Raw genomic sequence first — 212551 nt, 5'->3', positions numbered from 1 at the left:
TAATAGACAATAAATGGAAACAACCCAATTTGTCCATCAACAGGTGAATGGATAAAGAAGATATATATGCACACACACACACACACACACACACACACACACACACACACACACAACTGAGGGAATATTAGTCAGTCATAAAAAAGAAAATATTGCCATTTGCAACATGAATGGACTTTGATGGCATTATGCTAAGTGAAATAAGTCAGATAGAGAGTGATAGGTACTGTATGATCTCACTTATATGTGGAATCTAAACAAACAAACAAACAAAATGAACTCAGAGACACAGCAAACAGTTTGGTGGTTGCTGGAGGGTGGGGGGGTGGGGAATTGGAGGAAAGGGGGGGTCACAAGGTACAAATTTTGAGTTATAAGATAAATAAGTCCTAGGGATGTAATGTATACCATGGTCTGATGGTTAACAAGACTCTATTGCATATTTGAAAGTTGCTGAGAGTAAAGCTCTCGTCACAAGAAAAAAATCTGTCACTATGTATGGGGACAGACATTAACTAAACTTATGGTAGTGATCATTTCACAATATATACATATATCAAATCATTCTGTGTACATCTGGAATACAATGTTATGTGTCAATGGTATCTCAATTTGTAAAAATATGTAACCTTGAGGTGCATCTGGGTGGCTCAGTTGGTTAAACATCCGACTCTTGATTTTGGCTCAGGTCATGATTTCATGGTTCATGAGCACCACATCAGACTCTGCACTGACAATTTGGAGCCTGCTTGGGATTCTCTCTCTCTCTCTCTCTCTCTCTCTCTCTGCTCCTCCCCCACCCCATGCCCCTGTGTTCTCTCTCTCTCTCAAAATAAATAAACATTTATAAAAACATTAAAAATACATAACACTGAAAAAAACAAGGAATTGAATTTTAAAAACCTTTCTGAACAGCTCTAGCCAACAGGGTTCTCTGCTTTGGCACCTGGGCACTTCCTGCCTTGTAATGACATTCCTACTGTTGCCTGGTACTGTTCTCTAGCTCTTTCCTTTTCACACTTCTTTCTGCTAAATGTCTTATGTGTATGTCTGGCTCCTGTATCTATGCTGTGGGGATCATGTATTATTTACATGCTCGACAGATATTTTCTCAATGATCAATCAATCCATGTCCTTCATGATCATGATAATGGCAAGGACAAATGAATGAATACATAAACCTGAAAATAAATTGCATTGTAGCTGGAGCCTTGGGCTCAGGACCTACATTTTTCATTCCTGTTCTGCTGCTAAAGAGTTCTGTGACTATTGAAAATGTATTCATCTTCTCTGAATGATTTTTTTTTATCCCATCTGTTGAAATGGCACTAAAAATATTATCTATTCTAGATAAGTGAGAATTGAAAGGGAGATCTGTGAGAAAATGGTTCGGAAATAAAGTCTGGGAGAGAGTGTGAAGAGATTGGAGGAATCACCCTTCCCAAGAAAACATGAGAAAAAGAAAGAAAAGGCATATATTAATATAAAGTTAATTATTTCAGGACTCGGCATAATGCCAGGCACAGAGTAGCAACTCAATAAATGTCTTTCATGCATTCATACATTATTCATTCACTCATTCAAAAATATGAATTTTCTATCACAGAGATGAATCCTTGAGGACCCTAGTGGACAAATCTGTTGCCTAAAGGAATGATCAAGTCCTGGTGCTCTGATTTTGGCTCCTGCTTAAATTAACAGGTGTGGTATGCTTTTCCAGGACAGCACCCACTGCACTCCTCTCTTTCCTGACCCAGCAAGTCCTTCTTGAAGCAGGGTCCTTGGAAGGCAGTTAGCACAGGGTAAGAGCCTCAAACAGACCCTAAGTTCCCCCGTCAAAATTTCATCCAAAGTTTCCTCCAGCAACGCCTGCATGGCCCTAAAATGTCCCTGCTGAGATGAAACAGACAATGGAGAACTATCTGGATCATTCAGGCAACAATGAACAGGCTCACTTTGACTTGCTTGAGCCTGGTAGAAATCAAGGCCAAAGCACTGAATTCTCCCCTATACCCACATTCTCTCCTGAGTTATCAGAATCATTTTCTGAGTACATTGCTTCTCTCTATTTAGCTCACTCCTAGAGTCCCAATACCAGTCTCTACAGCCAGTAAGAAGTGTAAATTGAAGCAATTATCTGGATTGTTCAAGGAAAAAAAGCTTCAGAAATTCTTCTGCCTGAGTGATCTAGGTAATTGCTTCAATTTTCACATCAGCTCCCTGTCTTCAGCAGTCACTAGAATAGCCATTTAACTCAAACCCTGGGGTCTTTAGGTCCCTGTATGGGTTTAATCATTTCTGATTGCCCAGGCCTGGCTTCATTCCTATAAGCACAAAAAATATCTGGCCCTAGTGAAGATTAAAAACCAAATGAACAGATGAAAATATTTTTTAAAGAAATTGAAAAATCCCTTTAAAACTTGTAAAAATCACCTCTGGCCATAGACTAGAAAATCTGGATGTCTTTTAAGATTTGGCACCTCAGTTCAAGATGTCCAGGTAATTCAGCTCAGTAGGGAAGAAGCAAAGATTGTCATCTCCCTTTAACATGACATTAGCCGATCTGAGGGAGAAAGCCCTCTGTCTAACTGACACATCAACTGAGATTCATTTTACTAGATTAGACTTTTAGTATTAATCCACGCAGAAAAAAAATTCAGGGCTCTGGACAAATAAGATGCAGAGCCACTTACCTTAAGGAGGGAGAGGAGATGAGAGAGAAAAGCCAAACTCTGTGCCTCCAGGGTGGGAGTGGGGGGCACCACGACTGAGCGCTGGCCAACACTGGGTGGGATGCGGGCAGCAGGCACCAGGCCCTGGTTAAGGAGCCAAGCCACAGGAGGTGAGGGCATGAACCCCCTGCCCTTCTCGGAACCACCTTAGCACAATCCCAGTGTGACCTAGGAATCAGTAACTTCCTCGTCTTCCAGCAACTGTGTCTAAGTCCATTCAAGCATCTTCTGGAGACAGAATTCCACATTGATAGTTCCCCTGAAACACCGACTCCTGGGAAAACATTAAGAAGTAATGTAAACTTTATTTAAAGTGTCCCAGGAATCACGGATGAGGGATTTCTATTGCACACCCCACAGTGAACTACTTAAAAATCACGAGAGACTTCCTATCTCCAAAGTCCCAATCCCACTGTGCACCACAAAAGGTCTCTTTTCCTCCCCCATGGCTCTTCTCTCCTGGTGCTCACTTCCCTTGCCCTGTTTGTCCCCAATGCAGAGCTAATCCATGGTGTTCCAGCTCTGTCCCAGGCTTGTAACTCCAAACCCATCTCTATGCGCAGCTAACTACAGGGGACTCCTCTAACCAGAAGCTCCATCCTCCTCAGACACTGTGGGAAAGAAGAATAAGTATAAACACGTTCTACTGCCCACAATGAAGAAACACAGCAGCAACCTCAGCAATCAATTTCTAGGAAATACATTAACAACAACTGAAATTTTCAAGGTTGATGTAGTTCCTTATAGAGGTTCTCCTTTACTTATTTTTTTTTAAGTTTATTTATTTTGAGAGAGAGAGAGCACGCACAGAGGAGGGGCAGAGAGAGAAGGAGATATAATGTTTGAGAAGGACAGAAAGAATCCCAGCAGGCTCTGCACGGTCAGCACAGAGCCCCACTTGGGGCTTGAACTCACGAGTGGCAAGATCATGATGTGAGCCACAATCGAGAGTCAGATGCTTAACCTACTGAGCCACCCAGGTGCCCCTCTCCTTTACTTTTTGAAGCAGTAAATGAGATGGGGTGTTTTTCAACAAAAGTCAAAGAAAAGTACCCAAAGACAAGAAGCCTTTTTTCAACAATTGTATTAGTTATCTATTGCTGTGTAGCAAATTACCCTAACACCTAGTAGCTTAAAACAATACTTTGTTGTTTCACAGTGAATCAGGAACCTGGGCATCACTTACCTGAGCTCTGTGGCCCCTGTTCTCTAATGTAACCAGGGCTGTAACCATCTTAAGTCTCAAAAGGGGAAGGATCCACTTCCAAGCTTGCTCTTGTGGTTTTTGGTAGGATTCCATTCCTCACTGATCATTGGCCGGTGGCTAACCTCAGCTCCTTGTCACATAAGCCCCCCAAGAGCAACAGACATCAACCAAGCAAGTGAGAGAGAGAGAGAGAGAGAGAAAGGTAGATATCATAGTTTTTTACAGCTTAATCTTATCCATCCATTTTTGTCACATCCCATTGATTAGATGCAAATCACTGGTCCAGCACACTTTCAAAAGGAGGGTATTTCACTAATGAATAGCAGCAGGCATGGATCTTAGAAGATCCATCTTAGAAGGCTTAAAACCAATAGATGAATTAACTGTCACTTACTGATCACTTATACCTAAATAGGGGAGACAGTAGAATCAAGCAATACAACTTTGGAAGCAGACCCTTCTCTCAAAGAGCTTAAGTCCAGTTGGGAGGTATGATATATAGTGATTAAAAGAGAAATAACAACCATTACAAGCAAAACAACAACAACAACAACAACAACAACAACAACAAAACAAAAACCAAACCAAAAAACCAAAAACCTAAGGTGGCTATCATCAAAGGAAAAAAGAATATATTGAACTCCATAAAAATACAAAATCCTATACGTCAAACGTCATACGTAATAATAAAATAAAACAATCCACTAAAGAAGGTTTTTGTGGCATATATGACAGAGTTGATATCTTTAATAAAGATATCTTACAAATCAATATGACAGTTGTAATGCACAATAGAAAAACTAGCCCAGAGCATAAAAACTCATATACAAAAGAATTACAAATTATCCTTAAATTCATAAAAAACAATTCTGCCTCATTAGTAACCAAAGGAATGTCTGCTACATTGGCAAAGTTACAAAGAATAATAATCCCTAATGTTGTAATATATACAGGGAACGCAACCTTCTCTTACCCTACTGGTAGGAAGGTAGATGTGTATAATTTTTCTGGGAGGGCAACATGAATCAAACCCTGAAAAGCATACAGGTACAGACTTACTGCTGAAAGTAATAGAGATCAGACATTTAAGCACTTGCACTTTCAAGGAAACAGGAAACGCAAAGTTGAATGAAGATTATCTGAGGACTAAAATTGGAAAGTGGTTTATGCCAAATTACTGAGAGCCTTGGACAACAGATCATGGTGTCTGGGTGGTGTTCAACAGGTAGCAGGAAGTCACTGGAACTTTTTATAGGGGTGATGTAAAGAAAGAAGAGTTCTATGCCCAGTTAGAAACATCAATGAGAGGGGCACCTGGGTGGCTCAGTCAGTTAAGTGTTTGACTCTTGGTATCAGCTCAGGTCATGATCTCACGGCTTGTGGGATCAAACCCTGCATCAAGTCTCACATCACACTGATAGCACAGAGCCTGCTTGGGATTCTCTCTCTCCCTCTCTCTCTCTGCTCCTCCCCCCCTTGCTTGTTCTGTTTCTCATAAAATAAATAAATAAAGTTAAAAAAAAAAAAAAGGAGACATCAATGAATACAAATCCAGGGGCAGAATTGGATAAACTCATCATGAGATCTCTGATCCTCCCCCTTTAGCTTCACTGTCCAGCAGAGCCAAACAGATAGCCCTTCTTATTGAACAGAGACTTGAATAAATAGCTCCAGCCTTTTGGTCTCCTTTGATCTCTGACATTTGAGGCCTATCAGCATGAGCCAGAGGGAGGGAAATATCACATCCCACCAGGGATGGAACTGGACACACCACAAATGGCAGCAATGGAAGTGCATAATCCAGAGTATGTTACGTAGGATTTCTTGGGTTGCAAGCAACAGAAATCTACCTGAGCTCTCTTAGGCCAAAGCAGAAAGGAAGTTAACTATAATTATTGAAGAAATAATGCTGAACTGCAACTGAGCTCAGAAACTGGAATCAAAGACTCAAATATTGTAATGTTTCTCTGTCTTGTCTTTGCTTCTTCTGGGCACACGCCTTCGTCCTTCTCTCTTTGTGTATGGGGTTCCTATATCACAGAATAGTCAGCTCTGCCAGCTCAAAAGTTTGTATATCCAACAAGTTGGACAATTATGAAAGCTCTGTCTCTCTCAGCCCCAATTTCGGTCTTTGGGGAAGGACTTCTATGGGCTCAGCTCAGGTAAATTTCCTCTGTTGGACAAATCAACACTACCCAAGCGCAATGCCGGGTTCAACAATCATGTTTTTTTTTAAATTTTTAATGTTTACTTATTGTTGAGAGAGAGAGGAGAAAGAGAGACAGAGCATGAGCAGGGGAGGGGCAGAGTGAGAGAGGGACACAGAATCCAAAGCAGGCTCCAGGCTCTGAGCTGTCAGCACAGAGCCCAATGCAGAGCTTGAACTCACAAGCCATGAGATCATGACCTGAGCCAAATTCAGACGCTTAACCAACTGAGTCACCCAGGTGCCCCTCAACAATCATGTTCATCAGAAGTAATCCCTTAACCAAGTTGGCTGGGGTTGGGGAGGGTGGGTGGGAAGGTCCTACAGAAGCACTGGAAAAACACCAGGGTATTGGTGTCAATGGAACTTGGAAAGTAACTTGGAGGCCATGAGAAAGACATCATCTTTCCCCTACAGAATTCTTCCCCAAATGGTTGTTGATACAGCAATATTCAATACTGTATGCCTTCCATAATATCGCTCATTTCAGATTCAATTCTACCAGCCAAACACCCCCGCTTTCTGTTCTTCTCTGCCAACTTCTCTCTCTCTCTCTCTCTCTCTCTCTCTCTCTCTCTCACAAACACACACAGAGACAGACAGAGAGATGGAGAGATTACCTAAAGTCAGTAAAATCCAGATCTAATACAGCCCTGATATGGCTGCCAGTCAGCCTGCCACCATCACCCTCTCCTTTGGGAAGCCAACTGACTCACTTGGTCTAGCTACCCTGTGGATGACATCAAGGTGGCTTTATTTTTCCCTTAAATGGCCCATTTCCTTTTGAGAGGAGATAAATTGAATTATAGAGAATTAACTGGATAAGACACTTTAAACTGACCCAGAAAAGATATGAATTTGATATAGTGCTTAAAACACCCAACCCTGAAAACGTCCAGGCTCTGCTAGTATAAACACATAGTTGTGAGCAGAGTAATAGCCTGAATCCATTTGGCAAATGATTCCCCAGCCCCATTTGAAGGACTTCTTATTCCTACAATACACGTGTTGGCAATATTCGGATTTTTAATTCTGATTAATGAAAGTAAAAATGAAATGAGGTTCTGCTGTTTCTTTGTCCACTTTTACTGGCAGTCATCTGGCCACCTCAGCAAAATACTAGCATCAAAACTTAAATCCTAGGGCCCATTTTACTCTATTTAATCCATATTATAAACCCTCAGTTATATATGCATATATTTATGTTTTTTAATGTTTATTTCTGAGACAGAGAGAGACAGAGCATGAGTGGGGGAGGGGCAGAGAGAGAGGGAGACACAGAATCTGAAGCAGCTCCAGGCTCTGAGCTGTCAGCACAGAGCCCGACGTGGGGCTCCAACTCACAAACCATGAGATCATGACCTGAGCCAAAGTCGGATGCTCAACCGACTGAGCCACCCAGGCGCCCCTGTATATATTTATGTTTTTACACACATACGTATATATACTATATATATGTGCTGAAGATCTTTGTTCTAGTGTTTGAAAAATTTATTCATTTGCTTATTCATTTCATAGCTATGCACAGACACTCATTCACTTCACAAATATTTATAAAATACTCACTAAATGCCAGATGCTGTTCTAGGAATCTGGAGATGCAACAGTGACAAGATAGACATAATCTAAGCCCTCATTGTCCTACATTCTATTGGAAGAGGTAGACAATCAGTAAATAAGTATGTGCCAGCATATGTCACAAAGTAATATAATCAGTGAAGACAAGTAAAGATGGGGGAAAGGCTAGCAATGAATGGTGGTCTCTATTCTAGTTCAGGTGATCAGGAATCAAAAGAAATTGGTAGATGTGCTTCAGTCCTTAAATTCTAACACAAGAAGAAATGTAGGGGAAAATACACAAACACATACACAAAAACACATTAAAGAGAAAGAACAAAGGGAAGGATTTAGGAACAGAGGGAGGATACTAGTCAGCTATTACTGAGTAACAAACCACTCCAAAATGCATTGGCATAAAACATGGACCATTTGTTATTTCTCACCCGTCTAGGGGGCCCTGGGCAGTTCTGCTAAACTAGACCGGGCACTGCTGACCTCACCTGGGCTCTTTCACATTTCAGGGGATCAGCTGGTTGTCAGTTGGCTCTAAGATGGTCTTGGCTCTTCTCCCAAATGTCTCGCACATCACTCCAGGAGGCTGGCCCAGGCATGTTCTACAACAAGGTAGAGGTGTGAGAGTGAGCAAGCCCAATTGTGTAAGAGATTAAGTGCAATTGCACATGTACTTTTTCAAGCCTCCACTTGCCTCACATTTGCTAACAATGGTCACATCAAACTGCATGGCTGAGACCAGAGACACGGTGAGAGGTGACTGCAAGGTTATAGGGCCAACGGTGTAAATAAGGACTGAATTGTGCCCCCTCAACTTCGTATGTTGAAGTCCTAACCTCCAATGTGACCGTATCTGGAGATAAAGGGTCTTCAGGAGGGTAATTAAGGTTAAACAAGGTCATAAGAGTGGGGTCCTAATCTGATGGGACTGTGGCTTTATAAGAGGAAGAGAGAGATCCCTTTCTCTTTTTCCACCATGTGAGGACACAGTGAGAAGGGGCGATCTGAAGCCAGGAAGAAAGCTCTCACCATAACCTGCCCTGGTCAGCACCTTGATCTTGTACTTCCCAGCCTCCAGAACTGTGAGAAAGTCAGTTTCTATTGTTTAGCCACCCAGTCTATGGTATTTTGTTAGGGCTGCCTGAGCTAAGACAGATGTGGACACATAAAGGCCATTTACTACCACAAGAAGGGAGAAGGGAGGAAGGGAGGCAGGGAGCCAGAGGGGTTTGCTTATTTTTTTTTTAAAGTGTGTAGTTGAAAAGATTAATACATTTCACTCTCCTTCATCAGAAAGTTGGTCGTGTGCTCTGTGACCATCTGCAACCTCCCTCGGTAAGCAGAAGGCAGTGAGAAGGTGAGGATTGGGACCAGGGAGAAAGGGACCAGGATTGGCTCACTTCATTCCAAAAACACTTAGAAATGGTTTGGGGATTTTCTGTGCTTGGGACAAAACAGATTGTCGTGTGAAAGATTTTCATTCTACCCGGAAGGCTCTTATCACAGCCCTACTCTCTTCCTATCTTCAAAATGTCACGTGAGCCTCAGGCATCGATTTAAAAAACAAAAGATGTCTTCCTATTTAATAGAGTATAAGGACACCTATAGGCGTCTCTGTTTTAAAATATAAATGTAACATTGGCTTTAACTAGCAAACCCACCTTAATATACTTTGGATTGAGTCACTGCAGGATCCTAACCAGCAGAGAATATGTATTCATTTGATGTGATTGATCATGAGTCTCTGTCCTATGTGCTCTAAGGACTCCTCTAACTTAAAACTGAAATGTATATTCCTGCTAGCACAGGAGTTACCAAGATAAGTGAGATAAGCAAGTCATGGTTCCTGTGTTCCCAGTGGAAGAACAAAGGTATGGAAAATACCTGCATGAATGTTGGGCTTGCCTTCATACATTCAGAGGAGTGGACCTGTGGCATTCACAGAGGAAAGTCCTGTTCTTGTGGAAGAGACATAGGCTCTCCCCCAGGGGGAGGGTTGGGCAGATGTGCCACTGTTACCACCCTGGGAGAGGGAGGCAGGTCTCAAGCAGGTGGGAGGAGGTTCCAGATTCTCACAAACCCTCTCTATTTGGAAGCCTGGAGATCAAGGGGTCCAGTGGTAGCGGTACCTGAGAGTGTGGGGCCACCTCACTGCAAACTCCTGTGTATGACCCAAAGATGCCCCTTTCTCTGTTCTCAGGCATTAGGAGTGGGAGAAGAAAGTTTAAGGAGTATTGCTTCTCTTCCACCAGGAGGGCCAGCTAACCAAGGAATGAAGGCACATGCCTCAGTGACTCAGGGATGGTCCTTTTCTGCCTTCCTCATCTCTGGACATGGCAGAGTGGCTTCCATAAATGCCGACTCTGTAGAGATACTGCCATTCCTGCCAGCCTGCTGGCACCACCTGGCTCCAGCGAGCCTCCTCTTTGAGGACAAGGCTGCCTGCACTCACCAGTCTGACCACCTCCAGGCAGAGGAAGATTTTCTCTGATAGAAAAGCTTTGTAGAGCGAAGAGAAGTGTGTAAGGTGGATAAGGTTAGGTTGGGTTCCCTAGAAGCAGAGCCTGAGGTGGGCATCTCCATGGAAGTGGTTCCTTGAAGAGCGAGGGAAGCAGGGAGTGAGGCATAAAGTAGCAGTTCCACAGGAGAGGGGCTTCAGCCTCCCACCAGGAGATTCAGGCATGCAAACTGTACCACCTTGAGTCACAGGGGAAGTGTTTTATATCCCTGTATCATTCACTGGCCGTGTGCTGTGCCATCCCAGCCTAGGAGGAGGGCAACTCTCTAGAGAAGAGAGTGGCTGGGCACTGTTACAGCCAACACTCCCAGACACTGGGGAGGGGAGCACAGCTGGTAGAGAGGTTCTGGGAGGGGCACAATGGTGTGCACCCTGTGGGAACATACTCAGCAAAGAGAAGGACCCACATATGTAAAGAGCATGTTGTGTTTGGAGATCAGTTCTGCCCGTGTATAAACTATGACAGTATAAGTGAGCACCATATGACGTCATGCAGGTGAAAGCACAGTCCACCTGTAAGGTACTGGTGAAATTTCCCATATCCATATTTCTTACAGGCTTGATATGAAGACCAAATGGGGGCACAACAGACAAAACATTACTGTATAAACTGGAAAAGCTCTATACAAGTGTTAACTATTTAAGATACATTTTTGACAGTCACGAATACATTTAATAAGTATTATGGATTTTGTCCTGTATGCCAGGCACTATACTAGACACTAGGGATACAGCAGGAACAAAGATAGCCTTGGTTCGTACCCTCATGGAGCTTATGATTTAGTGAGGGAAGCAGACATCACAGTCATACAAATACCTATTATTGAATTGCAACTGACAAGTACTTTGGAAAGAAAAGTGCAGGACACATGGTGGTATTGGTTGGAGGACTCGGCGATTAGGGGATGGCTCACTGAGCATGTGCCATTTAAACTAAGATGGTGGAAGAATAGGGAATAGAATGTATGGAAAACATGAGGGGTAAGGATGCTGGTGGTTTTGAGGGGGGGAAAAAGAAGCTTGAGGGTCTGGAGACAAGCAATGGGTCAGATAGTTCAAGTACCGATACTTGAACCATCAAGATTTGATTTTCAAAAATTAGATCAATAGATTTATCCATAGATGAATGGATAGATCCATAGATGTACAGATAGATGATAGATTAGATAGGTGATGGAAGGTAGATAGATAATAGATACATATATAGATAGATATAGAATAGACTCCCTCTCCCTCTATTATCTATCTAGCTATCTAGCTATCTAGCTACCTGCTAATGCTGTCATACACTGAGACTTGTGATTCATTTCCTTCCTCTCCCTTCCTTTTAGAAGACTAGACATATGTTTTCAATAGATAGTAACAGCTGTCACCATCAGGTAAAGTGCTAGATTTCAGGTAAGATGTATTTCTTTTGCTGCTCACCCACATCACTAAATTCAGTAAATTCATTGTCCTAAAATGTCTTCCCTATATATCCCTGCCTTTTATGTCCCTAACGATCATCCTCGACTAAGCCATTATGACATCACACCGAAATTACTGCAGGAGCTTCTTCACTGCTCACTCTGCCCCTATACACACTGCTCTCATATTTATTATTCCAATAGCCACTCTAAAATGTAATTCCACTGCTGTTATTCCATAAAGTATTGCCAATGTGGTAAGGCAACAAACAGAAATGAGAGGCACAGCTGTAGAAAAAATGGAAGCAAAATTATACATAATTGCAGGAAAGATGATTATTCATCCCTCCCTCCCAATATAAGGGTTAGCTAAAAGGTTAATAGACCTAATATAAGAGTTTTGTAAAGTGGCCAGATGAAAAACAAATACATAAAATCACCCATTTTTCTATCATCAGAAATATTCCATTTCATAAGGGAGATGAAATGCCCCCGACAAGAGCTCAGGGTTTCCTGTAGAGATGGAGAGAAATGGACACTTTCCTTCAGCAGACAGGAAGGAGAGGAGGGCCCAGGCTCTGGAACTGGATGGCATGGGTTTTGATCATAACTCCACTGCTTCACAGCTGAGTGCTGAGTGACTCTGGGCAGGCTCTCTAACCTTTCTTGAGGTCCCTGCTACATGCTCTGTTGCCTCCAAATAACAGATAACTTTGATGCCTTGCCATCTTTCGATTCCAATGGCCTCAATTTCCTCATTTTTAAAAGAGGGGTGATAATCATGCTACTTCAAAGGTGACCACGAAGATTAATGAGATAATGCACAGTAAGGATTAGAGCACTGTCTGCCATAGAGTGAGCCCCGTAAAATGTTGTCATTACTATAAAAAAAACTTTTTTTAAAAGTTTATTTATTTTGAGGGGGTGGTGACAAGCAGTGGAGGGGCAGAGAGAAGGACAGACAGAATCCCAAGCAGGGTCTGAACCATTAGCGCAGAGCCCGATGCCGGGCTCCAACCCTTGAACTGTGAGATCATGACCTGGGCCAAGATCAAGAGTCGGAGGCTCAACTGATTGCACCACCAGGTGCCTCTGTTATTTATTTATTTATTTATTTATTTATTTATTTATTTATTTATTTTAACTACTAACAGCCACACTTTGTCACCTGCCCTGAAGTTTTGCATTAAGCCCTGGGTCCCACAAATTCCTCCATGAAAATAGTTCTATTATTTCTTAACCTCCATCCCTTTGATTCATATAGAGGTTCTTCAGTGCATATCCAAGACCCAGGCACTGTGCTAGCTCTTCCATCATTATTGCCCACTCCTTAGCTAAGGGAATTTTCTCCAAAAGCAATGAAAGCATGTGGAGATACAACTCAGCATCCAGCATGACAAAATTTTATCATCTTTTTAAAAAAAATTTTTTTTAACGTTTTATTTATTTTTGAGACAGGGAGAGACAGAGCATGAACAGGGGAGGGTCAGAGAGAGGGTGACACAGAATCTGAAACAGGCTCCAGGCTCTGAGCTGTCAGCACAGCTGACCGCGGACCGCGAGATCATGACCTGAGCGGAAGTCGGCGGCTTAACCGACTGAGCCACGCAGGCGCCCCAGGTCATCTTAAATTCTAAGAAAGCTTAGCACCTGGGAACTAGTCTCAAATACTTTCATTTACAAGAGGGTATTTGCATTACCAAAATTCCCACTTGAATGCAATTCTACGTCCAAAAGAATTACCTCTATAAGTAAATGATTCATGGTACTTAATGACAAAAGCTGTTTGTTTTTTATCCTCTTAATTATCAAGGTTTCAAAAAATATTAGGATCCAAGTCTCAGCTTGGGCATGCCAGATACAGGTGTCCACTACTTTCATAGTCCAAAGGCTTTAAAATAATGTAATGGCTCCATCTGGATAGTTTTGCCATTGGAATCGAAAGATGACAAGGCATCAAAGTTATCTGTTATTTGGAGGCAACAGAGTATGTAGCAGGGACCTCAAGCTAAAGATGAGTAAGACAGATTACCTTATGCTATTTTACTGTCTTTATTTCCCCTTGGTTACCCTAGGCTTTCAATAATCTTTAAAGAAATCCTCTAGCCTGTTCTCATCTGTGCCAAGTGGACTTAAGGGAAGAGTTGTATGTTGCATGTCCTCATACTTGGGCCGAACCCTCAAAAGGAAAGCAGAGGTCGCTGAGGCCAACCTATAGGTGGCAGAAGCAATTATCGAGAGATTCCCAGGAGAGAAGTGAATCTCAGAGCAAGAATGAGAGCTTTGAGGTCCAGCCAGCACTCCTCTCTTGGTGATTCCTCCCCCACAGCCAGCCTTAAAGAATCTGGGCTAGATTTTATTAGGCTGGCCATCTGGTTCCTTTCAGCATAAACCTAAATAATGTTATTACAAGGGGGTGATGTTATATCATGTAACAATACCACAGGGAGTTCGAGGTAAGTGTTATGAGACTTCAAAAAAAGAGAAAAACCAGTCCTAGCTGTCAAGGAGTCAGATAAGACTTCAGAGGAAGCGACACATGAGCAAATAGTGGCTTCAACACTAAACACAAGGGTTTACACTCTTTATGAGAAGGCAATCCAGGACTGACATGGCAGCTCCAGGATATGACGAAAAACTCAGTAATCAAAGTAAAAAAAAAAAGTTTACTATGTTTCTACTGTGCCGTCCTCTACTGTGTAACCTCCACCCTCAAGATTGTTTCATTGGCCAAGATGACTCCAAGTGCACGGGCTGTCAACACCATGTTTTAATTGATAAGAAAAGGCAGGGTCACAATCCTGAATGAACAACTCTCTTACAGCAGCTTTTCTAAGACACAGGCAACATTTCTACTTATAACTCATTGGCCAGAACTCATTCACATGATCATACCTAGCTGCTGTGATCTTTTAGTTGGGTGCATTGCTGCCGCCAAATAATGCTGGGATTCTGTGCTTGAGGAGCAAGGGGGAAATGGATATTAAATCACAACTAGTCCCTGTGAAATTGTAACAATTTCTGAACAATGTAATGATATCAATCAAAATGCCCCAAAGAAAATCACTTCATCAGCAGAGCATAAAATGGATTGGATGGGAATTTCACTTCTAGGTGGAGAGCCATGAGGAGCTGAGCAGACCCATTCCCCAGCAAACAAGCAAAGCTCTTGAAAACTATTTTTTACAACAACCATTTGAAGTTTATGAAAATTGTCCTAAGGGAATACAACAAATGAAGAAACATTTATTCAAGGAAATCTGTTAAACTTGATAAGAGCAGCAAGTGTCTGTGGCATTTGAGTCACAACTCCCTACCTTCCACTCCCTGCCCCATCTCAGCTTAATGGAAGCCCCACTCCAAGTAGGTGTGGTCAAGAAGTCAGGGCTCCCATTCCCCTCACCTCTCAATCAATGGTTACCATATCTCACTGGGAGAGGCAAGCCACCAGCATTTCTTATCCCCTCCAACTTCAAGTTAAAGAGGCTAAATTCCTTCCTTCCATCCACCCTCTTTTTTTAAAGTTTATTTATTTATTTTGAGAAACAGAGATTGTGCAAGCAAGGGAGGAGCAGAGAGAAGAGGGGAGAGAGAATCCCAAGCAGACTCCATGCTGTCAGCACAGAGTCCGACTTGGGGCTCAATCCCATGAACTGTGAGATCATAGCCAGAGCTGAAATCAAGAGTTGGACGCTTAGGGGTGCCTGGGTGTCTCAATCGGTTAGGCGGCCGACTTCAGCTCAGGTCATGATCTCGCAGTTCATGAATTCGAGCCCCATGTCGGGCTCTGTGCTGACAGCTTGGAGCCTGGAGCCTGCTTCGGATTCTGTGTCTCCCTCTCTGTCCCTCCCCTGCTCACGCTCTGTTTCTCTGTCTCTCAAAAATAAATAAATGTTAAAAAGAAATTTTAAAAAAGTCAGACGCTTAACTGACTGAGCTACCCAGGCGCCCCTCCATTCACCCTTAACCCATAGGATGGAGCCTTTCTTCCAGGCCTAACGAACCAAGAAGATTGGGGCCTCAATCATCCCCATCTGAGCTTGCTCACTTATAGGGTGGAGGCTAAGCCTTGTTGGGATGAGCACTGGGTGTTATATGTAAGTGATGGATCACTAAATTCTACTCCTGAAATCATTATTACACTATATGTTAACTTGGATTTAAATAAAAATAATAAAATTAAATGAATTATTTAAATTTAAATAAAAATTTAAATAAAAAATTAAAATTAAAATTAAAATTAAAAATTAATTAAAAAGAAAGAAGACCAAAGACCACCACACCAGCCAGTGCTTAGAGTAGTGGCTCAGAGATTTTGCCTGAGGAGAGAAGCAGTTCATAAGAAAAGACAAGTCCAAAGCTCTCATCAAAGGAGCTGATTACTTGAAACAGAGTGTGCAGTGGTTCAAGCTTAAGAGATCTCTAGAAAACAATAGCTCCTTTTAATTAAGAGCAATAAAGCTAAACCATAGGTTAGCTAGTTTATCAGAGAGAACAAGGGAGAAAGATTGCTAAAAATAGCCCACCTGGGATCAGAACAAACCTCAATGACTGGCCTAAAAAACTAGCCTTGGGGGGATTCGGAGAAGAGGGCAGAGTAGGAAGCACCCAAAACCTTTATCTCCACCCAGACAACAATTGCAGTGGCAGAAACAGTCTAGTGTAACTACTTTGGAATTGCAGTAATTTCAGTCAATCTCTGTTATTAGCACAATAGCAGTTACCTCATCCCCCACTCCCAGTCCCACGGCAAGCAGCGGTGCACATGTTCCTGGAGCAGCTTGCATACTGCCTGCAAGAGGCAGGGTTGGCAAAAAGGACACTGCCCTCCAAATATCAGAGATCTGTTCTCTGATCATTGATTGCTGCTTCTGATCACAGATGTATAGACAAAGAGGTCGTGGCCATTGTTGTTGTATTTCCCTGAATTGTTGTAGGCCCCTTCCTCTCTAGCTGAAGTGACTTCTAGGTAATTTAAAAGACCAGTGATTTTCCTCCCCTTTCATTTTTCTCTTTTTCCCATTTTTGGAGCCAGACATTGAAGAGTAGGACATTCAAAAGCAAACTCATGTATGGAGGAAGTTAGAAAGAAAATCACTGTGCACACTCAGGGAAAAGCAGAGGCTCAAAAAAGACGGAGAAGAACTAAAGTTTACACCTCAGCCTGATCTTCAGCACAGAGATAGCCTACAACAATAAACAAAACAAACCCAGCAAACCCTGGGAAAGGGGAAGAATCTGATTTCCAGACTTACTACATTAAAAAAAATTTTTTTTTTCAGTATTCTCTACACCCAACTTCGGACTAGAGCTTACAACCCTGAGATAAAGAGTCACATACTCATCCAACTGAGCCAGCCAGGCACCCCCAGACTTACTACATTATTAAGTTCATATGTCCAGTTTTCAACAACAAAAAAATCATAGTCCATACAAAGAAACAAGGAAGTATGGCCTATCTAAAGGGAAAATATAAACCAAAAGAAATTATTCCTTAAAAAGGCAGATGTGTTAGAAAAAGACCTTAAAATAATGGTCCAAAAGATGCTCAAAAAACTAAAAGAAGTTGTGGAGAAAGTCAAGAAAAACAATGTATGAACTAAATGGAAATATCAGTAAACAGATAGAAAACCTAAAAAGGAACCAAAAAGAAATTCTGGAACTGAAAATCACAATAATTGCCATGAAAACTTTACTAGGAGAATTCAAAGGCATATTTGAGCAAGCAGAAGAAAAAAATCAGCAAACTCAAAGATAGGAAAAATGGAAATTATTGAGTCTGAGGAACAAAAAGAAAAAGAAGTTTGAAAAAAAGTGAACAAGCCTAAGAGACCTGTGAGAAACCATCAGGCAGACTATCATTCACATTATGGAAGTCTCAGGAGAAGATAACAAGTAGAGAACATATTTGAAGAAATAATGGCTGAAAAATTCCCAAATTTGATGAAATACATGAATATAAACATTCAAGAAGCTCAATGAGAGACATTATAATCAAATTGCCAAATGACAAAGACAAAGAATTTCAAAAGCACCAGGAGGAAAGTGACTTATCACATACAAAGTATCCTCAGTAAGATTATCAGCAGATTTCTCATTAAAAACACTGGAGGCTAGCAGGCAGTGGGCTAATATATTCAAAGTGCTATAAGAAAAGAAACTATCAATCAAGAATCCTATATCTAGCACAAATGTCCTTCAAAAGTGAGAGAGAGGGGCACCTGGGTGGCTCAAGTGTCTGACTTTAGCTCAGGTTGTGATCTCATGGTTCGTGCGTTCAAACCCCTCATTAGGCACTGCACTGACAGCACGGAGCCTGCTAGGATTCTCTGTCTCCCTTTCTCTGCCTTTCCCCAGCTCATTCTCTCTCTTGAAAATAAATAAGTAAGCATTTAAAAAAAAAGTGAGGGAGAAATTATACTCCCAAATAAACAAAAGCTGAGGAAGTCTGTTGCCAGACTTGTCATAGTTCTGCCTGACAAGAAATTCTGAAGGCAGTCCTGCAGAATGAAATGAAAGGGTGCTAGAGAGTAACTTGAAGCTGTTTGAAGAAATGAAGACCTTAGTAATGGCAGATACATGAGAAATTATAAAAGCTATATTACTGTAACAATATCACTCCACTTTTTGTTTTGTATGGAATTTAAGAAACTAATGCACTTAAAAATATTAGTTTAGGGGGGATGGGCTAAATGGGTAAGGGGCATTAAGGAATCTACTCCTGAAATCATTGCTTCACTATATGCTAATTTGGATGTAAATTTTAAAAAATAAAAAATTAAGTTAAAAAATATTAGTTTATATTTTTTGACAATGTATAAAGATGTAACTTTGTAACATCAACAACTGAAAGGGTAAAGGCTGAGCTGTTAAGAAGCAGGATTTTTGTATGTTATTGAAATCAAGCTGATATAAATTTAAATCAGAGTGCTATCACCTTGGAATGTTAATGCAATCACCATGGTAATCACAAAGAAAATAGCTAAAGGATATACACAAAAGGAAATGAGAAGGGACTTAAATGTTTCATATGAAAAATAACTAAACACAAAAAAAGATAATAATGTAAGATTTGAAGAATTAAAAGTTATGAGACATACAGGGAAAAAATAGCAAAATGACAGAAGATAAGGCAATTATCAGTAATTAGTTTAAATGTAGATGGATTAATCTCTCCAAAGACACAGATTGTCAAAATGGGTTTTTATTTTCATTTATTTTCTCATTTTTTAAAGTTTTATTTATTTAAGTAATCTCTACACCGAACATGGGGCTCAAACTCATAACCCCAAGATCAAGAGTTGCATATTTTTCTGACTGAGCCTGCTAGGCACCCCATGGAAATGGGTTTTAAAAAATGACCTAACTATATGCTAGCTGTAAGAGACACATTTTTTTTATTATTATTATTTTGCAGGGGTTGGGCATAAGTGAGTAAGGGGCAGAGAGAGAGAATCCCAGGCGGGGCAGAGACAGAGAGAGAGAGAGAGAGAGAAAGAGAAGTAGGGTTCACCCTAAGTGGGACTCATGTTTACCCGAAGTGGGGCTTGAACTCACAAACCATGAAATCATGACATGAGCCAAAGTCAGATGCTTAATGACTGAGCCACCCAGACACTCTATAAGAGACATTTTATATCCAAAGGCAAAAATAGATTGAAAATGAAATGATGGAAAAGGCAATTCCATGGAAATAGTAACCAAAAGAGAGCAGAGTGGTTACACTAATATCAGACAAAATAAACATTTTGGTAGAGGTTAGAAAAGACAAAGAAGGATATTACATATAATAAACAGTTCAATAGAGCAAGAATATATGAAAATTATAACATTTATGCACCTAATAACAGACCAGCAACATATATGAGGCAAAAATTGACAGAAGGTAAGGGAGAAATCGACAGCTCTGTAATAACAGTTGGAGACTTTAATACCCTATTCTCAATAATGGACAGAGCAACTGGATAGAAGATGCATATAGGAATAGACTTTAACAACATAACAAACCATCTGGAGCTAAGGGGCACATACAGAACTCTCCACCCAACAATAGCAGAATATACATTCTTCTCAAGTGCACATGAGACATTTTTCAGGACAGACCATATGTAAGGTCACAAAGTCTCAGTAGATTTTAAAAGGTAGATACCATATAAAGTATCTTCTCTGACTACAAAGGGATAAAGTTAGAAATCAGTAAGAGAAGGAAACTGAAAAATTCACAAATCTATGAAATGAGACAGTGTACTCTTAAACAACCAATGACAAGGGAAATTAGAAAATACTTTGACATGAATGAAATTGAAGAGACACCATACTAAAACTTATGGGATGCAGCTAAAGCAGCATTTAGAGGTAAATTTACACCCGCAAATATCTATACCAAGAAAGAATAAAGATTTTAAACCAACAACCTAACCTTCCACCATAAGACACTGGAAAAAAGAAGAGAACTAAAACTCAAAAATATCAGAAGGAAGGAAATAATAAGGATTAGAGCATAGCTAAACAAAATAGAGAATGGAAAAATGAGAGAGAAACAATGAAACTAATAGTTGGTTCTCCAAAAAGATCAACCAAATTGACAAAACTTTACCTAGACAGATCATGAAAAACAAAGAAGACTCAAATTACTAAAACCAGAAATGAAAGAAGGGCTATTGCCACTGATCTTAAAGAAGCAAAAGGAATATAAAGGAATACTATGAACAACTGTATGCCAACAAATTAGGTACCTTAGGTGAAATGGCAAATTTGTATAAAAACACAAGCTACCTAAGCTGACCCAAGAAGCAATTTTATTTTTTATTATTTTTAAAGATTTTAAAAGTATTCTTTACACCCAACATGGGGTTTGAACCTACAACTCTGAGATCAAGAGTTGCAGGATCTACTGACTGAGTCCGCCAGGCACCCCAAGAAGAAATTTTTTTTTTTTAATTTTTTTTTGACATTTATTTATTTTTGAGACAGAGAGAGACAGAGCATGAACGGGGGAGGGTCAGAGAGAGAGGGAGACACAGAATCTGAAACAGGCTCCAGGCTCTGAGCTTTCAGCACAGAGCCCGACGCGGGGCTCGAACTCACGGACCGTGAGATCATGACCTGAGCCAAAGTCGGCCGCTTAACCGACTGAGCCACCCAGGCGCCCCAAGAAGAAATTTTTAAACGTATGTGGCATAGCCCCACAATGGAATATTATTCAGCAATTAAAAGAAATGAAGCGCTCACCAGCTGAGGCAGTGCTGACTGAGCGAGCATGTGCCAAGGTCCAAGCTCTGAGGAAATGGCGGTGCTTAAGGAACCTGTCCGCACAGAACTGCCCATCTAGGAGGGGAGGAGACGGTGCGCGGTGCGCAAAGCTGCGATACATAATGTCATGTGATGAGAGTTCTGGCAAAATGAAGCGGATTAAAAAATTAAATCCAAGTGGTGGTGTGAGTGCAGACGTAAACACAAAGGACTGCTCTGACAACCTGGGGCTGGAAGAGCGGAGACTCACAGGCTGCAAATGTATGGGCCGTGTGACCACCCTGAGAGTGTGAGGACCAGCGAGAAGACCAGCGTGGCCGGGGCACAGTAGGCTGTGCCGAGAAGGGTAGGAGGCAGAGAGTGTGGCAGACGAGTGAAGGAGTCAGCAGGCCCGGGTCGCTCGTTAGGGTTTTGGGCCATGGTAAAAAGGATTCAGTAAGAGAGCTGAGTTTATTTTCAATATAATGAGAAGCCACGGGAAGATTTTAAACAAGGATCTGATGTGCATTCAGAAAGGTGTGTGGTAAATGAGGGGGTGTTAGGTACATGTGGAAGCAGAATGTCATGGGTTAAATTGTGCCCCCCACAAATGGTTCTGTAGAAGTCCTAACCTCCAGTAATTGTGTCTATGACTTTATTTGGAAACAGGGTCACCGCAGATACAATGATGTGAAGATGAAGTCCTTAGGGTGGGCCTTAATCCAATGTGACTCACGTTCTTACAAAAAGAGGGAAATTTGCACAGGGACACATGGGGAAAATGCCAAGTGAAGACACAGAGACACACAGAGGCAAGACATCCATGTGAAGACAGAGGTAGAGAATGGAATCCTGTCGCCCGAACTGCAATCCATATTCGAGGCTACAAAAAAGCTGGACTTGGCAAAGAAGGAACCTCCCCCAGAGCTTTCAGAAGGAGCATGGCTGGTACCTAAGTTGTAGACTTCTAGCTCCCAGGACTGTGACAGAATATGTGTCTGTTGTTTAAGCTACTCTGTTTAGAAACTAAAGCACGTGTAAACCAAGTGGGTAGTTACTGCAGAGGTCCAAACAAGGGAGGCAGGTCCTCAGACAGGGAGGTGTGGGAGGTGTGATTTATGTTGAAAGCAGAGCTGACGGAAATTTGCTGATACGTTGTGTTTGGGGATAGACGCAATATAAGAATTAGTTGGCCAAGAACACATTTGAAGAGCACTTTGCAAGAAACTCCAAGACCAGTAAGAAGTTTTAAAATTCTGGGTCTCAAAGGGAAGAGATCAATCAAGGGAATCCCTTGACAGTTATGGGACCCAGGGAGTACACCAAAGAATAAACAAGTTAGGGGTACCTGAGGTCACAAATGCTTTGCCTGTTTCTGTGAGACAGCATGAAGAAATGGGTCAGGCTAGAAAATATGTAAACCAAATTGACATATTAGCCTCCGACAGACCACTGCATGAGGTGTACCTATGAGTCTTGAAAACATTTGGAGTTACATGTTGTGACACATGAGCTAATTTATCCCACCACATGACAGTGGGTAGGAGAGATTTCCATAAGGAATGAGGCCCCAGCAAGATGAACCAACCCCTGCAAGGAAGATGATATCACCCTATTTTAAAGATGAGCAAAGTGAGGCTTACTGAAGTTAAGAAACCTGTCCAAGACCGCACTGGGAGAAGCATTGTACTTCAAACCCAGGGCCATTTGACCAGAAGCTTTCGATCTTTCCATTATATCATTCAACGTGATCTTTCTTTATTGATATTCAAAGGCAGTCCATGGATCAGCAGCATCAGCATTCCCTGGGCACATGTTCAAAATGCAGATTCTCAGGCCCCACCTGGTCTTACTGAACCGGAACCTGCATGTTAACAGGTGGGCCAAATGCACGAGGCTATGAGAAGCACAGTTCTACTTAGTCTTTAAAAGGCCTTTGATAAGGGGTGCCTGGCTGGCTCAGTTGGTGGAGCAAAGTCAGTTGGTGGGTTGTGAGTTTGGGCTTCATCTTTGGTATAGAGATTACTTAAAAAAAAAAAAAGTCTTCAAAAAAAAAGGCCTTTGATAACCATCCCCTCCAAATCCTACTGCCTTGCTTTACAGATGAGGAAACTGAGGGTCAGAAAGGACTAGCAAGTGCCCAGTGTTCCTGACTCAGTGCTTGTACCAACATGGTGGACCACACTTGAGGATCCTCACCAACATGCTGCTGTGGGCAGAAGGGACAGTCACGTGATGACAGCTGCCAATCAAGAACAGCACTGAAGTTGAAGGAAAAACACGGTCCTGTCTGTCACAACCTCCCAGTCCCTCACCCAGCCCTTGTCCAGGTTCCCTTGGAAGAGTTACACTGATGCCTCCCCAACCCAACTATGAGCCCCTTGAAGGCAGGAATGTTATCACTTCTTTCTTTGTACCTTCAGTGCCTGCATATATACTGTGCATACAGTAGGTGCTCAATCCGTGTTTGAGGACATCACTTAAGATAGTGGGTGCGAAGGACTTGCCCAGGGAATGAGGCCCCAACAAGAAGGGGTGAACTAAGACAAAGCCTCCACACTTGCCTGGGCAGCCCCACCCGTCCTCACTCCCCATTCACTTTCTTTTAATATTTATTACTAAGTATTAAGCTGCTTCAGCAACTCGAAGCTTTTCCAAATTCCTTAACGGGAGTGCCAGTAAATATGCCAGCACTTTACTTCTTGCACTGACCCCATTTCCTCCTCAATACCATTACTGCTGCTGAAACTGCCAAGGCGCTTTGGCTCTGAGCTTTAATGCACAAGGGCCACTGAGTCCTAGAGGATCAGCAAAAAGTCTGGACACAGCTAGGGACTAGCGCCCAGTCCTCTCTGGCCCCTGGGCCCCCAGGCCCTGCCCCACCTGCTGTTCACACCTCACGGGTCCTTGCAAACTGCGAGCCTCCTGACAACAGAGGGACAAACACACAGTGAGCCTCCCAGGAGGGGCCTCCACCAGCCAGGGCGCCTGAGGAGCGATGAAAAAGCCAAGCCGAGAAGACCAAAAGGCCGGCAGAGCGTCAGGCCCAGCCCATGGCCCTCTGCTTGAGTCGAGAATGTCCTGGCCCCCAGGTCCAGTTCTGGCTGCAGGCAATCGGGCCTGCCTTCCGTGCCCCTGCAGGGGAGGGGCGTGATGAGGGGGCCCTTCCCCTGGGGCCAGTGTGTGGGGTCAGCCCCTTTCCTGTGCTGCTCAGGTAGGCCTTCTGGGGGCCTCTTGGATTCGGAATCCAGCCGCCGGCTGCCTCCTGTGGTATATTTCTGTTGCCTCCTACCTAATCTCAGATTCTGGACTCAGCTCCACCGATTTACAGAGATTTTACGTCATTCTCTAAGTTTCTAGGTTTTCCTTGTCTCAGGCTGTGCATTCCAGGAGCCCAAACTAAGATGAAAATAACTTCCTTAGGAGGTGGTTGTAAAGACTAGAGCAGATCATCTATGTAAAGCTCTTGGAAGAGAAACAAAGCGCCCAAGTGACTGAGTAAGAAAAAAGCAGCTCCTGACACCTGTGATCGGGTCTGCCTCTCAAGGCAGGCCTCGGTGTCATTTAGAAGCTCTTCTGAGGCTCACAACTAGGTCATGTTCTCCTGCTGGATGTCAATCATCTCAAAGAACACCACCAGACACGGGCACTCTGATACTGTGATAAAGTGAGGCAAAAACACGGTCACCCTGCAACTCAAGAAATACCAACAGTTCTCCCCTCCCCCTCTTCCTCCCTCTCTTTCTCTCCTACAATGATTGACTGCTGCTTCTTTACCAGTTCCAGCTTGAGCCTTACTCTAGTCTGCCCTCCCTATAGATAAGGTTTATTAAGATGATGCCCAATCATAGAACTGTCCCACTTACCACGGCATCCGATCCAGAGCAAAGCCCTCATTCTTGACCCTCCTGGGAATAATCTAGTGGAAGCCTGCATCCTAACCCAGGTCTTTCTCATCTTCTCCCTGAGCTGCCTCTGCCAGCAGAGATGGCTTGACAGGACAGGCAGGGGGGGCCTGGAGGAGGTGAGGTGAGGTCAGGAGACAGGTCCTCCCTGGTCCCAGACTCCTCCTTCGGCACCCTCTCAGCTATTAGCAGGTGAATTGGCACATCTGGTGAGGAGTGCTGAGCAGCAGAGGGTTGGTGCCCAGTGTAAACAGATCAATCAATCTGAAAACACTCTCCACACCCTGGAGGGTTTTGTGAGTGAATTGGGAGAAGCGAACACACATGTGTGAGCAGGCAGCTTGGGTCAGTCTGGGTATTTAAGGGGCACAATTCCCACCATAATCTGCCCTTTGCTGTTGCTTCTACTGTCCTTTACTAGGTTTGTGAAGCCATGGAGCCTTCGTGACATCAGACTTCATGGAACTTTGTTACTTACATTCTCTTGTTTAAAAAAAAAAAAAAAAAAAACAACTCTAGGGGCACCTGGGTGGCTCAGCCTGTTAAGCATGGGACTCCTGATTTCGGCTCAGGTCATGATCTCACGGTTGTGGGATCGAGCTCCTAATGGTCAGCTCCGGGCCGGCTCTGCACTGACAGCATGGAGCCTGCTTAGGATTCTCTCTCTCTGCCCCTTCCCTCACACATGTGTGCACGCAATCTGTCTCTCTTAAAAAAAAAAAAAAAAAAAAAGACTACACCGTGCTAAGAAACACGTTTCAGAATCATGTTATAAAACACCTCTGATAATCAAGTTTAATATCATCAGTGGTAAGTCATGCTGATAGTTTAGACTCTGGGTATAAGAATGTCACTGAACCTCTGCGGTCTTCCTCTCAAAAACCCATAATCCAGTCTAATCATGATAAATGCATGAAACAATCCCAAACTGAGGGTTATTTTACCAAACGCTCGATCAATACTCCTCAAAACTGTCAAGGCCAACAAGAACAAAGAGAAGCTGAGAAATTGTCACAGTCAAGAGGAGTCTAAGGAGACATGATGACCAACTGTTTTGCACTATCCTGGATGGGTTCTGAAACAAAAAAGGGCCTGAGGTAAAAACTAAGGAGGTCTGAATAAACTATGGGCTTTAGTTAATAATAACAGATCAGTATTGGTTCATTAGTTGTGAGAAATATACCACAGTAAGATGTTAACAATAACATGAGCTTCACATCTAATGCTGGTGGCTTCCCTGTTCTAACAGTGATTTCTACATTATGTCATTCTGTCCTACTGTAATCCGTCCTACCCTAATACCCTCACCACGACTCCACTTCAGCAGCCCCTCCTTGTCCTTGTCCCAGAACTGGTCATCTCTTGCAATTCCCCCAATCCCACCCATTTGTTCACTGCTTCACCTGCTCATTAATTTGCGTGTGAGATAAATAGCTGTTGAACACCTACAAAGCTCCAGGCTGAGGTAGGAGTGGCAGGAGACACGAAGAGCTCCCTCCTTCTCCTTCTCCTCAGCTTTGCCAAGCCCTCCAACCCCAAGACTCAATTCCTCCAAGTGTGATCCCTGGACCACCTCCATGGAATCACCCAGAGTGGAGGTAACAAGGTGGTACATGGGCCCTACCCCAGGATACTGAGTTAGAAATTCAAGGCCAACCAAGTCCCTATGTGTGGCTGAAATATGTCATCTCTTTTTAATATTTTAACAAAGTTTCCTAAACTAATATATTTATATGAAAAATTCAAACAGTATCAAGTAAATAAAATAAGATGAAACTCTGCCTTTATTCCCACTGAAAGTCTGCTCCTCTCCTTGGAGTTAAGAGTCTGGGCTTCCATTTTACTTATATTTACAAACATACAGGGTCTTCTTTATATAAATGGAATCACTTGGAATTAATTAGGCACCAGAAAGTTTTCTCCCTTTGTTGTCCTTTTATTTCCTGCTGCCTTTTACTGGACTTCCAAGGATCTTCTATCTTTTCCCTCCCTTAGTTATTTGAAAATTATATATTTTATTTCTATTGATCTGATGTTACACTTACATTTTGACAAAGTTATTTAAGCATTTTTTTCTACCAACCTTGAGAACTGATCAGCATCCATAACATTCATATTTAAACAGAATAATGCTGTTATCAAAATTTTGTCCCAGTCTCTCTTTTTAAAAGCATGTATTAGGGGTGCCTGCCTGGCTCAGCTGGTTGAGCATCTGACTGTTGATTTCAGCTCAGGTCATGGTCCCAGGGTCATGGGATCAAGCCCTGCATCAGGCTCCACACTGAGAATAGAGCCTGCTAGGGATTTTCTCTCTCTCTCTCTCTGCCCCTCTGCCCTGCTCACTCATTCTTTTGCTCTCTCTCTAAAATATAAATAAATAAACAAGTAAACAAATAAACAAATAAGTAAATAAATACATAAATAAAATGAAAATAAGAGCGTGTATTATGGAAAATTTCAAATACAAACGAGAGTAGACCACTGAGTATGAGTTCCTCTGTAAACCTCGTCAGCTTAACCATGAGGAGCGTGTACCACCCGTGACCAATCCCATTTCATCTGTGTCCCATCCACCTGCTTTTCTCATATTATTTTAAAGCATATTCTAGATGTCGTATTTCATGTATAAAATTTTCAATATCTATTTCAAAAGTCATAAAGGCTCCTTTTTTATTTGTAACTATAATATCAGCATCACACCTAAGAATCAATCAATAATATCAAAAATCTAGGAGCACCTGGCTGGTTCAGTTAAGCATCCGACTTTGGCTCAGGTCATGATCTCACAGTCTATGAGTTCGAGCCCCACATAGGGCTCTGTGATGACAGCTCAGAGCCTGGAGCCTGCTTCGGATTCTGTGTCGCCCTCTCTCTCTGACTCTCCCCTGCTCTCTCTCTCTCTCAAAAAATGAATAAACATTAAAAACATTAAAAAAAAAAGAAACCTGGTAAATATTCAGAATTCCAATTGGCTCATAAATGTCAGTAATTTTTTTTCTATTGCTTGTTTGAGTTGGAATCCACACATTGCAATTGGTTGAGGTTCACACTGTCTTTTAATCTACAGGTTTCCCTTCCATCTTTTTTTTTTTTTTTTATACATTTAATGTGTTGAAAAAAAAAAAAGATAATTTGTCCTATAGTTTCCCAAGTCTGAATTTTGGTGATTGCATCCCACGGGTGCTCTTTTACAAGCTCCTCTCTTCTCTGTATTGATAGTTAGATCTATAGGCTTGATGAGATTCAGAATAGATATTTTTGGTAAAGCATTTTGGTAAGAATACTTGCTAGATGGTGGTAGGAAGCACATAATGTCTGGTTGTCTTTCTTTTTGTGATATTAATAGCTAACAATGCTCCCACATCCAAAATTAGGATATACAAAGTCCACTCTTCTCTCTTCATTTATTCGCTGGAATACTTCTGTCAAAGTAAATGTCTCGTGTACTATTGCTTTGTCTGGTGGTAATGTTAGCAAAGAGAAGGCAAGATACATACTTCATTCCTTCCTTTTATATAGAGTTTTCAAAATAATGTCTCAGTTCCCCAGCATCTTCCGGTGGCAATCAACTGGACTTACTTTTGTTTTGTTGCTGACTTAGTATTACACACTCGTGCATTTGCACATGCTTGATGTACTTCTATTCACTGAAGTCACCACCCCAGAGATGCTCATATTGTCCAATCTTTGGCCAGTTGTTTGGTGTGCTCCTGAGAACTGGCTGGGTTAAGACATTATGTCACAACATCACATTTTGGGGGGCTAATCTCTGGCAAATATACAAGTTGAAAACCCATTTGGAATGGTTTTACCCTGTCCAAATATTTTATGTGTTCAAATCTCAGAGAATGGAAAGCTTCTCAACCTGGCAAGAGAACTACATGAGCAGAGAGAAGATGATACCCTCTGTGGAGGGTACACATGCTTGATTAACATGACATGTAAATCTGCTCTCCATCTCCTTTTAGGCACAGACACTTCCCCTGATCCAGGCAAAAACAGCTGGTGGTGAACTTGGCGGCCACACCTTTGGTCGCCTTCCAGTACCCCTTCTGTCACCCACCACTTAGAATCTCTGCTGTGAGATTTTATTATCTACTTTTCTCCGGCTCTTTCTTACTAAGTTACATACAATCACAATAACATGCACAAGTTTAATTGTAAAGTTAGGTGTTGACAAATGCACACACTGTGTATCTATCACCTCCAACAAGAAATAGAACATTTCTATCTCCAAGAAAGTTTTCATGCCTCTTTCTTTTTAAAAAATTTTGTTCTTTTATTAGTTTTCTTTATTTTTGAGAGGCAAAGAGAGACAGAGCACGTGTGGGGAGGGGCAGAGAGAGAAGGAGACACAGAATCCAAAGCAGGCTCCAGGCTCTGAGCTGTCAGCACAGAGCCCAATGCGGGGCTCGAACTCACAAACCGTGAGATCATAACCTGAGCTGAAGTCAGTCGCTCAACTGACCAAGCCACCCATGTGCCCCATTTTCATGCCTCTTTCAAGTCAATCCCATCCACCCATTCAGACAAAACCATGGCTTTGTTTTCTGTCACTGTAGATTAGATTTGTTTTTGGCTTCACATGAATGGATTCATACAGATACACTCTTCAGTGCATGGCTTCTCTCACAACATAATGTTTCTGAGATTTATCTCTATTGTTGTATTAGCAGTTCATTCATCTGTAATGCTGAGTTAACACACTGCTATTTGTTGATCTTTTCACCAATTAATGGACATTTGGGTTGTCTCCGGTATTTGCCTATAAATCAATCAACTGTAAATATTCATGTATAAGTCTTTTGTAGACATGTGTTCTTTTCTCCTGGGCTGGGATTGGAGTTGTATTGTAAATATACATTTAACTTTATGAGAAACTACCACACAGATTTGCAAAGTGATCATACCATTCTACGTTCCTACCTACAATGTATGAGCCTTCAGATTGATTCACATCCTCACCAACATTGGGTATTAGCAATTATTTGAATTCCAGCCATTTCAATGGATGTGATCTCTCACTGTGATTTTAATCCACATTTCCCTAATGGCTAATGACATTGAGCACATTTTTATGCATTTATTGGCCAATCTTATATCTTCTTTTGTGAGGTGTCTGTTTAAGTCTTTTGATCCTTTTTGGTATTGGGTTCTTTCTCCTTTGATCACTGATTTGTAGGCGTTCTTTCTATATTCTGGGTACAAGTCCTTCATTATATATTTGTGGATATTTTTGTGTCGATATTATTGTGGATATTTTGTATTTGTGGATATTGTGGATATTTTTTCCTAACCCTTGGCTTGCCATTTCATTTCCCTAGATTTTGTATTTAATTTTATTTCCCACTTCGTTTGTATATTTCAGCATGTTCCTTCAGTTGCCAACCCAAGCTCAAAATAGAACATACCATTTATTGAGGACTTACTGTAGGTCCTCTCCTGCGCTAAGCTCTTGAATAGAGACTGTTGACCTCGCCTGCTACTCACCACAATTGTGGGAAGTAAATAACATCCACCGCATTGAATCAGCACAAAAACTGAGGTTGAGTAAGTCTCCCAGTATCGCCCAGCCAGCAAATGGCAGGCAGGCTTTAAAGCAGTGCTGTTCAGTGCTGGCTGCTTACTGAACTACCTGAACGGAGTTAGGGTAAAAATGACTCCCAGGTCTCAGCCTCAGGGATCCTGATTTAATTGGTCTGGGGAGGAGCTCGGCATGGGTATGCTTTAAAAGCTCCCCAAGTGACTCTAACATACAGAGCCTCTGATTTCAAATGTCGTCCATGTTCCCTGCTGACGCTCAGAGCTTGGCTCCTGAAGATTGGCCTGCCCACCGGTGCAAAAAGAGTTAAGTGACAAGGCCTCCCCGGGGCCATCTCTCCGCATCATTTAGGGGCTGTGTGAAGAGAAAGCACGCCTGGCTGAGGCAGTGCTCACTGTGCAGACTGGAGATGATTTGGTATATGTGCTGCCGAAGCGAGCACACAGACTGGAGATGATTTGGGTTTTAATTTAGGGAACTCTTTAAAATCTGTTTTCTCCTCCATCCCCTCCCCCTCAGGAGGCAGCATCCAGACATCAGCTCACAAAACCACGTCCAATTTTGGAGGCTGCAGCAATCTGGGAACCATCCAAGGTGTCCTTACAGACAGGCAGTCACAAGTCGGAAATGACGACTGCACAGGGGTTTTAATGTTGCATGCAAATCGTCTCTCTCCTGACAGTTTTCAACTTGCTGTCATTTAATGAGGCTTCCCGCTCTCTGAGGAAAGCTGGTACCAAGTGGGGGAGGATACTGCTTTTCTTTTCAGCATTCTACTTAGCTCTACATAGCTCCGTACTGCTATGGCTTTCAGAAGCTGAGCCGGGGTTCCTGAAAAGCCAACATCTCCGTTAAGTGGGAAAGGAGAGAGAGCCAGGGAGAGATAGGCTTCTCTAAAATAAGATCCATCTTGGTTTTTTTCTCCCTGTGATGTTTATAGCTCATAGCAATAAGCCCAGAAAATCCTTATGTGTTCTGGAATCAGAACCTCAGTGTCACTCAGTTGAGGCTAAGTCAGAGGAGAAATTTAATGTAATACTTTTGTGGAGCTTTGAAAATTACCATCATCATTTGGGTGTCAAAAACACACCGAGTGTGCAATACAGCATTGGATATTTTTTTTCCTGGCCCACAAGCTTTCACAGAGAGAATATGTAAGACTTGCTGAAGGGAAACAAAATGATCCACATCAGGACAGAATCTCTCCCCAGAGGGCTCAGGTGCCAAGCTCTGCAAAACAGGTTCACGTAAATTTCAGGAGTGGACACTAGGGTCATGGCCACCTCAGGTGGTGGCTGATGCCTAAAGCACTGCATCTAGAGCAGTGGTTTTCAAAGTGTGGTCCCAGGGCCAACAGCACAGACATCACCTGGGATCAACACGGTAGAAATGCAAATTCCTCCGTCCCGTCACAGATCTACAGTGCCAGAAACTCTGGGGCTGGAGCCCAGTGATCTGTGGTTTAATGAGCCCTCCAGTGATTCTGATGTCCCTTAAAGCTTAAGAACCAGTGATCTAGTCTAGACTCTCAAGAATCATTCTTGGAAAACTTGAGCCCTACTGAATTACAGGCAGGAGGCAGGCTAGAGAGGGCCTGCCTCAAGCATTTGAAGCATTTCCTCCTTGGTGTCAGTGGGAAAGGGGTTGGGTGGATGGTGAGAACTCCACCCAGAAGCAGAAGAAGCAGACTGACTGAGCAAGCAGAGAGCATCTTTTCTGGGGCTTGGGCCACCTTCTTGCGGATTCTCCCTGCGGAAGGAGGACACATTACAGTGCAATAACAAAGCAGTTCCATAAGTGGGTTCCCACCTTCCGTTTCAGGGATACAAGGTCTGCAACCTATCTAGAAGGGCGCCATGATGGGTTGGAGTTAGGGAGATGGGATGGTGGGAAGGAGGAACAGTTTTTCCAGCCCAGAGAAAGGGGCCGCCTCTAGATCCACACGGGGCCAGCTGGATATCAGCCCTAATTGATTGTTGGATACAACCTGCACAACTAGATACAGCGGGACTGCTCAGGAAATAGCTGAACCAAGCAGAAACTTTCTTCTCAGAACAAAGAAGAGGTAAGAAGGAGGATGCCAGGGTTGGTGAGGAGGTGGATGAAAGGTGGATGAGCCCCAGAAGAGGGTAGTTTAAAGGTACCAAGATTTGTTTAAATCAGGTTAAGACATACAATTGCGGAAATGACTGTCACGAAGTTTGCTGTACTCACAGTCCGCTAGAAGCAGGAGGAGGGCCGCACCGTGCAAGGGGCCACAGCCAGAAGCACTGGAGACGGTCAGGAAGCAGACGGAAGAGCAAATGTGGACAAGGAACAGCCGTGGCCAGTCCAGCAGGCTTAGGATTGGCTAGTTTGAGTCGTTTCAGGGGGCCCCAGGGCACAGGGATGTCCCTAGCTGTCTGGATCCTGGTAGGTGATTACGGCAGATAAGTAGTGGCCCGGAATGTGAGAGCCCCTCAGAAGAGGTGGTTGGGTGTGGACTCTGGATTGGTTGGATTGTCTAGGAAAGACACACTTTCAGCGAGGAGTTCGTTGTTTGTTACCTTTGGGAATTGGGAGGGACAATCCCTCGGGGCTCAAAGCAGAAGAATACAGAGAATAAAAGATGTGGCTGATACACAGGGACAACTGAAGATCCGCAAAACCTGGCTGCTTAACTGAGTTACCACTCTGTTCCCAATCGTCTCTGACTGTGCTGTGCCGCCCGGCAGCCCCCGGCTCGGCATGGCTATCGAGCACTTGAAATGGGGTCAGTGTGACTGAAGAATTGCATTTTACTTTTTAATTAAATTTTAATCAATATGAATGTTAAAAACTAAAGCAGTATAAAATACTCTCCCCTTAAACAGGCGTAATGTGAGTGTCAAATAGCTCAGTTATTTGTGTATTGATTCCGTGTTAAAATGACAAGATTTTGGATATATCGGGTTAAATAAAATACACATTTAAAATGAATTCCACCTGTTTCTTCACACTTTTAAATGTGGCTACTGGGAAATTTAAACTTACAGATGTAGTTTGTGCTGTATTTTTGTTGGACGGTACTCGCCTATACACTTAGCAGTGACTGAAAGTAAAGTCAGTTCTAAATAGCAATAAAAGACTGGGCTGCCTGACAGTGGGTGGTAACGAAGTAAACAACTGAGTGTGCCTTCCTCTTGTTGGGGGATGTCGCTCTGCGTGCTGGGATTGGCATACGCTCATCAGGATGCAGGAGAAAGTGGTGGGGTAGCCGGAGATGTCGATGTGCCTGAAAAAGATTCATGCCCAAGCAATTTCTTGAGAGAGAGAAAACGACCTTCGTGCCTGCAGTCCTACAATATCCATAAAGCCCAGGAGCACTTTGCAGTATTCCCGGCTGCTGCAGTGCATAAGGGCTGCCAAAGTCCTCCCAAGACCCCCCTGCTCCTCTCTCCTGCCTCAACTGACATTCCCTGGACGGTCAGGTCTGGCAGAGGCAAGGAACAGCAAAAAAGGATATGTAGAAGGACCAGATAAAGGCTTCTAAACAGCCTAGTGCCCACTGTGCTGAGTCTCTACTCCCAAGCAGCCCTCCACCCTGGGTGTTCTCGTGTGGCTGCCAGCCCTGGGAAGGTTCATGACTCACAGACATCCTCAAGGTTAGAATTTGGGGCGTTGTGGTTATAAATTAGTACAAGAGGTTTCTTGGCACTAGATCCAGGAGCCCTGGCTCTGTGTCAACTGCAGGCAATCCTCTCGGCTAATGGGAGGGGGGTGGTGGTTTGGATGGTGGGGATATAAGGGGCCAAGGTTTCCTGGGTCAAGGACAGAGGCAGCAAAGGTACTACGAGGGTCATTAATGGGAATCCAGACCCGCTGGGCAGCAGGCGTGGGGCCACATAGGAAAGGGTGACCTGGCATAACTCCAGAGGGTGAAATACCACAGCCATGGTATTTCCCACACATTTTTTTTCAAGGGGAGAGGAGTACTGGTTCCATGCGTATATCATCTGAAGTTCTGGGTCACATCCTTTATTGAGCTGGGGGTGGGACCCCTTTGTGGGGGGCTCTCTTAAGATGGGAAAAGAGAGTTCTCTACATGGTCCAGAAGAAGGACTATTTTGAAAAGGGGAACAACCTTCTTTTTCCCACTGGTAGAAGCAATCCAATTCATTCAGTCCAACAAGTTATATTTTTGTGTCTAATATGTGCCAGGCACTGGCATACAAGGCACTTGAGGTCCCTCCCTGCCCTCTAGTAGGTTAGAAGCAGATGAAGTAACTGTGTAATGATTAAAGTGCAACTGTTGTGGGGTACCTGGCTGGCTCAATCATTAGAGCAATGTGACTCTTGATCTTGAGGTCATGAGTTCAAGCCCCATGTTGGCTGTAGAGATTACTAAAAAAATAAAATAAACTTTAGGAAAGAAGGAAAGAAAGCAAGAAAGTAAAGGAAAGACAAGAAAGAAAGAAAAAGAAAGAAAGAAAGAAAAAGAAAGAAAAGAAGAAGAAAAGAAAGCAAGGAAGGAAAGCAAGGAAGGAAAGGAAAGAGAAAGAAAGAAAAAGATGGAAAGAAAGAAACGAAGGAAGGAAGAAGGAGTAGGCAAGTGTTGTGAAAAGGAAGTAAAGAAAAGGTAGTCTCACTGGAGAGCCTCATCAGAGAAGGCCTCCTTGAGGAGTGTAAATGTTAACAACCCAAGGGGGAGCTTAGGGCAGAGGAGAGTTTTTCTAGCTGAGAGATTTGCACACACAAATGTCTAGATGCAGGAGAGAGACTGGCTTGCCGTGGATTCAACACATTCAGCTCTAATGTGTGGATTTATTAGCCACACTACAGCCAGATGTGTTTTGGGCATGATTGTACCATCTTGATCTGCCCCAGAAGTTACAAAGACAATTACATGCAATAGTTCTCATTTGTTTATTCATATAGCATTCATGGGGCATCCACAGTGTGTCAGGCACAGGACCTCATTGTTAGAAGGCAGCAAAGAGCCAGAGAACCCAAGGGATGGATGTAGGCGCAGAACAGGACAGAGCTGGGAGAGCTGTGGGAAGGAGAGGGAATCGAGGGAGAGGGTGTTCACTTCTGAGACTGTGACCTTCCTGCCTTGAGAGCATGAAGTGGCAAGCAAAAGGCCCTTGGCAAACAACCCCAAGAGCCTGGAGGAGGAAGATCATAGTATTTCTCCTTTTCTTGCTTCCTACACTTCACCATTTGTCATGTGCTAGAAATTCTGCTTCCTTATCATCTCGTGTCTTGACCCCATCTCCACTGTCAGCTCAGAGTGCCATTAATACCTGACTAGACTAAAACCAAAGCCTAAAGCAGCTTATTAAAACACAAGGATCAGAAGAGACCAAGAAGTATAACCTTGGTCTTGAAAACAGACTGGTTAGCGTGATCACTGCCCAGCAAGGACAGGATGAATGGTTGGTGTGATGGGGCAGATGGTGCCCATGGCATTTAGTTGGCTGAGCTACACTGGAGGAAGGTGGAGGCAACCACTTCGAAGTAAGTGCAGAGAGGAGCATGGAGAGCTTAGGGTAGAGGTGAGGGTAAAGGAAAAGTGAGGGTATCTGTTGGTGTTATGGGAAAAAAAAAGCAATAAATTAATGAAGAAATCATGGTTTTACAAGTAATTTACAATAGCAACAAAAACCATACCTGGTGATAAGACAAAGAATAAATATGTGAAGATATTTATGGGTAAATTCCATCCAATTGATCCAAGATTCGATACAATTCCAAGCAAATCACCTACAGAGGTTTTCTTAAGAAAACACTGATTCTAAAGTTCATCTGGAAAGAAAAGTTGCAAGAATCACCAAGGTTACTTAGAAAATGCTTTCTTGAATCTACTAAATACCAAGAAGTATTAAAAACTAAAATTTAAAAAAAGGTGGGAAGAGGGATTAAAGTTATGTGTTCCAACAATGTTTAAATAATAAAACTAGCAAAGATGGGAAACACCTGGGAACAAAGGACATCATGTACAGTAACATAAGCTTAAGTACTTTTAGTATAAAAGGGTAAAAGCAAAGAAATGAATTACTGACTAAATTGGGTGATGGAGAACAGAGGGTCAGTAGGGCAAAGAAGACACAAGCTAATTAAATTGTATTCATAGTAGGGAACCAATAGGCATTGATTAAAGAAAGAAGGAACTAAGCCTATTACATAAAGACAGACATGCAAAGGGAACCACCAAAACAAGAAATGGAAGCCTTTCTAAACACAAAGAGAACCACAACAAAAAGAACCAAAAAAAAAAAAAAAAAAGACCACATAATGAAACGAACACATACACATGCATAGACATCGATAAACATTCATGCAAACATTAAACATAAAATAATATAAAATAACCAAGACAAAACATCTCTCTCATATCAAAACATGTAAATGGACTCAAATTACTCAAAAGCAACGCACAACTCTATGCTGTGGCAAGAGACATACCCAAAACAATGTGAATGATAACGGTTGTGAATAAAGAGGTGGGCAAAGCTGAGCTGCCACATGTCAGTGGAAATTGTGAGTGGACAGCTCCAAGGACCCATTCCTCCTTAGAAATGCCAGAAAATTAAGGGAAAATTTTGAGAATCAACCTCATCAACTATGGAAAACAAAGATTTGCAGGATCCAAGCGAAACTTGTATCAAGGAAAAGGCAACCTAGGTGGCTCAGTCGGTTAAACATCTGACTCCTGATTTGGGCTCAGGTGATGATCTCACAGTTTGTGAGTTCGAGCCCCACATCAGTCTCTGTGCTGACAACATGGAGCCTTCTTGGGATTGTCTCTCTCTCTCTCTGCCCCTCCCCTGCTCACACACTCTCTCTCTCAAAATAAATACACTTTAAAAAAGAAAAGAAAAAGACAACCTAAAATTGGTAGAAAAGCTTTGTGATGTTTTCATTTGCCCTTGTCCCACCCACCTCTGTGGTATATCTATAGACTTGAAGATGGTATGTCGTGTTCCCACTGTAGGACTCGGGTACCCGGTTCCAGAAGTAGAGCAAACCTTACTTGCAAAGAATTATGTTTGTCTAGTCTAACCTGTCTGAAGAACTGACACAAGGTGTTTGTTTTGCCTAACTTGCAACTTGCTCAGGGTTGGAAGGGTTGTGGACATTTCTTGAAAATGTCATAATGCAAATCAGTTACCTGCATCGATATGGGGCAAACGATTATGGTTGAAGTATGCAATACAGGGCCAAAAGTCTGGGGTGGACAAGCTGGGGAGAGACTTTCTTTGGGAAATTAAGGGCATTCAAAAGGATCCTTGCATACCAAGGAATTTAGAAAGCCATGTGCATGCCCAGGGCAGAACACATGCCAGAAAAGACCTGAGAAGAACCTAAGTTTTCACCTCTGGCTGATCTCTTGGTTTAGTGAAAAGAGGAAGTGAAGACTTAAAGCAGAGATGTAAATGGACTGGCTAAACTTCAATACCTTATAACAGAACACCTAGACAGAATAAGGGAATAGAGGACTGTAACATTCTATAAATACACTAAACTTACCAGACACCTATAGAACACTCCCCCAAGAGTGGAATACACACTTTTCTCAAGTACACAGGGAACATACACCATAAGAAACCAAATATTAAGCCACAAAACACATTTTAATAAGTTCAAAAAGAGTTAAATTGTAGTGTTTTCTCTGACAACAGTTGAGTAAAACCAGAAATCAGTAACAGAAGGAAACCTGAAAAATTAACCAGGACTTGGAAATTGAACAACACACTTTTGAACACGATAAAACTTTAGCTATGTTGACAAAGAAAACATAGAGAAGACACTAACTAAAATCAGAAATGAAGGGGTGCCTGGGTGGCTCAGTTGGTTAAGCAACCAACTCTTGATTTTGGCTCATGTCATGATCTCACAGTGGTCGGATTGAGCCCTTTATTGGGTTCCATGCTAAGCGTGGATCCTGTTTGGGATTCTCTCCATCCCTCTCTTGGTCCCTACCTCGCTTGTGTGTGCTCTCTCTCTTCCTCAAAATAAATAAATAAACTTTAAAAAATTAGAAATGAGATAGGACATTACTACTCATCTCACAGAAATCAAAAGGAATGTAAGAAAATACTACAAACAATAGTATACCAACAAATTAGATAACCTACATGAGATGTACAAATTCTTTTTTTTAAACATTTATTTATTTTGAGAGAGCAAGAGAGAGAGAGAGAGAGAGAGAGAGAGAAGGGGAAGGGCAGAGAGAGATGAAGAGAGAATCCCAAGCAAGCTACATGCTCAGTGCAGAGCCCAACACAGGCTCAATCTTACAACCATGAGATCACTACCTGCACCGAAATCAAGAGCTGGAGGTTCAAGTGACTGAGCCACCCAGGCGCCGGGGACTAATTCTTACAAACACATAAAGTACCAAAATTGACACAAGAAATTAAAAATCTGGACAGATCAGAACAAGTAAGGAGATTGAATCAGTAATAGAAAAGTCTCCCAAAAAAGAAAAGTCCAGGACTACACAGTGTCATTGGTGAATTCTACCAAACATCTGAAAAAGAATTAACACAGCTTTTTTCAACTTCTTCCCCAAACTGGAAGACAGAACACTTCCTAATTCATTCTATAAGGGTATTATTAACCTGCTACCAAAGCTAGACAAAGATACCTCAAGAAAACTGTAAACCAATATACCTTGTGAGTATAGATGCAAAAATTCTCAACAAAGTGTTAGGAAACCCAATTCAACAGTATGTTAAAATGATTGTATAGCATGACCAAGTGGATTTATTTCAATACAAGGGTGGCTCGGCATAAGAAATTCAGTCAACATAATAAACAACATTAATAAAATTACAGGGGGGAAAATCTCAACATACGATTATCTCAGTTCACACAGAAAAGGCATTTGACAAACGCCAACACCCTTTCATGATAGAAACACTCAGAAAACTAGGAGTAAGAGGGAACTTCATCAATATCATAACGGGCATTTATGGAAAACCTACAGCTAATACCACACTCAGTGCTGAAAGACTGAAAGTGTTCCTTTTAAGATCAGGAACAAGATAAAGATGCCCACTTTCGCCACTGTTATTCAGCATTGCACTGGAAATTCCAGCCAGATGTAAGTAGGCAAGGAAAAGGAATACAAGGAATTACTTCAATTGGAAGGGAGAAGTAAAACTATCTTTATTCATAGATGACATTATCCTAAATATTGAAAATCTCAAAGAATCTACAAAAATAACTACTAGAGCTTATAAAAAAATTCAGCAAAGTTACAGGATCTAAAATCAACATGCAGAATCAATTATATTTCTACACGCCAGCAATGAACAACCCATAAAGGAAATTAAGAAAATTCCTATTATAATAGTGTTCAAAAGAATAAAATACCTAGGAATAAATTTAACCAAGAAAATGAAAGACTCGAATACTGAAAACTACAAAACATTGTGAAAGAAATTAAACACCTAAATAAGTGGAAAGACAATCTATGTTCATGGACTGGAAAACTTGATGTTGTTAAGATTGTAATACTAGGCAAAGAAATCTCCAGGTTCAGTGCAGTTCTTATAAAAATTCCCTCACTGTTTTCGCAGATTTGGAAAAGCCAATCCTCAAATCCTCAATTATGGAATTGTAAGGGCCTCAAATAGCCAAAACAATCTTGAAAAAGGAGAACAAAATTGGAAAACTCATTTCCTAATTTCAAAACACATTGCAAAGCAATGTTAATGAAGACATTCTAGTAGTTGTACAAAAGTATATCTATCTATCATCTACCTATATAGATCAGTGGAATAGAACAGAGAATCCAGAAATTAACCCATACATCTATGGCCAGTTGATTTCTACAAGAATGCCAAGACCACTCACCAGGGAAAGAAGAGTCTTTTTAATGAATGGGACAGGGATAAGTGGATATCACGTGCAAAAGAATTAGGTTTGCCCCTTAACTCACAGCTTACATAAAATTTAATTCAAAATGGATCAATCATCGAAGTATAAGAGCTCAAAACCAAAACCTCTTATTAAAAACACAGGAGTAAATCTTCACGACCTTGGATTTGGCAATGAATTTTTAGATAATACTAAAGGCACAAATAACAAAAGAAAAAAATAGATAAATTGGACTTTGTCAAAATTAAAAGCTTTGTGCATCAAAAAATGTTATTAGGAAAATGAAAAGATAAGCTATAACACTAGAGAAAATCTTTGCATATCATATAAGGGTTTACCATCCAAAATGTATTAAGAATTCTTAACATCTGGGGCACCTGGGTGGCTTAGTCGGTTAAGCATCTGACTCTTGATTTTGGCTCAGGTCATAATCCCAGGGTCCTGGGATTGATCACCACCTTGGGCTCTGCGCTGATAGTATGGAGCCTACTTGGGATCCTTTTTCCCTCTCTCTCTGTCCCTCCCCCACTCACATGCACATGCTTTCTCTCTCTCTAAAAATAAATAAACAAATAAATAAATAAGAACCCCTACAACACAAAAGGACAAACAACCCAATTTAAAAATGAGGAAAGGACTTGAATAGACATTTCTCCAGAGAAGATATACAAATGGCTGATAAGCACACGAAAAGATGTTTAGTTTCATTAGTCATTAGCAAAATGCAAAATCAAAACAGTGAGATACCATTTCATAAACACTAGGATGGGATTTTTTTTTTTTTTTAAGGAAAATAAAGTGTTTGCGAGGATGCAGAGAAATTGAAACTCTTGTACTCAAAAAGTTCAACACTGAGTTACCATATGATGCAGCAATTCCACTCTTAGCCGTACACTCAAAAGCACTGAAAATACGTTCTTGGGGCACCTAGGTAGCTCAGTCAGTTAAGCATCTGACTTTGGCTCAGATCGGGTTCATGAGTTCGAGCCCCACATCAAGCTCTCTGCTGTCAATGCATAGCTCACTTTGGATCCTCTGTTCCCCTCTCTCTCTGTCCTTTCCCCACTGTTCTCTCTGTCTCTCAAAAATAAATAAAGATGAAAAAAAATAGGTTCTTAAACCAATACATGTACACACATGTTCACGGCAGCTTTATTCATAGTAGTCCGAAGATGGGAAAAGCCCAAAATAAATACATCAGCAAATGAATGGATAAGTAAATTGTGGTACATACAATGCAATACTGTGCAGCTATAAGAAGGAATGAAGTACTGGTATATATACAACATAGATAACTTTCAAAACATTATGCTAAGTGAAAGAAGTCAAGCACAAAAGGTCATATATGGTTTCATTTATTTGAAATATCCAGAAAAGGAAAACCATAGAGACAGAAAACAGATCGATGGTTGCCAGGGGCTGGAGGTGGCTTCTTAATGGCTATGGGGGTTTCTTTTAGGGGTGTTGACATGTTTTGAAGCTACATAGAGGTGGTGGTGTCACAAGACTGTGAATTGTGTACTAAATACCACTGAAACACTCACATTATTTATTATGTAAGTTTTTTAATGTTTATTCATCCTGAGAAAGAGAGAGACAGCGTGAGCAGGGGAGGGGCAGGGAGAGAGGAAGAGAGAATCCCAAGCAGGATCCACATTCAGGGTGGAGCCCCATGCGGGGCTCAATCCCATGAACCCACAGACCACGACCTCAGCTGAAATCGAGAGTCAGACACTCAACCGACTGAGCCACCCAGATGCCCTATGTGAATGTCATCTTAATTTTTTTTTTAATTTTTAAAAAATGTTTTTATTTATTTTTGAAGGAAAGAGAGAGACAGAGCATGAGCGGGGAGAGAGGCAGAAAGAGAGAGGGAGACACAGAATCAGAAGCAGGATCCAGGTTTTGCACTGTCAGCACAGAACCCGACGGGGGGCTCGAACTCCCGAACCGTGAGATCATGACCTGAGCCGAAGCCAGATGCTCAACCGGCTGAGCCACCCAGGTGCCCCAATCTTAATTTTTTAAAAAAGTATGTCTGTAAAATTAAAATGTAAAGAAAGAAGGGGTCACTGCACTAATATTGGTGAGATAGAATTCAGACCAAAAACCACTAAACATGATAAAAAAGGGTACTTTCTTTTTTTAATGTTTATTTTTCACAGGGAGAGAGAGAGAAACAGAGCATGAGTGGGGGGAGGGGCAGAGAGAGGGGGAGATACAGAATCCAAAGCAGGCTCCAGGCTCTGAGCTGTCAGCACAGAGCCTGATGCTGGGCTTGAACTCACAGACCACGAGATCATGACCTGAGCCAAAGTTGGACGTTCAACCGACTGAGGCACCCAGGCGCCCCAAGAAGGGTACTTTAAATAGGATGACTTAAAGTTGACTTTGAAAAATAAAACAGAAAAAATATGGGCAGAATAACTCTGAAATAAAAGGAGAGCAATTATAGAAAACTAACTCTATCAGATATTTAAAACACTAATGACACCTGTGTATTAAAACAATAAGATATTGGCAACATGAATAGATAACACCAGTGGAACAGAAACAAACAGAAATAGACCCAAAGAATTTAGAATATGATAAAGGCAGTATATCATCAATGAAGAAAAAAATATCCTTTTTTTTAAAAATATTTTTTTAAAAAGAAATCTCTACACCCAGCATGGGGCTTGAACCCATAACCCAGAGATGAAGCGTCCCAAACTCCACTGACTGAGCCAGCCAGGCATCCCCCCCAAAAGTGTACTTATTAACAAAAGTTTGATACAATCTTAGGTAAAGTTGAATTTGTACCTCATATCATTTGCCAGGATAAACTGCAACTGAATCAATATTTAAGTATACAAAAAATGAAATGATTCAAGTTTTGGAAGATAAGAAGGGAGTACATCCTTTATAACTTTTGAGGAAAAGTTGGAAAAAGCCTAAGCATGACTTAATAACCAAAGGCAATAAATATTTGATATATCTGCCTATGTAAATTAAAAAAAAAACACCCAAACTCGCATGGTAAAAATTTATAATAAGCCATCATAAGACATATATACTTGTAACTCCTATCATAGAGAAAGGGCTAATTTTTCTGGTTTATAAAGTGAAAAGGACCAATAATCCAACAGAAAAATTGGTGAAGGGACAACATAAAAGTGGCCCTTAAATATATGAAAAGATATTCAATCTCTTTCATTATAAGAGAATTCTAAACTAAACTTACACTGACATACCATTTTTCACCTTTCAGATTGACAAAAATCTTTCTTTCTTTCTTTATAGGTAGGCTCTACGCCCCACATGGGACTCAAAGATCAAGACCTGAATGTTCTACCCACTGAGCCAGCCAGGGGCTCCAGGAAGAGCTTGCTAACAAAGCAGTCAGAGCAGAAATAGGCTGTATTGGGGGGTGAAAGAACCCAAGTCATCACTTGATATTAGCACACTGGGCCTTAAATCTGGGTATAAGTAACAACTGGGGGCAGAGTGGGGGCAGGATTTAAAACCAGATTCTTAGGACTCCTCACAGAACCCCTGGAGGTATAGCCCACAAGTTTGTTTGTTTTTACAGCTTCTCAAGAAATCCTGGCGTAATCAGACTAGCACTGATCATTCACTTATTTGGGAACTACACACTGAGCCCTTACTACATTCCAGGCTGCTGTGCGAGGTGATGAGGACAGGGCCAGGAATAAGACAGGCATTGCTTCAGCTCTAATGAGACTGACGGTCTAGAGGAGGAGAAAGAGGCAACAAGTAAAGGGACAAACACACAATTCAGGTGGTAATACATGCTATGATGAAAATAAAATAGGGAGAAGTGATGGAGACTTTAAATTTAGAGTGTAGAACAGGTGGCTGGGAAAGGCCCCTCCCCGCTGAGGAGGCAGTTCAGCTGGGAACTATTAGGAAGGAGCTCGAGTCATGTAACTAAGAATGCTCCAGACAAAGGGAGCAGAGTGCAAAGGTTCTGTGGCCACAGGAGAGGACACCGATAAATCAGATCTAAGAGGTGGGCAGGGAGCAGGTCAAGAAGGGCTGTCTAGACCAGGGTAGGGAGCTGGATTTTTATTTTAAGAGGATTGTGAAGCCCTGGAGTTTGGGAACCATGTTAAGGGGATTGAAACATCCCATCTGGCAGAATTGGCAGTTGGAACCAAGACCCGGGTCAGCCGCTGTCTGTTCCCTCCCTCCTCCAACGGTACAAGTGTGTGTCTTTTTTCCCAGAGGGCCCAAGACTCTTAAAATTTCATATCCCCAACAGCACCCTAGGGTGTTTTAAATACAGTGAGTGGTCAATGGTTGCTGAATAAAATGGTAAGTTCAGATATTCTGAACAATCGGTAAATAAAATCAAAAGAAGACATCTTGTCCAGATTCCCATACAATCTCTAGTGGATTTCTTGAATGCCATTAGCAGGAGCTCACTACCCTAGTGATTTGCCACTTTCTAGTGAAATTGCTAGTTTGAAATATATATCTAATTTTAATACCTGCAAATAATTATCTTTATAAACCAATACAATTAGGCCAAATTAGTGAATTTATGCAAAACTTCTGAAAAGTTGGCTTGCATTTAAAAAAATTTTTTTAATGCTTATTTATTTTTGAGGGAGAGAGAGAGAGAGAGAGAGAGAGAGAGAGAGAGACAGAATGTGAGCAGAGGAGGGGCAGAGAGAGAGGGACACGAAATCTGAAGCAGACTCCAGGTTCTGAGCTATCAGCACAGAGCCTGACATGGGGCTCGAAGTGAGATCATGACCTGAGCTGAAGTCAGATGCTTAACTGACTGAGCCACCCAGGCATCCCCACTGGCTTGCAATTTTTAAAAAAACTTGTGTAATTTAATGAACTTCTACTTATCTGTAATAATCTTAAGTATTACCTTAAATGCAAAAGGACATTTAAAATACTAATTCCGAAGCATGCCATTTTTAAGGGTCCCTAACCTGTACAATGTGTTATGATGAACCATTGAAATGTTCATTAGTAACATGGCTATCTAACACTTTCAAACTTAGAACTTATATAAAAGAGGTGAAAACCACTGAAACAAGCATTCGGTCATGGTCATGGATGTTCCAAAGTACACCGGAGTTGGCAAGCTTGTAGGGTCAGTTCCAGATTGGGTACCATCTAGCTGTGGACAGGCTTCTTCACCTCTCTGGGCCCTAGTTTCTTCATATGGAAAATGAGAGGGCTGGACAAGATAATCTGTAGGACTTTTTAGTTATAGAATTAATCCATGCAATATATTCCCCAAGACAAACTGGAAAAAGTAAAGCCCTTGAGACAGGGATTGGTCATCATTCATAAACACAGAAGCAAATTTCACCTGCAGTATTGGAAGTTGGGGGAGAACAGCACTTTCTAAAGCAGCCGGGACAGAAGGGTTTACAGATGAAAAAGTAACCCCAAGGCAAACCACATCTGGAGGAGAACTGGTGTCATAGGTTAACATTTGGGTACAAGTGTTACTTGCAAACATCTGATGTGGCTTTGGGGTGAGCAAGCATCCTCCCTCCAAAATAGCTTAAGTGGAAAGCTTTAATAATTCATTACATTCCTGGTAAGTGTGTTGAAATTTGATTTTTTGATAAAAACATACCCAGAAAGCATAATGCATAAGGAAACATTGATTAGTCACAAAACCCAGATATGAGTCTGACAGTAATCAGTAATGAAATATTTCCAGCTCACAAACACAATGACAAAAGCAGCCACTATGCAGTCTGCTCCCGGATTTTCTTATACTTGAGCATGACTGCTAATTTTATATAAATATAAGTAGAAAAATAGCTTTTAGGAATCTTAAATCAAAGCCTATTTTCTGCCACTATCCACCTACAACCATCTGCTGGACTATGGATTAAAGAATATGACAGCAACCCTCTAAGGAAGCTGAACAAAGAAAACCAGTTTCAGAAGCTATAGGTCCATCATTTTAAGCATAATTAAACTATTCAAGTCTGTTTGGTTAATAAGTCCAAGAGAAATGAAACTATGTATAGTGATCACCACTGCTTGGTTTAAAATAACCAGAAAAGTATAAAAAATAAAAAGGAAATCTCTTGATTCTGTTTGATAGCACTAATTGTTATTCATTCACTTATTTGTTCAACAAATATTTCAACAACTACCACGTACCAGGCAGGCTCTGTGCCAAGTGCAGGAGACAAAACTGAGAGCAAGTCCCTGCCACCATGAGGCTCATGAGGCAGATGAAGGGACTGGTCAGCAGACAAATAATATAATTAAAAATATTTCTTTCATATCATTCGTAGAGAAGGAACTGGGACAGAGATCAACAGAGGATGGCCAGAGAGCATCTCTCTGAGGAGGGCACCCTCGAAGCCTAAAAGATGAGAATAGGCAGAGAGGAGTATTTTAGACAGGAGTGTCCGTGTACAAAGACACTGAGGCAGGAAATCATTTATTAAAGTCAGGATTGGATCCACCAGTGGAGCTCAAGTGTGGTGCCGTGAGGAAGTAATACAGGACTTGGAGAAGGCAGAACCAGACACAGGAGGGCACCTGGGTGGCTGAGTCGGTCAAGCTTCCAATGCTCGATTTTTGGTTCAGGTCATGATCTCGCAGTTCACGGGATGGAGCCCTGAGTCGGGCTCTGTGCTGACAGCACGGAGCCTGTTTGGGATTAGAGAATTCCAATTCCTCTCTCTCTCTCTGCCCCTCCCCCATTTATGGGTGCATGCACTCTTTCTCTCTTTCTCAAAATAAACATTAAAAAATTTATCACCTTCACAGTTTAAAAAAACGAGCAAGACACGGATTATCTTACAGTCCTGGGAGGTATTTGGATTTTAACTGTAATGGGAAGAAATGGGGAAGGATTTTCGAAGACAACTGAGATAATCTGATGTTTAAAGGATCATATTTGCTACCATGTGAACTGATGGGGAATGAGCAAGGATGGGAGTGGGGAGAAGAGCCATAAGGCTGTGGCAATGCACGAGATGGCAGTGCTCTGACCAAGGCAGGGGGTGGGGGGCGGGGAAAGCATGGGCTGCTTACATATTGTTGGAGCTCACGTCAAAAGACTTGTGGATGGATCCTAACAAGGGTGGGGGGAGGAGAGGGAGGAATCAAAATGACTAGGTGCATGAAGGAGCCAGAGCTGAGATGGTGGAGATGGGGTGTGTGGAGCTGGGGGTGGAGAGGTGGTGGAAACCAATCCGGTGGAACCGATGCGGGCAAGACCGTTTGCACACAGTATATACGTGTGGGCATGTCTGTGAGACTCGCCAAGTGGTGGTGTCAACAAAGCATCGGATGAAGAATGCAATTCGGTGCAGAGTTCTGTGCTAAAAATTAAAATTTTGAAGCCACCAGGATAAAAATATTCAAATCCATGGCAGAAGGGAGTACCGAGAAGCAAAGAGGTCCTGGGAAAGAGAAGCTCCCATGCGGTGGAAATGTCATGCAAGCAAAATTCTCCGAAACAGCTTCTTGAAGACAGTAACTTTGTCCTCGTAGTCAAATACCACAGTAGCAAGATACAGTTGGAAAGGGGATACTGAGAGCTGAGGTCTAGAGAGCCTGAAGACCTTTAAAACTGGAATAAATAAACCTTTGAAAAGTTGTTATTAGACCGTCACGGGGGAACAATTGTCTCTGAGCACAATGATGTTCTGGGGGCGATTAGCACTTTGATTGCCTGAAATGGGGAAGTGTGAGGTATATTTACAAATCGGTGTAGAGATTTTAAATAACCACAATTTTAATTCATGAACTGTAAGAATTATTTTTTTAGAACATACAATCTCAAAATCTTAAAGTAGGGAAATGCCTTTGTTATAAAGGAATTCTTCATATTCAGCAGTATTTTTTTTTTTTTTTAATATTTGTTTATTTTTGGAAGAGCACAGGCAGGGAGGGGGCAGAAAGAGGGAAACAGAGATGTGAAGCAGGCTCTGTGCTAACAGGTGGACAGCAGTGAGCCCGATGTGGGGCCTCAACTCACAAACTGCAAGATCATGACCTGAGTCGAAGTCAGACACTCAACCGACTGAGCCACCCAGGTGACCCAGCAGTATTTCTAGTGGCCATGGAGCTTGTTCAGTGAGAAGCATTCTTCGGAGCTAATGAAACTAGGGATTCTTTAACTCTTCTTATTTGACAGCTAAGGAAATCTGTCCTGAGCTTTTCGGCAGTTACTTGTCCATCCATGGTTACAAGTAGTAAACAAAAGATTAGCCTAGATATTCCCAACCTTACCTCTAACCAACAAACACCATCTGTTGAACTTACAAAAAAACAAATGAACTAACCAATCACATGAACAAAGAGACAAAAGAACTTAAAAAATACTGGTATCTCTACCCACTTTTGGAGATCTTGATTCAACCAGCCTGGGATGAGATCCCACACATCTATACTTTTCAAAACTCTCCAAAGTGCTTGTGATGGCCAGAAGTGCTGGATAGGACTTGAACTCAGGCTGACTTTTTACCTCACTACTAAACTCTCATCACCTCTTATTTCCTTACCAACCAAATCACTCATGTCTACCCACTTTCATTCTATCTCTGTATGTTCTTCCGAAGGAAATTAGGAGCCCTTCGATCACCAGCTGCTCCTCCATGATTGCCACCCAAGTCCCTTCTGCCCTCCTCCCCTCCCCGGCCACATGGGACACTAAGGTTCAGCTGTTCACGTGACTGCTTTTCCTTCTCTTTCTCTACCTAATCTCATCCACTGCAGTGCCACAAGGCTTTCATGCTGCTGCTGATGGCCAGCCATATGGCCAGGCTGGACCTGACCTCCTGCCTATCACCCAGGGTTGTAAAATTTATGATTTATAAAATAACAAAATGTGTGCAACAAGACCACCTTACATTTTATCTATAAAAAATACGTCGTTCTATTGAAGTTATTCCAAGGTACTGAGATGGGGGGAAGACTGAGGTGAGTGGTAAGTGGGACAGAGCTAATCTGATTACAGAGGTGTGGCAGACACACCTAAGGCGGCCCTATAATTCCCATCTCCTAGGATCTAGGTCTTCGTGTAATTCGCTGGAATGTGGGCAAGACCTGCAACTTGCTTCTAACTGGAGTAGAGCAAGTGAAAGGATTTTACAGATGTTATTAAGGTCCTTAATCAGTTGACTAAGTTAAAGCAGATCAGGCTGCTTGGGCCTGAGCTAATCAGATGAGCCCTCCAAGAAGACCTAGGCTTCTCTGAGACAAGAGACTTCACATGGCAGAAACACTCTTCCATTGCCCATGAAGCAGCAAATTGCTATGAATTCTACAGCCACAAGGAAGTGAATTCTGTCTATAGTCTGAGGGAACTTAGAAGTGGATCCTTCCCTACTTGAGCTTCCAGATGAGAACACAGAACCATGGTCACCTTGATTTCAGTTTAATGCTAGACTCCTAACCCACACATATGGGTTGTTTGTAATAGTTTATTCCTCAGCAGATTGCACAGATGTCGTGTTGAAAGCTGAAATCCTACATCTTGGCTACCCCTAATTTGGGCTCACGTGGTCACTGACCTAAAGCTACTTATACTTATGGCAGTGAGAAGAGCACACGAGACAGGCATCAGTAAGACAGGAGCCATGCGTGCTCATGACCTCCAGTGGCCCTGGCATCGAGCAGAGGAAGAACACAGTGTTCTTCTACACGCTAATGGTTAGGTTTTCAAATTTGGCAAAAGGAAAATGTCATTGTTGTAGAATATGCTATCGATCAAATCAATAGTTTGTATACTGAAGATGGAGTAAGTTTCTTTTTGTGATTGGAGTCAATCTCTTTTGTTGTAACAATAAAGGTAATTGCAGAACCCGGGGCTTTCCTGAGGATAATGTTCACTGCGAGGGAGGGTCAATATTCAGAGACATTTTATCATCTTGACTTGCAATATGATTCTAACCAGTTGGTCAGTGAAAGATGCATCATAAGATGCAATGATCTGATGAGGGAGATTTTATGAGAGTAACACAATATCTCAAGTACACACAGAACTCTTAATAGGACACAGAAGACCTCATTCAGAAGTTGTCCAAGCCTAAAATGTGGTACCAAGTAAGTCATTGCTGGAGAAATATGTGGTTTAGCGTTACCTTCTTCTTCCCTGCGTTAAAATTTCAAGCTTTGAAGTAAGCCACAGCTAAAAACGCTTACAGTCCATGTTTGAAATAAGAAACAGTTCCCCTTCTGATAATAGGAAAAGGAAAAGGCATGGTAGGAAGGCATATAGGGTCTGATGTTACTGATCCTTATGAATGGTGCTGGTAAGTTAAGGGATAGTGACAATAGCAGGGAAAGTGACTCTTCTGGAAAGTAAGTGAATCATCTAAGGAAGTGGGAGATTTGATTCCTGCAGTATCAGAGCTGGGGGAGATGTTTACAGGCTGATTTTACCATTTGTCCTATGATCCAAGTTCAGAGATATGAAGATGATGAAATCATCTGCCAATTAAATGGTGGAGAAGGGATTAAAACCACACTCAAGAAATTCTGACATTCTACTGTACTTATCGTCTGTCTTGTTTCCTCCATTGACACCTCTGAAAAATACAGAATTCTTGGGACTTTGTCACTGTAGTTGTTTAGAATTGTTTCCATGCAAGTTCAGCTGCATTACACGATAGAATACAACTGTCCGTATGCCGGATGTTAATGATTTAACAAAAAGCAGCTCTGGACTAACTGTATGCTCAGCCTTAGCTCCCACATAATTTACTTCCTTGGTGACAAACCACTGACACACAGGCCACACTTAATCCTTCACCATGCCTGTCACCGGCCTCCCTTCTGGAGTTTTAGGAACTTGCTCATTTTACAGATGGGGAAACCAAGGTCCAGCAAGGGCTAAACTCCACCCCATGTTGGGCCCAGATCCAGCTTCCGCTCACATGTGCTGATTGAGAGCTTTAAGCACTTACTAGCGAGTCTGGCAGACAGAGGAGGAAAATCTGATTGGCTTGGGCTTCCTTGTCGGATGGCTAGAAGCCAAAGTTGGATCTAATGCACTCAATCTGGGAAGCAGAAAACAAAATATTAATTGCCTGGCGGTGTAAGAGTGGGGGAGGTTGTTTCCTAATTAAGTTTTAGACTCGGCTTGCTACAGATGCTGCCAGTAAGTGGACTGAGAAGTACAGTAAGTTCTCCTTTGAAGGGCACTTCTTCCACTTTTAGGATGGGAGGCAGTGGTTAGAAGTGTGGGGACTACCTAAGTCTAATTCCTGGCTCAGTAACTTTGCAACTAGGTGGCATAGGGCAAGTTATCTAATTTCTCTAAGTTTCATTTTCCTGATCCGTAAAATGGGAAGAATACTGGTACATTACATGATTGTTAGGACTAAATGAAAAAGTCACTAAGAAAACTACATGCTCCATGAGGTTAGCCATGAGTACACTGCAATTAATAACGAAAAAAAAAAAAAACCAAAAAAACAAAAAACCCTCGTCCCACATGATAGAATAGTGATTTGAAATACACTTAACCTTTTGAAATTTAAGTTTGCCAAATTAATTAAAGAATGAAACATTTCTGTTAAAAGTGTACTATTAATGAAAAAAAAAAGTGTCCGAAGTATAGCATTAAATTCAAATATAGCAGTATATACTAGGGATAAGTTTCTGAAATATTATTCCTCCTTCTTGCTCTTCCCCCCACAAAAAACCACCTTGGTAATAAACACTAAGCACAGGTGCAAATACTGTATTCCCTATTTTTTAAAAAGACAGAATGTGTGTGGGGGGTATGAGTGTGTGTGACATATATATATTTTTTACATCTGCCCTCCAGACAGATTTATTTTTCTTTTGGTCTTTTGCAAAAGAAAGATATGCAACACATCCTCAAATACCTTTAGAGCTACATCACAGTAACTGGTCATGAACATGATCTTGAATTACTAGGAAAGGCAGGCAGAAAAATGGTTTATAAATATTTCTAACTATATCGAATTACAAGATACCACAGGACATGAGTAGCCCTTTTGCTTAAAACAAAACAAAACAACCTCCCCCCCCTCCCCAACCCAACCAAACAACCAACCTACTCATCCCATCAAAAAAACCCACATTCTCCAAGAACTCTGGAAGCTTAGTAAACTACAACACCAACATTAGTTTCCTCAGAAAACCAAAATAGGGTGGTACTGCCCAGTGGGGGGCCAGCGCAAAAACAAACTGTTCTTAAAGGTGAAAGGTAAGTCTGTCATCACTTCAAAGGTTTTGAAAAGCACTGGAAAAATGTGTGTGCAAGTAACTGAAATGCCATCTGTGAGACAGTTACAACCACCAAAATAAGGAAGGACTTAGTTTTCTATTTTACTTCGAAAGGAACAAATAAATTGGTCACCAGTTTTTGATAAGGTCTGGGTTTGCCACATCTCCAGAAACTGTACAAATGGATAGTTCTTTTGTTTTACTTAAATTATTTATAACATGTATATCACATAAGGCAAGTTCACTTCATGCTTTACTTAGTAAAATGGAAAAAAAAGCTTTCTCCAAAATTGGCACTAAAGTTAAGTTCTTAATAGCAAGGAGATACATCACTATAAGCAGAATGAACACAGTCATAATACATATCAAATCAAAATTATTTCCTTTATATCATCAGCAATGAGTTAACTCCAGAGGTAGTATGGCAGAAACGAGCATGGATCCTATCAGGTCACAACCGATGAAGAAATTAAATTTATTTTTCTCTGTGGTTTTGACCATAAATTGCTTTACACATTTAGGACCTGAATAAAAACCACTCTCAGCAGAAATCTTGGCCCATTAATTCAACTGACATATCAATTTTACAACTTTCAGGACTGCAGATATAAAAAATGTAAAGTATAAAATTATGTAAGTTTGAAATGGTTTTAATCATATTCATTAAAAATATTTACATTTCCCGGTACTTACTTGACAAAACCCCCTTGCAATATAATTCTACTCTAAACTTTTATTTATAAAATGAGGCTCATTTATGAGATTTCAGTGAATGTTATACTGCAAATTACTTACATTCCGTAAACTATTTTAAGAACTTTTCATATCAAAGGTAGTTTATATTGGATTATCTGAAACCCAATAGTGCCCACAGATGAGCTTCTTACAAATCTTTTCATTAATGCTTGGAAAGCACTGTGAAAATGAAAAGTGCTGTTAAGTGCTATCGTCTCCCTTAAATTCTCACTTACGCTGTGTGCACATTGTGAAATAAACACATATGCAGCATGTCCATGTTTTGATATGTATTTTTATTTCCCTGCAGTTTTCACTTATCAAGAACAAGTAACAGGGAAAGTTGTCTGAACTAGTGCATAAACAAACATTCTGAAACACCACTACACGTATCTAATTTACAAGAACCGTATAAAAAAAGTCACTAAAACACTACACTATGAAGGTGTCCAACGCTTACAGTCAGACTTTTTCCAACCCGTTACTTGCCTTGTAGCCACAGGAAAACTCTCCAAAATTGAAAAGACAGTCTTGCCACAACCCTCCCCCCCTCCCAACACCTGGGATGGCTCGATATCTAGACTTCCAATAATTATTGCAATGATATGATGCAATACATACCTGGTAAAATATCCTTTATGTGGTGTGTTACAGTTTTAAAGCCAGTTAAAATATGCAGTCTTCAGATAAAATGTAATCCTTGAAAAATTTTCTTATCTGCACAGTTTAAATGTGCTAGATGCATAATTTTTCCTAGTCCGTTTTTCCTGTGTAATTATTTTTTATAAACTGGTATTATAAATAGAAATATACATTCAAAATATATGGAAAAGTGAGTTACTACATTAAATTTGCATGTATCGATCCATCCCTTTCCCCTGCACAGTAATAGAAAATACTATTTTGCCTTGAACTTCATATTTGACAGTGAAATGCCACTAGTATTTACCAAAAAGTCCATCTAGTCAAATTGTGAAACAAAATGAACCAAGTGAAAACTTTACAGTTTCTTTAGAAAAAAATTACAAGAATTTCATTTCCTAGCTATGAATCTTTAACTTTTTAGACACAAAGTTGGATTTATTTTTACAAGATACAAAATGTAAACATGGCAAAATAAATAGTTAAAACAAGTGATGCAGGATCCCATTTCATGCTCATGATCCCATTAAAGAATTATTTTTTAAAATCCATTCAGTTGCAAATTCAAGTGCAAAAGCATGATGATGAATATCTACTATTCAAGTAACAGAAATAATATTGATGATACAAATAAACTATTTTACAAGGTAGTGATTTTCCCAATTTTACAAAATATACATCATATATCGATTTCATATCCGATATATTGTAGTCCATTTAGGTCCATTGTTACGCTCTGTGATCCACAGAGTGTCGCCTTTTGCATTCAGCTGGAATATGAATGACTGCACACCATCAGCACAGGTCAAAGCCACACGTTTTAGGTTATGTCACTTCCATAGCTACTGTTGTCTCTGCTATTCCATTTAAACCCAATCTTTCTGGTTCATGGTTCTCTCTATAATAAGGCAAAGAGTAAAATAAACATTAATACTCTCCAGAATATGATATTATCACTCAGTATTTACAGATACGGTTTTACGTAACTACAACTAAACATGTACTTCACAAGAACATTTCCTACTTTTACAATTGCTATACAGGAATGAGGAAAAGTTTTGTGTATCTAAGAAATTCTAGTATTTCCTAATTACTTGATTATAATTGTTTACTTAGGAAACACAGTAATTTAACATAATATTTCGGGGGAAGCCAATGATAAACTACTTATGAAAATATGTAACACAGGACAATCCAAGTTTTTTACAATAGATGAAGCATATGATGCTCAAAAAGAATAATCATCAGGGGTGCCTGGGTGGCTCAGTCGGTTGAGCGTCCGACTTCGGCTCAGGTCATGATCTCACGGTCTGTGAGTTCAAGCGCCATGTTGGGCTCTGTGCTGACAGCTCAGAGCCTGGAGCCTGCTTCAGATTCTGTGTCTCCCTCTCTCTGACCCTCCCCCGTTCACATTCTGTCTCTCTCTGTCTCAAAAATAAATAAACATTAAAAAAAAATTAAAAAAAAAAGAATAATCATCAGAAGCACAACAGTACTTAGATTACTTTCCACTACAGTTTAATTTTATAGGTTTAAGGTCATGCAGTAAGTTATTAACTCATGCACGTCAAGTTTTTTTCTGATTTGTTGCTCTCATGTACTAGTATCAAAGAAATATAAAAACATACCCTGAAATACATGATCACAGATTTAGCTAATCCCAGAAGAGTCTCAATTTTAATATATACATAGAATAATTTACTTTCTTTTTATAATGTTGAAGAAAACACACATTTTGATTTGAAAATTAAAGCTCTGGCATGGGAATCAGTAACAACTCTAACCTCCCCAACTGTCTAAGCTACAAAAAAAACAGTAGAAGACTCAAGCTTCTAAAATATCCTTTGATTTATTTTTTGGGCTTGATGGTTCCCAATTTGATGTGCTTTCCCCCCTTGTTTTTTATGCTTCTGGTTGGCATGTAAACATCCCACTATTGACCTCAAACAAATAATCTAAGTCACAGAGCTTTACCCTGAGTAGAACTCAGTATGTGTTAAAAGCAAGTCAATCAATAGACATCTATTGCAGTAAAAAATGTCTTTTTCCTCCCATAGGACAGCCAGCAGAAAGGGACAGGATGGTACCAGAAATACACACACACACACACACACACACACACACACACCTTGCTATGCTGCTGATGGCACTGCTGGGAGTAACCTTTGGCACTCTGTCCATACTGGCAGCAACCGTGGCAAGTTTTAAGGCTGTTGGCGATGGTGCTGAAGTCCGTGTATTGATATGCACATTGACTGGAGAAACAACACTGACGTTATTGAGGTGCACTGCATTTGTCAGGCAGGAATTGTTCATAGGAAGTGTTTGAGGACTGCTTGTGCACAATGCTGGGATTAAGTGGTTTGTAGTGGTGTGGCCAACTGTCCTTACAAGTTGTACAGCTGAAATCCCTGGGCTGGATGATAAAGCCATATTGGTGGAGTATAACGTTTTAGAGGTTCCTGAAGGAGAAAAATAACATCATTTAATTCGTATCATGAGACATTAATTAAACTCTCAGAAAATCAGAGTTTAATAAAAATCTGTGCAAACATTTGTATTCTAATTACATACCAAATTAACTTTCCACATAATGGCCTCTCCAAAGAGAGTTCCTGATCACAACATACTTACCTGTTACAAGCCAAAGACACATTTTTCTACTAGCCTGCATAAAAGTCTACATTTGGAAAGTAGGAAACAACAGGGCAGAGAGGTCCTCTCTGGAGGTTGAGACCATGTGGAAATGACAGTCGGATTCCATCATAATTCACGCATGCAAGGAATCAGTAAGGCGGGGTAATCAGGATCATGGGTGTATCTAAAAGCAAGTGGAAAAACCCTAGGGTCTGAGTAGTAGATGAAGGCTGATAGGAACAGCAAGTCTTTGAGGACTCAGGGTGGTAAGAGGCAGACAAGGTTTCAGAGTAATACTGTATTTCAAGAGGAGGAGTCAGAGAAAGCAGTCCCATGAGTATGTGCCAGTGGGAAGGTAAACCCAATTTCAAACTTACTGACAGATCAACCTGGATTATATTTTGCCTATCAATGCACGGATAATTCCAGTGTGATGGTTAGCGATTAGCTCAGTATGTTTCCTAAGATGTGAGGCAACTGACAGTATGTGGATAAAACCAGGCAGGGTGGAGAGTTACACAGGAAGGTATCTAGTGGGAGCAGGAGGAAACAGGGAGCAGGCTCTACGTGATTTCCAGAAAATATGCAGCTATTCCGCCACACCTATCCTCAGAAATTCTGGAGTCCTGACTTGTACGATTTTTTCCCCTTGTATTTAAAACAAACACCGTATCTCCAATCAGTAAGTTACAACCTCGAGCTAGTAAGTATCGCATGAAACCACAGGCTTACCTGAAGGCTGGACAACACCGTTTATGTTGTTGTGGCCAGTGTTCTGTTCCTTGGCTACCTCACTGCGACTTGGAACAGGTGCACTGACTACTGCAGATGCAGCAAAGTGGGCGCTGGCTGAGTCAAGTGTTTTAGACATACAGTCAGAGGTGCTTGAGCCCTATAAAATGAACAAAATTAAACTCTCAATTTTTCAAATGTGATTTCATGAATGTGAATATTAAGAAATGGGCAAACCCAAAAGGTGGTTTCCTTTTTCATCTTGAACAGGTGTAAGTGCTAAGATTAAGAGATCCAAGACTCCACAGACTATTTTTGGCATTTTTAAGCAGGGAGTGACTAAAAATTGGGAAGCAACTATTTCTGAGAAAGAACTAGGGGATTAAAAAACCTCAAACCTTTTATGCTCTATTAATTTTTCCAATAAGTGTTAAAGAATGCCTTTAAAAATACTTGACAATCTAGATACTAGGGACAAAATGAAATTTAACCATCCTTTTTGTCACAATGTAAAAACATGTCTTGCCTAACTAACCTCGCAAGTAGGCTAGTTACCCGAGAGATTCAGAAAAAGCAAACAAAGGCAAGTTTAATGGCCATTCCTCTTGATTCTGCATGAAACAGGTCACCCAATAGCTCCAGAATGCAGGCTAGTCCCAAATCCACCCGGATGCTAGAGGAGTGCTGAGGGCTCCTGGTGTCACTGAGATTTTCATGTTGCTGGATTCAGGATTTCCAAGGTCAGTGTATTTAGTGACCCTCTGAGAATGAACTGACCTACCATCAGCAGACGCTGGCCTGAGAGCTCACAGAATACAACAAAGATTGAGTTAACCTCAGTTATTACTTCAGAGTTACTTTTGGAATTATGAAGTAACAAAACTTAAGACCTAAAGTATTAGATTTATTTCTTTCAGATGGCTCAAATTTCAAACAAACTTTTCAATTACACTTTTATTTTTAGTGGCTTAACAACAGAAATTTATTCTCATACAGTTTTGGATGCCACAACTTCAAAATAAGTGTTATAGGGCTCATATCAAGGTATTTGCAGGGTTTCTTTCTTCCGGCAATTGCAATTTTATAAAGTATTTTTGTTCTTAACCCCTAGCATATTCGTCTAATGGTGCCAATGGAAAACGTCACCTAGTGGCAATTTTTTTCTTCAGGGAAATGTGATTCAAAGAGGCAAGGGATTATGTTGTTTGGATTTAGTGGACAATTCAAGAAAATTACCTCCTAAGTCATGAGGCACACCCAAATGGCACTTAAAACACAGTTTAGGAAGGGGTTAAGATTGGGGGAAAAAAGTTTTGGAGGCAGAGTAGGGGTGGGGATGATAATTCTAAGAGTATCTAATTCCTTCCACAAATTCTCAATACCCCTCTAAAACAATGTGGTTTCTTTCCTAAATTACAAATACCATATTTGACTCTAGTATTCTCCTCATTAAATATACATTAGTTTATCAAGGTTATCTTTGACTTGACAAAATTGTACAAAACTATGTAATTAAAGAAGAAAAAAGAAACAACCACGATTAAAAGACAGGTTCACCTGTGCTTTTGGGTGCGTCTGTTGCGAGGAATGCTGAGATTGCTGTTTCTGCTGAAGCTGAGCAAGCTGCTGCCTTTGCATTTGAACTAACTGCTGTTGATGTGTCTGAAACTGTTCTTCTGTGATACCCCCTGTTACTGGCAAAGGACATTCAGTTCAGAAGTATATTTTAAAGTACTTTGCACAACACAAATAGAATACAATTAAAATTATTGCACAATTAAGATGAAAAGCAAGTGCAAATCATACATCAGCAAAAAACTCAATAAAAAGCAAAAGTGGTTTATGTTAATATCCATGATCTTCTAAAATCACATGCCAAAAGAAGTTCCTACATGCAGTGTTTATACTGTACAAAATAGTCCTAATATGAGGATTCTATTACTTATTCAGACTTCGTGTCTTTGGGATCATTCTTAGCTTTCTAAATTGTGGAAGTATATAATGAGAAAACTGATTTATTAATACAAATAATAATGATGATGACTAAGTGATAGCCTTATTAAGAAAGCAGGACCATCTGCAGAACTATAAAGGATTCTTATTGCTGGTTCTCATCTAGGACATTTTCCCTGGTTACAAATCAGAGTAGAGGACAAAGGTGTTCACCTTGCACAATCAGTAACTGTAGTTCAAGCCAACAGATTTGATGCTAAAATAAGTCTTATCTATAGAAATATGGGTTAGAAATCAGAGAACTCTTCAGAAAACTAAAGACAGAATATATCCTCAGATGCAATCAAGGGGTGACCAACTGTGTTAACAGTAGATTTCAAGTAAAAATGAGACATCTAAAACGTTTGTTTATAAGATTAGCCAAGAAAAAGTTGTAAGAGGAAAGCATTTTTCTCAAAGAAACGTAAAAAATTTTCATTAATTTTCAAGTAAATCACTGATAAACTGATTTAGAGGACATAAAGCTATTTCCATAGAAGTCAGTACATTATCAAAATCATGAAGTATTAAATCAGATCAGAATACATGTACTACTAGAGTAAATTTGCTCTATTTTTCTTCATTGCTTTCTTTCCTCTCTCCTATCTCTTTCAGTCAATCAGTATTTACTATTTACGATGATGCAGAGTGCTACATTAAGAGTTAAGTGAATACGTGGCAAAATAAAAGGCAAAAGGAGGGTCCCAGCTATAAAGTCCAAAAGTGTAGTTGGAAAGAAAAGATACATATAAAGGAATAGCAACTAATATGAGCCAACCTTTAAATGCAAGTGAGCAATCTCATCAATAGGACCTAAAGTCTCATTAACAGGACCTAAAGGAGTTTAGCTAGAAGAGGACACAGCCTGAACCTAGGTTACTCTTGACTACTCCCCCAAGTTTTCCATTTACTACAAAGGAGAAATTTTAAAAAACGTGATGGTAAATTAGACATATAACAAGCTATGAATAAATACAGTCTATTTTCTATTAAAAGGGAGTTAGGCCCCAGAGATGGACAAAACATTAAATATGACTTCATTTCTGTTCGACAACGTTATCATTTAAAATTTGTGTTGGGCTATGAAGGAAAAAAAGTTCTTAGATAGCAATTTTATTTTTAGAAGATTCAAAGACCTGGGGCTATGAGAGTGCACACTGTAAAATTTTAATATTACCTGCATTTTTGAAGTACACATTAGTTATCTTACTGAATTACCAACAAAATCAAATGTTTTTCTTTGTTTGCACATGTTAAATTCACTGCAAGTGTTCTATTTTTAAATGTAAAAAACATTTTTAATTCTAAATTTACAATCTTCAAAATCAAATGAAAATGTGAAGTATTCATAAATTTCCAGTTGTTTGAAAACCTTGGGAAAGAGATGAAAAATAGTTTATTAGATAAAAGGCAGGAAGGAAAACTCTTAAGTTAAACCCAAATAAATATGTTTAATAAGTCTTATGTGTATAAAGGATTGTGCCAATTCAAATTAAATGAACTTGGTTGGAATCTGGTGTTAGCATGGTCTAGTCCCTCAAATCCAGTGTTAAGTTTATCTGGAGCTAAGTTTTTTGTTGTGGTGAAAAGGTGGGAGTCACAGTGATTAATTTTAAATGAGGAAGAAAATTAAGTGAATACAGTTTTAACAGCTACTTCAAAATTGAGAGAGAAATGAGAACAATGAGAATCTTCTTCTCTAAAATCTTTTAAGTCAGAAAATCATAAAATCTCACTAATTCAGAATAAGTATGTACCTAAATTAGTAGAAAGAACAAATAGCATTTTTTTAAATTAAAAAATTGCTTTTGGGGGCGTCTGGGTGGCTCAGTCGGTTGAGCACCCAACTTTGGCTCAGGTCATGATCTCATGGTTCGTGAGTTCGAGCCCTGCCTGCATCTGTCCTGCTCTGTGCTGACAGTTCAGAGCCTGAAGCCTGCTTTGGCTTCTGTGTCTCCCTTTCTCTCTCTGCCCATCCCCACTTGCACTCTGTCTGTCTCTCTCAAAAATAAACAAACATTAAACATTTTTTTTCCAAAATTAAAAAAATTACTTTTGGTTGGTAATCCATGAGTAACAAAGTGTTGCCAACTATAGATGGTTCTGCTTGTTTTTTATGAATGGATGATCATTTACGTATATATTAAAAAGGAATGCTGATAAAATTGCCTGTTTTGGGGTGGGGTTATATCTGTTTATTGCCCTGTCTTGTTGAGACCATTAATTTGCTCAGGAACCCCATCTTTTTTTCCCATAAGAAATGCATTAAGGGGCGCCTGGGTGGCTCAGTTGGTTGAGCATCTGACTTCGGCTCAGGTCACGATCTCAAGGTCTGTGAGTCTGAGCCCCGCGTCAGGCTCTGTGCTGACAGCTCGGAGCCTGGAGCCTGCTTCGGATTCTGTGTCTCCCTCTCTCTCTGCCCCTCCCCCGCTCATGCTCTAATAAACATTAAAAAAAAAAAAAAAAAAAAAAGAAACGCATTAAAATCCTAACCAATCAAGGCTCAATCCAAATTATTCAAATTAATGGTCACTGTTTCCTAACCTTTTTAAACCCTGGCTGATTTTAATAATAAAAATGTCACCCCTGATCCCATTACTGGTTAAGAATTACTAATATAGGGGCGCCTGGGTGGCTCAGTCGGTTAAGCGTCCGACTTTGGCTCAGGTCACGATCTCATGGTCTGTCAGTTCGAGCCCTGCGTCGGGCTCTGTGCTGACAGCTCAGAGCCTGGAGCCTGCTTTGGATTCTGTGTCTCTCTCTCTCTCTCTCTGCTCCTCCCCCGTTCATGTTCTGTCTCTGTCTCAAAAATAAATAAACATTAAAAGAAAAAAGCATTAAAAAAAAGTTACTAATATAAACTCAATTTAACTCTATAATATGGATATGCCTTAAAAAATGACATTTATTTTTTTCTCCTCCCCGTTACTTCAAGCTCAGCATGTTATATCCATTCTTGACCTCTAGTTCTTTCTTTACTATAAAGTTCCTCATTTGGAATTTTCTAGAGCATTATTTCATATCATTTTCAACTCTTTAGACAAAAAGAGCAATTAGTAATCATGACACAGAATTGGAACACATACAAAACACCCTTTCTAACTGACCTCTTTCCTTTTGTTAGGTGGATGGAAAGCAGTAAGAAATGTATGATTTTAATAGCACAGACACAGTACTGAATTATCATTCTTAGAGTTGACCTAATGGTAGGTGGAGACAGGTGTTTGATGGAAAGTACCTTTCCTACTAATTATGTTTCCTTTCATAAATTACTTAAATATTTCCACAAGAAATTTATTTCTTACGTTGACTTACAATCATCAAGAGGCAAAAGTTAAAACAGGTCAGAAAAAGTCATAGTTTTATAGTGTGAAGAAGACTGTTTAGAATTTAGGGGCCCAGCTTTGAGGTGGGGGGGTGGTGGTGCGTGTAGTGGCAAAAGGGCAACTGGGAATATGCAAGAAAGAAGCCTTACCTGCTTCTCTTGCTTAGGGCCAAGCCAAGTTCTTTCTACTAGTTGCTTACACGTTGCTAGCTTAAAAGTAAAATTTATGCTGGTCATAATCTACCCTACCCCATGCCCTCCAATTCCTGCCAGTTTAAAAGTAACCACAAAACTGATTGTTTTGTGAAGGTAGCTATATTTCCTTAAAATCCAGATGGATGGAAATGTCTTTTTACCTGAGTAACTTTTCCAAATTTCTGTAGTTAACACATGCTGATAGGTATACGTATTACTGATTTTTCCTCATTATATATGCATATATGTCATTCTATACATTAGTGGCATACCTGCATTTCTAAATATTTTGTGTATATAACCAAAACTCTGTTTTTCAGTAAAGCCCCTAACCTTCCTGGCTATCTTCTTTATACCTGGCTTATTACCTATCTTAGATTTATCAGTTGCTTTATTTACCAGATGAATCCATGTAGTTTTTGTGAGAATACTTGTTACCATCCTTGGAATGTTGATTTTGCTTTCAAAAGTCCTAGGTATTCTTCATTTCGTCTTTCACCTTTCAAGGATGTGATTCCTATATGGTGGTCTGCTAGGTTGACCCCTTATCAGCTTTCTCTCCCGTATTTTGACAGATCCACTAAAAATATACTCAAGGTATCTCCCCTAGACTTTATGCTGGTTTCTTAACCTTGGGCCCACAGAGATATTCTTCAGTATATGTGAAATCTTTACAAGTATTCGCTAACTTTGTATAGTTTTGTTGATTAACTAAAAAGAAAAATCTAATAGAAATACATTCTGGAACTTTTGGATGACCATCTCATAACAGGGTATGAACATATGGTTTTTGTGCTTGTGTGTGTGCCTTTTTATTTTTTTAATTTTTATTTGAGAGAGAGGGCACCTGTGTGTGCGGGAGCGGGAAAAAGGCAGAGGGAGGGAGGGGGAGAGAGAGAGAGAGAGAGAGAGAGAGAGAGTGAGAAACCTAAGCAGGCTCTGTACTGCCACCGCAGAGCCCGACTTGGGGCTGGATCTCACCAACGAGACCACCACCCAAGCCAAAATCATGAACTGTCAGCAGAGCATGACAGATGTAGAGGTCGAACTCAAGAACCATGAGATCACAACCTGAGCCAAAGTTGGATGCTCAACCAACTGAGCCATCCAGGTGCCCCTGTGTGTGTGCCTTTTCAAAATTATCTTTTAACACAGTATTTCTCCAAGTGGGCTAATACAGTGTATTCTTGGGAAGCTATGAACTTTTTAAAACACTAGTCTAGACCAAGTTTTCACAGCTTAATGAAGAACATCTAATATGGTAATAAAGATCTAAAGGTCAAGATGAATATATTATCCAGTATTCTCCATCTACAAGGTAGGTCTTTGTTACAAAAGTCTTAATATACGCTTTATTAAGCAAAGCTGACTATATGCATTTTTGTTTGTTTTAAAAGATTTGGGGCTGATGGGGTGGGGGAAGATGGACAACCTATTTTATTTAAAAAAATTTTTTTTAATGTTTATATTTATTTTTGAGACAGAGAGAGAGCATGAGCAGGGGAGGGAGATAGAGAGGGAGACACAGAATCTGAAGCAGGCTCCAGTCTCTGAGCTGTCAGCACAGAGGCTAACAAGGGGCTTGAACCCATGAACTGTGAGATCATGACCTGAGCCAAAGTCAGACGCTCAATTGACTGAGCTGCTCAGGCGTCCCTGGACAACCTATTTTAAACCTTGTATGTCTTAGCGAGAAGTCAGGTGAAAGTTCACATAAGCCACTCTGAGCTACAAATGCTTCAATCCTTGAAAGCTGACATTATGTGTCTAGGACTATACACATCCTGTAATGTAACTGTCACAGTTAAAGGCAAACTCATGAATAAACTGCAAAACTGTGGGTAGAAAGGGTGAAGATGGGAGGGGAGGTCAGGAGTGAAGGGTGAGGGGGATAACGAATAAGGAACAAATGAAATGTGAAAATAAAAAAAATAAAGACCCATTTAAGGGGCACCTGGCTGGCTAAGTTGATGGAATGTGTAACTCTAGATCTTGCGGTTATAGGTTTGAGCCCCACGCTGGTATAGAGATTTAAAAAAAATAAAATCTTTTTTTTATTTTTTAATTTTTTTTTAACATTTATTTATTTTTGAGAGACAGGGAGAGACAGAGCATGAGCAGGGGGAGGGGCAGAGAAAGAGGGAGACACAGAATCTGAAGCAGGCTCTAAGCTATCAGCACAGAGCCTGATGTGGGGCTCAAACTCACAAACCATGAGATCATGACCTGAGCTGAAGTCGGATGCTTAACTGACTGAGCCACCCAGGCGCCCCCAAAGATAAAATCTTTAAAGACGCATTTAAACTTCTGACACCCAACCTAAATAGTTACAACTGAAATTTGAATATTATTTCGTTTAGCAGTCAAACTAAAATCTTTTTAATTTCTGAAATCTGAATCTATTTCTCACCTTTGGAAGCAATCCTAACTCAAAAAATAAATCCTTGTGAATACCTTAGCTCATTGTTAAAATGTAGTTTTATCTATTGAAGAACTTTTTATACTTGCAAACATTTTATGGCAATTTAAGAAAGAATGGTGGGGGGCATGTGGGTGACTCAGTCAGTTAAGCGTCCAACTCTTGATCTCAGCTCAGGTTGTGATCTCAGGATTCCTGAGTTTGAGCCCTGCGTGGGGCTTCACACTGACAGTGCAGAGCCTGCTTGGGATTCTCTGTCTCCCTCTCTCTCTGCCCTTTCCCCGCTCACTTGCATGGAGCTGTGCTCTCTCAAAAACAAATGAACATTAAAAAAAAAAAAAAAAAAAAGAAAAGAAAGAATGGAAGAATAAACAAAAATCAGGAATTTCTGTTGGAACACTGTTCAAATTGATGTTCTTACAAATTGGTAATGGTAAGATATTTGAAGCTGATCAAAAAGGGTGCTGGTACGTACTCAGTACACTGAGATGAGGAAAAAAAGTGTTCATTTGCAACCATGCATTAGTTAAAACCAAGACTGAATGTAAACTAATCCATCTCTTCAAATCTGAACAAAGCTTGCTTCATTCATTCATTCATTCATTCATTCATTCATTTTTAAAGTAATCTCTATGCCCAACATGGGGCTTGCACTCATGACCTCAAGATCAAGTCACATGCTATACCGACTGAGCCAGCCAGGTGCCCCAAGCAAAGCTACTGTTAGATGTGAAATACAATTTCATTTCGGAGTTTGGGATTTAAGAACAATATCAAAAAAAAAAGAGCTAAATAATAGTGCAGTTTCAAATGACTAAAAACTTTGATCTATTTATATAAAGAATGTAATACTTGCCATGTGCTGTAAGCTCCCTGAAGGTAGGGATTATTGTCTTACAAAATCTCGCAACTTTTAAACACTTAACAGAGTGCTTTCCATATAATAATTCTAAATCATTATCTATCCTTGGTTATTCACTTGCCATGTTCAGCACAATCCATCTTTCCTTTCTCTGTCCTACTTCTATTCTTTGAAAAGAGTTTTTCAATTAAGAAAACAGATCTTTATTTTACTTAATAGTTAATAAGATACGTGTCTTTGCTTTAAAATGAAGTCTTTAGTTCTAGTTCTAATACCTAGGACATACATTTTAATTTGTTTTAAGTCCTTTAAGTATGATATCAAAAATAACAACTAGATATTCTTTAGGACACAGGAATTATGACTTGAAAAAAAATTTTTTTAAATGTGTATTTATTTTTGAGAGAGAGTGTGTGCAAGTGAGTGGAGGAGGGGCAGAGAGGGGGAGAGAGGATCCAAAGTAGGCTCTGTGCTGACAGCAGAGAGCCAGATGTGGGCTCGAATTCACAAACCGTGAAATCATGACCTGAGCCACAGTCAGATGCTCAATGATTGAGCCACCCAGGTGCCCCAGGACTTGAAAAATATTAACTGGGTTATTAACAGCATAAAAGTAGGAATATTCTTCGCCACTAGCCCTCAAGTTCAAGTTTTTTTTTCTAAGAACTAAGAAACTTGGGATATAAATAAATATTATGGTCAAAGGTATAGAGTTTCTATTTCTTTTTTTTTTTTTTTTTGAGAGAGGAAGAGAAATCTTTTTTTTTTTTTTTTTAACTTTTATTTATTATTGAGAGACAGAGAAAGACAGAGCATGAGCATGGGAGAGGCAGACAGAAGGAGACACAGAATCTGAAGTGGGCTCCAGGCTCTGAGCTGTCAGCACAGAGACTGACGTGGGGCTCGAACTCACAAGCCGTGAGATCATGACTTGAGCCGAAGTCAGACGCTTAACAAACTGAGCCCCCAGGCGCCCCAAGAGAGGAAGAGAGAATCTTAAGCAGGCTTCACACCCAGCCCAGAGCCCAATGCAGGGCTCGATCTCACAACCTTGAGATCATGACCCTGAGCCAAAATCAAGAGTAGGACTCTTAACCAACTGAGCAACCCAGGCAGCCGCAGTTTCTACTTCTGATTAAACCCTTTATTTGTTGAGATTTCCCAGCTGTGAAACAGAAAATTCAGTACTTATAATTGCCAAGATCAGTGACATACTCTGCAACGTAAAAATATGGTCCTGTGTCAGTTTTGTTAAACTCTTAAAGACACACATGCTCTCATGACCAAGTCCATTAAGAAGAAGCAGAAGGCAACAGTATTAATAAAGACAAAGATTAAAAGAAATCAAATATATGAAGATTCAATTCTTTTGTCTCTGTCCATCAAATATAAAAATGTAACTTTTTAAAAACTCCCACATCCTTCTCTTTAGATAAATGAAAGAATTCTTATCAAAATTTACGGAATTGTAATGGAATCCACTGGTGCAAATGGGTACCTAAAATTGTCAGAGCTTTTCAACTTTTTACAAAAATGCTGTTAAAAGACTTGTTCCATTATGCATTTATATACCTGTGCCTAATATTTTGAAACCTAACGTATTTATTGAAAACAAAACAAAAACCTTGTGGCCTCCATGACCAGAGGGTCACAGCACAGAAGGAAAATTTCAAACAAAATCCTTTACTCTAGTAACAGATTTAAACATATATTTGACAAATTCTACTTAAAAACACTGACTCTATGTAGCTTAGCTGTTGCTTAAGCCTTGAGATTTGTCAAAGAAAGAAGGAAATGGTACTCTGTTGAGAATACTAAAAAATGTAAGGCAGGAATAATTAATACAGACGAAAAAGAACATTTTTTTTTTAATGGTAGGGGAAAGGCAAAAAATAAAAAACCTTACTGTCTATGTGATGTTAACATCACGTATTTGTCACTTAAGTTACCTAAAAAGTGCACGTATGCCTAAGATACTTTAAAGCTTATTTATTTTGAGAGAGAGAGGGAGGGAGAATCCCAAGCAGGCTCCGTGCTGTCAGCACTGAGCCTGACTCGGGGCTCAATCCCACAAACTGTGAGATCATGACCTGAGCTGAAATCAAGAGTTGGAGGCTTACACAAATGAGTCACCCAGGCATTGCATGCCTCAGATACTTTAAATGCTTATTTTATGCTGATGTATGGTAGTGTCACAAAATTCTACAGGTAGCTATTATGGAATTATTTAAGTTATATTAAGTTGTATTCTGGATCAATACATACAGAGTATTGATGATACTGTAACATACACAACCATACATATTTTCTGGACAAGAGTCAAGTCAAATCCTTCTGGAGTATGTTGGCAATGTACAGCAGAAAGTTGCAAATATCTGGCTATGTTCAAGTTGAGATGAAACAAAATCATTATTTTGCTATGGTACACATTATTAGAGAAGAAACTCAATCCACTGTCAAATCTAATTATAAATGCCTATTTTTAGATGTTTTATTTTTTAAATGTTTATTTTGAGAGAGAGTGAGCACATGAATGGGGGAGGGGCAGAGAGTGAGGGAAAGAGAGAATCCCAAGCAGGCTCTATGTTGTCAGCATATAGCCCAACGCAGGGCTTGATCTCATGAACCACGAATTCATGACCTGAGCTGAAATCAAGAGTTGGATACTTAAGTGAATGAACCACAAAGGAGCTCCAAGATGTTTTTAAACTCCTCTTTTGGCAAAAATTATTTTGAGTAATTTTTGATACAGGAGTTCTAGTTCAGTTAAATAATTTGAACATGGTCTTGGAGTCGGCAGAAATAAAATCTGACCTAATACTCATGAACTTCCTACTACCTTTAGATTTCTAAGAAGTCTGCACCACAAATCATATTAGGTATTTATTTCGGCTTTGAAAGCTTATTAAACTTCGCAAACTCATGAACCTTATATAACAGGATGCCGTTTTCCTTACCTAAGTTTGTTTAAGAGAAAATTAACCAACTAATTTGGAGAAATGACATGTCAACTTCCAATCATTCAAACAAATCCAATTTTCCATTATAATCTTTGAACAGATATATGTCTAGGTCAAGTCTGAAAATAAGCAGTCCAGTAACTAAAAATGACTGAACACTACTGAGACCAAATAAAATGCTTTAAAGTCACTTTAAGGAGGTTCAACATAATTTCACATAGTAAAATGTACATCCAGGAAAAGAATTTAGAAACATTCACGTTTTACAAGAAGAAAGGATAGCAACAGTGTGAGTCAAGTCACATTTAGTTTTGACTCTGGATACCATGCAGTGTTTGTATATATCATAAGGATATTCAAAATTATACCCACTTATACATGTGATAAAGAGAAGACTATCCACAGATAAAAACAAATCAAAATTACATTTTAGATTTTCTAGATACTATACATTATTTACAATGTACATGTCATAAAAATATTAAATTGAGCACAGTGTTTCTTAAAATGAAAAATGCTTTCTATTTCTAGTCTCAATCAGAGGTTAGCTATCAGACAAAATTACAACTATTCATAGGGAGACTCTTAAAAAATCATTTTTCAGAAAGAAAGCTTTCAATGGTACTCTGGAGGAGCAATGCCTACATTTGAGCAAAGTTAATACACACAAAAATGAAACTTTTCTTTAACAAATGCACACTATGGTTATGATACTCTGGTAGCAGCTTATAACCACTTTACCCATAGGGAACTCCCTATGCATTCTGCCTACACATTCACCATACCAGGCACACACACTCAAAATATAAGTCTGGTGTAATAGGTATCATGACATTGGTTAAAATGTGAACCACAATACTAGGGTTTAGTTTCTTAGGCTGGAAAACAAAAATATAATAGGTTAAGATAAAATTCTTTTCCATGATGGGATTATGAAAATAAACCTTCAAAATTTACCCTGAGCCTTTATTTATTTATTTATTTATTTCAATATATGAAGTTTATTGTCAAATTGGTTTCCATACAACACCCAGTGTCCTGAGCCCTTATTTAGTGTATAATGAAAATTAAGTCGGAAAAAAGAGCAGGATATATTTTTAACAAAGTGACAGCTTACCTGATATGCCATTCTTGCTGGTGTTCAATAAAGCTACAGATGCTGCAGAAACTCTTTTATTGTTCACAGTCTGCCCTGATTTTCTTGAGGTACATTCTTCACTATCACTGTCCTGTAAATTTAGTAGCCTTGGCTGGAAACACTGTAGTCGACATGATCTGATATTGCTTAATATTTCAGAAAGGGACAGTCTGTTTTCACAATGTTTACTGGAAGCATTGGTCCGAGTGAAATTAGAAGAGAAGTCTATAGTTTGGGAAGAGCTTGAAAAACCATTCAGCATTTCAGGGTCTATCTGTTTCAGGACTGGGTCATGTTCTGTGGATATTCGGTCCATTATGACCCTGAAAAGCAATATAAAACCAAATATTATCTGGAAGAATTAGTTCCCTTCTACCTTGTAAAACAAAAATCAGGTCAAGACAAATAGTTTACCTTCCACCTCTGCCAATTCGCCTCCTTGCAAATCCTATACATCTTCTTGGGACTGTGAGTGTTGTAAGGCAATGCCTGTATCTCAACTTATCCAAATCTGCCAATTCTGAATTTTCAAAGGAGTGGTTAGCTTGGTCCAAACGAGGCTGCAAAGAAAGAAAAAAAAGAAAATCAAAACCCATGGAATAAATCTGAAAAGAAAAAAGGTTAAATCATGACAAAAATAAAATTCAGCATTAACAATTAAAATTTAGATATAAAACTGTAAAATTGTTTTATCTGTAAAAAACCAGATAAAATTTTACAAAACTGAATCAAAAGTTCACTCACCAAAATAACTCAAAGTGTATTTAATATTTTAGGGTATATTTTAAAAGAAATATATCTTTAAAGAATAATATGGCTTTTAATATCAATGGCAGAAAAAGTAGAAAGAAATTTTTTTTTGGACCAAAAATTGTACTTCAAGCATGTATGGGTCAGGCTGACACTTCTTACTTTTAAGAACATACGGTTCATTTCTCTGCCTTCCTATTCCCTTTATTATTCTATTTTTCTGGGTCTTAACACTTCTCTATCCCTTCATAATATTTTTTTCTTTCTCTCATTAGCGTTAACTTGTAAAAAACTTTCTACCTCTTCTACACTACTCTCACACACACACACACATCCTAAATAAGTTGGAGTGTAGATGTTTACCATAATGCAACAAGGCAAATGGTCTCCACAAGCCATACCTCATTAACTCTATAGTTACACTTTATCTGAAAATCTGAGCATCTGGGAGTCAGGGTCCCTCCTGACAGAATGTTGCACCAAAACTCAATAACACAAAGCAATTTCTAAGTGTGCCAAAAAGTTATGAATATAATTATTAGATAAAATATTGCCATGAGGAGAGTTTAAAGATGATTCTTTTATGTTTGATACTTACTTGGTATGTATATACAGGATGGGCTTGCTTAAAATAAATTTTAATGAACAGCAACTATCAAAACTTCAATTAGAGATTCTGGGCTTACCTAACTCTAGCAGTGACAGTAAATTTTCATAAGTGCTAAACTACAGTTAAAGCCCAAAGTAAAACTAAATTTTTAAAATTTAGAATTCTAAATTATCAATTTCCAAGTAAAGGATTATGAGATTTTTGGATATCCTCTGAAAGGACTAAGTACCTTTTAGCATCTTTTACTGGTATGTGTATAGGCAATATTAAATAAAAAATGCTGATGGACTTCCCATTTTTAGATCAAGACTAAGTTACCCTGACAAGAGTTACCTATGAACATCTGGTTCACAAAAACACTACAAAAAAATAAAATTCTTACAGCGTAATACTGGCATCCTGCTCGCCTCCTGAAAGCACAGGGACCATCAGGATCATTTTCTTCTTCAGGTTCTGATACTGGGGATGGTACCTAAAAAAAGAGGCATGAGACATTCCATTTAGGAGTTATCAGAAGTCAACAGATCAATCTTTGTAAGAATCTAAAATCAGAATCTGATCACAAACAGTATGCCTCCGTTACATATAGTAGGCAGTAAATTCCCCCCAAACAGCTAAAGGCTAGCAATGATTTTCTATGGTTAAAAATGATTATTTTGAAAGGATTAGTTCTTGCAGGTACGTTAACATAGTATTGTGTAATTGCTTCTGAACACGTTGAGTACTTAAAAAGAATTAGTACAGTTTTTATATATCCCACTTATATTTTCTAAATAATGTATGCGGCCATAAATATTTTTATTTTGACAGTTATGGTTCACCTATATAGGCAGATGTATTTTTCTCCAATAACTTTCTTTCTCTGTAATAAAAGTGAAAAACTAGGAAGTAAAAAAGGTTTATGAATAGTGCCCCCTCTAAGGCCATACAAGGTCATACGTTTTTCTCAAAGGGAGTCCCTTATTTCCCTACTCACTTTTTTAAAAACACTTTTTTAGTTTTTATTTATTTAAATTCCAGTTAACATATAATGTAATATTTCAGGTGTACAGTTTAGTGAAATCACGTTTTAAACTTGGCAGATGATAAGCAGAAAAATTAGAAAAGGACAGAAGGCTTGCTAAAGGTAAGCAGACTGGTTGCAAAGAGAAATGATAAGCCCATAGCCTGACAGCAAAAGAAAAAAATAAAGACTTTCAAAAAGTGTCACATAATTAAAATGCACTCTGCCTGGGAACCACGTGATCTTAGGTGAACTATCCCTATAAAACTTGAGTGGACGCCTGGGCAACACTGATACTTTAGAGCAAACTTTGTAAGTGTCATCAAAAACGGAGTAAATTATATACAAATATACTCTAATACAGCAGAGAAATAATATGGTTTAGATAAATTTCTACCCATAATGGTTAAAATTAAAAAAAAAAAAAAGTTTTGGTACTTAAGTTTCAGTAGTCTCGCAATTTCACTTTGGAGTACATCTCTTTTTCTGACAACGCTGGCTCAACCAAATTTACTTGCAAATTTTGAACCTCACAAATCCCTCTCTTCCTATTTTGAGAGGAAAAATGTGTTCTCCACATTATTTCCAAACTGTGGTAATTACCACTGAGCAGGGTCATCCAGGGGAGAAAGGCATTTGGTGAGGTTCCAATATACCTCCACCAACCCTATGGGGGAGACACAGAAACAGTAAGCTGGGGCTGATTCTTCTTCCCGTGGAACCGAGCCCCAAACCTGAAATTTGAAAGGAAATCCCCAATGTGAATTTTATACTTTGGTTCCTTTGCAAATCCTCTACCTCTTCTAAAATACACACAGGGGAAGTGTCACAAAATCTCAGAAATTCTTTGCATAAAATATACCACCCCTTCCTCCCGACCACCATTCTTCAGGAGTGGATTCGAGGATTTAGTCTGAGACACAGGAAGAGAGAGCGGACATTAGGAGAATCAGAAGTGTGATTAAGAAAAGACAGGGCTTTAATTCTGCTCTGTTGCAAATCAGTTGGAGAATCTGGTTAAAATGTCTATTCTCTTAAGTCTCCCTATTCTCTTTTTCCTTGTTTACTGGACAAAGAAGCAGCACATCATTATTTTACAGATCTTTTTAGCAATAAAATCCTGATTTTTTAAGAGTTCCAGCCTAAATAGCTGCCTCACTGAATGATATCCAACTGTATAGGTAAATACTTATTCTTCAGTGACAGGGGATACCATTATAAAAATTGATAAGAGTTGTCAAAGACCCAGTAAAAGGACTCAAGAGGAACTTAAAAGTTTCAAAATATAATTTGAAATTTTGATGTGGGGTTGAAGGCTGGGGACTATATGAATAAACACAAGAATTTAGAATAGGAACAAAAGTCCCCTAATGCGAGAGGAATATATGACTAATATGTAAGTGTGTCCCACTATCAGGAGGATGGACTGATTCCAGCACTAAAGGAAAAGTTTCCATAGGTCATAATATCCCCTGGTGTCATTCTTAAGAGCTGGGAGTGTACAGCAAAACTTTAAAGGCTCTCTTCAGTTACACCAATATAAGGCTATTATTAATATATACTGAAACCATGTCATATTCTTACTTAAGATTCTTTAATAATGTTCTAGTGTGTATAATGGTAGATAGAAGCCATCTGCCACCTGGCTACTACTGCAAGCATCATTCTGTTCAACCTCTCTTCCCTTTTGTATTTTATGCTCCAGTAATGCCAAACTGCAAGCAATTCTCACTTACATGCTGTTTCCTCTGCCTAGAAGCCCTCCCTACACTTTCTATCGGAAAACTACTATGTGTTCGGACATTATTTTCCTCATTCCTCCAAAATGGCCACCTAATTAATATCCCGTGGCTCTTTAATGCACTGAGTCTAACTGGATGATCCTTTGACAAAAGTAATCAATTATTTCATTAAGTGCTTTTCAAGCGCGTACTAAATTAAAACCTGTATTTGTGCATTTTACAATACATATGAATGCTAAAATATCTGGGATAGAAAAACTAAATTAGTGATAAAAGAGTAAAAAAAACACATAGTCTAGTCAAAGGGAATACATTTTACGATTCTACATTTTAAATAGTTACAACCATAAAGTGTTTTATAAAACAGTTTGTTTCCAAACGTCTGTAATGTTGGTTAGAATTTTTTTTCTCTTAAAGCAATGAAATAAAAATGTTAAAATATAATAAAATGTATTTGTTATAGCATTCTCTTTACATTGATTATACCATATAGACAAGAAAAAAGAGGGTGTTGCTAGACCAGGTGCTAAACTATAAATATGTATTTATCTTTTAAAATTCATCCTTTGATACATAAAGGTCTTGTTTTAAAAACAGCACTTGTGAAAGTGAAATTAAGAATTTAAAATTTCAGGGGCACCTGGATGGCTGAATTGGTTAAGCAACTTCAGGTCAGGTCACGGTCTTGTGGTTTCATGAGTTTGAGCCCCATACTGGGTGGGCTCTGTGCTGATGGTGCAGAGCCTGCTTATGATTCTCTTTGCCCCTCCTATGCTCTCTCTCAAAATAAATATAAAAATTTAAAAAAAAAAAAAAAAGATTTTTAAAATTGCAAACATCTTGCTATAAACTGTTGCAATATAAATCAAAGAATTATCTTCATGATTTACAATTTGCATTAGTTCTTTGGAATCTTTATAATTAAATGATTATTGCCAGGGGCGCCAGGGTGGCTCAGTCAGTTAGATGTCCAACTCCTGATATTGGCTCAGGTCGTGATCTTGAGCCCTTCGTCAGGCTGCATGCTGAGTGTGGAGCCTGCTTCGGACTCTCTCCCTCTCTCTTTAGATAAATAAATAAACATTAAAAAAATATAAATAGTTATTGCCCAAATTAGCAAAGTTTACATTAAAAATTGCAAAACAAAATGCTAAAAAATTGTTAAAAAAATTATTGTTGGTTATTGTTGGTGAATATTTACAATTATGTATTAAATATCTTAAAATATTGATAATCTTTGGTTCAGTAATTCTACTTTTTTTAAGTTTATTTATTTATTTTGTGAGAGAGTAAGCACAGAGAGAGGGAGAGAGAATCTCAAGTAGGCTCTACATTGTCAGTGCAGAGCCTGAAGCAGGGCTCAAACTCATCAGCTATTAGATCATGACCTGAACTGAAACCAAGAGTTGGACTCTTAACTAAGGCACCTAGATGCCCCTGAGTAATTCCATTTTTTTTTTTTTTAATGTGTACTTATTTTTGACAGCCAGAGGGAGGGAGAGTGAGAGAGAGAGCATGCATGTGAATGTGAATGGGGGAGAGGCAGAGAGAGAGAGAGAGAGAGAGAGAGAGAGAGAGAGAGAGAGAAGAACAGAAATTCCAAAGCGGGCTCTGCTCAGATAGCAGAAAGCCTGATGTGGGGCTCGAACTCATGAACCGTTGAGATCATGACCTGAAGTTGGCCGCTCAACCAACTGAGCCACCAGGTGTCCCAGCAATTTCATTTCTAATAATCTACTTAATTTAAATACAGACGGAAAAAATAGAAACATTCATTTTTATAAAAAGGAACACTGAAAACCACCTAAATATTCCAGAGAATAAATTCTATCCAACTGAGAGAACATAATGGAAAGTAAATACCACATGAGTGGCTACATAAATAATGTGGAAAATGTTTATGCTATACAACATTAGGTGAAGAAAGTAAGAATCAAAACTAAGAGGTCAATTATGTTTTAAAATATAGCAATATAAAAGACTAGAAGGAAATGTCTTTAAAATAGTTTTAAAACAAGCACCTGTGGAAATTCATCTTCATCTGAGCTGTGAAAGTCATATTGCTTAATGTCACTCTTATTGATCACAGGCAATGTCTCAGGAGTGGGTTGCTGAGATGTTATCAAAGCCTCTGCTTTAGGCTTCTTTGGGTACTTCTTCTTTTGACGAACCACATCAGAAGCCTCTTCTTTCAAAGACAAATGATGAGGGTGCTGTTTACATGACGATTTTTCCCCCAAAAGGAAGAAATGAAAATCATTTTAGAAATCATGAAAAACTATACTGCTCTTTGAAAAACATACATTTTTACCCAGGAGGTGATTTTATTTACTGTTTTTAATATGCAAAAATTGTGGTCATAAATTGAAAAATGTTTTACTTTTTTCAAGTTGTGATTAAAAATAATAATGGTACCTAAATTTGCTTTTTATATTGTTATTTATACTTAAACTATGATGTTAGTGATTTAAATAAATTACTCTATTATTATGCAGTCCAGCATTTAAAAGTACTTACATTTAATTTTAATTTTATTTAAATCTACTGTATTAATGATTAATAAACTTATTTGAAAAATAACTTGAATTAGATTATAAATTCATTAATTTATTTCTACACTTGCTTTCAATTTTTAAAAATGTCTATGGTTGGTAATCTTTTTGAGGAAAATGAGTTTATTAACTAGAAAAAACTTCGCTTTTTTAGAATTACTACCTCAACTGAACAGTAATCAAACTGTTCTCAAGTACCCTAGAGTTCTGTGATAGCACTTTAGAGGTCATCTGGCAACCAGACTGACAGATGGGGTGGGTTTCCAGCGCCCCCTGCTTTCCACCCCTCAGCAGAGAAGCTCTGTTACTATCTGTTTTGACATACATAGTGGTATTCCTCTTAATAAATAGGGTTCTACTACTTAAAAAGTTTGGGAATGATTGTTCTAATAGAGCACCAAAGTACAAGCAATATTGAAGTGAAAAAATATTTAAGAGGTTCTACATTTTCCCGTGTAGTCCACATTTTTGTTAAAACTACTGCAGGGTCAAAAATGGTACATACAATGAAAATGTTGCTTAAATGGCAAATTATTTAGTGATATAGCTAGGTTTCCTACAATGGTTAAATCTATGGCATCAAAAAGAGAACCTCACCCTCTTCGAAACTACCTATATTTTAAGGTGGGATGTGTGACAAGATAAATAAAGTTAGCTATGTGTAATGGGGTGGATCAACAATGAATGAGCAACCGTATCTCTAACACTAGTAAACATTCTGAGTGTTTTTCCTACAGATGATCTAAAATAAAAACCTAAAATATAGGAAAGGCTGATTCTGTCAGTAATTTCAGGTTGAGATTTATCTTCTCTACCAATCATATACTTGGAAAAAGCATTGGTTTATATAAAATGGATTTTAAAAAATAACTTAGAAAATAACATTTATTGCGCTGATAACATTTTTGGCTATAGAGGCAAGTGTGTTTTAAAAAGAATCAAGTAGGTGGGCTAGATGCCTGTGATTAATAAGAAAGAACTTTTGTGTTTGAATTGACATCAGCTGATTAAAGGAGGAGTCTTCCTGCTCCACATTCTTCTTTGACCTTTAACAACGAACCCAGGAAAAGTAAGAATTGTGTACATTTTTAAAAGATGAATTTTCCACAAACACCCTATGTTGCTTTTTAAATCTTGCTATATACAAAGTTCCACTGTCTAAATGCTCAGTCAATACCTATTTCTTAGTTAAATCTAAGCTCCTTAAAGGTTTTATTAATGAATACTTTAATTAATGTACCAAGTGAATACTGGATAAATACAATTTCTTGAAGTCTAAAAGACTTAAATAATCACTGAATCTGGCTCTTTATTAGCGAAGAAAATAGCATCTGGAAGTTACAGGACTTCTTCAAATCACTCAAAGTAGATAGCAGTTGATTCTGGAAGTGATAATGAAACTAAGAATAACTTTCAATAATAAATAGTCTCAATGAAGAAAGCTTTAATCTTAGATTTTGATGCCTGCCACTACAACGCAGGATTCGCTAAGGCTAGTGATAACAACTCAACTTTAATTACCCATATTCTCTAGAGAAGCAGATAGCACAGTGAAAAGCACATGGTTTTTGGTGTTAGACCTAAATCTTGAATCAGCCACTTATTAGCTATATAATCTAGAAGTCACTCAGAGATAAAATCTGTGTCAATGGGCTGCTATAACGATTAATGAGTTAATATGTATGTAAAAATTCCTAGCAATAGTAAAAACTAACGCATGTTAATCACTTTCTTCTTTAACCAAACTATACTAAGACAGCTGATGAAACCCCTAATTGTCTATACAATATTATCATATGTGCTTCTCCCCAGAGGATATTCACCTTAGTTTTACATTCTTGGACTTTGTGATGATTTCCATTATGAAGAGTTGCTGGAGTGGCATATAACTCTTTTTCTGATCTATTGATTTTCACTTCATTAAGGATTTCACCGCCATAGTCTCCCAAATGATATCTTGAAAAGGTCACAAAATATAAGAAAATGTTTTGTAGTTGAAAAATAAATTAGAAAAAAAAAAAAAAAACCCAATGATATCGCAATTAACTAGAACACAACTAATTAATTAATCAGATTATTCTTTTAAAAAAAGATTATTCTTGAAAGAAAATTTACAGGAATAAAGAAGTTCATATTCGGGATATAGTAAGACAAAAACCAAAAAACCCTCTAAGGTATACAGAAGACAAATTTCTCATATATTTAATATTTTCAAACAGTGGGAAATGATGTTTAGAATGCTTACCTCAGGAATCACATAAAATTCTGTCAGGTGTAGTTTAGTCTATTTAGTTATGCAGGAAAAGGACTACTGCATTAGAGACACATTTATAAAATGCGTTGAAACAAAAAATGTTTTCTACCTAGTTAGAAAATAAAATCATTTAAACATTCATTTCCCTCAAATTTTAATAGAAACTTTAATAAAAAGGATGGACAAAATGATCTCTAGATTCTTTTCTAAATAAAACTAAAGGATTCTGAAAAAAAAATTAAGTATATTAGAGGATCTATACATAATACACACAAAAATATACCCCAAATTCGCAATCCAAACTGATAATCTAACTTAAAAAAAACTGGCAATACCCGGATTCTTCAAAAAATGTAGATTTCATTTAAGAATCCATTTTAACTGTTTTAAAGCATGGCAAAAAATAAAACAAATCATTTGGTTATATTCTGACCATCATTTAGCTAAAGCTACCGTTAGTATACAACAGCAGCAAGGTTACCTTTTTTCCACAACTTCTAAGGTTAAGTGCAATAATTCTCGTTTTGTTTTCTCTCTTCTCTTAATCATTTCCAAAATTGTTATGGCTCTACTAAACTCTCGTCTCAATTTCAACATCTTTTCATAAGAGGCTTCATCATTCTTACGATTCTGTTGAAAACAACAATTTTAGAAGAATAAACAATCCAATCATCAACATTTCCATTTTCATTCAACAAAATCTTATGAGATCCAAAACTGTTTCATAAAGCAAAATGTTAAAAAAGTATTAAATATAAAAATGTTAAAAATCATCTTAAACAGCAACTACATAAGAGAACCTATTTAACTCTGAAAACAGAAGTACAAGCAAGTATCTCTCAAATATTAAAAAAAAATGCTGCCCACTGTTGAAAAGATGGAATGATAGAAGGGATAATTCCAACGTACACACATTTTTAAAAGTCTGCCTGAAATAAAACCTAGTGTATCAATCAGAAAATGCAGCCCATTGAAATTGATGCAAGGCATTTTCCAGTGACAGAAACAGTTCTGTTAAAGCAAGGTTACCTACCAAAAAAAAAAAAAGCCAAAATGGGTCTCTATCATTCACCTCTGTAACTGCAGGTTGGAAGGTTCAATATACCACAATGTAAACACTCACAATGACAATGACAAGCAAAACTTCCTATCAGAAACTCAGATATAAAACTGAAAGTAGGATATAAAGTATCTCAAAGAACTGGACTGTCATGTTTCAAAGTAATAACACCTCACTGCAGGGCAGAAAACAAGTGAAAACTCTAAATTTCAGAGTGTTGTTAAGAAGGCCCCACTGAGAAGCCTGAGATTTAATTTGAACCACTCCAAATCAAAGTCCTGCTTAATAATGAAAGAAGGCTCAGTTGTAATTAGCAACTATTTGCATAAAAGTTACTGTTAATATAAAATATTGTGTTTAATCAAATAACCACAGAATATTTATAGTAGGCATGGAACTATTTGTTTAAAAACAGACCATTACCACCTCTCATTCTATGTATCCAGACACTGCACTTAAGCAATCTTCTCATCCTTGAGTTAATAATACAATGACATTAGAAAGAACCTGAAGCCAGGTTTCATATTGGAGGATTATAAAAGAGAAAATAAAACTTAAAGATTCAAAGTTTTACTTTTTTCTTTAATGTATAGTTTCTTGTATTTGAAACTTAATCATCACTTATAAAACATAACCTAAACTAAATCTCATTAAGGTACTGCGTACCAAGTATTTTAAATGTTATATTAGTCATTCTTTTATTTCATCAAAAGGAAATTAATTTTTTTACCCCTTCAGTACTATGTGACAAAAGGCAAAATCTACAGCATGGTTTTAAGCAAGAAAACTTGGCAAGCAGGCAGAAATACCTCCCAACTGAAAAAAAATTAACATTACCAAGAGCAAATATTAAAGTGTCCCCCTGTACAGAGTACTGCACATGTCCCCTATCCTCAAAAGGCTTACAGTCTAGTAAGAATGAGACATACAGATTCAAAAGACAAGTAATAATATAAGGCTACATGCCAGCTGAACAATATTCAAAAGTGCACCGGAACCTTTTAAGATCACCCCCTCTTCACTGTTTTTTGTGGACTATATGCTTCTGCCCTGTCTTAACCATTCATTTTCTGCTCTCTTTAGGCCCAAATTAACTACCCTTACTAATTTTTCCTTTCTCTAGTCCTCTCTACTGTTTTTTTACTTTTTATTTTGAAATAATTTCATATTTACATAAAGTTAAAAAAACAGTATGAAGAATTCTTCTGTATTTTCATCCAGATTGCTCAAATGTTATTTATTATTTTACATTTGTTTTATCTCTGTCTCTCTATGTATTTATTTAGTCTATGTTGTGAGGAACTAAAATGTTTGTGTCCTCTGAAAATTCATTTTGAAACTCCAAGGCCCCACTGTGATGGTATTTAGAGGTAGGGCCTTTGGGAGGTGATTAGGTCATGAGGGAGGAGTCCTCACAAATGAATTTGTGCTCTTATAAAAGAGACCCCAAAGAGCTCTTTCTCTTGCTCCTTCCACCATGTGAGGACACAGTAAGATGATCACTTCTGAATCAGCAAGTAGGCCCTCACCAGACACTGAATCTGCTAGTACCTGTATCTAGGACCTTCAAGCCTTTAGAACTGTGACAAATAAATATTTGTTGTTTAAAGCACTCAGTCTATGGTGTTTTTTGTTACAGCAGCCTAAACGGACTAAGGCACATACACATGAATGTATAATAAACACATACACAAATATGCAAAATTAGCATATTTTTTTAGAATTTATTTTGAGAGAGAGAGAGAGACAGAGAGACAGAGAGACAGACAGAGAGAGGGAGGGGGAGAGAGAAAGGGAGAGGGAGAGGGAGAGGGAGAGGGAGAGGGAGAGGGAGAGAGAGAGAGAGAGAGAGAGAGAATGTGGGGCTCAAACTCACCAACTGTGAGCTCATGACCTGAGCCAAAATCAAGAGTCGGATGCTTAACTGACTGAGCCACCCACGTACCCCTATTTAAAAAACATTTTTTGAGAATGGTTGGGATGTGTACTGTCCCTTCATCTCTAAGCACTTTAATATGTACTTTCTAGAAACAATGATACTCTCTTATATAACCAGTAACCATTATTGAAATCAGGAAATTAACATTGATGTTATCGTATTATGTAATTTAAACACTTTATTCATATTTCACTGATTGTCCTACTAATGTCCTTTATAGCAATAAATATAATTGTTAAATATGTATTTTTATATGTTTATGTAATTGATGCTATAAAGGACATTAGCAGGACAATTATTTTTATTATTAAATTCACTCATAACAGTAAATTTTTTCCTGGTCTAGGGTCTGATTCAGGATCACAATTGCACTTAGCTGTCATTGTCTCTTTAACGTCCTATAATTTGGAATAGTTCCTTTGACTTTCTACAGTGATCCTAGTCTTGACATTTTTAAATAGAGGCCACTTATTTTGTAGGATGTTCCTCACTATGGGTTTCTTCAATGTTTTCCCACAATTAAATTCAGGTTATGTATTCTTCATAGGATTATCATAAAAGTTATCATTGTATCCCTCTCTTATATCAGGAGTTAAATGATACCTATTTGTCCCATTACTGTTGATGGTAATTTTTATCCCTTGATTAAGATGCTATCAGGTTCCTTTAGTCAAATTACTATTTTTAATTAAAAAGGACACTGTAGGATTACGTACCTTGTTTCTCACCAAATTTCCTACCACTAATGTAGTATCCACTGATTCTAACTTTTGCCTGAAACAATTATTACTATCGTGGCGGCCCAATGGTGATGTTCAAACTTCATCATTCTACTGAAACTTGGAAATTTTAAAGTTCTACTGTAAGGAAAAGTGTTCCCTTCTCTTTTATCAGTTAATCTACCAACCAACCATCCATTCATCCATCCGTCCCTCCTTCCCACCCTCCATCCATCCATCCATCCATTTATATTAGTATGGACTCATGGGTTACTATGGGTTATTCATTATTTATTTTGACATTTAAAACTTTCCCACATCTGGTTAGTAGAGTCCCTTCAAGCTGGCTCTTGAGGCCTTCTGACATGGGTCCAACATGCTTTTATCTTTAATCAACAGTCTTACTGTCTGGCATAACAGAATGTTCCAAGCGTATCTTTATATTTCCCAGCCCTAGACCTGGAAACACTATTTTTCTAAGGATTTCTGGTTCTTTTTGATGGAAAATGGCATTTAAAAATCAAGATGTACATGCTAGGCATGCTCACTGCTACTGAGTATCATTGCTTCTAGACTCAGCGAACAGAGCTAGGAAATACACCTGTAATATATGTATGTACACAACATTCACAGATCTATATCTGACTATACCAATATTAAAAACAATGAATTCATACTGATATCTTTTCTGTGCTTTTAAGATGGCCCTATCCCTGTTTTCAAATCTATTCACTTCCTTTACCGTTCCTCACAATGGTCTCTGCTCTGGACCAACTCTTTTTTCCCTATTCCCAGTTACATATTATAGTTCTGACCTACTGCCCAATCTTCAGGGAAGTAGTTCTCAAACTGCTGCACTTTAGATTTAACTGTAGACCTTTTTATAACCAAGGATAATTCACAGGAGATTGTTACATGTGGCCAGACTGAGAACAACTACTTTGAGTTTCCTCTCTTGTCTTTCTCGTTTATTCTGGGCCACAGAGAGGGAGGAGAGAAAGCACAGATGTTAACAGTTGTATATATGGGGTTAAACATATTAAACACACATGCTGATTTAAGACTTCCCAATCAGCACTTTCAGACATGTTGGTGCCTTAAGACTGTCTCATTTAAGAATGTCCTAAAAGTACTTAAGCACTCCCAAATTAAGTATTAGTTTACCAAATTAAAATTAAATTCTAGCCTGCCAAGCAAATATTTCAGAAGTCCTTTATTTTAGCACCTCTGCATGTAGCTATGCACGTGTTTTCAATCTGTGGAAACAAAAAAGTAGAGAACCTTTGCTAGCAATATTCATTTTTGCAGCTCCCAGTGCTTGTCCACCTCTGGAACATCTAGGGGTATTCATTGTTGACTGCGTTCCCAACTTTCTCATTTTGAACCATAAACATTTTGAAGCAGCATCAGTGTGCATGAAGGGGAAAAGTCTTTGGTCCCAAAATTGAAAACAGAGAGGAATAAAAAGACTACTGGAAAAGAAAATGTACCACTCTGCAGAGGAAGGTGAAAATAACAGGCAAGAGAAAGGGTAGAAATCAGAGTGTCAGGAAAAAGCAATACTAGTTATTGCACAATGAAAGCGCCTATACATTGGAATGCACTACTAGCAATTCCCAATATGCACTGGTTAGAAAACAGTGATTTAACCTATTTAAGAATAAAGCTGATTTAAACATTTAAAATGTTGTTTACATGTCAATAAATACTCCCTAGTTTTCAGTTCTTCACACCCACTCACTGAAAGAAGCCTAATGGTATACTTCCTTCAAAAAAACACTGCTAAAAGTCTGTTTAGGAATGTATCTGAATTAATTACATTTCTTTTAAAAAGCAATTACTAGTTCATATTTTTCAACGATTCAGGTAAACTTCCTCTTCCTCATGTCTAATCGCCTATATTTACAAATTTACCTCATCCCAGTCTTTTCTAAGCAAGATGTTACACTTTCATAAAATATCTCAGAATATCTTATCTAAGAACTAAAACGCCAAGTTGAAAACTTAGCCTGGTTTAGGCAATGTCATCTAAACTTGGGACATCTAAGACAGACTTACAGAAACTGGTTATTAACCAGTAGTAGAATTTTTCCTAAAATATACTATTCCTGGCAGCTGTTATGTTTCACAGCTGTTACATTCACAACTGACAAGGACAAGCTTTTCATGTTAGGAGAAACAGGAATCCACAGAAAAGGCTTTGCCTCCCATCATAATTCCTCATGGCTTTTACATTTATATGTTCTAATTTTCTGCAATGCTAGAGAATGTGTTATTGTGTATGGTGTTTACTGTTAATTATGAGAAATAGAAGACAATGAATACCACCTGTACAATAACACTTTCTTCTATAACATATCATTCCACAGCATGAGACCCTGTTTCTCTTATGTAAAATTCTGGCTCACACTGCTTGTGAAAGGCAGATGGGGACAAGTTCATCAATTAGAAATCTGACACAACTGACAACTCAGAAAAGAAGAAAAAGATTCCACTGTTACTTCTGACTATGGGAAGAACAGGCTTGAAAAGAACCTTTCCTTCCTTCCCATGACCCCACAGTAGCTAAAGGGAGTCAAGTTCTTTTTTATACCCAAGAATTAGAATATGGTTTCAAAAGAGCTATAAGCTCTTAAGCTTCCCAAACAAGAGGATATGTATAAAATGTATAGTTTACTGAAGAGCTCAAATTTCTGAGATATATAAAGATAGAGAATTCCTTTTACTACTTCAACTGTAAGTCTGAAATGGTAAATTCAGGAGACTATAAAGGGCATGGATATTGGTTACTGTACCAACAGAAGCTACTGAAGAGCAGGATTTCTAACATTTGGTTCAATTCAACAATGTTATTAGCTCGTCTTTATGTTCAAGGTATTCAAAATTATTGAAATTATTAGCAGAAAAAAATTGATCTTAAATACTATTAAGGCATACTAATTAAATCTAATTTGCCCATTACCTTTCGAGTTTGCATTTTCTCTGTTCTCCTCCGAAAGGCAACATAAGGGTCATTGTTGGTGGAGCCATCTCTTTTCTCTTGTTTTATCTGAGGAATGAGGGATGGCCCTCTACAGTTTTTACGTTTTCTTACCCAGTAGTCATACACAGCTTTAATAAGGTAATCATCTTCGTTTAGCAGCAGTTTTGCTTCCTGAAGTGTTACAAGCTAAATGAAAAACACAAATTGTCATCAACTATGTTTGAAAATGAGAAATCAAAGTTAAACTATGATCAGTCTAACGATGATCAGACATCACGATCGCAGAAAACAGAATTCAATTCAATCTAACAAAGGATTTGTTAATAAGGAGATTCATTCAAAAATTTACATTTTGCCCTGAGAGGTAGTAAGAACCACAACTTAAAATACTTAAGAAGACTGGGGGCGCCTGGGTGGCGCAGTCGGTTAAGCGTCCGACTTCAGCCAGGTCACGATCTCGCGGCCCGTGAGTTCGAGCCCCGCGTCAGGCTCTGGGCTGATGGCTCGGAGCCTGGAGCTTGTTTCCGATTCTGTGTCTCCCTCTCTCTCTGCCCCTCCCCCGTTCATGCTCTGTCTCTCTCTGTCCCAAAAATAAATAAAAAACGTTGAAAAAAAAAAAAAAAAAAAAAAAAAAGAAGACTGAATGAACAGTAGTTGGGAAGACTGCAACAGATCTACGCCTCAGGTAAGTCTTGGACTAGAAGACACCTCGGGTCCATCAAAAATCTGATAATCTGTGATTCTATACATTTGAAGATCTAGTTTTCAACAGTCTACTATACTAGGTTCTTTCTGTGCTTTTGTTTTCCAACAGAAACCAGAAGATACAGAAGGTTTCTTTCTATATCTATCTACAATGAAAGATTAATATTTTCCAATATACTGCAACTAATATAACAACTTTCTTTTGAAACTGTGAAAGAATAAACTTAGCATGTTTCCAGAGGTTTCAACATTAAGCAATCTTGAATTTCTTGTATGAATTACATATAAAGGCAATTCTTCTAGCGAAGCTACTTTAGTACTAGAGAATCCTTGTTCTCAACACTCATTCTGCTAATAACATTGTTACGTCTGTGACAGCAGCCCTCAGATGATTCCCCTTGGAGTTTTGACACAGGTATCTCAAGGATGTCCTTCTCTGTTATCAATACAGTCAACATAATGTTGACATATCTCAAACTAAGGTTTGTAAAAATTTGCTTGGTCACATGTTTCCTTGTTCCTTGTGAAGACTGATCAGCTTGAGCAGGATGGATTATGGGTTATCCATACCCATTTATACCCATTTACAGGGAACTCTAGAAAAAGATCATGGAGTTAAGGCTGGAAAACTTCAACGAAGTGCTGTTATCACAATCTTTCTACTTTATCACTTTGGAAATGAAGATTCATTTTCAAAACAAGTTGAGATATCTCCTAACAAATGTTTCCCTTAAACTCAGAAATTAAGGGAAAAATTTTCTCAATGAAACTGTAAGATCAACATATGAATCAATATGAGGGTTATATGAAGTCAATGGAAGACGGCATGACCCACCAAATAAATTTGATCTCTGATTTCTCATACTGGTATAACTTCATAGAATAAATGCAATAATCATTTGGATTTCCAGTCCTGTGATGGTGATTACCAGGGTTAATTAGTTGGTTTCTTATTATAATTTGGCTGCCAAGATTGGCCACAGGAAGAGAATACACTGACAATGTCAACTCAAGTATTCTAGTCCATGTAATGATTACTTTTAGTGTAATGAAATTATATGTGGCCATACTTTGGCTTATTCAATGTCTCAGTGGAGTCAGCTTCAACTCATCTGAGAGTCTGAGTAACTTGGTCTTTAAAGTGGAGGGCCACAGCCTGGAATAAGAGACCAAACCAAAAGCAGCAATATTTCCAAACATCACTTTAAATGGGCAACTCCGTTAGCTCAAGTTCTCTGGAATGGCCCAAAGTCTACAAGGCCAGTGGTAGATTAAGAATCAAACTTTCTGGATCCAGTAAAATTCTACCTCAGGACATCTGAGTGGCTCTGTCGGTTAAGCGTCTGACTCTCAATCTCTGCTCAGGTCATGGTCTCACAGTTCATGAGATCAAGCCCTGCGTCGGACTCTGCACTGACAGCGTGGAGCCTGCTTGGGATTCTCTCCCTCTCTCTCTGCCCCTCCCCTGCTCACTCTCTAAATAAATAAACTTAAAAAAAAAAAAAAAGAATAATTCAAAAAAACACACCTTAATAAAACACAAAAACCAAAAAACAAAAACTCGACCTCATGCTTACAGCATCATAACATTACGAGCAGCTCTCATGTGCTCTGGGGACCAATGGTGTGATATGCTACACACCTTCAGCTGTTTGTGGTCATTCTGCTTCTGATAAAATTTTGTAACCTTCACTAATTATACTCTAACTCTAGAGTATGGAGGAGGATAGGTTTCTTTCCATCAAGCTGCAGAGCGGTGATGAGTTTCTTATCCAACATTACTACCAGAATAACACTGCTTCCTATCCTCCTGCAGGAAGTGTCATGGGATTAAAACACTGCCTCAGGTCTCCTTCTCTGGTACTTCTTGTTCCTTCTAGAAATGTCCTTCTGCCTGGTTGATACATACCCTCTTTATATCTCAGGTACCAAGAATTCAATACATTGTTTACAGTTAAAGATCCTGACCTTTCTTTCCAGTGTTAACTGTATTTTCTCAGTTGACTGATGTTTTTATGTTGCTATACAGTAAATTTTTATTTTAACCATTCTGTTAAAAGTATCTTTAGCTATTCTAAGGCAATTAGTGTCACTGGCATCATTATGATCACAGTGACAGCATCAATTTGAGTGGGCAAAAACTATTTGCACAGTCTCAAATTATGACACATGATTAAATATCCACAAAATCAGAATCTTACTACTTTTCTATCTTAAGAAAAAACTTCTGCCATTTAACACTTTCTACCAGAAAGCAGTGGAGACCACTATTTACTTGATAAAAAGGTCTGTGGTAAAATTTATTATTTTTAAGACAGCTCTGAGTTGTTTGGTTTCCTTACTTTGGGGGCCCGGAGGTGAGGAGATTAAAAATTATTCTACTAGTGGGCTTTTCTTCTAGACTACTACTAGCTCCATGAAGACAAAGATCATTTAGTTTGCTTACATACAGATTTATGGCTTAGCAATTTCAATAAACACATTTATAATACACAAATGAATAAATTATGCATAAAATTAATGTTTTTTAATATAGTCAATTAAGCAATAAGTAGTTAATAATCAACTCCTACCAGTCCACCGTTGTTTTATATAGCTTGTGGGGAAGACAGGAAAAAAACTGATAAAACCACTACCTACAGAAACTTACAATATGGCAATGGACGCAAGGCAAATACAATTTAAACAATAAGTGAACAACGTAAGAACTTTAGAACTGAATATTAGTGCATTAAAATATATGAGAGAATCATAAAATACTCCATCTGGGAGTGCCTGTGTTGATAGCTTAAGATACAAGCATAAATTCTGAGGACAGATATTGAGGGAAACAGCAACAAACATGATGTAGAGGAAAAATGGAAGAGAAGATGAAGAAAGAAGACAAGACTCAAGAAATGTGGAGGTCAACAGCACCCACTACTCTAGGGACATTTAGTAGGATACAGGCTGAAATGGATGGATGACAATGAGAAGGTCAATGGTGCCCTGGGTGCAATTTCAGTAAACTGAAATGGATTGTAGTATGGGTAAGAGTTAAACAATACAGCTAATCTTTTAAAAATTTAACTGGTGACAAAAAAAAAAAAAAAAAAAAAAAGAGGAAAGACACAGGGTAGTATTTTATAGAGAAATATGAGGTCGAATGAAAGGCTTCTCTTGGAAATAGGGACCCATGACATATTTTTGGGCAAAGGTAGAAAGACTGAAGAACTGAGAGAAGAGATAATTAAAGATGAAATATTCAAGCAATATACAGGTGGAAAAAGAAGAGTGAGAATTAGAAATTTAGGGACTGAAGGGATTAAAAAAACCCCACATCATTGTGAGTTTTGGGTCACTGGAGAGATGAGGAATACAGTACAGGATCATGTGGAGTTAAGAGAGTAAGTCAGAAAAGCTAAACTTGAGAGGTCTGGGGACTATCTAGGTGGAGAAGCCAACAGGCAACATGAAAAGAGAAAAAAGAAAGTCCTGGAGCTTGAGAAGGAAGTCAAGGGTAAAGATATACGTATTATTACCCTCAGAAAAATGCTTGCTAAGGTGATATTATCCCAAAATACATAAGGTAAGAATATCAAGAACAGAATTTCAAGAAACCCTGATGTTTGCAGAAATTAATGAAAAGGACTCAGTAGAAGACAATTAGAAGGAATGGTCAAAGAAAATAATTTAAAAAATCAGAAGAGAATGAAGTATATTCAAAAGAGCAAAGGTGAGGTGTTTCAAGAAATAAAGAGCTCAATTAAAATAAATGAATGAGGACTGAAATTAATCACAGCATTTGGCAACAGGAATTTTCAATAATGACTTCATTGCAGTAGTCTCCACAGAATGATGGGAGCAGAAGCTTTGTCTCAGTCTATCTTTTATGTCTTTTCTGTCAACCTAATAAATATTGCTTTAACCACAAACTTGATTCCTTGCCTTGAGATCTGCTACTATGTTAGCTGCCAAAAAGGAAAAATAAAGAAATCCGTGAATCCATAGTTCAGGTACCTGGAATGAGAAGAGTCTTTGGTATCTTTAATCCTTAGTTCTAATAACAGGACCATTATCTTGTCCCTAAGGCAAACTTCTACCTTTGTCTACACTGCCAAAAGCAGGTGCTACTATGCTCTGAGCCTACCCAATTTTAGGGCTTTGAAGCTTGTCACTGAACAAAAAGAACTAAAAAAGGATAGTGTTGATTGTATGTGGACAGTTAAGTGTATTACTGTTCACGTGTGTTTTGTTTATCCTGCCCCACTTAGATGAGAAACTCCCCAAGGGCAGAACTTCTGTCACCTCCCTTGTTCACCTAAGCACTAAGTAATTACTGACTGAAATGAAAGAAAGCAAATTACAGAACAGAGCATTGAAGGCTTCTGAGGATATAACTTCAGCCACCAAGAGTAATTTTTGAGTAATCATGAAAAATAGCAGATATACCAAAATAAAGACTGAACCTAAGATTGCTAGAAGTTTGCATATAAAGAAGAAAAATGAACCTATACCTGATGCCAATAATCAAAATCTTAGAAAAACTGTGAGCACTAATAAGAATATTTTCAATATTCAATTTGATAATTAAAACAAATTTCCAATAAAAAAAGATGGTCTTTCAAAAAACCAACTAAGTTGAATTTTACAACATTCGGTTTCCAATGTACTTTTTTTTGATTGCACATCAAATATTACTTTCCATCCAAATGGGGGGAAAAGACTGGAAGAAAGGCTAAATATGCAGCAGGCATTTCACAATGGAAAAGTTTTGAAAAATGTTCTGAATAGCTGGTAATGCCTTAAGGATTTAAAGGACTTTAGTTGGGAGGTAAAGGAAAATAATGAATTTGTAATGGGTAAACTACTGAAAAGTGTTAACAGTCTACTATAAAATGTTTACTTTTATCTCTAACTTCTTACTACATTAATAACAATTAATATATTAATACACCACACAGATACACCAAGCAATTATTTTTTAAAACAATTTATTTTTAAAATCTAATTACAACAATCTATACATGCTCATTATAGTAAATTTGGAAAACAGAAACAGAATAAAGAACATAATAATCACCAATAATCCTATCACTTAAATAGAACCAATAGTGGTATTTTGCTGGATTTTCTTGATCTTTTATTCAATGTGCACATATAAATGTAAACACTTTAAATGAATCTCAGAGTTTTGCACTTAAACAATTCTGTATCCTTTTTTGAAATCTAACATTATATAATGAGCAATTTCTGTTAATATTCAAAATAATTATTTTTAATGGCTATGTGATATTTTACCCTACAGACAACTCATAAGTCATTCTGAACATCCTTGTTCAAAAACCTGACATTTTTACCAGTTATTTTTTTTAAGAATGACTCCTAGAGGTAGGATTACTAAATCAAAAGGTACACGCATTTTAAGGTTCCTGACATATGCTGCCTAATTGCTTTCCAAAAAGACCATACCCTTTTAAATTCTCTATACCATATTTAGAATGACCCACTAAAAAAATTATTTCTTTGCGAATAATTTTTTCTTCACTTAAAATTTTAAGTAATATATACGTAAAACTAAAATGATAATGAGTACCTTAATAAATCTGAGCTTAACTAAGCCAGATTTGGTATAAGATATCTGCCTTAAAGACCCAACCAAGCAAATATAGTCCTATGAAAAGGATCGAGAAGGTATTAAATACTATTGCAGCTAGTATTATTTTTATATCCAAACAAGAAGTCAGAATAGTACTATTCATACTCCTATTCAAAGAAATTATGCTGAATTATTCAGTTCAAGGAATACTGTAAACAGAAATTCTAAGATGTCAGGGAAATTTAAAAGGCAATATACTCAGGTCTAAAGAAAATGTAAAATAAAGCTACTAACTGGATTAACTTTAAGACAGGAGACATTTTTACAAGGGTACAGTACCTGATTAGAACTGGCTTTTTCAAGTCTGTCAATCATAATTTCAAATTGCAAAGGCTTAATTTCCATCTTTCTGTTAAGTCTATTTAATAAGGTCTCATCTTCTGAATCCATATCATAATCTGGTTGCTCGTTGTCTAGATTAAAGGCTAGAAAAGAAAAGAAAAATTCTTCAAACTGAGGAGAAATTATGGAGTTACAGTGTGTTTATATTTGACCACAGAATACTACTAAATCACAACGCATTGACCAAAGAGAAGCTCATGAGCAGACATCTAAAAATTGGTTTCAGGGTACACCCAAAACTAATGTAACATACATCGTATGTCAACTATACTCAAATAAAAAAACAAAAACAAAAACAAAAAATTGGTTTCGGAGACTGGAAGCACAGTGTAAGAAAAAATAAAATCTGAATTCATAGATGTGAATTAAAGTTTAACAGAACAGTAAAAGCAGTAACTAAAATTAATCTATTTTAAAAATAGAGGATCACAACAACCTACTGAAGATATCTGCAAGTGACATATTCAATAAAGACTTAGTATCCAAAATATATAAAGAACTTACACAACTTAACACCAAAAAACCAAATAATCCAATTAAAAAATGGGCAGAAGACATGAACTGATGTTTCTCCAAAGAAGACATACAAATGTCCAACAGACAGATGAAAAGATGCTTAACATCAGTCATCATCAGGGAAATACAAATCAAAACCACATGAGAGATCACCACACATCTGTCAGAGTAGCTAAAATAAAAAACCCAAGAAACAACAAGTGTTGGCAAGAATGTGAAGAAAAAGGAACTCTCTTGCACTGTTGGTGGGAATGCAAACTGGTGGAGCCACTGTGGCAAACAGTATGGAGATTCCTCGAAAAGTTAAAAACAGAACTACCCTATGATCCAGTAATTGCACTACTGGGTATCTACCCCCAGTACAAAAACACTAATTCAAATACCCCTACATTTATTGCAGCATTATTTACAACAGCCAAGTATGGAAGCAGCCCAAGTGTCCATTGATAGATGAAGAGATAAACAAGATGTGCTATATATATAACAGAATATTATTCAGCCATAAAAAGAACTGAAATCTTGTCATTTGCAACAACATGGATGGAGCTAGACAGTATAATGCTAACTGCAACAAGACAGTCAGAGAGACAAATACCATATGATTTCACTCATATGTAGAATTTAGGAAAAAAAAAACAAATGAACAAAGGAAAAGGGAAAAGAGAAAGACAAACCAAAAAACAGACCCTTTACTATAGAGAAAAACAGATGGTTACCAGAGGGGAGGTGGTGGGAGATGGGTGTAAGAGGTGAAGGGGATTAATAGTACGCTTATTTGGATGAGCACTGAGTAATATATGGAATTGGTGAGTCACTATATTGTACACCTTAAACTAATAAAGCACTATATGTTAACTATACTGGAATTAAGATTTAAAAAATCAAAAATAGAACATCATGAAATATATGCCAAAATACTAGCAATTATTAAAAAAAGATGTTATATATTTATCAACATGGTAGTTTGGTAATATAATGAGAAGCTATCTAAGAAAATTAAGAATCTAGAAATAAACTCAAGTGCAAAGTGTATGTATCATAAGAATGGTATTTCAAATCACTGAGGATAAAGGAGATTATTAATAAAAAGGGATTATACATACTAGTTACCTTTTAAAACTTAAGTTAGAATTCTACCTCATTCCTAATACCAATAAATGATGTATTTAACAAAATTTTATAGTAAAAAATAAAATGCGAAAAATGCTAGAAGAAAATGCAAGGGGAAAAATGTTTGGGTAGGTATAAGCTCAGAAGCCATAAAGTGAATTAAATAAATGCAAACACAGCAACAAGATATATTTCACTTATCAGACAGACAAAGATCTAAAACTTGATGGTATGCTATTTTGGAATGAATGGGGGAAGGAAATCTCAAACACCATGAGGAGGAAATTAAAACTGGTATTTAGTTCAATTAAAGACACCTACTCCTGGACTTGGCAATTCTATTTCTAGGAATTTATCGTATAAATATACAAACAGACAAATATACACATACAAGAATATTAGATGTGACACTGTAAGAAGTAAAAAATACAAAAACAAGCAATGTATGTGGGAATACAGAAATACTGTATATAATGGTTTGTACATACATGGAATAGACTGAAGCCCTAAAAATGAATGATAATGATGTATGTATACTGATAGGGAAAGACACCTATCTTAACAAAAAGTGAGAAAAGCTAAGGTACAAAACAGTGTACATGTGCACTTATTTTTAAAAAATATAAATAGAATATATATGTATACATATATACTCTTTTAAGTGCACAGATTATTTTTATATAGTGCACAAAGATACGTTTTTATTTATTTTTTAAATTGTTACATATTTATTTTTGAGAGAGAGAGAGCGGGAGCAGGGGAGGGGCAGAGAGAAAGAGAGAGAGAGAGAGAGAGAGAGAGAGAGAGAGAAGAGAAGAGAAGAGAAGAGAAGAGAAAAGAGGAGAGAGAGAGAGAGAGAAAGAGAGAGAGAGAGAGAATCCGAAGCAGAGCTTTCAGCACAGAGCCCAACATGGGGCTTGAACTCACCAACCATGAGATCATGACCTGAACCAAAGTCAGATGCCCAACTGATGAGCCACCCAGGTGCCCCAAAGATACGTTTTTAAAAGGGTAAGGAGAGGTGCGCCTGGGTGGCTTAGTCCATTAAGCATCTTGATTTCAGCTCAGGTCATGAGCTCACAGTGCATGGGATCGAGCCCCACATTGGGCTCTGCTGCACTGTCAGCACAGAGCTTGCTTGGGATTCATTCTCATTCTCATTCTCTCTCTCTCTCTCTCTCTCTCTCTCTCTCAAAAATTACTTCTGGTTAAAGGTACCTTTCAAAGTCCCTTAGATTACCTTTTACTTGGATATATTCACATGCAAGTATCTGACAGGCATAGTTATATAGTGCAATGAAAATATGAAGAATCCAGAAGTAGTAATACAAGAAAATTTCTCAGAGCTAATAAATAAATGGCAAGAAGTTTTCAGATTAAAAGACTTTACTGACCATGGTACAAAACGAGTGGCATGCAATTCAATGCGGCACATAATGATGGGCTAGCTACTGCCCATTACTTCATGATACTATTATGAATATGAATATTACTACTACATAATATTATGTCTATTATATATTTTGTGTTAAGGGGAAATATGTGCTCCCCACATTTCCACTCAAATCTTCAGGAGGGAAAAGTACAGGAAAAATACTTTCAGCTTCTCCCTACCCCTGTACTTTCTCCTCAGCCAAGGAAGGCGTGACTTAGATGAATTTGCAAGGAGGACCTAATCAGTTCAATATCTTTGAGAGCATTATCTCTTGTGCTTCTTCCTTCTCTTGAAGAGGGGCATTCTAGTCAGCCCTCTACTACATGGTAAGCATAGGGGCCAATTCTCCCTATGCGGAGGCCTGCTTTGTCTCCAACCAGTGCCCAAACAATGGTGGGTAAGCTTGTCTAATTCAGGGGTTAAATATGAGAAAGTCCACTGAGGTCACGTATCTATGTCTTGTCTTCCAACACCATTTTTATTAGTATCCGTGTCTGTTTCTCAATTGGTTCCAAAGTATAAAAGAAAAAAGAATGTTGTTTTTTGTCCTCCTAAGCAAAATTTGCAGGCTACGCTCAACAATTTATAAGTGGCAATGTTTTTGTTTTTGTTTTTTTTAAAATTTTTTTTTTTAATGTTTTATTTATTTTTGAGACAGAGAGAGACAGAGCATGAGCAGGGGAGGGGCAGAGAGAGAGGGAGACACAGAATCCAAAGCAGGCTCCAGGCTCCGAGCTGTCAGCACAGAGCCCGACGCGAGGCTTGAACTCATGAACCATGAGATCATGACCTGAGCTGAAGTTGGACGCTTAACCGACTGAGCCACCCAGGTGCCCCGGCAATGTTTGTTTTGACTTCAGAACATTCTGTCTTCTATACTGCAGTCTCCATCATACAGCCTCTAAGATCATACATATTCTCTGTTCAGTTTATTCCACTCACCCTATTCTCTCTGGTTATTTGCATAACTACGATGCAATAGCACATGTGGTGTAAGTACTCTCTAACACACTGAATATAAGTTAAATGAGAGCACTTTAAATTCCCAGCCTTGTAAAAACATAGTAAAACAAACATGGATAATTTCCCTATCTTAATTCTGTGAATTTAGAACTCTTCACATAAACCTATGCTTGTTATTTATAGATATTAATCACGGTATCTGTCTGTGAACCCTCCTATGCCATGTTTGATACCGTGTGACATTCCATTCCACAGGGTTAGAGTAACTGACCCTAAACACCTAACCCATTGGTAACCAGTGACCTATGAAATAGAACAGGGTTTAAAGCTTTTGTAACAGAAATGTGAACACAAAGACTGCTTCTGGTTAAATAAGGCAGAACGAACACAAATACGTGTCCAAAAATTCCAAAATAAAAGTAGAGCAATGTTTGTTTGGTTTTTTTCTTCCAATGGCATTTATCTTCAGAGGTGATGAGAACAAGGAGGTAAGAATTATCAATCAAATTTTCAGACTTACAAAAGCTACAGCTTAGCAGACAAGAGAACACTGAGATATAAAACAGTCAGGGCAGGGCAGTGGGGGAGGCAGGTAGAGAGAAAACAACTTGAAGCAGGAAAACTCCCCCTATCCATCTAAAGACTTATTAAGAGTTGAGATCAATGGTTACTCTCTGAAAGAAGGGGTAAAACACTTCTGAAAATAGGAAAATTAGTTAAAAATCTTTATATGGAGAATTAGATCCTTCTCTTGTCCAGTGTAGCTAACCAAATAGTTTTTCTCCCAAATGGTAGAAGCCTGGCAGATTAATCTGCAAAGGCCGATCCAGAGAGCCTGTGGGCTCTGGAGCACCAGGCATATACCGAGGGAAAGTAAAAGCCTCCATACCAAATGAGAAAGGGTAAGCAACAGGCTATGTGTTGAATCATGAAATCTGCCAGCACTGCCATCCACTGCCATCTCACCTTGCCATCCCCACCTCCCAACTCAGCTATAAAAACAAAAACAGGGGCGCCTGGGTGGCTTAGTTGATTGAGTGTCCCACTCTTGATTTTGGCTCAGGTCATGATCCCAGGGTCGTGGGATCGAGGCTCATGTTGGACTCTGCTGAGCATGGAGCCTGCTTTGGATTCTCTCCCCCCACCCCACCCCTCTTCCCTGGTCACACACTCTCTCGCTTTAAAAGAAAAACAAAACAGGAGTGCCTGGGTGGCTTCACTGGCCGACTTCAGCTCAGGTCATGATCTCATGGCTTGTGAGTTCTAGCCCCGTGTCATGCTCTGTGCTGACAGCTCGGAGCCTGGATCCTGCTTCAGATCTGTGTCTCCCTCTCTCTCTCTGCCCCTAACCCACTTGCATTCTGTCTCTCTCTCAAAAGTAAATAAATATTTAAAAAATTAAAAAAAATAAAAGAAAAACAAAAAGCCAAAAAAAAAAAAAAAAGTTAGCCACCACATAAATGATCTTATTCCAATATAACTGGGACAGTCAAGTAATGCAGATATTTGAGAAAAGACAGCAAAACAAATATAATGAAAAAAAGAAACTCAGAGAAAACAATGAGAATGAAGAGAAAGAAAAAAATAACCCTTACAGAGATATTACTGCATCCATGAAAGTAGAAGAGAAACAGGATACTATATAAAAGGAACAGTTAGAGAACAGAAAATTAAAATTTTAAAGTATAATAGCAAAAATAAATAACATCAGCATTCTCAACAACGCTAGATGTTAAAGACAACAGTGTTCAAAATTCCTAAGTGTTCAAGAGTCAAAACAACCTAAAACCCTCTATCCAGCCAAACTATCAATCAAGTATGAGGCTACAATAAAAATATTATCAGACATGCAAGAACCCAAAAAAATGCACCTTCCAAACACCCTTTCTCAGAAAGCCACTGGAAAGTGTGCTCCATTAGAATGGAGTATATCTAAACATAAGAGAAGTCTGGAATCCAGGAAAGAGCGAAGCAAACACATGAGAGAAGCGAAGAAATTCCCAAGATGATGTTGACAGATGACAACCATGTAGTAAGCCTAAGAGCAACCAGTCTAGAATAAAGCAGCAAAATTAATGGTTCCAGGAAAAAATGTCCATGAAAGAAATAAAATTAACAGATTATTTGACTGTTTGAACATATTAAAAGAGTCATACTTCTATGGGAGAACTTGCATTGAATTAATGAAAGGCACATAGAAAAAGAAACAGAAACAGATAAGGAAGTTGTCTCCTTTGAAAATAAAAACCTAAGCAAGAAAGGAAATGTAATCATTAAGTACTTGTTTCAGTTGCTAATATTTGCAGAATACTGTATACACTGAATACTGATTTAATAATGTAATTATAGCCAAAAAAAAAGGGGGGGGCAGGGAAAGTGTGTCGAGTAGATAAAAAGAAGAACATTTTAAATAGAGGAGAGAATATATTTTTCTAAAAAGTAGCTATCTCAGGGTGCCTGGGTGGCTCAGTCAGTTGAACATCTAACTTCAGCTCAAGTCATGATCTTGCATGCATGGGTTCGAGCCCTGCATTGGGCTCTGTGCTAACAGCTCAGAGCCTGGAGCCTGCTTTGGATTCTGTGTCTCCCTCTCTCTCTGCCCCTCCCCTCCTCAGGCTCGGTCTCTCTGTCTCTCAAAAAAATAAAATGTTAAAAATAATAAAAATAATAAAAAAAGAGGTGGACATACATTTAAAAAAAAAAGCAGTTATCTCTCAGAATGGGATAAAGACTGCCCTTATTAGGGGAAGAAAATCTCAACTAAGCCTATTGATAAGCGTATTAACCTGATAAAAACATGTGATTTAAAAGACCTAAAAACCCAAACCAACCCCCCCACCCCAGAGGCAACATGTGTGTTAATGATGGGAACAAGTGAAAAGGTACCATTTATAATATGGGCCAAGGAAGACCAAAGCTGTGAGGTAACAGAAATGAGAAGGAAAAAAGCAAAAGAATTCCAGTTCTAGTTTATAAGCATTAAGAATCCTTACAAAAGGCACTTGGGTGGCTCAGTAGGTTAAGTGTCCGACTCTTGATTTCAGCTCAGGTCATGATCTCACGGTTTTTGAGTTTGAGCCCTGCATAGGGTTCAGCTCTGACAGTGCAGAGCCTGCTTGGGATTCTCTCTCTTCCTCCCTCTCTGTTCCTCCTCAACTCGCAATCTCATTCTCTCTCTCAAAATAAATAAACATTAAAAATTTCTTTAAGAATCCTTACACTAATTCCCTTTTTGCTTTAGTTAATCTGAATCGTAATTGCTAACCTTATAATAAAAAGTATCTGTTTAATACACTTAATCCTTGGTAAAAAATGTTTCCCCGAGGGTTAGTACAACTTATTTTGAGATTTTAGGTTTCAAGCAGAACTTTATTTTTCCTTTGATTTGTTTGTAGTCCTAAACATTTCCAGTTAGTATTCAGTAGCTTAATAAAACCCTAATTCAGTTGTTGCTTGTAAGTACTGTGAATTACAATTACTTGTAACAATGGTTACCCCTGATGCAATTCCTATTATCCTCAAATGAATGCTTCACATACATTTTCTCTAATGTTCACAAAACCTGGGAGAGGATGGTATTGTATCTTCACTACAAAATAAAATTGAGATTTTAGAGGTGTTTCAGTTAGTTTGCACCTTGTCACACAGAATTTGAACCCAAGTATGTTGGATTCAGAAGTACATGCTACTTTCCCTTTATCACAACTTGCCTGAAAGGAGTGCATTTATATGTGCCCCTAGTCTGTGGGTTGTTCTTACGATTCTTTGCTTGTAAAGAAATTTTAAGTTTTAATAGAGTACAATTTATTAACCTTTCCCTTATGGTTTCTCTCTTTGCCTTAAGAATTCTTTAAGTCATAAGGTTATCCTTTTTTTTTTTAAATGTTAATATTTTGTGTTTCATATTTAGTCTTTATTTGGTTGTTCTTCCATATGGATAACCATTGTCCCAGCACTACTTATCAAATATTTTCATTCTTGGGGTGCCTGGGTGGCTCAGTCAGTTGAATGTCAAACTTCAGTTCAGGTCATGATCTCATGGTTTGCTTCTTGAGTTCAAGTCCCACACTGGGCTCGCTGCTGTCAGTGCAGAGCCCACTTTGGATCACTGTCCCCCTTCTCTTCTGCCCCTCCCCTGCTCACACTCTCTCCCTTAAAAATAATAAAAATTTTTCATCCTTTCCCCACTGACTTGGAATGTCTCTCTGATCACACATCAAATTTCCACATATCTGTAGGTGGATATGTTTGTTTCTTAGCCTTTTTTCCTTCCATGGGTCTGCTTACCAGTCACTGAATAAAAGATTAATATCTCAAACCATAGGATTTTAAGAAAGCATTGACTATGAAAGGAAAAAATGAAATTGGGGCAGGGGAGGCAGAAAATGGATAGCAACTAGACTTCTTTGAATATAGCTTCGTTTATAGATATGACTTTTATCTTTATTTTTTTTTAAATTTTTTTTTCAATATATGAAATTTATTGTCAAAATGGTTTCCATACAACACCCAGTGCTCATTCCAAAAGATGCCCTCTTCAATGCCCATCACCTACCCTCCTCTCCCTCCCACCCATCAACCCTCAGTTTGTTCTCAGTTTTGAAGAGTCTCTTATGCTTTGGCTCTCTCCCACTCTAACCTCTTTTTTTTTTTTTTCCTTCCCCTCCCCCATGGGTTTCTGTTAAGTTTCTCGGGATCCACGTAAGAGTGAAAACATATGGCATCTGTCTTTCTCTGTATGGCTTATTTCACTTAGCATCACACTCTCCAGTTCCATCCACGTGGCTACAAAGGGCCATATTTCGTTCTTTCTCATTGCCCTGTGTGTACTCCATTATATACACATTGTACTCCATTGTGTGTATAAACCACAATTTCTTTATCCATTCATCAGCTGATGGACATTTAGGCTCTTTCCATAATTTGGCTATTGTTGAGAGTGCTGCTATAAACATTGGGGTACAAGTGCCCCTATGCATCAGTACCCCTGTACCCTTTGGGTAAATTCCTAGCAGTGCTATTGCTGGGTCATAGGGTAGTCTATTTTTAATTTTCTGAGGAACCTCCACACTGTTTTCCAGAGCGGCTGCACCAATTTGCATTCCCACCAACAGTGCAAGAGGGTTCCCGTTTCTCCACATCCTCTCCAGCATCTATAGTCTCCTGATTTCTTCATTTTGGCCACTCTGACTGGCGTGAGGTGATATCTGAGTGTGGTTTTGATTTGTATTTCCCTGATGAGGAGCGACGTTGAGCATCTTTTCATGTGCCTGTTGGCCATCTGGATGTCTTCTTTAGAGAAGTGTCTATTCATGTTTTCTGCCCATTTCTTCACTGGGTTATTTGTTTTTCGGGTGTGGAGTTTGGTGAGCTCTTTATAGATTTTGGATACTAGCCCTTTGTCCGATATGTCATTTGCAAATATCTTTTCCCATTCCGTTGGTTGCCTTTTAGTTTTGTTGGTTGTTTCCTTTGCTGTGCAGAAGCTTTTTATCTTCACAAGGTCCCAGTAATTCATTTTTGCTTTTAATTCCCTTGCCTTTGGGGATGTGTCGAGTAAGAGACTGCTACTAGATATGACTTTTAGAACCAGTTTTACATAATATGAAACAGAATAAAATCTTGGAACAAAATCCTTAAGAACAAAATTAAATGGAACAAACAAAGCCAACGGTCATTTGGGTTCTATTACAAGTATCTTTAAAATATAGTAAAATGAAATTTCTAGTGGGAAATACTCTTAAGACCAAAAGCAAAAATGAACCAACCTACAAACCAAAAAAACTTCAAACTGTTTTTGATAATTATATTATTGGTACACGTGTTGGCATTATTATTCTGAGACTATTGTGGTGCAAGGTGGGATAAAACAAGGTAATTATGTGGCCACCCTTGAGAACTGATAGATGTGAAGGTTTTAAGTTTGTAAAATTAAAACCCTGTAGTCTTGATTTAAGAAATATTAGTAAAAAACTGATATGTATTTTACCTTTCAAATTGTAAAAGTACGTATTTCCCTGTGAGGTCCACTAAAAAGTCTTAGAGAAGCTGGCCAACCCAGTAGCAGTGAACATCCCTAGTGTCCAGATTGTAGTCTCCAACCAGAATATGCCACTGAAAAGAACATAAACTCCCTGGAGAAATGGATGCTTTCAGATCTGAGCCAGGAAATACAAAAGGTGAGCCTATAACATCTTAGTTTTCTTGCTTTTGGGTACGGTACAGCCATGTCAAAAGGACTTAAAAGCTAACCTGAATGTTTTTTCCTACAGGCCAGAAATGGATGAATATGAGTATCAATAAGGATAATAATGCAATGAATTAAATCCTAATAAAAATATATGTAAGTTCATGATCCATAATGACTCTAGTAACAATAAACATCCTCACAGTCACTTTTAGAAGGTACTAAGAAACAAACCTCCATTAGGAAGTTCAGAATTTTTGGTTCTCTCCTTTTGTTTTTAGGATCTAGAGAATGAGACCCCACCCCCAAACCCCATCCTCAGCTACCAGCACTTGGATAGGGTTGTACATGCAGTGGAGTCCATATAGGCTGGAGGCATCATGAGGGGTTAAGGGTGGTGAATGGTGCCCCATCCATCCCTGGACTTCAGTGTAAAGTGACTCCTTCCAGGATGGGGGGAAGGAGGTGGCATTCCAGAGGCAACACAGTGGAGAGGAGACCTGGAATGTGATTTTCTTCATTGTTTGAGCTTCTGGTGGCAAGCAAAGACTGGCCACGGGTCTGACTCGGGCCTCTCCTTGTACCTGCAAGTACTATGGACAAGCTGTTCTGCTGTGGAAGCCCATGCCAGGGCCTGGGAACTGCTTTATCCCAAAATATTTATGAGCATGGGGCCTGTGCCAAAGACCGTTTTTCCTAAATGACTCTGACTGTAGAGGGAGATGCTCATTTTGGTGCCTCTGCAACCCAACTACAGTCTATTTTTGCTTTTTTTTTTTTTTTTTTTTCCATATTGTATAATTTTATTTATGTGAAATGTTCAAAAAAGACATATAGAGAAAAAGATTAGTGTTTGCGTAAGGCTGGGGGTGGGAAAAGGAAGTGACTCTCAATGGGCATGAGCTTTCTTTTCAGGGTGATGGAAATTACAAAAGGAGGTGTGGCGGCGGGGGGACCCAGGAAATCAGGATGCAATGAGTCAGGTTAGCAAGAAGGTAAGAAACTCTGATCTAGATTCACAGGGAGAGGATGAAGAGACACAGTTTTCAGTTTGGCCAATCACACTGAAATAGCATCATCAGAAAAGTTCTCACAAGTGAGTGTGTTCTGCCTTTTGAAAATAAATCTAGACATTCTGTTTCCCTCCATTTATATAATCTGTCAATTTATTTGTGAACTCAGATCAATTCACAAAAGACTTGTGCCCACTTGAAAAGGGAATAGTGATTAGAGATCTGGGCCAGTGAGTCCTGTGTTTACTTCTTTTTCTTTCAACACCTTTGTCAGGATATCATCTATATACCATATAATTCACATGTCTTTAAGTGAATAATGTATTAACAAAGCATTTAGTGTATTATATCACCATTATACTACATCAGTCTAATTGTAACGTCTCTCCTTCTGTGACAGTGGCAACCATTAATGATCACTGCCTTGATCCATTAACTCCTCAGGGGTTGCAAAACAGTGACACTCTATCCTTCCTTCTTGTTTTGCTTTAGCTGGAATACTTCTATACAGAGAAACATCCCCGCTTCAACCACTTAGGGAGCCTGAGATACAGTTCATTAGAAAAAGGCAAGATAAATGCTCAATTTCCAATTATATTAAGAAAATGCTGTTTTTCTTGTAAGGAGTGGTGTGAGAATGGTATTATGTTTATATTTTTAAATTCCCAGATGAAATGACATTGGATTGGCTATATAAAATCATGGGGTGGGGGAAAAATGGTCGTAGAAGAACAATATTACAATGTTGAGTGATGAGTTCAAGGCAGTTCAATGTATGACTTTTTCTACTTATTCATCTTTTTAAAGTTTATTTATTTATTTTGAGAGAGAGAGAGAGAGAGAGAGAGAACGAACGAACTGCCTGTGAGTGGAGGAGGGGCAGAGAGAGAGAGAATCCCAAACAGGCTCTGCACTGATAGTGCAGAGCCTGATGTGGGACTTAACTCACGAACCGTGAGATCATGACCTGAGCAGATCCAAGAGTCACTGAATGAGCCACCCAGATGCCCCTACTCTTTCTACTTTTGAAGATGTAACTTTTCTATAATAAAAGCTTCTTAAAATATAAATATCTAGGGGCATCTCAGGTTAAATGTCCAACTTCGGCTCAGGTCATGATCTCACGGTTCATGACTTTGAGCCTTGCGTCAGGCTCTGTGCTGACAGCTCAGAGCCCGGAACCTGCTTCAGATTCTGTCTCCCTCTCTCTCAGCCTCTTCCCCACTCACGTACCATTTCTCTCCCGGTTTCTCTCTCTTTCTCTCAAAAATACACAAACATTAAAAAAATAAATAAATAAAAGATAAATACCTAAAATATATAAAGAATCTCTAAAAAAAGAATCAGTAAATGGTCCCAAAGATATGAAGAGGTAATTTACATAGCAAAATGCTTAACGTCACTATAATTGGGAAAAGGCAAATTTAAATCAGCAAATACCATTTCATATCCATCAGACTGGGAAAAATTATAAAGCTTAACAATAACAAGTGCTGGTAAAATTATGAAAAACAAGAACTCTTTACACTTCTCGTAAAAATACAGACTAGTATAACCAGTTTGGAGAGCGATTTTGCAATATCTAGTAAAGTTAAACATGCACATTCTAAAAGACCCAGCAATTCCACTTTACAGGTCTATATCCCACAGATGTACTCACAAATGTGGACAAAACAAGTACAAGGCTGTTCACTGCTACATTACTCACAAGAGCAAAACATTAGAAAAAAAAAAAAAACCCTAAATGTTCAATAGAACAGAGAAATAGATATATTTACACAAAATTATATTTATAAAATGAAAACTTATGTTGACACAAAACATGCACATGAATGTTCATAAGCATCTTTATTCATAATAGCCAAAAATTGGAAGCAACAATCCAAATGTCCTTCAACAGAAGGGTTAAACAAACTGTGGAACATCCACATGATGGAATTATATTCAGCAATACATAGGATCAAACTAAGGATACATGCAACACTTGGATTAATCTCAAGGGAATTATGTTGAATGGAAAAAAAAAAAAAAGCCAATTCCAAAGGGTAAGTACTATAGATTCTATTTATTTATTTATTTATTTATTTATTTATTTATTTATTTGTGTTTATTTATTTTTGAGACAGAGCATGAACAGGGGAGGGGCAGAGAGAGAGGGAGACACAGAATCTGAAACAGGCTCCAGGCTCTGAGCTGTTAGCACAGAGCCCGACGTGGGGCTCGAACTCACGGACCGCGAGATCGTGACCTGAGCCGAAATCGGTCGCTTAACCGACTGAGCCACCCAGGTGCCCCTATAGATTCCATTTATATAACATTCTTGAAATGATAAAACTACAGACATGGAAAACACATTAGTATCAGTAAAACAAGGTCAATAAATGCATCTATCTCATAAGATTCCTGTCAGGATTAAATAAAATAATTTGTGCATATCATAGGGCCCAGTACAGAGGAACAGTGCTCAATAAAGGTAGGCTGTTACTATTACTCAACTCCATTTATACATAGATCAAGACTATCCTGTGATTTAGCAGAAGTGATACTAAAGTACAACTTTATAGGTAGGTCTTTTTAGTATCAATGCCCTTAATAATCAGGTATATAGAAACTATAGGGCTTTTAGTTTAAATTCTTTAAAGCAGGCCCAACTATGAATAACTGAAAACAGTAGATTATTGCAAAAAAGGTACTTTTTTCTATTTCTCTGAAGACTAAGACTTCCCATATAAGAAGAGCTGCTACATCTATTTCTCTGGCTTATTTCCTTAAGACTGATTTGTACCCAATGTATTAAAGTCACAAATACTTTGATAGAATCTGAAAAACTTTTCAAATTAACCCACAGTTTAACCTTGTATCTAGTCATGGTTATACTTGGAAGTAATTTTTTTCTATTATTCCTTAAGTCTGGACATGGGAAATTTTAACTTAAAGCAAAAAAGAAAGAACAAACATCCAGGGGTGGGAGCTTGTTAAATGACTGACAGTTATGTCACAAATGACGACTTCTCCTATATGTTTCACCTATCAAAGGAGAAAAAAAATGATTTTAGGTGAGTTACCAGTGGATTTTAATTAGTATTTTAGTTAAAAATAGTTAAATCAAGGAATGGTGAACTATGGCCTACAATGAAATCTGGCCAGCAGTTTGTTTTTGGTAAGGCTGTGAATATGTAAAAAGATTTTCACATTTCTATAGAGTAATTAAAACAAACTGTTTTAAAGAGAAGAAAAAAAGAAGTAAAATATGTGGTAGAGACATATGTGGTACCCAAAGCTCAAAACGTTTACGATCTAGCCCTTCACACAAAAAAAACTTGCTAACCATGGTCTAGATTAGTAAAGAAGAACGAATTGCTTCTGAAACACTGGGGTATGAAAGATAAGCAAAGATTTACTAGGGAAGTAGTTTTCACAATTTCACTCTTTGGAGTATGGTTTCTTCTCTCTTGGCTATCTCTCAGGCTCATCACCCATGAACAAAGAAAACAATCAATATGGCAAGTTACTAGGAGATACTCCCTGAAATACTCTTAGGAATGTGAACTAACAGCAAGAAATCTGTTGTTGTTTAAAAAATGAAATCATCCTAAGGACTGTCTAGCTCTGAAAAGCTGAGGTCTGAATTTGGCCCTTACTTCTAGGCCCTTGCAGTCACCTACTTCTTTTTATGAACTGACAAAAATCAGAAAGAACTAGTCACTAATATGCAGAATGGACCACTATAATTTGATTAATATTATGAAAAAGTATAGACAATTCTGCTATAACATGAGTTCCTAAAAAAAAAAAATCCTCTATGTAAAATTATACACCAAAAATAACAGGCTTACAGAAACACTATATAACTTTATCAGAGACAAAACAAACTGTAACTGTTACATTAGCATATAAGCCACTCAGAGTGGCTGGCTACTACCTCAAGGGATACTAAAAATGCACACAAATAACAGTAAAAATGCACAAAAATAACAGAATAGATTGCTGGCTTGTGGGTGCTGAGACAATACAATCTGGAGTGGGTCTCTGCGTTGGGGCTCCAGAAGGAAATGTAACCTGCCACTAGCTAAGAGCTGTCCAAGGCTGGGTACACCTCTCTTAGAAGGGAAGCATAGGTTGCAGACACTCTATTTTAAATTGTCTTATGGAGCTGAAAGGGCTCTTGCATGTATAGCAGCCAAGCACTAAAGCCTTTGTGCCTCCCTGTTGAAGATTTTTAATTCTTTTTTTTTTTTTAAGCTTATTTATTTTGGGAGAGAAAAAACAGAGGAGGGGCAGAGTGAGAGGGAGACAGAGGATCCGAAGGGGGGCTCTGCGCTAACAGCAGACAGCTTGATGCGGGGCTGGAACCCTCGAACCACAAGGTCATGACCTGAAGTCCGCTGCTTAACTGACTGAGCCCCCCAGCCGCCCCTGAAGATTTTTAATTATTTTCTCACTACTCCAGTCCCCTTTGGCAAGGAAAAATCATAAAAGAATCAGGACAACTTCCACGTAATACTGGCATCATTCCCCCCCACCACCCCACAGTGAGCAATCACTATTGTTGAGCTAACTGGTATTAGAGGAACATGTGCAGCATAAGAGACTGGACAACAAAACTGTATTCCTGAGGACAAAAGAAATAAGTTTATCTGAATCACCTGTCCTGATATCATTTTTCCTTACAAGATTCTAAATAATACAAATTGTCTATGCCACAGCTCTTTTTGTAAATAAGTGAGATAAGTGAATAGAGAAATGTGCATGAAAGTATTTCACAAGCACCCATCTACATAATTATTTAGACATCTATGCTATTATTCATGTCCAATTAGTACCCAAAGTATTTTTAGGGGTGGTGTGGGGGGGGGGTTATTAAAAAAAAGTTTGATTTTATTTTTTAATGTGGCAAAATATACATAACATAAATTTATCATCCTAACCATTTTTTTTAATGTTTTGTTTATTTTTGAGAGAGACAGCGCTCTCACTAGAGCCAGGGAGGGGGAGAGGGAGACACAGAATCTGAAGCAGGCTCCAGGCTCTGAACTGTCTGCACAGAGCCTGATGTGGGGCTCGAACTCACGAACCATGAGATTATGACCTGAACCAAAGTCGAACACTTAACCAACTGAGCCACCCAGGCGCCCCTCATGTGAACCATTTTTAAGTGTAACAGTCTAGTGGTATTAAGTATATTCACACTGCTGTGCAATCATCACCACCACCCGTCACCAGAAGAACCCAAAGGGTTTATTCCATAATTTCCTACTAACATTCCTTGTTATGTTGCCAAAAATAAGGAGATAATTAGTGCCACCTAGAAATAATACGTATCTCTTACGTGTATCACAGGAACCGTTTACAGAGTGAATCAAACGATGTTTGTAAAACATACAAAATTCATGGCCTAGCACTAATTCTATTTATTAAGTGCTTACTAAATGGATCAGGTAGAGAGATACGTACAGTAGATGAAGATATGTATCCCTGTCCTAGAGGCTTCCACGTCCTTCATTTTAAGTATGATAGTATTGACTATTGCTTGCAAACACTCCTGGAGAGGGAAAAGAACTTTTTGTCCATCATGGTTTTCCTCACACAGTGAACCTTATGGTCACTGGGCTTAGAACACTGTTTGTTCATAGTCCAACGAAGTGTTACCCTATATCCTTTGAATTACTTGATCATATCTAGTTGAACTTTTTTCTATCCTCTGATTCAGATGAGTAGTTTAGCCAAATGTCACCCTTCTTTTGGTTACTTGCAATAAAGAGGTAAATTTAGGTACACATTTCTGAACTTTAGTTCTTTAGAAGGGGCTTATACCACTGCTGGATACTGTGTGCAACTGATGAAAACAATTTAATATCCCTTTCAAAGGAGCAAACCCTTAAAAGAATTTTGTCAATAATCCCTCTTGTTCTTCCTCCTCTACCAGGTCCCATGCGGCGTGGCTCCAGCAAAGAGAAAAAAAAAGAAAGCCGTTCTGCTATCAAAAAGACAGTTGACCACAGGGCGCCTGGGTGGCTCAGTTGGTGGAGTGTTCGACTTCGGCTCAGGCCATGATCTCATGGCTACGGAGTTCAAGCCCCACGTCGGGTTCTGTGCTGACAGCTCAGAGCCTGGAGCCTGCTTCGGATTCTGTGTCTCCCTCTCTCTCTCTACCCCTCCCCTGTTCATGCTCTGTCTCTGTCTCAAAAATAAATAAACATTAAAAAAATTAAAAAAAAAAAAAAAAAAAAAGAGCTGACCAGAGGATACACTATCAATATTCACAAACATGACCATAGAACACGCACCCCACATATTAAGTGATCTAAAAAACTCACTGTGAGGGAGATGGAAATACTAGACGTGTGCACTGCTAACACATTCAACAAAGCTGTCTGGTTTGAAGAAACAGGAATGTACCCTACCACATATGGGTACGTTTGTTCAGAAAACACCATTAATATAAAGATTCGCCAAAGAAGCTCTATATATTGGTCACCTATGTACATATCCTCACCTTCAAAAACTTGCAGAGGGATGGACAGGAGTGTATAATAGCACTGCCTCTGCATTTCTTCTTTCCACCCAGAGTACAGTAATGAGCATTCGTCCAAACAATGGGCAAACTAGGGTCATCTGTGTGGTCTACAATGCATTTAGTAATAAACTGCTCTGCACCAAGACCCAAGAGAAACTGCACTGTGCTCATCAACAGCATACAATACCTAGCAATGATACAATCCTCACTTGCACTGTCCCTGAACCATTAGGGGCAATGCTGACTCCTGAAGACATTTTAAACAGTATAAACAAACAAACAAACAAAAACAACAACAAAAAATATAATTAAGAATAAAAACTTCTGGGATGCCTGGGTGGTTCAGTTGGTTTAGTGTCTGATTCTTGATTTCGGCTCAGGTCATGATCTTGTGACTGCTGAGTCTGAGCCCCTCATTGGGCTCTATGCTGACAGCACGGAGCCTGCTTGGGATTCTCTCCCCCCCCCCAACCCCTTTCAAAAATAAACATTAAACAAATTTTAAGAACAAAAATTTCTGAAGAAGTTCCTCCTCCAGGGCAGAAAAAGCCTCTTGAGGCCATCATGTTTGAGGGTCTGGCCAACGTGGCCAACTGGCTAAGCTGATAGCTATGTTCTGGAGAGCAAGAAGTTGGGAGTTTGATCTATGGAAGATCAAAGCCCAGAAGAGGGAGACCTCCTCCCTTTCATCTTAGTTGTAATAAAGTAGTCTATTAAGGAAAAAATAATCTAACAAAAACCCATAGTTAATGTGATTGAAAATTGTTTAAAATAATTACAGTTATAAAACAAGGTTGGAGTGGGGTTGGGGGTAGGCTGTCAAATCCAGCTTGAATATTTCCAGTGAAGGGGCAGACAGATGTATTGCTTGACAGTTGTTTCCAACCTTAAGTCAATATCTGTCTTATATACTTTCTTCCCTCACACTTCTAATAGTCACATTTACTTTGAAATTAAAAAAAAAAAAAAAAGTTTTCACCTAAAAATTCACTCATGCACACACATATTCTAATTTGATATAGCAGCACACTGTAAGCAAAATTCAGATTTAAAACAGTTTTACAAATGGATAATGTGATATAAATGAGAATAGCAATTCCTGATTTAAAATTTTTTAGCATCAAAATTACTCCATTTTTATTAGGAAACATTTTTAACCTAAAGTTCCTTGTGTTCTGGACAGGAATCAAAGAAAATAAAGAGACTGTAATATAAAATATAAATAAAGAGACTGCAAACACTAAAGGTAGTGAATATGGAGACAGTATTTATTACTACTCTTTCAGAGTCCTTTCCTTACAAGCTGATTTTTCTCAGAACTGAACATGTACTGTTGAGGGTCTATAATTTGCTAGGTACTAACAATAGAAAGGAGGACTATGGATGCCCAGATTAAATGCTTCCTGAGAATTTTTTTTTTTTTTTTAAACCTATGTGCAATTTGTCAAGAAGAAAAAAACTAGAACAAACAGAGATATGCTGGGATATCTAGACTCTAATTAGCTTTACTCAAATTATATAGCAGTTACTCTTTTCTAGTAAACAGAGGTAAAAGTCTTAAAAATTCACAGTTCCTAAGGGTAGTCACAGACCAGAACCCAGTTCAATTAATCACATGATTCCTTTTCCTCATGTTGGTGGAAAAACACCAGGTGTGGGAGAAAATTATATAACTAAATAAGGTTACTCAAGCAATATTTTAATAAAGTAAAAATCTCAGCATCATAAAGTAAAATCTAGATAGTTTTCATTTTTAGGAAGTTTTTTCTTATTCCTGAAATCTATTCTTAATTTTTTCCCTCTTTCAAATCTTCCTCTTTCCTCTTCCCTACCACCTTTTTCTCTTTCTAACAAACCAGCGCTGGAGTCATATTAAAAAACAATGCAAAACAAAAAAAGTAAGGTAAAGATCAGAGTATCAGCTAATTTACATGTTAAGACAATTTAAAAAGTAACATAATTTAGAGCTGGAAATACCTTATCTTACAGATCAGAAAACTGTGAGAGGTTAAGAACCTTGGTGAGTTGAGCATAGGTTTTAGGGTTTTGATTCATAGGGCTCAGAACTTACCCCATTACACCACAGACATGAAATTAAACCCTTCTAATCATAACAGCAGTAATGAAAAATTCTTTGAATTTCAAAGGGAGCAAAAATATAGATAAATCAAAAGACTGTTTTTGTTCCACTTTGGACTTAAATGTTTAAGCTTATAAATTACATTTAATAAGCAAATATCATGCATATCAAACCAGCTGTTGTGAACCAAATGTATTAGGTACTCAAGGATTTGTTAAAAAACAAACATTAAAAATTAAAAAGAGAAAAAACTCTAATAGAGTTTTTTACTTAAAAGTTATTTCAGGTCAAGAACACTTCCAACATTTACCTATGAATTATCAATGGTACTTTTTTATTGTAAAAGGAAGCAACCCTCATTTGTATAAACTAAGCCCCTACTTTCATGCATCTTTAAACTTCCTAAGTGTTAACTTCTGGAAACTATTTGCCAATATCTGATCCCTTTAGTTCAGGCAACAAAACAAGACCTAGGTACAAGTGCACCTTGTTTGCCAAGGCCCTTCTTTGAAAGTATTAACAACACCACTTTCTAAGAGTGCCATTTACTTATAAACTCATTGGTGTATCTCTTCTTCCAACTCTGCATTTCCTTTCCATACAACTTTCCAAAATTATGTTTATTGATCCAATGAACCCGGTAACAACCAATACTGTCTGTACCTCAAGTACAACATGTATGACAGGCTCCCTTCTAAACTGGAATAGATATCAGTGCCATAAGGCATAAAAAAAGGTAGATACAAGGACATCCCAGAGAGAAGAGCAGAAATATAGACAGGGAATATGCTTAACTACAAGAGATAGAAATTATCAATAATGAGTCTGGATAGAGGGCTCTATGATCCAAATCAACCTTTATATAGCAGAATAAGGATTCAGAACTATACAGCCATGAAGCTGCATGCACATATATAACGTGTATTATTTTTTAAAAAAAGCAGAATTGAACAGTTTTACAAGTCTTACATCAGCAATGCTATCGTATACCTACCTAAACCTCAGTTAAATAGAACCTAGTATACATTAAAGTGGGCTCTGACTAGGTAGACCTATGAACTAGGAAGCAGTTCAAATAAAACACCTTCCTGGGATTCCATACATACTTCTTAACCCTAAGGAAGTCCAGGGATCTGACAAACGCTCACAAGTTTCTCCTTTACATGAGTATCATCCAAGCCTTTAAACCAGTGTTTCTCAAACTTTAACATTCACCAGAATTATCTGGATGGCTTGTTAAAACAGATTGTTGAACTTGACCACCAGTTTCTGACTCAGCAGATCTAGAGGAGGGCTTGCTAATTTCCATTTTTAACAAGTTCCCAAGTGATGATGAGCAACTTTATGAGAACCTCTGATCTAAACCCAAGTCTTTGCTCTTAAAGATCATAAACTTTACTTATGCCTAATTTTAAATATGCTGAATTTTTAAAATTTGTAAATTTTTAAGGTCTCAGACTGCAAGTAACTTTCAAAGACAGCTGATGAGAGCTTAGTGTATCTCAAAGTTCGGAAGCAACATCGCCTCTGCTTGGAGCTCTCCAAGGTTCTAATAGCCTCCAAGCTCAGCAGTTCTCAATAGAGTACCAAGAGATCATGAATGCAGATATAGCCAGAACTCTTGACTTTAAGTCTCCAAGATTTCCTACAATTGTAAGACTCAGCTACAGACCTTACTTACATTCCTTACCCAATGTACAAATAAAGCAAAGTGCAGAAGAGACCAAGACCATTTCTATAAGATCACATGCTGATCCAAGTCTCTCTACTGCCCCCTCCAAAACAAACAAACAAACAAACAAACAAACAAAAAAAACCAGGTTTATACTATAATCAGGATTATTTTTAGTCCTTCCGCTGACTAGCCAACTATATCCCTCTCCCACTCTGAAAAACTCATATTTAAATAAATAACAAGTATTACTAGTCAAAATTAGTAGCAAAGATAACAACTATGGGAACCACAAACTATGAGAATGGGAAAGTGGATTCTTTGAGAGTTTCATGGAGAGATTTCCATCATCAGAGAGGGACTACAGCCTAATGATATTAGATAGGACCTAAATGATGTAATGATGGTTTAAAAAGAAAGTCTCCTAGTCTTCTCTCTTCTCCTTCAGACCATTCCTCTCTTGTTTTCTAACAACTCAGTAGGCAACTTGGGTAAAGGACAGTGACAATTCAGAAGATAAAAATGTTAATGGCTCCTTTAAAAGAAAAAAAAACACTCAACCTCATTCATAGTAAGAAATCCAAATTAAAACTATACTAAGAGAAACTAAAGTCTGGATTTTGATCAACAATGATGTTCCAATATCGGTTTCTTAGGTTTGACACCAGGTGCCACAGTAATGCATGATAGTAATATTAGAGGAAACTGAAACTGGGTGAGAGGTATAAAAGAATACTACCTTTGCAACTTTTCTATAAATCTGAAATTTTTCCAAACTAAAAGGTTTATTTAAAAGAATAATGCACTGAGGTATATCATCTCTCACCTATCAGACTTGGAAAAAATTAAAAAATTCTAAGGCAGTCTTTTGACCAGGCTGTGATGAAATAGCACTATAATGCATTGCTAGTGGAAGTGTAAAACTGTAGAACTCCTATAGAAAGCAACTTGGCAATTTCTGGAATACATATAATTACACCTTTATGAAATTCTGTATGTTCACAGTTCTTCACAGAAGCACTATCTGCAGTAACAAAAGACTGGAAACAATCCAAGTTCCCTTCTATAGGAAATGGGATAATAATCTTGCACAACCAAACACAAAGAACTATTATGCAGCAGTAAAACAGAAATGAGGACACATTCTACATGTTGATATGGGCTAGTTTCCAGACTATACTCTTATGAAAAAGAAAAAAAAAAAATCAAGTGCCAAAATGTACATATAGTATGTTAACTTTTGTGTAAAAGGGGTATAAAAATATAAATTAAGTGCTTGAATTTGCATAACAAAACCCTAAAAGAAAACATAGCCTTAAAAAAGTAGTTTCTTATAAGGGGAGGGTGACTGGAGGCTGTTTTTCATATACTGTCTATTTTGAAATCATCTAAATGCATTACCTATTAAAAATAAAACCGTATTACTTTGTGAAAACAATTTTGTGTTTTAAAAAAATATTCTGAGTCAGTGATCTCTGCGTTCTACCTGAGATTCTCCCCTACTTTCTGTTCAGACCTCATCTCTTTCTCATTCACTCTCAATGAATCATTCAACAAATACAAAATGAGGGCAAAAGCCTCCCTTAGACATCTGGATGCAGACAGTATCTTAGCTTAACCAGTACAAATTAATTCTACAATTATATGTGCAAAAATATACATGCTATTAATAGCTAATAGTATAAATAATAAATAAGTCAAAGAAAAAGAATGTATCTCCATAGCGCACTAAACTGTTGGAAACATGAGAAATTAAATACCAATATTCTTATAGATTTAATTTTAGCAAAGCATTGAGTGGACCAGGAAATAAACTTAGTACAGATATCATAAAGTTTTGAAATAGAAATCCTAAAAGATTTGAAAAATTCCAAACGTGTAAAACATAAACTGGAGGGCAATGAAGAACTAATTTCCTTTACTAGAGAGACTCTTTGCTAAATAAGATTTCACCAAGCTAAATAAGCTTCCGACTCTTGGTTTTAGCTCAGGTCATGGTCTCACAGTTTGTGAGTTCAAGCCCCTCATCAGGCACTGATGGTGCAGAGCCTGATTGGGATTCTCTCTCTCTCTCTCTCTCTCTCTCTCTCTCTCTCTCTGCCCCTCCCCTGCTAGGGCTGTTTCTGTCTCTCCCAAAATAAATAAATAAACTTAAAAAAAAAAAAAAAACCCATACATTTCAGATTTCAAAACATATTACAAAACTACAATAATCAAATTTGTGTATAGGCATTAAAAGAGACTTGCAGACCAACGGGATCAGAGAATCATAAAATAAACCCTCACAAGATGATCAAAAAGGGTGTCAAGACTACACAATGGAGAAAGGATAGTCTCATATGGTGCTGGGAAAACTGAAATCCACATGCAAAAAATATTAAGACAAACCTTCTTCTTACATTATGTACAAATATTAACTCAAAATGAATTAAAGACTTTAACACAAGACCTGTAACTATAAAACTCTTAGAAGAAAATACACAGGAAAAGCTTCATAATACTAGGTTTAGTTATGATTTCTTCCAGATGATACCAAAAGCACAAGCAACAACAACAAATGGGATTGCATCAAACTTAAAAACTTCTGCAAAGCACAGTTAACAATCAGGAGAGTGAAAAGGCAACCTATGGAATGGGAGAAAATACTTTCAAACCATATATCTGATAAGAGGTTAATATCCAGAATACAAGAACTCCTAAACAACAACAAACCATCCCAATTAAAAAAAAGGACCTGAAGAGACATTTCTCCAAAGATATACACATAGCCAACAAGCATATGAAAAGCAGCTCAACATCACTAGCCACTAGGGAATTACAAATCAAAATCACAATGAGATACCATCATTAGGGTGGCCACTCTAAAAAACAAACAAAAAACAAACAAAAATCACACTTGGTGTGAATGTGCAGACATTGGAACGTTGCACATTGTTGGTAGGATGGTCAAATACTGTAGCTACTGTGTGTAACACTAGGGAGGTTCCTCAAAAATACAACCACTATGTGATCCAGCAATTACTCTTCCAGGTATATATCCAAAAGAACTGAAAATAGGATCTCAAAGGGATATATATGCGAAGACCCATGTTCACTGCAATATTATTTACAACAGCCAGGAGGTAGAATCAACAGATGAATGGACAAACAAAATGTGATATACACATACAATGAGGTATTATTCAGCTTTAAAAAAGAATGAAATCTTGTCATATGATACAATATGGATGAACCTTGAGGACATTATGCTAACTGAAATAACCCAGTCACAAAAAGACAAATACACATGATTCCACTTACATGAGGTAACTAAAGTAGTCAAATTCATAGAAACAAAAGGTAGAATGGTGGTTGTCGGGGGTTGAGGGGAGGGTGTAACAGGGGAGTTGTTCAATGGGTACAGAATTTCAGTAAGGCAAAATGAAAAACTTCTAAAGATCTGTTGAACAACAATGTGCATATAGTTAACGATACTGTGATACAGACTTACAAATTAAGAGAGAACATGTTATATTTTTTACCACAATAAAACCACCACCACCACCACCACCACCACCACCACCACCACCCCATTTTAACCTGAAACAAGTCATGAGGAAACAGGCTGACCCAAACTGAGGAACATTCTACCAAATACCTGGCCCGTACTAAAAAATGTCGTTGTATGAAGCACAAAAAACACTAAAGAATAGCCTGAAGAGACATGACAACTGAACGTAAAGCATCATCTGAAGTAAATTAGGCTTTATCTAAAAAGGGTTCACTGTGCACTAGCTTTTAAAAAAAAAAAATAATAATTTTTTCAAAGCCTAAAATCCTGTTTCTCCTTAAAATGCAAATTATATTTTACTAATGAAATTACTAATTTGCCAATATTTACTAATACACAAAGTTGTATTTTACTAATAACAAAACCACAAATAATCCTGGGTCTAGAACTCCTTGTTAATTAAAGTGTAAACAAATAAAAACCTTCAGTATTGGCTTGCTTTCTTAGATTCCTGCTGACTACTGAAGGATGTAAAACAAATTCCTTGTAATATTATATAGCTTTGAAAATTATTAAAGCTAGTTAATGACTTGGAAAAATGCTTACTGACAGTAAGTAAAAAAAAAGCAAAAACCACAGACCTATACATATATATACACATACACATTACACAAATTTGGAAAAAAGGGAAGACAACTTTTATCTCTGTTGCTTACCTTTGCAAGATGGGATTATTATTATGATTTTTTTTTTTTTCCAAGTAATCTCTATGCCCAACATGGGTCTCAAACTCAAGACTCTTGAGATCAAGATTCACACGCTCTACTGACTGAGCCAATCAGGCATCCTGGGATTACTATTCTTTTCTGCATTATTAACACTTTATTTATTTAATTCTTTTTCATCTTTCTTTATTTTTGAGAAAAAGAGCATGAGTAGGGGAGGGGCAGAGAGAGAGGGAGACACAGAATCCAAAGCCCTACCCAGGGCTCAAACTCACAAGCTGGGAGACCATAACCTGAGCTGAAGTCAGACACTTAATAAACTAAGCCACCCAGGCACCCCAAGCCCAGGATTTCCTTTTCTATCAGCTGACAACCTATCCTCTATCCTGCAATTTATCCATCACATACACACAAAACTAATGGAAAAAACAAATCCTTTACTCCCATTGTTGATTCTATCATCAACCACATTTGAATGGAAATGGATTTGTTTTAACATGTATCAGTATCTGCATCTTAGAACCATGAGCCATGACTGAAAAACAGTATACCAGAGTTAAACAGGCGCACCCTAGAGCCAGAGGGCCTGGTTCCAATTCTGACTCTTCCACTTGCTAGCTCCATTACTTTGGGTTCTTTTTGTAATCTTTCTTTAAAAAGAAAGTACCTCATAAAGTACCTTTGAGGCATAAGTGACATAATATATGTAAAACACTAACAGGACCGGGCACGGCAATCGGTACAGGTCAGCTATGTTACTAAGCATTTTACCCATAACTGTGGAAAGAAAAGTTTAGTTTTCTATTAAAATTTTCAGAAAATAAGCATATAAAAAAGTACTTTTATTGGTAGGGAGCCCATTAAATTATACCAGTGGGGTAAAATGGAAGGAAATTTAGTTTTTGGTGGTAGATAGGGACAGAGACAAAATCCTACAAAGCGCCAACACTCAGGGCAGTGTGGTGTCACTGAAGAATCTTCCGTGGAGATGCTACCTGCTAGGTGAACATGCTGAAAGCTTATTTCTGGTAACACCTATTAACAAAATCTGGTGTGCTGGGTTATATCACAGTATCTTCTTTGTGTGGCCCCACAGGAGGTTCTAAATGCTTCAGTGCCAGGAAACATGCACTGAAATATACACCTTAAAACCAATCTCACTTTTTTGCTTTGTCTATTAATTACATCATGCCTAAAATATGCACTACTATGTATCAAATTTACCTCTTTGTTTTCTCCTGAATCTTTAACCAAGGTCTCTAATCTGTGATGCTGTATTTTACTCAAAGTCACCTCAATTTTTCAAATTTTTTAATAGTGGGCATAAATAAATGCATAAAGACTCAAGGGGCACTCTCTTTGTACTCATTTTTATCTCTCTACCCAGACCACCAATGATTATTTTGCTTTTTCCCCAAACACCTGGCGTTACTTTAATACTTTGAGTTTTGGGTTTCTTCCTCCTTCCTAGATTAGTAGCTCTCCAGGTACTGCTCTACATTTCAGCCTTCATGCCCACAGCTTTACCTAAGGAGACTCAGCACAATCCTGAGGAGAAAGATCCTTACAGCCAATTGATCTGAATGTGGGTTGTCCTCGAGGCCTGGCCTGGCTCACTGTCCCTGTTACCATGCCTCCAATCACCTGAACCTGGGATCTAGCTTCACCTGGAATGTGTTCTCCACAATCCACTTCTATACTTGTGGCACTTTTTTTCTAATATTTATTTATCTGAATGCGTGATTCATTTCATGAGATGTGTGCTCAATTTAACTGCTTTATACATACCTGGCAACAGTTTTACAAAAAGTGATGTTCCTAGAATCATCCTTTTCACCAAGAAGTTTTACTGTATAAACAAAGTACTGCTCTTCATTTGGATTTTCCAATCAAAACATGTGTGTTCCACCAGGGTAAAAGGTCATCATTTTTGTTAAAAGAATAGCAAAGAGCATTGCAAGGATAATGAGACTGAAGCCGAATGTTAGGCCAGCATCCATCTCACTCTTGCTGAAAACCTAGTGGAACATACAGGTCTACTTTATATTGAATAAGTGGAATTTTTCTTCTTTTCCTAATGTAGACTTGACAATGGTCACCTTTATCAGACTGAGAAGAAGCCACCTTCACGTGTACTAAGGTATATAAGGAGTATACACACAATGACAGGCACTTTCTTAGGGCTTTACTATCCTGGCCGCAGATACAAATAGCAGACTTCAATCTCCTTTTGGTGAGTTCCTCTGTCTGCTCAACAGAGAATGAGGAGGTGCTACCTCCCACCTATCCTTCCTCCTGAACTCTCCTCTTTCAGCCAAGAAGCAGCTGAGATGGTCTACTGATCTGTGTGTGTAGGTGCAGTGCAGGGAGAAGAGGAAGAAACCTTTCCTTTCAAAACAAGATAAGGAGTCTTATTTTCAAGGACCATTTAGGTGAGTTCAAAACTAGAGACAAATTAACTTCAAAACACTTATGAAACAATATTGAAACAATATCTCAAGTTCCTTCATGTTCTAAAATTCTGAGATACTTAATGTCAACTATAAAATATTACCATATTAAATAAAAGGAATAATGGAACATCAAAATAACTTACTGCAATGTAAACAAAGTCATTTCCTTAAGGAGAAAAGTTTGGGTTCTGAATTTGATGAAGTTCTTAAATTCCAAAAGGAATGAAGGAATTATAACATCTGGGTTGAGGTACCCAAAGTAAATCTGTTGTAATAGTAAGTAAAATGGAGGTAGCATCTTATGCATGTGTCACACAACTGACCAGTGAGGAACAGTTTCAGTATCTTAGGTATCAAGACCACATGCCTCCAAGATGCCTCCATCTGGAAAGATGCTGGAAAGACTACTCCAATGTGCTCTGATAACTTCCTCAGATTACCAATATGGGTCACTATGGAGAACTGGTACCACAAGAGAAAAGGAAGGAACAAAGTTCTTGCATCCATATCAAGACTGGTATCATTCCATTCCCAACTCCTTCTTGGCCTAAAATGACACTGTTGTAAATAACAGAGCTCACTTTTCATTTCTAACTTGGATCCACACGGGTCCTCAATTTCACTACACACACAAATAATTTTATTTTTTTCAATGTTTATTTTTCAGAGAGAATGTGGGGGACGGGCAGAGAGAGAAAGGCAGACAGAGAATCCCAAGCAGGCTCCACACTGTCAGCACAGAGCCCAACGGGGGCTTGAACTCTTGAACCATGAGATCATGACCTGAGCTGAAATCAAGAGTTGGACACTCAACCAACTGAACACCCTGGCAGCCCAATAATTTTGTTCTTATGTTTGATCCTGTGTACAATTTTGAGTCCTACAAGATCAATGTCTCAAAAATACCAACGTGTATATACTTTTACCTTCAATCATCCATTTATTCACTCGTTTACTTATTCAGCGAACATTACACTGCTTACCTAACCACATGCTAAGTACTATACTAGGCAGTGAAATTGAAAGAAAAAAAAGTCCCTGCTCTCAATGACTGGTATAGCCTAGAGAGACAGCAGAAGGCAAACAATCACAACCAAAGGTGGCTCATGCTACAATGAGGGTGTGTATGACACAAGAGGGCTTGAGGTAAACAGTGCCAAGAATTCTGCTTAGAGGGGCTCAGGGAAAGGCTGTTAAATGTAATCCTGGAGATGAGATGTAGAGAATAAGTTATATTCTAACAAATGGAAGAGAGAAGTAAAGGGGTATAACATGGAGGTATAACAATATATGGCATAAGTCAGAGAGGTGCAAGGAGCTCATTATTTTGTAGCTGAAAAGTATGAAGGGTCAGGGGAAATGGAAAGAAAATTGTATTAAAACCATATTCTGGGGCTGTATGGTGAGTGAGATGAAATTCTGCTCCTGAAAAAAAAACAGACCTTCACTTCTAACAGCTCATTTTGGTAAGTAAGGCTGGTATCCTAGTGGTAGAACACACAGGGAAAAGTTAGGGGCACCTGGGTGGCTCAGTCAGTTAAGCATCTGACTCTTCATTTGGGCTCACTTGAGATGGAGCCCCAGTTGGGCTCTGGGAAGAGCGTGGAGCCTGACTGGGACTGACTGACTGACTGACTAACTCTTTATCTCTGCCCCTCCTCCACTCATGCTCTCTCTCAAAATAAATAAATAAACTTAAAAAAAAATCATACAAAGTTAAAAGTATATCTGATAGATAAAAGAATCTTTGAAAAACTCTAAATGGGTAATAGTCACATTAGTAGCACTGTGGAGTAATAAAGTAAGTTTTCTGCCAAAGCTCAGGGAAACAATGTGATGAACCTGAACTAAGCTATCCTACTGTGGCAATTATGCAATGTCTTTTCTTAGGCAGGCAAATGGAGATTCTTTCAACTCTATCATGTAAAGAAGAAAAGGAAAAACCAGAGCAATATCTTCTGTAATTCCTTTTATTTCAGAACTCAAAAAAAAATGTTTAAAAGCCCTTCCTTGAGTGCCCGGGTGGCTCAGTCAGTTAAGCGTCGGGCTTCAACTCCCAGGTCATGATCTCGCAGTTCGTGAGTTCCAGCCTGCGTCAGGCTCTGTGCTGACGGCTCAGAGCCTGGAGCCTGTTTCAGATTCTGCGTCTCCTTCTCTCTCTGCCCCTCCCCTGCTCGCACTCTGTGTGTGTGTGTCTCTCTCTCTCTCTCAAAAATAAACATTAAAAAAAATTTTTTTTAAATAAATAAAAGCCCTTCCTTGAGGGGTGGGCACCTGGCTGGCTCAACTGGAACAGCCATCTGACTTTTGATCCTGAGGTTGTGAGTTCAGGCCCCACATTGGGTGTAGAGATTACTAAAAACATAAATAAACTTAAAAAAAAAAAAAGCTCTTCCCTGAAAAAAAAAATCTCAATGATAACATGAGTTTAAATTTTAGTATAGACAAGTTTAAGGCCAGTAATAGGCATAGAAGTAAGCAAACTGATAAATATCAATTTGATAGAAAATTAGTAGACACTGAAAATGACAATCACAGACAATATTCAAACGTGGGAAACTTAAAATATAAGTAGAAAGAGGAGTATGAAAATTTATATGTGCAATAGGATCTTATATATAGCATAGTATGTAGAACACATACTGACAGACTAAAAGAAAAAATGAAAGTGAAAATAATTTTCTATTATTTTTATTCTATTTTCTGTGGTAATAGAATAAAATGAAATTTAAAAACCTACACAATTTTAATGTTTACTGTATCTAATGTGCCTGACCCAGATGGGTTACATGCAACTTCTTCATTCTTGGTTTTCTAGAATGGTTTTTACATATGGTCCTGATGTCCAGCTACAGTGTTATTAAAATACAAAACAATAACAAATGGATACTTTGGCTTGAAAAATACTTAAAATTCCTATTATGAACCTGCTCTTTCCTGATACACAGGTAAGACAAATGCAACAAACTAAAGGGATTCAAAGAATACAGAGTGACATAAATAATGGCTGTATCATATTTCTCTTGAATGCTTAAGAGAAAAAAAAAAATTCTGGAAATGGTTGTGATACCTAACAGCCTTTTAAAAGCCATTTAAAAACAATTCAGTCAACAAACATGCTATTTATTGTGCATCTATAAGCCATGCACTTCACTCTAAAGATATGAAGAGAAAATAAAACATAGTCCTTGCCCTCAAGAAGCTCCTAGTCTAAAAGAAGAGAAAGAATGGTTACAAATAATTGTAATAAAATATGGCAAGTCCTCTAATAGAGGTATGTACAAGATACTGAGATTAAGTAAAAAACAGAAGTAGGATGACAAAAGTCAGGATAAGCTTCAGAAAGAAGTTAGGTGTTCAGTGAGTTGCAGGAGGTGAAAGCTGACTTGACTAGCACAAGCAAGGGAGTGTGAGATGTGAAATGTGAAATAACCAGGCAAATATGAGTAATTTCAAGTTAGTTCCTATGGCTAAGAGAGTGTGAGGAAGAGCAGTCAGGAAATGAGGTTAATGGAGTAGACAGGGGAAACGATCACAAAGGGTCTTGTATTCAAAGTAGAGAATTTGCCTATTACTGAACTGTGAAATCTAAACTGCCACCAGTTACAAGGTGCACTATGACTTTATGTACTATTAAAAAGAAAAAAAAAGCTTTCTGCTGGAGTCTATTAACAAGGTTAACAGAATACTCCTGCATAAACATACACTACCAAATGGTAACAATCTCAGTGTAAGATAAAGAAATAAACCAACTATGCAGAAAGAAACAGCAAGGAACTTCATTTCTCAACTTGCCCTTACATGAAAGGAGGAGAGAAAAATCTCCCCCTGAGAAATGAACTCTAAGCAGGTCTGTAGCCTGAACTAAAGCTATCAGTATGGTCTAAAAACAAAACAAACAGGGAAAACTTTAAAGTGGTCTGATGTTGGTAGTTTCCCTAAATGCTTGGCAGAAACAAAAGCAAATTTTCTTTAGATAAACTAGACTTGTATCCAGGACAATAACAATTTAATATGCAATCTTATTTCAAAGATGACCAATAAAAAATGTGCATCTTAGAACAGACAGAAAATAGTCAATCTTCTAGTCAGTCTTAAATCTGGAGGAGTTTCATAATTACCTGGGAACTTTTAAAAATACTTATTACTAGGATGCATACCGATGATTCTCATACAGGTAGGCCTGAAGCAGAGCCCTGGAATCTCTATTTTAACAAGCTACCCAAGGCTTTTTCTTACACAATCAGACAAGATACCAAGACATCAGCATCTGTCTACACCATCAGCTGAAAACTACTGGCGACAATAAAGAACAGCAGGATTTTAAGCCAGAGAATAATTTGATCAGACTGACACTTTAGGAAGACCACTCTGGTGCTGGTGGACTTTGTCGAGAAGGCATATTAGAAGAGGGTAAGGAAAGGCGATGGAGGGATAGTAAATTTAACAGGAGGTTAGTGAAACAGTTCTAAGGCAAGAGATGGTGATCATTTAAATAGTAACAATGGGGAGAAAAATAAGATAGTATCAAGGAGGCAGAAACAGAATTTTATAAAAATTAGACGTAGGTAGAGGGGTAAAATCTAATTCTAAAAAACTTCTGAAGACTCACCCCTAATCAGCATTATAGCCACGAGGCCTTTAAAAATAAATCTTAAATTTGAGTACAGCAGTCCACCAACTTTTAGTTGTATAATAAAGTTTAAGTACCACACCAAATCCTAATCTACATAAACATCAAATGTTCCAAATGCAACTAATGCTCAAAATGATCTCCCACCTGCAAATTCAGATGTTAAGCATACAGAAATTTTATTCCTTAATGTTTTACATTTCTATTAATCAGTGTGTATGAACTGAAAAATTAAAATCTCTTTGGGCATAGAAAAGAAAGGATATTCACTGGTAGATAAATTACAAACAGAAAACAATGAATCAACAAACTTACGCTGAATATGAATGAACTGTTTTGGCTGTTTAAACTCTCCTTTGTACAAGCGATTGTAATAGTTGACGTTGCTCTCTGCCTCAGGAACTGGAATGACCATGCTCTCTTTTTTTTCTCTAAATACTTGCTGTGCTGAAATAGCTCGCTGTAAATGATGTTCCTGGAAAATGTAAAGTAGGCAACATAAGTCATTTTAATAATGTTAATTCAATGCATAATTCTATTTAAAATTTACTTTAATAACTGCAAGGTGCTTTAAGAATTATTTATAAATAGTTCCTTCACCACAGAACTATAGAAAACATTGCCATTGATGTCCCTTAATGCTGTACTCATCCTGATATCACCTTAGATATTTATAACTTTAGTAAGTAGAATTTTCTTCAAAGGTTAAATATACACATATTCACAAACTAGAATTTAACATCTCAATTACAAGAAAATCGATCCCGTTTGCTAAATTAACAGAGGTGTTTGGCACCAATACCAGAAATACGGGAACACATGCAAATGACAGGAAAAGAATTGTGCCACAGGTTTTAATTATCTTCTGCATTTACACACCTGAACTTTAACAGTACAAACTAATTGGAAAAAAAAAAAAAAAGGAAAGAAAAAACCATATTCAACAGACTACATTACTATCACAGCAGGAAATATTTCTAAACTAAGGTTAAACAAAAGTTCCTATGAAATACATCTTGATTGCAGTAACTTTTATTGCGCCTCTACCACTTAATGCCTACTTTCTCCCAACCACAAAAGGGACCAATGCCGTTCCCAACAAAGCAGTATTACTTTGTAGACGGCAAATTAGGTCATATCACTCCCCAATAAATTCCCTTCATACTCAGGTTAAAATTATCACTGACTTATAAGGCCTTATTTCTCTCTGACTTCTCCCTACCCATCCTTTATCCTAGCCACACTACCTTTCCTTAAGGTTCCTAAATTGCCAAATGGATTGCTTCTGAAATTCCTTTAAGTCTCAACTTATCAGAGATGGCTTCTGTGATTTCTTTATCTAAAAGATAAAAGAGTACTGGCTAAGAATTTTTTTTATCGGTGTCATTCTTTCAACACTTTTCAGAGCATCTAGGAGACACCAGATACTACTCCTATTACTCAGAATTGTTAAAAGTGGATGAGACAGACTCTGCTATGAAGCAACTTAGCTGGTAGAAGAGAGATATCTCAGTATGCAATCATGTTTGGGCTTGACAAGCATGTCTCCTCAATTAGTGAAAGACTGTCTAAGGAGGATAGAGAAATATATCCAAAGAAAGTAAAATCTAAACTAAGACTTTCAGGACCAATAGGGATTTAGCAAGGCAAAAGAGAGAGAAAAAAAAAAAAAAAAAAAATCCAGGCAGAGAAAACACAGCGTCCAAAATGGACAAAAGCTCAGAGACATTCAATAAAAGGCAAGCAGTTAAGGTAAGGGACAGGCAAGTGGATGCTAGCTTACATTTGAAGAGTTTCTCCATTTTCCATACCAGGAAGAAATACATTTTCTTCATAGGGTGGGATCCCAAGTTGGAACATTAAACACACTTCCCTATACAAATATTACTATCAATTTAGAGTTGATTAGTAACAATTTTTGAGTTAACTAAAAAATTGTGAGAGGATCAAATACACCCACAAACAGTATCAAGAAATTAGGAAAGCCAGGTTTTGAAAGAGCAATTTCTGCATTATTTAAGCCTATACTTTTCTATTACCTTGCTGACATTTCACCTCTCCTGGTCAAATAAAGTGATTCAATATGTGATGCCACCTTGTATTTATATAATGTTTTATACTGCTCAAAGTATATCCACAATCACATGCTTATTATTATGCTTATGCTTATTAGCTCCTCAAAATTTTGAGACAGGGATAGATACTATTACATTAATGAGACTCAAGAAACAAATTATTTGCTCTTAGTTGTGGTATAAATTACATGAGGGAGTCAAATTTCAGGACTCTGACTTAAGTATTCTTTGATTATTCCATCTTTACTAGAATGGGCTATTAAAAATTTTTAAAAAATCTTTTAATTCTAGTAATCTAGAAATATGGTTGACAAGAGGAACTGAGCTAACTGGTGACACATTTTTGATTTGAAGAGATTCCTTCTCCTCTAAGTACAAAACATTTTTAGGTATTATCCAATTACTGAAATACATCTTTAATAGACGAAGATTTAATATTATTTTAATTTTACATGTGAGGAAATTTAAAAATAGACCATAGATGACTCTCTTCTTAACACAGCTGGCAGATGACAGAGCTGCAGCCAGAAATTAAGGAGCCGACCATGACACACTCCCCCATTTTAATTTACAGACCAAATTTAGCTCTAAAAATAAATTCTCAGCTATCATTTCCTTCCCCATATTATCAGACAGCTTCTCAAACTAAAAACTCAGAAAAACACAACAATAATATGGCTTCTAGAGGCCTGTGTTTCATATAATAACCACAGTCAGTGACAAACATACAAAATCCTGGAAGCAGGTAGAAGAGTTTTCATTTATCTTTATTAGGGCAAGCAGTTGGCAGGAATAATGTTGATTCCCTGTTACATCCTGCATTATATGTTGGTGAGGTTACCTGGGTTTTTAAAAGCATATTAAAAACCAAGCATGACTTGATTTCTTTTCCATTAAGAAGGCATTCTTTTGACTCACCAACTCCACTTTTGAAATACAAATGGGCAACAATGACTAAATAAAATGTTCATCAGTGGCTCAGTTGATTAAGCGTCTGACTCTGGATTTAGGCTCAGATCATGATCTCATGGTTGTGAGACTGAGCCCCATGCTGGGCTCTGCACTAAGCATGGAACCTCCCTGGGATTCTCTTTCTCTCTTACCTGGCCCTGTCCCCCAAATGCTCTCTCTCTTAAAATAAGTAAATAATAATAATAATAATAATAATAATAATAATAATAATAAATGGCATTATTTAAACACCAAAAAAAAAAAAAACCCATGAAGTCTAAATGGGAATGAGTAGGGAATTATAAAAATTTATAATTTTTATTTTATATTTATATAACATAATTTTATTATATATAATTATATATATACTATAATTTTATATATCATAAAATAACACGTATAAATATAAATGAATATGTGTGTAGAGAAAACAGACTAGAAGAATACAGTCTTTTATATACCACAAAATCCTTTTTAGGTGGGTCTTATATTCTTCTGTGTGTGTCTGCTCTCTATTTTCTGAAATAAATCTGTATTAGTTTTTAAGTTTAAATAGTGATATAAAAGCTTTGCGTCTGAAATTGAAGGGACTCACCACCAATACACAAAGTCACTTCTTATGATTACTTTGACATTCTAAAATAACCTTTCAAAACTTACTATGTTATACCTAAATAAACATTTTTGTTTTTCTAGATATTTACATTCTTTGTACCTTCTGTTTTTCCTAGTAATGTGTGAAATTATATGATAAATCATTAAAAGAAAATGAAAATAAACTAAATAACTCATGACTTTTAGTCATATATAAATACTACCAAGCACAATCTTGCAAAGTGCAGGAGAGAATTTTGTTTTTTCTTTTGGAGAGGAGTAAATTAAAGTTCTATGACTACATCGGCAGAAATCAGCAGTGCTGAAATGTGAATTTTTGTATGTGTATCTCTATTCCATCTTACCAAGCTCAAGCAGCCCCAACTTGTTGGGTCTTAGAATGTATTAATTGAGATAGGCAGCATACAAAATCAAAGATTATTCATTGCTATTTTAAAAATTCACATGCAAAACCCCCAGCAAAAGACAGCAAACTGAATCACTACATTTATCTACTTCACCACCCTACAATAGTAAACTTAACACGAAAGGACTAAGATGCTTATAAAGCCACAATAACAAAGAGAATGAAAAATAAGCCATCAGCACAAAACAAAGTGTAGCAAAATCCTAGGAGATCAAAATCAAAAGATCAAGTTTTGAATCCCTGCAGAGAAGGAAAAAAACAAAAACTGAGCCCATCTGTCCTGCAGAAAACAAGATAATGGGGATTTTGAAACACTAGCTAGAAACAGCTAGAATAAGACAAGTCCTTCTTTGCCTATTCCTCAAAAAGGAGATCATTCTACACAAACAGAAGAGGGCACCACAGAACCAGTAAAACTGTGAACTACACACTTAACTACAAAAATGAAGAGAAAACCTAGAAGTCTATGTTATTATTAAAAATAAAATGAAAAAAAATGCAACTATGGTTCTAATGATAAATTCTTTCCACTCTGCATGAGGGAAGAACAGAAAAAAACTTCAAGAAAAATACACCAAACTTAAATATGCCCCAAAGAAACATTCAGGGATATGAAAAATATCTTTGAATCAGAAACTCAAAAACTAAGATGAGAGGAGGGTAAAAGACTCAGGAAAAAATGGGAAGAGTTGAGTAACTCAGGAAAAAAAGAAAAGACAATTATCTCAGAGACAAAGACTGAAATTACTAGTAGCCAGGTACAAAATGTACTCAAACAAAAACGTGTTGCATAAAGGTTGTCAAAGGACCAAGAGAATGAAAATCAGGTAAAGAAAGTAGTAAAATGAATAAGAAAGATGGTAAGATGTAAAAAGAGACAAAGAAGGAAAGACAGTCATATAAGTGGAGTCTCTGATGAAGAAAAACAATGCAACAGAACTAATTTTTTAAATTATTATTTATTATTGAGAGACAGAGAGAGACAGGGCATGAGCATGGGAGGGGCAGAGAGAGGAGGAGACACAGAATCTGAAGGGGGCCCCAGGCTCCGAGCCGTCAGCACAGAGCCCAATGTGAGGCTCTAACTCACAAACCGAGCAAGATCATGACCTGAGCCAAAGTCAGACGCTTAACCAACTGAGCCACCCAGGCATCCTTCAGAACTAATATTTAAAACACCCCCCTACCAAATGTCTGGAAGATATGAATCTGCATATTGAAAAAAGCCCACCAGGGAGCAAGATGGCATACAAAACTCTGCACCACCACAGACACAAACTGACAGTGCTTGGTGCAAACGGGAGAAAACACTCTGCTCACAGCTACTCTCTTGGGAGGGAAAGGGAAGAGTAGAATGCACATCCAACATTCCAGCTTTTGGGGAAACTGCCTAAGGGACTATAACTTCTGTCTCCCCTAAATCAGAGGACTGAATGAACTAACATTCTTTGGATGCCTGGTAATGGTGGAGAACAAAAGAGAGCTCAAGCTCAGAGCCTTGTTGCAGCACCAAAGAAGGTATGGTACTTCAGCGAGACCAAGGGGAATTAAAGATTACAAGCTCCAGAAAACCAGTAACACTCTCTAACTAGGAAATTATGTGCACATGCCCAGAGAAGATGTATCTCCAGAAAAGGTCTGGAAGGGCTTCCAGATTCCCTGTCTGGAACGGAAAAAGGTCTTCCCTGGTATGAAGCCAATTTTTAGACACTGGGAGAGGTGGCTATTTTTTAAAATGGACAAATTAGGGGCAGCTGGCTGGCTTGGTAGGATGTGACTCCTCCTGCTCTCAGGGTTGTGGGTTCAAGCTCCACTTTGGATGTGGAGATTACAAAAAATAAATTAAAAAAAAATTGAAAACTAGGGGCGCTCAGGTGGCTCAGTTGATTAAGTGTCCAACTTTGGCTCAGGTCATCATCTCATGCTTCACGAGTTTGAGCCCTGCTTCGGGCTTTGTGCTGACAGCTCAGAGCCTGAAGCCTGCTTTATATCCTGTTTCTCCCTCTCTCTTTTTCTCTCTCTCTGCCCCTCCCCTGCTCGTGCTCGTTCTCTCTCTCTCTCTCCCTCTCTCTCAAATAAATAAAAAACATTTAAAAAATAAAAAATAAAAAAATTAAAAACTAAAAAAATAAAATGCACAAATTATAGCAAAAAACAGGATGAGAGAAATACAGCTCAAAGAACAAAATATATCTCCCAAAAATGACCCTAAAGAAATGGAGATGTGTGAATTATTTGACAACAAATTTAAAATAATCTTTAAAAAATAATAAAATAAAATAAAATAATCATCTTAATGAAGCTCAATGTGCTACAAAAAACCATAAAAAGACAACTAAATGAAATCAGGGAAACTGATGCATGGACAAAATGAGAATAGCAACAAAGAGATAGGAAATACAAAAAAGAACCAAACAGAAATTATGGAGCTGAAGATTGCAATAACTAAATTGAAAAATCCACCAGATGGATTCAAAAGCATTCTTCATCAGGCAGAGGAAAGAATTAGTGAACTCAAAGATCGATCATTTGAAATAATTTAGTCAGAGGAACAAAAAAAGGGGAAAAAAATGAAGCCTAAGAGATTTATAGGACACTAATGACAGACCAATATATGCATTAATGAACCAAAAGGAGAAAAGAGAAAGGAGCAGTGAGCTTGTTTGAAGAAATAATGCCTGAAAATGAAATCTGGGGAAGAATATGGACATTCAAATTTAAAAAGCTCAAATAATGCCAACAAAGATGAATTCAAAGAAGCCCACACTAAGATACACTGTAATCAAACTGTCAAAAGTTCAAAGACAAAGAGGGAATCTTGAAAGCAGCAAGGGAACAGCAAGTCATCATGTACAAGGGAACACCCATAAAATCATCAGCAATTTCTCATCAGAACTATTACAAGCCAGAAAGGAGTGGGCTGATATATTCAAAGTGCTGGGGAAAAAAACTGCCAACCAAGATACTGTATCTGGAAAAACTGCCCTTCAAAAATAAGTAAAGAATAAAAACCCACTCAGGTAAAAAATAGATGAGGGAATTCATCTCTAATAGACCTACCTTGTAAGAATTGCTAAAAGGAGTCCCTTCCAGTTCAAACAAAAAGACACTAGAGAGCAACACAAAAATATCCAAAAACATAAAAATCTCTAGTAAAGGTATATATAGACAAATACAGAATCTTGGAATACTGTAATGGTGGTACATAAGTCACTTTTAATTCTGGTATAGAACTTAAAAGATAAAAGCATAAAAACAGGTATTAAACATAAAACTATGTTGATGACACAAAACATAAAAAAATTTAACTTATGACCAATAATTTTAAAGCAGGGAAAGAGATGTAAACAGCTTGAGCTTTTCTATGTAACCGAATTTACAAGTTTAAAAAAGACTGTTAGGATCTATACAAAGTTTTATGTAATACTGATGGTTTACTCACAAAAAATACCTACAGAAGATCCACAGAAGAAAATGAGAAAAGAATCAAAGCAGGTCACTTTGTGTTAATGAAACACAAAGGAAGAGTAGCAAAAGAGGAAAAGAAGGACAAAATAACTACAAGATAAATAGAAAACAATAAAATGGCAAGAGTAAGTCCCTCAGTATTAGTAATTATTCTAAATGTAAGTGGATTAAACTCTCCAATCAAAAAACATAGAGTAAATGGGCCACCTGGGTGGCTCAGTCAGTTAAGCAGTTAAGCATCTAACTTTGGCTCAGGTCATGATCTCATGGTTTAAGAGTTCGAGCCCTGTATCAGGCTCTCTGCTGCCAGCACAGAGCCTGCTCTGGATCTTGTCCCCCTCCTCCCATCCCCTTTCTCTTACTCTCTGTCTCTCTCAAAAATAAACACTAAAAACAAAAACAAAAACAAAACCCAAAGATTAAAAAAACAACAACAACGAAGAGTGACTGAACAGACTGCTATACACTGTCTACAAGGCACTCACTTTAGACAGAAGAACATATATAACCATAAATGAAGGGATGGAAAAACATATTCCATGCAAATAGTAACCAAAAAAGAACAGGAGTGACCATACCTAGATCAAAAGACATTACACAATGATAAATCAGACAGCTCACCAGAAAATTATGACAATTATGAATATATGTTACATGCACCTAACAGGAGTGCACCAAAATTTGTGAAACAATGGCAGAATTAAAGGGAGAAAAAATAAGACAATCAATAGGAGATTTCAATACCCTGCTTTATAATGGATAGATCAACCAGAGTATCAGTAAGGAAAAAGAGGACTTGAACAACACTAGAGAGCAAATAAACTAACATACATATCCAGAACACTCCACCCAACAACAGCAGAATACACATTTTTCTCAAACACACACACAGAACATTCTCCAGGACAGATCATGTGTTAGGCCACAAAACAACTTTCATAAAATTTAAGAAAAGATGAAATCATACCAAGTATCTTTTCCAACCACAATGGAATAAAACTAGAAATCAACAGCAAAAGGAAAACTGGAAAATGCACAAATATGTGGAAATTGAACACACTTCTGAGCAATCAGTGGATCAAAAAAGAAATCATAAGGGAATTCAGAAAATACTCAAGACATGAAAACACAACATAACAAAACTTAAGTGATGCAGCAAAGGCAGTATTAAGAGGGAAGTTTATAGCAGTAAATTCCTACTTACATTAGAAAAGAAAGATCTCAAATCAACAACCTAACTCAACACCTCAAATAACTAGGAAAAAGAACAAAACCTGAAGTTTACAAAAGTTAAGTAAATAGTACAGATTAGAGCAAAAAAAAGTAAAATAGAGAATAGAACAAAAAAATTTAATGAAACTAAAAACTGTTTGGAAAAAGCCAAAAAAACTGACAAAACTGTAGCTATATGAACTAAGAAAAAGTCCCCCAAACCAGAAAAAGATGACATTAAATGAGAAAAAGAATCATAAGAGACTACTACAAATAATTATGCACCAACAAACAGGGCATCTAGAAAAAACAGACAAATTTCTAGAAACATATAGCCTACCAAGACTAAATCATAACAAATAAAAAAATCTAAATAAACCTGTAATTAGGAAGGATATTAAGTCAATAATCAAAAACATCCCAAGGTATTTGAAAAGAAAAGCTCAACACAGATGGCTCCACTGGTGAATTCTGCCAACATCAATCAATACCAATCCTTATCAAGCACTTGTCAAATAATTGAGGAGGAAAAACTTCCAAATTCATTTAACAAGGCTAGTATCACCCTCATACCAGAATCAGACAAGTACTACAAGGGGAGGTGGGAAAAATGAGTAAAGGTGGTCAAAAGGTACAAACTCCCAATTACAATCTTAATAAATTCTGGGGATGTAATGTACAGCATAGTGACTATAGTTAAAAATACTGTATTCTCTCCTTCAAAGTTGCTAGGAAAGTAACTCTTAAAAGTTATTCAAAAATGTTCATGGATTGTAATACTTAATAAAAGAACTACCATAAGATCCAGCAATCCCACTTACAGGTATATATCCAAAAGAACTGAAAACAGGATTTAGAAGAGATATTTACATATCCACATTCAGTGCAGTATTACACGCAACAGCCAGTGGTGGAAGAAACCCAAATGTTTACTAACAGATGAATGGAAAAACAAAATGTGGTGTACACATATAACAGAACATTAGCTTTAAAAGGAAGGAAATTCTGACAGATGCTATAACATGGATGAACCTTGAGGACATTATGCTAAGTGAAATAAGCCAGTCCTGGTCACAAAAAGGCAAATATTGCATGATTTCACTTAAGTGTGGTCTAAAGTAAATTCTTTTTTTTAAAGATTTTATTTTACTAAAAATTCTTTTTATGTTTATTTTTGGGAGAGAGAGAGAGACACCAAGCATGCAAGGGGGGATGGGGGGGGAGAGAGAGAGAGAGAGAGAGAGAGAGAGAGAGAGAGAGAGAGAGACAGAGACGCAGAATCCAAAGCAGATTCCAGGCTCTGAGCTTTCAGTACAGAGCTCAACGCAGGGCTTGAAATCATGAACTGTGAGATATGACTTGAGCTGAAGTTGGATACTTAAATTCAGCTCCCCAGGCACCCCTAAAAAGACTCATTTTTAAAGTAATCTCTACACCTCTACACCTAACATGGGGCTCAAACTCACAACCCCAAGATTAAGACTTGCATGCTCTACTGACTGAGCCAGCCAGGTACCTCTAAAGTAGTCAAATTCTTAAAAATAGAAAGTAGAATGGTAGTTGCTAGAGACTGGAAGAAGAGGAAAAAATAAACTTGTTCAACGGGTACAGTTGCAGTTTTCCAAGAAGAAAAAGTGCTTGATGCCTGTTGCATAACACTGTGCATAGTACTGTACACTTAAATATGGTTTAGATGGTAAACTTTAGGTTATGAGTTCTTCACCACAACATTGAAAAAAAAAAAAAAAGCTTATTAAGTACCTGGCAAAAGTAATCCAGAACAACAACCAATTCTGACATATATTTGAATAAAACTATTTCAAAACTAATGAAAAAATCCTCAAGGCCTCTAAATAAACAATAATAGTAACAAAAATAGTACTTACTATAAATTAATGTTAGTACAGGAACTCAAATGGCAAAAAAATAAAATCAGACTAAAATCACACTTCAAAAACAACATAATGCAAAGCATCAATGAAGCAACATTTTTAGAAAGCTCAATGAAAGATATGAACCAAGGATTTTATACCCACCTAAGTTGTCCTTCAAGTATCAAGGCAACAGAAGAAACTTAAGAATTCTATTGGGCACTTTTGACAAATCTACTAGAATATCACTGTTAAATAAAAATATAATGCAAGCCACACATGTGAGCCATATACTTAAATTTTCTAATAGCCACACTTAAAAGAGTAAAAAACAGATGAAAGTAATTTTAATAATACATTTTATCTAAGCCAATTACACATCTATAACATTATTGTTTCAACATGCCATCAAAGTTTTTTTCTCCCATGCCAAAATCTAGCGTGCATTTTACACGTACAGAACATTTAAATTCGAACTAGCCATATTTCAAGTGCTCAACAGCCACAAATGACTACTGGCTACATACTCCACAGTATAATACATCTTCATCTTGGCTTCATCCAACAAGAGGCAACCAAGAGGCAACTCTAATAAAATTTTACTTACACACACACACACACACACACACCTCTCATAGATGGTCAAAGGATGAAAGACTAATGTACAAATATCTGCACACTAAAGTGGAAATAATGCAACTAAAAACAGATGGACGGAGTGCCTGGGTGGCTCATCAGTTGAGTGTCCAACTTCGGTTCAGGTCATGGTCTCATGATTCATGAGTTCACACCCTACATCGGGCTCACTGCTGTCACACAGATCCACTTCGGATCCTTTGTCCCCCCCCCCCCCCCCGCCTCTCCCCCGCTCGCACACTTGTACTCTCTCTTTCAAAAATAAATATTTAAAAAAAAAAAAAAGAAGGAAAAAAAGCCTTCTCAAATAGAAAATATAATCCTTTTAGATAAGAGTAGAGAAACATGCACTGTAACACAATACAAAAAAACTGTTAAATATTATAGTAAGAGTTGGGACCAAAAAAAAAGTGGTTGGGGGAAAAAGCAAAATTAAAGGAATGAATGAAAGTTTATCAAGTAATGGAAAACAGTAAGAAAGACAAACAGATCCTCATTATTAGATAAGTAGAGTTCAAGTCAAATAGCATTAAGCATGACCCAAACCCACAATTCACAATAAGGGTTTTTAATATCTACATATCATTCATGAATGTCTATATCTATAAATTTTGGATATCCATACAGATTTAAGAATATCTATACATCAAATGACACGGCAACCATTTTATAAAGCAAAAGCTACAGGATATGTAAGGACCGATAAATAAAAACACAGTACTAATATTAACTAACTTTACCACACCACTCCCAGCATAAGGTAAGTCAAATGGACAAAGAATAAGCATGGACCTAAGCACCGACCTAACTTTAATAAGGCAGATCTTATAGCCATATATCAAACTTTACACCTAATGCTCCTCAAGTTCACAAGCAACTGATAAATGTAATCATTTATCAGTTAAGAATTACAAAGACTAGGGTATTATGAATGGAGTAAAAGGGATAAGGAAAGAGACAATTCTGAGTAAACCCCTTTGTATGGTTTTGAAGTTTTAAAACCTTATTAATGTTCAACATGCCCTAAAGATAATTAAAATCAACAAGGATGTGGGGAGAAACCAAAATAGTACACAAGGAGAAACAACAAATAAACCTCCCTCAATAGAAATGAATATTCCATACATCCACAATGAAGAGAATGGGAAACAAAGGTATTTAGGTTCCTTTGGAAAATAATGATTTGAAATTCATCTTTAAAGCTTTGACAACATATACTTCAAAGGACTGTTGTGATGGTTATGTAAGTTTAAAAGGTGTTCAGAAGAGCTCATGGCACATTCTAAGGGATAAAAGTTACCTGTTGTTATTAAAACATATCAGAGAACTACAATCCTTGAAACAGTGGAATTTTAAGAACAAGATAAAAAAAATTTAGAAATTTTGACAATTAAAACCCTTTTTTCAACACTCATTCATAACATAAAATTCCCTGAAAGAAGGAAATGTCCCGAACCTGATAAAAAGCAGGCACCCATGGAAAACCTATACTTAATAACCATACTTAATGGTCAAAGACTGAATGCTTTCCTCAAGTTCAAGTTCAAGCCAAGGAAGTCTGTTCTCACCACTTGTAGCCCACATTTCACCTAAGATTCTAGTCAGTACAATGAGAGAAGAAAAACAAACACAGACATGTAGACTGGGAAAGAAGTAAAATTATTTGTACATGATATGGTTCATGTAGGGAGACAATCCTGGGGTATCTCAAAGGCTCCTAGGGCTAAAAAATGAATTAACAAAGTTGCAAGTCAATATTAAACACTCAAGTAAATTTCCATGTATCAGTATCTGAAAAATGTAAATAAAAAGCAATACCACTTACAACAGCATCAAAACTACTAAATGCTTAGAGACAGACTTAACAAATTATGTGTAAAACTTACACAGCAACATAAATGTAAGTATTACATGTTCCTGGATTGGAGGGTTCAATGCTGTTCCAAAAAAATTTTACTTGGGTAGATTTTCCCCTAAATTATTTAAATTTCTAATAAATCCCTATCAAAGCCCTACCACGTTTGTTCCTTTTTTTTAACAGAAATGGACAAATTGATTATAAAATTCATATAGAAAGGCAAAAGAAAAATAGCCAAAATAACTCTGAAAAAGAATAAATGTGAAAGACATACACAATCTGACTACTAAATCATAAGTTTTAAATTATAAAGCTAAATTAATCAACATCACTAGCATATGAGCACATAAAACAACAGAAAAGTCTAGAAATAGACCCACATACACACAGATAATGAATTTGAGACAAAGGTGTCAATCAATGGGGGAATTAAATGAGGGTAAGGATAGTCTTTTCAACAAATGGTTTGAACATGAGTTTGGGGGAAAAATGAGCCGATACTCTTAACTCATACTTTACACAAAAATTAACTCAAAATAGATCACAGACTCTAAATATAAAGCCTAAACTTATATCTGTAAGAAAATATAGAAGAAAAATTTTAGCAACCCTGGTTTTGGCAAAGACTTCTTAGGACACAAAATGCATTGATTATAAATGAAAGAACTGACAAATTAGACTTCCTAAAAATTCAAAAATTATGCCATTTAAAATACAAGAAAATGAAAAGACATGCCAGACTGAGAAAAATATTCACAATACATATGTGAGCCCTTCTATGCAGAATATATAAAGAACAGTTATATCTCAATAATAAACCAACCCAATTTTTTTTTAACAAAATGAGTCCATGATTTAAACAGAAACTTCACAAAGCACAGTAATAACCAATGAGCACTTGAAAAGATGAACATCTTTGTATCAGAAAAATGAAAAATAAACCCATAGAAAGTTTTGATTACACACTCACAAAATGACTAAAATTAAGAAACTGGCAACACCAACTGTTGGTGGCAATGTCAAATGATATCACCCCTAAGGAAAACTATTGGGTAGTTTCTTATACAGTATAAATATACCCTTATCACATGACCCAACCATCTTACTGCTAAGTACGTACCCAAGAAGTGAAACACATGTTCACAAACAACTTGCACATGGATGTTAACTGCTATTTTGCTCACAACAACCAAAAATTGGAAACAATACAAATGTATATCAACAGATACATAGACAAAATGAATACATTCATTCATTGGAATACTACTCAGTTAAAGGGGGGGAGGGGTCAAACTAATCACACACACACACACACACACACACACACACACACACACCCATAGGCACAACAATGAATTATATCAAAAGTATGCTGAGAAATAACCAGACACAAACAGCCATATACTGTTATGGTTCCATGTATAAGATGTTTGTGGACAGAGTAAACTAACCTATAGTGATCAAAATCAGATCAGGAGTTGACTGAAATGGGGGTGGAGGACAGGACTACAAAAGGGCTCAATGGGGACTTTTGTAGGGAATGAAAATGTTCTACTTATTTTTTGGAAGGGTGGTTACACAGATATATTTGTTTATTAAAACACAGAACCACACACAAAATAAATGCTTTATGCTGTATGTAAATCACTTCAATAAAGGTGATTTTTAAAACGATGAAGAGGGGCAACTGACTGGCTCAGTCGGTAGAGCATGCCAATCTTGATGTCAGGGTTGTGAGTTCAAGGCCCACATTGGGCTTTAAAAAGGGAGACGGGTTTGCAGGAGGAGGAGGAGGAGGAGGAGGAGGAGGAGGAGGAGGAGGAGGAATAATAATAACCTGTGATGAAACAAAAATTTAATGTAAACAAAACATGCTGGCAAGACATTATTTACAAAGCTAGTGAATTGTAGTAAAACAGACACTTTCAAGAATGAGTACTAGTGAATGTGTTAAAGTGTAAATTGGTATGATCTGGAGTAGAGTTTGGGAAGATGTTTCTAAGCTTTAAATACATCGTCCTTTGAGTCTTCTTAAATAATGACATCTGAAAATATTTATGCATTAAGTAGAAAAAGCAGGAAACAAAACCACATACTGAAGATAATCTAAAATATAGTAAGGTAAACAGAATAAGATGACAGCATGAATAAATGTAGAATTTTTTTAAAAGCTAGTAAGGAATGTGCCAAAGTAAAAAAAAAAAAAAAAAAAAAAGATTCAAAAGTATTAAATAGTGAAATTATAAGTGACCTATTTTCTCCTCTACATTTTCTGAAGTTTACTCAAGTAATATGTATTACAAAAAGCAAACCATGTCAATCTTTAAAACTACTCATTTGGTATCCCTGTCAGAGTCAAAGAAAGAGACAGAGGAAGACAAAAGGAAAAAATACTCTAGATAAGTCCTTATCCTATTCTAATTAAACCTGATTCTCTTCTAGTACCTTCTAAATCTGATTCTCAGTCCTAGCAACATATTAAAGTCACCTGGAGAACCATATACGGATTACATGGGAGATATAAAATTGTTCAAAGGATTCAGTAGCTGCCTTTCATTCCAACAAACGTGAAATACATACAGTGGAATATTATTCAGCCAACAAAAAAAAAGTACTGACGTATGATACAACACGCATGGACCTTTAAAACACTATATAAGTGAAAATTATCAGATACAAAGGGCTACATACTGTATGATTCCATTTGCAGGAAATGTCCAGATATAGGTAAATCCACAAAGAAAGTGTATTCGTGGTTGTCAGGGAGTGGTAAAGGTAGTAGGATGGAAAGTGACTATGGGTATGGGATTTCTTCTTAGGGTGATGGAAGTGTTCTGCAACAAGATAGTTATCATATTCTATAACACTGAATTTATGACCCTGTATAGCACTGAATGTATTAAAAACCACTGAATGCACACTTTAATATGTGAATTATGTTAAATTGTATTATAATAAAAAAAATTGCAAAGAAAAAAAGATCAAGTGACAAGGAATGAATTCACGCTTCTACCTGAAGCGACAAAAAAATCTGATGAGAGATGAAACAACGGTTTTCCAGACACTGGACATTAGGCAATGAAGGACAATGATACTTGAGAGAAGTAAAACAACAAGTGGGGTCCTACAATTGCCTCAGCTTACTATTTTGGAAAAGTTTCCATGCCATGGAACATGAAAGTGAACTAAGACAGAGCCTAAGAGACTTCAGGAAATGCATAGACAGAAACAAGAGTCTGAGAAGATGAACCTAAGACTACAGTACCAAAAAGGAAAGAATTGCAGAGAGTGAACCTAGGAGATCTGCAGAATTCTCTGAAGTATTCCACATAGTCCTCATCAGCACAGGTGTGTGAACTACCTGACTCTGGAGAAAGAGCTATCCCAAAGGATTAGAGGAAAAATTGTCTGTCACTCAGGGCCAAGAAGAGCACCTGTTCCCATCAACTAGCCTGGAAAAAAGACATGCTACACACAGAAGAAAGAAGTAAGGATGACATTAAATTTCTCATCAGAAACAGTGCAAGTGAGAAGACTAGAGCACCATTTTTTAAATACTAGACAAAAAAACTGTCAAGCTATAATTAAATATCCAGCAAAAATATTTTCAAAAACAAAGGTGATGTTAGATATCTGTTGTACAAAAATGCACATACAGTTAACAATACTGTAATTTATATTTATAAAAATGTTAAGGATAAATTTACTTGCTTTACCACATACAAAAATGGGGACAAAATACTTTTAGACATGCAAAAGCTTAAGTATTCATCACCAGTAGACCTGCACTACAAGAAATGTTAACAGAAGTCCTTTTGGGAAGAAGGAAAATGATACCTAATGGAAGTCTAGATGAAAAGCAAGAGTAATAATAACTACAAGGATAAATACATACATCTTTCTCTTATCATTTACAAGTATGTGAAAAATAATTGGCTGTTAAAATAAAAATAACAAGTATGTACCACAGGGTTTATTACAAGTGTGAAATGTATGAAAACGACAGCGTAAGGTCTTAGCAGGGAGAAATGGAAATACACTATTTCAAGGTTCTTACACTATACATAAGTAGTATATCACACGAAGGTAGACTGTGATAAACTGAAGATATACAGATGGTCCTCGATTTTTATGATGGTTCAACTTGCCATTTTTCCACTTTACAATGATTTGAAAATGATATGCACTCAGTATAAACCATACTTCAAAATTTTACTCTTGATCTTTTCCTGGGCTAGCACTATGTGGTACAATATATTCCTGTGATGCTGAGCAGTAGCAGTGAGCTACAGCTCCCAGTCAACCACACAATCATGAGGGCAAACAATCCATACATTTATAACCATCCTGTACCCATAAATCCACTGTGTTGCTCACTTTCAGTATTCTATAAAGTACATCAAATATTCAAAACTTTATCATAAAAGATTATGTGCTAGATGATTTTGCCCAACTGTAGAGTAAGTGTCCTGAGTACTTTTAAAGTAGGTTAGGCTAAGCCATGAAGTGAAGGTTGGGTGCATTAAATACGTTTCAACTTACAATATTTTCAGCTTACAATGAGTTTACTGGGAAATTAACTCATTTTAGGTCAAGGAACATCTGTATATTATAAACCCTAAATCAGAATTTCTCAATCTTGGCACTAGTGACATTCTAGGCAAGGCAAGTCTGTGTTGTGGGAGGATGGCTTCTGCATTGGAGAATGTTTAACAGTATCCCTGACTTCTACCCATGAGATGTTGGGAACACAAATCGCAACCTCCCCACACTGTGAAAATCAAAAATATTCCTGGACATTACCCAATGTCCTCTGGGAAATAAGAGAGACCCATCTGACAACCATGTCTCTAAAGCAATCACTTAAAGTAAAACAAAAAACAAAAAAAATAGGAAATAAGCCAAAAGCAGAGACAAAATGCAATCAGAAAAAATAATCTAAAAGAAGGTAGAGTAAGAGAAAAAGAAAACAAGAGAAGAAACAGAAAACACTGTTTGCTTCCACAGCACAGACACTGAATTGGAACAACTGCGCAAGGATGAGATGCAAAATCACAAAGCATTCTGTATTTTTTAAAGGCGCCTAGCTAGCTCATTTCGTAGAGCATGCGACTCTTGATCTAGGGCTTGTGAGTTCAAGCTCCACTTTGGGCACAGAACCTACCAAAAACAAAAAACACAGAAAAGAGTAAGATGACAGAGTGAAACCTAACTATATCAAAAATCGTATTAAATGTCGGTGAACTAGGAATAGAGGGGAACCTCCTCAACTCGACAAAGACTATTTACAAATTATCATCTAACATCATCATAGTTAATGGTGAGAAACTTGAAGCTGTCCCACTAAGATAACTTACACAGGAAAAATGTCCCCTCTCATCACTTTGTTTCAACACTGGAAGTTCTAGTTAGTGAAGTAAGACAAGAAAAGGAAGTAAAAGGTACACAGATTGAGAAAGAAGACACAAAACTACTTTGTTTGCAAATGTTATGAACATCCATGTAGAAAATGAAGTATTTTGTCATTTCCTCAAACTAGTAAGTGATTATAGCAAGGTTGCAGGACTCAAAGTTAATATATAAAAACTAAATCACTTTCCTATATACCAGCAATGAACAAGTAGAATTTGAAATTAAAAACACAGGATCATTTACCTTAGCATCTCCCAAAATGAAAGACTTAGATATAAATCTAACAAGTATCTATGAGGGAAAAACTACAAAATTCTGAGGAACAAAATCAAAGAACTAAATAAGATATTCTAGATTCATGGAGAAGAAAACTCAATTTAAGAAGTCTCCAGGGGCGCCTGGGTGGCTCAGTTGATTGAGCGTCCAGCCGGCTCAGGTCATGATCTCACAGTTCATAGGTCCGAGCCCCACATCGGGCTCTGTGCTGAGGCTCACAGCCTGGAGCCTGCTTTGGATTCTGTGTCTCCCTCTGTCTCTGCCCCTCCCTCACTCATGCTCTATTTCTGCTTCTCAAAAATGAATGAAAGTTAAAAAATTAAAAAAAAAAGTCTTCAACAAATGGTGCTTTAAAAACTGGACATCCACATGCAAAATAATGAAACCAGATACAGATCTCACCTCTTTTACAAAATTAATACAAAATGGATCACAGATCTAAATGTAAAATGGCAAACTCTAAAACTCCTATAAGGCAACACAGAAGAAAATCTAGATGACGCCGGGCATAGCAACGACTTTTTAGATACAACACTAAGGGCACCATCCATGAAACAAATTGATAGATTAGACCTCATCAAAATTAAAAACTTCTGTTCCGTGGAAAAAAACTGTTCAATGTCAAAAAAAAAAAAAAAAAAGAAAGAAAGAAAAAAGAAAAAAGAAAGAAAAGCCAAGCCACAGAGTAAGAAAAAAATCTAATGAAGAGCTGTTATCCAAAATATGCAAAGAGCCTTTAAAACTTAACAATAAGAAAACAAGCAAGCTTATTGAAAAATGGGCCATGGACCTTAACAGACACTTCACCAAAGAAGATATACACATAGCAAATAAGCATATGAAAAGATGCTCCACACTGTATATCAGGGAAAACTAAATTAAAACATACCACTACACCACTATTGCAATGGCTCAAATCCAGAACAGTGGCAACATCAAAAGCTGGCAAGGATGTAGAGCAACAGGAACTCTCATTCATTACTGGTGGTAATGCAAAAACACACAGTCACTTTGGAAGAGTTTGGCAGTTTCTCACCAAATTAAAATGCTCTTACCATACAACACAGCTATTGTGCCCTTGATACTTAAACAAAACGAGCTGAAAACTAGTAACCACATAAAAACCTGCCCACAGATATTTATTCATAATTATCAAAACTTAAAGGACTCAAGATGCCCTTCAGTTGGTGAATGTATAATGTGGCACATCCAGACAACAGAATATATTAATCAATGCTAAAAAGAAATGACTTATCAAGCCATGAAAAGACATAGAGAAACCCTAAATGTATACTACTAAGTGAAAAAAGTCAAACTGAAAGGCTACCTACTATATGATTCCAACTAAATGCTATTCTGGAAATATAAAGCAATGTAAACAGTAAAAAGATCAGTGGGTGAGGAGGGTTGGGGCAATGGCACTGAAAATACTCTGTGTATACCATTATGATAGACACATGTCATACATTTATTTGTTCAAACCCACAGAATGTTAATGTAAACTATGGACTTCAAGTGATTATGATTTGTCAATGTAGGTTCACTAAGTGTAACAAGTTTATCACTCTGGTGGAGAATACTGATGATGGGGAAGGCTATGCATGTATGAGGACAGGAGATATATAAGAAATCTCTGTACCTGCCCCACAATTTTGCTGTGAACCTTAAACTGTTCTTCTAAAAGTATAAAATCCTGGGACACCTGGGCAGCTCCAGTTGGTTAAGTATTGGACTCTTGATTTTGGCTCAGGTAATGATCTCATGGTCCAGGAGATAGAGCCACAGTGGGGCTCTGCACTGAGAGCTTGGAGCCTGCTTGGGATTCTCTCCTTCCCTCTCTGCCCCTCCCCTGCTCACACATGCGCACTCTCTCTCAAAATAAGTAAATTTAAGATGCATGCCTCTAGATATGAAACATTATTTTTAAAAAGTGTAAAATCTTTTTTTATGTTTATTTTTAGACAGAGAAAATGAGAGAGCATGCACGTGTTGGGGAGGGGCAGAGAGAATCCCAAGCAGGCTCCATGCTGCCAGTGTAGAGCCCTGCTGTCAGCGTAGAGTCTGACATGAGGCTCAATCTCATGAACCATGAGATCATGACCTGAGCTGAAATTGAGGGTGGGAGGCTTAACCAACTGAGTCACCCAGGGGTCCCAACAATCTCTGTCTTAATAGTGGTGTTAATATCATTTACATTTAACATGATTTTTTAATAAGGATTTTATACTTTTAGGGGCCCCCGTGTGTGGTTCAATCAGTTGAGTGACCGACTCTTGATTTCAGCTCAGGTCATGATCTCGTGGTTCTGAGATCAAGTCCCGAGTCAGGACGCTCCACACTAGGCACACCGGGCATGGAGCCTGTTTGGGATTCTCTCTCTCTCCCTCTGCCTCTCCCCAACTCGTGCGTGCACACATTCACTTTCTTAAAAAAAGAGACTGTCGGACTAGGTAAAAACAAGACCCTATTATAAGCTGCCTATAAGAAATGCACTTTGGGGGTGCCTGGGTGGCTCGGTCAGTTAAGCGTCTGACTTTGGCTCAGGTCATGATCTCGCGGTCCGTGAGTTCGAACCCCGCGTCGGGCTCTGTGCTGACAGCTCAGAGCCTGGAGCCTGTTTCAGATTCTGTGTCTCCCTCTCTCTCTGCCCCTCCCCTGTTCATGCTCTGTCTCTCTCTGTCTCAAAAATAAATAAACATTAAAAAAAAAATTAAAAAAAAAAAAAAAAAAGAAATGCACTTTGAATATAAAGATTTAAGTAAGTTAGAGGTTAAAAAAAAAAAAAAAGAAAAAGATAAACCATGCTAACGCTTAGTCATAGAGATTTAATATGACCGTATTAGCATCCAACAAAGATTTCAGAACAAACTACCAAGGATTAAGAGGTTTATTTCATTGGGAAACCTGGCTGGCTCAGTTAGAAAGAGCATGCAGATATTGATCTCGGGGTTGTGAGTTTGAGCCCCACATTGGGTGCAGAAATTACAAAAAAAAAAAAAACCTAAAAAAAGGAAATTTATATTTTTAATATTTATTTTTATTTTTGAGAGAGTGCACACACAAGTGGAGGAGGGGCAGAGAGAGAGGGAGACACATAATCCAAAGCAGGCTCCAGGCTCTGAGCTGTCAGCACAGAGCCCAATGTGGGGCTAGAACTCACGAACTGTGAGATCAGGACCTGAACCAAAGTCAGACATTTAACCAACTGAGCCACCCAGGCACCTCAAGAAGTTTATTTCATTATGCTTAAAGAGATCCATCAGTCAAGAGGACATAACAACCCTACTCATTTATGCACCTAATAACAAAGCTTCAAGATACCATTAAACAAAAACGAGTATAAATTCAAGGGTAAAAAGGCAAATTCACAATTACAGAGGTTTTAATATCATATTTTCAATAACACATAAAACAAGTAGACAGAAAATCAGCAAAGATATAGTAGACTTTAACACTACTAGCTAACTTGATCTAAGTTAAAAAAAATTTTTTAATGTTTATTTTATTTTTGAAAGGGACAGAACGCTAGTGGGGGAGAGGCAAAGAGAGAGGGAGACACAGAATCCAAAGCAGGCTCCAGACTCTAAGCTGTCAGCACAGAGCCTGATGCGGGACTGAAACCCACAAACTGTGAGATCAAGACCTGAGCCAAAATCGGATGCTTAACTGACTGAGCCACCCAGGCACCCCTAACTTGATCTGACTTTTACACAATGCTCCATCCAAAGGCAGCATACACCTTCTTTTCATGTTCACAGGGACCATTTACCAAGACAGAATACTCTGAAAAGTGTATTACATATTTCAAAAAAGTTTATAAGAATTCAAACCATATGTCCTCAGACCACCATGCAATCAAGTTAGAAATTCATAACAGAAAAATCTCTGTGAAACCATTAAATATTTGGAAACTAAATAACACATTTCTAAATAACCCCAGGGTCAGAGGTATCAAAAGGAAAATTACAAAGTATCTTAAGGTGAACGAAAATTTAAACAAAAGGTTGCAAAATATTGCTAAAATAGAAAATTTATTGCACTCAATACTTACATTAAAAAGGTCTTAAATCAATAACATTAGCTTCCACCCTAAGAAACTAGAAAAAGAGCATATTAGACCCAAGTAAGCAGAAGAAAGGAAATGATCAAGATTAAAGTGGAAATCAATAAAACAAAACAAAATCAACAGAGAAAAACCAATGAACCCAAAAGCTGATTCTTTAACAAAATCAATAAAATTTATAAGCTTCTAGCGAGACTGATGAGGGGGAAAGTGGGAAGACACAAATTACCAATATCAGGAACATAAGAGGAAACATCACCCTAGAGTGTATTATGAACTTCATACCAGTAAACTTGTCAATAAGTGAAAAGGACAATTTCCTTAAAAGAAACAAACTTTTGCCAAAGTTCACTCAGGAAGAAACAGATAATTTGAATGACCCTCTATTACAGAAACTGAGCTATAGTTAAAAATCCTTCATACAAGAAAATTCCAGGGACAGATGGCTTCACTGACAAATTCTACAAAATATTTGAGGAGGAAACAGCAACTCTACACAAATTTTTCCATCATACAGAAGTGGAAAGAATACTTACCAACTCATTCTATGATGCCAGTATTACGATACCAAAACCAGAAAAAGACATTTCAGGAGAAGACAACTACAGATGAATATCCCTTCAGATACAATCATCCCAAACAAAAATTTAGCAAACAGAATCCAACATGTTAAAAGGAGAATACATAACCAAATACGGTTTATCCCAGGAATGCAACATTGATTTCAAAACCAGTGTAATTCACTATTATTAATTTTTTTTAAGCCATGATCATTTCTATTCACAGAAAAAGCATTTACAAAATCCAACATCCTTTCTAAAATTTCACAGAAAACTAAAAATATATAAGAGAATTTCTTCAATCTGATAAAGGAGATCTACTAAAAACAAAACCCACAACATCGTACTTCAGTGAAATACTGAATGCTTCTCCCCTAAAATTAGGAAGACAGGGATATCTACTCTCAATACGCTATCTATCCATTCCTCTAATATTCTAAATACTGCTTTTGTAAGTAAAGTTATATGTATTTCATTAATTTTGCCTCCCAAAGAAATATATTAACTTTAGCTAAAAATCAATAAACAGTCACATTACTAAGGTTTCTGTTTTTTTCTATAAAAGTGGATTTAAAGACATTTATCAACTAAACAGATAAGTGCCCATTTGCAATAAATTCTTTTTAGAATTTAATAACAGGGTAAAGATTTTTCTCTTCTGAAAAACAGCTGTGTTAAATTTTAAATGAATAAGAACTGAATCACCCTCAGTTTCTCTATCTTAACTGCCTGTGGGGATTTGAAGAAGAAAAGAAGGTAAGAGGACTTTAATGGCTGGAGTAACTGATACCTTAAGCAGAAATGTAAAAGTGAAAGTAATCTTATTGTATGGACATATTTTATCATACACGTTATAATTCTAGAACCTGACTTACAAATCCAGTTTTGGAAAACAAGTCAATTAGAAGTTATATAACAGCAACTAGTTCCACTTGATAAAGTAACAAACGATTAATCTTTGTTATCTAATTGTTGGGTTTTTGAAACCTTGTTTTAAATTGAGAATTTCCTGATGCTGATTAAGACCCTGACCTTCAACATCAACACTAATTTAGGAAGGTGATAATAACATCAATGGCTGGCTTGCTCTTAAATATCCACAAACAACAACAGAAATGAGCAGTAGTAGAGAAAATTCAAAACTAAGCAAAAATAAATCACTGACACAGGGTTTTAAAAAGCATTGATACTGAGCAAATTCATCTATTGATTAACAAAGTCATTTCCGGTATAATTTTGCATTTCTTGAATACTAAGAGTAGAGAGACAGCTCTTACAGAAAATTTCAAGATACCTATATGTGAAAACAACCAAGAATTCGATCACTGGTTACGCAAAGGAAAAATAACATTAAAAAAAAAAAAAAAGCTAGCAAATGGATTCATTCACCCTAGAAATTACACAGAAAGAAAATAAGTATCTCTCACCCACAAAAAAACTGTGCCAGACTTTATAAAGCTCTATACTTGGAAAAATGCTTGGAAAGCAATTCTTCCGGAAACCACCAAATCTGAAATGGGCAATAGACAAAAACACTCTACTGCCACTATGAAGGAAGCAATCACATAGGGGAGGTGTGGGAGGCAAGATACTCTGCATTCATCAATATTATGTTAGATTTTAAAAAACCATCCTCCATCTCCTGGACCCATTTGAGAATTTCATAGAAATGTATCAAAACCCTCAGATGTTACAAGGGAAAAAAAAAAAAAAAAGGTTGAGAACTACTGCTCTAAACCCAAGCTTCTCAAATTCTAATGTGCATATGAACCACCTAGCGATCTTTTTAAAATGCACATTTTTGATTCAACAGGTGTAGAATGAGACTTCAAATTCAAGCAATTTTAATAAAATCCCAAGTAATGCCATATCCACAGACCAAACTGAACAGCAAGGTTCTAAACTATGCATCTCACAAAAGGTATCTTTATGGTATAACCACTCTGGAAAACAGTTTAACAGCTTTTCAAAAAAATTAAACAGTTTTAATATACCCACTATATAATCAAGCCGTTTAATCTCCAGGTATTTACCCAAAACAAATGAAAACAGATGTACACAAATGTTCACAGCAGCTTTATTTGCTCAACTGGTGAGTGGATAAACTGTGGTATATCCATAAAAGAGACTACTCTCAGCAATAAAAAGGAATGAATTATTGATACATGGTATAATATGTATGAATCTCAAACAATCATGCTGAGTGAAAGAAACCAGACCAAGAAAGAATATATGCTTAATGACTCCATTTATATAAAAGTCTAGAAAATGCAAACCACTAATCCACAGTGACAGCAGATCAGTGTTTGCCCGAAAAAAAGGAGAGAGGACTTATAAAGGAGCATGAGGAAACAACTTTTAGAGATGGTAAATATGTTCATTATCTTAACTGTGGTAATAACGGTTTTACAGGTGTATATAAATGTCAACAAATTGTACATGTTAAGTATGTGCTGTTCATTCATCAATATACCTCAACAAATCTATTTTAGAAAGACATCTTTCAAATAGAAAATTTGCTATACATAAATAATTAAATTCTAACTTTTGAAAACCCATGTAATACTGTGATAACAAGAAATACACATTCGATGTGAGTCCCAATTCCTGGCACAGAACTCCTAAAACTCTTGGAATTTCCTAAGTGATAAATGTGACTTGATATTCCTAACAAATCCCTTTCAAGCATATATAGTTTATGTTATGAGGTGACTTTTGGAAAGCATCTAAGGATGGTGGCTGGTTGCCAAGAGAACCAATCATGTGATTAGAGAATTGGAACTTTCAGTCCCAAACCTAATCTCTGGGGAGAGGAGATGGCCTACAGATTGTAGATCAATCACCAATAGTTAATTAATCAATTATGCCTATGTAATGAAGCCTCCATAAAAAACCCCAAAAGGACTAGGTTCAGAGAGTTTACAGGCTGATAGATACATGGAGGTGGCTGGAAGAGTGGCAAATTCCAAGAGGGTATGGACACCCCGTGCCCCTTTCCCCATATGTTGCCCTATAAATTGCCTTCTCCCTGACTGTTCCCGAGTTTTATCCTTTTATTAATAAACCAGTCATCTACCAAGTAAAACGTTTCTCTGAGTTCTGTGAGCCACTTTAGCAAATTAATTGAACCTAAGGAGGGGGTGGTTGGATACGCCGATCTAGAACCAGTCAGTCAGATGCACAGGCGACTACCTGAACTCGTGATTGGCATCTGAAAGTGGGGGAGGGGAACAGTCTTGTAGAACTGAGCCCTTAACCTTTAGGATCTAATGCTATCTCCAGACAGTGTCAGAATTGAGTTGAATTGTAGGACACTCTGCTGATGTCAGAGAATTGCTTGGTGTGTGTGTGCGGGGGGGGGGATCCCCACACACTGGAATAGATGTCAGAACTGAATACATATATATATATTTTTTTTTTGAATAAAGAGCTATTTTTAAGTTAATAGTACAAAAGGCCCTCTTTTCATTAAAGTCCCACCCCACCCCCACTACCAAGCCTAGAATTTATTAGAACCAGCATAGAGTAGAAAAGCAGACAGCAAGCACTCAACTGAAATCCAGGGTCCCCTGCCACACTTCCCTCCCTTACTCCCCCAAATATCTGCTTCTTATTTTGACTCTGTGACAAAGTCAGTGGGAGAGCTCTTAGGAGTGGGGTGGGTGAACGCTCACCAGGAGTGTTCACCCAGGACAGCAAGTTGCAAGGCAGATCTACTTACCCACACTCTGATAGCAGCCCCCTAACTTAGGGATGCCACAGATTGCAGAGCCCTGGTCTCCCACCCCACATTGTCCCAGCCCATCTGAAGTATATATCCACATGTTCTTGCCCCACAGGTAGCAATCCTCTTATAGTTTATCTCAGAGTTCAGTCCCATAGATGGCCTTATGATGTAAGTACTCTTCTAAACACTGAAGAGCATTGTCATCCACCTTTGGGTCAAACTTGTTGGCCAAGAGGTGATGGTTTTGAAGAATCCAATGCAGGTCTCCAGTCCCGTAAATACAGATAGACCGCTGGTGGATTCCAGAGCAAGGTGCATAAGGTGCCCCCATACTGATGTTTCCCTCATGGCCCTGCCACTTGACCAGCCTGGCAATGGCTGCCATATCTGAGACGTGAAACTTGGAGTGGTAGGGAATACAGCCAGGCATCCATGGTGCACGCTGAAGCGTGGCCCATAGACACTCATCGGGGCTATAGGTGTCTTTTACCCATTCAATCAGTTGTCAGGACTTGGGGTTCTCTAAGACATGTCGGACAAAGTCTCGGGAAGCTACAATATAGGCATTCCCTGTGAATACAGATATGTTATCAGGGGGAGGATCCTTCATCTTGTTGGTTACGTAGAATGTGTCTTTTGTCTCAGTGATATTTCCAGCGAGTCTTTTTGTACTCGGTAGGTATTTCTGAGTACCTCAGAAATATACCTGAGTATATACACCTTTACACATATGCTAAGATTAAGAACTTTCCCCCTTGCAGTGGGGTAGGCAGTAGTGGTGTAAGGTGACTCAGAGGGACAGCCATTTAGGATCTTTCTTAACTCCAAGTAACCACTGAAAACGTGTACTGTAGAGTAGATAAGAAAGCCAGTGGTGATCCAATAATAGACTACAATTTAAAAAAGAAATCTTAGTCTGTTTCAGTAAAACCTGGAATTTTGCTAACTATGTAACTATATAAACAGGGTTTTGCAAAATACAAAATTATAGTTAGACACCTTTTGAGAAGTCAGTCTCACTCCCACCAATGTCCACTCTCTCAACTACCATTGTCTCCCCAGGAGTGGGTTGCTATCCACCAAGGTAGTCAATCATCTCACCTTACCCCAAACACAGTCAACTGAATCAGGCTAGATACCTTACCTGAATTAGGTCAATCATATTACATCTCCTGGGAAGTTAGAAATGAGAGTGAATCACTACTCTCAGCCAGAGATTTCTGCTTAAATAGATATAAATTTAGAAGCTATTGAGTGGCCACTTTGGGCCAACAAGACGCCAAATCTCTGTAAGTCCTGTTACAGAGAAGAATGTATTAAGACTAAAAATATTTTTAAAAAGAATAACACCTCATCACCAAATGGTGTTCATTCCACAAATGCTGGGGATGATTCAATATTATAATTCATCAATAATGATCAGATCTGAAGGGAAAATCTCCACAAATTCCAAAAAGGCATTTGAAAATATTCAAGACTCATTTATGGTAGAAACACTGGAGGTTTTACATATTATCTTTATGAAATTACATACATATGTATAATATTCTATTGTAAGTACCTATATTTTTTTTTAACGTTTATTTATGTTTGAGAGGCAGGGGGTGGGGGAGGACAGAGAGAGAGGGAGACACAGAATCTGAAGCAGGCTCCAGGCTCTGAGCTGTCAGCAAAGAGCCTGACGCGGGGCTTGAACTCACAAACTGTGAGATCACGACCTGAGCCAAAATTCGACCTTTAACCAACTAAGCCACCCAGGTGCCCGAGTAAATACCTATTTTGTTTTCTACGTCTATAAATCAGTCTAGAATAATCTACATCTTATTTAATGGAGAAACACTACCAGCAGTCACACTGAAGTAAGAAACAAAGATGCCCATTATCCTTACTACTATTCAATATGGAATGGAAATAATTTTCCAACAGAAATTTTTTTTTTTAAACGTTTATTTATTTTTGAGACAGAGAGAGAGCATGAACGGGGGAGGGCCAGAGAGAGAGGGAGACACAGAATCTGAAACAGGCTCCAGGCTCTGAGCTGTCAGCACAGAGCCCGACGCGGGGCTCGAACTCACGGACCGTGAGATCATGACCTGAGTCGAAGTCGGATGCTTAACCAACTGAGCCACCCAGGCGCCCCCCAACAGAAATTTTAAATAATGAAAGGTAATGAGAAGCACACTAGTTAGAAAAGCAGAAATAAACTATCTCTGTAAGTAAGTTACATGGTATTTATAGCTCAATAACTCAAGAGAACCCATGCAAAAGTAAGTACAATCAGGTAACTTAAAGTCACAAGATATAAAATTAATATATAAAAATCAATAGTTTTTAAAAATACAAATAATAACAAGTTATAAAGTATAATAGAAAACAAGGTAACATTTATAATAGCAACCAAGTAGATAAAATTCCGAGAAATAAGCTTAACCAAAAACAAAGCAAACAGAAAAAGAATGCTCCTGAAAATAAATATAACTAGACTCTAACAAATGAAGAGACAAATCATGTTCTTGGATAAAAAGTCAACATCACAAAGATGTCAATTATCTATAAGCTAATTTACAAATGTATGGTAAGTGCCAGTAAAACACCAACATTTTCTTTCTGAAGTCAGACAAAATTATAAAGGTCATATGGAAAAATAAACGAGCAACAATAGTAAGGAAAACTCGGAAAAGGAAAGCAGTAAGAATGTTAGAAGTAGCCTCACCATGTATTTTTTAAATGATAAAAATATAAAAATAAAACAATGAAATGATTGATATTACAATGGTATATCTTCAAAAAAACGTGTTTTAAAAAGTCTTCTGCCCAATGAAACAAAATAGAAAATTTAAAAATAAATCCAAATGGCTAAGAAATTTCAAAGATGATGAAAGTGGCATCTCAAACCAGGAAGAAAAGATTTTTTTTTAAATGGTGTTTGGACAACTGGACATGCATTTAGATGGAAAAAAAAAAAAAAAAAACGGACCTACAGAGCCATGTGTACTAGAACAAATCAGACAGGTTCTAGAAGAAATCTTGAGGTAAATTTTGAGAGAGGTGGCAAAACGACCTTAATTTAAATTAAAAAACCAGAAGCATTCTTTCATTAAGAAATGAAAATTTTGGCTACATAACAACCAAAATCCATCAAGAGGACACTGATTAAATGTACAATGGAACACCACCTACTTATAGTATTTAACAAATCAGAATCAATGCCTATCCCACAGGAATTTTTTTTAACAACTGTATTTATGCCTTAATCCCTTGTTTTGGGGAATCCCTGTTCCTTCCTCCCCAAACTCCCTTTACACCAATGATCAAAATGCAAACTGCCATTCTCTTATACCATCCACTTCTCAGGCTACAGTAACTAGGGTTAATCCATTAATTGACAAGATGACTCAGGCTGGGCCACAGATTTCTCAATCTGAAAGGAAGAGATTAAAAAGCAAATCTCTCTCTTAACACACACACACACACACACACACACACACACACACACCCTATACTTATATACCTATAAATACATAAATACAGAGGGGAAAAAAGCAAGGAAGGAAGTACATCCACAAAGGTCAAAAACGTAGGTATCTCAGAATGGTAGGATTGCAAGGGATCTGTATTTTCTTCTTTATACTTATGGGTATATTCTGAATGTTTTACATATAAGCATATATGTATGATGCTGCTACAAAGGAGAGGTGGGTATTTTCAAAAACAGATAAAACAAGCTGGATGTTTTGGGGGTTTGCTTTTCCAATTTACAGAGACATTAGCTACTTCAGACATGCTCAGGTGGCTGAGCACATTTCCAGTGATCATGTGCACTGCATTACCACTCTATAGAATGAGTATCTTCCTGTGCTGTATCATGCCCTAAAAACAAAAAACATATTAGGCAAATTTTAATTATACCACTGTTTTCTAAACACAAATTCACTACAATACAGGCAAACAATTATCTAAATTTTACTTTTGTAAAGTACGATTCAAAGAATCTACATTCAGTACATTTACTTTCTTCAGTAACGTGCTTCCACGTAAAAATTCTGCATTTCATAATAACACAAACTCAGTCTAAAGCTTTTTAAATTTTTTAATGTTTATTTTTGAGAGAGAGAGAGAGAGAGAGAGAGAGAGAGCAGGGGAGGGGCAGAGAGAGAGGGGGAGACACAGAAACCGAAGCAGGCTCCAGGCTCTGAGCTGTCAGCACAGAGCAGGACAGATGTGGGGCTCGAACTCATGAACCATGAGATCATCACCTGAGCGGAAGTCAGCCGCTTAACTGACTGAGCCACCCAGGTGCCCCAGTCTAAAGCTTTTTATATACCTCCTTAGAATTCTCAGAAAATTTATAACTTTGTGATTCATATACAATAAGGATTAACAATGAGAAAAGCAATCTGTACTATCTACTAAACTGTAATTCTTAACCTCCTCTAGGTCATTTTCTTCATTAATAACCTGATGATGAGAGGAGTAATCAGGAGACATACATAAAACTGTGGTTAAAAAAAAAAAAAATCAGTAAGGGGTGCCTGGGTGGCTCAGTCGAACATCCGACTCTTGATTTCAGCTCAGGTCATGATCCTGGAGTCATGGGGTTGAGCCCTGCATAGGAAGCCTGCTTGGGATTCTCACTCTCCCTCTCTGCCCCTCTCCCCCACTTTTGTTCTAAAATAAAATAATTTTTAAAAATCAGTAAGTTCACAGACCCCATTAAGTCTATCTAGGTACCAGAAATTTCAATTAAGAATCCCTGATATAAAATTAAGACTTAATTGAAATCCCTTAATCCACAAAGCATCCCAATTGTCTTTACTCTGTCACAAATCTGCTGAAAATACATAGCTAGAAATCACATTTCCAGTGCTTTGGCCTTATAACTAGCTTAGTCTCTGTTCTGCCACCATCACTATCACTGCTACCCATGTGCTGCCCTCCACAACCCATCCACCAACAATGATCTTTTACAAATACAAACCTGATGATGCACCCTCCAAAACCACAGCTCCCCATTATCAAGATTAAACCTTATATACTCTAAATGAAGGAAACACACAAACACTCATATATATATATATATATATATCGCTTAATATCACTTAACTACTTAACACTGCATAACTAGTAAGTTATATGTAACATGTGTTGCTGTATTAGAACAGTGTTTTTCAAACTATGGGTTGAATCTCTAGTCAATCATAAAATCAGTAACTAGCTCATTTAACAAAACAGAAATAGCTATTTCTATTGGCTATATGTATAGCCAATCCTCAATACTCACAAATTCTGTGTTTGCAAATTCACCTCACACAAATGTGTGATCCCCAAAATCAATATGTGCAGTACTTTCACAGTCATTCGAAGAATGTGCAAAGCGGCTTTCGAATCATCCCAGTCATATGTTCCCAGCTGAGGTCAAAGGAGGTGACACTCTTCTTTCAGCTCTTATACTATAAATAAGTGTATTTCTAACATTCTATTTAGTGCCACTTTTTTGCATTTTTATAGTTTTTTGATGATTTCATTGTTTATGGACTCCCCAAATGCAGCAGTGAAGTGCTATAATGTTCTTAAGCACAAGATGGCTGTTATGTAACTTACAGAGAAACTGTGTTAGACAAGTTTCATTCAGGCATGACTTACAGTGCTGCTGGCTGTGAGTTCAATGCCAAGAATCAATAGTATATGTTAAATAAAGTATCTTCAAAACACAAACATGCATAAAACAAGAATTTGTATTGATTTGTTTGATGAAAATGTTGTGACCAGAGACGTTCCTGTGAACCAGCCCTGTATTTCCTTTAGAAGTAATGGTTCAGTATTCATTAATCCATTGTTTGTGGCAACCTGACAGAACATAACTACTGCATAAACAAACACCCAACAGTATATTTGTGTGTGTAGTGTGTGTGCATGTCAAGACACACTTTATTTCAGTTTTATTTCAGCTACACACACACACACACACACACACACACTGAGTCAATCAAAAAGAGTTCAAAAGCCAATGAATAAGAGAAATACTCCTTACTGGAATGGTAAAATGGCAAGGCAGACATGCAGGGGACATGGGCATACATAACTAACCGTTTTTTCGACCTAGAATCAGAATCACTCATAAACTGTGATTTGGCTGGGAAGTCTAAGGTAAACACATGTACTTTACAAAAGCACCCCAGATTGTTCTGCTATGTGGTCAAGATGGAACTGCTATTCTTCCTCCTACAGTGGTAGTTTTCAGAGTGGGGTCACTGGACAGGCAGCATCAGGAACCTGTTAAAAAATACGAATTCCTAGGTCCCATTCCAGATCCACTAAAAACTACAATGTCAGAATGAAGCTCAGCAATCAGTGTTTTAACAAGCCCTCCAAGTGATTCTGATGCATGACAAAGTTTGAGAATCACTGACCTAAACCTTCTGTATTTCTTTTGGAGGTATTTTGAAAGCCCTGATGAATGTAAGATGGCTGAGCTGATATTTCAGATAAAGTTGAAGGGGAACTACTGCTGTCTGAAGCACCTATAATGTACAGAAAATCTTCTAAGTACTTTCTCCACGGAAAGTGTCCTCTGTGTTTTAAAGCAAAAATAAATAAAATCTCCACATTACTTGTACAATAAATAAGGCAGCACTAGTTCTTCAGATCATCCTTCATATCACAAAGTTTCTTTTCCCACAGCTCTTTACACAGGAACTGCTCTTAAAACCAAAACCAAAACCAAAACAAAAACAACAGGAAATGCTCTTAACACAAGTTTGCCTATCCTAAAAGGTGACTCTACACTAGACCACAATAATTCTTTCAACCCTCTAACAACTCTCCAGGACATCACACACTTTCCAATATGAAAAGCAATGACATGTACCAGGAAAAAAAACAAAAACAAAAAACTCATGACATCGTGGCATACAAAATAACTTCAAAACTCATTTGTAAAAAATAATTCAGTAGTATTTTTTTTAAGTTTATTATTTGAGAGACAGAGAGAATCCCAGAGAGACAGCAGAGAATCTCTGCTGACAGTACAGAGCCCAGTGCAGGGCTCAACCCCACCAACAGTGAGATCATGACCTGAGCTGAAACCAAGAGTTGGATGTTTACCCGACTGAGCCACCCAGACACCCCAATTTGGTATCTTCTACTAGCTATTACATGAACTCAGACATACTCTTGTTCAAATCACGTCCCTTGTGACACAAATTTCTACAATATAATTTTTACTTTTTACATAACACATTAAACCTTATATGCATTCATCCATGTACAACTCTTTTCTTTGGGACTACAAACTGCTTGAAGACAGGTACCACCTCTATTCCTTTCTGTAACCTAAAGTACATAACAGGCGTTGCTCGTTCCATCAGCAACTATTTAGTAAGCAGCGACCATACATCATTCACTGCACCAGATGATGGACACAAAGGTAATACAGACACAGTCCATGCATTCATGGAGCTACTTAATGAATGAACACATACAAACAACTGCAATGAAAGTTTGAAAGAGTGCAGTCTGTGTGAAAGATCCAGCTTACCAATATGATAACCCGAAAAAAGATGGCTTTCTTCAAAAGGGGAGCCTATTATTGCTCTTCTGACCTAAACTGCTACTTAAGGCCATAAATAATTGGTAAAAAAAAAAAAAAAAAAAAAAAAAAAAAAAATTCACTGGCAAGACATTTAATAGTTAATCGGACTTTAAAATACTTATTTTATATATATAAAAATAAACAAAAGTCCTATGCACAATGCAAGGCTTACAGACAGCCAAACTGCAACATGGGAATAAAAGATTAAGGTTTTATATCTAAACTCCCAACAATCCAATTAGAAAGCTACAATTTGCCAATTCTCAATTCCTCAGAGATTTTTAAATTTAAAATCAAAATTACCTGACTTAATGAATGACTCTAGATTAAGAAACTAACTCTAAGGTCACATATTACTTACAAAATGAATACAAGAAATAAGCATTTGTTTAGCAGTTTTCTAGGATACACATGCATGATGCCAACAACAGCTGCCTCTATAGAGTGTCTGGGATGTGGGGAGGAAGGACATTTACTTTTCATATATATCATTTTGTGGTATAAATTTTTATCTTTACATCACATGGGTATATTATTTTCCAACTTAAAAAACGTAGAAAATATCTTAAACACAAAAATAACATATTCTGTTTACAGCAACATCTCCTTTATAGTAATAAGAAATAAAATCTTTAGCCTAACTATATATTTGGGACAAGGATGACATGGCAATAAGGTTGCCATTTGGGCCAAAGAAATTCTTCTGAGGGATTCTAAACCTCAGGTCAAAGACCTTCAAAACTTCCAAAGAAAGAATTGAGGGGCCATAAACTTGGGTGAGAAAACAATCATTTCTCTTATTCCACTAACTTCTATCAAATTTAACATTTCCTTCAATTACTAATGTAGGCAAAAGGCAAAATAACAGTACTAGTAATACTCAGGACTAGCAATACAACAGAAATCACAGATCGTTTCATTGTCCTATTACAGTGGTTGCACTTGTCCAAATATTGTTTATACTTATCACTACTTAAAAAGATAATTAGGGGTTGTTAATACTTATCACTACTTAAATATTGTTTATACTTATCACTACTTAAAAAGATAATTAGGAGTGCCTGGGTGGCTCAGTCAGTTAAGCATCTGACTTCAGACCAGGTCAAGATCTCATGGTTCGGGAGTTCGAGCCCCGGTCCAGCTCTTTGCTGACAGCTTGGAGCCTGGAGCCTGCTTCGAATTCTGTGTCTCCCTCTCTCTCTCTGCCCCCCGCACTCGTGCTCAGTCGCTCAGTCCCATTCTCTCTCTCTCTCTCTCTCCCTCCCTCCCTCAAAAATAAACATTAAAACTAAGATAATTAGATTCAACTCTAAATCTTATCATTAATGTATTACTAAAGCATGTAAATTACAAACTTATATTATTTTGATAACTTTCAATATAATTGGCTTATGTGATTCTATTTTATGCATTTAAAACCATACTGATTCAGGCTCTCTGTCCATTTTTTACTTGATTCTTTTTGGTATTGAGTTGTATACGCTCTTTATATATTTTGGGTACTAGCCCCTTATCAGATAACATCATTTGCAAATACCTTCTCCCATTCAGTAGGCAGTCTTGTCATTTTGTTGATGGTCTCCTGAGCTATACAAAAGCTTTTTATTTTGGTGTAGTCCCAATAGTTTATTTTTGCTTTTGTTTCCCTTGCCTCAGGAGACCTATCTAGGAAAATGTTTCTATGGCCCATGTCAAAGAAATTACTGCCTATGTTTTCTTCTGGGAGTTACACGGTTTCAGGTCTCACATGTAGGTCCTTAATCCACTCTTGAGTTTGTTTTTGTGTACAGTGTAAGAAAGTGTTCCAGTTTCATTCTTTGGCATGTAGCTATCCAGTTTTCCCACTGTATATTCTTGCTTCCTTTGTCATAGATTAATTGACCATATAAGCACAGGTTTATTTCTAGGGTCTCTATTCTATTCCATTGATCTCTGTGTGTATTTTTTGAGCCAGTACAATACCATTTTGATTACTACAGCTTTGTAGTATATCTTGAAGCCTGGGATTGTGATGCCTCTATCCTTGTTCATCTTTCTCAAGACTGCTTTGGCTATTCAAGGTCTTTTGTGGTTCCATACAAATGTTCATATTATTTGTTCTATTTCTGTGAAAAATGCTATTGGTATTTTGATAATGAGATTGCATTAAGTCTGTACATTGCTTTGTAGAACCAACAATATTGGTTCTCCCGATACATGAGTATGGAGTATCCATCCATTTGTTTGTGTCCTCCACAATTTCCTTCATCACTGTTTTATAGTTTCCAGAGTACAGGTCTTTCACCTACATGGTTAAATTTACTCCCAGGTATTATATTCTTTTTGGTGCAATAGACATTTTTCCAGAGAAGACCTACAAATGACCAACCAACACATGAAAAGCTGCTCAACATCACTATTCATCAGGGAAATGCCAATCAAAACCACAATGAGACAAAATCAAAACAAATGAGATCACAATCAAAACCACCTTACACCTGTCAGAATGGCTATGATCAAAAAAGACAAGGAAAAACAAATGCTGGGAGAATGTGGGAGAAAAAAAGGAACGATATGCTCTGTTAGTGGGAATGCAAACTGGGGCAGCCACGGTTGGAAATGGTATGGAGATTCCTCAAAAAATTAAAAGTAGAATTACCATATGATTCAGTAATTCCCCTACTGGGACAAAGAACTGGAACAAAGAAAACAAAACCACTACTAAAAAGATACATGCACTTCTATGTTTACTATAGCATTATTTATAAGCCACAGTCAAGATATGGAAGCAACCTGAGTGTCCATCAATAGATGAAAGAATAAACAAAATGTAGGGTGTGTGTATATGTGTACACACACACACACACACACATATATATATAATGGAATATTAGTTGGCCATAAAAAAGAGTAAGATCTTGCCATTTTTGCAACACCATGGATAGATTTAGAAAGTAAAATGCTAAGTGAAGTCAGACAAAGACAAATACTATATGATTTCACTCATATGTGGAATTTAAGAAACAAAACAAATGAACTTAGAAAAAAAAAAGGGACGAACCAAAAAAACAAACTCTTAAATACAGAGGACAAACTGGGGGTTGCAGCAGGGGATGGGAAAAGCAGGAATTTTATCAAGCTGTCAAAGTCCCAAGTCACAAAAGGTTAAGAAGCCTTGGACAATGGTTCTTAAATCAGATCCCACAGCCCTCATTTGGAAATCGAGAAAAAAACATTTCGGGGTTATCACAATTAGCAGGCAGGATATCAATAAACTTCATGATATGCCTGTGACAGTCCCATACACCCAAAAAACTGAATGCCAAAACCATGCCAGTTGAGAAACATCTCAAAGATCAAATGGCAAGATTACCTCTTTGGTACCATGCTTTTCAAAGTTCCAAACTTAAGTGTTCATCCCAGAGTTCATTGGTATATTAGAATGTCTCTTGTCATTTGATTCTCTAATGTATACCACCCACTGAACAGATTTTCATCACTAAAATTTATTTTCCCCATGACCAACTAACAATCAAAAAAATAAAGAAGCGGGGGTGCTGGGTGGCTTTGTTGGTTAAGTGTCCAGCTTTGGCTCAGGTCATGATCACAGTCCGGGAGTTGGAGCCCCACGTCAGGCTCTGTGCCGACAACTCAAAGTCTGGATGGAGCCTGCTTCAGATTCTATGTCTCCCTCTCTCTGTGACCCTTCCTGCCCCTTTCTCTCTCTCTTTCTCAAAAATGAATAAACATTTTTAAAAAATTTTAAAAAGGAAGAAGAAAAAGAAAAAAAGGAAATCACTTTTAAAAACAAATACAGTATCAATTATTCAGGAGTCAAATATTACTCTGAGGATTAGCTGAAAATTTAGTTTCTTTGCTAATTTTTAAAGTCTTTAATTTTTTAAATCATTTTGATTGTTAAAATGCTCTGCCAGGAAGAGATGGAAGGAGGAAAATATACGTATCAATCTGCTGATGTTTGACAACTATAAAAATATATTTAATCGACTGGAGAAAAAAATGTGAAACTATTCCACAGAATAATGTATGGAGATACTCTGTATATTTTACTCTTCCATATTCCTTCACATTTATTAGCCTATATAACTGAAAACTGTTATTAATAATAATAAAAAAAAAAGCAGTTGCCTGTATAAGGCACTGACTTAAGTCCACAAAAAGATAATCTTTAAGATTACCTTTCAAGATACTTCTCATTAAACAGATGAAGCAAAGTGGCTTAATGAGATGAAGTAATTTATCTTGCCCAAAGGGAAAGTGACAGAGGCCAGGCCTGGAACCTAAGGCACAATTCTGAAGTACCAATTTCATCAAATTAACAGTACAAATAAGGGCTGCTTGTCAACTCCCCAACCAACAACCTCCTATCCTTTGCCCACATTCCTCCCAAAAAAGGGAAGTGAGAAAGCTGGAAGTAAAGATATGAGTTAGAGAACTAGCAGAGAGGCTGACTCTTTCACTCTTCATTCTTCTGACTGCGCGGTGATACTAGCTGGCAAGAAACAAGAAACCTAAAAACAAATGTAAGGAAATGGTGCTAAGAAGAATCTGGAAGTGGCTGTCATCTTCCTCCACTATTGATCCCACAAAAAAACAGTGGTGGATGACAGACTAGGCAAACCCAAAGTTCTATTTCATGCAAGTGTAAACAAGTCAAAATATCAACAAGGATCAGTTTTAAGATAAAATCAAATAATCATGATGGACCTACTGCTATCTACATTGGTCTCATTCATGGCTTATTCCTACCAGGTGTCACCTACACATCCATTACTGGTTTTTCTACCTCAACTGTACTTGAAATGAAATGAAGATGCAGAGCTGTACATTTAATAATACAATCAAATCCAATCCCAGTGGCCAGTATTATGGTCAATGCCTGTATCACAAACTTTCTACCACGTAAGTACCTGCATAGGTAATCCAGCCTCTGCTGAGTAAAACAAAGACTTTATACCTTCCTTAAGGCATTTGGTCTAAATGGGAAAACAAGTATCTATCACTCTCTCATGCATATATCCATACATACACATACATCCCTCCAGTGAGAAACACGAGATACTAAAAAATTTATTTTAAAACTCAAATTGTCTGGGCTAAAAGTATACCAAAATTCAGGACATTTACAGTAAGAGACAGTAAAAGAAAATTCCATGAAAAGGTAACTGATCATATCCAAAACATACAGAGGGGACTTCTCTTTTGATCTCTAGGAAAAATCAGTATTAAATAGTGGATAAATATAACTGAACCTCACAAAAAAAGGACTCTAAACCAAATTAACAGGATTACAATAATTAACTCTTTAAATAAAGCTTAACTACTAGTATCTTCCTAATATTTAGTCTTTCGTTTGTTAGTTCTTTTCATCTAATTAACATTCTGGACAATATACCTAGTAGATAGACATGTGGATTCACAGAAGCAAGTAATTTTTAGACCCAAAGGTACTTTAACGGTCACTCAATCCAATTCTACTTCACAAATGAGGAAACTAAGGGCCAGGAAAGTTAAATAACTTCTTTGAGGTCACACAAAATGCATCCCTTACTATTTGGAAAATTAGTATGAAGGGTATGCTTTCTTTAAAAAGATTCTGGAGACTTCTTTTATAGTCCTTAATTTAAATTTCATTTAAAAAATGCAATACACATCCTACCATTATATTGTGAAATATGTAAAATATCGTTATCCCATTTAAACACCTTACAAACTTAACGTCTGTAAAAATACCCTAAGTATCCAAATTCACCTTGGATCAAACTATGGATTAAAACAATTTAATTAACAATTTAACTTCATAACTTTTGGTCATAATGTTATATACACACCAGCAGTAAATGTCTAAAGGGCAGCTTCTGACTAAAGCCTCATTCTCAGGAGAGTAGCCCTAACAGCACTTGTGTACTAACCTCCCCTGTCAGACTGTCAGACTTATAGGTACACAGACACCTGATTCAAGCCAAACCAATAATGACCAGATCTGTGATTCTGAAACAAAAGAAACATAACAATGATGATAACAGCTAATATTTATTGACTGCTTACTGAATGCCACAAACTGTCCCAAGCACACAATTCATGCTCTCAACAACCCATGAGATTTTATAGATGAACTCAAAACCATTCAGTCTGGCTCAAAGAAGAAGATATGCACTTCACCACAACACTATACTACTACCTCTCAAATGACTGGGAATTGTTAGAGTTTAGTGATATTAATGTCACTTGCTGCTAAAAAGCCCATAGCTGCCCTGGTTCCTGGCATTCTCAAGCCTTGACCATTCAAGCCTTCTTTGGGGTCTTCAAGGCAACACCTAGGAATCTTAAAGAAACCAGATTTGGTTTCTGTTACTTGAAACCAACCTAATGATCCTACCTGCTAAACATTTTTAGGCCTCGTTTTTAGAGATCTGATACTGATGAAATCTAAACTTACCCCACAGATAAATCATTCCTTAAAAGTTTGTGTTAAAGAAATGTGTTTACCAAAAAAAAGTAAATAAAATAAAAAAATTAAAAAAAAAAAAAAAAAGAAATGTGTTTACAAAAGGCATTCACCTTAAAGCTTCTTTCATATCATTCCCCGAGGCAAAAATTTTTAATGACTCTTCCATGGTAGTACAGAATAATAAATGACAGAACAATGAAAATGTAATAAACTTTATGTATCATCTAGTTCTCAACCCACTCATTTTACAGATGAAGCAGTACAGTGGTAAAGGTCAGAGCTCTAGACTCAATCACTCACAGGATTTGAGTTCAAATACTGGCTTTACTATGTTCTAGTCCAAGTAGGAGTGAACTTCGGCAAGATACTTAATCTCCAAAGCCTGCTTCGTCTTCTAGAAAAGACATAATAGCACCTACTATACATCCTGTCGTTATAATGAGTCGTAAACCACCTACTGAGTTTAACAAAGTGCCTGGCATGTACTCAACACACTCAGTAACGCACAATAAATGGTAGCTGTGATGGTAGTGATGAATGACCTGAGACTCAGAGAAGGTAGGCAACTTTCCCAGATCATTTGGCCACTAAAGAACAGAAACAAAACTAGAAAGAGACTTCACACTTGCAAGTCAGTGCTCTTTTTTCTACACCATTCTACAAACCCCTGGGCTAACATTTGAAACTATCTGTCATCTGGTATAATTGTACCCCTTTTGCAGCTGTATCTCCACCTCAACTTCTATTCATTGATTCACCAAATATTTAGTAAGTGCCTTCTTTGTTACAAACAGTTTCTAGTGTTGAAGATATAGCACAGAACAAAGTAAGGAGAAGAAGTAAAAGCCATCTGTAAGTCCAAAAAAAACAAAGAGAAAGAGCTAAGAGAATGGCGTGCTCAGAAATGATGCAGTACTACCCTCCTGAAATCTCTATCAGCAGGGGATGATGGATTGAAAAGGGCAGATAAAATACATGCAAAATGGAAGAAACTTCCTTTACTTTACTTAACATCCACAGAAACTGCTGTAAACATTCCTGGATTCTGGGTGCCCAGGTGGCTCAGTCGGTTAAGCGTCCAACTTCCACTCAAGTCATGATCTTGTGGTTCACGAGTTCAAGCCCACGTCAGGCTCTGTGACAGCTCGGAGCCTGGAGCCTGCTTCAGATTCTGTGTCTCCCTCCCTCTCTGCCCCTCCCCAGTTCGCACTCTGTTTCTCTCCCCCTCAAAAATAAATAAAAACATTTAAAAAAATTTTTTAATAAAAAAAATAAACATTCCTGGATTCAAGTATTTGCTTCAACACACACCATACAATCAAACCTGAAAGTCCAACTTGTTAAATCTCTCTCCAATCCCTTTATACATTCTAGTAACAGTTTTCTCTAATTCTTAACTATACTAAAATTTAACTATTTCTAATGCTCTTTGTCAGATCAACTTAACCTGGTAGTTTCTGCTAACTTTCCAGATATGTTTTTGACCTCAATGACTCATTTACATTTCCCGAAGTCAAGTTCTGTATCATATTCTTCTTTTAATTTTAATCCTAGCAACACTCAGCACACAGCCTTACAAATACCCTTATCCATGGTTACCCCTTCAAAAGTTTCCTGATGTCATATTTAGATAACACCTGGCACTCAGATGATAACTGGCTAGTATATGCTTTTGTTGAAAGAATAAATGCTCAGTGTTTTTACAATATCAATTTACGAAATTTTATTTTATACCCTCTCTAGAACTCCTCTATAATGAAACATGAAATGTATTAGTGCCAAAAATAACTCTGAAATGTAAGAAACACTGAATATATCCTACTCTCACTGTTGCTTAAAATATTAAGAGGATATCAAAATTAGGCAACTAAAGCATAAAAGGAGAAATGGCAATTCAAATCAGTCATGATCTTTTTCTTTAAACATAAGCAGAATTGGACACCTGGGTGGTTTAGTCAGTTAAGCGTCTGACTTCAGCTCAGGTCATGATCTCGCAGTTCAAGAGTTCGAGCCCCGCGTCAGGCTCTGTGCTGACAGCTCAGAGCCTGGAGCTGTCTTCAGATTCTGTGTCTCCCTCTTTCTGCCCTTCCCCTGCTCATACTCGGCCTCTCTCTCAAAAATAAATAAAACATTTTTAAAAACTGAAAATAAGCAGAATCATATGCTTCATAGAAATTTTGGTTCACTCTAATACAAAAAGGTATCTTATACAAATCTACATATACCTATGAAAAGGGTAATTAACACAAAATAAAAATATTGCAGCCATACCTATGTGTTCAAAATTGTGTATTTAAAGGGGCCTCTGACTCAAGAGGGAAAAAATATATACATTTAGTATTTAGGTACATGTTGTATCAAAGTAAGAAACCAAAAAGAATTCCAAGAATAATTTCCCAAAATCTGCTAATGAATTACACACACACGCATGCACGCACACACAGTGTTTCATAAAAACATAGATCTTAGTATAGAAAGAAAAAAAAAAAAAGAGGCTCATTCAACACTTAACCAACATTTAGCAAACATATATTATGTTCCAGGCACAGTTTCAGATACTCGGAATACATTAATGAACAAAATATGCAAAGATCCTTGTCCTTACATAGATTATATTCTATTAGAATAAAATCTAAACAATAAAAAATAATAGTTTCCCACAAATTTCTTACATGCTTATGGTAACGTAAACATTCAGATAAACATAATGGTACCACTACAGAGAAGCAAAGTAAATAAACTTCTAAGAAAAAAAGGAAAAAGAAACAGAAAATCTGAAAAGCCAAAAGCAAAAATCATACACAATTAAGTGATGAAAAACTACAGTTAGCAATTTACTTATTTGTTTTAATAATTTATTGTTTTTAATGTTTATTTACTTGAGACACACACACACACACACACACACACACACACACAGGCCCCAGGGATGGGCAGAGAGAGAGAGACACATACAGAATCCGAAGCAGGCTTCAGGCTCTGAGCTGTCAGCACAGAGCCCGATGCGGGGCTCAAACTCTTGAACTGCAAGATCATGACCTGGGCTGAAGTCAGACACTCAACCGACTGAGTCACCCAGGCGCCCCTAGTTAGTAATTTAATATTCCAATCAAATCAATGTCATCTTTCAAAGTTCCCCAATTACAAAAAGTAAAACAATGTTTACAAAACCTGTAATGAACTTAACAGTTCAGAAGCTAATTTGGGATTCTGTAAGAAGTCAACATGAATCACAGTGGTTATAAGAATGGGTTTTGTGATATTAAAACCAAGGGCATGAATTATAGCCCTGCCAGTTACTAACAGTGAGACCCACAGTTTTTTCATCCATAAAACAGAAACAATAATACTACATAGGCTGTTGTTACAAAGATTCAATGAAAACCAAAAACAGGAAGCAATTCAAATATCCAGATGGATGGATGAATATATTACAACAATTCACTAGAATACTGTTCAGTAATAAAAAGGAATGGACTGATACATGTAACAACGATGAATCGTTAATGCATCATGCTGAGCAAAAGAAGCCTGACATGAAAGAGTATGTGAAATCCATTTAAATGTAATTCTAGAAAAAACAATACTAAAATCTATAGGGAAAGAAAACAAATCAGTAATTGCTTAGAACTACTGGTGTAGATGGACTGACTTGCAAAGGAGCACAAGGGAATTTTTTGGGTGTTTGAAATGTTGCTTTATCCTGATTGTGGTGGCATTTCCTTGTGTGTACATGTTTGTCAAAACTCATAAACTCTATGCTTTAAATGAGCACATTTTATTGCATATAAATAACTCAAAAAAGTTAATTTTAAAAAGGATTAAATGAACTAATTGTATGTAAAGTTATTAACATAGTATCTGGGACACAAGTAGTAGTCGAAAAATGGTTCAGTACTGTATTATCAAAAAACATCAACTATCTCTATACAACACTCAAGGGGTGTTGTGATGATCACCTGATCATTCTGGTTTAGATTCTAAATAAACACAAGTTAACAGTATTTGACCTAAATCAAGTGTCACGTAGAGCACTATAGAGACCAAGTTTAGGAGGATGCCTACTGGCAGACCTTAGGCAAAAGACAAGGAAAAAATAAGGAAAGGAACAAAAGAAGATGCCTACATGTCCAAAAGAAAAGAAAGAGCTAAGAGAATGATGAGAGTGCTACCAATGTCAAAGAATGCCTAGATTATCTCATCTAAGTATTATCAAAATATAACTCAAAACTGAGTCAATGACTATATAAACAAAGTCTAATAATAATCCAATAGACACAGTTTTTAATTTTACCAGGGCGGGGTGGGGGCGGAGTGAGAATGGAGGTTAAGATTCATGAAGGTGGTTCAAGTGAAGTCAAAAGATTCTGTCAATCAAGCAGGAAAGGAGTCATATTGTGGATAGTTTAGAAATGCAAAGCAACAATTATAAATCCACAAGCCAAGGTTGTTATTTTTTTTTACAAGTCTATATAATTTAAAAAATACTTACAAAAGTAACTAGAACATGTTGGTAATGGAAGTTGAATTGAAATACAACTCAGGGGCGCCTGGGTGGCTCAGTCGGTTAAGGGTCTGACTCCTGATTTCAGCTCAGGTCATGATCTCATGGTTGTGAGTATAAGCCTGCTTGAGATTCTGTCTCCCTCTCTCTGTGCCTCCCCTGCTTGCGTGAATGCCCTCTCTCTCTCAAAATAAACGTACATTAAAAAAAAAAAAGAAATACAACTCAAATGAAACACAAAACATTTATGAAATTTATATTTTACTGCTGCTTAGAACTGCTTTTCAAGGCAGAACAGTTTTTTAATTTTATTTCGAGAGGGAGTGCACATGAGCGAGAAAAGGGCAGAGAGAGAGAGAGGGAGAGAGAGAGGGAGAGAGAGAGGGAGACAGAGAAACTGTCAGAGCAGAGCCCGACTTAGGGCTTGATCCCACAAACCATGAGATCATGACCTGAGCCGAAATCAAGCGGAAGCTTAACTGACTGAGCCACCCAGGTGCTGAAGGCAGAACATTTTTTTAAAATGAACAAATAATTCTGCTTAATAACAGAAGTCCTGTAAACAGGACCAGAAGAACTGAATCGACTGTCACTCATGTAAGCACAAGTCTTCTTACACATTAATTTAAAAAAGAGGAAAGAAAAAACGAACACCCCAACTGTACATTCTGGGAAGCAAAAGATAGTTATAAATCTTAACTGTCAGGGTTTGTTCAGTTTTGTTTTGATTATAAGTACCACCACTTGTAACATTAAAGAGGCAGAAAGGACCAAAGAGTCAGAAGTCCTGGGTTTCAACTCTAGTTCCACCATAAATTGGATTTTTTCTTCCCTGGAAGTGGGCAACTGAAGCAGGCTACTGAAAGTAATCCAATATAATCTGATTTCCAATCTCCAGATTGAAAATCACAACTGTTACTGAAAAAGTTAACAGTAAAAGGGTTAAATTATTTGTTTTTAATACATCATTAAAAAAATAACTAAACTGCAAGTTTTCTTCCTAAATTCAGGTAAAATACCAAGACATATGTGGCAAACTAAGGACCAAAAGCTGTAAGTATATTGCTGCTCAGTTCACAAAAAGTAACTTATCTTTCAGGTTAATTGTTCATTCTAGAACAAGCTTCTTGATTTTAGTCCTTCTCAAACCCAAATAACTGGATCCAAGTAATTACATCACTACTGATACTTGAAGACTCATAAGCTACTTCTCCTCTTGGGTCAAATCCCATACAATAATATTAACAAAAATTTAACTTTGTGGAATACAAAGTTGTGTTTTTTAAAGTCCAATTCAATTCTTTTTTTTTTCTTTTTCTTAATTTTTTTTTTTAACGTTTATTTATTTTTGAGACAGAGAGAGACAGAGCATGAACAGGGGAGGCGCAGAGAGAGAGGGAGACACAGAATCTGAAACAGGCTCCAGGCTCTGAGCTGTCAGCACAGAGCCCGACGCGGGGCTCGAACTCACTGACCGTGAGATCATGACCTGAGCCGAAGTCGGATGCCTAACCGACCAAGCCACCCAGGCGCCCCTCCAATTCAATTCTTGTACATACTATAACTTTATTTTAATTATCGTTCCCATGGAAAATTGAGCTGCTAGAAATAAACTTCATTTTTAAAACAAAAAGAATATTCTCATATGACTTAGATCTAAATCTACAGCAAATGTTGGGTTTTCATCTTATTTTTTGAAAAGCTGAATACTTAATGTTCATCCCGATACCGTTGCCATATTCATTTTCTCCTGAAAGTGTAAGACTTTCAAGTAATCAAAGACCAAAGAAAAATGTGATTAAATCACAGCAGAAAGTAGTAATAACAGGGTAATATAATGAGGTCAGAACTGGAGCAGCCAATCAAAGGCATAAAAGCATTTCCTGCAATATTAATAGTCAAAAGAGAAAACCAATCACAGAAACCTCGAGCCTTCTTCTGACAGTCACAGAAGCAAGAGAACCAATCCACGCACACCCAGGGTTGACAATAAGGCGGGACCGCAGGTTCATTGAAGAAATCCTTGAGGGTGCAGTTACTATGAACTTCGCACGCAAGTTAACACCACTCCAGAGTCATAAACACAGTCAAGCCAGACAAAATTCAACAGTATGCCAAATTCCATCAGGGAGAAAAGCAGAATCCTTGCAGAAACCGTTGTGTTATCAAAAATGCAACCGTCAATTTGGATGCATTAAATCCTCAACTTCCAAAAGACCACCCTCTATGATGACAATTCCCGGGGACGCGGCGCGGGGACAGGGCAGCGCCAGTGGCTCGTAGGTGAACATCCCTGTTTGCTTTCTAACGCTGTGTGCCGAACCGGTGCCGTCCCGGCTAGGTGGGCAGCGCCGTCCCTCTCGCCGCCGCGGAGCTAGCCGGTCAACGGCTCTCTACCGCTACACCCCGCTGGGTAGTCGCGGCTCCCGCCCTCCCCCGCCGCAGTGCTGCACCGCCTCATCCCGCTGCACCACCGCCGGCAGGGGAGCCGGGATTACCTTGCTAGGAGGAAGGTGTTTGTTATGAACGCGCTTTACTTTCCACAAGTCATTTCAACGAGAACCCAATGCAAAACTAAATTTGAAAGTGGGAAGAGAAAACCTTTCCTAGCCAAAAGATCCCTCGCCCATTAATTAACCCCGTGCCGGAGGAAGGTTCGGAGTGGAAGGTAAACAGAGGCCGTACGCCAAGTGCGGCCAGAACATCCCCTGCGCCATTCCCGGCCGCCGCTTACGGCAAGGCCCCCTTACGGCAGCGTAAGCGGCGCTGCGAGCTAATCACAACACTGGGACGCAACAACATGGCGGCCGCGGGCGGGCGCTGCGCCGGCCGAGAGGGTTTACGCTACTCCGCCGGCGTAGGGTCCCATGCGTTGGAGCGGCAGCGGCGCCCTCCAGCGAGCGTAAAGCGCTCTGTGAATGGCGAGGCCCGACTGACAAAGGGGAGGGGGGAGGAGGGAAGGGGGGGTAATAAACACTCGAGTCCCTACCGATTCCTCCTCCTTCTCCATCCCGGTGGGCATCTGGGGCACGGCCCGGTTGATGGAGACGCAGTCGTTGAGATCAGGCATGTCCTTGCCGCGGTAGATAGGCAGCGGTTTGGCGGCGTCCAGCGCCCGCGCTCGGAAGGAGAGTTTACTCATTGTCTCCCCGCCTTACAGGAACAGCCCGGGCGGCGGCGGCGGGGCGGGCGGGGAGGGGGGGAGGACTCCCGCCGCCTCCTCCACCTCCTTCCTCAGTGCAGCGCGGCCGGCCCGCTCCTCCTCCTCCTCCTCACTGCCCCCGGCCACAGCATGGGCGCCCACCCCGCCCGAAAACAGACCCCCGCCGCCCGCGGCCGCTTCCACACACTAGATCCGCCGCTCGCCCGCCCGATCCGCTCCCTGCGCCATGGCCAACATGGCGGACATTACCACAGCGGCGGCGAGCGATCCCGGCAGCCCGCGCGAGAGCGCGCCCCCGCCGCGGGGACGCGCCTCGCCCTCTCCCTCCCTCCCTCCTTCCTCTCCCTTCCCCTCCCTCGCCTGCCCACCCACTCTCTCCGCGGCGCTGCCGGCCCGCGGGAGCGTGCTCAGCCTCGGGCCGCTCAGGGGAGAGGGGGCGGCGGTGGCCCTCGGCTCGTTGGTCCGCGTCTCGCCGTGTGGCAGGTGCCAGGTGCGCAAGTTAACCCGCGCCCCCGAGCGTGCACCTCTGCCTCCGCGGCCCCGACACCCCGCTCGCAGAGTGCCCCGAGGGAAAGCGCCGGGCAAAGCACGGCCGCGCGGAGCAGCGCGTGTCTGCAGAAGTCGGTGAGCGGGAAAGGAAGATGTCAACCAGTGCACAACAGCCACCAGCGAGCCTGTACTTAGCGCTGTCTCCACCGCGCCCCAAACGCCAGCTAATTCGCACATCCCCGTGAGGTGCGAAAGGTCCACTCCGTCTGCCCACGGAGAGCGGCGCAGATCTGCGGAGTCCCGCCCGCCCCGAAAACGGTCAAGCAGCCCCTCCACCCTGTATCCTCTATTCAGTACCTGCCCGAAAGAGCTCTCCGTGGTAATACATCCTCGCTCATCCTTCGCGGGGAGGATGCTAATGGCAGCAGTGAGGGTTAATGTTTGAGGCTGCCAAATGCAACAAGTGCCCTTGAACCTGTCACCCAAACTTATTAGAGTTGTTTAGTGGATGGTAGATCTTATTCTGATTTCAAAAACAGAGTTCTTAAGAGTTAAACTTACGAAAGTTAATCAAGGCAGCACACATTTCCGAAGTGGCAGATGTGTGTGAAATACTGGGTATTATGGAAGACGCAAAGAAGTTTGAAATAAAGTTCCAACCCTCAGAGATCTTTCACGTTAATGAGATGATAGGTTGGTTGGAAAGATGAGTAACAGTAAGAGATGTAAATAGTTGAAGAACTGGGCAAAAAGTAATATAAATGATGGGAAAAAAATTAAAAGTGTAAATACTTTACACAGGAGATGACACAAGGCAGTAGGACATGATTAGTTGCCAAGTGAGTTGCACAGGCAACAATGGCTATAAGAGAGCAGAGAAAGGAGACATTACTTTAGCTTGAACTGGGTAGAGAATGTTCTAAAGAGGAAGGGAAATGAAGTTGACACAAATTAAGTAAGTACCAAGACTATTGTTGACATCAATCTTGGTTAGCCAAGAGTTCCTTGGTTAGTCTTTTAAGCATTACAGCTTTCTTACAAAATCCCTAGGAAGACTAACACATTTTACTATTTTCTAATAACTGATAAATATTCTATCTAGCTCAGAGAAAAGTAGGTGGTTGGCTGAAGACTAGAAGTGAAAAAATTGATTTCTACAGTCATTTCTATATGGCATCAAAATTCTTTCTCCATCATTTCCCCCTCATCTACTTGTTCCCCTCTTCCTTTTTCCTCTTCTTCCTCTTCTCATTTCTCACCACATTCCCCTTTGAGGCAAAATGGTAGATATGGACTTTGTGGCACAGTCTAACACATTTGACCCAGCAAGACCTCAAGCAGTATTTAGCAAGGGTTAAGTGTTTTCCATCCACTTTGTTGTTGGAAACAATGGAGATGTTATGACTCACTTCTTGTAAGCAGCACTTTTCTCAAGCTTATGGGCATGTCCTGCTCGAGGTACTACCCTCTGGAGCAGTTCTAGTTCTCTGCAAAGAACACGATCTTATTGGTAGTGGTCAACACTGGATTCAAGTGTAAAAGGGGGTAGAGGGAGCCATGGTTGAAGAAATGAGTCATCCAGGGTTTTTATCTGGGTGCCTAGCACTTCTCAGATTCAGAAAAGATAACTTTTCCCCCCTATATATTGTTATTCTCTTCCTCTTTTTTTAATGTTTATTTATTTTGAGAGACAAAAAGAGTGCGAGTAGGGAAGAGCCAATGTTTTTTGAGTTTCCTTTTTTACAAGTCTATATAATTTAAAAAATACTTAGAAAAATAACTAATTAGAACATGTTTATAATGGAAGCTGAAATACAACTCAAATGAAACATAAAACATTCATGAAATTTATATTTTACTACTGCTTAGAACTGTTTATCAAGGCAGAACATTTTTAAATTTTCTTTTAAGTTTATATTTATTTTGAGAGAGAACGTGCATGTGCAAGTGAGGGCAGAGAGAGGGAGAAAGAGAATCCCAAACAGGCTCTGTGCTGTCAGCGCCGAGTCTGACGCGGGGCTCCATCCCACGAACCCTGACATCATGACCTGAGCCAAAATCAAGAGTCAGAGGCTTAACCGTCTGAGCCACCCAGGTGCCCCGTTACTCTCTTTCAAGAAAGGAAATATTGAGTATCTATTATATACCAGGCACTACAGTAGTACTTTAAAAAGTACATTATCTCAATTAATTGAATTCCACTTTGTTCTCATTATAACCCTATGGAGAAATGTCAGAATTTTACTAATAAGGAAACAGGCTCAGATAATTTGCTGAGTTTCAACACTAATTATTCACATAACTGGGTTCAAATCCAGGTCTAGCCTGAGTCCAAAACTCTTGTTTTCTCATCAGTGCCACCCTGCTATCGAAGCTCTTCAGTTTACTGATCATTCAACATTCTAAAGTTGCTCTTCCAAAGTCCTGAGACCTCCCAACCAGTGTCTAATACAGTCATAACCCAAAGCCTAAAAGATGCAGTAGCCTTGAGGAGAGCAGGAACAACATCTGCCCCGTTAATCACTGTATCTCTAGTTCTGTGCCTCACATATAGCAGGTCCCTAATATATACATGTAGACTGATATTCCCTGAAGAAATTTACTGATACTGACCCAGATCCATTCCAGCTTGGAGTTCACATACCCTATTGGCCTGTCATTTGACCTAGCCATTGCTGACAATATTTGCTCTTATTATGGCCTACCCTGAATTTTAGAAACAATTAAAGCAGTTCAAAGAAATTCTTTTGAAACCTGAAATTCTATTACAGTAACAGATTTTTGCTGTAGTTATTGTTTTATTCTTCTTTTTCATTGACCATGTAACAGATTTCTTCCCCAAATCTTCACTATCTTCTTGCCCTGTAGTCAATGACTATAGAGCTGGTAATAAAATAGTTTGAGGTTGAAAACACAATATTCTTTTCGAGTGAGACACAGCCTGTGTATTCTTGGCTTCCACTTCAGTACCCAAATCAGAACGCCTCTGTTTCATATTTGGAAAGTAACTTTTATTTGAATACAAATATTATTTTTCATAAAGTTTGTTTCTTTTTAAAAATGTTTTAATGTTTTATTTATTCTTGAGAGAGAGCATGAGCAAGGGAGGGGCAGAGCGAGAGAGGGGCACAGAATCTGAAGGAGGCTCCAGGCTCTGAGCTGTCAGCACAGAGCCCGACGCATGCCTTGAACCCACAAACCATGAGATCATGACCTGAGCTGAAGTCAGACACGCAACCACCCAGGAGCTCCTCATAAAGTTTATTTCTAATCTCTTTGTTAAATGCCTATATACTTGTTAGAGCTAAAAACAGAAAATATCTTTCCAACTTCTGAGGTAGATCCTGTTATAAAATTTTTTGTCAAAACTTGTTTCAAATGATTGTGCTGCCTAATAGCCTATTTTAATTTCCACATACAATGCACTGAGTACAGTTATTCTCTAATCAGTCCACTTCAAATATGCTTTGGACCAATTCCAAATGGCAGGCATTTAGCCAAGCAAGTGTAATATATACACACCCAAGAATTAGAAATAGTTTTAAAACTACTGTCTAAATGTAGCCTAGATTAGCATAAAGGTCAAATAGCTGTTAAGTATTGGGATTATATTCCAATTTCCATTTCCCTGCACTGCAATCAGGGCAGGCAGCTTCCAGATAATGAACAAATTACTTTTTGAAAGAAACCTTAAAACTAGTAAACACAGTTGCTATTCAACTATTTCAGAGTTTTGTAAATGTCACGTTCTTTCTAATTGGCTCCCTATTTCTGAAAACCCAATTGAGAGTTAATTGGGTTGGTATGTGAACTGCATCCCTCCCCTCCGCTTATGTTCCAGGAATGAGCCCAGTACCAATAAAGCTTAGTTGTTTTCCATATGTAATCTGAATGTGGGGTCTGCACTCATTACAATCAACTGGAATCAGTGCCTTTGACTGAATCTTTGAGACAACAGGGATGGAGACTGCACTCAGAGGTGACAGGCCAAGTATCTACTTCCACCTTTATATTCGCCACAGTGAGAAAACAAGATGCTAAATAAAAATTTGTGCCTGTAGCTCACTCAGCGGCATTGCTCCTCTCAGACCTGGTTGGAATCACAGGGTGCCACCTTGTGTATAAGCTGATGATTTACTTCCCAGTTCCACAAAGGATCCAGATAGACTCAAAAATAATCAGTGCAAAAGCTCTCTATTTTATTAGTCAAGGAAAAATGAAACAGGTGTGGTTAGAGGAAACAGATTTGAAAACAAACAACTCCAGAGGGTCCATGACACTCCGTTTTGAATCACACAAACGGTCTATCCCATTTCTTGCCCCACCCTGACCAGAAAGCACACTCAATGCCGCACACAGGGAATAGATTGCTGCTCTCCACTCGAGCTCTTTGATGGGGATACCAGAAATTAGTAAAGTTCTTGTGACAAAGCTAATGAATCCACTAAGACAACTATTTGTGTTCAAACAGTAAGCAAGCTCCATGGATTTAATTTCGGGACTTTTGATTTCTGAGAGGAACTAGGTTCTATCGATGTGATGAATATGATCCTCCTTATTTTTTAAAAAGTGCTGAGTTTGAAACAGGGAAACACAATTGATGGAGCAAGGCCATGGGTGGTAAAATAGGATCCTTTCCAATTCAGCTACCTTGCCCTCGAGAAATTCCACACTTCGCTAAATTCAGCATAGCTGCCATTCAGCTGAAACCACCATTACATTTATGGGACTGGCTGGACCTTTCATATTATTTTCAGGAGGCAGTTGAAGAGCCTGGGGCTTTGGGGCTCCAGGTGCACATCTCCTGTCTGTTTAGGTCTTCTGTAACATCTATTCGTCTCGGTTGCCTTCCCTGGCCCGTTGTATCAGCACTTTTTCTCCTCAAGCATCTCTGAAAGGTAACTTGGAAGGTGCTTGCTCTCTCCTTGTGGAGGCAGTTTAGTCTCGCTGGTGTGCTGGCACATCTCAGACAACTGAAGCAGACCCAGAGTGCCAAGCTAGCTGGGGTCCAAAGTGTTAGTTGAGAGAAGTTCCCTGTCAGGAACCTTGTGTTACTCATGTAAATGTGGGTCCCCTCACCTATGTTTTTAATCTCTCCTGCCACCAAAGGACTAATGTTTATAAATACAGATTTGTGAATGAAGTATGCAGTTGGAGTCCTGAATTAAAGAAAATTAGTGAATTGATTTAGTCACAGCCACGCCTTATTGATCTTATCTTTGTTGTTCCCAAGAACGAAATGGCTTGTTTCCTAAGAAAAGGTTCTGGTATTAGCATACTGAGAGCCCCCTAAGCTCCAGAGTGACTTGTTAGGAGCTAGAAGGGAAAGCAATTTTAAGTCTCCAAGTTAAAAAACAGGTCTGCTAGTCTTTCATCAGCTATTAAAGGTGATTTGGGCAGAGGAAGAAAAGAAACCATTGAACTAAAATACACCAATTACCTAGATATTTACTGGTTCACCCACACCCTTCACCTTATTTTAGAAGGGATTTCAGGTGGCTTTTGAGAGTAGCTAAAATGTGTGAGGATAACATTCGGGCTCTCAATTTCCTGGTAACACGAAATTTCCTAGTCATGTGAAAATAGGAAACCTTGTCAGCTTCACAGTTCACAATGTCCATTAGATAAAATGATTGCTCAGGAGCTTTATGCTTGTTCCCAGTCCTAACCAGAATACCCGAGAGTTCATAAATGGAGCAACTAGGTGGTATGACAGACACCTCAACACTATCCTTACCGAAGACACAAAAGAAGCATCCCAGGGCTGTTTCTTATAGTGATTCTCCATATCAACTAATGGCATCATATGCAATCCAGCACAATTCTGCAGGTATTTGGATGTCTGATGCCATGAGCCCCACCCCATGCAGGTCTGGGAGTATGAATGGACTCTATGATCACCCATGCAGATCTGAGAGTGTAAATGAACTCCATGACCTCCAAGCGATCCTCCCTGAACAGTGTTTTTCTCTCCACTGCCTCCTGATAAACTGTGTGGCTGAGAGCTCAAAACTGTGCTCTATTACAATTGCCTAAAATGTGGCCCTTCTAAATGCCCAATTAAGGTTAGACCCCTATGCCTTAAATGACTGCATTGTGCAGTATAGCAGTTAACCTTCTTTTAGAAAGAAAGAGGCTTACCAAGGACCAGTGCCTGAATAGAAAGCTGTCCCTCCTACTCTTGCAGTGAGCTAAGGGTGTATCCACTGGCAGGGCCAAGAGGTAATTTTGCCTTTGCGTAAACAAGGTGTGCATTGCTGTCTCAGGTTAGATAGTATGGTTGGTGGGACGCAGAGAAGAGGTGTTCTTGCACTCTATGTCCACATGAAGGCTGTCCTCTAGTGGGTAGCAATAGCCAGCTTTGTTTTCTAGCTCTGACTGCTTCCAGTGCTTACATCAGTGTGCCTTTACTTACAGAGCAGCCCCATCTCTGCTACTCACCATAGGCAGCGTTTGTAGCCCAGCAGCTGTGCCAAGGCTAGTCTTGAAGGAAACTAAGCTTCAGAGTATCTTCTCTTAAATGAAGACATCAGTTTCTCAACTCAGTGCCATACAGGGGATACTTTTGTACTAAGTCCCTCATCTTCCATGCTTACCCACTCCAGCAATCCTTCACAGGATCACTGGGCTTTCCCCTCGCTAGTACACGGGCTCATGCCTACAGAATACCTAGACCTGCCATTTTAGGTTAACTTAGTGGAAGTCCATGAACAAAGGGATTCCAGAAGTAGATGTTGGTTTGAAGGCCCCACACTGATGTCTTTCACTAAGCTTGGGGGCAACTCTACCTTGGTCCAGGGCTTGCTACTTCAAGGCCCTGCTGACTGTCTTGGTCCTTTCTTCTACTGCCTCTCTATTTCATTGGGATAAAATGGCCTAAATAGTATGTTTAACCCATGTATGCAATAGCTCCAGCTATTTAAAATGTACCAGAGTGGTTACCCAAAGAAAACAACATGTGAAACCTGGTTTAAGCATAGAGATGAGTCTGGAATATTCCACCAAAATATTCCCTCTAGTGAGGGAAATGAGATTGTAGGAAAAGAGATGGTAGTAAAGAGAAATCCTTAGTTCTTACTTCATAAAGCCCCTCTGTAGGGTTAAATGATTATAATTCCACATAGATGGTTTAAAAAATCATTTAAAGAATTAAAGTCAGATAGTGGAGCATACTTGGGCTTTGGAGAGAGACAAAGCTTGTTTCTAGTATTCTATGACCCTTACTATATTGTTTAACTTCTGTGACTTTATTTGCAAGCTGGATGCAATGTGCCTGTCTCATAGGCTCCTGATGAGAGATAAGTGAGATAACATGATATAAATTGGCCAATACGGTGCTTGACAAATTGATAGGCCTAATCAACATTAAAACTACTGTGTTTTTCTCCCTTCCCTCTGCCTTTAAAAATTTTTTTTATGTTTATTTTTTATGTTTGAGAGAGAGAAAGAGAGACAGAGCATGAGCAGGGGAAGGGCAGGCAGATGGAGACAGAATCTGAAGCAGCTCCAGGCTCCGAGCTGTTAGCACAGAGCCTGATGGGGGCTCAAACTCACAAGTAGTGAGATCATGACCCAAGCCAAAGTCAGACCCCTAACCAACTGAGCCACCCAGGCACCCACCTCTGCCTTTTTATTTACATGGCTTGAGATGATTCAGATTAGAGCTGTGGCACATATAAGACAAAACCTTGAGTTTCTACTCTGGCTTATGGTTTACTTTGACCTTTTTAATTTAGAGCTAAACTAAACAGAGCATTTCTCCCAGCCCCACCCCCAATAACACCTCATTCCCTGTCACTATTTTGGTTTCACCCATGGAATGGAACTATTATTCAAATCATTATAGCCATAGGGCCCTGCCAAAGAGGTAACATTAGATTCTTAAAAAAGAGAAGATCTTTATTAAGGATAGACACACTTATATCTAAATACCTAATCTGACTCTCTGAAAAGCCCAATTTATTTTCCATTTTCCAAGAGTTCTGTTCAATAATTATGATAAGATGAATCACATGACCTTAAGACCCAGATTTGAGGGGAAGGATCTACTTTTTCTTCTTATTTCTGCCCACCTCTCATCCTCCCTCCTTCTGTCCCTTGCTTCCACCCTCTTCTTATTTTAGGACATTCTAAAGCTAATTTTTAGAAGTTAAAGTTTCCATCTGAACAGCAACATAGTTAGCTCCTGTTCAAAATCACAAACAAATGGGCTACTTACGTACGAAAAACCCCATCATAATCCATGAGCTAGCTTGTCTCTGAGTTTATATTCATCTGTAAAATAATGCTACTGGGTTCACAAGTGAGATCATAAAGGATATTAGCAGGACTCAAAATATAACATAGTGGGAGGCCTTCCAAAAAATTTTACAAGTGATGTTTGAAGATAATGTTTGTATGATTGTTTCCAACAAATCTGTCAGAACATATCCACCCAAATGTGTGCCCTTCAACACATCCACCTTAGCTTTATAAAAAGCTAGACATCTCTTAAAGTCAAACCTGGTGACTAAAGTGAGCGAACCATTTGAGGGTTTTTTGTTTGGTTTGGTTTTGGGTTTTTTGGTCACAGAGGAAGAAGGTAGTGATCCTGGTGTGCCTACAGGATTTGTAAACTATCTCTGTGGGCTTTTCCATAAGAAGAGTTTCACAAATACTGTAAACTTATCCAAGTCTCCACCTTGGAGGATCACATTGATCTGGATGTTTGTATGTTGGTGTGCATATTAAGCCAGGCCCGTTGCCTACTGACCTTCTCTCCTCTTTATTACCCATTGATACAATTTAATTTAGAGGAAAATATTAGAGCATAAGACTGGTAGCCTTGGTTTTACTAACCTTTCCCGATTCTTGAGATATGAGAAAAATTTCCAGTTAAGAGTTCAGCCAAAAAAGAGCAAATGTCCTTCTCAGTGCTATGTTGCCTGACAAGATATCTATTCTTTATTAATTTTACAACTTTACAAACAGCTCTGAAAGCATTCTATTTGAAAAAGATAAAGAGTATGCAAGCTTGATTTTATTTGTTAAATTTTATATAGCCTTAGTCTATACAAATTTCATCACTTTTAGAGATTCCTTGTCCTAATTGGAAATAATTTGAAATAATATGAAATAGTAAGAAAAGAGGGAATAGCCATAAGATACTTAGAATTGAGAATGTCAACTTCATTTCCATCTGCAAACTAAAGATTTGTTTCCCACCCTGAAAGTTGATGCTTGCTCTCAATAGTATAGCTAATAGCCCAAAGCAGGCACAATTATTGACTTCTGTGCCCTGTTGCCCGATCTATAGCAATAAATTCCCAGGGTGGCTGCGCAATTACACACAATGTGATCACTATCACAGCAGGCCCAGCTACATATGGATACACAACATGATCACTTACCCAGTAGGCACCGTTCAATATGGTTAGACAACATGATCACTACACAGCAGGACCTTTTCAATATGGATTCCTAACATGGCCATGACTGATACGCCAAGCCAATTTGCATGTATTCGAACTGCATTCACTATCCCTGAAGAAACAGTCTGATGGGGGTATGTCATATAATAGCTAACTGCAATATACACTCAAGAATAGACACCCTGCAAAGGTTGTTTAGCACAGCAGTTTCTGCTATATGGAGAGTTGACCACGGACCCAGTGGAAATAGATTTGCCCTTGCAGACAACATGTGAGAGGACTTTCCAATGGGACTGCTAAGATGGTGGGCAAGATTCTGACTTTAGCCAAGTGTTAATAAGCGAAAGCTGAATGATGAACCAAAGATCTGTAATTTAGAAAACATCATGAAAAACGGGCCTGAGGGAAAAGGCAAGGAGCACACTGTCTTATGTGGAGTGTGGATTTTCCTGCACCCACACCACCAGTGCCTCCATCAGAAGAGGAGGCCTTTGACATTGTCCTGCTACTTTTGTTAGAGCACATCCTTTTGAAGGAAGGTGCTTGTGTCTCTGAGCTGCTTTGATATACGTGAAAATACACCAACTTCTTCGTGTAAATTAATGTTATCAACAGTTGTGCAGAACAAAAAAAGAAAAGCTTTTTAGGCAAATAAATGGAATGCTTCTTTTTTGCAAGCTTTAAAGAAGTAAATGAATTTGCAGATTTGAAATCAAAATAACAAAATCTGAAATCAAATTAACAAAAAGAAGAGTAATTATTTTATCAAAAAGCTTTTCATTTGCTTTTAAATGATTCTACTCCCAAAGATTCCAATTTGACTGATCTGGAATGTGGCCCAGAAATGTACATTTAACAAATATGCCAGGTGATTCTGCATCAGAGTATTTTATATAGCTACATCCCATTGCTTCTCTTTCCTTCCTCATCTTTTCTCTAATTTTCATTTTCCTTTTGCTGTCCCTATGTCTCCTCCCCGTTTGCTTGCCTTATCTCTATCCTTTTCCCTTAATTTTTTCTTTTTTTTTTTCCTCTAGGTGTGGACAGGGTTGGAGAGGTTAGTTGGAGGGTCATGAGGAAAAGAGAAGAAAGAAAATACTGCCAATTTCATAAGCCTCAGGCCTGTTCCAAAATGATATAATGTCTCGCTGCTCTCCCCCGCACCCCTTTAATTGTAGAACAAAGATCATGGCCCCCTACTTTTCTACAGTCATGCTTAATAGAGGGAGGTCACCAGGAGCCAGGAGAAGATAGGCAGAGATCTTGGACTGAGCCTGAGATTGTCCATATTTGCTTCTACCTACTAGAAGATGCTGCATTTAAAATACTTATAGCAAGCCTGGGATTGGAGCAACTACTGTCTGAATTTCTCACCAGTGGCCTTTGTATATGAGGCTCCTGTATTTGTGGTCTTCCCTTTCCTCTGTCCTCCACCCCCATTCTCCACCTATTTACTGGTTGTCTGGCTTTGTTTATTTCTTCTGTGGACTTTTTATCGAACACGAGTGAAGCAATATCGTTTGAAAAGCCCCAATCCAGGACACAGGCAGCTGGTACCCACATCTGGCCCTGACACTAGCTAACCTGGGACCTTGGATAAGTCATGCACCCTCTCCAGTCTCATCGTCCTTGCTGTAAAGTGAGGGTGCCTCTGTAATGTTCATTTAGTTCTAAAACTATACAGGGATGCCTGTGGGGCGCAGTCGGTTAACCAGCTGGCTTCAGCTCAGATCATGATCTCATGGTTCGTGGGTTCCAGCCCCGCGTCGGGCTCTGTGCTGACAGCTCAGAGCCTGGAGCCTGCTTCGGATTCTGGTCTCCCTCTCTCTCTGCCCCTCCCCCCACTTGTGCACTCTCTCTCTCTCTCTCTCTCTCTCTGTCTCTCTCAAAAATAAGTAAAATGTAAAACTATACAGAATAAAAAGAAGTATGATTCCTCTTCTATGATGCTTCAAGATAAATGAGGCTATGTGTAAATTATAGCAATGTTTTTAGCAATCAGAAGAAGTGATTATTTTGTCCTTAAAAAAAATTAAAACTAGCAGTATCTTATCTAGAGTCAAACTTACATGACTGCCAAAGTTCCTACTGTTTTTGTTAGAATAAAATCAAAGGTAGTCTGAGTGGTAAAATACAAACTTAAAAAGAGGATAATGTTTTCAATTAAACTACTGGCTTCGTAAATTTCCTTATTATTAATGATATATTTTTATCATGGTTATCTTTTAAAGTAACTACTAGAGGCGCCTGGGTGGCGCAGTCGGTTAAGCGTCCGACTTCAGCCAGGTCACGATCTCGCGGTCCGTGAGTTCGAGCCCCGCGTCAGGCTCTGGGCTGATGGCTCGGAGCCTGGAGCCTGTTTCCGATTCTGTGTCTCCTTCTCTCTCTGCCCCTCCCCCGTTCATGCTCTGTCTCTCTCTGTCCCAAAAATAAATAAAAAACGTTGAAAAAAAAAAAAATTTAAAAAAAAAAAAAAATAAAGTAACTACTAGAAAGCTTTTTTAAAATTAAACAATTTGAATGGATTCAAAGAGTGGGTTTATTATTACCACAACTCATATTTAGAGTACTTTTAATTTTTTCTCAACACTTATAAAAGAGATAAGAATATAATACAGAATTAACTCATATGAGTTCTTAGGATACAAAATCTTTCTTCTCGGACACAAAGTATCAGCCTTTATGGTAATATTACCCAGAAGAAGAGATGGGGAGCAGCAGGGAGGGAGGAGGGAGAGGGAGGACTAACACTTATGGAACAATATCATTTACCAGGTACTATACTAGACACTTTTAGTTCGTTTCATACGTAACTATTGAATCCCATCTATACCTAACCTAGGAGCTGAGCATGGAATGGTGAGCAAGAAAGACATAGCCATTGCCCCCCATTTAATTCCATAACAATCTTTAAAAGTCCATATTATTGGGGTACTGGCTGGATCAGTCAGTTAAGCATCCAACTCTTGATATTGGCTCAGGTCATGACCTCACGGTTCATGAGATCCAACACAGAGCCTGCTTGGGATTTTCTCTCTCCCTCTCTTTTTGCCTCTCCCCCACCTCTCTCTCTCTCTCAAAATACATAAACTTCTTTTTAAAAAGTCCATATTAAATACATTTTTTTTAAAAAGTCTGCATTAAATAAAAGTCCACATTACTGACCCATGTTCTTTGCACCACTCACCTTGCATTTTATTCTAAGTCACAAAGCTTAAAATGTTTCTTCCCATCCCTCACAGGACATAAATATACCTTTCCTCTTCTATCCTGTACCTAGCGTTGTTGATAAATTAAGTGCTATTGAGTAGAGAGCTATTCAGCATCTGTAAGGCACATATTACCTCCTTTTACTCAATTAACCACATTAATAAGAACATTAGTATCCAACTTTTACCATCTATCCAGACAGAGAAATCAATTAAAAAATTAACAACAGCCTGAAATTTCCTTGGATTTCACAGAGTTCTATATTTTTTTGTTTCAATTTTTCATTTTCAATTGTGGTTTTTTAATTTAAAATTTATCATCTTAACCATTTTTAATTGTTTGGTACAATCACATTGCTGTGCAACTGGTCTTCAGAACTTTTTCATCTTATAAAACTGGTTTACCATATATCTTGACCCAAGTTGAATGCTCTGTGCCTGGCTGACTTTGTGTAAGTAATTGGGTGACCCCCACCTCCAACCCATAAAAATTAAACGGAAGGTACACTGACTGGGGATCTTTGAACTTTTCTAGAGTATGTTTCTGTTCTCAGCTCTGGAATAAAGAGGGGATTTGGGGGAGGGAAGGAAGTACTAGAAAACAATTTCTTTTCCAAAGATCATACTTTGGGACTTTTACTTTTTTCACTTCATTGATTCATTCAAATATTCAGTAATGCAAACTCTGCTGTCTACTTTTTTTTAAATTTTTTTAATGTTTATTTATTTTTGAGAGAGACATAGACAGAGCATGAGCAGGGGAGGGGCAGAGAGAGAGGGAGACACAGAATCCGAAGCAGGCTCCAGGCTCTGAGCTGTCAGCACAGAGCCCAACGTGGGGCTCGAACTCACAGACCACAAGATTATGACCTGAGCCGAAGGTGGACGCTCAACCGACTGAGCCACCCAGGCACCCCTCTACTTTCTTACTAAATAAGGCTTTCTACTAAGTGGAAAGGCTGTGATGACTCAAAGATGAGACAGTATCTGCCCCAGGTGCCTACTGCTTGGTAGAGCAGACAAAGCCTGTACACAGTTAACTATGGTGAAACACAAGAAGTGCTAGGTATCTTACAGAAACCCCACAAAAAGTCTATGGGAAGAGCAACCATGGAGAGATTACTTCTGGCTGATTGGCTGGGCATTATGACAGAGGAAGTTTAAGGGGGAAATATTATCAGAGCTTTGAAAAATACGTGAGCACGTGGAAAAGGGGCAAGGAGTGCATTCCTGGCAGAAAGAAATGTGTGGCAAAGACATGAAGGAGAAAAGGATAGGATGCATTCCAGGATCAGGCACCTGAAGAATGAAACATGGTGAGTGAAAAGGTCTAGGAAACATCAGCAAAGCTTTCAATCTTGGTCCTGCCTATTAATGGCTATTTGGTCAATGTACTCAGTTTCTCTCATCCTCAGTTTTTGTTGTTGCAGATGGCAAAATATCTACAAGGTTATTGTAGATATAAAATATAGCAAAATGTGTGAAAATGATATATAAACCACAAAAATCTATACAAATGTAAGCAGTTTTTACTGGTAGGTTGGGGCCCAATGAGGGAGGGCTTAGGGGTTTGCACGAGCCACACCCAGAGGTTCTCTACCACGAGCTCCCCTTGTTTCCCAGGGAAAGTCTAGTTATCTCTTTTACACAGTGGAATATAATCTGGTACAGCAGCTCTATGTACACATTTGATAACTGGTGTAGGTTTCACACCTGTAACTCTTATGATTAAATCAACTTGCTACAGGATCAAAGTTTTAAGTACAGCCTTCCCGATTTCCCTGTTTTCCTCTTCAATAGGCTGACAGGCTTGTCTTTTTGCCTGGAGGTTGGGGTCGCCATTTTGGATTTCCTGTTCTCAAAACCACACCCCCTCAGGCATCCACTAGGTCATTCCTCCCAACTCCATGGATTCCTGGAGAATAGGATTCAATCCTGGTCTAAGGCGCAGAGTCCACTACTTACACTGAAAGGAATTCCTACCTCACACAGCAGAAAACAATCTAAGTTAATTAAGGGTGAAGATATTTGTATGCCACAAAATTTCAAAGGATCTGCAGTAGAAGTTTAGTTGTCATTGACTCTAAATTTCAGTTGGTTTTATTTTACGTTTAACTTTTAGGTTGTCATTAACAATGGATTATTTGCAAAATTAAAGCCATTCAAAGTAAAGATTAATTGAATTCCTTGTACGTGCAGTGGCCTCTTCATTCCCGTGGCACACTCATGGGATGTTCTCAGTTGTGGCACCATTTCTCCATGACCAGATGCTTTTTCCTGGACTCTTATTGGTATCCTAATTCCAGTGGTATCCTAACTAGACACTCTTGCTCAGCCTTGCCTTCTTCCCATCCAGTCTCCACAGTGTTTCCAGAATGGTCATTCTGAACATGCAAATGCATTTGTGCATTTCCTTTGCATCCTTAGCATGACACAGAGCCCTCCATGACCTCACCCTCTGTCACCCCTCCCCATCCCTCACTCCCCCAATGTGCACATCTTTTCTGTCATACCACACATCTGCTGTACCTCAAGCCAGCCATGCTCTTTTAGAATTTGCTTGTTTACATTCTATTCCCTGGAGTTTCTGCTTGGTATTCTCATATTCTACCCTCAAGGTTCGTATTTATCAATCCCTTCTCTGTGAAGACACCCTGATGGGGAGAGTCCTCCTATCCTCTCCTGACCTCCAGCATCATTGATTCAGGCCTTCTCTCAGTACTTCATGCAAAATTAAGTCTATCGGAACATTATCACTGTTTCACTGTTTGCTCATCTGTCACCTTAATTTTATTTTTTTCAAGCCCAGATATCTGGGGCAGTTGAGCCCAATAAATAGTTGCTAAATGAATGAATAATGTACCCACGGGCCTGGACTTTAGAAAGTACTCTACAAATCTTAGATACCTTTCACTCTTTTTCCTAACTCCCGTTTCATTTAGTTCCTAAAAATCACGTTTTCCATTTCAGCCCAACCCAGGTCATCCTATGGAGATTCCAACGACAAATGTCCACTTTTAGGAAATCATATTACCAGTCATGATGAAGAGGCCATTTTCTATTTTCAAGCAGTTTTGAGTAAAAAAAAATTTTCAAATCCATTGACTATATTTCACTCTCTTGCCTGAATCAAGTTTTCAGTTACACATACACTCTGGAGACAAATGGTTTTGTCATATTCATTCCTAGCCCTGCTTTATAAAAGAGAATTTTAACCAACAGAAGTAAAGACAAAAGATAAAAATAGAGGTGATATCCCAGACAATTTAAACTGGAAGTTCACTTCAATATTGGATGACTTCTCTGCGCCAAGCTAGGTATGAGATAGGTCTTTGAATATATTTTTCTCTCTGGCTTACATTTACCTAGTTCATGCTTCTCCACATAGCTACAACTGGCAGTTTGGACCAGATAAGTTTTTGTTTTGAGAGTTTTCCAGTGCATCTTTGGATATTTAGCAGCATCTCTTGCCTCTACCCACTAGATGCCAGCAGTACCCCTACCCCAATTGTGACAACCAAAAATGTCTCCAGATATTGCCAGATGTCCCCTAGGGGGCAAAATGAGTCCTACTTGAGACTCACTGACATAACTGATTCTTGCTTATCCTTCATATTTTAGCTAATGTGTCTCCACCTCTAGGATGCCTTCCTTGGACCCTCCAAGTGGCTTAAATGACCCATTACATATTAAAACATTGTACACCATTCCTTCATAGTACACATCAAGATTTGCAATTACGCATTTATTAGTAGGCTTCCTTGCTTATTATTTTCGTGTTGAGCTATAAGATTCATGAAAATGGAAACTGGGTCTATTTTGCTCACTATTGTACGGTATCTGGTTCATACTAGGCACTCCATAAACAAATGGCTTGTAAAAAAGAGAATGGGGCTGCAGAGATGGAAGATGTAATCTCTGCCCTCAACAACAAAATTCAAAAAAGTTCAGAGGAAATATAGGTGTGAACCACGGACTAGAAGTATCTAAGAATTAACACAATTCGAGTGTATGAAAGCTTCTAAATAATATTCTTTGTGTATAACTGAAAGACAGTGGAGAGCAGCTATGAAATTATGTGGCAGGAAAGTCTCAGATGAGACACTAGGGGGGATTGAAGGGATTGCAAGTATTGTGCCATGGGGTTAACGCCCAGAAGGGGCCAAGGCTCATGTAATGGACTACAGGAAGGACTTTACAGTTGCATGTTCAGATAGCAGGCCTCCACCTGCATGAAAGCAACAGGCAGCAGCTATAGTCCTTAAGGGAACCCAGGGCAGGGAGAAGCTTGGGGAACATGTGTACCATCATCACATCCAGCTTCTGATACATTCTGTATCCATGGCTAAATGAAAAGCAAAGTAAACATTTTTTTCTTTCCTTTCATGTATGAATAACAGACCTTCATGAAGATGTAAGCAAAATAAGTACTAAACTATATCTTCTCTCTTTTTTAAACATAACATCTTCAGTGCTCTTACAATGACAGTTAAAAAAAAATTTTTTTAATATTCATTTATTTTTGAAGCAGAGAGACAGAACATGAGCAGGGGGTGGCAGAGAGAGAGAGGGGACACAGAATCTGAAGCAGGCTGCAGGCTCTGAGCTGTCAGCACAGAGCCCGACGCATGCCTTGAACCCACAAACCATGAGATCATGACCTGAGCCAAAGTCAGACGCTTAACTGACTGAGCCACCCAGGTGCCCCTAAACTATATCCTCTTATCTGCTGTCAGCACCTTTTCCAAATAAGGGGTCTTAAACTGTTCTCATCTTTTTATTGCACTAAACTTTTTCCTTTGATTTGTTTGTTGTCTGTTTAATAGAGTGGTGTTAGAGGCAGGGTCTTGACAGGAAGAAAATGGATTGATAAAGGAATTGTTTACAGGATGTATTAGGAAATCAAAGGCTAGTGCCATGTCTGGGTCTAACAGTGAGGCACTCTTGTCACCTTTAGGCCTGAAGGAATATAGGAGGGGAGAGTGGTTACAGGAAGAGAGAGGAAGACAGAGAGAGCTATAGAAAGAGCCATCTGCAATGAGCTGTGGCCACAGAAGAGGACGCAGCCAGCTTGCAGGGATCAGGCAGGGAGGGAGCGCAAAAAAGAATCACTTCCTAACCTTGCTCTTTTTTTTTCCTTTCTCTCTCTGTCACTTTTTCTCCCCCTCAACTGCTGTTGTTCCTTATTGGTGGCAATCAAGTAGGCAAGGGTTACCTACCAACTCAGTTCACAAAGGTGAGCCTCTTTGGGCCCAGGACAGGGGGGAGAAGGGTGAGGACATGGAGGGGCAGGCGAAACTGTTCCGCACAGGGTGTCATTACACACCATTTCCAATGGGTGGACAATCACATTATTTTGGACTTAATACCAATGATTTGTAAAATAGCTTTGATTTTGTGACCTAGTTTTTTTTACTGGGAGATGGAATATATACACACTTGAAAGTAATAAAGAGTAACACAGAGAAATCCTACACGACTATCTCAGAGACCTAATAATTTTCATAGTCAATGTAGTGGCTCAGATTAAAAACTATGTTGACACCAGCTTCCAAACCCCATTATATTCTTGAACACAGCTGTGTGAAAGACTGGATAAAACCTAATCTACCTCTGCCTCTCTCCTGGAGGAATGTAATGGGACCATACGATAGAGACTTCTTGCCTTTCCCTATGAGGGGAGTAGAAGTGGCTGAAGTGAGGAGAGCCATCATAGCACTTTGAGGAAGTCTGGGAGGTGGGGAGAGAAGCAGCTGTTGGGAGGGGAAGGACCTTAGGGCAATAGGTGGATGAAAAGGAATGTTAGGATGTTTGCTGGTGTGTCGAGCAACATTAGATCTCTCCCCTTGGAATTTTCTGAGAGACCTAAGTAAAGATTAAATTGCTTCCTAATTTTTTATTTGAATAGGAAGCTGTTCAGATAAAGACCCCAAATCATCCCAGCCTTCTGTAGGCTGCAGAAGCAAAGAACAGATGGCCATCTGGACAGGGGCCCTAGAGCCAGAAGGAAAATACAAAGAGCATGGGAACTCAGAGTTGCCAACCTCAACATGATGCCTAGGTGAACTCTCCTCTACCCTCACTCACATTTTCCAGGAGGAGAGAGCATTTTCATCAAGGGCAATCTGAAAAGTTCATGGATGAAGTAAGTGGAGCCTAGTTCAGCATACTAATAGGCACCAATGTTTAATAACTGTGATCTTATTAGATTCCCTTTCAGGGTAATGAAGCCTACTAGGGATGATTCTAGTTACCGTCTGAGACCATGCCTTGGCTTATGCCTGCCCCATCTCTTGAGTCCTGATCTGGGCTTGTCGCCCATGCTCCCATCTGTCCTGCTCACTGCTTGGCACTCTCTCCTGTTCATAACCCCAGCCTCCACCTGTCTGTGCCTTTGATGAGCCCATTCTGTAAGCTCTAGCCCTAAGCATGCATGTGAATTAGGAGTTTTGATAACTGCTTCGCTCACCAACATATTTCTTTCAATCTTCTTTGGGATTCTTGACACTGGCTTGCCTCGAGATACATACTATTCTATATAATAACAAGGATTCATTGGGGTCTGATGCTAAACCAAGTCCATGGCACTGCCCTTAGGATACTTCAGCCTGGCCAGGGCCAACTACCTCAGTTCCTGCAAACCAATATTACATCACTACTATCAATTGATTTTTCCCCCCATGAGCCTACCACTTTGCATGAATTATCTCATGAAATCCACAGGACATACCAATCTGCAAGAGCATACTACCTTTCCTATTTTATAGATGAAAATACCAAAACACAGAAAGGCTGCATGTCAATTATACTCCAATAAAACATCTTCCCCTTGCCCACACAGAAAGACTGAGTAAATTCTCTGTCAGAGAGCCAGCCAGTAGTAGAGCTGGGATTGAAACCCAAACCATCAGACTTCTGATCCTATGCTCTCAGCTGCTGTGCTACATGTGCCCAGAGTTTTCCCAACCCTCCAGAAAGTAGATGATCCAATACTTTCACGGATCTGTGCCATCCAGTCTGGAACAGCCTCCCTCATCCTGCACACGATGAGCTCTTTCTCACCCTTCAGGTCCATGTTTCCTCCTCAGAGAAGCTTCCCTTCTCACCAGTCTAGAGATGGTCTCCCCTGCCTATAGTCTCCTGTGCTTCCTGTCTCTTTTCTCCTATGTTGCATTTATCCCAATAGATAGTCCTTTGCATGTCTACTTGTCTAATGTGCCACCTTACTCTGCATGAGCTAGGATTGGGTCTGTGGGCTCAGCACCATATCCCCAGCACTCTGCCCAGCAACTGACCCAGAGTGGTCAATATCTTTTGAATAAGGCAATAAATGACTAGACTTCCTTCTGGCACTCTTTTCATCCTGGAACCTTCCAAAATTCCATCTATTACCTAAATTGTTGAGACTGTGACAAATGCTTTTTACTGTTTGTTTACTGCTGAGACAGCAAACATCCGGCCTTTGAAGGTCGATTTTATTTTCAGAGATAGATAAGTCTTTTGAGGTCAAATTTGCAATGAACAAGTTTGTCACAATTAGGTAGCCTGATTTTGATTCAAAATGCCTTGTGATTATAATGTAGTAGGACTGGGTCACCTGGGTGGCTCAGTTGGTTAAACGTCCAACTCCTGATCTCAGCTCAGGTCTTGATCTCAGGGTTGTGAGTTAAAGCCCCACTTGGGCTCCATGCTAGGCATGAAGCTTACTTAAAAAATTGGAAAATAAATAAATAAATAAATAAATAAATAAAGTAGTAGGAGTGTGTGTGCATGTCCTATAGAAGCTGCAGAAGGGGCTTCTAATGGTTACCCAATGATGGTGGTCCCAACCCACCTGCAATCTACAGGCAACAACTCAGTTGGTTGCATAAATTCTAACACATCTGTTCAAGATTACCTTTATTGCTTTCTAATTAGATTCCAACATGCCTCGTTTAGTCCAAGTGTTCTCAAACTTTTTGGACCTAAGACCCTTTATATTTTTTAAAAGTACTGAGGATCTCTAAAGTGCTTTTGTAACGAGGGTTATATATCTGTCAGTATTTACCATACTGAAAATTAAAACTGAGACATTTTAAAGACATAATTTATGACATCACTTAAAAATAATATTTCTTTGTTAGGTTGTTTTGGTTGAAGTATATGAGAAAAAAATCCAGCATCACCCAGATATGTGGTTGGAAAAGGAAGAAGTATTATATTAGCCTTTTCAGATAACCATGGATATTCTTTGATACTATTCCAAAACTCAACAATTGGTAGTTTCTAAAAGATGAATTCAATGTGAAATATGAAATGTTTGTTATATTCCCTTATCTTGAACTTTGGATCCATGCATGATTTTATAATATCATATTGTTTGGTCTCTTAAAAAGTCGTGGCTCACTGAGTTATGCACATCTTCCAAATGTTCATGCATTTTATTATGCAATATCAAAAAAAATATCCATTAATATCACTACTGCTATTGTCAGAAAATTCTTTAAGTATTGGGATGTTGTCAAGTTCACATTGGCAGACACAATTTTTCCAAAATTAGTTATTTTGGTAATTTTTGTTCGAGGGCTTGAAGTTTATTATTGACAATAATATTGTCAGTTATTTTCCTTTATAATGTCAGGCCCACTTTGTTAATTTTCAAGAAAAGTTCTACAAAATAACCATGTAAAAGTAGTAGTTCAGCTTGCAATTCAAATAATCAGACAATTGTTTTTTTTGAGCTACGTTGTACTTCAGCATAAGACAGTTCTTTATGCATGCTTCCCATTGTATTAGAATATTAAAGAGACATGAACTCAAGAATCAATATTAAGTGAAATTGATAATTTTTATGATCCCCACCAAGGAAATCCTTAACTTACCTTTTCTTTTTTCTTTTCTTTTCTTTTTTTTTTAGTGTGAATCCATTTTTTCTTTTCTTTTCTATTCTTGTGTTTTCTTCTTTTCTGCCCCGGGGCTACTTACTGTCTTGATTTGTGCAAAGGTACCGGCTAGTTTGACTGCCACTCATCATCAGCGCAGATGTTAACAGAGCAGCAAAGCCAAATAACAGTATTATAATGAAAATAGTTTTGACCTTTCTACTCCCCCCAAAAGGGGCTTGTGCACTCCCAGGAGTCTACAGAGCACTCTTTGAGAGTGGCTGTATCAGTTTATCTGCTATAAAATTTTCCGAAAGACTTCTACAAAGTTGTGGCATTATCTTCCAGTATGATGTGACCAGACAGCACACCTGTAAAACAGTGTAAGCCAGAAACTGGAAAATGGCTCTAAAACCATGAAAGGAAAAATAAGTGGGAGAGTGCAGACTCAGTTATAGAAACATTTTTGTTACAATGCGTTTGGATGCAAACGCATTATGATGGCGCTCATTCTAAAACCTGCTTCGCTTTGCATACAACGTGCGTAAGAACAATCTCAAAGGTCACTGTGTCTTGCCGGCTTCTTCTAATTCCCAATTCTCAGAGCACACCAAGATACAAGTTTGCTTCTGAGGGAAAAGGCAACAGGAATTCAGAGAGATGTCTTATTTTGTAACCAGAATTTGCCTTTAGCACAATTTCGGTCGCTTCCTACCAGTCTGATTTGAGTTCTCACCTGTGCCCAATCTCACTGCATCTTCTCCAGGGTATTTAGTGGCTAATTAATAAATGCCTATAACATCCAGGAGAGGACAACTTTGAGAGTAATACAATTGTTTGCGGGAGTAGGCTTTGTTTTTTAAATGAAGAGCTTAATTGTTCCCGTACAGAATGTTGCAGCTGTAGAGTTGTTCTGAGGGGAGCAAATGGGTTGTGTTCACAGTCAAGGATAGAGAACAGGGGAGCCCATCGCTTAAGACCCTTTGTGTAATGTTGAACAATCTGGGATCCTGTGTTGGCATGGCTGGCCACAGGGGAAGGGATCTTGGAGAGGGTAATACATAGAATCTGGGTGAAGTGGGAGAGAGAGGCAGAGAACATCACGCAGTTTGTTGTCAAGGAAAACAAAGCTCTCTGTCCTTTTGGCATCTTTCTGGCTCTGAATGCTGCAGGCAGAGTTCTCCTGGGCAGAATTCACGCCATCCCTGGACATTAGGCTTGCAACAAAACCTCACACCAGCACCAGGCCAGTGAGCCAGAAACACTGGAAGAGGTTACTGACCAGCTGGCCTTACCTTAAGACTGTGGAGGTAGAGCACTGGGATGGACATGGCAGTGAAATCCCAGAAATGTGACAGCAGCTGCTTCCTGTCCCTGCCTCCATAGTGGATGACTTGGACCCTGCTGGGAACCCTGACTGATGAATTGGAATCAAGAGAATTTTCCAACCTTTCACGTCAATAGGCAGAAGGGAAAAGAATATGAAATAAGAATCATCCAGGAGAAGGGGAAAGGGAGTCAGAATATTTTTCTTCTTGTGAGGGAAGGCTCATTGACTGGAGAAATCTCAACCCGAGCCAAGGTTTTTGTTGAAACAAAAACAATGGTGCCTTACATTTTTTTCAAAAGCAATTTACTGTTATGGAGTATTTTCACATTTCACACTACCACAGTTGCACCTCACTACAACCAAATGAGGTAGGCAAAGGGAAAAGTGAGTAGCTTTTCGTAGCTCACAGAAAGGCTGGGGAATTTTTCTATTATAAGGAAATACACAAGTTCTGAGAGCTGCCCATGCATTTGAGCCACAAGGCTGTTCCTCGGTACAAAGCTAAAAGTAGAAACGAATGCCAATGTGAGCTCTTTTAGAAAATTTCTTTTTGATGTCATAAAAAACAAGAAGGACCTAACCTTTCTCTCAAATGTAGAACATTCGCAATGAGAACAGAAGGTATTCTGTTTTGAATGTTTCTGATGAGATCGTTACATTTTTCTTTTCTTTTTTTCAAAACAAGAATAAAGGCTTCCAGTGACTTTCAGTTCACTTGTAGTCTTTACTACTCCAAGGGCATTAAGAGTCGGCAGTGCACACAATTCTAGTAATAAGTATTTATTTGGGTAAAATTGCCAGCATCTGGAGCTTTCTCAACCTTAAGCTCCCATGGGTCTCCTGTTGGTACCTATAGTCAGAAGAATTGGGAAAAGATTCAACTTCTTTGATGCCAAGCTTCCCATCTGTGAAATGTGATGATAATATCTACCTCACAAGGTATAAGTAGTAGATTAAAGGTGATATCAAACAGATAAGAGTATACAGCGCAATTGCTTGGGCACATTAGGATAGAGTAGATTCATTTGGTGATGTGCTGAACTTGATTTATACGAGTTCACAAGAGCTCATTATTATATTTTGGGGAAATGTGCTGGCCAGTTGCTAAACCATTGGTAGCTTGAAACCAACCATGGTGAGAGTATTCATACCCTGGAAATCAGCAAACTATAAATCAGCAGCATTCCTCATCAGCCAGTGGCTAAAGATTTATAAGCACACCACTACTGCTCATATGTTTTTCTCGTAGTTTTCAATGTTCTATTTAATATCATTCTAAAAAAATAGGATGAACTAAATACGTATTGTGTTATACATGCCTTGAAAATGTAACACGTTTTCTTTCACTGGTATAGTCTCTGTTAGGTCAAAGCACCAATGAAAAATAATGGGATCCCAGCCATGAACAGATTTAATGGTTATGGTAGACACTGCTGGCTACCATCCCAACAATCGCTTTCCTTGCTCTTGCCTCTCTTCCCTCCTCATGGAACTAGATTCTTTGATCTCAGGCAGGGTGGACCCCAGTGCTAATTTATAGCTCCAGAGATGGATCACCATTGCTCTAGTCAGTCATGGTAATGTGATTCTCCTTCAATAATGATTGGTTTACCAGAGGGCATATAACTGAATTCCGACTTCTCAGGTTTTATTTTATTTTATTTTTAAAAAGTTTTTTAATGTTTTTTTTTTTAATTTTTATTTTGAGAGAGAGACAGAGTGTGAGCAGGGGAGGGGCAGAGAGAGAGAGAGAGAGAGAGAGACACAGAATCCAAAGTAGGCTCCAGGCTCCAAACTGGCAGCACAGAACCCAACACAGAGCTCAAACTCACAGACTGTGAGATCATGACCTGAGCTGAAGCTGGACGCCCAACCAAACTGAGCCACCCAGGTGCCTCTGGACTTCTCAGGTTTTAAAAAACAGACCCTGGGGGCGCCTGGGTGGCTCAGTCGGTTGAGCGTCCGACTTCGGCTCAGGTCATGATCTCGCAGTCTGTGGGTTCGAGCCCTGCGTCGGGCTCTGTGCTGACAGCTAAGAGCCTGGAGCCTGTTTCGGATTCTGTGTCTCCCTCTTTCTCTGACCCTCCCCTGTTCATGCTCTCTCTCTCTCTGTCTCAAAAATAAATAAAATGTTAAAAAAAATTTTTAAAAAACAGACCCTGATTAGAAGAAAGCTCTTGAGTCCTTTATCCAGTCACTTTGGTATGGGGATGTGATGCCATTTGACTATAAGGCAACAGGCAAGCAGGCAGGAAAGTCAACTCCCGGAAGATGTCTGAGGGGAAGAGTGGAGAATATCTATTTCTGTGTTAGCATCATTGAGCCACTGATTGAACCATGGACCTGTCTCTTACAAACAAAATGGTGTCAACCACAATTGCATTTTTTCCATTACTTTGTGGCCAAAAGCATTCCAATCTAATATGGAGAGAGTATATATTATAAGAACAGCTGTCTTTTCAAACTTTCCCAAATTACATTGTGTAGTTGATATCTACTTATAAAGCCCATCCTGGCTCTAATCTCAACGAGCACAGGGCTCAGAGTGAGAGGGGATCCTATGATGGTGAGGAGAAAGGGAGTATGGAATTGAAAGGTCTGGAACTTCCCCTTGGACCTGTGTGGATTTGTTCAGGAATCAAGCAGAGACGAATATCACTTTGAAGTCCTTAAAGGGACTTGTGCCTCTTGAGATCTTGCTCATAGGGTATTCCTCTAGGCACAATATCATTAAGATCTTTTGAGGATTATTTTATCCTGAGTTATTTTAAATGCTTACCAGAATGGAATTCTGGGAAATTCATTCACAGCTGGCAAATAAATGAAAGGTTTTAAGGGAGTGTTAGAGATGGGGGTGGAGCTAAAAACTACACCTATTACCCTGTCAAACAAGATTTGAAAAGAACACGTCATCATGCATGTGAGAAAAGAAGAACCTGAAGAGGATGAGGATTTTCTAGAGAGGAAATAGTGAACTAGCACATTGTATACTCGCCAGGTGTCAGAATCTGCTTATGACCCTCCTCCCCACCGAAGACTGGGGATTCTTGCCGCCAAGTCAGTGGAATGCCAGCAGCAATGGAGCAGGGAGGAGGACATTTCAAAGAAGTAGGTGATAGAGGTCTTGCTCCTGGAAGCAGCCTGGATGTAGAGTTAGAGAAATCTCTGCCTGTCCGGATGGTTTCCCTGCGTGCCCCCACAGCAGGGTTTTTTCCAGACTCGCTGTAGGAGCACTGGGCACGGGAGACAGGAAGTGTGATTCAGGACGGTATGAAAATAGCCCTATGTGCTTCTTCTCCCCAGTGCCACAGTTCCGGCTCATCTCTTTTTCCACACGGTCTGTGATCGTGTCTGATGGCAACGTCTTCCCATACCCCAAAGGCTATAAGCTTTGGGGAGTTCAGCTGCCAGGCTAGTACCCAAGAGGGACAATGGCGATAGTGAGAAGCCACACTCAGGGCCTTCAACACTGGGAAATGGCAGAGAATGCTAGGAAGTCTATGAATGGCCTCCCAGGCTGCTTCGGGCTTATAAAGTCCTCCTTTCTCCTTTTGCTGAAAACTCCCATGGAAGTGAAAGGAACCTCTGTCTGGTTTATTTCAAAGGGGGGTTTGTAGAAAAAAAAATATTCAACATTATCCAAGTGGCTCCTTACTGGCTAATTTTCAGAGCTAAATATCTCAGCTGCTCCAAAACATTTCTTTTTCATATTAGTCAAAGGGACTGGTGATGGGCTCTGACATCAGATGCATTTTCCATTTATACATTCTGGTTCTCTCTCTTTAGGGAGATAGCCAATACTTAAGCCTTCTCAAAAATGATTTTTATGGAACAACTTCTCACTGATAAGAGTTCATCAGAATAAAATCAACTTCAGGAAGCCGGGTAGTAACTGCTAAATGTTCTTGTTATTTGGGGTCAATGAACTTCAAATCTCTCAAAGCTGTCACAGACCTGTGAAAGAAGCCTGTCCCTCTGTAGAAAAGCAAGCGAGAGCGTGCTGGGGCACTCGAGAGTCATGGCCTTTCTTTGGAGGGTATGAGTGGTATTCCTGAAGCGATGTCTGAGCGAGTGAGAATACAGACACCTCCCTTCCCTCACATCCAGGAAGTTGTGTGTGTGTGTGCCCGCGTTTAAGCTACCATCATGCTACAATTACATCATTCAAAATAAGACTATAAATAGTTTTAGTGACAGAGACACACTCAAATTACCTCAAAATATGTGTGTGGGGAGCAGTACTTCTGCTGTTGCTCTTGGGAACCCAGGAAAAGCCAACCCCCCTCGTGGGAGGAAGAGCAGGAGTTGGAACAGTGAGATGGAGAGGAGGAAATTCTCCCACTGCACACAGGTGACCTGCTGTTCGTGCGCCATTCAGCCACTCTCTCTAGGGCTGAGCCACCATCTTATTTTTGCTTTCTCAGAGTTTTTGCTTCCTCATCTTGCTCACAGTTTGTTTCCCTTTAACATCTCTGCTTGTGTATGGATCCAGCCCTACCTCCCCATTTCTCTCAAAGCACCATTTCAGCCCCCTGCTTCCGTCACCAAGTGTTTCCTCGTTCCAGGTTCTGGGAGAGAAGTTGATGGCCCTGTTCATCTTCTCCTATGTTTCTGGATATCCTAAGGATTGTTAGCCCTTGGGCACAGCCAGTTGTAACCTAGGAATGGGATCATGTGGTTCAAAATAGCAATCTTGGGGCACCTGGGTGGCTCAGTTGGTTAAGTGTCCAACTTCAGCTCGGGTCATGATCCTATAGCCCCACATAGGGCTCTGTGCTGCCAGTGCAGATCCTCTGTCCCCCTCTCTCTTTCTGCCCCTCCCCCATTGGTCCTCTCTCTTTCCCTCTCTCACTTTCTCTCTCTCTCTCAGAATAAATAAATAAACTTAAAAAAAACAGCAGTCTTGGCATTCTCTTGCTTGGGGGTGTAGATGAGGCAGCTAATAGGACGTTGTTAGGGCATTGCTAATAGTCTTATTAATAATGTTGGGTACCATGACTGACGTGTCTAATACAAACATGTGACTGTGCAGTTGAAGTATCTTCTTAATTAAAACTTACATTAAGGAATTTTTCATTTGATTTGTCTGACTGAACTAAAGTTCATGTGTGTGTGTGTGTGTGTGTGTGTGTGTGTGTGTGTGTGTGTTTTATCCTGAATAACAATTCAGAGGGAAAAATACCACAGTGTGTGTGTGTGTGTGTGTGTGTGTGTGTGTGTGTGTGTTTTATCCTGAATAACAATTCAGAGGGAAAAATACCACAGATTGTGCATCTCAGTTGAACTGTTGCCTCCTCGTGGAGCCTTCCTTGACCACCCAATCTAAAGGAACCAATAAGCCTCTTACACTCCAAACTCCTGTCACTTTATTTCCTCCTTAGTTCTTATTAACTGAATTTACATTGTTTTTAAAGTTTTTAAAAATATTTATTTATTTTTGAGAGAGAGACAGTGCAAGCAGAGGAGGGGCAGAGAGAGAGAGGGAGACACAGAATCCAAAGCAGGCTCCAGGCTCTGAGCTGTCAACACAGAGCCTGACATGGGGTTTGAACTCATGAACTGTGAGATCATGACCTGAGCCAAAGTCGGACGCTCAACCGACTGAGCCACCCAGGCACCACCAAATTACATTACTTTTTAAAAAAGAATTCATTGCCTCTCTTGCCCCTTCCCCCAGGCTATATATAAGCTCCTTGAGGCAAGCACTTGACTGATCTTATTCACTACTTTACTCCCAGCACCTAGAATAGCGACTGACACAAATAAATATTTGTTAAATAAATGAATAAATGGAGTGTGTAAGAGAAAAAAAATCCTCTGTAGACTTTAGATCTCCAGCTTTAGTGTGCACAAGAATCATTTGTTTCTTGTTGAAAATGCAGATTCTTTGCAGATATGCTGATTGAGTATTTCTGGGGTCAAGCCCAGGGTTCATCAGTGTCCACAACCACTCTGAGTGATTCTGATATGACTGGTGCAAGGACCACATTTTGATTATCGCTGCTGTGGTTGAACTTGCAAGACCTTCGACTTGAAATTTCCCACCCAATAAATACAAGGACAGACATGAGGTTACAGGGGGCCAGCATTTGGAAAATCAGAGCTCACTCCTTTGGTTCTCAAGGGCCATCACGCCCTATGCGCTATCAACTAGCCTGTTGCCCCCAATTAGATCATGGGCTGCTTTTACCAAAAGAAAGAGAAATAGATGCTCAGCAAGTATAAATAGTAGATGTCCACCCAAATATCTTGGCAGGACCGCATCACTCTCAAACTCTTTTGTGTGATGTTGAGGCATTCCATGACCTAATTCCTGATGACCTGCTCAGCCACACCTGTCACAACTAACCAATCTCATTAGTAAGGCAGACATACTGACCCTCAGGCGGTTTCCCCTAGATTACCATGCTCTTCATCACCTCTGGCAAGTATTTAGGATCAAGGGCCCTTAGTGTTGGCAAGTATTTGTCAGCTGGCTCTTTAAGGGCAAGAAGCCCTGGTCAGTAGTGTTTGCCACTTTCTGTGATGTGGATACTCCCACCTCAACTCATTTCAGGTTATCAGTGCCATGTCACTGAATGTGGAATTGGGAAAAGAGGCACAGAGTTCCCTCTTCCAATAGGTATAAGCAGGCTCCAGCACACCACTTCCTCTGGATCTTCACACATTCTGCCCTTTTGCAGGTCCTCCTGTATAAGGGTCCTTCACAACACCCCTCCGCGTTGCGTTCAGCCTAATTCCTGTAGAGCTTCAACCTGTGGCCCAGTCGCAGTCGCCTTGCCTGCGAGCCATGCTCCTCCTTCCTGCTTCCAAGCCCCTGGATTCCCCTCCAGTACAGACGCTCACACGTGTCTCCATGAGACCACAAACTCACAGCATCTACACACTTTGCTCAATACCTAGTCCATAACAAGTACTTCAAAATGTTTATTGCATGAATGAATGAATGCATTCCTTGTGTCTCACGAAATCTCCTCCCGTGGGCAGCTGTCAACTTGATCTGGTACAAGACCACACAGAATATTTTTATTAAAGATATAAACAATGCAGCTTGGATATAACTTTCCAAGGATTGGGCTGGTTGCTGGCTCATTCTCACTTCATTAAGATACGTGTGCCCAAAGGATCGGTAATTCTCTTCTCGTCCCCAATCCTGCGTTTACCTTCATTATCCGTGAAGCCTGAGGGAGGCATTCATTAGTGAATTGGCTCCTCATGCAAAGATGGAAGGTGTCTGTGTGAGCTGAGTGCCTCTCTTGTTTTTGTTTGAGAGAAATGCTCACCAGAGGGACAATAAAGCCATCAGGATGGGGTGTGTACAGCATGGCAGGGGTGCTGGGGCGATAGCAGGAGGGAGAAGGGGACAAGAGGCACTCAGAAGGGAAATCTGAGAGATATGGGTTCATTCTCAACATATTTTCTGAGTTTAGGGGGAGTGAAACATTCTATATCCAATGAGATTTGAAGGTCGGTTTAATATTATACATTTTTTCTGGCAAATTAAAGACCAGAGCTTTCTGTGGGCTTTCTGACTCTCAGCAATAAATAAAAATTAGAGTAGCATTTCAAAGAGGGTTGGTGTCTCCTCGCACAGCAGGTGGGAAATAAAGCTTTTCAGCCTTCTGGGTAGCCTGTGGGAGAAACGTATATGCTCATGTCGCTGATCTCCGGTATGCCTCCCCAAGGGACAGTAACAATTACAGCGCCTGCATGGGCACACATTTGGGGGCACACTGGCTGTGGCAGCAATGCAGATGGGAAGTGGATGACCAACAGCTACAGCCTTGTGGCTGTGCCTTATAATTATGTAGACTCTGTTGAAGGGAAGGGAATCATTTCTTGAAACTTTACTCCATAACATGATTGTTACTGGAAAAGGTTTTCTCTTCTTCTGCTTCACGGACTCCTTACACACCCTCCAACAGTTTCTACTGCACTTTCACGTAAGAGCAAACATTTCCATGGCTCTATGGCATACCCACCCTGTAGTTAGATGGAAGTAGGAAAACAGAGACCTCTATCTTTGTCTTTAAGAGATTTTCTGACAAAAGGAGTGGTTCTTTACCTGGGCCCATGATCCTCAAAGGAGTCCATGGATGAGCCTCAGAGGTTTTGCATGTGCCTTGACATTGAATGCAAATTCCAGTTGTCTGGTGGGAGGATCCATAGCATTCACTGTGTGTCGGAAAGGTTCCTGAAGCCCACACTGTTAAGAGATGGGCCTTAATAGATGTGACTTAATAGAGTAAAGCTGCAAGGTGTCAGGAAAGTGCTGGGCTCTCTCAACAACCACATGTGGGGGGTCAGAGCTCCAGGGTGATGCCCTGAAGGAGAAAGCTCGGGAGCTTGTGCCTCAGCTAGGTGAGCTTTAACTCCTGGCTCTGCCACTGAGCCACAGGGAGAGGTTGGGCAAGCTGTATAACCTCTGACCTCAGGTCCTCACTCGTTTTGAGAATTCCATGCAGCAATGTACAAGGTGTTTGAAATGTTGGGCAACACAGCACAGATTACTTTTAAACAGCATATCAGTTATATTTTTCAAAATGTGCTCAATCTGTTCTTTTTGTTTTGTTTGGTTTTTTTTTTTTCAATCTCCAGATACCTTTTCAGATAAAGAACCTCCAAAGGTAAAGAATGAGGCCAATTCCTCACCTGGAAAAGTACAGTAAGTACTTATTTTCCCTGTTTCCAGACTTTTTCGAACGCTCTGTAGTGCACTGAAATCTAGAAGAATTTTACCTGAGAAGGTATCTGGAGGTTTAAGAAAAAAAGATATTAAGCATCTCATTTAGAAATGCAGTAGCACACTATTTTAAAATAGGTTTATCCTATATACCTGGACTTTTCAGACACCTTCTATATACAGGTTGTTGAGACACCATTTAATTATATGTATTTTTTTCTGTGGAAGAAGCAGAGGTATGTGAATCTCAAAGACACCAGTTGGCAGCATAGATAGGGGTCTCCTAAATCCTGGTCTACGTTTTGTCAACTGTTCACTACCAGCATTCGAGTGCGCATCTGGCCACACGCCCCTGTCTCTCTCTACTCTAGTGGCTTGCAGAAGTCTAGCAGTCCTCCCTCATAGATGACTACCTAGGTCTGGCCTGAGGGGGAAGACTGCTGGTCAGAGAGAAGCTCAGTTGCATTTGTTCATATGACACAGTTTTTTAAAAACGATGGTTTGAGAATAAGAAGCCTGGAGGACTCTTTTTGACCCCTTGCTCAGACTGGGTGCCTCTGCTGTGTGCTCGCAGAGAGCCCTGTACTTTGCCTCTGAGCATTTAGCACTGGGATTGCAATCGCTCCTCTGGTGTCTGTCTCCTCTCTGGCTCACATCCAGTACTTACCAGCCCGGGGCGGTGCTTGCTACATAGCACCAGCTCGGCAGGTATGTTTTTAAACAGTTACTTAAAGAAACTTCATGTCCTACTAAAAATGGAAAGGGATTGTTACTTGAGATTATAGAGTTGTACCTGGAGTTAAATTTTTCTCAACTAAGAAATAAGTCTTGGGGCACCTGGGTGTCTCAGTCGGTTGAGCATCCAAATTCAGCTCAGGTCATGATCTCACAGTCCGTGAGTTCAAGCCCCGAGTCGGGCTCTGTGCTGACGGCTCAGAGCCTGGAGCCTGCTTCGGATTCTATGTCTTCCTCTCTCTGACCCTCCCCCGTTCATGCTCTGTCTTTCTCTGTCTCAAAAGTAAATAAACGTTAAAAAAAATTAAAAAAAAAAAAGAAGAAGTAAGCCTTGCTAGTAAAGCCAAACATCTGCACTGCAATTCCCCACCTTCTTTTCTCCCATGAAGTTGTGTCATTAACATAGGAAGATACATGGGAAACAAACAAACGCATGAATGTGCTAGCAGATTTTATTCATGAAGCAGAGAGTGCTATGGCACCAGCTCAGAGTCCTAGATCTGCTTCATAGAAGTTTTCTCTGTGTGAGTAGCACACCAAAGGCACTTTGAGGTCTGCAAGCAGTGAAGGAAGTGGTTTCTAGCCCCAACATGTCAAAGCATCACCTAGAAGTTTTGGGGATAATACAGATTCCTGAAATATACTCCTGGAGATGCTGATTCAGGAGGTCTGGAGCAGGGCCCAGAATCTGTTTTTAACAAATGCTCCCTGTGATTCAGTTGATCAGCCAAGGTCTGAGGACTGACTTCTGAGGAACCTGTACTGAGTAGTCCTGGACATGTGCTCTATGACTCACATCGAGAGCAGTGGTTGAATATGTGTTAAGAATCACCCACAGAGCTCATTAAAAATGTAGATTAAAAAATTTTTTTAATGTTTATTTATTTTTTGAGACAGAGAGAGACAGAGCATGAGCAGGGAAGGAGCAGAGAGAGGGGGAGACACAGAATCCAAAGCAGGCTCCAGGCTCTGAGCTGTCAGCACAGAGCCCAACATGGGGCTCGAACTGATCAACCACGAGATCATGACCTGAGCTGAAGTCGGACGCTCAACCGACTGAGCCACCCAGGCGCCCCTAAAAATGTAGATTTAAGGGATGCCTGAGTGGCTCAGTCAGTTGAGTGCCTGACTCTTGATTTTGGCTCAGGTCATGAGCCTACGAACCATGAGATCTACACCACGTTCTGCGCTGACAGCATGGAGTCTGCATTGGATTCTCTCTCTCCCTCTCTGACCCTCCCCCGCTTTGCCTCTCTCTGTCTCTCTCAAAATAAAGAAACATTTTTCCAAATGCAAATTTGATAGCCAATAGAAAGTGGCTCAAATGACACAGACAGCAGCAAATATCAGTAAAAGGAAAGGGGGAGCAGCTGGAACTCTCATTACATTGTTGATGGGGGTGCAAAGTACAACCATTTTGAAAAGCTGCTAGGCATTTTCTTATAAGGTTAAATATATATGCCTACGCTATGATCCAGCAACTTCCCTTCTAGATATTTGCCTAAGACAAGTAAAAGCATATATTCAGTTGTGCACTAATATTCATAATAGCTAAAAACTAGAAACAACCTTAGTGGATACACTCTAAGTAACCTCGATTATCCACACAGCCTTGTATAAATCTCCTCACCTTGAGACTGGGTGAAATTTGGGCTTCTAATATGGCAAAGATGACAAGATGTCACTCCCGTGGATTATATCTTATTATTTATTTTTCCTTATGTTTTATAAGATTCTGTGTTAGCAGATTGAAGAGTAAGACTCTCCTGCTGGCTTTGAAGAAGCAGACAGCCTTGTTGTAAACTGCCCCTCGAGAGGACCACGTGGCTGGGAACTGCAGCAGGCGGCCAGTCTCCAGCTGACAGCCAGTAAGACGTCAATGTCCTCAGTCCTACAGCTGCAAGGATCTGAATTCTGCCAACAACCATGTGAGTTTGGAAGAGGACCCCCAAGCTCCAGACAGTAATGTAGTTTGGATGATACCATAGTTGCTGTTTTGTGAGACTCTGAGCACAGAACCCAACCAAGTGAGTCATGATAGGACTCCTGAACCACGGGATTATGAGATAATAAGCGTGTGTTGTTTTTAACTGGTACATGTGTAGTAACTTGTTACACAGTATAGGAAATACACAACTGAGATATCCAGGTGAATGTATAAACAAATTATAACACATGTCTACAATGGAATAATACTTAGCAATGAAAAGAAACTAACTACTGATACATGTAACAATGTGGATGAATGAAACATGGAGTGAAGAAGAGAGAGTATATGTGGTGTGATTGAAATGAGAATAGTGATTGCTTCTGGCAGAGGGGGAGTAACTGGAAAGGGGCCTAAGGAAACTTTCTGGAGGGTGACAGAAGTCTTGAGTGGGGTGGTGTTTACATGGGGTGTATACATTTATCAAATCCCATTGAACAGTGTGCTTAAAAGATATGCATTTAATTGTATATAAATTATACCTCAATTTTAGAAAATCATAAGTAACTCTACTTCTCAGATTCTGGCTCAGTAGGTCTTGGGCTGTACAATGTAGAATTCTTCACTTCTAATAAGCATCCCCAGACAATCCTAACACATCAGTCCTTGGACCACACTTGGGAAAACATCCCAGAGCAATGGGTCATTTAAGAAGGAAGATGGAAGAATAAGAAACACATGGTTTCTTCTGAGTCAATCTAGCTTTCTCCCCAAATCCTGTATTCTGGTTAGAACAATGTCTTCATTTGTTACTCAGCCAGTCAACAGGCAATTTCATTCAGTTCAATTAATTGAGTATTTTCTAAGTACTTGTTATTTATCTTACCCAAAGAAATAATAAGATATAGCCATTCTTCCAGAAGAGGTAAACATTTAATTGAGGAAAAATGCTCATATATGCATGAAACTAGAAACTGTTCAATTGCAATAGAAAGCAAAGAGGACAATCACCCAGTCTTTCTACATATCGAGTCTAGTTTTTCTTGGTCACTTTCAAAGTATTCCTTCACGCCAGTGTATCTTCAAAGTGACCTTTTAATGCAATAGTTAATCATTCAGATGTTGTTCCCCTTACTAGGTTACCTCTGTTTTTCAACTCTTAAGAACCAAGGAAGGAAACTTCTTTCCTTCAGAGGCCCAGATGGACAGATGAAATTCAACATTTTCATTCCCAGATGCTGCTGATTTTTACTGAGCTTACCTCACTTGGGGAAATTTCTGTTAACTACCTAAGTATCGAACTTTAATCCTAATGAAGTATCACAGTCTATAATGTTCATGCAAGTTCCTACTTCTAAAATCTTCCCGACAATTTTCTACTTCATTTTCCTCAATTCCAGGTCATTCTAAATGATGCTCTCCTACTATGGACAATAGGATGGTCAATGATCCATAAAATAATGTTTATCTTTGGTGATAAAGACGGAAAATTTCTCCTTTATAATGGAAGAATAAGATACTCTGAATTTACAAAGGCCTTTCAAACATATTGTTGTAAACAATATGTAAACAATTTACTGTTTACTGTAAACAGTAAATTCCCATGTCTCTAGAGTATAAATCCAGGGGCCTAAATAAAACACAATTGAGAAAAGTAACCAGAGAGGAGAATACACAGGGAATCTTTGGTTCAAAGAAGGGGAGGCTCAGAAGGGCTGTCTTCAAATAGAGGATGGGCTGTCTACATGGCTCCAAGAAGTAAAATTAGATGTAATGGCGGAAGAAACACAGTGACGGATCTTAGTGCAACAAATAAGGAAATATTTCCTTACGATGGGTGCCATTCAAAGATAGAGCAAGCTTCTTGCGAAGGTTTATTCATTTTCTGTGGCTGCCATAAGAAATCACCACAAATTTAACAGCTTGAAACAACACCAATCTATTATCTCACAGGTCTATAAGTTTTGGAGTAATTCGTTACAGAGTAATAGAGAACTATTACACAGAGCTTTATCCTTGATGCTTTTTTATTCTTACATTCCACATCTAATTCATCATAAAATCTTTTTGGCTCCACTTAGGATACATCAAGAATCTGACCATTTCTCACCATCTCCACTGCCACCTCCCTGGATCATCATCTTTCTGCTTCCATGCCTGCACTACCTCAGTCTCCTCCTCCTTCTCCTCCTCCTCCTCCTCCTCCTTCTTCCTCCTCCTCCTCCTCCTCCCTCTCCTTCCTCCTCCTCTTCATCCTCTTCCCTCCTCCTCCTCCTCCTCCTCCCTCCTCCTCCTCCTCCTTCTCTTTTGTTTATTTACTTATTTGAGGGCTGGCAGAGAGACAGGGAAAGAGAGAATCCCAAGCAAGCTCCACTGTCAGCACAGAGCCCAATGCAGATCTCACAGAACCATGAGATCATGACCTGAGCCAAAATCAAGAGTCAGACCCTTAACTGACTGAGCCACCCAGGTGCCCCTCAGTCTCTTCTTAATGGCACATCCATGATCCTTCTAAGACATTAATCAGATAATATCACTCCTCTGCTCAAAGCCCTGCATTTTTTTTCTCATTTTACTCATATAAAAGCCAAATTCTTACAGTGACTCTATATGGTGTTTCCTCCCCACCCCAGTCCTGTTGGATGTCATCAACTACGACTATTCTACAACCTTCCCATCACTTCCTCCCAGTCCTGCCCAAAGCTCCACACTCACCTCTTTGCCTCTATCTAAATGTGTAACCCCATGTATCCTCTACCCATCCCCATATCCTTTGCACTCATGACTATCTGACATACTGTTTAGGGCCCTGCCATTTCTGCTTAGCTCAGGACTCTTCTGATGGGCAGTCTGGCCCCAGAGTTCCCCACTGTGTTGGCAGAGGTGCTGTCAGATCTGCATCATAGTCTGAAGGCTTTGCCTACCCAATCTTTCCTCCTCTTCCTTTCTATCTTTTATGGGCATTACACCCGATAATCTTTTGCACTCTTAATTTCATCTCAGTGTCTGCTTCCCAGAGACCAAAATGAACACAAACACTGCCCCTATGTTAACTCACTTAAATGCTTGGCTTTCCTCCCTTCTAGCTTCTACTCATAGAACTTTCAAAATTTCTTAGGATATAAAATGGCAGCAACATGGGAATTAACTAAGCCTCCTAAATCCTTACCCTTATCAGCAAAAGTCTCCTGGTTCTTAATGTTAAATCATGGCAAGATTTCCCTAATTTTCTGTTTTTAGAAAGGAAATAAACCTTTGTTGGAGCTGTTGGTCCCCCTCTAATTTTCTCTTTCTTTCTACTGCCATACTTGCTAAACGAGCGGTCTCCTCCTTCTCCCTGCACACCTGTGCTGTGTACCTGGCAGTCTGATGTCCCACAGCCCAGGAAGCTGCACTTCCAGAACTCCTGCTGTAGCTGGCACTCTCCATAACTCCCTGCTTGCGACTCTTGCCTCTGTTTGTTAGTGACCCACGTCGCCTCTTTTCCCCTCCTCCACACTCATCTATTTCTTCTGGATTTTCTTTGCTTTCTCATCTTCTCCTTCAATCTCTGCTTTGGATGTTCCCAAAAGCACAGTACTTGGGCCTCCTTCTGTCTATTTCTGCATACCCTCTTCCAGACAACTCACTTATGCACCTGGTTTCAGTTACCACAGACATTTCCTGATGTTGATCTCTATCCCTTCAATGCTTTGCTACCACTTCAGAAGAGATGCCATAACAGAAAGCTTGACGTGGGAACCAGAAGCCATAGGGCAGACACTAATAAACTTGATGACCAAAAATTTAAAATACCTACATGGCTAAAAAGCTCAGAAATGTGAAAAGAGAACAACCAACCAACCTACCTACCATAAGTAAATTTAACAGATAATCATAAATTGAGAAAGAATACTTATAATTCATATAGCAAGGGACTAATTTTCTTACTGTATAGAAGTCCCTTGAAAATCTGCTAAAAAAATAAG

At 38.7% G+C, this 212551-nt stretch overlaps 1 protein-coding gene across 3 annotated transcripts; it reads right to left on the bottom strand.

Annotated features, from left to right (window-relative positions):
• Positions 1 to 52558: 52558 nt before the first annotated feature.
• EPC2 (enhancer of polycomb homolog 2) lies at positions 52559 to 173961 on the bottom strand. 3 transcript variants are annotated; one of them, XM_042948741.1, is made up of 14 exons: positions 173766 to 173961; positions 125416 to 125575; positions 92244 to 92389; positions 85601 to 85807; positions 79402 to 79550; positions 78490 to 78622; positions 76136 to 76327; positions 71752 to 71841; positions 70424 to 70569; positions 69989 to 70332; positions 58676 to 58812; positions 57119 to 57278; positions 55878 to 56211; positions 52559 to 54647 (listed from the first exon to the last, which is right to left on the bottom strand). In XM_042948741.1, exons 1-14 carry the CDS (start codon positions 173916 to 173918, stop codon positions 54575 to 54577), a joined length of 2424 nt encoding a protein of 807 aa, XP_042804675.1. In that variant the 5' UTR covers positions 173919 to 173961; the 3' UTR covers positions 52559 to 54574. The 3 variants fall into 3 exon arrangements, with proteins under 3 accessions (XP_042804675.1, XP_042804677.1, XP_042804678.1); XM_042948743.1 differs by having other exon boundaries at positions 58676 to 58806; XM_042948744.1 differs by lacking the exon at positions 76136 to 76327.
• Positions 173962 to 212551: the final 38590 nt, after the last annotated feature.

The sequence above is a fragment of the Panthera leo genome, chromosome C1, assembly GCF_018350215.1.
Source record: "Panthera leo isolate Ple1 chromosome C1, P.leo_Ple1_pat1.1, whole genome shotgun sequence".
Taxonomy (NCBI): Eukaryota; Metazoa; Chordata; class Mammalia; order Carnivora; family Felidae; genus Panthera; species Panthera leo.
Note: the sequence above shows the minus strand (reverse complement) of the source record. Positions and strands in the feature narration are given on the sequence as shown.

Excerpts from the sequence above, each read along its gene's own strand:
- EPC2 (XM_042948741.1), bottom strand. The coding sequence starts at position 173,918 with ATGAGTAAACTCTCCTTCCGAGCGCGGGCGCTGGACGCCGCCAAACCG. Across the intron at positions 71,842-76,135 it reads ATGAAGATGAATTTCCACAG|GTACCATCCCCAGTATCAGA; the intron begins GTGCTTGTTTTA and ends CTCTTTTTTTAG. Across the intron at positions 54,648-55,877 it reads GCCATCAGCAGCATAGCAAG|AGAGAACCATGAACCAGAAA; the intron begins GTGTGTGTGTGT and ends GCCTTATTATAG.